Source organism: Hippoglossus stenolepis, chromosome 17, assembly GCF_022539355.2.
Source record: "Hippoglossus stenolepis isolate QCI-W04-F060 chromosome 17, HSTE1.2, whole genome shotgun sequence".
NCBI classification, from domain to species: Eukaryota; Metazoa; Chordata; class Actinopteri; order Pleuronectiformes; family Pleuronectidae; genus Hippoglossus; species Hippoglossus stenolepis.
The window spans coordinates 5565857-5792054 of NC_061499.1; the positions used below are offsets into that span (position 1 = coordinate 5565857).

General features: G+C 43.1%; 4 protein-coding genes across 6 annotated transcripts in view; all 4 read left to right on the forward strand.

Moving 5' to 3' along the window:
• The window catches only part of LOC118125214, a 3681-nt gene extending 344 nt beyond the window's left edge, over positions 1 to 3337 (forward strand). The window contains exon 2 of the mRNA XM_035183616.2: positions 535 to 3337. Coding sequence (XP_035039507.2) covers positions 538 to 2331 — 1794 coding nt within the window. The 5' untranslated portion in view covers positions 535 to 537 and the 3' untranslated portion in view covers positions 2332 to 3337. The remainder of the gene's footprint in view (positions 1 to 534) is intronic.
• A 44788-nt stretch (positions 3338 to 48125) lies between these two features.
• On the forward strand, positions 48126 to 97929 carry angpt1 (angiopoietin 1). The gene is made up of 9 exons (XM_035183049.2): positions 48126 to 49121; positions 68961 to 69116; positions 69735 to 69856; positions 71246 to 71478; positions 77062 to 77189; positions 78628 to 78729; positions 82298 to 82464; positions 92059 to 92189; positions 95070 to 97929. The coding sequence occupies exons 1-9, from the start codon at positions 48702 to 48704 to the stop codon at positions 95231 to 95233; spliced, it is 1623 nt and encodes a 540-aa protein (XP_035038940.1). The 5' UTR covers positions 48126 to 48701; the 3' UTR covers positions 95234 to 97929.
• A 6785-nt stretch (positions 97930 to 104714) lies between these two features.
• abrab (actin binding Rho activating protein b) lies at positions 104715 to 108078 on the forward strand. The gene is made up of 2 exons (XM_035182769.2): positions 104715 to 105823; positions 106071 to 108078. Exons 1-2 carry the CDS (start codon positions 105126 to 105128, stop codon positions 106552 to 106554), a joined length of 1182 nt encoding a protein of 393 aa, XP_035038660.1. The 5' UTR covers positions 104715 to 105125; the 3' UTR covers positions 106555 to 108078.
• A 150-nt stretch (positions 108079 to 108228) lies between these two features.
• samd12 (sterile alpha motif domain containing 12) lies at positions 108229 to 203838 on the forward strand. Of its 3 annotated transcripts, XR_007034953.1 has the most exons (6): positions 110227 to 110735; positions 126370 to 126578; positions 135707 to 135836; positions 148078 to 148218; positions 197887 to 201725; positions 201768 to 203838. XR_007034953.1 is itself a non-coding variant. In XM_035182771.2 (5 exons), exons 1-5 carry the CDS (start codon positions 110047 to 110049, stop codon positions 197916 to 197918), a joined length of 525 nt encoding a protein of 174 aa, XP_035038662.1. In that variant the 5' UTR covers positions 108229 to 110046; the 3' UTR covers positions 197919 to 203838. The 3 variants fall into 3 exon arrangements, 2 of the variants coding, with proteins under 2 accessions (XP_035038662.1, XP_035038661.1); XM_035182771.2 differs by lacking the exon at positions 110227 to 110735 and adding an exon at positions 108229 to 110059 and having other exon boundaries at positions 197887 to 203838; XM_035182770.2 differs by having other exon boundaries at positions 197887 to 203838.
• The last annotated feature ends 22360 nt before the right edge of the window (positions 203839 to 226198 follow it).

Consider the following 226198-nt stretch of genomic DNA (forward strand, 5'->3'; position numbering starts at 1 on the left):
GATATAAGTTTTAGCTCAAGCTGTGTAGTAACATTATTTCTGATCAGGCACCATTGATGGAGAGTTTATAAACCACATATAAATATGTGTTGATGATTAATAATCAATTCATGAAGTGTTTGAAGTTGCCAGTGGTGAAAAATAAATCTCCACCAGCATGAACGTTTGATTTAGCTCCTAATTTCATTTTCACATCCTCCTGTGGAAGGGCTGCAGGACATCTGGACCCAAATCCAGTTTATTAATGCAGACATCTTCCAGACTGAATTTATTCATGTGAGAACACTTGTTAATCATATCATAACATTTATAATTGCATGTGACAGCCTAACTTTTGCAGCACTTTTACAGCAGGTTGAAAATAGTCCATTAGTTTGGCAACTCATAGATTTTCCATTTGATACTTTAAAGTCTGCAATTCTTTGATAAACTAAATCAATAATACTGGTCTAGAGAAACCTTTATTATTATTCTAATCACTTTCATCACCTTTATTCACCTGTTGTCAAAAATGTTTTTATGATTATTTTGTAGACGATGCCTCGCATGCAGTCCGGTGTGTGGAGGCATTTTACTCCGGCCATTAAAAATGGCAGGGAAACCTTCATGTGCAACTACTGTGCCAGGACGTACACGAAGAATGCAACCAAGATGCAGATACATTTGGACAAATGCAAGGAGTACTGTGTGGTTTCACAGCAGTCACCGGAGCCTGATGGGAGCTCTGCTGCCTCCATCCCCGTTCCCTCCTTCCCATTCTTACCATCTGCCGCTCCGGGGGGACAGTTCCTCATTGATTCTGTGGATCAGCGCAGCCAGGCATATGCTGATGAGTGTCTGGCTCGAGCTGCGTACGCCACCTCCTCGCCCCTCACTCTCACAGACAATGTTTATTGGAAACGATTTTTCAGCGTCCTGCGGCCGGCTTACTGTCCACCCACTGCAGCGGCTCTGTCCTCTCATCTGTTGGACTGCGAGTATGACCGAGTGCAGAACCAGGTTCATGATGCGATAGGGAAAGCCGACTGTGTCACAGTTATCTGCAGCGGCTGGTCGAACATGAAAGAAACTGGAACTATCGTCTATGTTGTGGCAACTCCTGTACCGCTGCTCTATAAATGCACAAACATGAAAGAGCAGTCACATGCAAGCGCTTCTATTGCTGAGGAACTGAAAGAAATCATAAACGAGGTGGGACCTCAAAAGGTCTTTGCTGTCATGACGGATGACGCCCCGGAAATGATGGCCGCCTGGGCTCAAGTAGAGGAAGCTTTCCCGCACGTATCTGCTATTGGCTGCACAGCGTATGGCATCCAGCAGCTCTTTGGCGACATGGTGGAACAGCCGTCTATTAAAGCATTGTGCAGGAGAGCTGAGCAGGTGGTGAGGTATGTTAGAGAACGGAAATCATCAGCAGAGACTTCTAGACGCTGGCAGACTACAAAGATAAGAAACCACACTTCCAATGGAGCAACACTGGCACTGCCTGGAGGCTCTGACCGGACTGGTGTGCTCAGCATGTTCAGCAGCCTCCTGGAGGGTCAGACGTCTCTGCAGGAGATGGCCGTCTCAACCACACTTAACATTGAAGCATCCATCAGGGCTACTTTACAGGATCCTGCCTTTTGGAAAGGGCTGATCAGCAGTCACAACCTGCTGTACATGATCGGGAATTCTATTGATTACATGAAAAGAGACGACACTTTGCTCTCTGGTGTTGTTGACATGTTCAGTCAGTTAAGATACCACATCGGAGCCACTCTGTCTGGGTCTGTGCTGCACAGCACTGAACAGAAAGCTGTCTTGGCATCATTAGACAGATGTCAGGAGTTCTGCGTAAAGCCCATCCATGCAGCAGCGTACATGCTGGATCCCAAGTATGTTGGCCAGCAGACGCTCTCCGGGGAGCAGATTAACAGTGCTTACTACGTGATATCCAACCTGTCACACCATCTAAATCTAGATGAGGGTAAAGTGCTCGGCAGCTTCGCCAGGTTCTCGGCCAAACAGGGACTATGGAAGGGGACGGGGATATGGAGCTCATGCCAGCACGTGTCTGCATCCACCTGGTGGAAGGGGCTGTGTTCCTCTGAGCCGCTGTCAGCCGTGGCCTCTGCTATACTTCAGATCCCTCCGACAACAGGAGCTTGTGAAAGCCTGCGGTCGCGGTTTGGAAGTGAAAAGGTCGAAGGTTCTCTCTCAGCTGACAGGGTGCAGAAACTGGTAGCAGTGCAAGTGAATCTCAACCTTTTAGATCCGAGTGAGTGTGAGTACACTCCGCTGGACAGTGAGGAAGAGAAGAAAGTTTTATTTCAGTCTGAGACGCAGTAGGGATTTTGGATTTATCAGACAAAACATGTATTTTAAAGCTAAAACAGTCTGCACACAAGACCCAACCTCATAAATACAATCAAGCCTCACAAAATTATACAAACTCGTTCATATCAGTTCCTTAAATGTGACGGATTTTTCTCATCTAGATAAATGTATTATTCCCATGGAAATTGACGAGAATGGCGAAAAAATGAATGAATGGGTTCTTTCCTGACCTGTACCACATAATTACACCAAGATTCGTGGTCATCTGTTGAGTAGTTTTTGTGAAATGCTGCAAAATAACAGACAAACATTTGCTGCTAAAAAAAAAAACACTTTGAATATCACAGAGGCTTGATCATTTAAAGTTTAACCATAAACTTAACTATAAGCTATAGCATACCGTATATTTTTTATGTAAATGCACATAATTGCTGCGTTGTTTATTCTGTCAAATGAAAGGTTTAGTTTCTGCAAATATAAACACAGACAGCGATATGTCTGTGAAAGGGTCACATTGGCTGATTTATATCACCCAACCAATGAAGGAGTTGGGCTCTGATAGTACGATAGAAATGAGATGTGATGTGTTTAGTGTGTCACACAGATCATTTGTTACAGACAGCGTATGAATGATTACAATGTGGAGTTGGTCTGAACTTTCTCAGCTGTGATTGCACTTTAAGGAGTGACTGAATGAGAAGCTTTGATTTGGGTTCGGATCCCATACAATGAAAACTCATGTTGTTAGTTTTGAACTTGTATTAACTTCATAATCCCAACATGAAACCTTAGCTGACTGAGTAATGGTGCAGGGTAAAGGACTGAGAAGTCAGCTGAGGTCATGTCAGCTGCTGATCAGGCCAATGATGAGCCAGCGCTGGTAACTGAGAGGTAACTGGATCTGTCTTTGACTCAGTGGTTTGTCCCTCACCCTGCACCATAGACTAACAAATACAGATTGATTCTTCTCTGTTCAGACTGTTTACATGATGTAAATAAAAGAATTGTATTTATTGAAGATTTTGTTTGCTCTGAGTTAAAGACTTTCCACCCCCATAAAAATGGTTTATACAGAATGTATAAAATATACTTGGAACTTAATTAGATAAAGGGCTATTCCCAGCAGCCATCTGCTATCTTAGCTTAGCATAAGTCACATAAAAAGAGGAAAACACAGCTTGTTGCTTTATGATGGGATACGTACAGTTATTGTTTGGTTGGCTACTAATGGATTTAAGGAAATTACTTCTTCTAGCCAAGAACTAAAATTAAAGTATTGCTTGGAGGAACAAATTAACTCCAATTCATGAGTTAACCTTTAAAGATTTATTGAAACACACTAAAGTTCTAGCTTGTAAGAAAATACAAAAAACTTCAGCCTCTTAAAAAACGAAGCACTGAAGCTCGGTGTGTTTTCTCACACTCACTTTTCCTTTATCTCCTCTGCTGTTGGTTTTTCTCCGGGTGGCCTCGGGGGGTTTTGGAGCAGAGATCTGGGCCTTGTAAATACTCACATTATTAATCTTAATAGGAACGAGCCTGGACGAGCTGTGGAGGTGACTCTGCCTTGAAGGGAGCAGACCTTGCGTAAACCACAGACTCTTTTTCTCCACAGCGTCACATCACAGTAAATCTCCCACTACCTACGTCCCTCGCACTCTGCTGCCCATTCGGCTTCGCATGGGGATTTGCAGGCGCTGACAACAGACGTGTGGGCAGTAAATAAGAGGGTTGGTATATATCATTTCACATGATGTATGCACTTAATGGCAGGTGGCAGTGCGTCGGTTTTAAAGTTGCCCTTTGTGTGATGCAGTCATACCAGGCAGAAAGCATGAAATTACCCTTCGCTCAGGTTGTGGTTTCATCCTTATTTCATCATTTGTTGCAAGCCCCGGATTACCAGCGGTAACGCCACGTTGTCAGCTGGAGGTGTTTCTGCTTCCTGATAATTCAACACGCTACAGAACTTTGTTTACTGCTGCCCCTCAATGTCTGGCGTTGTTTTATATTTTGTATTAATGTCAACACATCCCATGAAAAAAAACTAAATCTACATTGTTTTGTTCCGTTTTACTTTATTCACAGATTTCTCTAGCCAATAACACTAAGGATCAAGCGCAGTAATTCTAACTGCAGACAGAAATGGTCAATATTTATGTAATTTATTTCTGATGTAATATTTATATATTCAGATCCGTGCAGTGTTCCCTTGGAAATTGGGGAAAATGTCAAAAATCAATGTCTGAATCCACACCAAATTTTAACAGTCTCTTTCTTGACACAAGTCCCATCGTTCCACCAAATTTCATGGAAATCTATTGAGGTTTTTCTGACATAATCCTGCTAACAAACAAACAAAGGAGCAGTTCAGGGTGAAAACAACCTCCTTGGCAGATGTGATTCAAAGTTTTGCATTTCTGCATCACCACAGTCCCTGACTGAAGAAACACAAGCTCTTAACAGCATTAGCAACATGTATACACTCAAGAACCTCAGGAGGTGGTCTGGCAACAATAGCCAACAATGGAAAACATTGTCCTTTCCTCTGGGAGTTGTGATTGGGATACCGATTGAGCTGTCTTCCCTATTAAAGCCTGTATACAGCACATCACCCACCAAGTCTCTGGCCACTGAGAGGAGATTGAGACGTCTCTGTTAACTCTGGACATGTTTCACTGTGGAGGGGCACCCTGCAATTTGTTTGTAGTCCTGGGATGTTTTGCACAGGGCTCAGTTAGGAATGTATTACCGTCCAGTAATTAATGTCAGATGAGATCGGCTGTAATTTGGTAATCTAATCAGGTCCACAAAGTATTGCTGCCGTAACAGCTGGTGCCAATCCAACTGTAACTCCCCCGTCAAGGACTGATACTATTATCTTGGCCTGGAACAATGGCTGGCTGCAGCCGTGAGTGTGCGCATGAGGCGGAGAGCGCTGGGAAGGAACCGCTGGGCGGCTTACGCTGCAAACAAAAGCAAGCTTGTCTGGGGATCATTCAGGAGAGAAAGTTTTATTTTTACACTCGTATCAATGGCTGAACAGAAAACCCCTGAGGGGAAAGGTACAGTGTGAGATTCCATCAACAAGTCTTTCACTGCGCATTCTCCAGGCGGTCCTTGTAATATGCTGCAGCCTGGATCCTGTCCCTCTTTTTACCAGGTATTTCAATCATGACGTACATTCTCTAAATTTCTCAAACACCTTGTTTGTATCAACTGCCAAGCTGCAAAGAAACAATTGTTTTGTGAACGTGAGAAGTTTAAAAATGAGCGTGCAATCTTCCAGTTTGTTTTTTCAGTCATATGTGCTTAAGCCAACAAAACAATGTAGATCATGAAACCATAGCAAGTGATGAAAAGATAATCTCTTAGTTCACATCTGAGCCAACATTTAATGGATTCTTTCTTGGCCCATGTTCCAACCTCCCCACAAGTTTCATTTAGATGGAATCAGTAGTTTTGGGGTAATTCTGCTGACAAACAAGCCAACAAACAAACAAACTTAGAAAAAGTTCTTCTGTGACTTCGGTACCACTTCTAGTTCACAGGGTCAAGCACAAAGGACAGAAGTCTAAATCTAATATGCATATATTTTGTGAAGAATCAAGAGGAAATGGAGATAAGACGCAGTACAAACTGCCCTCAGACCAGTGAGGAGGACTGAAGCCTGGACCCTCTCTCAGTTGGTAGCCAGTCCTTCCCACAGATCCACCCTGACGCCCAGTTAATGAACCTAATTTGATGTTTCTGATTCCGAAATGCAGACATTTTGATATTAATGTAATTTGCTCTGGATTCCTGTCTGACTCTGCGGTGGCTGGAGCCAGACTACAAACTGCCTCTGTGTTTCTCACCGGGCCCGAAGTGCGTCAGCGGGGCCGGGGCTTAATTTAGCGATGACCATTGTGTCCGACTGTCAGGCCGCGCAACTGTTGCTAACATTCAACCTACTGTAATAACAGACTGGCAACAATTAGTGGCTAAAGCCTCCCCATCATTTTCTCATTCCGCACCCAGGCCAACATCAACCCACCCGTCCGCCCACTCCCCTCCCACCCCGACTATGAAAAACAAAAAACAACAGATGGGCCGTGCCAAGGAGACCGTGACTGCTACTGGTCATTACCACAGTGAGGAGCCGGAGAGGTGGTGGGAGGGTTGGGATGCTTGGGTTGCAGATATGTAAAATAACCTGGTGGCAAGGAGAGTCGACACCGCTCTCCACCGCTTCTCTCGTTCCTGCTGCTCTCAGCAACTCATAATGCTTTTATAATTACATTCCAACCCAGATGAATCATGAGCAGGTGATCACAGCGTTTTTTTCCCCTCCCTCTCACCAGCTGCTGTAAACTTGTACCAACATCAGGAAGGCTCGTGGTGGAAGAGGTAGTCAGATACTTTGTTGAAGTCAAAGTATTAATACTCCATTAGAAGGCCTGTTCTTGAAATAACACTTAAAAGTATGTCATTTTATGTGCTGAAAGTACTTAAAGTATCAAACTTGAAATACACAGTAGCATTTTACTGTTGTAGTGAAGATGAAGCCAGTTTCATCTGCTTCATTCACAGTTGATAAGTTCATGCCGGTGGCTCCGAACCCAGGGATCCTCCCTCCAAAGGGTCACAAGATAAATCCGAGGGGTCGTGAGATGATTAATGGGGCAGGAAAAAAGATTAGTTTGGTGGAACTGCAAGATATCAAGTGTGTGACCAGGGGCTGCAACTACACAACAAACAACATCATCTCTCATATGAATATAGTTTCATAAAGAGTAAACTATATCCCTGTATGTAGATGTAAAAAGAAGCCTACAATAAAATGTTATTTCTCACGGTACTTAATTGATTTAATGTACTTTGTTACTGTCAGTTCTATTTACAGCTAATTCTGTGATATAAGTCAACCAACGCACGAAATATTTAATTACTATGATTATACTTAAGTGTTTAACACTGTTTAATGTTAATTGGACTGCATTTATACAGCACTTTCCTAGTTTCACTCAAGGTGCAATACACTAAAAGTCACATTCACACGCACACGATCATACAGCGCTTTCACAAGCAGTGTTTATCTATCCCAGATCATTACTGCCCTCAGGGATGATCTAGGGTTTATTTAGGTTGTGGAATTGGGGTCTGGAAGTGCCAGAAACTTCCATTCTCTCGAAAGACCAGAAGAGGGCCACTTCTCTGGATGCAAAAGGAAGTCAGATTCTGTAGAAATCTTCTTTTTCTTGATTTATTATGTCAATAAACATTTTGCAAAGGAGATTATGATCTCAGCCACTAGTTTCATTTAGTAAATTGTGGTTCTATTTAGAGTAAGATAGGCGATGAAGCACCAAATGTATTGGTGATGAATACTGTTTGATTGATAGCTAGTACCAACCTGGCCCTGGACAAATTGGTTGTGCTAAAGGACCCTTTCATGTGGACTGGAGGAGCCAGGAATCTAAACAACAACCCTCATGCTAGTGAACAACTCACTCTACCTAAAACAGACATCATATCATTGTGAAAATACTGATGCGTCTGCTATTAGTATATTATTCAATGTGTTTTGTTTCAACCATGAGACAGGTGAGGATTCAGCAGAGAAGTTAAAATGTGTTGTCTAAACCCTGGTTTGCTGCCATGTGCTGGGGTGTGATTTTGGTTTGCATGGTGTTGTTCCTCATGAGGACCGGGCACTTGGCAGGAGCTGGCATCGCACAACCTCATTTAATTCCAGCAAACACTGGCTCCAGCTGAAAGTCGAGGGACTCGCCCGGGGATGAGAAACGGCATGAAATAACTCAAATAGTAATGGCTCCGTTGGAGATGATGCCATTTGCACTACATAGGAGGTCCAACTATTTCATCCTCGCAAAGTCATTTTGTTTGGGGTTATAGCGAGACGTTCTCTGAAAAGGTTGTTAAAAGAAAAAAAGGGTGGAAGTCTGGTGGAGTACACGAAACGAAGCCTGTTAACGTCGGAGGGATCCTGGACTCAGCTGTTCAAACACTGCTGGCGCTTTGCTGCCACTGGGAAATCGAATTTTTCCACCTAGAGGGAAACTGATAGTCACATTGGAAATAGCTATTTAACCAACAGGGGGAAGAGAAGCCTTGTCAGACCCTCATCACTGTAGGTGTGGGGGAGATGTGTATAGAATCCAGGCTTTGAATCTGCTTTGCCATTGTCAGCAATCATCTTTCAGGGTGTTTTCATCCCGTCGCTCTCTCTCATGCTTGCACTGCAGGCACCCGGCCTTTTATCCCCAATCTGAATCTCATGTGTCACTCAACAACATCCCAGGGTTCAGAGAAGAAGAAGTCGAAATAAAAGGAATGAAGTGAAGACTTCCACGTCTCTCCTCCCTCCCATGAAGACCAAAGGTCCACCGCCTTTGAATCAAGTGGCTCTTTTGTCTCTGGTGAAGTCAGAGCGCCGAGCCCGACCCGAGCTGCTCTTGGAACGTGTTGCTGCTTTAGTTGAGAGGCAGAAACCTCAGTGATGCCAAGTACGCAGCTCTAACTGCTACCAGATGTGCAATTATAACCACTGACAACCGCCAAGGCCCTTTTTGGTGGGCAACGAAAAAAGTGGGAGATAAATGATTTGGCAAAATATCGAACATTCTGCAGAAATGTTTATCTGTTCAGCTTTAAAACCATTTTTGTTTTAATACTGGTGTTTTTTTTTATTACTTCTGAGATGCAGATTTTGTTTTCTGAGCCTCATCAACCACTAAAGAAAGCTTGTATGTTTTACAAGCTAATTATAACCCAAACACACTCACTGAATAAGTTTTGATTTTCATCCAGCTCATTATTGAGGCCAAAAGAACGAGCCAGATTCTTTCCTCTGCTCCAAAAAACAAGGGGAAATGTCTAACTAGATTACTAACCAAGCTTTATTTGTCTCTGTTTGAGCATATAATGTTTATTAAAGTTGACACATAGTACACAACCTTATCCATCTTGGCAAAAATGATTTTACTTGCCTTTGCGATAAAGACCCGGAGGAATTCATGGGATTTTAAGAGAGAGGAGAAGATGAGATAAAGAAGCAATTGTTTCACTTGTTAGGGAAATCACCTTTTTCTCAATTTTCTGAATTTTGAAAGCAACGTCCTATCAGGCCCTCGAGCCTCTGATCGATTAGAGTAACTTTGGAGATTTTTGTAATTTCTTTTCCTTAATTTCTGACAGACGTCGATAAAAGCAGCTTTTTTAATTCCAGGCAGCAACACATGATGTTGTTGGCTGAAATTACAGCCTGTGCTGGCAGATTCATCATCCATGGCTACACTGGCTGTCTAATTAATCCAATGTTAGCTTCCTGACTTGGTTCTGAATCCTGTCCTCCACCTCGTGATTGCTCAAGGACGCATGTCCCAGACACAAAAAGGCTTTCGAAATAAGTTATCACTTTACCTGTGTCACAATTCAGGGGCCACATCCTTTTGAGGCCTCTTCATGTATTTGGTCTTCGATGTCCATATACTGAGGTTTTTCTATTTGCCTCACCAGCTAGTCCATCTCTTAACATTGGCCTTTGACTTTTAGCCCATATAGCTAACTTGTTGGCTTCTCCACCAGTACTCAAAGAATCCTGCGATAGGTGGACACCCATGGGATCATTGGAAGGACGCATTTCTTGGCCGTGTTTGAAGGAGCCTTCAAAACTGGATTGCTTGTATTCCCATCATTCTATTATCGCAGCCTCCAAAGGTTGCCGCCCCTTATTGGGACACCGCTTATGTGTTTCGCAACCCTACCAATGATTTGAATGTTTTCCTAAACAAAGAGAGTATCCAAGACCAGCTTTGATGTAGTAATGATATCCCGAGGCCTTGGAAGGTGCATGTCTCTACATGGGGGTTAGCCAGGCATGCTATCAAGGGAGCTAAATGTAGATAAACTCACGTACTGCTTAATTGATTCCTTACACTTTTTAAATGCAGAGTAGTTCTTACTAATATTCTTATATATATATGTATTAGTAGACTGAGAATGTACAGTGATCGTCAGCCTCTCCTGTCTAAGGCATGGTACGAGGACCTGAGTACATTTCCCCATCACGTCATGTGTTATTATCCACAGTGTGTGAGGTCCACGCTGCATCGCCCACTGATGTTTTGCGTAGCAGCAATTGTCAGGGTGAGTCATTGTTATGAGAGAACATGCATAAATCATACAAAGGGCTTTATCTCTTTGTAATAACAATAAAGAATCCTCCACAATGTTCCACGCACCAAGACGTAATGTAGTTTTATGGGAGTCCTGTGGAGCCTCTCGTTTTTATTCAGATGACTTGGCACCCAGCTCGAGTTAAGAAAATCCTCTCCAACGTGTCTGAATTTCTCACGATGAAGTGCAGCATTTTCTCACATTAGGATTTGTCCAAAATCTGCCTTTCGAGCAAGACTCTTTTATACAGTCTGTGAAATGATGGAAAATAATGGTTCAGGAACTTTGCTGCCAAGAAAATCTAACATCATGCGAAGCGATCACCCCTGCAATACATTTTCTATGGAATGAATGCACCGTCTGTCGTCTACGGAGTAAAACACATACAGGCAAGCACCCCAGCTCCAGAAAGTAAGGCTAAGCAAGCAAATAAAGCGCTGACTCTGCCACACTGAGGCTCACAGGTGTGTGACAGTGTATATAAAAGGTGGACAGTGTGTTATTGCAGGTGTGTAACCACATATTGACACACCCTCCCTCCTCTGCTGACAGGCTGCTATATGGTTCAGTCTCCTCTGACCCTGAGGGCTGGGTGAGCACACTGCAACTCGCTGGAACCTACGCACCACACAGAATGACATTATGATTCTGCCTCAGGTTTGTGGTTGGACATGTAATGACTGAGAGGAAGTTGGTGCATGATTCAATGTTAATTCTGTGAGGGCCACGATGAGTATAAACGAAATCTCAGTCATTTGAGGCCGCTGACCAGGAGGAACATGAAAAAGCAAAGCTCCCTCATAACCGCAGAGAAACACTGTTGATTTAAAACAATAATTGATGAGATTGCTGATCCCATGAGAAAAGTTAGCTACCAAATATTAATTTAAACAAACTATATAAAACAGATTAACCTGAACTCTTGTAGATTAAGAGTTGTTCCTTAATTGAAGACGGACTACAACAAAGGGAGCAGACGACAATATTGATCATTCACTACATTTCCATGCACAAACAAAATCCAGTTTTGACCAAAATCTGAAAACAACTATATTCTCACTAAGCTGTTTGCACGGCTAATGAAAATAAATATTCCAATAATCAGCTTATTCTGTTTACATGCAGCCGTGCACACCCGCCCCCATGCACGTGCTATGGCTACACCCTTTGTAACTTTATTATATTATCACTTTTTCTAATGTTTCTATCTAACTCAATCATGGTAATAATTAGGGAAATATCAAATTAAAATAAATGAAAAATTGCAGTATATGTATATAAATGTATATCATTTATGTTTGTCTTTTACAAACAAATTTAAACCTGCATTTGATGATCTAAATAAAGTTTTTTTTATAGCTCTGCAGAACCAAACATTACCGGCCAAATGGTTGTGTGAATCCAAACAACACACACGGTTACGAGGACTCCAGTCCATCTGTCTCTGGGCAAATCTGCTCTGTGAAGGCATCTGTGGCGTTTGCAGACTTTTATCTGCCTGAGTCTCCAAAGTCTAAATTCTCTCTTTCAAAGTCTAAATTCTCTCTTTCAAAGTCCAACCTGGAGGAATAACAATCCTGACAATTTACACCTCTTGATTCTTCCATCTTGGAAATGTCACGTCTTTCTGGTGCCGTGTTCCAATATTTTTTATGACTCACAGTATGGGAGAGGCATAACAAGTGTTCATTTCCAAGAAACAATCGTATCTGCTCCAGGTGATGGTGACATTCAAAGCTGGAGCCATATGGCATCAATGCTGGATATAAGAACGATGCTATATTAAATCTTCCTTTAGAGACATCTGCCATTGATGCTATGAATAATTTCTCTTATTGAATCCATCACAGCAACGTCCTCCCCCTGTTTTCTGTAACCAAGCACATTATGTGTCTATTTAAACATACCTGACCATTTCTTACACTGACATAAGTTGCTATAATTAGCAGTTGTAGTTACCGAGCATTACATTCCTGATGAAGGAGCAAGTCATTAACTATACGTACATCAGTTAATGAGGCGACAGGTTAGAATGAATAAAAAGCCTTGACTGACTTATAGTTTCTTCAGTAATCTGGATGGAAGCTATAAGCGTTTAAAATAATGTTCTCTCCCCCTCTTTATTGAATTTGGCGATGTTTATACTGTATTGGCACCAGACGCTCCCTGAGGTAGAGTTACGTTAAACACGATAGTCCTCATCCTATCGAATATCGTGAAAAGTGAAAACTGTTGTTTGACCAAGTATTTAAAGCAACACTATGTAACTTTCACTGAGCTACAGCGCCCCCTGCAGCCGCATGTGGTGATTGATTCTGTTGGGCTCCCAAATTCTCAGTCTCAACAATGAAGCGTTTTTCATCAACTGGATGTAAAAGTGGACGAACGAACAAATTAGTTAAACTTAAACAAGGTGGAATCATCAAAGTTGTTATTTCTGAATATTTGCCACATTAAGTCTGATGCACCGTGACATCTTTAAACTCTGCTGTCAGGTAAAAGGCTGGTGCACTTTTTTCCGCTTGAAAAATGACAAATACAAAACAACATTTAGATTAAACTCTGTCATTAACTTGCACAGCTACATTTCTTGCAATCTCCGTGAAGTCTGTCACATTAATGCCAGGTTTTTGAACAAGTGAGAAACGTGTTTATGTTTCACTTTGTGCCTGACGACCGGGGCAGCAGCTTGAAAACTCAAGCGTGTGGAAGTTTTTATTCACTTTCAGTTGAATAGACGAGGAAAAGTTTAAAGACGGAAAAGAAGCTTGTTTCCTCGTGCACGGCAGCACATCACGTTGAAGGAACTTTGAAACACATACATATATTATCTCAAGGTACAAGAGTCGCAGAGTGTCGGAGGCAGAAGAGGTGCAGCGACACAGAACCTTCTTCTTCTGGTGACATCCCCCTTCACCCACCTTTTATACTCCCTGGAAATGTAAAGCTTATCTGGTTTCCCTCAGCTTACTGCACTGCACCGCTCCACGAATTGAATTCCCATTGATTCTGCACCTCCTGTGACACGGCCGGGGCTAATACGAATTTCAGGAAATCTATGTGTTGAGATATGAGGCGGGGGAACGTTTGCATTGGGGCCACTTTCTCATTTGGAATTCATTGGAAACGTTAACTCATCTCGTCAGCACCTCTCCATCCCTGCAGTGTTTGGCATGTCAATATAAATATTAGATTTAATTTCATACTTCTTACTCGGCGTGAGATTAGATTATCAGTCTTTCTGGTGGATCGCGGGGAGGAATGACATCATATTCAGCAATATTTTTTGGCTTTTATATCCAGTAACACATAAACAATGAGTTTCTGTCTGTAATCCACTTGTATATAGAAAGTCTCCGGCTCTTCTGACAAAAAAGGGATGTTAGCTCAGTGGTTAATTTCTCAGTCGTACAGTTAGTTCTGCATTACGTCGCGTTAACGTCTTTCAGCGTGTGTGGCTTCACGTTAAGAAAGAGCACATTCAAACGCCACGGCACAGGTGCACCGCCGGTATTAGAAACTCCGTCAGTTCATGGGAATATGTTTTATAGAACTGGAAGAGGGACAATAACAACCACTGCAGTGCTAGAATGGGAATAAACAGCACCACATACCAATGGGATAAACACACTTGTACCTAAATTATAACGTACTCAGACCTGTCTGCTTTCCCTCTCGCTGTCAGCTTTGCTCTCTCAGCTGTGTTAGACAGTAAGTGGGATGTTTTTCTTCCAGCGCCGCCGGTTACCTTGGCAACCCAGCAGAAAGCAAACGCGCTCGGAGGCTGTGCAAACTGAGGCGTGGGCCGAGTCGGGTCTTTTTCAAGCCGCGGGGTTCCATCGCTGAGCCAGCCAGGCCAACCACACGTCGGGGAAACACGGGCACCAGCCAACACATCTGAACAGTAAGAGCTTTCAAACAGAGGCTGCTGCTGCTGCTGCTGCTCAGGGGCTCGGACCGACTGTCAGGGAGGACGTTAATGGGAGGTTTATCTCAGGAGAACCCAGCTGACTACACACTGTGATGATCCTTACACCGCCACAGCTTAAAAACTTAAACTGTGAAAACAGATCAAAACTGCAACGTCAGTCATCACTTTTCGAGTATACGCCCATTTAAAGGAAGTGTACGTTTGAAGCCCAGGTTGTGTTGTAGCTACACAAACATAACAAGAGAGATAATGTGGTGAACGCGGTAGATTGATGACTTTGTTTTGCATTTAGTTCTTAAAAAATGGGTCATCTCACAGGTCTTAAAAATATAACAAGATCAGTGTTACCGATTTTATATATTCCATCCGATGTCATCTCAAACCAACAATATGTTGGTTCTGGGGTTTCCAACTTTCATACCCTGACTATGGGACTCAACCCCAGGTCCATCAGGGTTTCTGCAGCTAACATGATTAAGACCTAAATGTATTTAAGACCTAATACTTTAACATAATTAGGACTTTTCAGGGCCTAAAACTCAGATTAATGACTTTTAGACTTTATAAGGACACGTTAAATTTTCTAAAATAACTAGATTGCAGTTTACTCGAGACTCGTATTTCCAACTCCAGATAAAAACACATTTGGAGCTCAGAAACAGTTCCTGCCATTACAAATGAATCTACCTCTATGTGATGAGCCAATGCAGTCCCTTGTTAGATGACAGGCACCTGTGTTTCTTCGCCGATGGACCATATTCTCTAGAAGTCGGCGCCACACTCATATTCTCTCTAAGTGTAACTTTCTTGAAAACATTGAAGGTCTAAGGAACAGAGCAATACGCTTTATTAGACTTTGGCTACACACTAGATACTGAATCGTGTCTGGCATGAAAACTATTTGATCAATTTGCCGTATAATGAGAAGACTAGTACTTTATAATCACTCTTATTGCTTCTGAAACACTGAGCTGATTCCCTCGGCACAGAGGGATGAGATGACACCACCGTGTTTACTGAGTCAACCAAAGTCTGTGAAATCTTTAATCACATCGCCAAACTTTAAACACAGATTTCCTTTCAGGTTCATATTCGTGCGAAACGCAGCTGATCAGCGGCTCGGCGTGAAATCTAAACCAGCTTTAATTTCCAATTCCCTGATCCGTCTCTGTCCCAGAAATCGGGTTTTCATCCTAATTGGCTGCCGCTCTTCAGCAATCCCCTGACGATGCACGTTCACCATGGCGACGAGGACGTTCTCCACCTCTCGCTCCCGTTAATGATAAATGCATCTGTTTTTCTTTTCTCCTCTGACGCCTTCATTTCATTTCGCCACGATGCTAATTTCATTTCATCACCCTCAGTGTCATTCGGGAAGACATCTGAGACCCACGTTTTTTTTCTTGAGCGTCACTTTGCTCCCTCCCACCCTCCGCTGCCTTGCCACTCTCTTCCTAACATCCCAAATGGGATGCCGGCACTCATTCATTTTTAACAGGAGCAGAGGGACACGCTCGTTGTAAGTTCTGCTGCGACTGTGTGTGTATGTGCGTACTCAGGTGCAGGAGTGCCGCTCATACTTGTTTGTAAAGAAGAAGAAAGAAAGGCGGATGAAAAGGGGCCAAGGCGAGGAGTGGTATCGTCTCAGCTGAATGCAGCCGATTTTAGACCTACTCACGGTTTTCTTTTGTTGGCAGTGTAACCTCGCTGCTCCCCATATGCTGCATGTGAGAACCTGTGGGCATGTTTACACCTAAACGCCGAGTGTTGAATGGGCGTCTCATGACATCCACGCACCGTGTTCCTGGGTCAGGTCAATGTGACCTCGCCACGATGAATGAACGTGCGCCGAAAAAACATACTTGAGTTTGTGTCCTTGTAAGGTCGCCTCGCCTTATTTCATCGTCTCCTGAATCCCCATTGAAAGAACATCGCTATGTACTGGAAGTCTCACAGAGAAGTGACCCGCAGATGTGCCAAAAACACAGTCTTTATTCTGCTTTCAGTGTCATCTCTCCCCACAGGAACTCGTCGAGCTCAGCTGCATTTTGGGAGCTGCAGCCCAGAGTGGTTATGTGAAAATCTCAGGATGGCAGTTGAGGTTTTTTCTTCCAGCTGAGTGTGGGAAATGTGAAGTCTTGTGTTTGTGAAGTGAGGACACAGGAAACTGCGAGAAAGGCTTTTTTTTTTTTTTAGATGAAATGGGGAAAAAGAAAACATAGGAGTATTTACTGTAGTTTGTACTTTAAAAAACAAAAACCACGCACTCTGTTATTAGCCCCCACAAGATCATATGGTGAAAAAAAACTAGAGATGTAAATTGGTGTGGAATTCTAAATCGTGTGCTTGGATGAATAAACAGGGTTCATGTTTTGTTGGAGGGTTAGGGTTTCCACAATATGCACATATGGCATTTGGAATAATAAGGCAGTATAATATAGTATTACTTCACCAATAACTGGTGTCATTATATATAATAATGTCCTGTGCGTATGTTAGCAACCGTACAATGTTTTGCCTCAATCTAACTGTCTGTACTTTATTCTCACACAAGTCAACCATCACCAATTACACAGGACTCGCGCATTTCAAGTGATGTAACTGTCACCGTCCACATACGTCCGTGCCACTAGAGGGCAGTGCAGAGTTTTTTCAAAAAGCTTGATCTATTGGCTACACTGCCCCCTCCCATGACTTCCTGTGGTGCTGCTCTGCTTTGTCCGTTTCGTCCATATCCGTTAGCTTTTACAAGACGTGCACGCATACGGACAAAATTAACGCAAAGTACACACCGTAGGCTCCGTTCGGATCCAATGTATCTGAGCATAAATGAGCCGTGATTCTGACTTCAAAGTATATCATGATATATAAACAGTTCATTGTGTCGGGGCTTGAAAGAAATAACATTTTCTTGGATAGGGAACAAGGAGTCAGTGGGGTGAAGTCAGGAGAAAGCTTTCCATCCACCTTCGTGTGTGGTCCTCCGGCACAGCTTTAAGTATTTTTGCCTTTAGGCGTGGTGAGACGACGTCAGCGGCTTTCAGACGTTCATTGAAGTCTGCACATGTTGCAGAGGAGCTGTGTGTGGGAACGCAAATGCCCCGAGTCAGTTTCTCCAGACGTTTTCTGGAGCTTTTCCCGCCAGCACCCTGGTCAAACGTCCGGAAAATGAGCGAGTGAGACATTCCTGTTGTTGTGACCTGGACAATCTCCTGCTGCGTTCTTCATATTTGACAGGCAAACTTGAAACATGTCAGAAAATGTCTGGGCTGGAGTTCATGTTCATTCATAATTCAGACAATGTCAGACAATTTCTTATGTATAAATACTTTAAACATTTAAACCTTTCCATTATGCTAAAAACTGTTTCTTCTAAACAGTGATGTAAATATTGTAATTTTGTTGCTATTGCGCTTCTGTACATCTTCACATGTTGCTGTCTCTGATGGTTTTTTTGGGGGGTGGGGTAGTTTTTCCTTACTCTTGTTGAGAGTTAAGAACAGAGGGTGTCACACCTTTTTAAGCCCTATGAGACAAATTGTGATTTGTAAAAATGGTCTATACAAATATAGTTTGATTGATTGATTGACTGAAAATTGCATTGAACACATCTTGAGAGAGAAGTCTTCCAAATATATATTTTGTCTGACACATCACTAATCTAACTGCACCGGTACTGAACTAAAGGCTGTTTATAAATTCATGCACATGTTTTGTTAGTCTGTAAAATCAGGTCTGTTATTCTAGTAAAGACTTTTATAGGACGTTAATCCCCATATAATCAACAGTGTTATAATCCAAGCATGCAAACATACTATATTTCCGTTAGATATTTGATGTGATTTATCTAAGGAGAGTAAACTTTAACTTTTTGCCATTAAAGGTGGTGGTCAGCTGGCGTCACAGGGACCACGTCCATTACATCAGAGCCATTTATTCTGGCAGACAATTCATTAGACAGCAGAAAGCAATCAGACTGTGCATCTGTAATTACCAGTCATCGCTCCGATTGCCTTCATACCGTTAATACCGCACTAATATCTGGGCCTTGTATCCCCATTATGCACTGCTTAATTAAAAATGCAAATTAAGGTCCCTCTAATTACACATTAACTGACATGGAACTAGCCGAAGCATTGTGTGTGTGTGTGTGTGTGTGTGTGTGTGTGTCTGTGTGCACGTCGGCTGTTATAGAAAGGTGAGGAATCTAACTAATGGTTTGAGTGGTGAGTTGTGAGGTTTTATAAGAAATTTAATTGCGATGAAGAACAATTAACGAAACTTTGTTGATGTCAGTCAAACTTTAAAGGGGGGAAATTAAATCCCTGCGCTGAGTCTCTCAGGCGCTGCGGCTGACACATCAAGTGCTCAGGATTCTGTGGAGGCAGTCGATCCACTGTTATACGCCCTGAGGGAAATTTCCTGAAACAGTCCGTCAGAAATGGCCTGAAGTGCAGCCCTCAGCAGCGAGCTAGTTATTGGAAGTGATTTCTACAAATGTCATAACCCTGGTGTGTTGCTAGATGGACTCAAAAGACAGAATTTTTAGCAAATTTACCATATGAGCAGCTGAATCTTCTTCGAATAGCCAGCTCCATGTTAAACTACCAAGTTTCTCTGTTTGTATTTGTTTGTTAAAGGTGCTACATCTACGTTTTTACCACTGCTATATAACTAATATTAGCAATAGCAGCTATTTAGTTTTGCATCAAACTTCCTTCTTTAATTCGCAAAAAGCTGTGTCCCCAGCGGTGGAAAGTTAGTTCAGCTGGCTCTCAGACTGCATATAGAAATGGACGACATGTCGGCTCCCAAACAGTGAAGACAAAGTGTCTGGATCGCCCCCTGGTGGCTGCCTGTAGTATTTGACACAAACCCTACCTCATCCGTATCAGTGGATGGGATATAGGCCAAACTAAAACATCGAAAATACACATCAAATGAGTTTTTCTCAAAGTTTCTGGTATTTTAGGTAGTTCCTATGCACAGTAATGTATGTTTAAGTTTTCTTATTTTATCAGTATGTATGGTTGAAATTCATTGATTCCTCGCTACCACAGTTCCAGTAACTACATTTTGCTGTAGAGTAATTTATGAAGGAAAGTAATGAGTATTAATGAAGTTTTTGTTGTAACACTATAGAGGGCATAAAATCCACCACATCAAAATATGATCAAAGGTCTGTAGCTGAAAGGCAAAAGAAAAAGTCTGTCAGAGGTTGAAGATGTGAAATGTGACAAAAAGCCAAATAGACACAAACTCTGCAGATGTAGCGATACGCAGAGAACTGGAATCTAAAACATGCTCTCCGTCTTCTGCTCATTTATATGGAAATGATTTGAGAGGAAGTCGAGGCTTGTGGGAGCTCATCAAACCCGACACAGCTCGTCGTAGTAGGAGACGACCGCGCTGCCAAATTGACATCATCTTTGTTTATCCTGGCTAAATATTACTTTTAGGAAATAAAATAGGACGGACTAAAGAACTGTGTCAGCGAAAAAAAATAGGAAACGAGGGGGGAGAAGTAATGGAAGGAGACAAGAGGAAAGGAGAATTAGGACGGAGGTTTTTACATAAAACATAGGAAAATGAATAAGGAACACGTGGGAGTTCATCTTGAGGTAACAATTGATTTGGAGACGGACAAGTGGAACCTTCAACTCACCCCACAGCTAAACTTCACCACCTCTCCTGTAAATCAAACATGACAGGCTGAGCAGCCGTCGCTGGAAAAATAAATGACGCACGGAAGGAAAATAGAAAAAGTAAAATGTTAAAAAGAGGAGGACGTGTGTCTCTCTACTGGCAAGAAAACGACCTTTAGAGACTGACGCTTCACTCGGAGATGACTGAAACCAAAGAGACAAAAGAGAAGAAGGGGTAGTTCACGCTTTCATATGAGTGTTGATCTCTCATTGTCAGAACTCGTCTCAGCTGGACGACCTCCAGCTCACACGGGCCTGTGGGCTGCAGCGCTCGGCTGTAGATGCGTAGGCATAGTTTCCTCTTTCTCATGGAAACAACAGGGTTTTGGTCGACCATGGGAATTTCCTTGGACTACAAACATTCCCCCATTTAACCTACACTATGAGCAAGATGGATTTCATTTACTGAGAAAATCAAACCCTTTCATTGGTATTTGAGGAATTTCATTCTCTCCACCGTGCGCGCTTGGCCTCCCTTGTCTTGTTATTGTTACAGATTGTGCCTGCGCGGTTACGATATATCGTGGCTGTTCTGCGTCGTTTCTTTTCAGGTTTTCAGATCCACACTGTGTCAAATGTGCTCGCTTCTCATTCCACTGCTGTCTTTAAAGCCAAGTGGGAGAAGAATGTTCCTCTTTGTATTTCAAACACTCATTCATTGAACCCTGATTCGTCTCTTAACTCGTGTTATAGGCGGTGTGGGGCCCTGTCACCTCAGCAGGCATCATAACACAATAATGAAGCTGAACCTTTGTTGTACTGTATAAGAGGCACACACTTCAGGAACCACACCAGACTGAGCAGACAATCTGATGACGAGGACACAAGCTGACAGGGCGACAACATGGAAATAAAAGCAGCTCCCTCAGACAAATTGTTGACTTATTACAGTGTCACATATGAACAGATAGTGAAAACCTCCCTGCTGATATCAAACACAGCTTCTTCAGTCCGTTGAACTGGTTTGAACTCATCAAATTATTTTAATTAAGGGAACCACACTCGGCTCTGCTCTGAACTGAACTCGGGGTAATGTCAATTAAAGTCAACTCGCATTTGGCTCTGCTGTCTTTTTAAATGAGCGAATTGTACTGAAACAGATTGAAATGCATTACAGTTGCTGCATTGCAGTGATGTGCTGGACCTCATTTACCTGCTGAGCAGAATAGACTGTGAGGTGAAGTGACATCAGAGTCTTATCTTCGCAGAGAGTCTGGTTCAGACTGTATATGAAGATGTACTTACCTCTCTGCCATTTTGTGCTTTTGATGTTATTTGGAGTCTTCGCAGTACCGTGGCGTGGAGCTGCAGTATCAAAATCCCGCCAAACAAACAATCACTGTGATTAGAACTACCTAATATATATTTAATATGTACTTTTACTTTTTAGTTTGGTCGATGTCCCGTCCACTAACATGGAGGAGGCAGGGTTTATGACCTATACTGTAGCCAGCCTCCAGGGGGTGCTCAAGTTGATTGGGCTTCACTTTTGGAAGCATAGACTTTATATGAAGTTGTACAAAGCATCTCCAACTCCTCCTGTTGAATTAAAATTAAACTAAAATATCCCGGATACTTGTACTTTTGACATTATTTGGCGCCAGCATCTGCAGCCGGACACCAGGGGGCACTCAAGCTTAGGTTATTGTACAATTGTAAGACTGGAATAAACTAATACAATTTATAAAATGGAGTCTAAACTGTTCCCCAGTAACCTTGAAGAAACCCACCTTCTCATCCAAGTACCAGCTTTGATCTCTGCAGGTTGAGACCTCTGGATGGCGGCAGCCCTGTGCCAGTGTGTGTCTGTGACGGTGGGGAAACCTCAGTCTCTCATGTGGCCGTCTCCACCTCATTCACAGTCTGTTTTGACGCAAGATGGAGCGAGGGCACAAGGGGCGCTTAGTGCTTACTGCCTGGAAGTTCGTACCTGGCATTGGCATCCGTTTAAAGCCCGGGGAACGCCGTTCTCCGAGCTAAATCCACTTGGCTGCAAATGGACTCAAATATTTGAGCAGTGCTCGATGCCACTGGCAGAACATCACAGGATCCGAAGTCCAAAACTAAAAACATTGGGGGTAAAGCAGGAGGGTGGAGAAGTGGGGAATGTGCGTAACAAATGTTTATATACGCAGGTCTCTTCAGTCTCCATCAGATGGGCTTGATAACGTTTTGGGTTGATTGTATCTCTCTCTACTGAAGCTGCAGTTTTTGATAGACGGGTCATTTTGGATGATCAGGACCAAGTGTTTTTACCATATTCAAACCATCTGCCAGGCAATGCAGAATTGTGTTGGGTGAGAAGATCTGCCTGAGGTCTAACTGCTGCTCTGACCTATATGCATGTGGCACACTGGGCCCAGGTGTGCATCATTCTCCCTAAACTCCCACAGTGAACCAAGCAGACACGTCCTCACAAGAGTGGAAACCATTTTTAACATTTTCTAACTTTCAACCACTTTTTTAGCTACTGCTCTAGTTACCCATATTCTTTTTCTCTGTGAAATGAAATGCTGTATTTTAAAAATAGCGGCTTTACAATTTCTCCGACCTCCAGCAACAACTCCAAAAAGCATGTATCAAATTCCCTGCTGTCCCTTTTCCTGAGCTGGCCGTGAATGCTTTATATCTCCTAGTGAAATATTAGGCCCATAGGGTGAGCGTATACGCTGAAGCACCTATTCAGATATCAAGTTTCAGTTTGTCATTTATAGAACTCATAACAGAGGAGACCAAGGCCTCCACAAAGCAGCGTGTAACATTAGACCGCTGTGTTCCTTTCTCCTGTAAAACAGTAAAACAGCTCAGTATATTCACAGTCACACCACCGGAGGCTGAGTCTGTGTTCGTTCTCTCACCCATTGTGTTGCAAAAACAGGTAAATAAAAGGCAAACGCTCCTGCATGTCACAGTCTTTTCAGAGACTCACCTTCCACCCTCGGGAACATCAGACACACGAGGAAAAGCTTTTTATATGCAGATGCTTATTTTCTGCGATTATTCAGCATTTTTATCTTTTTTCAAAAACGGAATGCAAACTAAAAGATAACATCTGATAGACTCCATGTGGCACTTTGGATTAAATAGCAGACTTTTAAGCTGACTGTTATATGTCCTTGTGTGTGCGTGTGTTATTATGAAGAGTGTGTGTGTATGGGCTGAGATGTATGGCGCGTTTTTATGTATAATACTCTAGTGCCATCTAGTGGTTTATAGGGTATTGATAAAATCCCCACAAAGATTTACACTCAGACTTACACTGACATTAAAAAAAACCTCTGTCCTCACATCTCCGTTCACAAATGCTCTGCTTTGCGTCCACCGACCCACCAGGGGACATTTTAGGACATTTCAGAGGACACAGGGAGGCTAGACACCCACACCACCTCTCTGTGGTGTGTGTGTGTGTGTGTGTGTGTGTGTGTGTGTGTGTGTGTGTGTGTGTGTGTGTGTGTGTGTGTGTGTGTGTGTGTGTGTGTGTGTGTGTGCCTGGTACTGCTAAAACTTACCAGATAATTCGTTATCGGACTGACGATCTTCCGTCTCATTCAAAAGCCCGTTAGTGTTGACCTTGGATTAATTATGTCCCTCAGTTCAAAACTCAAAGAAACTGAAAACCTTGAAACATCACATTCTCTTAAATCAAAGAACAAACCAATGAAACCATTAAAAAAAAAACAATTATTTTAAAAGTGTGTGTAACAGTTCTTCTCAACATCTTGAAAGGTTATTTGTCGATTTTTATAAAACTATTGAATTTGGCCATTGTGTTAAACTACGTAAGAGACGGTGAACACTAATAGTTTTTTGGTACCGGCTACATCTACAGTGTAATCCAGGTTAAAAAGTCTCTAAGCTACTTGATTTCTTTAAAAGCAACCAAGTACAAGTTTGCACATTAACAATAGTTCAAATGAGTCTGTCGTGATGAATTAAAAAAAATAATTATAACCAAATATATGATATCATAATATAATAGCAACTTTAAAGGTTGTTGTGTTGCTATCTTTAGTTTTTGGGCCTGCATCTTTGATGGACTCCTTCTCACTATAGCAACTATTTAACATAGAAAAAATAAGTTATACCACAATTAATAACTGGTGTTGAGTGTTTATTATAAGTATTAAACCATGTGGGATTTGGAATATGTATAAGAATGGCTACAATTCTATCAGAGGTGGAAGTGAACCCCCTGAAATTTAAGTGTTTAAAACTCAAAGTCATATTTTTCATTTCAAATCCAGTGAACTGAACTTATGTGTTGGTGTGTAAGTGGAGAGGATTCTCATGAAGCAACAGTAAATCCCTCAATAATGCAGCCACTTCCTCCAATAAACAACACGAGGAGATGAACTGTGTCCGGACACTTCCTGTCCCTGTGGAGAGGCTGAATATGACCTTGAATTCAACATGTAAAAGTTCACACACACACACACACACACACACACACACACACACACACACACACACACACACACACACAGAGAGAGGTATATCTCATGTGCTACAGCCTATGGACGCATCTGGGCACAAGGATTGAAACATTAATCCTTCAACGATGAACAAATTTCCCATCACACCAACTCACAATACTACATGCATACACACACACTTCCTACACACGTGCACAATAAAAAAGTTGATCCCTGTAGTAGTCGCACACTCTGCAGCACAACCTCCTACTGGCTGCTGAGTGATGGGCCGTCTTCTAGACAGTGTGTCTGGGACTTTACTACACAAGCTATGACACAGTTCAGAGCCGTGTGTGTGTGTCTGTGTGTGTGTGTTTGAGTGTGTGGTCATAAACCCACCTTCTCACTCACACACAGAGCCAGGTCAACCGTTATACTGCCCTTACTGAACTTCACTGAGCTGAAAAATGGATTTTGTTGTCCATTTACTTATGTCACTTTGACAAGATTCACTGAGGGACGCTGGGGGTGTGTTTGTTGAAAAAGCAAACTAGACTCGTGTCGTGTGTAGAGAAATAGTTCACAGTGATTCCAAAGCTTTTATTTACTCCGTTACTCCGTTCTGTCCAACAGGTGGCGCTCATGCTTCACTGCGCCTGAAGTGCTTTATGATAATTCTGCAGACTGATGAAGTGAAGGCTGTGGACACAGCAGGTTTCAGTTTCCTCTGATGCCTTTAATGCTGTTTGATAATTCTAAAAGAAAACACTTGACTTACGTTTTCAGCAATTTGTCACAACAATGTAGATAAAATGGAAAAACCAGCAACGATTTCATTAAGATTTTTTAAATATAATACATGTGTTTTTGGGGTTTATACTCACAACTTCATTCAGGGTTTCAAAGTTGTTCTTACAGTTTCTTAGAGCACCTATAGAGTTTATGTTTTTTACCTTTTACATACAATCCAAAGGCAAAAAGGCAAAATCATGTTGATATATCCTGTGTCTCAATTCTGGGGCTAGATCTTTAAGATGCTGTATAAGAATTGAAGCACGACTATAGGCTGTTCAATTTCGAAGGCTCCTTCAAAAGTGGATGACAAATGCGTATTTTAATCTTGGAGCAACAAAGGGTTCAATGGGAGGATCCTTCTCGGGGAAAACCTCTCCCAGGATTGATTGCGGTTCGGTGACTAACTGTTTTTCAAAGAGATAATGGCGGCGGCAAAGGACAAGACCAACATTTTCCGATGCCTGCACTTTTAAATGTTAGTATCAGGCTTCAACTCAACGGAACAGCTAACGATGCACATGTTGAAAAACCCAAGGGATATTAAAACTCTCATACTTTTGACACAAATCATGGGAATCCTCCGCTGACCAGACCGTCTCATCCCGGTTTGATCCACGCTTCCCACAGAGGCTTCCTTACGACCCCGGAATTGTGACGCAGCTACAGTGTCAAACTTCTGCTCATAACCTAAAAGAAGAACGTCCCCAACAAATGCTAAATGTCCCCCCTGTGTCAGCCCATCACCGACTTCCTGTCCTCTTCCCCAGCTCAGACAAATCAATAAATCTCTCTTCCTCGTCTCTGAGTGTCGCTTTGACACTGACACTATTCCTGCTGCAACAATTTACAACTCGAGAAAAAAAGATAAGACGTGCAGATGGATGATTTACTGACTTGACGGCTTTTACAGGCTCGTGTAGCTGAAGAATGACGATCACCCAGTCCCGGCAATAACTGAGAGATATCGGCTTTAGTTTTTGACAGAGATCCTTCCCAAAGTTTATTCAGCCGTGCTCCTCCTGTCTCTTTGTGTAGATAATATAGGTCCAATAAATACCTTCCGTCCCCCTGTCTTTTTGTCCCAGTCCCACCCTGTGGCCGTGGTACCAGACCCTTCATGACCCATCAGCTCAGAGGGTTTGCTGGATTATAACTGGAATTACATACACTCCTTTGATCTGTGCCACACAGCACTCAGACGCTGTTCACCACAGATTAGATTCCCCTCCGATTTGCATGATGCTTCCTTGAGTCACTTGCAGAACAGACTGTGACTCAGGGGTAAAGTAGGAGTCAGAATGAGGGACAGTCCTGGCATCGTTTAGACAAGCAGACACAGCTCATGTTGAAAGTGATGAATTTCCCTGTAACGTCCCCTGGACTTTGTGTTGCGGTTATTTTACTTTCTAGTTACACATTTACCACATTTCTTTCTGCAGCTGTGCACAGTTGTTGAATTGTAAGTAAAAAATGAAACATTCATAGAAATACATTTGTGTCCATTTCAACTAGTTATTGAGAGTACTTTAAACAATTTGAAAGTAATAATAATTTTGTATTTGTGTAGCACCTTTCATTCAAGAAATGCAGCTCAAAGTGCTTTACATACAAGATACGATAAAAATTAAAACATATTTAAATGTAATTCACGTAACAGAACATATTTTAAGTAACAAAGGAACATCTAGTTATATCTAGGATCTAGTTAAAGGCTGAAGTAAAGAGAAATGTGTTAAGTTTTCGTCTAAAGACTGAATTAGCTTCTCTGATATTTAGCGTGAGTCTGTTCCTCAACTTTGAAGCGGTAGTTTACAAAAGCTACATCTCTGATTTTCTTTCTGCTGTTGTTGGGAAACTCTAATAGACTTTCTGCAGATGATCTCAGTGTTCTAGAGGGAACATGGTTAACTACAGAGTCAGCAAATATCTGTATTTCCTAAAATGTTAAACTAAATAAAAATTGTTAGAGATTTTCACCACTGAAGTGAAGCTACCTTTTGTCAGAATATCACTAAACTCTTTAAGATGTGATGGAACTCATGAGTCTCTTTCCTCTCTGACTTAGAGTGAGGAGGATATTAAAGGAGTTTGTCTCAGATCAGGCGGCTCTGTGCTGGAGGATCTTTCAAACCGAACCAGACTTAATCTCTGTCCACTCTATGGCCCTGAGTACTACACTGCTATCAGTTGTCTGGTCTGTTTCCTAAGCTTCTCCATCACACACACACACACACACAGACACACACACACAGACACACACACACACACACACGCACAGACGCCCTGTGACCTCCTCTCAGTCGCGTGCCTGCAAACTGATGGATTGGAGGTTGTGGGCACAGCAGGCTTCAGTTACCTCTGACGTTCACGCTGTGTGGTGCCTACATCCAGGCACACACACACACACACACACACACACACACACACACACACACACACACACACACACACACACACACACACACAGCAGTGGAGATAAAGTAAGATAACTTGTCCCTGGAACCATTACATCACTTGAAACAGAAAAATCCTCTTTCCTCTGTTTCTCTAATTCATTAATCAGTAAACTGTGGAGGGAGGGAACAGTGTTTCTACTCAGGATCGGCTTCACTATAGCTGACGTACCATAGATGGTAGTGTCTTCCACAATGTCTGCTATGTATGTGATGTCTTTTTGATCATTCTATTGTTTCCCCCTGTTTCCAGCTGTAATGCTAAGCTAAGCTACCTGGCTGCCAGTAGTAATACATGCCTGTGACACTGGTCTCAATCCTCCACGGCCATAAATTCTCCTTTTTCACTATTTGTCTTCAGAACTTTTATCAATAAGTAAATATCTGCAGTTTCAGTTCCATCTACCACCCACATGGGTTGATTTTCCATTCCCTTCTAATGGATTCATCAGCCGTGTGTGTTTAACTTGCACACTCGATCTCTGGAGGTCAGGCTGGTGAGCTTCACTGGTATTTTTGGATGCTGTGTTTTACGGCTGTTATGTTTCCATCGGTGGTGACAGATGCGGACTCGGTGATTGAATGAGCGTGAAACCCTGGGTTGCTGTCAAACGCACTCAGACGCACAACACAATGGTCACTGGGAATTTGACGTGAGTGTTAAAACACTGCAGGATGCCAGAGTTTCCACTGGTTCACACTCATCAGAGTCGATCTAACGCGGCGTCTGGTTTCAGCCTCAGACCCTCGTCGGCTCCGTGAGGGGACAAACAACCCTCCAATCAGCCTCTTGAAGTAATTGGCACTGACAATCAACGCTTATTAAGAGCAGACATCTTTTCTGTCCTCACACATACTTTACATCGCACATCACAAATCAGTACCGGCTGATTATGAGCTGTTGCATTGCAGCTCAAATCATGGTCAGCGTTATTCTCATTCCTTCCCCAGAGGAGGATGCAGACGACAGAGATGTTAGTTCCGGTTCTTATCAGGACTCTGGGGACGGTTTGTTCTGCAGGTGGTGTCATGTAGCCGCTGGCCACACGATGTCGAGTGGTGTCGGAGCTCCTGTAAAACGCATCGCAGATCCCTGTATCTGCCTTCAGCGTTCCTGTCACGGGGCTGAAAGTGAAGTTTAAAGCTGAATGTGATGGGATGATATTTACTTCAGAGGGGGGGGAACTGTGTGCTGCGCTGGGGCGTGTGTGTCTGTGTGTTAGTGTGTATCCATAACAATATGTGTTTCTATCTATTTTTGTCCTGTCAAAAATGTTCAAAAATCGAACTAAAACCAAAATAAATGTTCTTGGATTCTTTTGCTGTTTTATGTTTGGCTCAGTTCAAGAATGCAGGACTAGAAATAGTACGTTTAACAAGTGTTATTCCGTCTGCTCAGACAGAGCAAGAGGCAAACTTCACGAGACACAAAGTCAATGTAAAGACTCGCGGAAGCCAAATAAATTCTAATCTGTCTGTGACTGACGGAACAGAAGCTGAGACGCAGCTGCTTAAATTTATAGATTCTTCAATTCATATATGTCGGAGCTTTACTGAGTTAATGTTCACTGCTGCAAAGACGATTGCACAAGTCAAACATGCTGATGGACAATGTCATCAAGAGGTGAACTCAATGTGATGAATAGATAGAACAGGATCTATAGAGAGAGAGAGAAAATTAGTTTATTCATTCTTGGACAATCCTCGAATCAATTATCGCAACAGATCTGGAGGCTCACACATTTCAAAAGAGTCCTCAGACGAGAATGAAATCCTTCGCTGATCACTGCAGTTGCAAGATATTACCTGTGCGACGAATTCCACGTATTCCTCGGTACCAACTACTGTATGTGTTCATCGTGCGTTGGCTTGAATCCAGTTTCGAGGGGGCAAATGAGGGTGAAATCGCTGCTGGTTCGGATTGGCTGCCGATGATGAAACAAGGGATTAGAAAGATTCATGTTTTGATCAAAGCAGAATTTTTCAGTCTGATACGAGGCTGAAAAGAATGATCCTGTTGAATATTGTGACGTCTCAAGAGGCCGTGGAAGTGACGCCCTGCGACAGCTTTGAATTACAGAAACGATTACTTTCAGCTCTATCACTGCAGGCCATCTTGTTCTGAGGACATCCAGCTCTAATGAAATCGTAATTTGGAGCAAATAGTGCGAGAGTCACAATAATAATATTTGTAAAAAATGAAGCCAGAAGTTTAAAAAGGGCTGACAAATCACCTACAAGATCTGAGATAGCACCCTTTTCCCTCTTCTCCCTCGAAATGTCTGGAACTCATTTCTGTCCGTTGTCAGATAAGGACACGAGTCGCACTTTTTTTCATGACGCTCTGCAGAACGCGGGGTTTGAGCCGGTCGCACAAAGAGCCCATTCACCTACCCCGGGGCAGAAATATCCTTTTCAACGCAGATGCCATCTCTCGAACCACGTAAGGGACACTCGGGAGAGACGTGGCGGTAATAAGCTCGGAAACTGTCTGGCAGCTCGAAGCCAGACATAGCTCAGGTATGTGTGGTGAAGGGAAGAGGGAACAAAACACAACACCGGAGTGAAATGAAGCAGCTCCCTCCCATAAACCGCTAAATTGAGGTCAGATTTATTAAGGGCCACTCGAGGGAACGCGTCGGTTTACAGATTAATCACGTTTACTCGCAGTCTAACGTGCGCAGGCACACGGAGTCGATGGGCCGCTCGGTAATTACAGTGGAAATCTTGTTGCTAAACCTCTTTTCATCGATCACACCGACGCAGGCTGAGCTCATTGGCACGTGTTCAGCGAATCCCGTCGCATTAGCGATGTCAAGCAGGCAGTTGTGTGCATCCTGATGCCAAATCAAATACATCATGTTGTAGGTGGAGTGTGGCACGGTGCAGGAGACTCATCTCAGCGCTTGTGCAACAAATTGACCATAATCCCAAGCAGCTGTGAGAATGATTGTATAATTACAGATCAACAGAGACATCTCACTCCGGATCTCCCAGAGCAACACGCGATAAACGCTGGCTTGTTAACACAACGTGACTTCCTAGATAAATGAGGAGAGATTGGTCATTGAAGTCTATTATTTTGGGAAATAAAAAGGAAGCCTCTCCTAATGAAACACGATGGCTCATACGGCTGTTTTTTATTTGCTTTATTTTTATTGTAACCCCTGAGAAAAGACTTCCCAATCCCCGCAGGTGCAATTGAAACTGATGGGGATACTGGAGAGGACGTCCTCTTACATGAGACGTAAAAAAACGTGGACTACATCAATATTTGAGAATGAATTAATCCTACAGTGATTGGATCAGAGCGGACGGGCGTCTTCCACGCACTTGTTCCCCGAGCCGCTGGAATAGGTTCCATGTGCGGCACTGAGCAGCTGTCAGTGGTCGGTAAAAATAGAGGGTGTAAGGGAATGAAAAGACACTCGTGCCCCTCTGTCCTGACACCTTGCAGCAGATATGAAACCCAATTAATTGAGCGGTCCTTTCATAGCGTGTGGGTAGAATCTCCTGACACCTCAGTGACACCGGGCCCCAGGGCCGGAGCTCTACAGTGGAATAGGCCGAGCACCTTCCTCATGAGAGGGGAAGTGAGCAGACGTGTGCAAAAGGAAAGTCTCACGCTTCACATCACACAAAATAAAATATGAAATATGTACAATATGTGCGTTCTCATTTCAATGTACAGAACGCACATATTGTACATATTTTACTTTATATATTTTGTAAATCTTATAAGCTTATATTTCTAATCTTGCATGGAGCTATTTGAACAAACACAATTTCCCCCCTGGGATCAATAAAGTATTTCTGATTCTGATTCTGCTCACAAGAAATGAAATGTGCTGTGAATATAATCGGCTACAAAATTCTCTCCTGCGACTATTTCTCTTCAAAACTATTCCTACCAACCACATTGTATATTTGCTCTTTCGCAATAACATTTTTTTAACGTATTCTGTATCGTATTATGCATTTTTCTTATTAATGTCAACACTTCTTGTACTTTCGTTCGTAATGAAATATATTCACATGTCATTGCTACTTTTAACTTATCCATGAGCCGTGACAGAATAAGAACATGCAACACGAGCTGAAATGTTCTTTATCTGAGACATTTATTGTTCTTGTGAGTTGCGAGATAAAATTAGCTCACTCTACAATCACAACGTTTTGCCCACAGCGCCGTGTAGGCTGCGTATTATCGCCACAGCGAAAACCAAACAGCCTGGCGGCAGCGCCATGTGTTGTGGCACAGTCCTGAGTTTCCAGGCAGGAGCTGGAATGCATCTGGTCATTTACGCGGCTCCGAGGTGACAGGAAGGCTGCGGTGCTTTCACAAGAGGGACCTCATTAGTACAAAGCTGCCTGCACTTCTACAGGATTTATTTTCAGCTGCATTCAGATACGCAGTCAAACACAAGGAGTATGATTATAGAAATTAACATCGATAACAGTGTTCAAGTCAATTTATTGCAATCTAATTACCAACATTTCATATATTATCGTACAATTTTCATTAGTCTGGTATTGGTGCATAATGAGGCCGTTGCTATTGATTACTTAATTACTTTTATCAATATGCTACATGCTAACGAATATGCTCCATTACAATATTTTACATAGGTTGGATTTTTTGGGTAAATTGATAAGAAACAGCTTCCAACAGAGAATTTAATTGGTTGTTAAAGTTGTTGACGTTTTCATGCCTTAGTGTTTGGTATATTTTGCTAATCGGCAGTCGGCTTAATCATTTCTTTCTTTCTTTTATCGTTTTGTTCTCTGGAGCTTTTCCCTAAAAGTTGTCGGTGTGAAACTCCAATTACTTCTGTTGTTTGCAGAATAAACGGCTGTTTCAACATTAGCTCAGTTTCTGCTGAATCCGTTTACTCACTGTTTTGTCCTGGAAACATTCAGGAATCCTTGGACTTGTCTCGGACTCGTCAGCCTTTTCTCTACAAAATACAGGAGCAGCAGAAAATATCTCAGCTAATTTCCCTTTGTGAGTGATGCTTTCGTTGTGGACTCAAAGTTAAATTGACTGAGACGTGACGACTGCATTAGCTGTCATTAATCACTGATTCTCCGCTGGAAACAAGACGTTGGCTTTGAGTGGATCAGACTCGTTAAACAAAGATCAAGATCTATTTCTTAATGTGAGTCAGCTTTCATTACAGTTTGTCTTTGGCAGGAACCTTCCCTGTGTAGCATCAGATCAAGATGTCTATTTCTCCTGAGCGCTCTCTGAGCTATTGGATTTACTGAGAATTTGTCAAGATTTCCTACAGTCAAGAAAGTGCCCAGATCACAAAATATTGACTCATTGTATAACATTCACACAAAGCTATTATCAGAAACCAACTGCACAAAGAGTAGGCACCACAGGCAGGTTCTCAAGTTAGATTTTACATTTATTTTCTTTCCCCCTCGTGATCACAGTTGGGGCAAAGTCTTTTGGTCGGACGTCCCAGCGTGACGGCGCTCGCATACGCTGCCTCCTGCTGCAGCGTAGGACCGTGTTCTTTTCTGTGATGTGGCAGATATCAAAGAATAATACACACGTTAATGCTCTGTTCTTCTTCCCGTCCAGCAACATTTTCTGCCCTCAGGCGGAACCGGTGCCCAACATTTTCCTCATCTTAATCTTTAAATCTTCATAATCTTGAGGGGTCTTAGAGAAACCAGTATGACCTCATGGAAAGTCGGTGCTGGTGTCCTCACCAAACCCCCTTTTCTGTTACTTTGCTTGTTTGGAGGCTTTTGATTTCATTATTTATTTACACAATCACAAATGGATCTGACAAACACTTGACAAATCAAGGTTACAGCTGAGTTGAACGTGGGACCTCTGAGTCCTCTAGTGCAAAAGTAATACTTGTTTTTATCAACTACGTTTATGTGAATAGAGAATGTGAATATTCAGAGTTTGGCACATTGGTGGCACTAAATAAATCAATGTGGAAAATCGGACATACACTTGCCTTTGCTATATGTTTAATGCATTAATCTATGGAGCAGTAGAGTCTTATTATCTTATTATCACTTATTAGGAATTTGATCAACTCTTATCTAAGAGATAAACACGATGGGAGGATAGTAGTGGGAAAAGAGTTAAAGTTAGACCTGATTATTTAGGGAACTATGAAATACAGGTATATGTAAAAGCTCCGAACGTATTCTGTCTCCATGAAAGAGGTACAATGCTCATATTACCTCAACTATAGTATAATATTTAATGAAGTGCTAATAGGAATAGTTTTTCCTGTATTTTCCTTCACAGCACTATTACCATACTATTTGTGGCATCAACAGATGATTTGCCATTAGAGGAAAGTCAGTGTGTAAGACTTACGACTAACCCCTTATATCTAATGAGTAAAATGCTATAAATCTCAATGAGGAGTAATGGGCAAGTGCACAATAATATGACACGTTTATTTTCCCTCGTGAAGTGACACTGATGAGAAACAATAAAAAACGTCAATAAGAGCGTTCAGGGTTGGAGAGTTGGACCCAAATCGCGGTCACAGGGAAAGGTGAACTGTCACTGTTGGTTATGGCCAGAATGACTAAAATAAAATAAAAGTGGAAATAAGCAGCAGTAAAAAAAAGAAGTTACACATTCCAAGCGTGATCTAACATAGATTTACACAATCCCTAGCTTTTCACCTCTTTCTGTGAAATAAACATTTAGTCAGAGTTTTTTTTTTTTTGCAACTTGCACAACACGAACCGAAGCGATGCCAGTTTCCCACAAACTAACTTAAATTATAGAGTGAAACGCTGCATTCTGAGCTCGTGAAGCCAACATGGGAAAAGAGCTGAGATCTGTCAGGCTTTTGTCTTTTTTATTTTTCCCTTTAAATCACAGAGATGACCACATAATTTCTCCAGGGGGTCAAGAGGTCTACTGTAACCATATCTCTGCCCAGCCTCCCCTCTGGGCTGGTTAAAATCCCACCAAGGTACGCAATGTCAGGACGATGAGTCATTGATTAAAATGGCATTTTAAAACGCCGTTGACGGCATTTTCTGCAATTAAATGAGTTCATGTTGAAATTCCCCGGATGGACATTACATTACCGAAATCAAAAGCACATTCTGTATCAAAGGTAGGACGGAGAGATGATTTACGATCTTCTGAGAGGTTCCTGGTATGACGTCGGGCATCGCCCTCTCGTGTTGGCCCACCCTGCCGCAGCATCTGCACAGAAATGTGGTCATCACCGGTAACTTGGGGAATTTCACCTATCCTTCCCTCCTCCCACTCTTCTGAAGGGACGTTCCAGCAGAGAAAGGTGCTTGTCGGACCTGAGAAAAGTGGCAGTGACAGGCCAACTTTTTAACAAGCCTTCGAGAGGCCATCGTTTTTTTAAAGCCAATCTCCGTAAATATGGAGAGCTTTTCTGGCAACCAGAACACAGCATATGAAGGTGTTTAGTATAAAATGTCTCGCTCGCCGTGGCAGGGGAAGCGGTGGGGAGGAAGAAAGAAAGGAAAAAAGAGTTTGCATGTAAAAAGCAGCAGGGGCGGGATGTAGTGTTGAAAGGCTGGCTGGTTCTCAGTGTCCTGTGCGCTGTGGTGTCATAGACGAGCCACGGATGATATAAAAGTTACTGCCCCACACACATTCGTTGTTAATTATCTATTCAGAGGGCTCGGGTGGATGCATCTGTATTCTATGTTCTCAGATAGAGCCTTGAAATCTCTGGCATCATTAAGGAGACTTATGACAAATGTTGCAAGGCCAAATAATGTGATTGTTCAAAAGGTTAAGAAGATTTATCCATGTGTCATAATAAAAAAGGGCGCCGTCATTGTTAGAAGTAGACTTTTGGTGATGGTAGCGAAATACGGAAAGGTAGAACAAAGCTATAAAAGCTTATCCAAGACATTGGCTCCCATGGATTCTGACAGATGTGTTTTTGATATACCAGAGAAGGGGAATTAACTGAGTTGACCTTTGCATCAAATAACATTTTTTGTCTAATGTAAGAAAGGTTTGAAAGTAGAAAACATGATTTGTCCTGAAATTCTTTTTTCCTCCCAAAACAGCCCAGTCTGTTTCCCAGGATCCTGAAAATATCTCAGAACCAAACTGTGTATTACAAATTTGGAGAAACTGTACTTTTAATAACTCCCCTACTTAACCTTTACTGACTTTAGAATGGTATTTGATTTAAACATTCAAAAAATATGGTCCCTCTATCACAATACCTAAAGTTACCCCCCCCCCAAAGACCCACGTTTCTCCTTTTCAAACATGAAAGAATAGTTTGTAAAAGGCTCATGCAGACAGTTTTTTTTGCACCCAGCCAAGAAAAAGGTCCATAAACCACTGTGAAACCACAACATGTCGTCATCACTGTACATTTCGGTATTTGTCACACATTGATTGGTGAGCGTTGGAGGTACTGGTAGGTGGTGAGTGGATCTTGTTACCCTTGGACCGAGCCGTGCTTGCTGTTGCCACCTGTTTCCAGGCTCTTTGCAGTGCTAAGCTAAGTTGCAAATGCTGGTAGCTTCAAATGTTTTTATTTTTCTCATCTAAGTTTAAACAAGACATTGAAGAAGTTTACTTCCCTTAAGTACATCAGTGATTATTTTAGATATTATGCAATACATGTGCAGGATGATTCAGCGTAAATACATGTAAGCAAAGAGTTGCTGAATCGGAGCTTCACAAGATTTCTAAGAAGTTAAGGAGTTCGTCACTGGTGATGAACCCCGGAGGCCTTTGTTCTGTCAGCTGTTTTTATAACTTGTGCTTCTCTCAGTGCAGAGCATGGACTCAGTGGGGACATTGGGGAATGTGCCACAGCTGTCTGCCCATCTGGGGAAAGTGGGGAAGCACTGCTCGCCTCCAGCCACCAGTTCTGTCAACTGTTAGACCACTAGGAGCAACAAACAGAGCCGGAGAGATCAGCAAGCTGGTCAAACCCCGGTGCCGCGGGGGTCATGTACCATGTGGTGGTGCTTTCGCTCCCCATTTGCTAAATTAGTTTCCATTTATTTGTACTTGGTAATAGCGGCTTTAGTGCGTGACAAGTTCATAGACACATACTCCAAATGGCGCTCAGGGCCCTCACTGGTGAGTCCTGGAGGCGAGACGAGAGGGCCAGTCATTGATTGTGTTTAGTGTTGGCCCTTTGACCCGTACAACAAAGTGACGTGATGTAAACCATTGCTGCACTTCTGGCTTCATTTGATGTGACAGGCCTCTGGTAAACATGGCCAAGTTTACACCACTTCTCCAGCCTCCAACCAGTTTCCCTGACATGAAATTGATCAGGTCAAATTATCAGTTGCGTGAGCGCAAATTACTCCGATTTAAGGGGATCGATTCATCAACCCTGACAGTTTAATGAGACGCTTGTTTCTGATGAGCAGTCGAGCTTTGCACCTCCGAGAGGCTGCTGGAGTTATTCCTCAGCGGGACGTGTGGAGGGGGACATGAGGATCTGGTTTGTAGCACAGTCAGTGTTTCTGACACATCACTGAAACAAACCCGCCCCAAATCACCAGGTGAATAACTGCCAGTTTGCAGCGAAGCATGTGAGACACGCTTTTTTTGCTGCGTGACTTTGAATAGGCAGTTAATATCCCTGCGTTCCGTGAGGTGTCTGAGGTCCTCGGTGCTCGCTGCCACTCGCTCCCCTGACCTCATTGTGTTTCTAATGGTTGAGGCAGGCGTCGTCAGACACTGACGCAATGATGCCTCACAGGTCGTTTCCATATTCAGAGAAGCTAGAAAAGCATCTCCCCTTTCCTGAGTGGAAATTCTCATTTCACATTTGGGGTAAATGTTTTTCTTTCTCGTCCTTTTCCCGTCCCCTTCCTGTCTTTTAAAGTTTAAGTCCATGCATCTCCAGTTATCAGCGAGACTTGTCAGGCAAAGCAAGAAGCGCTATCAACAATAGTGATATGTGTTATTTATTTATCCGTATCTCTTTGAGGTTACACGCGATCCCACGCACTTTCTAAATCTTCAAGTGCTGCACAAGATCAACTTTTTGGCAAGAGGCAAGAAATTAATTGCTTTGGCTCATGTGACTTTGTGAGTGTGCAAAGGGATGTGGTCATATCGTTTGGGTGCTGTTTTCCATATGGTCGTCATAAAAAATATGATCTTACAAGCTTCAAACAAATCCTTTTAGAATGTGATAAATCAACTTTTGGCACAGTAGCAGGTTTGGCACCAATCAGCAGAAAATCACTATCACAGCTCAGATGGGTGGTCACCAACTGATAGAAGTGCAAAAAGAACCACCCTACATGGTAAAAGCATTATATCCCACTGTCTTCTCAGCCTTTTGTGGTGTGGACTCTTAATCTAGAGCGACACCAAATGCCCTTTTTGAGGCAGATCAGCCTCGTGACTCATTCAACTTGACTTAATGAAAGTTTTGACATTTTAATGAAGTTTAACACCCAAGGTTCAGTTGAGATATCCAAGAGGATATGAACCTGAACCCTCTGCTGCTTTCACACACATGCACTGAAGTCCGGACATTGAAAAAGGAGGTGCCACAAACTGAAACCCGGAGAAAGACGTCAACTTGGATGGACAACGAGATTCGAGAACTTTTCGTGATAAGGGCAGATGTTCATGTGCTGTAAAATGTTCTTCATATGTGAAAGAAAGTTCATTAGTGTCGTCTGATTCCTTCACGTTACTGCAGCAACGCACGGCTTGATGTGAAAATGAGGGAAAAGGTTAAAACAATTATTCCACTCACAACAATATTCATTTTTCTCTAGTTTCTTTTGTGTGTGGTGACATTTTATCATTATGTATGTAACCAAACACAGAAAAACGACGAGGCTTCCACAAACGAAAAACAGAGAGATATATATATTTCATATGAAAATATTTTCATCTTGCATTGCATTCATCAAACTTAGTGTGGTGTTAACTACGGCAATGAGCCTGAGCTGATGACAGCACATTTACCTGGCTCAGTGATGACATATATATGTTTCACTTCTGACGGAAAGTTTTTAACCAACAACCTTATTTTTTGCTCTTAAAAGCACAACATTGATGGTAGATTTCTAATCTGAGCTATGGAAATTTGCAAAAACCTAAAAAAAACTGCTCTGTAGCCTTTCACCAAAGTGTAAGTTAACAAAACCTCCGTATATTTGTTGGCAGCAAAGACCGAAAAAGATTTTTAGGTGGAAACTTGACTACTGCAACTGCTGTATAATCGATCAAGTTAACTGATGAACCAACTGGACAACAAGCTATAGGCTGGCAACCCAACCCCCAGTGGTATCACCACCTGCCATCATCAAGCCCCTGATTAATGTCAGGGGCTGCACAGATGGAAAATATAGGAGTCACTTTGTGTTGTCATCAGGTGATTCAAATGAAGAGGATGAAATTGAAAACAGACCATTTTGTGGGTGTGTGAAAGAGGAGGCGAGCGGGTGGGAGTAACCGAGGAACACAAGAAAAAGAAAAGACCAGCTCTTCACAAAACCACCCACATCTTCAGACACTGACTTGATCCTACTCCTACACGTTTTCTCACAATTTAAGATTAAATAGTTTATTTGTGAAGCAGTTTTCAAAGACAACATTGCAAAATGCTTCACCTTTCCTTAAAGATTGAGAAACAAAATACTAAAAAACAACAGCATATGTAAGTAAAACAGCTATAAAATGAAATCCAAGATATCTAGAGACATTACATTTAATGTGTATATTTATTTATAAGCAAATTGAAAAGTTAAACTGTGAGTGATGCTGAAAGTACTTTAAAGTTTACCCTGAAAAAAAGGCTTTCTGCAGACTGTGTTTCGGTCGTGAACAGCTTTGGTTTAGACCTTTTGAAAGACTCGAGGAATTAAGGCTTATGTAATCATTATTAATCAAAGAATCTGGGCAAGCTGGTTAATGTAGGTTTCAATATTTCGACCAGAAGCTAAAATAATCCAAGGACCTATTAAAGTCCTGGTATCTGGTGGAGTGTGTGTACATGTAGTGCACATACAGTTAGTATTGCAGGCACCTCAATAAGTAAAGAAATGCAACATGAGGGGAACCATATGTAAAGAAAATATGAGGGGTCTCGGACTTGAGCCCTGGGGCACTCCGCATGTTGAAGGAGCTAACATATCTGAGTGTGGTGTCACCATCAACAGGAGAGATGGCAAACAGATGGGTTTGTGTCTGTGAACACGAAAAACGGATTAAATTTGATATGATCCGTCCCTTGGGTCCCGGAGGCCATGTGCAGTTGATTAACTTTTTTAGGGAACATTTTGATAAAAGAGTTTTATTCTTGAATTTAATTTTTCTCGTCCTGCTTCACATACTGGTTGATTAAATATTACAAAATACAAGGATGCCCAAAAGATTTCCACATTTGTGAAGCAGAATGTGTCTTCATTACCTCACTATACTTTTCTCTGAGGTAAAGACATGATTTGCCTTTGTGGCTCACTAGCATGCTAGCTAGCATACATTTCCACCAAGCTTGTTTTGGTGAATACTATTTAAATTGTTTTTGATTGATGTAACAGATCTTCAGCAGCATTTAATCACAGTTCAAGAGAACCTGAACCCAGTTTTCTGGAATTTACTGTGTTTGGTGTAAGTAAGCCACACTCAATGGTTTTATCACGTCATCACTTGCAGATAACACGAGTGTGAAGATGGATGTTGCATCAAGAACCGTATCGTAACAATCCATCTTTTCTCAAGAGTATTTTATATTATTCACCTCCTGACATGGCAGAGAGTGTGCGAACATTCTTCGGCTCTTTACTCCACTGTCCTCTGGTCCATTAAAGGATTAGCGTTGTGACAGAATCGATAAAAAACCCTGCTCTGTCTGGTGTCGGCTGTTTCATACCTCATAATATTCACAGAGCTGTGAGTAGGTGTCGGTGGGGTGGAGAGGGAAACACACAGAACAAGCCTTGTTCGCTGGACCTCTTATCAGATCACCTACCCTCTATCCTTCATGCAGTGCGTTCGGAGTCAAGTTAAGGGGAGTGGGCTCTGAGGTAAGGCTGTGAGGTTTAAGCGGCCCCCCCTTCCACATTCATCTCCGCCTGATAGACTGCCATGCATCATCTCAAAAGAAAGGGAGGGAGACAACTACACAGAGGACAGTGGAACAAGGGAAGTGCATGTGTTGCAAATTTCAACACGGCTTCACATTCGTGAGTCGCTGGATGTGATCGGCAACGTGCAACTGAATGGACCAGAGGCAGATCTGTACATGCATGACCTCACTCAAGAGCAACACACACACCTACACACTGACCTAATATGTGTTGTTGACGCCACAGGCAGGTTAAGTCAAGAAAAGAACCCCGTGCTGACGTCATGCTCTTTTCATCATGTTCAGAGGACCGACTGGCCTCATTGCCACGGTACAAAATAAAACATGACAAATGGCAGCAAGCTGGCTGCGCTCTGAGATGAAGAGAGAAACAACAAGGTCTGCCAGCAGCGGAGTTAGCAAAGTGAGTAAGAAGATACAGCCCTGCTAACTGCGTCTCCTCTGATGTACGACACTGGACAATGCAGCCTATTTGAAGCCAGCAAGAGGCGTCTCCGTCAGCGTCATCGTGATTGATGTCACACAGTGGTCCAAGTAGCCGGGCTAAATTAGTTATCGCTAATTAAAGCTGCATTTCTGCCCCGTACCCGCAGCAGCTCGGGTTCCATTGTTTCCACGATGTCGTGGAGCGCTGACAGACACCGCGGCGAGAGTGCCATGCAAACAGCCACGGTAACCAGGCGACGTGTTTGGCTCAGACCGGCAGAGAGGCATGTTTCTGTTTATGGCCAGAATCAGATTTTTTTGTAACCTCACTCGCTTTGTGCAGGAAACATGTGATATCGGGAGTCATCAGGTTGTACCAGGCGTCAGCTCGCTGGTGTCTGAAAGGCTTAACTTCATTTTATCTGATGTGGCTGAAGAGAATATACAGAGAATATTAGCTAAAATAGGAGGAATGTGACGGGTCGGGCGCATATAGTTACTAAGGCTGGAAATGCATATGCTAGATTAAAGTCACATTTCACAGTTTTTCTTAATTCTTTGTGAAAAGGACAAAAGAAATCAAGTAGAAATGCTAAATTTTGAATGAGATGAAGCTCTGCACCAAACACTGCTCTCTTTATCTTTTGCTGTCCATTTTTTTGTGTTATAAAATAATTGTATCATGCAATATCAGATTTGGAAAGTCCTGACTCTGGTCATGAAACATATACGTTTAAAATCTTCTGATTGAAAACGACAGGCAGCATCTGGTTCAGAGGATTTGGATCCAAGGGCTTCAAAATTAAAATCATTAAACATTTCATCTTTCAAAAGTCAATACCAGCGGCAGGAAGATTTTGTCCAAGTTCAATTAATCATGATGCAACTCCTCATATTGGCTCAACAGCCCCCCCGGGGGGGGGGTGGCAGTCTGAGACACCGGTCAATAAGACAAATTTCTTGTGCCTGGATTGAGAGATTTTGCAAAAACGTCTGCAATCATCTATATTTAACATCTGAATGCATCGTTTATGAGTGTATATGCATATATTTTGACTGTGTGCTCATTTTCGTCTCGGAGTTATTGCGTCCCACATTTTTCAGTGTTTCCTCAGCTCTCTCAATTATTGGAAGTAGCATACCCAGAGTCCCAGTGTAGAAAGTTACCCAGAGTCTGGGCAAACGTCTTCTGACCTTTGCAACCACCAAGCATTGCAGCAGCAAAGGTCACGGTTTGTCTGTGCGCTTGTTTTCACATGGGGTTAGTCAACCAGGAAATATGTTTCAAGTGACATCATGTACGATTCATTGTTACAAATTTGAGCTCGGTGGCGGAAAATGATTGCTCACGAAACAAAAATACAAAAATACACAAACCGAACTCAAACACAAAAACGTGCAGTACACAATAATATACAGAACGCTTTTGAGAAATGTACGAGTCATTTTGGTCTTGAACTTCAATCGATTTAGCTTTTATGATAAATGGTGAGAAACGGAGGCAAAACAAACATGGAGTCTAAATCACAAAAGCTTTTTGTAAATTGGCCCAAATCACTCTCCTCTGTATTGTTTGCTGATGTCAAGTCATTTATGTTGTGGCCCCGCCATTGTGACATACCCTCAACCGTCGGACCACGGAAACCCGCCTTTTCAAAACATCTCGCTCCCTCTCTCTTTAGACAAAGAAGTGAGTGGGAGGAAAAACACCCCTTCAGTTAGAAGCTGAAATAAAAGATTCAACTTCATCATGACAAACAGAAACTGACTCACATTTCAGTTCTCCGGGGTCTGAACTTCAGCGGGATGGCAGCGATTGAGTCCGGATAGGAATTGGGAACGGCTGCTTTGACAGCAGATAGGCGCCGTGCCCGTGGCGAGGGAGGGGGGGAGGGGGGGGGGCTTTGTGCTAATGGCTCTGCAGTGTCACTCTTCCAGTGGTCTCACACTGATGACATCACTGCTCCAGGCAGGCACATGTCACAGTGGGTTGTTGAGGAAATCCATCAAATCATCTGCTTCTGCAGCGTCAATTAGTCTGAGTCGGTACCGATGCCAATCAAACACATGATATCTCTCTGGCTGTGTTTTCATTGTTATGTTGAGTTATTTCGTTTAAAGTGGAAAAATGGCTGCTGGTGACGCCTCCACACTTTGTCTCCATCCATCCAGCAGATGTTGACATAATCTGAACTCGAACAATCATGGTGGGAACTTCTTATTCAAACTGTTTGAGTCAACTAACATCTCAACAGACAAACGCTTGCTATCTCCAGAGCCATGCTAGCTAGCAGCTAAAATCCCTGAACCAAAGGAATCTATTTCTGTGAGATATTCTACTTTCTTCCCTGGGTTTTTTAGGAATTAAGGATTTAACTTTGACTTCCAGTCTCCAGCAAAGCAAGTTTTGAGTTCTTGCTGGGCCTCTGCTTAACCCTTTACCCAGCGGAGTACCTCCCCTCCTAATCCCTTTATGTTTCTTTAAGGAAAACGGTTGGAGTTTGAGCCTCTGTATTATTTTCCGAAAAGGATTTCTGGAAGCAGGACTTACAAAAACTTGAGCTTATTACTCTATGGGCTTATTGCAAAGTTGTCGAGGTGGCCTCAGAGAGTAAAGCCACCAGTGTGAGTCTTAACTCCCTTCACATGCACTTCAGCACATCCACGATAGATTCCTCCTTCAATATAAAAAAATCCCCAAATCCAACTCAACGCACACACAAAATGTACAATTCCTTCACTTTCACCTTTGAACCTTTGTGCGCGAAAAGCTGTGTCATCACTTCAAATGTTCGCCAAATGCTAACGAGGCTATTGTGCAGGAGATTAACGGCCCCTCGAGTTCCCAAAGGACCGAACCGTGGATCTTTCAGAAAGAGCTCAGAATATGACATGTCGGCCCTGAACTGAAAACAGGAGGATACACTGCATTAGCACATGGAAATAGATTTCCCCGCTGATGACTCATTGGTATGGACGCTGGCACCAGTTCAGCGCGGCCTTGACACTGTGTTTGAGAGCGTGTGTGTCCTTTAATCACCATCACCATGACGAACGGTGCGAAAAGTGCGAAAAAAGAAGTAGTGGTGCCATCGGTGTGTTTGGCCCTGTTGTGCAACCGTTTAATCAAATTCAAATTTTCCCAGTTGAAAGGAACTGGTAAACACTGGGAGTGCCGAGGCTTTTCAAGCTCCACTGAATGAGTTGCTGAGGTTTGTCTGTGGAGTCAAACGGAACGTTCTCGCCTTTTACCTCCACTGACAACTGCATTTATAACCCAGAGTGAGTTGTGTTTCCTGGCAAAGGATAAAGGATTTGATCATAGATTTATTATTTTAGTTATATTACAATTACAGAGCATTTACTTTCTCCAGCTTAATTATCTTTTGTTTTTGGAGAAATATTTGAACAAAACAAGGAATTTCAATGTTTCCCCTTTGATACTGTGAATAAGTTAAAGTCAGTAAAATAATGATGCTCTCTGTAGTAATGTTGTATTACAAGACAACTAATAGAAATATGTAAATTACTACTCAAAGTAATATCTAGTTTTACTGAATTCTTCCTATTCTAAAAGTTTCCTGCTGAATATTGGATATAAAGGCTGGATTTTTAATGACTTCTAAGTCTTTTTAACTGATCTACAGTTCAGCATCACTCTTCAACTTGCGGGACCTGATTCTGTTCCACACAGAATCAGTTCCACACTTCCCACAGGAGATCACACCCACTCACCAGTTACATAGAAACAAAAACAAACATTTAGGGTGTGGAGTGGGAATGAAAGAGGAAACGTTATTTTTAAAGCTGCTGTTTTAAGGTAAAAAAGGTGCATAGTGCTGGTTTAAAGGTCTGTTCAGGAAATAAAGCTGAAACTGTAACAGTGACACAAATAGGATTTTGATAAGTGAGTGAACCAAGTCTCTGTACCCCAGAGGAAATGACACAACTGTCTGTATTTAGCATATAAGCAGCCCTTATAGCTAAGAGGATAAATGACACCAGGAAGGACTGAAAAAGCTGCAACAACCCCGATCGCCTCTGTTCCCACATCTTACGTTAAATTTTTACACTGCATGCGGAAGGCCGTGTCAGTCAGATTGATGTGCAGTTATACAAAATGTCCTCCCAAACCTTTCACAAGCAGAACACAAGCCAGATTCCCATGAAGGCCAGCTGCCTCCGGGCCTCTTTCGACTGAAGGGACCCGCACTGTGCCTGACTGCCACCAGCAAAATGATTATTGCATTTTGCTGAAACAGGGCGTGCGCTGGATGCATGTGTGACAGGCAGCACAGAGCAGCGCCCCCGCCCCCCCCCCCAAGACTATGTGATTATTATTCTCTTTTAGCTTTGAAACTCACTTTTGTTTTCTCAATAAATTTAGGTTCGAGTAAACATTCAGATCTGAGATTAGAGTCTTTGCTCTGCAGCTTGTTCAGGAAAGACAAACCAACGCTGCTGTAAAACAGCGAAATAAGGGAGTGTTTGTTTTGATGATATGATTTAGGGTTTGAAACACATCTCATTGAAAAGCACATGTTCAGTAGTGTGCTGTGACCATAGACTGTAAATAAAGATGGACGACGCACCTCCACTTTCTCCCACTATCCAGAAATGAAGCCAAAATAGCTCAGATATGAGCTTGATGGAGCCGTGGTATCAACGTCCCTCCTGCACATTCGGTCGACCAATCGCGAGTCAGTCTTAGGTATCAATCATAACATTTCACCTTGTTTTCTCACCATGACATAACAAATTAAAACCAAACTAATAAGAAGAATGAAAACTTGCCTGCAGGCATTTTCTTGTCCCAGTCCGTTGCTGACAGACCATTTATTTGACGTGTACTTTTACTTTGTAGTTTGGTCCATGTCCTGTCCACTGACATGGAGGAGGCAGAGTTTCAGACCTATACTGCAGCCAGCCACCAGGGGGCGATCAAAACGGTTTGGCCTTATTTTTAGTTGACCATTTTTATATAGAGTCTGACTTTGCAGGAGACAGTGACAGTTTGTGTTATTGTTTTGAAGCGTGCGGTCTCTGATTTCACTCCGATGTAGACAAAAACCTCTTTGGACTGTCGACTGTAACGAGCAGATTTAATCACTAATTAGCTCTGAGTTGATTGATTAGTTTAATGTTTTCATCTGACACCGAACACCAGACATAACATCTCCCTTCCTGACTTCTCTTCTACACCAGTGGGAGCAGAGATGTGTAGTTTTAATACTGCACGGTCACGGTTGCCCAGAGGTAGCAATTATCTCTCACTTAGTTTCCCTTGGACACAGTCACTGGCGCCCAGAGTTTAGGACACCAGCAAAGTGCGTCGAGCTCTCTGACAGTTATTTGCTCATGCTTTGTGTCTCGGCCAGTCTGGGTTATTCAAGGAGTTTGTTATCTTGGGTCGCCTTCGTGCGTTCTCCCACACACAGGGCCCAACTTTTTCTAGCCCCCTGCTATCACTAAATATACACACTCTCTATCAAACACACGCAGGATCATGAAGAAATGTACAGTTTAATGTGTAAGAGGGAGAAGGCAGAGGGAGACGTTAAACACAAGAGTGCACACACACGAACATGCGCGCACCCAAGCTCGTGCACTGTCACACAGATCTGGATGTTTTGGACTCGAGAGGAATGTTGAAGTCCGGCCAGAATTCCGACAGCTGTGCCTCCCAGAATCAGAGGTTTTAATGGACTGTCCATTACGAGGACTTGACCTTTGGTCCAAAGGACTTTCTGAGCTGGGTTTTCCTCGTTGGGCTCCTTCCTCCTGGTCGGATGATGAAGAGACATTCCATTCACTTTTGTTTTCTTGAAAACATAACAACAGAGGGTGTTAGAGACATACTGCCTATAAAACGGATGGAGATAGGGGAAGTGTATGTAACGTAGATGATCGGGGTGGAGGCGGGACAAAAAATAAATCTTGCAGGCCGAGGTTTCTACAGAATCTCGCACTCAAATTATTAAGTGATGGAAAATAACTATGTGATTCAGTCAGATTAAAAGCCTCGGAGTAAGAAATAGCTCATCGTTTAGCGTAAGCATTTGTGCATGATGATATTGTGTGTCTCCGTACAAGAGCAGCAAGAATTATCATGACATTCCAAGGAGAGGTTGAGACACATGGGAATTTTTAGTGAAGTTACTTACTAAAGTTATTTCTCTTGTGTGGACGAGATAAACAATGAGTCTCCATACAAAATGCTCGTGATCAGCTGTCCTGCTCTTCTGGATAACATCATTATTATGTACATGTTTTATTTTAATATACGCTTGTTTCCAGTCCATCTAAATCCAAGAATTTTAATCTTGCATATAGGGATGATGCTGCTGCTCCATCGTCTGCTATAGAGTGAGTTCATTGTGATGATATCACATTTTGGGGTTGATATAAAAGCATTAAAACTTTAAGGTGCTTATAGGAGATATAAGGCTTCCAGACAATGAAAGAGGATCAACCCCATAAAGATTTATCTTGACATGATGTGTCTCTATCGTCAAGAGAGGGACAATAGAAGTGAATTATGTGAAATATACGTCCCACATGGCCGCGTGTAATAAAGCACCTGTCATTATATAGTATGAGAGGGAGTGGAGAAGTGTGTGAGGGGCAGATAAATTAAACGCACACGTTTAGACAACTTTTCTGTGTCAACACAAAGGCAAGGAGGCAGGTCAACCACATGAGGCTGCAGTCGCAGAGCCTGTAAAACGATCCTCATAGTCTAAGCACATCCTCTGTGCTGGGGTCCCCTTTCTGCCAGGATCACACACACACACACAAGCACACACAGATACACACTCGTCCGTGCACACACTCACATTCCTCTGCAGGCTCTGCAAGGGGCAGGCGCAGTTTGTTGGAAGCCGTTCTTCAGAGTGAGCGTCTCTCTCACTCTCCCGCAGTCGTTAAGTCAGACAGCAAAGGAGGAAGGGAAGGCAGAGAGACCGAGGGAGGTCTGACGACACCATCCCGTCTCACCTATTCTCACTGCACAGACTGATCAATGCAAGCAAGCAGCCTGCTCACATCTGGCTCTGATTTATTCTGGAGGAACATCAAGGCTTTTGTAACCGAGCTGTCACTCTGCAAGTAATGTGTGCAACCCTTTCTCTGCCAGGACCAAATCTTAAAGGAGCTTTGGGAACATTGCATGTGCAAGTGTCCATGGCAGGAGTGAGCAGTGGCTTTGAGTGCTGGAGGTCCAATGTAAGGATGGAGGACAAATGTTCCAGGCTAACGGTGTTCTGCACTGTTTGCTGATCCAGCCTCCCAGGGAACATCCAGCCAAACGAAGAAGAAGAAGAAGAAGCAGAAGAAGCAGATAAAAAGACAAGAACTTAATTCACCGGCAACCTTTTGTTTTCCTCCAGTGGTGAAAGATGCTGTGGTGCAGCTTTGACCACCACTTGCTCTCACTGGCGGCACTTCTCGTAATTGTGAGCTGTGGAGGAGGGGAGCAAAGGAGAGGGACGGATAGCAGCACCAGCGGCACAGGTGGCAGCAGCAGCAGCAGCAGCAGCAGCAGCAGCAGCAGTGGATCAAGTGGTAGCAGCAGTAGTAGTAATTACAGCAGCAGACGGTTTCACAAGATCCAGCACGGCCAGTGCACCTACACCTTCATCCTACCTGAGGAGGATGGAGCCGGAGGAGGCGCCTGCAGGGAGGCGAAAACCGGCAACCCCCAGTACAACGCCAACTCTCTGCAGAGGGACGCTCCGCCACCTGAGCCGGAGTTTCCCAACCAGAAGATCCAGCAGCTCGAGCACATTATGGAGAATTATACCCAGTGGCTGCAGAAGGTAAGGACGGACGCAGGTGGCGTGCAATGGACTCGGCTCCAAAACCTATACTTTAATAGATAAATGTTTCTAAATCTATTTCATGACTTTAACTTTAGGGTGAATCGCCAGTGGTGGACTGTAAAATAAACGCTGTTGATTTTTTAAACCATATCCATGTTGAAATTGTTGGTTCATTGAATTGCATCTATATCCTCCTTGCATAAGATGTGTGTATCCGTTTCTTTTGAAGTGGTTCCGCTGTTAGTCCACAGTTTGTTGAGATATTTATGTTTCCGTGGGCGTGTGTGGTCTCCGCAGAGCGTCTGTTTGTGGCTTCGCTAGATAACTTGTTTTGCTTTCTGGACGAGGCTCTCAGATCCCAACCAGGGAGTGTTTGCTGTTTTCTCGTCGTCGACACGTTGTTTGTCAAAGCGTCTGTCAGTAGGAGAGTTTGTGTGCTTTGGGAATTCCCGTTTTTCTGTGTGTCATGCTGTGTGACCAAAAAATGTCATGAAGAAGACATGTTGACACAGATAAAAGAACTGAGGAGACTACATATCGTTAAATTACTGGATAGCTCAGAAATACATGCTCAATTAAAGAAATTGGCTCTATCACAGTTATATGCAGCTGATAATATAGAAGCCAGAACCTCCATCACAATCTATATTAACTCTGCTGTGTCGTTACATAACTGTGTACATTGTCGAAAGTGAACTTTCTGTTCTGGCTGTCACGCAGCTGTGTGCTTCTCCGTCTTTACCCGTCCAACAAACGAAACCTTATATATTTTTGTCCTGGAACTTTCTCTCCGTTTCTTCCCCGAGTAAATTCCACAGATGTCCAGTTGAGTTGTGCAGAGCGTCGGTCACAGAGCAGAGGTAGTTGCATGTCAGTCACCCCCTGTTCTCCAGTGGGCTGTCTCTTTAATGGCAGGAAGTCAGAGAGCGTCCCCAGAGACACTCAGAGGAGGAAAAGACACACACAGAGAGAGAGAATGCTCCCTTTATTTATTCAAGTCAAGGATGTGTGAGTATAACTGAGAAGATACAGACTCTTATAAAAGAACAAAACCTGTTTATGTCTTTATAATACAAAACAAACACCATCCTCATTATATCTGAGCTCACATGATGTTATTTAATTACTGCGGAATAATTTCATCCATGTTCAAATATGGGTCTACTGCTGCCTAATGTTAATAAGTAGTGAATTTTGAGGCCTTTGCTGATATGCCTTGGCAGCCACCCTGCTTTTCTAAGCTTTGAGACTTTGTGTCTCCGAAGAGAGCGAGACTGTCCCTCTGAAATGAGCTACACCAATCAAATAAACAATCCTCCAAATTTCGGCACAACCGGCTCCGCTGCTCGCTCACTTTTCCACAATGTTGTCCTTCTCAAATGAGATTAGCAGGTCCGATCTGTGGAGTAATTGCTTACGGCTAAATGGTTTATTTTTTGTCGGCAAATGCGAAAGCACCGATAACACCTGATGGTTTTGATGGATTACAGTGGAACCGGGGGATTAATCAACCTGAACTTCATCAATACCCCGAGTCTATTCATTAGCAATCCTCCCTAATCTGTCTGGACCGCTCTGCTGCGGGCCTGCTTTTCATTTACTCTCAGAAAAGTCAACTTTTCTCTCCTCAGGTTGGAGGAAATAGTCATTCCTCATCAATTAACCAGGCGCTGGTCGAGGTTCATTACAGCGAGATGTTGATGGAGTTCATATTTAGGGAGGTGAAGTGTCGGAGGCTGCTCCACCCTGTTCGATAAATTCCTCCATAAATGTCTAAATCCGAGTGAAATGTTATACCAGAGAGATTTGGAGATTACGGGGCAGAATCTGTGTAACATCATCTTATCACTGGACTGTAGATCACTGCCTTTATCTCAGTTAAGCAGAAGGAATTTACTGTCCATGGTGTATGTCAAGCTAGAAGACGTGGAGCGTTGCAGATCTCATACATGTAAGTGTGCGCAGAGGCTGAGATATGAAAAATAAGCAACAACAACAAAAGAACAAACTTTTCTTACACTTTTTTATTGATGACATGAAAACCCTGAGTGTTCCTGCATGGCTCCCAAAAGCGATCCATGTGTCAAGCAAGGCCAGGGGTGAAATAACAGCGGCTTTATCTTTGCTCAGTGGACCTCGTCTGTCTGTGATAGAACAAGTGATACTAAGAAAACACAGCGGCAGCATTGGTTGACTGAAGGTTTGACTAATGAGTCCTCCAGAATAACTTTCTCCTTAGATGTAAAAAATGGGAGCATGTTGAAACGTCTGCCATCTGCACTGATATCATCAGACCTCTTCACCAACACAGATATTTCCCTCTTAAAATAAACAAAAGTGAATATTATATAATGAGATTACAGGATTATATAAAAAAAAAAAAAACTGTGATGAACAGAATTAAATTAAATTCCCGAGATGCGTGTGATTAAAAATGGAAAAACAAGCAAAAAGTGAGATCAGCACAAGAATGGCATTTGAGGGGATGCTTAAACACACAGTGGTAATTCAGGCTAATTACAGTGCATGGGACACACACACACATACACACACACACGCACACATCAGGATGCAGTTAACATTTTTCATTAGACAGAAGATTAAGTGTCCGGGGCCAGTCTATCTATCTTAATCACACCAACGTTTTAGCTGCTTGTCTTAGAGAAAGTTCGCTGTGATATTGCTGCAGCCAGGCCTGATGAAAGAGAAGGATGGAGGAGAGCGCTCCAGATAGCAGCGGCCTGCCTGGGTGGTGGTGGTGGTGGTGGTGGTGGGTGGGGTGGGGGTGGACAGTTAGAGTGATGCAGCAAACAGCTGTTAGAGGAGCATTTCAAGTCTGAGATCTTTCCGTCCTCGACCCTGGGTAGAGTATATGGACCCTGATAACATTCCTGACCAGTCAAAGGTGGCTTGTGTTTGTCCAAGGATTACTTCCCCGGTCTGCCTGCAAGGCGAGGAGCCCGGACAGGAACAAGCTGCTTCACACGTAAAGAAGTAATTACAATACTGTTCAAGTAAGAATAGGAAAGTTAACAGCAATGAAATATAAATCAATAAAAAGCATTGGAGGGGGTGATACATACCCTGCATTCACATTGTATATGATTCATAATATATTCTCTCTCTCTCTCTCTCACAAGCACACACACACGCAATGACCCGTGGTACGAAAATAAATCTTATCTATGGTTGATTAAAATGTCCATAAAGTTTTTACCATCCTCGGCAGGCATGCAGTCGTCCCCCCCCCCCAAGTAATATTCCCACCAAGTGTGGTGAAAATCTGTCAATGCACTGTTGAGTTATTTTGTGCACACAACCAAACCCTGGCTTAACAAGTGCAATGATATCCAAGAAGTTACTGAGCCAAAAAAGAGTCTGACACATATTAAAATAACAATTTATCATGCGATATATGAGACATAAGGAGTGAACTTTACCTTAAAGTACTTTTCCCCCTTCTCGTCTTCATGCTTAGAGCTAAACCGTTTCCTGGCTTTAGCTTTCAATTTGAAGAAAAGATTTAGATAAATCTTCTATATCATCAATCTTCTCTTCTTGAACCAGTCCTTTAAATCCATTTAATAAAATCTTCTAAAAGTCAAAGGTAGGGCAGGTTGTCTGGAAATGTTCAATACTAGTTACACGTGTTGGATCTGCTCCTGTAAAAGGCTTTTGTAGACTTACTTAAAATTCTTTGTTAAGACTTGTCCTGAACTTTTCATTTGTTTTGACTTTTTGTTTATAGATTCCGGTTTTATTTTGAAAAGGTTTCCCTTGTTTCACCTGAGCCTTATTATCTCTAACTCCTCCGTGTAGTTAGTCCCATTTTTTGGATACCTTACTAGGAGGATTATAGTTATAGTATAGTTATACAGTTATGCTTTCTGAACACAAGCAGCTGTATTGGAGCTTACCCTGAATAATGTCTGAAATATGAAAAATGTCCGAATCTGAAAACCAGCTTTTGGGACATGACGGCAATTAAACTGATGAACGTGTTGTTGTAACATATCAATGTCGTAAGGATCAGTCGCATCATCCACAGCACATCCTGAGAACATCCTCTCTACATTTCTAATATTTCAATGAAAACTTGGCACGGACAGACGTTCGGCGAGCCAAATTTTGTTTCTGTTCTCGGGAGTCAGAGTAATAGATCTTCCCCTTCCCCTGCCGGTGGAGACAGTAGAAAGTGGTTGAGAGCAGCGTTTCTTGAGAAGGACGGCCTGTGCCAAACTAAGCTGTTCAACAAAGGGAGGGAGCAGAAACTATTGTCGCTGTCTTATCCCTGTGAAATTCCCATCATTCTGCCTCTCAACGAACATGACTGTGCTGCATAAACAAGGTTTAAAAGGATATAGGGACATGTGGGCAGCCGCTTGTTTCCCTTCGTACTGGGAGCTCATACGAGAAAAAAGGCTGAATATGTTTCTCTACTTAATGCTACGGGAGGGCCACACAGCATGCCACAGATCCAAGGAGAAACCTATCTATTTTAGGGGTGACTTCCTCTATGAGAGTTTATTTTCGCTGATAACTTGGGCCAAAACCAACAATCGGATGATGCTGAAAGGCTAAGAGATGCTCTGAGGAATAAAGAGTTCTTCCTTCCTGACCCCAAAACTTGTAAAAAGGAAACCCTGGTAATTGCTTAAGGACGTTACAATAACAGCTTCCAGATACGTTGTTGGTTGCACTTGACTGAAACAGAAAGGAAATGGGGGCTTTCTGCTTAGCATGTCATGGGAATAGGGAAAAACATCACAGCCGTGGCACGATATTTCCACATGGAAATGAAAATGTGGGCCAAAGTGGATGATTTTCAGGAAAAGTGGTATTTAGCGGTTTTGTCACGCTCAATATGACGAGCCTTTTTATCCTTTGAGTGACCCCCCTCCCCTTGACCTTTTTTTCCCCCCCAAAAAAAAATACATTTCATGGCAGCTGGTGGCACCAAGCGTCCTGGAAGGTTTGACATAGGACAGGTATCCTACACCTTTAACTCTATAGAGAGACAATGAATGAAAGCTGTAAATGTCCTGGTAATTTGGCAATGCGTCTTGAATGGCTCTAGTTTGTCTTAATGCAGCATGGGGTTCCTTCTCCATCACTCATGTTGGCGAAATCGCTCTCTGGTGGTTACTTTAAAGCAGATTTATTTTGTTTTAATTACAAGGTTATACATTTGGCGAGTAGCGGACGCAGAATTTATGGCATGCCCTCTGAAAACATTGTTGCTAGCTTGTAGCTTGGCACCGACTCATGCATCTGCGGGATGAATTGAGAGCGTTCCTCTGATGTGTTTGTGTTTCCATACACCCCTGAGTGTATTCACTGCACTAATGGTGCTAATCTTTCTTCATTTGGTTGCCAGAGGTATTATGAATGTGAGGGATCTGCGGCGTGTTACTCAGGATTGGGAGGGATCTGTATAAACCTGCATTTATTTTGTGGCCGCGTGGAGACAGTGAAACAGGCTATAAATACACAAGTGACATAACAGACTGTACATGAAGGTGGAGGACAGAACAAAGCCCCCAAAGTGGCGCCTGAACATCCTTGTTGCTCCTGGTGGTTGGCTGCAGTATAGGGCATAAAACCCACCTCCTCCATGTTAGCAGAAGGGACATGGGCCAAACAAAAAGGCCAAAGATTTTACCTTTTTGGGGGTAAATTAGGTTTTAATAACTACTGTGCAGACTCTGGCTCCAAATGACATCATCAAGATGGCAGCTCCTGTATCTGGGATATTGAGGCTTAATTTTTTGTACATTTGGAGGAAGTGGAGACGCATCATCGACCTTTACTTACAGTCTATGTAACGCACACAGAGCAACATCAGCACACGATGGAGCCTGGTCTCTAGCTGCCTCTAGCTTCACACTTATGTCTCTTGTGAAACCAAAACAAGGAGCTTTAAAGACACTAAAACTCTCAGTATAGCTGATTGGAACGGCAGCCTTTAGAGTTCAAGTACAAGCAACCACTTTCACACAGACGTCGACACTTAGTCCACTGTTAATATAAAGATATTTATTGTAGCAGCATGTACGGAATTATGAATGTGAGTGCTCTGCAGTGGGTTATTACGGTACTGAAGTGATATTTTCGATATTTTATTGCACTGTGGCATTTACATGTTTTCTTACAAAATGGCTGAAAGGAGAGCAAACCTTTTTTTTTTTTTTTTTTTTATCCAAAAGAATGACTATAAATAATATTATTTTGGGCAGACAAGTGGAAGCCATTAGTAATGAGTGTGTTACGGTCACAAGAGTTTGCCAAAAACACAAGGTTCACGGCTGTATCTCTGCCACAGCTACGGTTGAGTGATTATGAGCCAAATATGAGATAATAATGGCTCAGATAGAGCGAAACATTAGACATCGTAGTCAATCTGAGCGCGGGCAAATACTGTGGCGTTATCGCCGTCGGCTGCAAATCACGACTGAGTTTGAACGTACTTCAGTCGCAGGACCGGCTCTTATCTTTGTTGTATTTTTGCTTTATAATGACTCTGGATAAACAGAGCAGATGATAATGTAACTCACTCGTATCTGTTGCTATTTATTTTCCTCCAGACTGCAGGTTCATTTAGGTCGTGAGCTGTAAATCAAAGTTTGATAAAGGGAAGTGAATTAGCATGAAAAAGAAACGTTGGACAATTTGAGCCATTGTGTGAATTTACAGTTATGTGTCAGAATTGTTTTTTTTCAGTTGCTTTACTTCCAAGAAAAGATAAAAGAGAAACATGCATGTTCTGTATCGCTGATTCTGGCAGCGAGCAGGAGAGGGAAACGTCTTAATGCTCTCCCTAAGTATTTCATTTTATGTTCTTCCAAGTTTACTGTAGGTTCTGACAATTATTAATCCCACAGTTAATTCTGTTACTTCTCTGAAGCTGGGGGGAAAGAAAAATTCCTGAGGTGTCTCTAAGGCTGACTCTCCCCACAGCGTCTTTGACTCACCCCTACAGATGTTGCGTTCTAAGTGGACGTCTTTGTCTGTCAACGCCGGAGAGACTTCCAGAAGTTCCAGAGGTTCCAGAGGTTCAGAGACACTTCACCTTTCACCGGGGTTCAGCTCTGCGGATCGAGTGTTTGCCGTGATTTCAGATATACGAGAAACAAAAGAATCACAGATCTTTGACTCCAAATGTGAAAAACAGAAAAAGCTGTGGAAACTGTCAGAACTGTGGATGAAGGGAAGCAATTGGAAAGAAGCAGATAGGGACGGAGTGAAAGATGAAAAGAAACAGCTTCGCTCCCTCAGTGTGGGCGAGATAGCTCTTAAAGTGACTAATGGTTGGACCTATTGTTTTTGTTTTGTTCCTGCGGTGCTGGGATTGGAGCCACTCGCTCTTAAAGCCTTCATCACTTTCAGGGATTACTTCACTTATTTGTTTAATCTTCTCGTCCCTTGGTGTTTGGGTGAATGTCATGTGATGCACTAACCTGTAAATTACCATCCCACACGTGTTGACGGTTGACGGTTTGGAGCTGTGCGGAATGACAGGCTGATTATACTCTGTGTCTGCTTCACGTGGGTGGTTTGGAGAAGTGAGTGTGTGTTAGGTCCCACTTTATTGTTGAAGTACAGTGATGCTGGGACACCTCTTTCTGCCTGTGCTCACAGACTGTGTTTTAGATGCTCATGCACACAAATGCTGTATATACGCTTTGAAAACAGAAACACGCTCATAACCGTGTCCAGATCCGTGTTTTCCGTGTCTGGGACCTGGGCCAAGAGTTTTACATTCCACACGGTACCAGGGCTGGGGTTGGCACAGAGACTTTACATGTGAAGCAGGTTGGCCACTGACATTTCTGCTTAAAACTCAAATCAGAAGTCCTCATAAAACCTTTTATGTTGTTGTCCTTGTTCTTTGACTTTTCAGCTTGTTGCACTTTTGACCTAAATTCAGGGTACTGTCAGTTGCCAGTAATGTATTTACTTTTTCAATTTAATTGAGTATCTTGCCTTTAAATGATCTCGTTATTATTCATTAAGATCTAAACTAGACTGTGTTTGAGACAACAATTTTCTATCCGAACATATTTGAGACAGGCAGTCATTCTGTTTCGGAGCTCAAACCAGACAAGAGCCCGATGTTTTCCCCAATACCAGGCACGTGCAGTGTAAAAAAAAATATAGTCCATAGTCCAGCCAACGTGAGCAAACCTGACCTGAACTCAGATTTCATTTCAAATATTTTTCCCGAACAAGGCCCGACCCGTCAGGACCTATCACTTACTGCCTAATTGGGCTTTAATTACTGTTTTAGATCATTTTTAAAAGGACACTTCAGCATTTAAATACACCGCATTAATAAAATAAATGGTATTTATTGTAAATTGGACAAATCCAGCAAATACTTAAACTGTACAAACCTGCATTAATCGATCTTCAGGCTACTTCAGGGCAGTGAAAGTTGATATGTGCTCATTTATTTACTTTTTAAGTAGGCACGAAGAAAAAGTAGCATGAAAGTCCGATATTCACTTTTCTTTCAGTGATTGGTTCTTTGTTTTAGTTTTGATCTCCACCCACTCCTGAGGGTAATGTCTGGCTCTTGAGCAGCTAAATGCTCCCGATGCTAAACGACATGTTTGCCTGCCATTTCGTGTTGTAAAGGAAGCATTAAGTTACTTTACTAGGGCTTATTTGCTGAAAGCAGCAGGCTGCTGGAGGCTGAAATCATGCAATGAAAGCAATAAACCAAGACGGTAAAGTTGAGGGCCGTAAAAACCAAAACAATGAGCTGAAGGACACTAAAACACTCCACATAGTTTAGGGAAACCGAAGAAGAAGATCATTAGAAGAGGGTTTATCACAATGAGCAACCTGTGACTGAGACACTTGATCGGGGGATGGAGCTGAGGTATCGAGATCCTAATGACACTCACACTCAACCAATCGTGAGTCACTCACAGCTGTCAATCATGACGATTCACCCCATTTTCTATAGCATAAAATAACGAATTAAAAGCTAACTTAAGTAAACTAAATAAACTACTTAAAAAGACAAAAGCCACCTTTGAGAAATGTTTGACTTGTATTTTGACTTTTTGGTTTGACCCTTGTCTCATTCACTAACACGGAGGAGGCAGAGTTTATGACCTGTACAGCAGCCAGCCACCAGGGTGCGATTGAGATGCTTTGGCTTCACTTTTGGGAAACCAGCATGTTGTCCATCTTTATATACGTGAGCGTCCTCCAAGAAGTCATGAAACACTTCTCCCCTCAAACACTCACCACTGTTGGTTTGAAAGGCAGCTGTTAATTTTGGCTTTTGGACTTAGCGATTGAATAACGTTTCCCCAAGTCAAATATTTCTGCAGGTGTTTGACGAGTGCATCACAGTAACACGAAAATGTGCCGCTGTACTGAACTCTCCCATAAATCTGTCATTGATGGCTCAGATGTGTGCGTGTTGCTCATGTGTTTACAGCTCAAACACAAATGGTTACAAATGGTTCTTGATGTTTATTTAAGTCGACGTGTTTGCAGCAGTCCTGAGATAGAGAGGCTAATCCTCCCGAGGTCTGTGTGTATGGTTCTGCATGTGAGAGCATACGGATGAATCCGTGTCACACTAATGTGGAGTTCTGCATAATGACTCTGTGTATGACATTGTTTGAGTCTGTGTTTGCCGGTGTTTGGATCTGACGACCTTCAGCTTAACCGACGGCCTGTTAAGTATAAAACGGGATTGTTCCCTCTCTGGACCCCGGATAGAGAAGGGCCTGTCACATTTTGTCAGCGGCTTTCAAACAGCACTTATAGTATGAGCATAGATATGTACATCCTAGTGATGCATTATGTCGGTGCCGTCCTCTCTGCACAGCACAAGACATAACAATGACAATGCCGTCAAATTGGGAAATCCCTCCTGAACAAAGGAGTCAAAGCGAGACTCGTCCGATGAGACCGAGATCACTGGCTTTAGGGAGTTTTACATTTTTAAGTGACAAAGCTTGTGAGATGATCATCAAAAAGGCGAATGTGAATGTTCTTTGGCACAAACCAATTTCCTGCAACTTTCCTATGTATGATAGTATATTTTTATTAGATTACATACCTTTGTTTCACGCCGGAGTCTCACGTTTCAAGTGTTTTGGAGCCACGTTGGCTCAGAAGCTGAGTTTCAAAGTTCATCCTTGATCTCGGTGAACAACAGTTGACAACGTAGAAGGAAAACCTCACCTCGAGGTCCATTTAGTACCTGAAGCGTTCAGCTCGGCCAAGGATTACTGGACGGTCTGTGCAGATATGGCAGGACGACCGATCTGAGCTCATACGTTTATGTCCGAGGAAATTATGTGATGTTCCTGGATGTTTTGCTTTGTGGTCAGGACAGGATGATTACCAATTTAGCTGCACTGGTTTTTGTCATCTGATCCACCCTCTGTGTTTGAACCGACATATTTCATATTTAAACCGTACGTTTCATCCAGAGAAATGCAAAAACAAGAGAAATCTGGATGTATCAAAGGCCAGGGATCATACATAAGACATCATGTGTGTCCTCTAAGCTTTTCTTATTGTCTTCTTTTCCCCTTTTCAATAACAATTAACAAATAAAAGTCTTTCTGTCAGATTCCCTTGTTTCTTTCATCTAACTATCGATTCACACGTATATATTTATCCTGCAGCCTTTGTAGAAAGAAATACATCACAGTGGTCAATGAAAATACAGAAACATAGCAAATTGCCTGGCAGCGATACAGCAGTCGCTTTGGATGAACTGCACATTAGCATTAACCGCAGCATCCATTTTCCTCGTCTGCAGCCACCGTGGTGAACCACAGGTCAGACTAAAGCAGTTCCATGTGGAGATGTTGGTGGAGCTACTGCACGTCGTCTCTCTGCTCATCACTTTTGTTTAGATAGATCAGCATCACTTAACAGGAAATTTAAGCACATATGCAAACACACACAGCTCCTTACTGCCGTAAAGTGCCACCATCACTGCTTTAAAGTGCCTCATGCAGCCGCTGGTAAGATATATAGGTCAGGATGTGTGAGCCACGGGCAAAAGCAACAGTGGGAGAAAAGAAAATGAGTCATGAGTAACATAATCTGGATGTGATGAGATAGCGTCAGTCCATCTTTGGTGATCGTAGCGAAAGGAAAGCAGGGACCGAAGGAGAGAAGAGGGGGAGAGCTAAACACAGGCAGATAGAGCGATATAATGAGAATGTGAGAAACTGTGAGGCTGTGGCTGGCGAACACTGTGGTGATTGTAACCCTGGACGACTACAGGGGAAGGTTCACACACCGTGGAGTCCTCGTTTAAAGTGAGATGTTAGGATGAAAGATAAACACGAACGTGACGTTGAAGGAAACAACCGCTGTCATTAAACGCCCATTCATTTTGATGAGAAGAGACACTTGGCTTGATAGATGGAGGCGCTGGCACCCGACCTGGAACCGTTTTCTCCCTGACGCTTTGCCCAGCTAGGAGGTTTAACACACAACAGCCTGCGTGGTAATGTTTCTGTCATGGCTGAGCTTAAAACAAAAACATGTCGTTACACATCGACTTCTACAATTTTCTGGCAGAAGGATCCCCTGCTGTGATGTTTAGAGGGTGCAAGGGAATGCTATCTCAAATATTTGAACGTAAGCGCCTCCTCCGTGGGATGGTGGGGCTTTTTCTGTGTGCTTTGGTAAAGGGGGCACACTGACATGGTCCGCGGGACTGACACAAAAAGCCATCATCGGGCACATTCCTGCCTGAATGTGTCCCCGAGGAGAGATTCTAATGTTGGACGACTGCCTCTCTGCTGGTACTCGCTGTTTTCGACCACTGGATGAATAGCCAGGTCTGAGTTTGTTTGGTTGTTTGGTTTTCGCTACGCATTCCCATGTCTTGGATGAATACAAGTACTTCCTCTCTCCCATACAGCCAGATACGCATAATTAATCGGAGTAATTTTAAGGGCTATTTTAACTTAAGAGAGCAGGACCGAAACCGGAGGATTTGTGAAAATATACATTCAGGCCTAAGCTCTACTTCACGGTATTTGTTTTCATTTGAGATGGAAAGAAGCCAATGTGATGTCTCTGATAGTGATCGTTGCATCTGCTTGAGGTATGAGTCAGACATGAAATAAATGTATAACTAAGTAAAGTGTGTGAGTCAAGATTGTCTGGGTCTGAGGTCTAATGGCTCCTACAATAAACAGAATACTGTGAAACTTCCACTGAGTACTAATAAAGGATGTTAAAATAATACCTGTTACTTTATATTAGACATATTTGAGAGAGAATAGAGACATAACTGTTTTGCTAATTCATATTATCTTGAACCCAGCTTCTTTATCTGGAAAACTACACCAATTTACTGTAGCTTTCATTAAGTCATTCATGGAAATACCTAACTTTAAGCATTCTAACACACGTTATCTCTAGATATACGTTTACGATATGTTTTCCAGATACCTTTGCTTATAATTTCTCGAGCTCGGGTTAGTAATTTGTGTTTATACAGCCCGTAAAGTCTTAAAATGAGAAGCCTGCTAACAGCCTGGATTTTCTATTAGGGGGAAATTGGGCAACAGGAGGTTGTGTGGAGGTTTTACAGGGGTCATTATGGCTCCGGCTCAAACTCTGAATCCCATTTTTCTTGCTCCTTTTCGTGCTTTTTCCAAAACTCGCGTTTGTAATCGTTTCTCGTTTGTAATCGCTTCTCTTGACGGATTTTAAAAGAATTCCCCCCCCATGTGGTGATTTGAGTTATATGTGATACTACTGGATATATAGTCGCGAAGTAGAGCCAAATCTTCTTCGTCTAGACCAACTCGGAGAATTCATTTCCGGAACGAATTTTGAATCGTAAAAACAAGCAACTGTCCACACCACCGTCCCAATATCAATAAGAGTAAAGCAAACATTTCTGTTGGATGTGCTCACACCCGCCCCACAGTGCTGAAGAACTCCAGTTCATTTTCTCCATCTTTTTTTTCTTTTCCTGATGTCGAGGGAAGTTCACGCTTTTCATAACACCATTGTCAAAAATTAATTTGTATACCTCGTCTGACTTTCGAAATTGGCTCTTATCTTACATGTTACAGACATACAGAGGACTTTGTCCGTTTCATCTTGCACTTGGGCTTGAAGTTAATCATGTGCGGTATGTCCTGTAGACATAACACTGTCAGGGCTCGTGATTTAAAAAGTTCTCTCAAGCTACGAAGAGACATTCACTTGGGGTGTTTTCTTGAAGCGGTGGTACGCTAGTCTTCGTGTTTGTGTGTTTGTGTCCGGGTGGAAGAGTGAAGATAATAATAGTAAAAGGAGATTGTGATTAAAATGTTCTGAACAGGCCGTTTATTTTCCGATAGGAAACCAAAAACCACAGCAGCACATCCAGTTTCTTTTCAGTTTAGATATTTGACCTTATAAATAAATGTCATATCTCAAATTTGACTCAACTCGAGCCACGTTTCTGCCAGTTTGTGTTTTCAAATAACATTCGCATTGAATCCTGAACGTTTTGGTCAATCTGCCTGGTTTCTATTGTTGTAAGTAAATTGTAAATAGATTAGCCCGCACAGAGCTCATAAGTCACCACATCGCAATTTTCCACTCACTTTTTTTTCTATTTGTAATACATATGAAATTGTAACACTGCTGAATAATGTTTTAGAAGGTCCTGTGGTTTACACACGTTCAATAAAATTACTGGAAAATCAATTTGAGCGAAAACACTTGCCCTCGGTTCAGAAGTTCTGATTTGTATGTTCCAAAGAAACAATCAACCAGGCTAGAAAACTCCGCCATTAGCCAAATATTCTCACTTTCTTTTATTTTCTGCCCTGTTGACAAACCATTGTGACAGAAAAGCTTTGAAGGATGGAGAATGGTGTTCTCTTTCACTTGCCAAACGACTTTGGGCACCTCAAGCGCCGTGATTTACTCGGTGATTTATACAGACGAATGGTTGCTTCTCATGGTTTGTTTTCAGGTTGTGTACACAGTCTTCATTATGTCCTTGGAAATGTGCTATCGAAACGCAATTGACATCAACACAATAGCATCTTGACAGACAGACAAAGGGGGAAAAAGAGGAAAGAAAGATCCAAAGGAGGGATGGGGGCATTGGCAATAGCATGATTAGTTTTCCAATGGCAGTCAGTTATTCTGGCTCGGGCGACCTGGAGTTAACAGTTCGGATAGAGAAGCGGAGATGAGGCCGAGGCTGGACCACCCACCTCGCAGCCGCTCTATCAAATACGATAGAATTTGATCACGGTAAAAACTGACCGCTAAGTTAAGCTTTCCATTCTTGCCCCAATATGATTTCTACAATGATGCTGATGGCAGATTTATCGCTCGATTTTAAAAAAAGGGTTCTAGATTTCGGATATTTCAAGCTAAAAGCCCATTTTCTTCCAAATCTTAAGAAAGAGGATGCTAGCTACCATTAGCTATTTGTGCTGGTTTAAAATGACTTTAAAACGTTAAATTTAAATGAACCAGCTCTCAAGTTCATTTCCATGTTTTCCATATCGATCTTTTGCTTGTGACATGTGTCCTGAGTATTCCTTACTGGTATGATATGGGAAGATGTAGGGGTTAGTACATCACCTGTTTAAGCTGCTAACATACATTTTACTTAAAGTAATGCTCTGAAATGCTGTAGCTTCATTTCAGACTCAGGTTTCACGTATTTACAGCGTGGGGATGTCTTGTTTTTTGTATTTGTTGTGTGTTGTCCCCGGAGCTGTTGGCCAGTCCGTCTCTTCTGAAATTCTGTGTGAGGAAAGAAATGTGGCAGCAATTGAGTAACCGTCTGGTGTTGGCCACCGGGGTGAAGGTCACAGAGGTCAACTGTGAGTTCAGTGCAAGTTGTTACTCACCTAATCTTGACAGAGTTTAAAGCAGAGGGCCTTATAACTGTTTCAAGGTGGATTTAAAAACAATCAAGCCAGTGACTGAGTAAGACAGCTTACTGCGATACATCGGGGTTGACCGTATCTATAATGGAGAGTGGCAGTGCAGTGAGTCATGGTAAGTCCTCCTAAAGCCCCACTAAAACAAATTACAGGCCCCGGTTTTAAAGAGGGGTGTCAAATTCACCTTTAATTGTCACTGGGTGATAAGAAGGCGCGAGTGTATTTGCTGGCGTTGGTCCCAAGGTGGTTTGTGAGACACCAGGAGGTGCTGATCTGGGGGATGGGTTGTAGCCGCATTGGGCTTGTCCATTAAATTAGTCTGAAATGGATCCAGGCCCTGAGCGCAAGGGATGCATCCCAGAAGCCAGACCTCCCGAGTAACACCATCACCTCCTCACACACACAGAGTCAGAGATAAGCAGAGACGAGGCAGAGCTGCAGCGGTAAGTGCCTTAAACAGTCCAGGCCCACCGTTCTCTAACCCCTCAGTGTCTCTCAGCACTGTCACGGCAGCTGTTTAGAAAAAGATCAACACCCCCTTTTGGAATGGAAGTAACACTGGATGGGTAATGTCAGAAAAGTGGTAAACATTTGCTCTAATCTGTAACAGCGATAGCAGGGAGTACCAATTTGAGGGATTATTCTGTTCTTGGCTCTCAAGTGATGGCAATTTAGCAGCTACACCGGGATCGTTTACAGAATATGCAAGTTGGGGATCTAATCTGATGGATTTCGTGCCTTTTTGTCTGTGATGCCTTCCATGGAAACGAGAACATGCAGTGCGGCTCATTCAGTAACCTAAACACTTGTCCCTCTGCATGATATAGAGTCCATTTGCTCTTAAAATCTCCATTCTGGGACATGCTCGATGTCACACAGCTTGATATTTATGTGCTAGACGGCCCAAAGCAGCTTGTTTAGTGATAAGCAGCAAATTGTACCTCATAAACTGTCTAAATGGATCCGTCTGTACATGCTGGGTTATAGGGGTGCAGTGAAAGTACTAATAGGTTTCCGTAGAAGAGATGACAGGCAGCATCATTAGCAAAGTCACAAGCAGTCCACATGAAGCCCGGCTGTGCCAAACACACCAACTTAAAACCTTTATTCCTCAGTATAAAGTTGCACCGAGGGAAACATTAACTTGTGTTAATGTGACTCTAATTTAGCAAACAGGGATTTTGGAAACCAAAAGCTAGATGTCGTAGTTTTTAAAAGCAGAACTTTGGTTTATTCAACCCCCTGGAATGTTTCTTATAAGTCTCTACAAAGAAGATTTATTGTTATTTTTGAAGAAAGTGGTGTTTCATTGAATTCCTTTCTAGTTTGTAAGTGAAATGATCGCATGAGGAGTTGAGCCGTAACTTTTGATAGAAGAACTATCACATAGTTTCTTAAACAAAAGTTGAATTTAGAAGCAATACAGAGCACACAGCCGTATTGGGTCCGGTATGACGAGTGGCTTATGTTGGCTAATCTCAGCTAACTTCTAGGTAAACATTGCCGTATAAGGGACATTAATGTAAGGTCAACGGTGACCTCCACTTTTTTTTAGTTTAACCCGGTGTTGGTGGGATCCGTGTAGAAGCTCACCAAACTGTAAAGCCTTTAAGCTGAGTTTTCTGGTCTGAAATCTGTTTCTTGTCAAATTCCAATTTGAGAAATATTTACAGAAAAGTACCGCATGACATTTCATTGGTGTTTTGACTGGGTCACTTGAAAACAGCGCAATGAATTGAAATAAATCGGATCCAGGTTGAAGTTGATTAAAGTGGTTGATTTGCAATATCTTCCGGAGTGAATCAGTTGCTGGCATAAGCATCTGAGGTCTTGTAGAAAGAGTTTGGGTTAAGCAATTCCACTTTAGCATTCTGATTATGCACTCAAATTGACTTCACCACCCTAAGCCCATTCAGAAATGACACACATTTGGTTTTCAGTGCTAGCAAAGCTCTCATTGTTGACAATAGTTCCTCCATGTAGTCACTGCCTGGAAAAGCACAGCATTTAGCCAGAGTCGAGATTAGAAACCCTCTAAATGCCCCCAACACCCACACAGACATATTTTATAGCTTCTCAAGTGATGATTTTACATGATTGGTCGTGTTTGTGTAATCTTTTTTTGCCCTTGGTACTTTCCATTTATGACAACCACCAGGATCCAGCCATGAGTCAGCCAAATTCCCTCGGAGACAAACCATGAAGTGCTCGCTGGGTTTAGGTTTTTCCTCAGCCATCTGTCCCCTTCACCACCTTCACTGCCAAGGTGACTCCCGCTGTGCAAATCCCATCAACGTCCTCAATCAGTCGAGACAATTACCTCAGCAGTAAAGTGCAAGGCTGCTCGTGTAAGGTGTCCAAAGCAATGAGGTGTAATAAGCAACCCACGCCATCCAGAGAGCTCAGAGATTTAACGTTGATAGATGGACTGAAAGCTATTTCCACAGTCATGTTTTATGGTTCATCATCAGAGAGAGTAATCCATCGTTACTTGAGCTCGGTGGATTCCAGACGCCTTGTTTTCGTTCCAATTCCTGAGGCCAGACCATTGGAGGCTATATGGAAAGTGACACTTATATCACTCTCATGTAGTTCACAGTCAGGGGAAGCTCTATTATGTCGGGCCTGAAAAAAAACGTTTAACTTTGATATTGTTGCCAAGAAAGGATATTGCATTTTAAAGTGAATATCACTTGGCAGATCTGCGTTGATCACTGGTGGTTTCCTTTGAAGAGAAAAGCGATCCGTCACTTTTCTCTTTTATTGTCTATCAGTCTTGGATTGATTGAAATGTTTGAAGTACATCTATTGTTAATAAAAGCAGGAAAAATGCTCTTTCTCTGCAAGTGCATTAAGGCCATAACTGTACTGGAATCGACAAGATTTGTAACAACAGACATTGACAGAAATATTCTTCTGTCAGTCTTAGAAACTTTATGCAGTCAAGGATGAATATCATTCGTCATTAGGACAAACTTAATAACGGGGATAGTGTTTCTCATTAATTATCTAAGCTGTGCTCACCCATCATATTCTCATTTGTCCTGCCAGTTTCATAATGAAGCAAAATATTTTTATTACACTTCTCATTGTAACATAAGGGATCTCTAACTTGGTGCTATCATCCATTAAGTTGTCACAGTCCACGCAGACACTCGGACCTTTCAGCTGCAGCTGTGCATGTACCTCTAAGTGGCATGCAGTGCCGTTCTCTCTGTTTGTTCCTTCAGAAAGATGGAAAGATGAATTAAGACTTCACTAACTGATTTCTGTGGATTTTGGTTTAACCTGCAACGACCAGTGAATATTTACAGGGTCATTCTCATACTGACAGCGTGCCAGTACAGTTCATACTGATACATATGTAAAAGGAACTAAGCTATAAAGTTAAGGAATGAGGGAGTAATGATCTGTGAACTTGTACTATACGAGTATTAATGTTGCCTGTGGTTTTTGGCATCATGTCGAGTGGAAACAGTTTGAAGTTACTTATAGTTATAAAATGACTCATAGGCACCTAGTGTCATATATTAAATTTGATATTGCACGTAGGTTTTTCACTTACCGTATAGTGTTCTTTACCGCTCATGATCATTAAACCGTAACAGGACATAAAATCGATCATGTGCAACTGCCCTGACCCTTACGTGAACACTCCTGGTTTTCAGTTCAGCTGTATTTACTGTTGAAACCTCAACGTTAAAAACGTTTTTTTTCTATTTACCGAACTCCCTAACAGAGAAAATCACACTGTGTAACTACAGTGTCAGTCCTCATAAACCTGCACAAACGCAGGCCTCTGCAGATTCTCTGTTTGCACAAGGATGTGACGACTTTGCAACATACCCAGAATTTTGTGATAACACACTTTTCTCTCAAACCTCTTATTTGTTTAAAAGTAGAAGCACAAATTTACCCTAAATATGCCAAATATACAAGGAAAGGACCTAGTGTTTAGACTTAGTTTTTAGAGTGCTACAAAACACATGACCTAATCTTCACCCACACTTCTATCGTTACTTACTCTTATTAGTATCCCATAGTATCATTACTTATTCCCTAACATCTGATACACTGTACAAAAACTACACTGTAAAAGGGGGAGAATTGTGCTGCACATTGTAAAGTCTTCTATCTAAGTTAGGCAGTTTCTGTATGTGTGTGTGTGTGTGTGTATCCCACAGCTACAGAATAGGAACTGTTGCTTAGGACACCAACACATGCAATGTGTTGACACGAATTTGTCTTGGCTGATGCGTTGTAGAAAAATGGCCGTTACAGTCCGTTGATGAGCCAGAGCCGAACTCGGCGAAACACATTTTATTGATCAAGTGGTTGAGATTCTCTCCCACTGGCCGAGTGTTGAATCATCTCCGTCTGTTTTATTCAATGTTATATTCAATGTGTTTGTAAAAGTCGTACACACAAAAACACTTCTATTGCTAAAGTTCACCCGAGGCAACACGATGATGTAATACACGGTAAGACTCAAGGAGACAAAGGAGAAGAAAGTAAATATAGGAACAATAGGGTGAATTAGAAAAAAATCTAAGCTCACTGCACAAATGACCCATGTAGTTGATCCAAATGAAGAATCTCATCCAACCTCAACCTCTTTCTCCATCTCCTCATTCGTTTGTGTTTGGAGATAAGGATGAAAGAGTTGTTTCTCGGGGGCTTCAGGGTAAATCTGATCATCTCGGCCTCTAACCACATTCATCTGGCTGTGTTGGTATCGACTAAACCCATTCTTCACTTTACTGCTACTCACATTATGGACAACTTACGTTTGTGCCTTTCTTCAGATGTAGATAGGAAACCTTTTCCAATAAGTGACCTTAACAATATAGATTTAAACAACTTGGTTTACAGGAATCTCGATATGAATCTAACCATTTTTTTGCAATATTGTTGTTTTGTTTTGGCGCAGATTGAAAACTACATCAAAGAGAGCATGAAGACGGAGATGGCCCAGCTGCAGCAGAGCGCCGTCCACAACCACACGGCGGCCATGTTGGAAATGGGCACGAACCTCCTTTCTCAGACAGCTGAACAGACGCGCAAGCTGACTGACGTCGAGACGCAGGTGACACCTTATTAAACACTCTGGAGCGCACGAGGTCCAACAAATGTTCCTCTGTCCCGCTCTTTACTTTCCCTTTCTCGTGCACACGCACTACCGCTAAGAGGATCCAACCAGCGCTCCATTAACCCAGCCGTTCCACACTCAACCGGCCCGAGAAGGTTACAGAGTCGGCCAAAGTCAATAGCTGTATAAATGCCTGTCCCTTTCTCTTGAGTTGTTTGGCACCGGTTCCTTTCAGTGATTATATGGAGGAGTTTTAGGAGGAGGTGATGGAAAGTTGTAAAGTTAGTGGTCAGTCATTTTTTGCTTAAGCACTACGAAGATAACTGTTTGCAAAGTTTAAAAAAAGCTAATCATAGCAGAGATTAGTATCTCCCTAAGTATTACCATGTGTTTGGTGAACACTTGACAAAGAGAAAACAAAGTTGATGGTTTATATGTGTGCCCGGGTTTTTTCCTCCAGTGTCTAAAGAAACCTTAAATATAGCTCAATGTTTCCGGCGTTTCCTCAGGGTTCGGGTGCAGATGTGCATGATATTAGCTCTAACTGCAGCTAACATAGTAAGCATAATATCATCTTTGTTATTCTTGTATTCTTTACATTTCTTTTCGTGGCAGGTCCTGAATCAGACGTCGAGGCTCGAGATCCAGATGCTGGAAAATTCTCTCTCCACTAATAAGCTGGAGAAGGAGTTAATGGTCCAGACCAACGAGATCAGCAAGCTGCATGACAAGAACAGGTAAACAGATGACACAGCGTCCAAATAAAACACTGGACAAAGATAATCTGGAGAAAACAAAGATGATGCATCAATTTTAAAATGTTTTATACTCTTACTGCTGCTGTTCTGTGTGGGAAATCGAAAAGCTTGCTACTGGCTTTCATTGACTACAACTTAAATCATCAATTTTCCGAAGTCATTTTCAGCTGTATAAATAGCTGCGTGATATTGACTTGTATTGTCTGTGATGTTCAGTAAATCAGTCTGAAATCCATGAGACTGAGCTTTCCAAGTTGGCCCTTTGTGCATTTGTTGCAAAATGAAGAAGTTAAAAAAAGAAAAGCTTGTTGCTCACAGTGATTGGTCCTGTGGGACTGTAATAAATGTTTAAAAGGGTTTGGTCCACATTTCACGTTACGGTTTCCATAGAGACTCCTCTGCAATCACTTAGAAAAAAATAGAGAACCAATTGAAAGCAGAGTTTCTGATTCCGAATTTTAAGTTTCTCTCGAGGTCTGTGCAGATAGATTTCTGAGGGAAATTTCCCTAAGCTTCAGCTATTATGACGTTTTTCCATCTTATACATGTCATCTTTTTCTTTTTCCCTTTACCAGGTCTATAATCATGGGAAAGATATGATTAGTTAATGAATTTAATGTCAGCTCGTATCGTCTTTCAGGCTTTAAATTGTGTAATGGTAAAGTTTAGACACTATGTGTGTAAGTGCTTATTCACTTACCTGGGATTTGTCTGGGGTCTGCGCGATGAAGGGTTTGTTTATACTCTGCAGGGAACACAGCAACCAAACCTATAGACGTCAGCGTTTGTGTGTGTCTGTCTTGGGTGTGTATCACCACATTTTAACCGCAATTGCTCGCGGTGGCCATCAGAACCAAAGAGCTAGTGCGAACGGGGAAGGAATATTGTTTTCACCCTCGTCCATTGGGTCGTTGATTTGCTTGTCAGCAGGATTACGCAAGTCTGAGCCGATTTCAGGGAAACTTGACATGGGACAAGAAAGAATAGTTTTTGGAGATTTTCACTGATTTCCAAGGGAATGATTCATTGATCTTGATGAAAAAATCCGGTCTATATAGGGGGCTGATATCTATGAGTGTGTGCAGATCTAAATAAGAATCCGGATCTAGTGTTTAAATGTAGTTTTAATGGTTGGTAGGATTATTTCAGCTGCTCTACGGTAACAAATAAGGCAACAAAGGCTGCTGTAACTACTACGTATGTATGTAGCTGATATAATGTCAATTCAGTAGGGAAATTAAAAGTTTACATGTATCTACAGTAGTTTTCGAACGATGTTCAAAGGAATACGACTGATTTGTTCCGGAATTGAAGGGGTCTGCTGCAAGATTAGGATGCCCCTTCTTGACTTCTATTCCTTTCCCCCAGCCTCATGGAGCAGAAGATGTTAGAGATGGAGACGCGGCACCACGAGGAGCTGGAGACGCTGAAGCAGGAGAAGGGAAGCCTCCAGACCTTGGTGGGGAGGCAGAGCGGGGTTATCCGGGAGCTCGAAACCCAGCTGAGCCGCGCCACGGGAAACAGCACAGCCCTGCAGAGACAGCAGCAGGAGATGATGGATACCGTCCACAACCTGCTCAACCTCTGCTCTAAAGATGGAGGTAAGCTAAACGGAGTTAAAGTCTTCCATGTCGAGATGAGGTTTGGACGGCAGTGTGACTATGCTCTTACTCAATCGCAGTTTCTTGGCAGTTGTCTAGTGCTGCGGATGGAGATGAAGAAAGTCATAATATATTAGAAATGTCTGTGAATGTTGGAGGTGGTGAAGAAGTCCGATAGCCTGGCAGAGCCGCTGAGAGTGGATCCAGCTGCTCAAAACCAATCACTGAAATTCTGTGAATGGTTTAGACGATGATGACAACAACAAGCAAGGTTTTGATTTGAGGTTAAACTAAGAGCCAATAAATCAAGGAGCATGATTTACCCATTCCGTGTTCATTTGCAGTGAGTAACTGTGTATGGCATCGGCAATATTGCATCTATGCTTTTAACTAAGTTTATTAGTCCAACTATTGAGTGATTCATTTTCCTCTGAGGATGAAACTGTCAGACTTTGTTTTTAGCCCCAATGTGGGATGAGATTTGGGTTTTTTTATTATTGGAATTGTTGAATTATCATGAGATTTGGTACAGAAAATGGTATAAAAAGAACAAAAACATTTAATATGTTCCAATACTTACCAAATTAAGATGGTAAACACAATAAACATTCAACCAAGTAAACACCAGGATGATAGCATGTAGCTCAGTGCAGCTTGTTGAGATTTGTGATTGTTTTTACCTAAAACAAATGTTTTGATTGTGACTGTGAGCATGTTAGCATGCAGCTCAGTGCACTGTTTTTATTCTTTGATATGTAATTTTTCCTGAAGCAAAATTTAGAAACACTTATCATCCACTGGCTCGGTTCATGCCGTGGAGTTTATGTTTATGTTTCATTGGAGGAGAGCACATGTCAGTCTTATAGAACGATCCAAATTTTGTTGGCCCCCACTAGCAATAACTCAAATCCAAGAAAAATCCCTCATTGACCTTTGCCAGACCACAATGTGTAAAGCAAAGTTTGTGGATTGGCCGTGCAAGGCAACACTCAACTTGTTACTTCCTCTGGTCAGTTTTTGGTTTTATGATCCTCGTGAAAACATCAGTTCTGTAAACCGTACCCCACACTGACAGACACAGGGATGCACCGGCCATTAGATTCTGCATCATCGCAAGCAGCATGAAGAAAGAAACAAATCCTCATCCTAACCCAGTATGCTCCTGTTAAAGAGGTATGGTGCCTCTCATAAACCAGCATGGCGCTGTTTTCCTGCAACAATCGCTTGTCACGCTTAAATCAGAACCGTGCACACAGCTTCACTAAAATGTCAAACATGAAGTAATAGGCTTATTTTTATTCCTCGGAGCCTCTTCCTCCCTTGAATAACAGAGCAGGATATCCATTGGCTCAACGTTTGACCCGGCAGCAGCGCAACCTTTCATATCTGGTCAAACACAGTGAACTCATTTACCCCCGTCTCAGCCGTTTAAGAACGAAACCCATCTCTTCGTGACACTGGCCTCAAATCCTGTCGGTCACAGGAGATTTGACGTGAATGTTTGGAGATTGGTTGCAACCTCATTTCCATTTTTTAGATTTCCTGCAGAGACGCCTCGAGACCCCACAGTGCGTCTCGGTGTTTCCCATCAGACAGGAAACAACAAGGGGCATGAAGGGACGTAGGAGTCACAAGCGGATGACTGCTGCACATGATTAACACATGCCTTGTGTTCATCATTCATCTGCTCCCTTTTGTTATTTTAATGCTCCGTGCCGTAAATGTGACGGGTGGCCTTGACTCATACTTGCACTCCGTCTGTTTAGTCTGGATCTGTGTATGTTATATTTAATTACTAGACGTCTATTGAGAACCGTCTTGGCCCGAGCCGTCCTGATGTATCATTCAACTTAGTCCCGATTCAACCAGTCTCTGTTTTATTGCTTTTGTTATGTGTTAAATTTGATTTATTTCACTTTAAATTATACTTGTGTAGCTTTTTTATTTTGCCACCATGTCTGCCACGGTGAGGTCAGGGGAGCAGGAGACCTCAGCCCATACATCGCTCCGTAATTGGTGGCTGCCTTAACGAGAGGTGATAGAAATGGAACGTGACCGCTGCTGCTCTGTGGTTGGTCTTTTCCTCTTCCCCCGGCCGTGTTGAAGGTTGAGGCGGGCGAGCGGGTCAGAGGTCTCCCCTTTCCTCACCCCGGCCCGAATAAGTCAAACTGTTACAGCTCCCGGGGGAGGCCTTGTCCAAAAGAGGTGAAGGAGTAGGTAGATCTCAGCGATCCTCTGACTCCCTGCCCCTGTTTTTGTCGATAGCCTCTAAAACACAGAGGCAGAAAAGCTCTCTCTCTCTCTCTCTCTCTCTCTCTTTTTTCTCTCCTGAATTCAGGGGAGGGCTTTTGTTTATTTGAGGAATGGATTAGTGTTTTCATTTCAGGAGAGGGTTAGCATTTCATGCATCTGAGTGGCGTCTGCTTGCGTAAGACTTGTGTTTTGAAAACTGAGCCTGGGCATTTCCTCTACAGCATGGACTCAAATCATCTTTGACTTTGCTTTGGGGAAACTTGATAGATACTTAGAAAAAGGGAGTTTTAACACTAAATCTCCAGAAAGAGACTTTTTTGTTTTCCATTTCTCCATCCGTGAAGCTTTCCACTGGGTTCTCAACCGTTGCGGTGCAAATGGAGGGTCGGGAAGATCTTTTTTTTTGATGTGGCCAGATGAAGCAGCCGAGCTCTTGTTTAGGTTGTAATCATTACCTAAACCTCATTAGGGTGCAATGAGCCACACACTATTAGCGGTAATTGACCTCAGCTTTGGAACGCTCTGTAAAAATTTCTGGCCGCTAAATATGATTTTGTTTTACATTGTTCTGTTATCCCTCTAAATGAACGGCATTCATCACTTTAACAGCTGCTTACTCAGGAGTCGGAGAGAGTGTAATTATTTTAAGGTTCCATGCGAAGCCAAAAACTTGACATTAGCAGTGTTTAATGCCTCAGCACAAGAGAAAAGTAGAACTTCACACTCCAGATTAGATTTTGAAATGGCTTGGTTATCGAACACATGATTTTTTCCATGCTTTAGTGACCAGGAGAATAAAATGAGACAACAAATTAAACTTTAGCAAATGCATTTTTACTCCATATTGGCTTTTTTCCACCAGTTGGAGAAGTCTCACGATCTTATATTGCAGAGAGCTCATAAGAGAGAGGTTGAGATGTATGTACACAGAGAAAGAGCCAGATTTGAGGCAACTTAAATACTTGGTAATGATTGTGGTTTTGTCTGAAAACTGAAAAAGTCGATGCATAACTCAGTTTTGACTTTTTCAGTGTTTACCCAAGATCTTTTCCGAACTGTAAGAGGTGCACTGAATCGTCTAAACAGAACCATGACAGTAATCATGCATAAGCTGTTACTGAGGGTAAAAAGTAAGATATATTTACAACATTTAGATTTTCCTAACAAAAAAAATTATCCACTGGACATGAGGGCTACAAAATGCATTGGACAGGTTGAACGCTAACATGCAGGTCAGGGGTTCAATCCCTGGCTCCCGCAGTTTAGCATCCAGCCCGCATGCTGACTTGTTCACAGGCAGGATAAGTGAACCCTGTTCTGTCAGAGTGTGAATGATGTGCGATAAAAAAAGTGCCGCATGTAGAAGTGTTAGAATTGTGACTTATAGTTTTCAAGTTTAATCAAAAGTTAGAAAACCTGAGAACAGTTGTGCAATGAGTGTCTGTTCTTTGCAAAGCAGAACATGAAAGGAAATGAAATGAGCATTATCGAACACATATAACTCGCTCATGCACATGATCCTTTTCACATGGACCATGCATCATGGTTATAAACTGAAGTGTGGGAATGAACCAGTGGTGCTTTGCATCCTTCATATATGAATACACCAGAGGAATTAATTGGTGCTTGTGTGAATAACTTCAACCCACAGCAGTAGACTGATTGTAGTCACATGGGGGCTGTGATGTCCATTCAGCTCCATTATTCACTCCTCTTAGCTCAAGTATTTTGGCTCATTTGGCAAGGGCACTGATTTATGCAAACACCGGAGCCCTGCTGGTCTTTTCACATGAACCCCCTCCTGAATACGAGTCCCCACTGAACCACAAAATATTTTTCTGTAAATAAATATTGGGACATAAATAATATTTGTAGAGCTGGGCAGCAAGCTGTTCAAGGGAGCCGCTCCTACTCTGGAGCGTCCCTCTGCAGACCTCTTCCTCTCAAAGGCGATTGGGAAATAATTGTCCACGCTGGATACCAGAAGGTTCCCCTCTGACGATGTCTTCCCGAAATGCCCCCTGCTGCTCGCCGGCTTGGGGTAAATTACCACCTGACAGGGCCACCCTTTGTTGTATTAGAGTCCGGTGTGCAAGGGCCTGCCCTGTCAACCTGTCCCAGCAGGAGATTCTTGTTGCTGACACTTAATACTTTGTCAAAATGGTCCGATAGCACACCCAAAATAAGCTCCCTGCTTCCACCGGGACGTTCTCCGGCCTGAGGAGGAGCGATCAAAGCCCAGGCAGGAGGATCGCTGACACCTTTCACTTCTCACTGACATCCTCCTCGCCTCCACCACTCCAATAATAAAAACAACTGTGTGAAAACTGAGAGGAAGCCTTCATTTGACAGAAGTGAGAGGAGAGAGTGGGGGGGGGATCTGAAGGAATTCTCGTCAACGCAACGAGAGCTCGGTAGATAAATACAAACCACTTGTTATAACAGGAACTTGAAATTTATAGCTTGTAGCATTTTGTCCTTAGCGCCTTTGCTTGGTTTAAAAAATGGTGCCGCCATAATTATCTGCAGATGGAAATGAATGCAGCTGGTGGTGTCAGAATCTGAGGCCTTCCCTCAGAGTGAAAAATCAATCAGTCAATGAACGGCTTCTGTCTTGTTAATACGTCAGACGCCCTCAGACTTTATCTGGTGGTTATGAGATATTCACAGATGAGGAATATGATGACTTGTGATTTCAAAGAACGTTCTACAACTTTGATTTCAGGTTGTATGAAGGGAAGCAGCTTTTTAGTTGCTTAACTTTCAAGGCAATTTGTCAATTTTGCTGGTGTATCAGGTCTGGACACAGAGGGGGGGGGGGAGAATCAACTAGCCTTGCCCTCTAAATATTTTCTAAATGGCTTTGTCATCAGTACGACATTTTCCAGAGAACCAGAGGAGGCTCCAGGAAGTTACTGCACCTAACTATTGTCATTTCCAGTAAAACCCCAATTTATTGTTGTTGGAATTTTGGATGGATTAGATAACTGGTTTGCTCCAGAGACTCATAAGCAGATGTTTTCAACCTTGAGCTGAGCCAATTAGCTTCTGGCGCCCGGTCGATTTTCTTTCATTTCACTTTTAGCAGGAAAGTGACTAAGATTATTTCTTAGTTCTCGTTTTACTTATCATAGAAAAAGTTGCAGAAGTAAAACTATTTCTACATTTCATAGCAGAGAATGAGCAGAATGTGTTTCCAATCTGTGCGAGTCACTCAATGCTCATTTTTATATGTAGCACAAGTAGCTTTCCTGTGTTTAATCTGTCTTAGTTTCATCGTATTCTACAAAGAAAATAAACCCGTGTTTGTTATTCCATGTGCGCCCACAGTTGTTCCTAATAGCACAAAGGTTGCGGACGAAGAGAAGAAGTTCCGCGACTGTGCCGACCTCTACCTGGCCGGCTTCCATAAGACCGCCATCTACACCATCCAGATCAACGCCCAGGAGACCAAAAAGGTGAGAAGCTGTAGCGTCTCGCAGCCAAACGGGTCCAGTGTAATGTGAGGATATCTGTCTTTTCATCACGTCTAGGAAGCTCTTTCACAGTGGGTTGTTTTCTCTGAGTTTGGACATCAGAGCCACAGATGAGTGTGAGCGATAGCTGCTAACTGCTGCAGGAACACTGACAGTTTAAAATCCACTCAGCAGCTTTGAGAGTGGAGCGGTGGGGTGAGGTTATTGGAACAGATGTGGAGCGGGACACCTGTTTTCATGCACATTTTTCAGTTTACTCATAAAAAGACTAAAGGGGAAATGACGGCCATTTTCAAATGTTGCAAAAAAGGCAATTACACTTAACTGCGGGGAAAACATTGGTGTTGAAGGTAATAGTTTGTGTGTGTGTGTGTTATTTTTTGTGCGAGTAAACCATGAATGATGAGCCAGTCCTGGGGAAAATGATTCTGTCAGGGGTACTTCCTTAATTATACCCAGGCTGGGTTAGTGTGTGTTCAGCTGTGTGCGCTGGCTGAGGTGAGAGACCTTCTCCACTCCACCCTGGGGTCTCCTCCTCAAAACAAAGAGCAACGCTGCAGATAGAGCACCAGCCCTGCCTTATCAGCTTACACACACTGAGGTCCAAGGTTAAGGGCCACATTATACCCAGGTGTCTGCTGGTATGTGTCCAGCCCGGACCCCCACTTTGATCCGGCAGAAACAAAGCCGTCTGATGAGGAACATCTCTGGGGAGTCGGTGAGGGATAAGGAGACACTGATTATGTTTGAGGAGGACACAGATACGTCGCATTCCCAGAGATGATTCATCGTGAAGGCTTGGAAGAGGGAGCGTCTGAACCCGAATAATTCTCCAAATGACCCTTCAGTGTTTGTTAATGCCACAGAGAGTCATGTTAGATATTGAATTCATTACCTTTGTGGTTGAATTACATCTTGAAACCTATAAATCCTCTGATAGACTGTAAATAAAGATGGACGACACGTCTCCACTTTCTACCCTTTCTGAAGCCCAAACATCTCCGATACGGGTGCCGCCATACTTGAGCCAGACTCTGTGCGGCAGTGATCGTGGTGTGGGGTCAAGTTCCAGCAGATACACACACTCGACCAATTACGAGTCTGTCTCAGCTGTCAATCAGGATGTTTCACCTCATTTTATAGCATCAAATGACGAATTAAAAACAGACTTACCAGAAAAAACGAATTTATTTGATGTGTATTTTGACTTTTTAGAGTGGCCCATGTCCCATCCACTAACATGGAGCAGGTGGGGTTTGTGAACTTTACTGCAGCCAGCCACCAGGAGACGATCAACATGATTTGGCTTCACTTTTGGGGAGCCATCATGTCGTCCATCTTAATTTACAGTCTATGAGTCCTCTTTGTGTTTAATTAATCTTTTTTAACTTTTCCTTCCTTCCTCTTTCTAATCGTGTAGGTTTATTGCAACATGGAAACAGCCGGCGGTGGATGGACGGTCATCCAGCGCAGAGAAGACGGCAGCATGGACTTCCAGAGGACGTGGAAGGAGTACAAGATGGTGAGTCAAGACAAATGAACGGACAGAGACACTCTCCCGGCGTCTAGACACTCATCTATATCCATTATGTCTAAATTACGAAATTGTGCGATAAGAAAAACATCCTGTCTCGTTCCTCGAGGATTATGACAAACAGAATACATGATCTGGCCGTTGAATGTGTTGAAAACAGAGGCAGGATCCACCGGTCCGAGACCATTTGATACGTTTCAGCCAGATGTGATTCCTCCTCAGCGATACCTCCCCATGTTGTTATTGTGTTCGCAATATCGTCTACAGTGTCTGAGATCAGCTGCGCTCCTCAGACGGAGATCCAGTGATATACTGTTATTCTTACTCTCGTCCAACAGGAAATTATTACCTAAATCTGAAATAAAGAACAAACACACACACATTTGTTTAGTCTCTATATCCCGGTTCCTGGTGTTTCATCTGTTTGTCATCGAGACATAACCATGTATGCGTATTTGCATTAAGCCTAAACCAAGCTGAGTTTAGATGTTAAATTGGGTTTATTGTTACTAGCAGTTGCGCTGCTGGTGTTTGCCGTGTAAGTCACCTGTGTTTACCTTCCCCAGTTTATTGTTGAACGAACTGTTTGACTTCTTTCGGATGCAATACGCTCTATGTTTCCAGTTTAATTATTTTCCCTTTCTCCGCTGGTCTTGCTGGACCGTTTACCATCATGTTTGTGGCACAGCACGAGCCAAGAAACTTTCACGGTGAAACCAACTAAAGCAAATAACTCTGTGATGCACTTACATAAGTAATTATGGTCCTATTTCGATAAGAAATGTCCACATCAGCTGTTAAACAACATTTGGGAACAGGAGGGAGAGATTGTCAAACTGACCTGGCTCTCGCTACTTTGGGGTAGAAGGAGGAAGATTAATTGTTGAGAAGGAAAAAAAAGAACGGGCGGGGAGTTAATGGAAGAGAAAACAGAACACAGGGGAATAAATTAAAGGTCGTTTGAGGCTGAGAAAGTAAGTTTCTATAAATTAGACGTGGATGGACCTTCCAGCTTTGAAACAGGTGGACAGACGCAGTGCGTGAGGGGCTTTACAGCACATGAGGGGACACTCATAGCTGATTTTTACAGTCCACTGCTGATCTCATAGTCGAGTGTGGCCGTCGGTCTCCTCGAGAAGACTGGACGTGATCAATGGGCTTTTATTGTGTTGTGGAGTTTCTCGCTCTCGGCCCCTCAGAGGCTCATGCTCACTGATTTAATGTACTGGGAGGATTTGTAAACTTTTCAGTAAAAAAGCTGCGATTCTGTTTCTTTATGGGACCGCAGAGACTGTTTTGGCAACAGGGGTGTAGTGCACGTATTCAAGTGATATCTGATGTTTGCAATTACATTACTAAGAGACAGCAAATCGCAGGAGATTATGTTCAACAACTCAATCTTTCATGTTAGTATAATGCGAGAAATCTCTTATCTTCACAATTTGTTTAAAAATCCGTTCATCACATCTACTTCAAACTTGGCAGGTGTGCTGCCGGGGGGGGGCCAAGGAGACGCGATGGTGCAATTTGAACGTGTTCAATATTAATATGTTTTGAATAAACAGACCAACAGGGCTTTGTAGCAGGAGGGGCGGGAACTCGTCAAACTAAGGGACGACCTCTGCGGACTGAGTCGAGCTCCAGCCATCTTACAAAGAAGCGAACAGCCCTGTGTGCAGCAGCGGGGGCACAGCTCCGTGATCTTCATCCAGACGAGAACGCAAATAAACTATGAATACTCAAACAAGCCCCAGTAGGTGGTGATAAAGTGTGTATGGACGATCCGTCATATACCAGAGAAGAACACTTTGGTAATATTCTGGAAAGCAGACACCTGTGAATGCCAGTAATGTGGTGCAGTGATGCTAAATTTAGCCTAAACTTGTATTAGTATAAAAAAAAGCCCCAATTGGCACATGCTCATTACACAAACCAACAGTAGACACGCGTGAAGAAGCTGTGATGTCCTCAGATGTCTCCAAAGGCTCAGTTTACTTGCGCACATGGACATCTGTGTGTGGACGAGAGGGCCAAACATAGAGGGAACAGTTTGTTTTTGGACAGGGTATCAAACAGGCGTATTTAGAACAGGCACTGCACAAGTCTTCTGTATAATGTGAAGAACATTCCTCGCCGGGTGCCCCAGATGTGCAGTTAACCAGTGAGTTGCTCATCAACCTGAGACGCTCGACACACAAACATCACATGTAGCAACTGAATCTGTAAAGAACTAGTTTACATTAGAAGTGTTCTGGGTAATCTGTTGAAATACTTTGGATTAAAACTGTTGAAATGCCGAACTGAATAAACATTTGAAAGGTTGCTAAAAATAATGCTGCTGGTAATTCAATAGCTTGAGATTTTGAACGTGCAGCAGTTCCTGAGATTTACACTGATCAACGCTGACAATTACTTATTTTCATACAAAAAGGGATTCAAGCTCAACAACGTGACGAAGCAGGTCCTCATCTTTTCTGAGCTGATCGATGTAGATCAGGTTTGCATGTGAAGAATCACGAAGCCCCAGAAACATGTAACGGGAAACCAACAACAGAGCTTGACTCCGAGCTTTTTCTCCAGCCTGGGTTCTGGAGAAAAGCCGCGATCGCTGTAGGAGGCATTGGACCGAGCTGAAAGCCAGTCAGAAGGGAGCATCTCATCAGGAGCACGATCAATTGCAGAGGAAGAAAGAGAGGGGGGGAGAAAATAAAAAGGGGAGAAAGCTATTATGGGCCCCGGCTACTTTCACTTCCACCCACTCGGCAGGACATGCCTCAGCCCGGAGGAATGCCCCATATTTACTTTCCCTCCTTCCCATTCCTCATCACCACACACGCTCAACACAAACACAGACTTCTCCCTGACTCTCTCCGCTTCACCCTCCTTCCTTCTCCGTCTTTAATGGAGCGACCCAGACCGTCCTGTCAGAGCTGTAATGTCATCCCGCTTGGCGCTACTCCCCTCGGCAATCTGCTGCTGTCAGAAGCACTTTGCCTGTGACCGCCAGCCACTCTGATCAAATACCGACTTTTGCAGTTGTTTGAAGTGGTGTCCCTTCCTGCAGTGTATGTTTTGGGAAAGACGTCTTAAGGTAATAATGAGTTTAACATGTGTGACTTGGCAGAGATGGAAAAAGGTGTGCGTCCATTACAGCTGGTACCAATTTACACACTTTTTACGGATAGGTGCTTCTATCCACATGATGGATAAAGCGTGTTTGAAAAAAAACCTGCGTACAAAATACATTGAAATACACAATGTGAGTTATGTGTTTGTCTTTTTCAGGATTGAAGAAGAACGATAGGATGCTAAACATTTCTGCCGTTGCATAAACAGCCACATTATTTATTTTTAGATATGATCTGTTTGTTCTGATCTTATTTCTGATTGTCCAAAAAATAAATCAATAAAAAAAATTCCTTCTCATCCATTCCACAATCCTCCAGTGCTGAGATTTTATCATTCTGGGAAAATGAGAAGAGATAGTGACGGACAAAAACACATTTCGATGGTATGTCCACGCTGATTACTGTGTTTTTCTCTTCGGTCTCTGCAGGGTTTTGGGAGCGTGTCCGCAGAGCACTGGCTGGGGAACGAATACGTTTACCAGTTGACCAGTCAGCGGCAGTATGCTCTGCGTGTGGAGCTGACAGACTGGGACGGACACCAGGCCTTCTCTCTGTACGACCGCTTCCAAATTGGCAGCGAGAAACAGAACTACAGGTAACATTGCTACAAGCAGCCAGAGAGTAAGAGTAATAGGTTTTTTCCGGCCAAGGAAACACGCAGCCAGCAAAATGAAAGGAAAAAAACAATTGTCTGTGTTCACTACAGCATTTCGTTGTAGCTGGGAAACTCAAAAACATCCAGGGGACTGGATGTGCTTTTGTAGAATCCTTTGGTTGTGCGAGGTGAAGTAGCATATTTAGTGTTGATGCAAAACAGGCGGAAAAATAAAGGAATCTGCAAATAGCTGAACAAATTATTTTTAGCCGGAGGAAATGTTGGTGCGTCTGTTTCTTCACTTCACTTTGGTCCCGGACGAAACTGCAACTACTGGATCGATTGCCATAACTTTAAGTAAAGACATTCATGGTCTCCAGAGGATGAATCCTGATAACTTTGAGGATCCCCTGACTATTCCTAGAGCATCACAATGACAGGATTTTTGATCGGGCTGTATTCTAAGTGATGATCCTTTAACCTTAAGCTCACAACATTTTCAGACCGATTTAATTTGTCCAGGACTTTGGCTTATACCTGCAAAACTAATAACGGCTAGATAACTTCTACGTTTAGTGCTAGAAGAGCTTGTGGTCATATTCTCCATATTTAGTGATTGTGTGTTTTTCCCTCTGCAGGCTACACAGACATTGTGCATGAGTCTACTGTTCCATTAGCAAATGTGTAAAGCTACGTTTATGCAGGCTACAGCAGTGCTAACGACAACATGCTATACAGTTTTACTACCCAACACCATAACGTTTGATTTATTACGTTAGTATGTTGTTGTCGCTGTAGCCTACAAGCATCAGCCTTTTTTACTAGTGTGACCGTTGACTCTTACACAATCTGTGCAGCCTGCAAACATAATCGCTGTAAGTAGAAAAGGGAGAATAGGAAAAATATATACGTTTTGAGTTGCAGTTACACACAAAGTGTGAATGAAACATAAGCCATTATGCCGTAGTACAATGGGAGGACAATATGTCGATTGATTCATTCAAAGCACTTCAATCCTTTAAATTCAGTTATGCGAGTCTGCGGTGAGACTTTTCTCATTGCGAATTCTTTCCAAACCCAAATGTATGGCTCGTCATTGTCTCCTCATTGCAGACTTTCCACTGATTGACGCTTTGTCCCTGTGTATTGCGGGGGCGAAGGTTTCTGTTTTCTTTTCAGGGGGTTAATGATAACAGGCCTCAAACTATGGCAGATGCTTGGCCCTCTCAGATGTGGAAAACTACTGCAAATTCCACACAGTTCCAAGCAAGAGCTGGCTTCAGGGGAGAAGCTCTGACATCTCCAATTCTGCAGTTTTCACTGGATGGTTAGTTCCGTCTGATAAGAGGTCCCTTTAGTTGCGAAACGTCTTGGAATGACGAAGCAAGGGATGTGATTCTGCAGCTTAAAAGCCTTTTGCCTCAACCCTTCCCATTCCTTGCACCGGCGCTGCAGAAAAGAACACAGGTTTCAAGTGTTTCCCGACATCAGGCAGCATTAAGCGCGTTGCCACGTCCAATTTGAAGAATTCTCCCGTGATGACAGGGGTCTCACTTTATGAGATTTCCATCTTGAGGAGTGTGTACCTGGAGTGGGCCGTGTGGGTTTTTCTCCGAGGACTGGAGGAATAGATTTCAATCAAGCGGGAAGAGATGAGATGTTTTTGTGTTTTGAATTTCTGGCAAGGTTGAGGTTTTGCGTGACCACAGTGTAAAGATCGAATCTAACTCCAGCTGTCGTTACCTTGAGTTTTTATTTCCTTGCTCCGACTGCACAGGCACCGACTTATTTTCTTAAATTAAACATATTCTCTTTGACACACTCACTCGTTCATATTCGCTTCATGATAATCCTGCCTGTGCTTCACACATACTTTCAACGTCCCACTTTTTAACCTTTAGCTTCTTTGGATTAGGCACACAATGATTATTTTTGTAAGCAAAGGGCATCCCCGGCCGTCCCAGGCTGTTTCGGATGCAGGCTCATGCCGTTAAAGAGCCCAATCGACATTCTTATCTCTCTAAATAGATTTGTTCTGGAAAAATAGCTGCGGTATGATAATCACGCATTGCTCCTCTGAAACACCGGCCAGAGCAAACCACATGGCCTGGCCACAAACAAACGCTCGCTGCCACACTCTGCTCTGTCTGCTTTGGCACCTCCCTCCTCTTTGAATGTCAAACAATCGGTGACATGTTTTCTTCAGATTGCATTTATTGCTTTAGAACACAAGAGGTCGTTGGAAGCGACACGACTCGTCTTTGAGTTGGATTTGGATTGTTTTTCTCTCGTCCGTGGTGGTTTACTGGAAAACCGTCCACGTCAGCACGAGTCAGGCGAAGATTTACAAAGACCTCATATGGTGTAGTCAGTCTTCCTCGTGCTCTCTCTCTCTCTCTCTCTCTCTCTCTCTCTCAAACACACACACACACACACACACACACACACACACACACACACACACACACACACACACACACACACACACACACACACAAGCACAGTAAATGCCATTTGAAGTTGAGAGGAGGCCAAAATGTCCTTCCAACAATGTTTTTGTACCAAAATTAGAACTCACAACCATAAAAATAAAAGTGTACACACTCACACACACACACACTCACACACACACAGAATATAAATGTCATGTTTACGCTAAAGCTTCAGAGCTGCCATTCATTTTTATAGTCTTGTAATTCTTGCTGGCTCTGTCCACCATAACAATGCTGTTATGTCAATACATTATTTAAAAGCCGATGATTGATATTTTGAATAATATTTTGAAAACAAGGCGGTGTCTGTTCAGCCTCAGATCCCGTTGGGTTGATGTTTTTATTTAAATTCTAAGAAAAAGAGCAAAGTCTCCAAATTACTTAGTGTTTGGCAATGATGCAGTGGTAGTCACAAAGACAATATGCATGAAGGTATATCTCAGAGATGTTATGGAAGTTATGTGTATGCTCAGTGTCTCAGGAAACCAAATCAATAAACTACAGTTTTCCCCAAATATGATATAAAATCATTACTTTCCTCCGTTAATACCCTTCCACTTTGTGCTTGTCTGTGTCAGAGGCCTTTTCAGGAAGGAAATCCCACTGTTTGTTCCATGAATCATAAGATAAGGTGACAACTGATTACAGCTTGTTAACACAGCTGAGTCCGTGCAGTCTGATGTAAGTGCTCGGAGCTCCAAGGTTTTACCGAAAATTAGATCCATCAGTCTAAAAACAAGAAAGGAATTTGGTCTACAGCTTTATTCCATTATTTACAGTATTATCAATGGAGATCAAAGTTAATCGATTCACTGATTCATATTATTCTTGGTAACACTGTAGTTTTGATAATTGATTAATTGATTGTGTGGTTTTTAAGAATTTATTCCGCAGTGCAGAAGTTGAAATGTAGATGTAAAGCATAACAGCTGGAGCAGATCACAGAGATCTGCACCAATTCAACTACAGTCAAATAAAAGAAATAAAAACTACACTAACGATGTCTTCACGGTGTAAACAGACATCAGAGATGCTGCTTGGACGTGGACATACAAATCCTTTCAGCAGCACTTTGTGGGATAAGTTTGCAAAGTTCCCACCAAAACACAAACTCATCATATTGTGAAATTAGCTTGTCGCCATAATTGCCGGGGTTACTGTTCCCTGCCATCATAGATAATTTGGGTTGCAGAAAAGAAAATAATAAAATCAAATATTATTCAATGACCTGCAAATATTGTTGCAACGTTGAGCATCAGATCAACACATTCAGCTAATCACCCTCATTTATCAAAGATTCTCTGCTTCCAAGCTTTGTGCGAAATATCACTTTAAATAGGAGTGAGTGTGTGTGTGTGTGTGTGTGTGTGTGTGTGTGTGTGTGTGTGTGTGTGTGTGTGTTTGAGGTAGTTTACCCAAAAGCAAAGTAGCAGAGTAACAAACAAAAATACAGAAGAATGAAAAAAGTGAAACAATTCTGAGTTAGAGAAGAAAATTGCATGTTACACAAAATAAATAAAGCAACAATAAAAGCCACAAACTGACCTGAATGCTACACAATGGTGGTTTAGGTAAACATTGTTCAGCAGCTGAGAAAGAAGACACAAGTCAGATTTTCGTACATTTCTCCATGATGATTGTTTAATAAGAATTATTCTTTATTAAATTATTACGTCTCCGTGAAAGTCCCTCCATCAACTTTTATTTTGTTATTCTTTCAACAGAAAACAATCTTTGCTCAGATTCCCTGAGCCTGTTCATGTCCGTGTGCTTCAGTTTTCTACACAAAGAAGAATTTGAAATTTTCATGGAACTATTTCCGAAGCAGCGGAAAGTGTTTCACCGAACGCCTGGGTGCATTTACTGCATTTTAAAATGCTAATGTGTCTGTGAAGATGCAGCGAAGTACCCCGGGCACCTGACACAACATCCACTTCCAACACGTTCTGCAACAGGAACACTCGCTCAGTTGGATATATGCACGGACACAAGTTGAGGTTTTATGGAAGAATTGTTTTGTCCGTTATACTCAAAGTCTACCAGCTGGAACAAAAGACTTTTATGTTTATTTTGAACGAGCCATATTCATATTTATTCAATATCCTTCCTTGTTCACACAGCCAACTCCTTAAATCCGATGATTTCTCCATAGTGTGCGGTAATGGCCCGAGTTCCCCGTGGAATCAGATACATCTAGTTTAGATGTTTTTCATGTGGGGATTTAGGAAAGAAATTGGCAGAGATTTTGGATCCAAAACACGATGACCTCTCTCTCTTTTCCAAGACTCACACTGAGATAATCTCCGATATTTTAAGTTATGTCTGCTTGAACCTCGTCCATGCAAGCGTCAGGTTCCACAGTTTCCAAACACAGAGATAAGGCATCAAAGCTTACACCTAATAAAAAAATCATTTTTGCTTTTAAAGGTTTACCTGTGTTCAAAGTTAAGTTTGTAAAGTTGAGTGTGCGGTCAAATTAAAAAACAACTTCTTATCATAATCATAATAACCAAACATTCCCAACTCAAAGTTCATATAGTGTTTTTTTTCCAGAGCTTTCAACAACATCACAATCTTCATCATGCTGGAGTTTGCTCTGTTGCCGTGGAGAAAGATCTAAACATGATACGGGTGCAATCGGCTACTGAACTCGCAGATCAACAGATCCATCTGCTGATGAGGTCTTGTGATTCAAATGGAAGCCGTGGAAAATGCTAATAAGTGGGAAAATACTTGTATTTTCAAGGTCAAAATAAATTTTCATGCTTATCTTGACATAAACACAACAGATTTCCAGCTGTTAGCAAAGGAAAGTGCTAAGTAAAGTCCTTTCATCTATAGAACTTGGAGATTTCCAATGCAGTGAGATACTCTGACGTTCTTCGACTTTGCCTTCATACCTTTTGATGGAAACCACTGACATGTCTGTAGAAAGCAGTGAGAATGAACAAGTGTTTTGTCAATTCCATACGTGCATCTGTGTCCCAGTGGAGCTACATGACACCCAGTGGCCAGAGAGCAGCCAAGCAGGCCTCAGCCAGCCAGACACCTCTGTGGCCTCGCAGTAGGAAGCGAACCATTGGTCAGGGTGATTAACCTCCTCAATGGGCCAATCAGACGGCAGCTCAGCAGACTAATGACTGCCAGGTGTGGAGAGAGCGAGCCGGACTCTCCCGTTGCCTTCATGAAAGGAGATGAAAGGAAAACGAGTACAAGCTCAGCCCCGAGTGTCAGAGTGTTGAAAGAGCTGCAACCACTTTCATTCCAAGATCTCTCACTCCCTTGTTTCTGGTGTATTCCTGTAAGAATCGCTTGAACTCTGTACAGACGGATAAAAGAGAAACTGCAAACAAGCAACATGTCACTGAACTGGTCCCAGTCCGCTTAACTGTAATCCGACAAATATGTGTGAGCAGAAGCGGACACATGTTGAACAACTTCACGGACTGTGAAGCTTTTCTCTTTCTACTATGAGAGAATTTATCACTCATACCAAGCATAGTGTCCTTTTAACTATATTCACACCAAAGTATCGTCGAACCATTTATGATATGAATATTATGAAGTAATATTGAGCTTATATTGAGGCACAAGCTGTAAGATTTCAAAAGATTAAATCAAACTAATGGGTTTCGCTAACGGTGAGATCCCCTTTGATTCAGAAACACTATTCAGAAGTGTTAAATGTTTTTAATGGCGTTTAATGGCCGTGCTTTTAAGATCGAGTGAGTAATCGAACGTCAATCAGTGTAACCTAGTTTCACTTGGACATGGTCTCAGATAAACACATCCCAGGGATCTAATTCCTCACCTGACCCCTCCTCCCTCCGTCTTTCCCCACGTACACACTTTGCTGCTGTAACACTCCAGAGCATAGACTCATTAAAGTGAAACTGAATCTGGATCAAAGCTTTAAGGTTCATCCAGATTACAGCAAAAAGTAATTTAGTCTTTTGTTTTTATTTGCACAGATTTTGTTGCCGCTCTATTGCAATAATAAAGAGTTGAATGTAATTTGCAAGTTCACATATAAATGAGACCCACCTGAGGTTACTAACTAACTAAGAACTAGTTTACTAGCTAGTTTACTGACTAGTCCTATAAACGTAAATGCTGACCGGTGATGTGCAGACGTCTCGACTCAAAGACATTTGGAAATTTTAACGCAAAACAACAGAATGACAAAATATCACGAGGGGGAAAAAATTGACGTGTTTAACGGTGACGTGCATTGTTGCTACTTTGACTTTTATAAACATGTTAAAAGTTCGCAAACACACCTGCTGGATGTTAGAGGAGTGAGATGACGTGACAGCAACTTCCTTCCCCAGAGGTATCGTTGACTAAAGCCAAATTATTCCCCACACAGCTCAATATTTTGCTTGTTAATGAGCCGCGACCAATCGCATTACCGAGCTGCTCTAACAGGAACAATCAGTTTAGCGTGCATCGCCTGTGGAGTTCCTGACCCGGCGGATCAAACGTATGTCTGATACATTTCATTAACATGACTTTTGGGACGTCTTCACTCTGTCTTTTTCTCTTTCATTCGAAGAAGTTCTCAGGGAAAATCATCTTCCTCCTGACTTCAATACTTGGCCCATGTTCGGATAACCCCACTTATCATCGAAGAGGCTGTAATGCACTCTGACGGGAATAAAAAAAAGAAAAGCGCAGATGTCAGTTTATTTGGGGGGATGGACGGTGGAGCAAATAGGCGGCTGAACATACCGTTCAAGCGGCCTGTCGGAGTGTCATGCTGAGAATCCCCCGTGCTGATGTGCCCTGGCGATTCGTCAGCACAGCAGTGATCTTAAGAGCTTTGGGAGAACGGAGAGTAAACAGGCAGCGAGGTCTGGTCTTTATCAGCGCCGGAGCAGACCTCATCTTTTGACGTCGCATGTTTTATTCCTCCGAATCGTGGAATTAGCTGATAGAAGTCATGCTACCCGTAAGTGAGTTCACTCTCATCTGCGAAGCATCTCCACAGACGTCTGTACTTGTGCGTGTGCATGTGTCACAGATGACCTACTGTTCGCAGGAACCTGTGTGCACACAAGCGCTTATAATGATATACTCACAGGTCCTTATCCAAACCTGACATGTCCACTGGTCACTTGCTGCCACTGATTAGACACATGACTCACCGGCACAACGTAGGATTACACATGCGTGTTTAGTGGCTCGGTGAATTCTCCACTGAAACCCCCGGCAGTCCCAAATTTTCAGTCTGCTGGTTAAATCCCCCATTTACACAGCTGTCCAAATACAGGAGTCTCTCACGTTAAATGAGTGTTTCCTGAGGAGTCTGCTGTCTCTTCCTTTGAGATGTTCAACCTGATGGCTCACGGCTCCACGCCTCACAGAGCGTGGAGGCTGGACGAGCATATGGAATGTTTGAAATCATCTGAAACACCAAATACAGTTTTTTATTTGTTCACTTTCTCATCGGAGAAGCCAAACTGGGTGCAGGGTTCACTACACGCCCCTGCTCCCCTGTTGTTGAGAAACGAACTCAAGGAAATTACTTTCTTTGAGAATGAGCTGTATTTAATAAGAAAGACCTCGTTGGCGCGGCGCTGCACTTCTGCGCTTTGGATGTGCGAGCCCTTCTTTTGGGACAAAGTAAAGCAGAGCGAGCGTGAGAGAAGACAAAAGGAGAGACAGAGCGACCATATGCCGTGGCAGGACAAGGGAAGGCGTGTCCTGCTGGTAACTATAGAGCTGTCAGTGGGATGTTGTCAGATCTGCAGGCAGCAGAGTTCACAGTGGGACACACACTAGAGAAACATGCCTCCTGGGTCCAGATTCATTTGCAGAGTGTGTGAAGGAATTCAGTTTGGGAGTGACACCTCGTTATCAGGGATGTTTTAATAATTTACACATTTTGCAGACATTTACATGAAATTGATAATTAACACATGATCCTTCTCAGCAGCGGTCTGTCTGTATATCTATCTATCTATCTATCTATCTATCTATCTGTCTGTCTATCTATCCTCGCTCTCTATCTATCTATCTATCTATCTATCTATCTATCTATCTATCTAATATATCTGTCTGTCTGTCTGTCTCTGTCTGTCTGTCTGTCTTTATCTATCTATCTATCTATCTATCTATCTATCTATCTATCTATCTATCTATCTATCTATCTATCTATCTCTCTGCTCTATCTATCTATCTATCTATCTATCTGTCTATCTATCTATCTATCTATCTATCTATCTATCTATCTATCTATCTATCTATCTATCTATCTATCTATCTATCTGTCTATCTATCTATCTGTCTATCTATCTATCTATCTATCTATTTATCTCTCTCTCTCTATCTATCTATCTATCTATCTCTCTCCTATCTATCTGTCTATCTATCTATCTATCTGCCTATCTATCTGTATAAACTCTACAGTAACAGATTCCTAACATATGTTTTGAATATAAAATTGACTGTGACATTGAAATGATTTACGCTCTGGCAGCAGAAATTGCAGTCGTGTGAAAGGTTTTCATGACAGAAATGTTGCATCATGAGCGGAGGAGGAACGTTACATTCTCTGCACTTAAAGACACGAGGAGGAGACGAGGAGAAATATCACAAAAAGCAAAGAGCCACAGCGAGCACACGCCGAACCTCCGCAGCCACGCACAGACGATGGCTTCCACAGGCTGCTTATTGCTCTTTTTACTGTGCCGAGCTGCTTTATGTTGGTATTAAATGATTTAGTCTGTTGTCATTGTGTAAATTAACATTCTGTGGCGCTGCAGATGGAAATGTGATTCCCAGACATTCCTCACGCTACGTGCTCTTTCCCTCTCTCTCTCTCTTCCATCAGTAACTCTTCCATAGGCCCGCTCTCTCTTTTCTTTATTTTATCATCTCTCCACCCGGTTAATGTTGTTCCAGGTGTTCTACATGTACTCAATCACAACAAAAAATAAATATCTCCCAGGAGACGTTCCTCGCTCCGTGTTATGTCTTCTCGCTCTTTATTGCTCGCCCCGCCGTTCTCCTCCTCCCTCTCACCACCACCTCTCCTCCCCCCCTGATGTGTTTTCATGTCCTGACTCCGCTCCTCTCCTTCCTCCCGGTTGTCTCTCAGGCTGTTCCTGAAAAGCCACAGTGGGACCGCGGGCCGACAGAGCAGTCTGGTGATCCACGGAGCAGACTTCAGCACCAAGGACATGGACAATGACAACTGCCTGTGCAAGTGCGCCCTCATGCTCACTGGAGGTAAGTGGAGCAGCAGGGCTAATCACACATTCATGGCCCAGCAGAAGACATGTTCCTGCTAATTGTTTTACAGCCTCTGTGTTGATTTGCTGCCGTAGCCTCTAATTTTATCATTTAAAAACTAAAGGGTGAAACATCATGATTGACAGCTGAGACTGACTCATGATTGGACGTGTATAACCGTGCGTCCATCCCCCCCGATCGCGACTACGCAGAGTCTGGCTCCAGATAACATTCTCCGCCTCAAGATGGCAGCGTTCTTATCCAGGATATTTTGGCTTCATTTCTATATAGCTGGAGGAAGTGGAGACACGTCGTCCATCTTAATATACAGTCTACGAATTATACAATCGATTCGTTTTTACGTTTCTCAGCCCTTCTAACTTATTTTTAACAATCTCGCCACCTCCCCAGATCTCAGCAGTAATTTTATACAATTTTATACAGTTTAAACAAGAAAAGGCTCCAAATTGTAATAAATTGTAATTTGTCTCAATACAAAATCTTTCATAAGAAAACGACAATGACGTAAAACCATTTAATCTGCGTGTCCAAAAGCAGTTTTTCTCAGATTGGTTTAATGAGCGACTCCAGTGTTCGCTGCCCAGTCATTACTTCAGGTCATTATGATCATAACCAGTGGGGCTAACGTGACCACTTACACATCTATCTGCACCTATTAGGCCGCACTCTGCATCTCCATCCGCAGTTGCACTGTGAAACGAGCACATTATGAAAGATCCCTGGGCGCGGCACCAAGTGTCAGAGCGATTTAAACCGACCCTGCTTCTCCTGCTGTGTAAGTGGAACCCGGTGACCCTCGCTGTCACCTCGTGGCAGCTCGACCGCTGCGGAGTCCTGACCTGGTACAAATCAAGCTTTTTCTGAAAAGCAGATTTAGGATCAGCGTTACCTCTGAGGTCATCGCGAACACACTGGGTTAAAGGGAACTGGCATCTGATCACTGATCAACACCCCTGTTCCGCTTGATTCATTCCCTGCCTGCAGCCAGCCACAGAGGAGAAGCATGACAGCATGTAGCCTGAGTCGAGGCTGGGCCGAACCCAGCGCCACGATAGCTATTGTACACACAGTTTATCATTTGATTTATATCCTGCATTTATAAGAGCAGGGCTGACTTTAAATGATGTAAGTGTCTCAGAAATGCAGGAGGGAAATACCTCTACACTACATTTATGAGGACAAGCCCAGCATGCTGCGTTACAGGAGGAGGATATCATGTGGACACACATATATGATGTATATATTTCCTCAGCACCAGGACATACAGTAGGAATAAAGCACTGACTGTAGGAGGGAGGTATGGAGGGAGGTATGGAGGGAGGGAGGGAGGGAGAGGAGGGGTCCCTTTATCTTTTCTCCTTCTTTTGAAAGAAGACAGTACAAGACAGTAAAAAACCTCTGTCCTGGAAACAGGGAGGACACCGATCATAAATTCTGAAGGATTGCTGCCGTGCACAATGAATGTTTATGCGTGTGAAGGCATTTGTGTGGTCTGTGCTTTATCAACAAGCAGAGGATGGCAAGCAAGGGCCAACTCACTGTTTTTCTGCTTTATGGCCGTGCTGTTTCGTTTTTGAATTCATATGCAGTTCTGGAGCTGTAATGATGTGTTTCCTTGCTGGGCTCTTTTGTTTGTGAATGTACGTTTTATGATGACACAGCGTTTTATTTATTTATATCCGTGGGATTCATGCCAGCAACAAGGCTTCATGCAGCACGTGGGCCCTGATCACTGACAGGTCACGCTGTGCTAAATGTCACGTCCACAGTGGTATTCAGGTCTGTCAGAGGGAGGAGAAGCTCCGAGTGACTGACACATGCCATAGCTCACATTCTGTGTGTTCTATATCTGACTGTATCAGCGAGGGGTGCTTAAAAAAAACTTTAACAGTTTAATAGGAGGCAATAGATTTAATATCCAAGTGTCTGGGTCATTTGAAATATAATTGAGTGTCTCTACACCTATTTTTCAACTCTCGAGCATCTTAACGATTTAAACCTTGATGATCTAAGGCAGCTGGTAGAAGAGAGAGAGTCAACTGAAGCTGTAAAATTTCAATGTCAGGATAATTAGATCTGGACATCTTGTGGGTCAGATGCTTTCACAACAACAGGAAAATTTCCCGGAAACATTCAGGCGAGGGGGTGCCTGTAGAGCAACAGGATGTAGAACATGAAGTGAACATTTCACTGAGGAAAACACAATGTTTGTCGGCTGTTATCCCCCAAAATCGTTCTAATCGTGTCTTTTCCAAATTGACATTTTCATCTTCTACGTGTATGTCACCTTGTATTCATCCTGCGATATTTGTTTTCTTCCAGTCTGTCGCATTTTTAAAGCAACTTATGAATCTAAAATCGACGCGGAGCCAATTTGTGAGCAAATCCAAGCGTATCTACCTTCTCTCTAAATAACCGATGTAGTTCTGAATCCTGAAATGTGCCGACTTGGGAATCCCAAAAACTTTCCAGAGCCATTTGCTGCCCTGATCTCCCACTGCACTTCGCTTGAAATAGAAAGAGGTGCGGGACGTGTTCAGCAACAGGTACTGGCATGCCAGTGAACCCTGTGACAGTAACACATTGAGCAGATAGCAGTGCAGTGGTGTCTGACACGCTGCCACGTCCCGGTGGGAGAGGCAGGTGGAAACTTTCAACCTCGTCCAAGGACAGGATTTACAATGGAGGTGACTTTATCAACACCTCGACAGATCAGGAATCCTCACCCAAAGGCTTGTTTGTTCTGTTATCAGGCGTCAGTGCTTTGCAGGCTAGGACACAAGAGCTCAGTTCAATCCTAAAACATCTCATTAATCTGTATTCAGTGTTTAATGTAATGCTGTGTTCTGTCCTCAGGTTGGTGGTTCGACGCCTGCGGCCCGTCCAACCTCAACGGCATGTACTTCACCCAAGGACAACACATAGGGAAGCTGAACGGTATCAAGTGGCACTACTTCAAGGGCCCCAGCTACTCGCTACGAGCCACGGCCATGATGATCCGCCCACTGGACTTCTCGTAGTCTTTTGAACTCGTGAACTTTTAACGTAGAACATTAAAGGGACGCTTCCTATTTTATCCTCTTGTCTCATCTCATTTCGCCCGGCCATGGGAGTCACCCTATAAATCTTATATTCAACTGGTCCTCCCCCAGAGCAGCTGCTGTTGCTGTGCTACTGTTGCCTCGTAACCTTTCCCCTCGTTGAGCTGCCACGAGGAGGAAAGAGTGACATGGGATTCGCCCGAACTGATTTCTCCTCCGACACAGATTCACACACTTGAGAGGGACAAACGTTTTGAAGCGTGTTAACTCAAACCCGGGATTCGTGCACATTTTGAGCACAGTTCATATTCAGCTCAAAACTGGAGGTCAAACCACGATTCCTCCGTTTTCCTGGGGAAGCTTTGTCGTAACAATGCGGAGAACTGGACTCTTCTGAATGGAAAGCAGCTAAATCAGAGCAGACTCTGAAAACTGCAGGACAGAACATTTCTAAAAACACTTTAAAGAGACTAATAACAGACGTTGCTTTTTTTTTATTAAAGTGTTAATCACAGAAAACAGCCCATAAATGTTGTGACTGTGTTATGTTGTATTATTTTTGTTATTCCAATTCTCCACAGTATCCAACGTGAGTTCAAATTGTCTTTTGTCCTGTGCAGTACGCTGAACTGCTTATTTGCATCACGTATGAAACACGCGCTCGTTTTTTTTAAAGCAACACTATGTAACTTTTTTCTGAACAGCGCCCTCTGCAGGCTGTCACTTTTTCAACAGACAAGCAAGAACAAGTTTTAACGTTGCTCTGCTCGTCTGTGGTGCCTCCTCCGCTGATGCTAACACGTGCAGATTTGTCGTATCTTTGAATGTTAAGATTGTTGCCTGGTACAAACAGCCTAATATCTTTGTTCGTTACTTTGCCGTGTACGTTGTAGAACTCAAAAAACGTCCACATGTCTCTTCTCAGATGCATCTGTGTCGTCATTTCTGTCCCAAAAAACGCAACATACCAGCTCACTTTATAGATACGTCAAGTGGGCAGGCGATCGGTCGAGCTGACAGTGAGTGCCCTCTGCTGGATCATGTGGTAAACTACTTCAGATGGTTTCTTCTATTTGGTATATTTACAATTTCAACTGAACATTAGAATCTCCATGTCTGAACGATTCAGGGGTTTTCATGTTGAGATAAAAACAGTATTAATGTGTCGTCCCACTCGCTGAACTAAAAACATGAGTGAACGTTGGATATTACCCATAATCCCCGACTTCCTGATCCAGAAGATTAACAAATAAACTAAACTCTGTTTAGAATTCTTCGTATTTAGCAGTTATTTTAGTTTCCTTGCTGAATATTTGGAGATAAACGATGGTTTAAAAATGATCTTGTGTCTTTTCAACTGATCTGCAGTTACTCAACATTACTCTTCAACTTGCTGGAGCTGATTTTGACAGTTGAAGCTGCGACTATCAGTCAGTTCCACACTTCTCACAGGAGATCGTATCCACTACATAGAACAAGAACAAACATTCATGGTGAGAAGTAGGAATTAAATGGGAATGATTTAATCCTTTCTCTTTATTCCAAGTTAGTGTCCGATCAAACTAAGTCTGAAGCTTCTATTTGAAGGTAAGAAAGTTGCATGGTGTTGCTCTAAAGTGACCTTGAGATCCAAGTGATGATGTGCCGTTGGTAACAGTTACAGCATGAGGGTCACTCGCTGGGTTTGCTGGCAGTCACACACTTGCCGTCTCGACGGACCGTGATTATTTTTAGAGCTCGCGATGTGAGGTTATTATTGGATTAGAATCTGGACCCGGATCAATTTGCTTTTGTTATTGGCCGAGAAACATTTCGAACCTGCCAAGGATCAGACTGCGTGATCACCTTACCTCTGCTGAGTAGGAAAAACAAGGACATTAATTCAGATGAATTTTATTAGTGACATCTAACAACCACAACTGTGGGCGTCAGGGGAAGAAAAACATTTGCAAGTGATGCATATTTTCAAAACTCTACAGATATGAGGTATGATGATATAATCACAACAATGCTTATATTAAGCTGGTGTCACACACACACACACACACACACTTCATCCTCTCACTTCTGACCACAACACAAAGACCAGAGCATTGAGACAAGATGCATTCAAAGTATTTCTCACAGACATGTTACATTACACAGCGTCGTCCTCGAGCCAGTTTCTGTGTCTCATCAATGCAGCTTGTAAAAAAGAAAGAGGAGCTGGAGTTGGATATGAACCACAAAATTAATGATCCCACCAAGTGATCCGTGTGAACACACACTGCATTTCATAACTTGCAGCTTATAACAACACTTTCTACTGTGGAGTATTTACTGAAGGTATATGTGGCAAGAAGATAAAGTGTATCTGGAACTTGTATAACTGCAATTGACATGTTTATTAGCATACTATAATTTAACATGTGTGTATGTAAATCAGCTTTCCCGAGGAAAGCTCTTCTTTTTATTTCTCTGTTTTTACTCTGCCAGAAGTACAAATGGTGTTTTGAAGTTGAGCATAAAACACAATGGTTAAGATAATAACCCTGGAGAAATGTGCCTTTGATAACTCTGCTTTTACCTCATTAAATTCTAGATTTGCAGATTTATTTAAACATCCTTTGTAACATGTGGTCAGTGTTGTGTTGCTAGATTAAATAAAAGAGCATGTGATGCACTAATGTTTTCAATCTGGGTTCAGGCTGCACTTTTTCAGCCAAATTGATGTGATGATAGACGCGGGTTTCGAGTCGGGGCTCCAAGACTTTGGCCCCTTGTCACATCTCTCTTTTACTCCGACATTCTCTAGCTTCAAAACGTCTCTTTATTTAAATGATAATATCTTCAACGTCAGTTTAAATCTTCCTGTGTAAATGCTGCACTTCACTGCGCGTAATGAAAAGCAAGATTATTGGCACAGAAAGACACGAGATAAATCTCATAGATAGAGAGACGAGCGCTCTTCCGCCTTTTTTTCGAGACCGAACCAGATGGTGCAGAGATTAGACCTCCCTCTCTGCCAGTCGCTGGAGTGGCCATTGTCTCGAGTGGTGGTTCGCTTTGCTCGCTCGCCCGCCGGAATGACAGATTGCCAAAGTGTCAAACGATGCTGTCGGGACCTGTAGTGTCTCCTCATAGTTGACATTCCTGGGGCCTAATCAGAGGTTAAACAAATTACTGCAGCCCGCAAACCGCTGTGTGTCCTTCAGCGCCTGCACTGACCCGACACCCTCGCTGGAATGTGTTCTATACAGAGTCTGAGGCAGCCGAGGGTGAAGTGGGTCTGCACAAGCTGGCAAACACCTATGTGGGTCTTAAGCTTTGTCCTTTGTTGGTGTCGGGACAGGAGGCACTGAGAACCACTTCCAACCCGGCGAGGAGGGGGAGCGTTTTGTCTCCGGCGGACATTGGCGATGTCAAGCAAAGTGTCGTTTCACTTCACATCTCGACAGACGCACGTACGCAGCCACACCACCGACTCCTCGTATCCCACAAAAAATGGTTCTGCTAAAAATGGTCCCTTTCCTGTTAACCTAGCGAGGGCCGAGGGCCGCCGGTGGGACCCCCCGATGGGAGGTGGGGGCCCGAGCCGCACGCAAGACGGACAGCGTTGGACCTCAACCAAATCAGATAGGACAGAATACAGTACTTGAAGTATGAACACTCAGGGCCCGTGAATCCCCTGAAGAGACCACCTGCTCACATGGAAATGAATAAAATAATTGAGGAGACAAAGAGAAAGGAAGTCAAAGTAAAAATAGAACATCTGTCTCTACATCAGATTTAATCACCGAGTTTCCTGAGAATGTGCACTTGTTTGAGTTGCACAAGCAAAAACAATCATTATTTGATATTTGAGATTATTGGGGGGGGGTGAGGTGAAACGTTGTGCAGCGACAGTGGAAGGATCTGTGGTGAACCCGAGTTTAACACCGCAGGGCAGAGAAGAGGAGGATGGAAATCAGGAGAGTCTAGATTGATGGAGGGATTTCAGCAGCAAACGATGTCATCTTAGTTTTTTTGATATGTTTGACAAGTGAATTTAACAACAACTTTCACACTTTTACTTCATCAAAGGTGTGAAAATGCAGTTGTGCAGTTGCATTATCGTTCATGCGCAGAAAAAAACATGAAAAAACTGTACGTGTTTGTTTCAAATAATGAAAGGAGGGAGATTTTATTTTGAGAACAAAGCTGAAATGTTGAGATTAAGCTTTATCTTGAATTTTATCTTTCTCCTTGACTTGCAAAATGTAAAAAAATCGTGATTGTATGATTTAGTTCTTGACATTTTGTCTTTTTACGCAAAGTCAAACAAATATTTCTTTCTCTTCAGGTTTCTTTCCTCATGCCCTGTCCCTATACTCTTATGTAATAAAGGGGACATGGGTACAGTGTCTGTAAAAATACTAGCTTGCAGCTTGCGGTGCTTTCCAGGTTTTACAATAACAACAGCTGCTGCTGCGTGAACAGACGCATAAAAGGAATCAGTGAACTCTTCAGGGTTGTTGGACAAATGTCTTGGTTTTGGTTTCTGCGGAGCAGAAATGTCCGGTCCACTGAACCACACTCTTCCGTTTAGGTTTGAATCCGGATGTGTGCAGGTTACGTAAATCTCCCTGAACAGTCAACCAAAGCTCCCCGGTGGTTTTCTACATCTACACCACCTTTGCAATAGTTCATTCATACTGGCCCCACACAGGAATTGCCTTTGTTTAAAAGTAACGTGTGAATTTGATTGACTGCAGCAAACTGCCTCAAGTTAAAGATACAGTCTCTGAAATGTCTTATGGTCCCTGTAGAATTATTAAGATTTGGGTTTAGACCTTTAAAAAATCCTGTATCTTCAAATTATGAACTTTCAAAATGTACAAGTGTACTGATTTCTAATTTCTTAAGACTCTCTATTATCTTAACTTTTGTAATAAGAACAGTTGCCGTTGATTATCAAATTAACAGATATTGTGTCCAACTGTGAAAAGAAAAGTGCAAAGATTATTTAACTTGCCGATTTTGGATTGAACAAAGCTGGTTCTGAGCAGGACGTCCGGTGTTTTGGCAAAATAAATGGAGTAGAATAAGAATGTAAACGTGAGTTGAGGTGAGGGAGTCCCTCATCTAGAAAAGCTCAAAAGGAGCTGGATATGATGGATGGTCTGTGGGAGTGGGATCGACACCTGGTGTACACAGAGGGTGTGAAGCAGGGACAGGCTGCAGGCCTCAGCAGGATGAGGTTCAGGTCCATGGATTATATCTACGAACTCAAATATACCAGCTCTTGATGCCTTTCAGATTTTAGTAAAAGCTGACATGGATCTCAGCGGAAACTATAAATCATGTTAAAACATATTCAAAGTTAAAGCATTTGCTTGTTTAGTTTAATTCAGAAAGTGTGATATGTAAGAAACAGCGAATGAATGAATGAATGAATGAATGCACGGGTTCTGTTTTAGACTTTTCATTCCAGAGAGCTCTGTATAACAGTAACAAGTGAGAGGTGTGTGGCCTCTAACTGCTGGTGAGGCTGCTGTGGTCGGAGGTAATGAAGTGTGATTTCTGACTGACGCGATAGAAGCCAAAAGAAACATCTTTTATAAAGATCTCTGGTGGCAAGAGCATAGAACAAACAGCCGATATGTTACAACAACACATTGTCTCAGAGCTTGATACGAAATACAGAAGATCCAGCAGAACTCTATCAAAAATCCATGAACATCTATAAAATAATAAGAACAGAACTGCTGATGATCCCAACTTCAGACAGATTTTTGTTCAGTTCACTCGACAGAACTTGTCGACTTGTTGTCGGGTGTCTTGCAGTCGTTGAGAGTTAATACGACATGAAGACAGGGGGTCACACACTTTACAGTCTTTCATCAGGAGAAAACTACTACACCGTCCTGGGCTCTGATTGGCTGTAGTTGTCACCGATTCATTTAGTGTGCGGAAATCTAGTCGGAGGAGACAACACGCCAACGTCTTTAAAGAGTTCACATGTAACGATTGGTAACTGCCGAACAAACGCTGTTCGCTCTGATCTGCAGCTTTCGTCTGCGACTTCCAAAATTTGTCATCAAGTGGAAAATTGGGCTACAAATTGTGTTGTACTAATCATCAGCTATCTATCTAATAATGGTATATCTCAAAGAAAGGAAGAACATAGTTGTACTTATGACAATTCAAAACTAAAATATTGGACAACCTTTGCTCCATAAGTTCTATGTTTGCTAGTCGAGCACAGATCCAGTACAGTTTGTTAGCATGACAGCTAGCTACGCAGTTTGCCAATATTTCACATTGTGTGACCGAATCAGCACAGCAAAATACATAACAAATGGAATCACACAATATACAGACCCTTTTTAAACAAATACCTGCTGATACCTGCTCACCAGCGTTTATCAGTGACAGACGTAAAACACTTTGCCACTTGAAGATCTCCTGTTTTATCTCCTGTCATGTTCCTTCCTCTTCTGCCTCCGTCTTCTTCCACATGTCATGAATCCTTTTTCAACATAAATCCAGACCCGGGCCCTGCAGCCTCTGGATGAGTCTGTCTGGCTGCAGCGATGCAGTCTGTCATCCTGTCGCTGCCTCTGCAGGGGACCAGGTTTCCTCTCCGGCCCTCGATGACCCCGAGCCGGCTTTAATTTACTGTCTTTCCCGATCTTTATTCATCGGGGCCAAGTGGCACAGCCGAACAATAACACAAAGCCGCTCTCTCCGAAAAGGAAGTATTAGTGGATTACAGGGCCGTTTACATTTCCTGGGCCAGAACAGATTTGTGCGACTGGCTTCCGTGTTGAGGTCAGCATCAGGGAAACGACAATAATATCCTGCCACAGATGTATGAAAAGTTCAGAGCAGTTATTTCAGACGATTCGTCAACAGTGATGTGTTTGACAGTAGCTGTTGTTATTGTTGAATTGTCTGGAAAGAAAATTACATTGAAGTACATTGGATCCTGGTTACACCTGTTTTATTTGCTCATTTGACTGTTTGTGTAAATAAACTTGGATCGTATTTACTCGTCCTGAACGTCACATTCAAGGAATCTTGATCTCCTCATTGCAACAACATCCCGAGCATAAACAAGAAGATCACCCCGAAGCATAACACGAATCAGCGGCTAACACGTAGGTCACAGAAACAGCTTGAGAGGTCCTCGCACATGCATTCCTGCACAATTAATGCACAATAATACGGTCGGCCAAGAAAAACCATGTCAGCACAAACAGGGAAAAGTAAACAGAAGTGCAGCAACAGTGCAGATGTGGATCGAGCATCAGGAAACACAGGTGCACTCCCTCCGGTTGTCCAGAGCCGTCGGGCCCCGTCGACCACCCCGGTTCATTTGGCCCAAGTTTTCATTGCAGGCTTTAATTGAGGAAATGTACTGACTTCCTGACACTTCATGACAGTGGAAACATCTCTGTAATGTCTCCGGCAGAATGAAAAACTGTTTTCAAAGTCAAATAGAAACGAGCAGATGATTTTATTCAGCACTTCTACTACTAGTGTTGTGTATTTTATGCTTATTTACAAATGGAGAACAGGGTGTTATACATTAATTAACATCATATTACCACAATATACTTAAATTGCATGTTTCTTATTCACAAATAGGCTTCCATTTTTATACAGATGTTCCTGAATTTAAATATTAAACACAAAGAGATGTGTTGTATGTGCTTTACTGCGCCATCACTGAGCTAATAGCGACCTCTTGTGGTCGACTGACAATTCTCCAGTATCACCCAAAAACTGAAAATACCTTTTATTGCCTCAGTCTGTCATCCTGTACAGATATATTTAATAATTTACATATAATTAGAGTTCAAACTTATTTTATTTTTATTTACAGAAACTATATAACTGTGATTTTTAGTTTAAAAGTTTGATTAATGATTCTCCTGTTCCAGCTGCTTTACTGTTATAATACTGTAAATACAAGAGGCCTCAGAGGTCACATCCACTTATGCATGAAAAAAATACCAATTCAGGAAATACTGTTAGAGAACATACAGTGTGTGATGAGGTAGAACTGAGATTTTTAATGAAAGAAACAAAGAGTTGAATTCATAGGCAATAAAAACCAACCCTGGCTCGGCTCAACTCACTGACGGGTTGTTGCAGTTGCAGCCTTATTTGGCCTGGTATGACCGGTTGCTTCTGGTGTCTGATGTGCCGAAAGGTTACATAAATATTGATGTGTAATCGACATCACTAAATCTGTTCGGGTTTAAGACGAGGAAACCCTGTGGCGCGGTGCCTGGAATATTGTTCTATTCTGAGATGTAACAACATCATGAGTTTTCTGTTTTTGCAGCCAAAAATAACTGAAGCAGGCTGATCAGGACTCGTCTCGGCTTCCTAGAGGCTCGTTACCACCTCAACACCAGTTTAGCAATAAACTGAATGAGCATGTAAAATCAAAAATCAGATTTCTTTGAGCACTGAATAATAACTGCTGTTCAACAATATTGTAAAGAATCCGATACATCATGATATCTCAGCAACGACTCAGAAACCAAAGACCAAACTTTCTGGGAGTCTTCATGACATTATAAACTAACTTTGGTGAGAATTTCAACAATTTTAAAGTGTAGTGGTCGGTTGTTTTTGCAATTGAACTTGTAATACTGATATTTCTAAAATGGGGATAAGTTGTTTTGATAAATACACAACTGGGAAGGAGCTTTAAAACAATAAAAGAAACATTTCTCGACGACCTATATTGAAGATGATGTGATCATGTCAGCCCATATGTCCCTCACTTAGGATCCGAAACACATGACATTCTGTCTCCATAAGTTTCTCATATGACCGAATCAACTCGCCAAATTTCATTCAGATCTGTGATGGTGTGGCACAAATGACAGTATACAGTATACAGCCTCAGCAGCAACGAGCAGTTTAATCCACATGAATCTCCACATTTGTCAGTGTAATGAGCCAGTTTGTCCCCGTGGTGGCGCTCTAACCCTCCTCCTCCTCAGACCAGAATGTGAAACTGTATATTTTACCACATTGACTTGGTTTGAGGAGATGTCCTGTGCTGATGCTGGATGAGTCACTTCCACTCCTCATGACGGACTGCTAACAGCTGCAGCCTCGTGTGTGTGTGTGTGTGTGTGTGTGTGGTGTGTGTGTGTGTTGTGTGTGTGTGTGTGTGGCGTGCCAACATCTATTTATAAACAACAACCCCCCCCCCTGTAAACATGAATGTTAAAAATTATAACAAACACAAAACGACATTCTGCATGTCACGTGTGTCTAGGCTGAACTGTGCAGAGCATAATGCTGATGTTTAAAGAAATGTTCTGCGCTCCCTTCAGGGAAAGAGAGAACTGTTACCTCACGACACTGGAAAACCAAACCTCCTGTTACATGACAGCAGATCCTCGTCTCCTCCAGGTTTCACATTCTCTGCTGCTCAGAAGCTCCCTGGTTCTTCAAGTGTGGATTTACCCTCTGTGGCTCCTTCAAGCTTCATTAGGCTTTACACTGTTCATCAGTTTATGAGATTATCAAAAGTTATGTCTTTGATGGTCTCTGCATGTATTTGTGCAACTGCTGATTAATCTTGGGGGTCAAATGTCCTATTTACCTCCAGTTACAGGCTCCGCAGTCTGTGATGAAACTTGAGTGTGTCGGGGTGACCAGTGTCAGGGAAAGATGATCAGGTCCGTAGCCTGGGATGACTCAAATACTTTCCGTCGAGTTGGGGTTTGCTCTCCCCACTTTAGAGCAGCGGCTGCGAGCGTGAGGCCAGAAAGCAGCACAGGGAGAAAAAGTTATGGCGGAGAGGAAATTAATTTACTGTAGCAAATCTGACGGCTCACTTAGAAGCAATTATTCTGCCTAACCTGACACGTTAATACAGATGAATATGTCAGACAAACAGAGCAGCCAAGCGTCGCAGAGGAAGGGCAGCTGGCAGCAGTGGGTGACGGACAATGAGGAAAAGCAGGCGGGTGAACCCAGTGGTTGGGCTCCTTCCACACTGGGGGGACCGACTGAGGAGCCCAGGAAGACGTGGGTCCCCAAGACACCTCCTGCCGCTCAAATACAACCAACGGAGGGGTCTCAAGCGAATGCACCTACTTCTGGAGAGGCTCAAAAGACATCAGCTCCTCAGAAGAAGATCGAGGAGCCACCGGTTACCTCTGCAATCAAGACGAAGCAGGTGGTGAAGATGGTGACCAGCAGCGTTCAGGAGAAAGGTGCAGGCGTCGGGCTCCTGACCGAGAAGATCACGAGAGACGCTCTGCCATCGGCCGAGGAGATCGACAGGCTGTTGACGAAGAAAAGCTCGCCCACGCTCCGCAGGAAGTGCTCCAACATGGTGTCGTCGCTGACCAAAAGCTGGAAGAAGGTGGAGAAAGAGCAGAAGTTTGGAAAAGAAGGAGCAAGAGCAGGAAAGTCACAGACCGGTGGTTTAGATAAAGAGGAAAGTGGACATCCTGAGGAAGTAGATGATGCTCAAACACGCACAGAAAACATTTTGAAAGAATCAGAGGAAAGAGACGGTGAAGGAGACTTTGAGTCAGCGGTGAAGATTAAAAGACCTTCAGTCCCAACGTGAGTCTCTTCTGCATATGCAAAAGTTGTTAAGATAAAGTTAATTCTGCACTTTGAGCTAAGGGTTCGGGTTAGAGGCCTTAAAGGCACCGTAATGACTCATGTTGATGTCATCACACACACAAATTTAGGTTCGTTATCCACTATGTCCTCTTGTATCTCATGATTACGTCCGTTAGACTCTTATCTATTAGACCTTGCTCCAGATGTATTATTGTATTTATTTGTAATCCATGATCTCTTCCAGGTACAAAAACCAAGCTGAAGACGCCAACAAGATCAATGCTCTCTCCAAGAAATACAGCGCCGTGGGAAACCTCAAGAGCCGCTGGCAGAACTGGGCCTCGGATCACACGGTTACCCAGAGACTAAACCCCTTCAGCGAGTACTTTGACCACGACTACTCCATGTCTCTCCGCCTCCAGAAGGGCCAGGAGGGTTACGGACGCCCCAAGGAGGGAACCAAAACAGCCGAGCGAGCCAAACGAGCCGAGCAGCACATCCACCGTGAGATCGCTGACATGTGTTTCGTGATCAGGACGATGGTCGACCCGGACCCGGACGGAAAGACCCGCATCACGTTCGGAGAGCTGTTCGACAGATACGTGCGGATCTCCGACAAGGTGGTGGGGATCCTGATGAGAGCCAGGAAACACGGGAAGGTGGCGTTCGAAGGGGAGATGCTGTGGCAAGGCCAGGATGATGGGGTGATCATTACGCTGCTGGTGTGATGCTAACACCCGGGTCAAAGTTGTGCTGGCCTTGGTCTGCTCAGTGGAAAGCTGCAGAACAATGTCACAGGGATACAGACAAGTCAAAGCTTGGTGGAGGAGTCGATGTGGATTAATTTTGTAGATACTTGAAGACTGGGTGTGTGAGCTGTCGTTGACCCGTTTCGAGAAATCTTTGAAGACTTTGAGGTTTTGATTCACGAGCTCTGGAGAGATGAAGTCCTGGTTTCTTGTCTTCTCGTGTTTCCGTTCAGGTCGGGGGTGCAGACTCTCATACGTGTGTCTCTCCTGCACTTTCTTTATGCCTCATGCTAATGAGATATTTAAGTACGTGTTAATACACCAAACAACCGGCGGCTTTGCAGTTTACTGTGGCGCAGTAATTCAGACACGGATTGGGTTTCATCGCCTGAATTCCTGCAGCTCAGCATTCATTAGACTGTAGCAGGCACAATGCAGGGAACAGAGCCGAGCGCAGCACTTTTAAATCTCATGGCCTGTTAGACTGAGGCTGTTATAATTAATGTAAAGGAAGACCAGGACTCTCTTAGGATTAAAAATAACTTTCTACCCCTTCCTGTTATTGATTCATCAGGTTTTGTCAAATCACACACAGAACACAAACACAAAGAGAAATACAGGAATAAGATATAACGAATTAAAATAACTTGTACAACAGAGGTACCTGGTTATGTACTGTAAAGTCAAAGCTAAACTACTGAACCACTGGGTGATAGTTTTCAATCTAGCTTTATTTAAGTATTCAGTTAAAAGTAAAAGTACTGTAGTGTACAGTACTCAGTGAAAAGTTGTTTTTAGTTTTTTGGCCACTAGGGGGCAACAAAAAGAAGCTGTGAGCACGTCTCATTATCCTTTAAGTTGATGAGTGTGTTTCTTGTTTTTCAAACTATTCAACACAAGTTGGTGCCACTGACTTTCCATCAGCGTCTCTGTGTCGCAGGCTCAAGTCACTTTGTTTAAGTTAAAGCAAGAATATTTAGTCTTTTCTTGTGTAATTTGGATTTGAACTTATTGTTATAACCTTTACATTTGCACATTAAGTCTCCTCCTGTAAAACATTTGATAAAGACCCATTTAGACCTTTAAAAAAAAGAGGAGAGCAGGAAGAAGGCAGAAAAACACTGACACGTACGTGAGCTGGCACGTGTTACCATGCAACAAATAGAGACTTCCTCATACTGCACATTATCTCTTCATCTGTCAATAATGATGCTTGAAAACAGTGACACGTGAAGCAGACGTCTGGGGCAGATTCTGATTCCTACTTGCAGTAACTGTACCACCTGTCCTAGGGAGACACTGTGGCCTGAAGGGACCTGTATCTACTTCCATTTTGACTTACGAGTGCAGCGGTGGTTGTAAACCCGCCTGTTTGGAATGATTTACTCGGCCTGTGTTAATGCTCTGCAGTCTACTTCAGAATAATAATGCCCTGTCATCAGTGCATCCTCCTCAACTGGTTGTATATTAAACCGTCACTTTTTTTAATGTTTGTGTGCTGAACGTTGTGTGCAGAGCTTTTTATAAAGAGCCTATGGTGCGGAGTGAAAACTTTGCATTCATCCTACCTGGTTTATCTGCAATGAAAATGAAATGAAATGAAAATGGCTGCTTGATTACCTCTGGTGTAGTTTATCCGAGGACGTAGAAGACACACCACTTCACCCCCCACTGACTGCTACAGAGCGCTGGTACGTGGTTTTTTAAAACAAGAATATTTATATCTGTGTTAACATTAAACGGATCGCATGTCAGAATTGCACTGAACTCAGCACTGCACTTCCTCGGGTAATTTACAACAGACAAGCCAAGTGTGAAGCCGATAAAATGAACGGTTTGTGAGTTACACGCTTCATATACAGACAGAAAGACTTTTAAATTCACTGTAACAACAACATGTTGGTGGATTTTGTCTCTACGCTCGAACATTATACAAAGACAGGTAATAATATAACAGAATAAACAACCTTTGCCTACAGGAGCAAACGTTTCACCCTCACTTAGCATCTTGAATAGCAGATGACACACTGCATAAGCTACTGTAAGACAGTAGGTGTGTCGTGTTGGAAATGTTCTGTATAATTAGCTTAACAAAGAGGATTTACAAGTCTTTTCTGTCGCTGGCAGTTCAAAGACCTGGTAATTATGTTCGACACATTTAGACACAGTCACTGTCAAAGTATAAGCTGCTGTTTTCACTGCTCTCGGGAGTTGAGAGCAAAAAAACAACGAGCGTTCCACAAAACCCGAATCTGTGGATGTCGGGGAATTTTTAGAGCCGAATTCAAATGCACAAATAAATTATGCATGTCACAGAAATTCTACAGTGTGGAAGCTGCATGGTGCATAGTCCATGAGAAACAGGAGAATAATAAACAATGTCTGTGTATATAATCAAACCAGTTCTCCTGAGGTCACACGATGGCTGTTTTCTAACTGTGTCCAGATTATGATACCGATCTGGTGAAGGTACTTTTAGTGTCTTTGTACCTGTTCTCATGGGAAAACTTTGCTGATGACCTGAGTTACCAGTTAGCGAAGCCTATTTCAATATGAAGTACACACAGGAATAGTTTATGGGCAAGACACTTATTTGCTTTCTTGTCAAGCGTTTGATGCCAAATAGCCAAATACAAAGATGGAACCAGTTAGCTTAGCCTAGCATAGAGATAGGAATGGGGGGAAACTAAATCTAATATGTACAACAACAGAATTTAAACAGGTTTATTTGTTGGCGTGGTGCAGTTACTTTACTCTAACCACCATGAGGTCACCAGGTAACAAATGGAGACACCGGCAAAGTCAATGCGCCTGTTCAGGAAACAGTCACATAACCCTGAGTTTAATCACAATTTTTCATACTTATACTCAGTTTTTGTTTGACTCCATCAGATGGTCACCAGATGTGTTGACCTTTGGACAGAGCCAGGCTTCTCCGCTGTTCTCTTGTTTCCGGACTTTGCGCTAAGAGAAGCTAAACTGGCAGTCGGGACCGTGTACGAAGTATAATTCATCAGTAGTTGTTCACGTTGTTAATTTAAAAAAACGTTACTTTTGGGGGGTTGTTGCCTAATTGCTTTCGTGTACAGATGTAAAATGAATGGGCATGGATCTGATAGCCGATAAGTACGTACAATACAGTTCAGCGCAACACAGAGAAAACTTTTTCCTTTATCCAACGTGAGAAATTAAAATTGTCAGTAAGTCCAAAGAGGAAACACAAGTATAAACTCAGGAGGCTCCAAGTCTTAATTGACTTTATAAAGTAGCTGTGACAGACTTCAAAGCCCACCACCCAGGGAGCGCCGAGCACTACACTTCCCAGCATCCTCTGGGGGGCGGCGGCAGCAGCTGTGAGCTCCGGCTCGCCCGCAGCAAAGTGATGAGAACAAGCCGAACAAGGTACAATGAGCGGGGGGAGCGACGAGTTGTACATTTCACCGGTGATGCGCGGATCTGCGGAGGAGCGCGATGGCTGTTGAAGGTAAGACGCGTCATTCCATCAGGACATTTTGCGCTCTTTATTTCCCCTTTAACGCAAAAGATAATAGGAGGACTGGAGCTGCGTGTGTGTGTGTTTTTGTTGTGTGTGTGTGTGTGTGTGTGTTGTCAGGTCAAATGTGTCAGTCGGTCGCAGCCTGTGTTGTGTCTGCACCAGCCTCACTGTCCTGGTCATCCTCTGGTATCACTCCTCCATTGAACCGCCGCTGGTCTCTGCTGATGCATGACCATTACGCGCAGCCTCTGTGTGGCTCCACGCGTGCGTGCGTGTGTGTGTGTGTGTGTGTGTGTGTGTGTGTGTGTGCGCCGGGTAACAGGTCTGCAAACCCCGAGGAGCGTCCGGGTCTTTTGTGCGTAACCATCCCCGGTGTTGGTGCACCGGCTGCTGCGTGTTCTCTCCACCCCCCCATCGTCCTCTGGATGTAAGAGCCACACAGCTGCTCCGTGCTGTGGTGCAACAGGGTTTCTGTTTTACACCCAGGCTCTGCTCATCAGGTGGTGAGTGACATGTGGATCAGGGGACACGTCTAACCTGCGATTGACACTTGAGCTGTTTACTTAACTCCGGACGTTAGAGGTGAGACACAAGTGTCCAGAGATGCTCGGCCAGTCTCCTCACCTGATCGGGGGCATCTTGTGGATCCAGAACCCAATGAGAGGTAGGTTAAAAAAACCTGTGTGTTTTCTGTGTGTTTGCCCATGCAGGTGTGGTTGGTATGAGGCACTGGCACAACTGCATTCTTCAACCGGATCATTCTTCTCTGACTTGGCTCATTTCAATGCACAATGTCCACATGTTGTGTTGTGTGACCTGAACCTGTCTCTCCTGTTCGTCCCCAGATGTGTGTGGTCCTTTGTGTGGAATTTTGTGTTGTTTGCCAGCACAAACATGCCCTGATAAGATTAAACGACTGAGGCTGATCTGCATGCAGAGCTGTAAATGTTGTTCTGCCGCATGCTTCTCATGTTTTCCCACTTCAAGGAATCCAAAATAGATGCGTGAAAATCTGCAGGATACTGTTTGCATAAAATCTATTCCAGGGATCAGCCTCACAACACTTGAACTGCATGTTCAAAAGTTTACATCTTAAATAACAGCAGTAATTTTCTCTTTAAGTTAAATAATTTACTTGCCGAACACCTGAAGCCTCTCAAGCTCTCTGGAGGTGTCCAACCTCACACTTCTACAACACCTGCTCAACAGTATCAAAAAAATCTCTTGCAAGTTGCACCTTTCCCGCTCTGGTGCCGCAGCTCCTTTTAGTGGTGCCGACCTACAGGTGTAAAGACATTACCACATGTGTCAGAGCTTGAAATAGGCCTGCGTGTTTTTAATGCTGTCTCAACGAGCGCAGCAGCAGCAGCAGCCATAACGCTGCCAAGCCTCCAGCATCTCCCCGAGTTTCATTCGCACGCGGCCTCCTGGGATCCATCTTTCAAAGCCGCATAGAAGGCGGCGAGCGGCGGAGCTGCCTGCAGATGCACACTTTGTTCCAGGGCTGAATACTTCATCTGCTTTATCGGTTTATTCCTCCCTTTTCTCGCACTGATTTTATCCAGGCTGACTCGGATGAATGAAACCAGCGCAATTCCGAAAGTTATGATTCCATTTTCTCAGTGTTATCTCCCGGTTTCACCTGGATTCATGTGGCTCAGAGAATCCTCACCTCTCAAATCTCTTGCTGTAAGATCCCATGCAGTCTGAGGAGTAGAATACTTGGAGGCTGCATAAATCATGTTTACACCAAAGCCCTTTCAGACATGAACTCTGGAAAATGCCGGGATACTTAGGTTCAGACATTTAGTAGTTTGTGTTTCACATATGAAGAACGCAGCAGGAGATTGTTCGGGTCAGACGTGTTCACAACGACAGGAACATGTCTGAAACAATCAGGTGAAGGGTGGCGTCTGGGTGGAGCGGCAGGAGGCAGGACATGACGTAGAAATTCTGCGGAAATCATCAGTTTTTCTCGACACTGGCGTTTGGCTTCATCGTCAAAAGCTCTTGAATCTCTTTGTCTTTCCAAGTTCTTCTTCGGCCTCTTGTACATGTATGGCTCCTCTTTTTCATCTGGAGATATTTGGATTCTTGGACATTTTACCTGGTGGGGGTTTGGACAGAAATGCTCTAGAAAATGTCCAGAGCGACTTATTCGAACATTTGCATTCTCCCGTACAGCCCCTCTGGAAAGTATCCAGACTTCAGTGCATGTCTGAGAGCAGCTACAGCGTCACACCCGGCATCACTGTGATTTGTGACTTGAGCAGCTCGAGCATCAATAGGAAAACTCTGTGCCGGCAACCGTGATTCACTGACTTGTGTCGCTGAGAGAGAGATGAATTCTGACTCACGTCCACTGAAGCTGCAAGAACTGATACGTCTGTCGGAATTTGGGGAGAAAACTAAACCCCCAAGGTCAGAGCGGATTTTGCTCGAGCAGCCGAAACGTTGTATTCAGCCCTGTCCTGCACTGTGGTTACAATATAATACACTGAAATACTTTTATCCTCAAAGATGATGATGATAGAAAGGTTAGCGAGTATTTATTCAAGATACTTCACCACATTCCTGAGGGAGATATTGTATTATTTACTTCACACTACTGTATGTTTATTGGACAGCTATCGTTTAATTATTGTTGTTTTTCCTCCCTCGTACCTCCATGATTCTTTCTGACTGTAGAAAATGCTCCAGAAGGACGGAGCTCACTGATCCTCCGTTTCTAAATTTGCCACATTTGGCTAAAAAAGCCCCGTTTCTTTTTTTAGATTGGATCTAATTACAAACTGCTTTTGTTTTTATCTCTGTGCTACAAACAGAAACGGTCCCCGTGGACGGGACAAAGCTGCACATTCTCCTTCAATTTCAGATGCAACGTTTGAGAGAAATCACAACTGCGCCGTGTCACGGTTTCTGTGTTTCTGTTCCAGTGCTCCACAAACCCCTTGAAGACAGAGAATATAGGTCAGCTCTTTAAACATTTATAACACATGAGAAGACAATTAGCTCTTTGAAAAACCCACCAGTTTTTAGTGTTTCTCTCCGTACGAGCTTTTCTTTGGAAAAGACTTTGACTCAGTGAAGTTAATGAGCCACAACAACAAACTGCACAGATTCCTGCAGAGCTCTGCCCACATGATACATAAAGCTGGTTAATAGTTTGAGAAAATTCTAATCAGGGTCTATCGTGGGTGTGAAATTTGATACAAGCTGCTAATAGTTTAAATTCCACAACATAATCTTTTCAGGAGCATTGTTTCTCCCTGCATGCATTGTTTTGAACAGCCTTTGCAAGTCGAGCTTGAAATTAAGAGCTTGGTGATAAGAAGGGTTTTGTGTTGGTGCCAGTGAGCGTCAGCGTTTCCCCGACACAACTCTTCTACCTGCAAGGAGACAAGTGTCTTTAGGAGAGTTGCATCATGAACATTAGTTCATATTATGCACTGACAAAAAACCCCAGTTAATCTCAGATGCAAATACAGATTCAAATCACTGTTTTAATTAGGCACTGCAATCACCCTCCTCCTGATGAGGAAGAGCACTCGGCCTCGTGTCCTCAGCTCGGTCTGAGGCGTCTTTCTCTCAAAAACTCATAACAGCTTATACGGACAAAGGGACGGTTCAATGATGATACATTAATTTTAGCCCTAACCATATTGACTGAATTATACCTAAGAAGAATCGGGTCATATGTGGTCATATGAGTTTTTGAGTGAAAACACAGGTACAGACCGTCCCTTCTGGGAAACCTTCACAGTGCTGCACGTGGCTGTAAGAGAAGTTCAGAGTTCAAAACCTTCATCGCCGTGTGTTGGGTTCATCAGAAAGTGACAGAAGTGGTGGGAACCCTAATCCAACACCAGATGTGCGTAGAGAGGTTTTTCAGAAGCAAACTTACATCGTCTGATAACTGATGAAGTAATTTGCCCTTTGAGGCTGTTTTAGCATTGTGTCAGAAACGCAGCCTCATCATTGACGACGATGAAACCACCGTCAAACAGCAAGTCGTCCATCCTAAATCACCACATAGGTTGCATGTCCCTCGCATACAAATGTACCAGTGGCAGGTCTCCCGGACCATTGTTGTCATGGTGACAATAATAGACACACACAGTTGAGGTCGCCGAATGGTCACAGTTTGGTTTTTATTTAGGCACAAATCCGAGTTTTATACTAAAGAGAATAGTAGGAAGCGTACGACAGGATTTATTGAGGCAACCACAGAGGTAAATCTAAGGGCTATTGACTGCGATGATGAGAAGCGTCTTTGTTCGATTCCCTGGAGTCTAGATGGAGGTGTTGGAGTCAGCAGGTGGATGATAGAAATCCCTCTGGGAATCCTGAAGGTCACGATAGAGATGAGAAAAGCTTTTTTTCCTGAGAGAAGGGTATGACATGCAACACAAGTCCCCAGTGGAATCAGACCAATCGTGTTATAGTTACATGTAACGCACATCAACCAGCCGACCACCAGCATGTTGTGTTACTCTCAGTCTGAGAGGGACATTGAGTTTGCATGAAGGTTTATGTCCTTTTCATGTCAGCGTAGGAGGCTATAAAATGCTTACATGACTTCATGAAAGGCGATGGTTTCATACAGGCACAAACAAACACGTGACAGAAGCATTTACTATGTGCGTATACACGGACATTTAGAAAAGAGCCAGGAACTGGACTTCCTGTCCAACCACAGCAGTGTTTACCCCTGTGGCTCAGGTTGTCCCTTTCACTCCTCCATTCTTTCCTCTGTGCATCAAGCCTCTTTGAGACGTGCTGCCCTGCTCCGCCTGCCTGTGCACCCATTCAGAAAACTCATTTCACATCCATCCCCCGGAATCTGGCACTGCGAATAGAATTAGTAGAATAAACATGTTTATTTTGGTCGGTGGAATAGGATTACATCTTAGTCCACTTAATCAGGAGCTGCTACGGTGAGGGGGCATCTTCCAAACCCTTAATAAACGGAGAAGGGGATTAAGATGACGAAGATGTGGCAAATGTCATAGGAGAGTGGTGTTGTGTAATCCTCCCCCGGGTGGACCTACAGCCATCTTTGATGTACCATACATAAAGTGCTGCTGCCCGGAATTCACAATGAGAAGCTAAGCAGAAAATATAAATAGTAGTTGTGTGCACAGACTCGTCCTTTCGCCGTGTCAACATTAATCGATGAGTCTATTTTCTCATCCGCAGAGTTGCAGAGACTTTCTTTGCAAGATTGATACACGGTAAACTGCAATCTGTCTGACAAACGTCGGGGGGTTTGCTCATTACAATTCTATTGGATCTGTGTCTGGACCGAGTGCTTTCAGCCGGCTCTGCGTGCATCACTGTGTCGGAGTTTCAGCGTGAGACAACAGCACAGGAAGGTGAAACCAGCAGAGTCTGGTTCTCTGGTGGAAACACCAGGCCGACACTCTGTGGACGTAGACTCTTAGAGTTCAACTTACCCAAGTAACTTTGACACAGAGACAAGAAATGAAATCCAAAGAGCAAAGAGGTGAAATAACTGTAATATTGAGCATAAAGCATTAAAATCAAGCCGTTTTCAGACATGACCTGCAGGTAAAGTCTGGACCCAATTCCCCCGGACTTAATGTGAAAATGTCCAGACTTCAGTGCACGTCTGAAAGCAGCTCAGCGTGAAACCAGGCAGAGCTAAGTGGCTGCGATCTGGAGCTTGATATTTAACAAACGGACTCGAGAGTTGTATCAAATCTCTCCTCTTACTCCACCTGAATACCAAACACAGCCCAGTGGAAAGCACAAGAATAAAAAATTGACTTCCAACCCACTGTGCTGAAGTGTCACCTGTAGCCTCGTGATGCTTTACACCATTTACCCTATTTCTGCACATTCCCAGTGATGAAAGGGGGAGTAGCTGTTGACTTTGCACATTCGATCCAATGAATATGCAGATGAGCGAAGGCATTAAAGATTAGATGAGTGCAGCTTCGTGTTATCTTTGTGTTTTGGCTCCTTCACGGCAGCATCTGGCCTCAATTCGATTTTTTCTTTTTAATGCACTGCAACATCAACCTGGCGAACATCGTGGGTCTCGTCCCTGGTCACAAACGGGGCAGAACAAAACCTACACAGCATCTTTATCGACCTTCATGAAGTACGAACATCAGTCGACTGAAACCCAAGGGAAGAGACGGCGACCGCATTGCTGCACGTTCCAGTAATTCATCTCTCGTTCTGCCATTATAAAGCACTTTCAGTCTTTTTGTGCGCCGCTCTTCTCTCTCACAAATGTCGACCTTTGTGCTTTTTGTGAACACTCTGCAACATTTTGGGAACCCTGTTGTGTTGAGTGCAGAAACTTGGCAGCGCGTCAGCTCCGGCCCCTGATGACCGTGAAATTCTCTGGGCTCCGTTCTGCTGACTGATTGAAGCTGCAGATCTGAGACGGTTTGTGTGTCACCGGCTGTTGCAGTGGGCACAGATGGAGGGAGTCGGTGTCAGGTGGACGTTTTCACGGTGTGACGCGGTGGAGCAGCGCTGCACAGTTGACGGAATGACATCTTCTAACGGGGGAATTGTGGTTGAAATTGGAGTTATTAGAGATTGTGTTTGGTGCTGTATCACAGGTTGTACAGCTGTGAAGCGAGGCCCGTGGGAAATGTTCTCGTCTGTGTGGACTATTTGATAATTTATAGTCCCATTCATTCAGCGATACATCCACTAGAGGTCGGCGTGCAATCAAGAGTTTCCGACGACAACAAAAATGGCGACAGTAGAGGAGGGTGCGATGATGTAAACCTTAAGAAAGAGGTAACAGCAGCTGTTTGTCCATGTGAACGGGAGAAGTAACATCGTAGAGACGCTTTTTAGTTTCGTACCAACTCGCAAAGTATTTCCTCAAAAAGTTCTGCCTTTGTTGAAATCTCTTCCTCGTGGCCAATGAAAGTCTCACTTGATCTATTGGCTACACTGCCCCCCAGTGGTACTGCTTAATTTGGTCTGTGTCTTCGGTGTCAGTAAGTTTTGAGAAGACGTGCACAAATAGGGACGAAACGAGAGCTACAACCAGATGCGTCTAAAGAAATCACTGTGGTGACTCTATTCTATATCCGTCAAGCACAGCGGCCATGACACTGAGGAAGTTATAATTCCTTTAAGTCGAGGACTCACGTGATGCTCGACTCGGAGGCAAAAAATGACGATAAAAGCAAAGGTTTGCTGTGTCAGTGGTTCAGAACAGACAGCCATAACCAAAAGGTCAAGGCAGAGAGGCCAATAAGAAAAGCAAAAGGTCATCACATGTCAGGCAGGCTGGAGCGAGGAGGCTGGAGCGAGGAGGCTGTAACCTGGAAACCAGAGGAATCAGCGAGCTCATGTTTATTCACAGTGAAACTCACAAATCACTGCTGTTCATCTGAAAAGGGGCAGGAGGGTTTGACTCGATCACTGAAGCTTTTCTCTTAAACACAATGTCGCTGATATGAAGACGTGTTGAATCTGCACTATCTTTGCTGCGTCACACGTTTCATTGGTCTGATTGGTTGTAGGTCTGTTCTCACTCTTGTCGATGACGCCCCTTTTAAAATAAAAAAGAACTGGGAGGTTCCAGACCCATTTTGCAAATGCAAATTTGTAGGAAGATGCAAGATGAGGCCGAGTAGCACGACATTTAAGGGGGCGTGGTACATATGCACAATAGTGGTGATATTTGGAGCAAGTAGATGTGGAGATGAAGTACATATTTTGCAGGAAAATAAAAAGCTAAAGGTTAAGAAGAACTATTTATCTGCAACACCAGTTCTGTTTTCGTCCCAAATTCAAAATCAGCACGTTCTCGTCATTGAAAAACAATTTTCTACAAGTTAACGTTGAGGCCACACGTTGTTGTGGCATTAAAAACTATGTTGACTTCGACTAATCTGCTTAATAAGCACATCAGCTCCATGGTGTCTGTACAACAGAGAACATTGACTTTTCTGCAGTAGTACTTCTTCCAATCATGACACTGCAGCATAAATGTTGTGTCTACACAGCCTAACAATAGACTGTGTTGACTCTGCAAACTTCACAGCAGGAAAGAAGGTGAAAGATTTACTGGACGATGCCCAACGAAATCACAAACTTTCCCTCCCTGCAATGGTTCCATTACCGCGGCCAAGAACAGGAAAAGTTTGTGCCTTTTTATCAAATATTAATAGCTGTTCCTCTAAATGAAGACGCTCTATTCTTGTCTTCCCTTTTCCTGTCTGCCTTTGAAGCGGAGCACGTTAAAAACCTAATGCCTGGGACGCTTCTCTGCAGCCAAAGTGAACAGCAGTTATATTTATCTCATCTGCGCTTGTGCTGTAAAAGTGGGTCATTTCTCTCTTTTTCTGTCTTATTCTCACTTTCTTTTTCATCCCTTCGCACTCTCTCAGCTTTTCTCTTTGCTTTTTAAAAAATGTCCTCCTCCTTTTCTGCTCCATTCGCAGCTGATTAAAAAACGTTCAAAAGTTGAGCACGTCCACGCCGGCTTGACACGGGACCAACCGATCCCAGACGCTGGAGCCTCGGGGTTGCGAGGGGCATTCTGTGAAGTTTGAGCCCAGTTAACTTTTGATAGGATGTCAGGCTGAATTAAGAGCCCCACACAGAGTCGGGCTGGCCGTCCAACGCGGCGCACGACTTCCCTTTGGTAGTTTCGCCGCGCAGTCAGTCCTCGTCGTCTCAGCAGCTCACATACAAACATAAAACGTACGGAGTGCACATGAGGAAGAGTGAAATTTAAAGGCTTTTTAAGTGAACTCTAATTTCATGCTGCCACGATGTACTTAACATGTCCAATAATTACACTTGTGTTCCCGGGATCAGTTCAGATGCTCGTGTTGGACATTGTGTGCGTTAATGAATACATCCGAGCCACTAAGCCTAAAAGGACCTTGACAACAACTCCTCCAGATGTCATGTCTTGTTAGCAGTGGGCGACTGCATGTGTATTACCAGGCTGAGCTTATGCAACAGGCTGGAATACAGCCCCTGTTGCAGTGACCTGCTAAGCTGCATCGTAGAGTCGGTTAGAAAAAAACCCCACATAAATTGACAGAAAATGAGCTAAAGCACAAATAATCAGCGTTCTACTTAAAGCCGTTTGAACTCTAATGAAGCGTGTAGTGGCAATAAACTCATTCATGTTTATGCTTTTAAATCCAGCGACTCAGCTCAAATGTTCAGTTAATGTTACCTGCAGATCACCTGCGAGCCTCTTAAATCAGATTGCGGAGCCGCCTCATGAATTTTAAACGCCGCGGGCGAAGCCGTAAGCGGCAGGTCTGATAATGACTCGCAGATCCGTCAGGTTAGCGGAGTAATGCCCCACTTATTTCACCGCTTGAAACCGAAACGCCCACGTCATGTGCAGCGTGAAGTGGAATTACCTCGTCGGCTTACACAACCTCGTGCTCTCGTTCGTCTGAGCGCTGCGACACCCGTTCTGTGAGAGTGTGTGAGCCTTCTGCTGCAACACGTCATTCTGTTAACATGCTGTTAAATGAAGGACACGTGTTTAACTCTGTCCTTTTTTGTTTTTTGCAGCTCCACTTAGACTCGAGGGCTTTTCCACCCTCCAGACTTTTTCTTAGGGTGAACTTCAGCGCCAAGAATTAACTCGTCATTGCACCAGTGGAGCGGCTCATTGGCCAATAAAGTTGTAAATGTCAGCTTTAGGTGTCGTTAATAAAGGGATCAGCTTTACAGCAATACTGGAAAAAATTACGTCGAGCTTACAAAGGCCTGCGTCTGCTCAGCAGATCAATGATCTGTTCTTATGCAAATACTATTGAACAGATTTCCATGACACTTGGTGGAAGGATGGGACTCGAGCCAAGAGAGAGCTCAATAGATTCTGGCCCCCGGATTCAGTCAAGGGGGCGCATCCCGGAATTTATTTAAATCTCTTTCTTTAACGTTGCAAGATCGGCAGTTTTTAGACATTTTCACAGACTCCCAAGGAAATAACTCATGGATATTAATGAAAAAAACAACCTGGAATATTCAGTGAACTGATCCAGTGCAGATCCAAATACAAACCTTCATCTTCTGGATTTAAAAGATGTTTCATAAGGAGACTGCTGAGAAAACCATCCTTTTTTAAACTTTAAATTTGAATCTGACAAATTAAAGAATGAATAATCAAGATGATGATCACACACCAGATTTTGGCACTTGAAACTTTTCAGCACATCCATGCACAGATCTTGATTAATACAAAAACCTATTGAGATCCATCCATTCATCCATTATCTCTACCACACTCGTACTTTAGGTGTTGAGGACGAGCTGCATCCAATCCTTTCACACGTATTAATAAAGTGAAGGGTCTTTGGTTAATGGTCACATCCAGTGAGTGGGGTCTTCAATAGACGAATAAAAGAGTTGTTCTGCCGAGCTTTGAAAAAGAACAAACGAGAGGAGATCTTTCATTCGTGCACTTTTTCCTCTTGTCTGTTGAATTTAATCACACTGAGCAGAAAGCTCTTCCTTCAGTCTCCAGTCCTAAACATCCTGGACTGGAGGCGCTGTGCTCCTCTCCCCTTCAAACGTATTCTAATTAGTCCTTTAGTGAGCATGTGAGGATCTGAGTGCGTCCTCTGTCCCCCGTCTGATGGAGATACTCCTTCCCAAGTCCTCCGGGTACGAGCTGCACTCTCCTCACATATTCAGTCTTGTCACATTTGCTCCAATTTGGAGAGCAGTGCATGGAGTCACTTGACGCCCCCCACCCTCATGCAGATTTGCTAGATTCGCCACCTTCTCAGAGCAGACTGGGTGAGAATCAACAACACATGCAGTGTTGAGGCTCTTTCGCAGTTTGCCTGTGTACATGCAGGGTGGTGCAGAAAGATGGAGCTCTGTGAACCACAGACTGTAGAAGATGTACAGCTCCCAGAAAGTGTCAAGATCGCCCCCTGATGGCTGGCTGCAGTATACGTCATAAACACAGCCTCCTCCATGTTAGTAGATGGGACATGGACCGCACATACACATCAAATACATTTGTTTGTGTTTCTTTAAATGCACTGGTATGTAATCAGTACTCTGTATCGGCTGATATGCAAAGTCAAGGTATCAGGAACAATTTTGGGAAAATTATATCGGAAAATCTCTTGTTCTTATCACACTGAAGTTTGTCCAGATGTTCATTTTTCCAGTTTTGGTTTAATTAAATGTTCGATGGTATAAAGGCGGGGTAAGACAGCTGAGACTGACTCACGATTGGTCGAGCACGTGTATTGGGAGGGACCGATCGTTACCGCGCGTCCATCTACAAATGGCGTCTTCAGCTCAAGATGGCAGCGTTCGTATCGGGGATATTTTGGCTTCATTTCTGGATAGTGGGAAGAGGTGCACATGTGTACTGCATCTTTATATACAGTCTACAGCACTGTGAAAAATATGCACCACTGAACTTGGTTATTTTCAAAGTTTTTTTTACCTCCGGCCATGTGGCGGGGACTGATTTGTGATTCAGCTCCAAGCCACCGTTAACATGTATAAAGAGTAACAGCTGCGTGCATGACTGAAATGTCATTATGCTAACATCCTGCCAGTTTCTGTGCCAGAACACCTCTTCAGATTCCCCAGAGCGTCTGTTGGCACAGTTGCTTTGGTTTTCGGGCTCGACTGCGACCACGTCTGTCATGTCCCGTTTTTTCGTGACTATTAACGGAGGCTAATTCACCTCGTCTCTTCTGCCAAATGTCCTGGAAGGAGGTGAAAGAGCGAAGGCCCCGTCGTGGCTGCAGTGCAGAGTTTGCACGTTCTCCCCGGCCCTCCGTCTCCAGGCTTTGTTTCTGGGTCACACGGTGGATTGGGCTCACTTCTCAATTCATTCTGCTCCAGTTTGAGAGTCAGCCAGAGAGAAGAGATCACTACGAGCCTGAGTGCCCACACAGAGCCCACTTCACTTTTGATTATGGGCCCACTAATGGTTTCCCTTTGAACCAGCTTGCACTCTGAGGCTCCGGAGTTCACACAGAATAACAGCGTTCGGCTTCTCCCATTGCCCCCAATTTGAAACATCTTCTTTCAACTGGGTTTGTGCCATGGATGCTTTGTTATGAGGAAAGAGGAAGATGTGTCAGCCCTGAGACTTTCTTCTTCTTCTTCTTCTGTTGATACTTCTTTGAGTTTTCAGTGAAAGGAATACGATTCTTTATTCAATCATCTGACTTCATGAATCCTCACATTTTATTACCAAGAAGTAAATTATATGTGAATCTGCAACGAAGGTACAGTGAGCTTTAAAACTATAGGTCATTAAATTCCATTGTGAACATATGAGACTTTAAACTGTTAATGATTGAAATGTGAACCTATTTCCTCGTGAAACTTTCCTCACTAACTGCAGGTAGTTTCCCCAGGAACTAGGAACCTTTGCAGGATCTTAAGTTCCAGGGAAATGTTTACCTTCTAAAAAGTCCCTGCTCGGGGAAAGTACCAGAACCTTTAGTGTGACGCTCGCAGCACTGAAGATGTCTGATTGGTCGAGTACTCCGTTTTATTTTTATTTCAGCTTGTCATTTCATCCTTATAAAATCTTTCACGTGTTTTTAAATATGCTTCGTTAATTGTGTTCATCTCTTTTTCTGATCAGCAGCACCATCGGAATTTCCTCCAAATAATGGTGTTGCTCTCATGAATCCATGGTTGTTGCATTTATATAGCATCCATCGTCTTCTGCATTATCGCCCCCTGGTGGACTGGAATGGAGCAGATTGTTCATATATCATCAGGCTAATTAGCAAATTCTCCACTGGTCTTTAGATCTGAAGGAATCTGTACGTTTCTTGAAAAAGAAAGTCAGTCTCCATGTGTCTGACCAACAGCATGGATACAGTTGATGTTCACATGTTGACACCATACTCACCAAGGTTCTCTTGAGCAAGGCTCTTAACCCCCAACTGCCTCTTTGAGGCCAGGAGATCGGATCAGACTCAGGTTGATTGGATAGTTTTCAGATGTAACTGAGACGTTCAAGGCGTAAACCACCTGCAGCTACATGTAGTTTTTCTGCAGCATCACTCGTCTGGTTTGTGTGATAATAAAAGACGGAGCAGATGAAGCTCTATCTCCTCACTAACCTGCTCCTCCAGAGGGACACAGCGTTCTTGTCAGCTGATATTTTTCAAATTCGATTGACTTGTAATGGCTTCTCGTCTAAAACCAGGTGCAGTATTTAGAAGAGACAGAATTATGTAAAAACTAATCCAATTCTTTATTAGTCGTCATCCGGATAACGGGGGATGCGTTTATCTGAGCAGGGATGATGCTGCTCTGTAACATCTCTGTGTGCGCTCCATTCATTTTCTCCCCCGTTCTACTGAATCTCATTGAGAGGGGGGGGATATCTCTCCCCTCACCATGGTTGCACGGCGCATGTCCGGGAGGAGAGACGGATGAATGTAATGGAGCTATTTATAGTAACTGTTGCCGTTTAAAAAAAGCCCTTCTCCATCTCCAAGCCCTTCATTCAGCCACCGCTCCTCACAGCTGTCCCTCCTCTCGGTGCCTCTTCCCTAAACCCTCCCATCATCCTGGCATCCACCTATCCCTCTATCCCTCTATCCCTCAATCCCGTTAGGCTGTTTGTACCGTTGTTCAATGCTCTTAGCAAAAGATGCATAATTCATTTCTCCTCCGGAGTGGTTGCACACTGAATTGAGTCGGGGCGAAGAGGAGGAGGAGGAAGAGGAGGAGGAGGAGGAGGAGGAAGGAGTGACCTGGGAGGGGAGGAGAGAGGAAGAAAGAGGCAGTGAGAGCGAGCGATGCTTCGTGCTACGCATCTCAAGTTGTCTTTGTGTTTTCTCGTATCATGGCCTCTTTCCTGTCGGGGTCTGCAGCTCTGAGTCACCTTGTTCTTCTGCTAAATGCTGTTTGGACTTTAGATGTTTCAGGGTCTGATGTTTCATTCCTGAAATTATTACACCTCTTAAAGAAAAGTGCACGAGCTATGATGAAGCTTGTGATGAGATCTTCAGATATTCTTTTTAGTTCTGCTTTCACAGCCCGGCACAGAAGTGTTATTGCCAAAATTATAATATTATTATAGGCAATTACCTTTTATTAGATTGTTTATAAGAACTGAACTGTTGAAGCTGGTCAGAGTTGTTATTTTAGTGGATCAGTAAATGTTGTATCTCCTCCAAGGTCCTTTTAGTTAAAACTGATGGGTTGTGAGATAAAGGCAAATCTTAAATTTTCCTTAATTTTCTCCTTTTTGTGAATTATTTGTTATTCTAGCTCTTTGAGCTTTAAACCGAATTGTATTGAAACTAGAATGGCACTTGGAGCATATCCCTCCGCCAAGGCCCTACATTCCCTTAAATTGTTCACACTCATACACACTGGTCCCCATAATAGGCCTGATTTTATTCCATGCATTTATTCGTCGTTGTTGTCATCGTCGGACGATATGTTAGCTCTCACACTCCTGCTCCTGTTCTGTGTAAAGACGGCACAGATGTTCTTCCAGTTGTCGTTGTCTTGTTTCACTTTGTTGTGTCACACTTGTAGTAATTACTCCGACAGAGGGGCCTGAACTAAGCCCGTAATTGGCTGCTCTCCTGCGCCTGCAGTTTGGAAAAATTTATGGCCGACACATTTTTTTAAACCTCGGCCAATTTGGAACGAGGTTGTTCCACGAGGAGCATCAGGGACATTCAAATATTTATCTACTGGAGCAGTTTGATTAATTCCCTTAGATACCGTGTGCGTCTAACGTCTTTAATTCACTGTTTCGAGTCTGAGAAATTGTTTTTGTGGCCGAACCCGATGTTTTCCTTGATTACAGACGTGCAGCAGGAAAAATCACAGCCCGGCCAAAACATGACCGAACCCGACTGGAACCCAAATAACATTTCTAACATCGTCCAACGTCATGATTGACAGAAGCAGAATGTGCCTTTTAAAACAAATTCCTTCGACCCGCAGCTGCAGTGGAAACCAAAGCAGCCTTCAGGTGGGATGAAAATAAGTCCTCGGCTCACTTTTCCACAGAAACGAGGCGACTAGTGGTCGGATTCCACGATGATGCGTGATGACAAATGGCCGATTTCAGCGACAACTCGCTGCTGCCTGTCGCCTCTGAGGCTGCATCCCTGCCTGATGAGACCAAAATAGAGCCTGAGCCCAACACTTCATATGAAAAACCAACCAAAAAGAATCACTAATGGAGGAAAGTAACACAAGCTTTCTTCTGCTGACGTGTGACATTTGTCTTTTTGTATAAAACCTCTAAACATAATCACGCACACGGGTACATGCGCATATGTAGGCGAATTTATCAATGTAAAGGCACAGTTTAAAATCTCTATCATAAGATACAGCAGCTCTTTCTTTTTTATTGTGAAGGATTCACATTTCTAACTTCGTGCAAAGTTAAACATCCACAAAAATTGACCCAAACCCACTGTATTTGATTAACATTTGCACAGCGTGGATATGAGATGCTGTTTGTCTGGTAGCGACGTGAGCTGTGTCCTAATTCCAGACTGCACATACGGAATCTGGGCTTTTGAATAAATCATTTGTTGATACCAGAGGAGTGAGAAAATACTAGGATGGTTGTATGAATACGTAATTCACAGATTTCTCACATATCTATGAAAGTACAATTTTTTTATGAGAAAAACACACACACACACACACACACACACACACACACACACACACACACACACACACACACACACACACACAACCACACAACCACACCAGCAACCAAACTCCTGAGTGTTAAACTGCGGGTGTGTTGTTCAATTGAGTTAATTTCCCATCAAACAGTTTATAGCTTAACTATAATTTGCTGGTTTCATTTGACAAATATAAACACATAAAGGTTTTTTTTTAATATTATCTACAAAACACCATATGAAACATTCTCTGGAATTTGTGTCGTGTTGAATCGAGAAGCAGCTTCAATGGGAAATCAGCCATCATTTATCTGTATTTGCTGCCATCTAGTGGAATCTTAGCAGTAGAGCATTCAGTGTGGAGAATTTCATCAGTACAGTAACATGTGATTATAAACTTGAATAAATAATCAATCTTTTAAAACTATATATGTGAAACCATTAACCATCATATATGCCAAAAGTACTGATACACGACCTACAACCTAATTTACCAGTTTTTACTGTAAATTCTAAATATTACCTTAGGACACGTTAAAGGTATATTTACTAATGCCTAATTTATTTATACTATCATGAAAAGTACTTGCATGTACTTTTCTCCTCTTATCCTTCGCTCATCAAGTTATTTATGTTTTTGCCATTTTACTCTCACAGCTGTTCACTGCAACCTGAGCCAGAATGGCATCGACCACCAGATGTGCCCGGAGGACGTGACGTCACAGCTGGAGGAAGAGGAGGAGTCCGTGGACGGGGGGGCAGTGCTGCTGGACGACGACAGCCCGAGCTACCAGGATGTCAGCCCGCCCATGTACCAGCGCCGCTCCCCGCCACACCGCTCTGTGTCCGAGTCCGAGCTGACACGGGTAAGAGCTGCTGACCGACACAGGAACAGGGTTGGAAATAAAGTTCTGTACGTCTGTGCTGTTCAAGGTTTCCAGTATAAATAAAATAATATCACTTTCGTAACTTGGAAAATGTATATCTAGGGTCCTTTTTATTTTTTATTGGCAACTTCCAAAACAATCAGATTTCAATGTTTGTAGGAAAAATTTATAGTTCTCTTGAAAAGTTGATCCTTTCAAGCCTTTTGTCTCATGTCCCTCTGCATTATTTTATTTTGGGATCAAATCATATTTTTAATTCTATGACTCAACAGCACATAAGACAAATTCTGGAGAAAATTGGAGTGTTATATTTGATATGAGTTTGACAGATGAGTTTGAAAGGGAAACATATTCAGAGGTTGAAGGTACATTACTTTTATAATTCACTTCAATTAAAATCATGTAATTTTGTAGTCTGATTTAAGCAGTAGAGGCTGAATGTCTTTTCAGTACATAAAGCCTTCGCTGTATCATAAAGAAACATAGTCTATAAGACACCTACATGAATATCCCTCAATCTGAAGTTTCAGTAGAACAGTAAACACCACAAAAAACTAAACTGCACAATCTTTAGTATCTAGTCTGGATCATGAATCGTTCATCTTTTGGCCACTCGGGGGCAGCAGAACAAGCTCTAAACAAAGACATGTTGTCAAGGTGATAATAAAGTTGTTCTGGTGAAAACATAACAATGTTTGTAAACAGTTGCTTATTTACACATTTAGCAGATATGCAGCAAAGTAAGCATTCAATTTTCAACAGTTTGTTCTACTGACTGCTCAACTCCTGAGTTCTGGCTCTAGAAGATAAATGCTTCCCGATGTACATAACGTTGCCTGTTGTGGTTGTGTACAATGAGTTTATTAGAAGAAAAAGGAGGATAATTTCAATTTATGATTGAAATACTTTGGTTTGTGACCAACGCCTGTTCAAACTGATCCAGTCTAACAGGTTTCAACATGTTATTATGCTAAACTGGGTTAGTTGGGGTTAAACTTACACCCAGTAAACATGTAGAGCTTTGTTATTGACTATGTTGACATGGACACTAACTATTAATTTGATGATGGTGTTTACATGAGTTGCTAATAGAATATTCCCAGTTATAGAGCAGACTCATGTCAACGTTACGTCCCTCTACTTGTTGACACTGGAACCAAGGACATGTGTTGTTGGTAACATGTCTCAAAACTCAGTGAAGTTTATTCCACGTATTCATTTGATTACTTATTCCCAGTATGACCTCATTCAGATATGGGAATATTGGCCTCCATGTACTAAATGTGTGTATTTTGAGGATATTAGCACGTTAAACTTTTATTGCAGCCTCACGGAGCCATTGGCCTGTTTGCACTGTGATGTTTCACCTCTTCACTAATTGGATTGTATTTCTGGTCAAATTACAAAACATCTGCACAAACGTCCTCGGTCTGACACAAAAGAAATAACACAAAACAATAATAATAAACTCACTAATCCCACAGTTTCCACCCATCAACATCTTCAAGTTCAAACAAAGAATCAAACTGGGAATAAACAGTAAAACACGAGATGTTGTTTCAGGCTCATATCTGCCTCAGTGGTTCTGATAATAGATCAAACAGCTCATCAGCATCACAGAATGAATTCCTCCCTTCATATACAGAAATAGACCGTGGACAGTGGGAGGAGAATAGGACTGACACACACACACACACAGACACACACTTAAAGATAGCGGAGATGCTCTGGATTGTACTGCACCTCTACGTTAGCGTGCGGTGGTTCTGAGGCGACAAGTATCTGTAACACGGTATCTGCTGTGGTTTCATGATGTAACTTTAGATCTCGGCGTTATTCTCTTTGAAGCAGACGTCTGAATTGCATTAGAGACCTGGAGGGAAGTAGTGTATTAGCAGCAGGAGCCTCGGCCTCAGTGTTGTGTGTCTGTGTTGCACTTAAGAGGGAGACTTTCTCTTTGAGGGAAATTCAATAGATCAAGTGCATGAAGACTGTAATTGTATGAAACTGTAATCCATTCTCAATCCTGCAGCCGCGGGCCAGATAGTATTTATTAATGCTCGAGTTTAATTAAGTGCTCGTGAGATGTTTGCTCTTAAATGATGAAGTCACAGAAACGTGGGTAATATGACACTAAATCAGGTTGAAAGTGAGAATGTGAGGAATTAAAATAAAGTTCTGGATTTGATTGGATCTCTGGAAGAAGCACGAGTCAGTCTAAGCTGTCGACCGTGACATTAAACCCTATGAGCATGTTGTACAGATCCAGGATCCATTAATGTTCTATGCGCTGCTCTCAGGTCAGATCATCAGTAAACATGATTTAAAGTATCATTGTGATGCTGACGGCTCAGTTATAGATTTGTCCACAGATCCTCGTAGTTTTATTGATTGTTCAGCTTATTGATTCTCTCTCATGTTGTCCAGTCCTGTTTATTCCAATTACACACAGGGTTCCACATAACATATTTATTTCACATGTAAATTTCTGTATATTATAATAATCCTTTATATTGGTTTTACTCTCCTGCTTCAGCTTCATTTGGTCCAAAATGCTATAGAATTATTACTGGTTAAAAATAGTGACCACATAACATTAATTCTGGCCTCGCTGCATTGGCTTCCTGTCTGTTGTTATATTGATTTTAAGATTTTATTGATAACATTTTACAAAACCAAGCCAAGATGTTACTAACGATCTAACCCTATGAGCCTGGACGCCATCTTAGATCGGCTGATAGAGTGAATGGTGCCGTAAGTCTTGGTACATCTGTATCTGCTTTAACATCCAAACATTATATTTGATATCACATTTTATTATTTAAACATTATGTATAACATTGTCCAAAGGTTTCTGTAACTTTATTGTTGTTTGTTAAGAAAGTGCTTCACAAATAAAGCTAATTATTTATCATATCATTATTATATTTTCTACAAAACAGTAGAAGAAATATTACAATTGTCAAAAATTTTGTTTAAAGTTTAAAAGTTTTCCCATCAAGTGTGAAGTTAACTCATTAATGATGGTTCAGCACATTTCATGCCACCTTCTGGAACTTTATATTTCTACTACGAAATCCTGGTTCATACCCAAAAAAGCTTAAAGGATTGATCTCCCCTCCCTGGTGGGAACAAAGTTGTGTCAGGATCGCTGACTACGACAAAGATTTGATTTTTATGTTGAGCGTAATTTTAATGATCCCTAAATTAGCTCCTAATAAATGCGAAAGCTGTAATAAACCCAGGGCCTCGGTGCCAACCACACTTCAGGGCACTCCAGCTCATCACATCAGCAGTTAGTGTTCATTTTCAAATCTTGGATTAAAGCTGACTCCTGCGCTCGGATGGATTTGCAATCAACGCCGCGGCTCAGCCATTTATTAAACATGAGGCGTAAAGCAGCCTTTTAGACTCGGCGGACGGCCGTAACATCCATAACGAATCAGCTCATCTCCACCATAATCAATATCAAGCCCAAGGTGAATATATTTTTTGTTTGGTGTTGGCGCACCGGGGCGCTGCTTTATGGACCCCGTCGAGTCCCAAGGTCGCGACCCCCTGAAGAGGTCCTGTGTACTTTACTTTGATGTGTGCCCGAGGAACGTTGGGGCGCCGCCTGTAAATCCAATTTCAAACAGAGGCTCTTTATGAAGGCTTATTAATTCAACCGGCATGGTGCGCTGATCTCTGTCAGCCGTCCACAGCTCTGCGGACTCCACTCTGCCCCGTCCACACACACACACATGGACGTATCTCGTTTTCATCCCCCGTTCCTGTATGTAACAGATTAATTAATACAGGGAGTTTTCATCTCCTGCCAGCTCCGGCCAAGAGAAATAGAGCGAGGCCGAGGGAGCCGGGAGCGAGAGAGGGCCATGCCAGAGCTGTTAATTAGCCGCGTGGTGGAGACGGGGCGGACGACACTGGGCTCCGTGTCTCAAACAGCCATTCACTCAGTCAACATGACACTAATGGCGGCGGAGGGCCCCTGCTCCTCTCGACGCTCCTCTGCCCGCTCACGCTCACTCAGAGGCAGCAGTGTGTGCTCGGGACACTAGAGGGTGCTGTGTAACAGTGAATGGTGTGATGTAAGCAGCTCCAGTATGTTAGTGGAATGCAGCCGCTCAGTTCCTCTGCTGCTCTTTAATATTTATAGAATAAATTGGGGGGGGGGAGGTAACGAGAGTCTGAATGGAATTTCTGTGCAACACTTTAAAATGTCCTTTTACTTTAGCTCCCCGTTGTTTAGCATTCATAAGCAGTATACACTCAGAGGCCAGTTTATTAGGTACAGCTTGTTAAAAGTAATGCAGTCTTGTTAAAATGTTTTTTTATAGAGATGTTGGTTCAACTGTATGATGCAGTTTGTGATGCTCCTTTTAAAATGCATGGCTGAGAGGTGTAAGCCCACCCTCACTGATTTAAAAGGGGTTCACACAATAGGGGCTAAGGGGATATGGCCAAAAATGATATCAAGATAAAAATGTTCAAATCAGTTGATATTAGTATTTTATTATTTATTTATTTATTTATACTTTTAAACACAGATTTTTGCTCTCGAATGAAAGTTGGTGGTTTAAACTCTTTTTTTATGACAAACACTTGTTAGACAGCAAAAATTTCTAATTGTTGAAAATACTGTACATGGACAAAAACCATAAAGGCGTCCCTGCATCTGCTTGTAACTACTTTTACCTTATTTATCATAATGTGTTGTTTGTTCTCTCCTCCACCAACTTAACTCCATGTTTATCTCTGTAACCATGGCGACAGTGTGCCGCATCCGAGACTGAGGACAAACCGCACACAGGCGGAACAGGAAGGGCAGTTTCTCTGTTTTCTGTTGTGCACCGACGATGAAAAGATGAGACGGGAGATTTTGATTTAGTTTTTTTTTAGTTTCCTGGTATTTGCATGAGATATGTTTTAAGATGCAGCTCGTGTTTGAACCCACCTGCAAAGGAAAACATATTGCATCATGTGACTGACGGGTGTTTGTTGTTTTCAGCGGTTTTCCTTTTTTGATTGACTGACTGTTAAAACATTAAGTGTTTCACGTCGGGATTCACCTGTGTTTGTTGTTAAAAAATAAATAAAACCAACATAGAGAGAGGGAGGAAAAACGAGACGTTTCTGGCTCACTGATCTTTCTCACCTCCGCCCATGAGGTTGTGTTTTTGTCTGTCTGTCTGTTAGTTTGCAGCAGGGGACACTTTGACCTCGGTGATCCTCAGCGCTCGACTGTTTCTAGCTGTTGAAAATGAAAACAGTAAAAAGGACTTTTTTAGTCTTAATACCCGGACGTGCACACAAGAAAGCAGCATTTCACTTTTTCAAAAAATCTGAAAAAAAGCAAAGTTCAAAAACTCCACTTCACTAACTCGATTGTCTCATAAAATATACATTACACCTTTAGTCTCTTTGAAATAACATTGTTAACTCCGAGTTTACCCCCGATGTTTTTCATGCACTCGGCAGCGCGACGTGTCAACTTGTTGTTTTTCCTCGAGCTGAAGAAAAGAAAATGGGATTTTGTTGTTTTTGATCGCAGCTGCGTCTGAGAACATCATTGCTCCTAATGAAGGCGGCTCCGTGGCTGTAATGGGATCTGCACCGAAGCTGCAGCTCAAAGCAGCTCATTGCAGTTTTAGTTTCTTGTTTGCGTTTTCACACTCAATGAACTCTGCCCACTTCTTGTGTCCTGGGAAATGTCCAAGTCTGAGGTTAAAATTTGGTTACTCACAAAACTCTGAAAAACTAAAGGAGTCTCTGTGGCCGGTGGAAATCTAAATACGGTGAATAATTGACAAACCAATGTCTTTTAAATCTGCTGCTTTTGTTAACATTTTTAATTGAGTGTAAAAAGCCGTTTGACCCGACAATCAGCTCGACAATCTCCGAGCCAAAATGAAAAACCACAACCCGGCGGGGGGGGGGTTGTACTTCTCCTTAGAAACGACTGCTCCGCCTGCCAAGTTCACACACTCTGACACATGGTGTTTGTCTCTCTGACGCTTCCCAGTGCTTTTCACTCCCAGCTCCTCCTTTTTCCTGTATTTCCAGCAACGGCGTTATTGCCTCTTGATTAATTCTCAGCCCAGAACATTCATATCGGATCTTTAAACGCTTCTCAGTATAAGTACGATTACATGCTTCATTATGTATGTAATAGTTTTCCACCCGTGGTCGTTAATGTGCTGGATGTTTATTTCAGACTCTGGTGCGTGTTGCTGTCGTTCGTGCACCCCCCCACACACCCCCACCCCCCCGAAGGCTTCCTTCTTTGTCTTTAATTTTTGAGGTTGTCCTTGCTCCGTTGCCAAGGTAACGTGGAGAATACCTCGAGCTGTACTGGGCTTTCAGATATCAATTAAAGCCAAGGACAACACCGAAACACATGTTGGCTCATGTGGAAAAATGATTTGTTTTTGTGTGTGCGGCATGTGTGTGTGTGTGTGTGTGTGTGTATACATTACATTCATGCAGTGTAGGTGTTTGAGTGCCTGGGCTGCACATGTGGTTGTGTGTGCATGTGTGTGTGTGTGTGTGTGCGCCTGCTCCCAGATGTATTCCACTTAGAAATAAAGGAGGCTTCTTCTCTCACCCCGCCGCTGTCACTCAAATCTCTAATTGGCCCGGAGTATATCTGGAACGCGGCTCTTTGAGCAGGATTGTTCTCCCGTTTCCTCCCCTCTGCTGTTTTACTCTCCACCCTCTCTGGCTCCGCAGCCAGGCAGGAAGGCACCGGCTCACCTATTGCACCGTGAACACAGCTACGGGCTAATTCGGCGCAGAATGTAAAACACAGATTGACTCACAAATGTGGTTCATGGAAAATTAGAGAGTCTCCTGTGTCAAACTCTGCTTTTATTTTTTTCCTTCCATCTGTCAGTCCCGCCGTCATTCACACTCGCCCCTCTGCAGCAGACACTCCTCTCCTCCCTCCTCTCCTCCCTCTGTCCCTCCACTCTTTCCACACCCTGGCCCTCGCTCTCTCTTTTGTCGCCTCGGGCTCCTAGTCGGGGTTAATTAGCATTGAGTGGAGCTGTGTTTAATGGTTAATGTGGTGTCTTCCTGTGATACCGCTGCCACCGCTCCCTGCAGATTCAGCATCTATCCACACAGGCTGCCAAGCAATCGCATTAAGACCGGTGGCCTCGCCTCGCCCGCCGACCTGCTAGCTTTGGCTGTCTGTCACTTCGCCTACCTGCAGGGGATTTCAGACCATATGCCCAAACAAGCATGTACATCTCCCCCAATTTCTCTTTCTCACCAGGATGCTGAGTGAGTGGGAAGGAGTCGCAGGGAAGGAGGGAGTGAGGTGTAGTAGCTTTATAATAAGAAACAGGTGAGATGTATAGAGAGAGCGGGAGATGAAAGTTACAATATGTGTGGGGGAGGGAGAAAGACAATGTGATAGATCTGCCATGGACAGAGGAAGATTGAATATGGGTGAGAGTTGTGCGATGGGGGTGAGGAGCAATGAGGCAGAGCAGAGGAAACGCTGCCGTGTACCTGCTACTGCGAGAGAGAGGAGCAGGGCTGCCATTGCTATGCCACGCCACACTGCAGCGGGGGAGCAGGCTGGAGTGGAGGGGAGTGGATGTGAAATTTTAATCACCCCTCTCTCTCTCTCTCTCTCTCTCTCTGTGTTTGTAATTTTAGTCGCCCCTCGATCAAAATCACAAGCATTACCAGCAGATTCAAGAGCGACCCTTTAGCAGGCGGCTGCTGTGGAAGTGTTTCCAGAGCAGTACGGACGTGTATATGTACACATGTGTATGTACTTTATGTGTGTACAGTTAGATACTAATAGAACCATTTATTTCTGACCCCACAGTGGCCGAGCAATTCTCGGAACAGCCTCTGTTTGTATTAGTATCTGTCATTGACTGTATATGTAGAAATTAAGGCCAAATATCCTGCATATGCATTTGGAGTCTGCACAGTAGCGGTCGTAGGATGTAGACGACGCGTTCGACCAATCACGGGTCAGACTCAGCTGTCAATCATGATATTTGACCTTGTTTTTATAGCATCGAATAACTAAAAACCAAACTGTTACCTAAAATTACAGAAAAGTGTATTTTAACATGCATTTTGACTTTTTGTTTGGTGCATATCCTATAACTAACATGGAGGAGGCAGTGTTTACTTCAGTTGTCCCCTGACTTGTCATCTAGTGGCAGCATCAGGTTAAAATTTGTTGTTTTTACGGAAATGTTGCAGCAACTGAACTTACCCTGGACTCTCTCTCTCTCTTCTCTTTTTGCATCTTTTGCAGTCGTCCAAGTTTTGCAAAGACTACTTTGTTGATTTTGAAATGAAATTAGTGCAAAAACAACATCACTTGCTGTTGGTTCTGAGGAAAAACTGCCAATAACAGGACTGTGCTGCAACAGGAAGACCTCGCTGATGCACTTCTCAGGCCTGAAGGATGTTTACAATGTAATTTAGGGAGAAAAAACGAATGTAAACAACATCAGACTGATTCATATTTAAAGCTTCCCATGATACTTCAATGCTGGGAAGAGGCTGTGCAGATTAAACCAAAACTCATCGTCCAAACAAACTTAAAAAACTGGGCCAAATTTCCTCTTCTATCGCTCACAGGAAAAAACATATTGTTCACATCTTCTCCGCCGTCTGGTCCGGTTCAAATTCCTCTTCTGTCCTTTTTTCCTTCCTTTCAAACTCTTTGTCTTTTAATCAATAGTTTTGAGAACCTACCTTGTAAATTACAAAATGGATCAGGGTTTAAATTTTACCTTTTAACTACATTTTGATGGATCGATTGATCCGTACAAGGGCAGCATGAAGGATTAAAACTCTTCAGATTGTGTAATTGTCTCTTTATTGACTATCCTGCAGTTTTTGTTATTAACATTACAACCAAGATTAAAGCTTTATTGATCTTTTCAGAGTAAATGTCGCACGGCAGCGAGTAAATATTACACAACAAAATCAGCCTGATGGAGGAATCCAGGCCCCACAAAGGTGTCACATGATTTCACTCTGGCCAATCGGTGGAAAAGACATGTTAAATAACATTTTATTAGTTAGTGTCTGCAGCAGTTTCTGACTTGTGATGTTTGTCTGTTTTGCAGCCGGGGTACGTGAAGCTGTCCAAGCCCGTTGCCCTGTGGACCCAACAGGACGTGTGCAAGTGGCTGAAGAAACACTGTCCCAATCAGCACCAGATCTACAGCGACTCCTTCAAACAACACGACATCACAGGTGCGTTTCGGATTTACGAAAACAACCGGAGCTGCAGACACACAAAATGCTATTACTTAATGTTCTTAATGTTCCAGAGTTTGTCTGAAAACAGCTCGAGGTTCAGTATCTGCGTCTTAATCAGGTCCAGTAATTTCCTTTTGACACGAGTTTAGAAAAACCCACAACTTTGACAGCCATATTTTTCAGATCAAGTTTGCAGTAAAAAAGTAAATCGTCTCTTTCATCCAACTCTGCCGCCATTTATTCTCGTCTTGATCTCATCCGTAACATCCCAGGTGCACTCTGCTCCCACCGCCGCCTGCGGTCCTGCCACCCGGCCTCCCCGTCTGTCCATCCCCTGCCCTCCCACTGTCAGCATTACCACTTGCAACAGTCGCCACGTCAATCACTCTCCTAACGAGGCTCCTCAAGGTCACCTCCACGCGGCTCTCCGCATAGCAACAGACGACCATTAATTGGCGTGCACTCAGTCTCTCAGTGCACGACTGATCGTATTAATATGTTTATTTTTCGCTGTCGAGGACCTCCTCGACTCACTGACTGGCTGCTGGGATAAATCTCTCGGCGGTCGCGGCGAGTGGCGTAACGACTCGCGCTCCCGTTTTACCCTTTGATGCATTTTGACTGTTATACGTTTGCGCTGCGGGTTCGGAGATTTAACATCGTCTGTTTAATGGTGTGAAAATATGAATCTCTGCAGTTCAACTCGCACATATTTCTCATCTGCAGCATCGGGGTCCGGGAGATGATCCACAGTTCATTGCATGTTTGGTGAACCTCTGCTTCACCGTGGATGTGTTTTCAAGTCGAGTAAAAGTTTTATTTAGTTTTCTTCTCATTTGAGGTGAAGTGGAAGTTGTTGTTTCTTTGGCCTTTTTGATAAAAAAATCAATCACTTGAGGGAATAATCTAGATTAAAACGTATTTTAGATTATAACGTAAACAATTTGTTACTTTGGCCACTAGGGGCTTCTCAATCCAAACACTAACGAAAGTGTTTGATGATGTCGCTAAGCAGCACGGGATCACAGGACTTGTTCCATAATCTCTTTGGATTGCTTGGTTCCCCCGTGTGTTTGTGCTTTTCTGGGCGAGCAATGAATAAAGAACAGTGGAAGGTAAAAACAGCTAAGTGGCTAATTGGCTAAAAAGCCGCGGGCAAAGTGGATATGACGCAACTAAAGGCGACCTTGAATAAAATTTGATTTCTCTGGGTTTGAACATTGTTAGAAACTTTCCGGATAATGTAAGTACACAAGTCAACAAAACATAAAACAGATTTAGTTGTTTTAAACATTATGTCTTTAAAACACAAGCTAAGTATTCACAGAGGCCACCGCTAACGACCCTCCTCTTATTATATCTGTGCAGAGTTTATCTCATAAAAGAGAAATCATGTCAGGTGCAGTCATCCAGTCGTTCCTGAGGTTGAATTTCTCATGAGGTTCACATCTAATTAACTAAAATTAATCTAACTTTAAGATTAAATCCCTCAGTGTTGCTGACAAGCCTAATGCATTCACTTAAAGTCTGTAAATAAATTATATTTTCTCTTATTAGTCTTTCAGTAATTAAAACATTAAAACTTGCCTTCCTAATGATGTATTAACTTAATGACCTGTGTTTGTTATTGAGCTGTAATGATTTTCACCGCGTCCTGCAGGAGAGGAAGGGGTTAACTCAAATATGCGATGCACATACTGTACTCGCACATGCTGCCCTACTGGCACAATTAGGAGATAATGACATGCGCAAAAAACCTGCAAGTAATTCAGTTTGTCTTCACATCGAGCGTAATTAACAGAACCCAATTAAAAGAGGCCAAGCCACACCAATTTGGCTCACAAGGCAATTTGCATCTCAATCAATCTTAAATATTATGCAGATATTTTTTTTTTCCCGTTCCCGCGGCTTATTAGACTAAACAAGGGGGGGGGGAACAAACGATGAATGGAAATTTGTTGTGGCGAACAAGTGTGTAGACAAACAAACCAGGATGACAACATGCAGACGTGCATCTGAGAATATCTATTTGTGCAGCGTGTCACACACCAGCTGTGACCCTGGAACATCAGCACCCGTACGTTCATGTGCGTCTACATATGTGTCAGATTTTTTTTGTTTCCTAGCATTGGACGTTCCAGACTTTAACGGCTTCGACTGTATTCTCTGTCCACAACCGACTCCTCAACCCTCTTTTCAGCTGCCAGCGGTGCTCAATCTCACTTGTCTTGGCAACGTAGTCATCCCTTCATAAAGTAGCAAATAGTCTCTATTCCAGATCATAATTCAAACAGACATTTGTGTCCTCCCTCCCCTGACATAAAACAGTGGCGAGGGGGGAAAAAGCGTTTTACTGCACATCAGGGCGAGTGCAACGTCTTAACGTTGAGTGACTTCAGTATGCAGCAGCTGCCTCCCTGCAAGGCTCCTGTAACCTCGGCCAAAGAAATCAATGTTTCCCATCCTCCCTGCAGCCTCTGCTGCCAAGAAACCCTGGTCCTCCTCCCGGTCCTCACCTCCCACCCCCAACAGAGGCCGCGCCAAATTTCACTTTAACACTCAGTTGTCATTAAAAATGCATTAAAGCATATTAAGGCATAATTAGATATTAGTCCCTAATCTGTCGTAATTACCAGGACAAAGCTCTTTTGGTGAGAGAATAGCTTAAACACACACTTTCTGACACTGAGATGTGATCGGCACAAAAGGTGCGAGGACACAGGTCGTGAAAAGCAGGAGGGAAGTCAGAGGAAAAAAAAGTGTGAGTCATGAATAAGTTATATTTTCTGTCAGATAAGACCATTACATCACGTTGTTGAAATCCAGAGTCTCTGAAAACTCACAAAGGCAGAATTAGATGCAGCTGTAGAGTTTGGCTGCAGATAACTGGGGGCACACAGTAAAACGAGTAAAAATGTGAAGTTATGCCATTAACATTTTAAATGAAACATTATGAATTGATCAATACTTTTCAGAACGACAGATATCCCACACACATGGACCCAATATAAGACAATAGGGCTGATGGACACATTCATAAATAGAAATACAAAAAAACTGTAAGTAAAAAGTAAACACAAAAACAACAAAACATATGGACTTTGAATTAAAATACATAAATATAAATCCTTTCTGTGTCTTTATTCTGTAAAAGCAAAGTTTTCATATCCGTAAACCCAGACACAGATTAACTACAAACAACTAAATGGGTTGTTTTTGCATTTAATTGTCGTCCTTTTGTGTTGCTTTGAAGTTGTTTGTCTCCAGCTGGAGTTATGTTGTGTTTCTTTGTGGTTCTCTGCATCGCTTCAGGCATTTTCATTGGTTGTTTGACTTCACAACAAGTCAATTTCTCCAGGGGGGGCCTGTGCCACCTCTGGCCACCCTCCGGCTTCGCCCCTGGCTGCCTGATTTTCAAATAGGTTTGATAAATAGATAAAAACCGGCACTGCATCGTGAATTGAGTGTTTCCTGCTTCTACAGATACATTTACACATGTAGATTATCTGTAGAAGCCGGAAAGACAAAAGAAATAAGGAGTTCAAATATAACAATAAAGTTTAAATCCAATGCTTCTCTATAGGCAGGTCTTTAAGTACCTGTGTGAAAGTAGATGTGTGTGTAACGGTGGAATTGGGACTTAAATGTTTCTGCCTCCGTCCATTGGTGAAACTGTTTTTCTCTCTCTCTCAGGAAAACTCATGTGAATGAATAACCAGCCTCATAATATCCACTGATGTATGGTGTCATAAGACCTAATCCTGAATAATTAATAGCCTGTAATATTAGCAGTTTAATGAAGAGTCTCCAGAAGCTCCCACTGTATCACATCACTTCTTCTAAAGGTTTGTGTTCGACTGCCTCTGTCTCTGGATCCATCATCTCTCCTCTTTAAAATAACAGCGGCCTGTGCGGCGACTGGTCGAGATCCCCCTCGTCCACTGGAAGGTCTCACCCTGGCAACAAAATGTATATTCGATCGGTCGCAGAAAAAGGGGCGAAAGGTGACGGTGGCTGTTTTTAAAAAAAACCAGACCAGGACAAAGAGAAACAGGCCTAAACAGTTCTTGAGTGATGAGGCAATGAATTCTGCAGGCACCAGACTGCTGTCATAAAATCGCTGCTGTGTAATGGAGGAAGAGGCGTCGGATAAACGAGACAAAGGGACTAACATGGCCTCGAATCAACTCTCGGGCCACTAAACGGCTCCGCTGGCGCCCATTGTTTTGAGTTAATTTCCAAAAGAGAAATCTGAGCAGCTCGATGGTGATGAGCTGTTCGGGGGGGGGGGAGTACAATCTCATCCACAGACAGAGGGAATCGTGCTTAATGATGCCATTGGCAAGGTGATTATATAGCAATGTGTAATATAAAATTAACCACTGTTCCTCCAATTAGCTGTTTAAAAAATAACGTCCTTGTTGTTTCCATGTGGAGAGTTTGGAAGTTAATCTTCAGAGAGAGTGAGAGACACACAGAGTGGAGCGGTTGCACAAAGACGTGTGGTTGTGACAGTCATAGTGGGGGAGGCTGCAGGAGGTAGAGCGGGTCGTACACTAACCAGAAGGTCGGCGGTTTGATCCCCGGCTCCTCCATTCAACTTGGGCAAAACACTTAATCTCGCTGACAAACAAAGGAACCAACAAACAAGACAAGGCCGTTTTATTTGAGGTGGATTCAAGGTGCTGTACAGGGACATTAAGAAAAAACAACACAAGAGACTAAATTAAAAGAAAACCATTTGAAATCTGAAAGCAGCTAATTAAAACAAGTTCCAAGCAAAATAAAAGGGATAAAAAGATTAATAGATGAACGTACTTAGTTGATCCCAAACTGGGGAAATTCTTGAACTGCTTGGCGAAGGTAAAAAGCAAGAAAAAATAGAAAAAGTCGACTCTTTTTCATTTATTTGAAGACAATCCTCTCACACAGTGGGTCCCACCAGTATCTCACCAGTTTGATTCACCAGTAGGCTGAGGAAGGAAAAGCTCTGACCAGGCAGAACCTCGGTGAATCCCATAGTCTTGTGTGCAGATTATTTCTTTCTGCAGTTTTAACTCTGCTGCTGCTCCTGTTTCCTTCTGCTCGACTTTAATCTTTACAAATGACATTCAGGGCTCGAGCAGCAGTGTTTGTTAAACCCATACAAAGGCTGAGATTTATGATTTATTACGGGGGCTGGGCAATATGTTTGAAATCAATATCATGTATGTGAAATATGACTTAAGCTATGTCACCTGGCAAAGCCTCGAGGGCACAGCGAGGCATCTTTATTTTTATATCGTCTTAACTCAGAGTGTTTTACATGTGGTAAATAAAAGCCGTTCATCATTTAAAGACACAGCATAAAGAGAAATAAAATCTACTAAGAATAAAATGAAAATCCCATCAATCAGCCACACAGGAGAACAGCGGTTTTATGCGGGATTTTCCTAGAAAACAATCTCATGCAAAAGTAATGCAGAAGTAATCCCCCTCAATCATCACTTGCGGCCCACGAGAAGAGTATTTATCTGCAGAGGCCGGCCCTCTGCCTGAGGTTGTACTCTGTCTTTCTTTTCAGGATGTTTGTGGGCTGCAGAAATTTACATTTTCTAACATCTATGATCTTCTCTTAATTTCCTCTCCAGCTTTCTCTCTCCTCATTTAGTGGAGGAGGAGGAGGGGCCAATGTGGATCGGTGTGTGTTTACAAACAGCAGCCAACAAATCCTGCATAATATAAACTTCCACTATCACAACTTCCGGGTTGTGTAGGGGGCGCTAGCGAGGTAGCTAGCTGCAGCCAAGTGCAATCAACTGTGAGCTGCCATTTTGAAGCCTCCAGTTTGGCATTTTGTTTACCACTGTTTAAAAAACAACAACAGAAGTAACCATATTTGGTGTAGCAAGGGGTGGAGCCTGACTGGATCTTGAGGACAGTGCACGCCCACCTACACCTGCGACCTGCACCCATTGGACGGTACTAGCTGTCAGTCACATGGTATCCATGCCCCAATGCCCCTATTTGACCGTAAATTACTATAATTTACAAATTAAACATCATGATTCTGTTGAAAGATGCTAAAATATGTTTAAATACCATGACGGTTATGTTACATGATAAAATTAAGGTTTGCACGACAGTTTCATTGCTGTTTATTTCAATCACAACTTGACTTATCAAAAGGTTTACATCATATCAACTGTGTTTATTAAATCATTTCCATTTCTTCCACATGACAAGATATTAACTTTCTGTCGTCGCAGTCAGACGACCTCGTATAGTAACCATGGAAATCTGTCGTCGTTAAACTCAGAGCAGCTAGTTAGCTCCACAGTAAATGTCTGTCTGTTCCCAGTGCCAGTGATCCGTCTACAGGTCGTTGGCTGCGGCTAACCAACAGAGGTGCGGTATAATGATCGGCACACGGAAATAGATCAACAGTGGTGAAATCAGCATGAGGCTGCCGCTGCTGCGACGAGTCGAGGCGGCTTATTATCTGTGTGGGTGTGTGTCTGTGTGTGTGCGTTTCTGTCTCTCCACGACCAGCTTCGTTACTTACACTGAACCCCGTCCTCTCTCTGGGATCATAACCGGCCTCCTCCTGCAGTAAGGAATAGCATTAGCATTGGATCACAGGTGCCGGGTGGCGGCAGTAGCCTTTTTAGCCGCAGGGCTACAAGCAACTCTGTGACTGGGACAATCAGCCGCCATTTACTTTAAGGACTTCAAGCTGTGCCGCATCACAGTGAAGACCAGTGAAGGATCGGCCCTGTGCTGCCGCGTAGCTGTGTTTTGTCATCGCCAGTGAGCTGCATCCAACGCTGTTATCTTGCTTTTCTTTCTTGAAAGGGGGGGGGGATCCTATTGCACAGGGCAGCAAGAAGTACACTGACTAAATCCAGCCGTCTGCACTCGCATCACTTGTTATCCCGTGTTCGACAGAGTGTGATGCAGGTTTGGACTTCACTCTGCCAGACGCAGCTCGGTGACATCCATCCCCAGAGGACACGCGTACTGGGCCCACAGCTGCACGGGAAGAAGTCTGAGCAATATGTGCGACTGGTATCGAGAATTTACCTGAAGAGAAGAGAAATGCATTCGTGCACCAGGATGAACCAGCTGCCAAAACACAACGGGGCCGTAAAGTAGCATTTGTGAAGTCGGAGGCAGAGGAGGGTTAATTCTCTGATGCCTTTCTGCCCCACGCAGCCATAAGTAGCATAGCATTCCAGCACCACCTGCACAATGAAGCAAATTCCTGCAGGATCTGTGTCTGTGTACCATTATGTCAGATTGGTGTGTGTTTCTGTGTGTGTGTGTGTGTGCGCGCGTACGGTTGCAGTTTAAGCTCCCATTCATCAAAGCCGTGGTTGACTGTGCCAGGCTATTGCTGCAGATTAATCGGCCTCAGCCCGACACCACCGCTCATTAATCTACTTCCCAGGGACGATGTGTTTGTGCGCACGTCACAGTGTGTTTACGTAAAGTACGTGTGTATAACACGTGTGCTCATATTTGGTTTGTGTGTAAAACTACATTCGGTACAAGCTACAGGTAACGGGAGAAATATTCCGAGTGCAGTGGAAGCAGGAGCAGCTCGTCTCTCGTGCAGGAAGAGGGGAAGAAATTATTTACCTCATTCCAGGAGGGCTGATAAATATGGTAGTCCAGCTCTCTGAATGGGCAAGTGAGAGTGGAGGAGCAGTGAGATAGGAGGGAGAGGGAAGCAGGGAAGGGGTGTCAATTTACAATATATAAACAGGCAAGTAGTGTCGGTTTGATGTATGTAGAAAACACCAAATACACAAAACATCTGCTTATCTAAGAAAAGCATCCACACATATCATCACTTTATGTTAATGACGTATATAAAAGGAGTAGAGTCTTGGGTTTGAATACTGTAAGTGACCGTGTCGCCCTTCGCTCGCCACAGATCCTGATCCTAGTCGGTGCTCAGCAAACAAACTCAGCTCATGCCTCTTAAAATATGAAACACTGCAGTCTGCAGCATTGATTTTACACATGGACGACGCATCTCCACTTCCAGTTGTACAAAAATGGCAATAAGATATTTCTAGCTAGTGACGCCATTTGAAATCAGATTCTGTGCAAAGGCGATCGGGGAGGGGGATGGAGCTCGATGCACACACACGACCAATTGCGAGTTCGTCTCAGCTGTCAATCTCGTCGTTTCATCCTGTTTTTACAGCATCAACAAAGTAGTTAAAGATAAGATAGAACTTTAAAATCACTGAAAGGTTCCATAACAAAAGTCACCAGATGATCAGGAGCAAAAACAAAACACTTGAACAAACAATGAGACACTTTTGAGAGTTGTCACATCGTCCATCTTTATAAACATGTTTGTCTATGGGAAACGCAGGATGATCGAAAAATGCTCACAGTTTCTCCTTTTCCTGAATTTGTCTCTGTAGATTCTGGCTGCGGCGCCCCCTACAGTGCTGGAGAGCAATGGCACGGCTCAGGCCTGTAGGGGATCGAACGCAACGCCCTCATTAAGTTCCCTGCAGCTGAGCGAGGAGCGGAACTTGGCGTCGCAGTGCGAGAGTGTCGTGTATGTTTTGGGTCAATGGTTAACGGTTTTCTGCCACGTCTTCTTTTTGCCATTTTGCGTTGATCTGCCAAACGCAGGCCACGCTCCGTCACAGCACCGCAGCTGTGGAGAATTAACCAGGCGGCAACACCAGCCTGACATTGTTTGGACTGTTAACTACTCACGTCTCACGTCTCTGGCTACATCTTTTGCAGATGGACACTTTTTTTCTCACTGTCCAGACGTTCAGCTTTTCTGAAAGCATCTCACCCTCACATTTATTTCCTCTTGACCAATTTCCCTCTTCTGTCCTTGCCCCCCCGTCCTCTTCCTCCTCTTCCTCCTCCTCTCCTCGCGGCCACGCTACACTGCTCACTGGATTAATTGTGGTTTGAAAAATTCCCAGCTGAGATTGTCGGTGGGTCTGTTGACGCCAGTCACTCAGAACCGCAGGGCGAAGACAGTGAGAGCTTGGACTCCTTACAGAATCCGCTCTACCCTGCTGATGCTGCCTCGCCGGGCGGAAGGAGCAGAGCGTTGGCAGCCGCCGCCGAGAACTGGCAGTTTGCTCAGAGTCACCGAGCTCCTCGTGTTCCAGGCATCCGCGAGAACTCCACCTGCCCACGTTTATACGCTCACAAGTTTGTTAGAAGACAACAGGACGGATTTATTCGAATCTCAATAGAAACTTTAGTGAATCAAACAATGTGAGAGCCTTTCAACGATCAGTTCTGAAAGGTAACTGGAAGGTTTCATGGACCCTGGGTTCCTGAGTCATTGAAAACTTATCACCTTTATACTAAATATTTTATTATAGTTTCATATGCATTTTATCAATTTATAAAAAATAAAAATACACATCCAGAGCATTTCCTATAGGCTACATGTTGCCTTGTTGTTGAAATGCTCCTCACTAATAAACGTGCCTTGCCTCACGTGTCTATATACAGTATGTTATGGATGTTGCCACATTGTGTTTTTTCCCATTTCAACAAGCCCAGATACCTTTTGTTTATTATATTTACTTATTTAAGACATCTCCCCCCCCCCGTTTGCAATATTCAGCATCAGCATGTTGTTGCAGAAACCTGCTGAGTCATCAGCAGCTCCTGCTCTTAGTGTTGTTTACTTCCAGCTTTATGCAAACAGACGGTTGAGTTGTGACATCAGCAAATAAAACACGAGTCCGTGATCTGAATCATGTCGTAACAGTAAATTCACTTGAGAAGTCACAAAGTACACGAGCTGTAACAAACACAACACGCCGAACTAATGACATGTTTCAAAGGTGTAAAGAGAAAATTACACCTTATGGTATTAAGAAGTAAAACTATTCTTCAACCTGGGCTTTATGTTTATAAATGTGGATGTGGAAATGAAAGGTATTTACAAAAACCTTTGGAATCAGTCCAGTAAATTTACTTTTACACAAATCCGTTTATATACATTGGGCCAATAAACCAGATTTTCATTTGATTTATATGTGTTATTGCTGTTAACTGTAATTTAAAGCTCAAACTCCACCAGCTCTCATAAGTTAAACATCTGGAACTAAAGAGACTTTAGCACATTCTGAAAATAAATACAAAATATTTGAAGGAGAAAAATTCCAATTATGATTCAAACACTCAACATGTGAATATTTTTAATAAATAATCCCTAAAGGTTTTTTAGTGTGTTTCATATAAACATGAGCGATGATGATGTATGATCCGTCTGTTTGTCTCCTGGTTATGGAGACAAACATCCCTGAAGCAGAGACACGGCGAACCTCTGTTTCCATGCCGATCTATCTTTGGTTACACGGCGAGGTGCCACGCGACGGTTACTCAATATTTATAGACTCATAACCGCATATTTTATGTGCACGTCGTTTTTTTTCTTCTGTCAATTTGTACGTCTCCCTCTCCTCCCCAACTTTCCGCCCTCTGCCCCGCCTTTGATTCATTAGTCCACTTTCTCTTTCCACCTCGCTAATCTTTGTCTCTCCATCTTCCCGTTTAATATGCTCCCCTCACTTCTGATCTTTTTATGACTCCACTTAGCTCCCCAGTGTTTATGTACAGTAATGGGTACTCTGAGCGCCATTTTGCTTCGAAGCCTCAGCCACGTTTTGGCGTTTTAGCCCCATCTGGCCGCGGCTTCGAACACAGTCGACGTTATACCACTCAAACTTAACGGTACTTGGCTTTTCCAACTGATCTTTTGTGCCGCGGTGGTAAAGTGGTATTGTGGGTCTCAGCACGTCCTAATGAGCTCAAACAGATCGTCCGTACAAGTCATGAGAGGTGAAATGATCAAGTCTGCCCGTCTCTCTGTTGTTGTTGTGAAAAATCGTCATTGAAGAAGATCAAGAAGACCCGTGTAATGCTCGGGAATTCAATTTCACTCTCATCAAACGAGGTCATATTTGTTTCTTTCAACGATCTGACCGTAAACACACTGGAGCGATCTGTATCCCGGCCGTCAGCCAATCGGAGACGGCTTCTGCCATCGGGGCCAAAGAGCAAAGGGAGCTGTCGGGGTCCAACCTAATGCCGAGTAATTACCCCCAATAATCACCCTATCTGCTTACCATCCCGCGATACAAAGGCACTCATAACGAGCGTTAATAATTACACCACACTCCACTCGCGTTTTATCAGCAGCCCAAATCCTCCTCATAGAAACTGATTGAATGATTAAATTATGGATTTTATACAAGGATTTGCAATTAAGGAAAGAGCTGTGAGGGGAATTTGCTGGAGGGATCCGCTGCAACGATATTCGTGTGAAACGTGCTGCGTTTCAGAACAATGCGTTTCGCTGAGCTTAATAGAAATTTCAGACACATCGGAGGCCACGTGACGCGGGAGGACTCATAAAACTTTGATTTTCTGTCACAAACAATGTTGCAGCCTTGAAGAGCTGCAGAATTTTCACTCTTGATGATTTATGCAGCTGTAATCTTGTGACCACATTTTGTTTGTGTGCGTTTCCTCAATCTGTTCCTCCGCTGACATAAATGCTTTATCTTTTAGAGTGTCTCCAGCAGTGCAGACAGAATCCCCACTGCCTTCTGTCTCCTTCTGTCCCTTAACCTTCAGGCTACATCCACACTGCGACATTCTAGATTTTAAAATGCATCTCTGCTGCTACGCTGACGCCCCGGCATCTGCACTACTTTGGAGTTAGCGAGCGCCTAAAAACTGAGAAGTTTGGAGACACTGGTCCACCCTGTTTTAGTTTGAAAACAATGAGACAGTCACCCACATTCACTTCCTGTTGCCATAGCTGCTTTTCCACTAACATCTGGCTTTTGTCTGCATTGGGAAAGAATACGATCAGAATTCCTGCCATAGTCAGATTTTTATAAGGTTCAATAAAAGAAATCCCTGCTCTTACTTTTCATCATTATCGCTTCTCGTTCACAGTAGATTTCTGTAACTTAACAAGCAGCTTCCTGTTTACAGCGGCACACGTTTTCAGGTTTGTTACTATGGACGTGGATTGTTACTGATATGGAGCTCAAGTATTTGTATTATGGATTAGAGAGACCCTACGAGATTGAACAAAACTTTTGAAATGATATTCGGGTTCAGATATATGAGATATTTTACGCTGCACATGCCTGTAATCTTGTTCAAAAATGAGTCTCGGGAATGTTGCTCATCCACGTGGCCTCATCCTTGTGTTTTTATTTTCCCCCCTACTTAGGGCGGGCTCTGATGAGATTGACGGACAGAAAGCTGGAAAGAATGGGCATCATGCAGGAAGCCCAGAGGCAGCACATCCTGCAGCAGGTCCTGCAGCTGCGGGTCCGGGAGGAAGTCAGGACCCTTCAACTTCTCACACAAGGTAGATTCTTCAGCCTTGAAACTCGCACCCGGCGTTAATGACGCTGACATTATCGTCGACACATTTCACACATCGAACATATAATCCGCTCACACCACAGCGCAACACTTCAGGGTTTTTTTCCCGAGCACACGCTGTATCTGCATCCCTCCTGGGTAAAGATTATTCACAAGGAGACTGACATCTCACATCCTGATACATATTCAAATCATTTACTCTGCAGAATTTATGCACACGCCATCTGTAGCCATGGCAATCACTGCGTGTTTCGAAGCCCGCAGGAAGTGATGACTCAAAGAAGATTATGCAACCAGAGTCATGTACAAAATTGTCTTTTTGAATATCGTTTAGTAAAAAGTGATATAATGTTAATATTATGACTTCTCAATATCGAAGGCCTCATTTACCTCTGACTGTCACACAGACACATAGAAATGTGCTTATTTCAGTAAAGTAAATAAAAATCCAAATTACAGAAACCTTAACATACAGTATGTGAATTTTTTATCAGAATTATTGCCCCTATTTATTTTGACCATGTAATATGCTTCAGCTTTCCATATATAATTTGCTTTCACACACACAAACGCATTTGTATATGTTGTATTACCGTCATCCCTCCTTTCTTTGCTTTTCCTATGCACTCTGCCCCCCCCCTGCAGTTTCTCACTTTACCATCTTTTCTGCGCTTTCTCCACAACACACTTCTCACTTCGCACAAGGCATCATCATCTTGTTTCATAACAATACCCAAGCGCTGTTATTTTCCGGCTTCCTCCTCACCCCGTGATTCTCAGCTTCCCTCGTCTCTTCCTCTGCAATTCTAGCAGCCGCCCTCCTCCATCAGCTCCACCATCAGCTCTCTGCGTCACCAGCACCACCACCAGCACCACCACCAGCACCAGTCTGCCCACAGACTCTCAAACACGGCTTTGCCGGAGGGGCCGACATACAAATTCTAGGAATCTTTGTCTCCCCTTGAAATTCTTGGAAAACCGTTGGGGTGTAATAAAGCAGCTTCTATCCCCACCGCTGGTCCCCGAGCAAGTGGAAAATGGAGAGTGTAAGGGAGAAAGTTTAGCTGAGTGATGACACTTTGCTCAGGGCGACTCTCAACCTCCCATCCCTCTCCTCTCCTCTCCTCTCCTCTCCTCTCCTCTCCTCCCCCTCTCCCTCTCCCTCTCCTCCATATTGATGAAATGGGAAACGACAGCCCACCACCATCAGAGGCGACAGGCCACTGGCCTCAGCAGGACGCAGCCTATTACTGGAGCCCGTCTGGGTCCTCGGGGAGGATGGACAGAGGGACAGAAAAGACTGAACTAGGGTTGATGGGGGGAAATGTGCAAATGGATAAAAGATGTTGAATAGATGAGAAGAAACAACTTCTTTTTATTATATTTTTATTCGGGAATTGAACGCACATGGTTCGCATGTATTAAATCAGATTCAGTACCGGAAGGAATAACATTAGCTAAGAGAAGTTTGAATTTTATAGAAATATAACCCTTTATTTTAATATTGATAGTTTCATGCATTATCATATCCATTTTTTAATTTCCTGTATCTACCAGCTACAGTATCTCTCGAGGTAAAGCATGTGATGGGAATGGTGAGAAACAGAAAAAAGGAGGAGAAGGAAACAGAAGTATTTTAAGTCTCCTAAGCTGTCGCTTCTGGACATGCTTTTGGCAGGGAGAGAAAATATTGCGCGGAGAAGAGACGCTGGAGTATTTCTAGGCCCTGGACGCACTTCCTCAAGCTGTTAGCTATAGGCGAACACAGCTGTAGGAGGCCGAGCCAGAGAGGAGAGACGGAGAGAGAGAGAGAAACGAAGTGAAAAGGTGTCGGGCATGAGATGATGAAGCGAATAAAAAGGGATGGTGAGAAGAGTGGGGGGAGAGAGAGTGGAGGGACGCGCGGTGTAGGTGACAAGAAGGTAGGATGAGAACAGAAGAGGAGAGGAGGAGGTGGTGATGAGACAGAAGGGAAAGGGAGGGCGAGGAGTGCGAGAGAGGGAAGGAGGTGAGAAAAGGAAAACCCTCCTCCGTCTGATGGAAGACAAATACTGCTCAGTATTCTCCATCAGGCCGCCCCTTCCACTCCCGTTGTTGGAGCGTCTCGTTCCGTCTCTGTTGACTGTAAACAGCGAGTCCCCGCCTTCTCACGCCCCCTGTGGAAGAGAGGGAGAGAGGGAGGGAGGCGGGCGGTGTAATTATTTTTCCTCCTGTGGCCGAGCAAACCTTAAAGGTTAATCACTGTCCATCCAGCTAATTCTGTCCCGGGTACGCCGCAGTAATCACAACACCTCTGCTCCCTCTACCTTGTTCGCTTCGGCGCTGTCCTCTGCAACGTTTCTCTGTATAGATAGCGGATGTCTCTTTATCTCTCTCTCTCTCTTTCTATAACCTAGGTCTATAAAAAGCGCCTGCGTCCCTTGACTTTGCAGGATGCACCCGGCCTTTATTACAGACATCCTGGCCTTATAGATGTAAGTTTATCATATTATTCAACGACATCTAACTATTTTCTGCTGTTTTTCAGCTCTTATTTGAAACTCTGACATTCTTTGAATCCTGGTTGCAAATATATATATTTATACACATTTACTGTAGATACACCAACCACATATTCTATAAGATATATTGATCACGTTTACAAAAAAGGTTAAATATGTTCAAATATGTAATAAATGCATAGAAAGAAAACCAACCGAGTTTTCTGGAGTTTCATGATTTCAACTTGATGGAGATTCAGATTGAACAGCAGCTCCTGTCTCATCAATTCAGTGTTTTTCTTGTCAATGTCTCTGACTGAGACAGACGTGCTCGTTGCTCCGTTTATATTTAGCCCTAATATGTGTATCCATAGAAACGATGAAGATCTCTCTGCACCTGAGACCAACTATGTAGAGGGTTAGGGTGACAAACGAGAGCTCTCCTCCTTAATGACTTCCCATTAACCCCCCTGACAGCTTAAAAAGTCTTGATTGGGAGACAATGGTAAACAGCGAGTGAGAATGTTGTAATTAATGTATTTTTAGATAATGGCATTTAACCACGGTTTAGTGTGAAAGCCTCTGGAAACGGCTCCGAATGTCTCTGAATTAACTTTAATACAAAGATTGGATGCCGTCGCTTTTCTCCCCTTCTCAACCCCCCCCCTTGTAAAAAAACTTCTGTATTCAATTTCATGCTTAAAACCATTTCAGAATTTTCAATAACAGCCCCGTGCCAGTAAATATGCTATTACTGGCTTGTGAAATCATCACTCTTAAAAGAAACTTGAATTACACAGCTGACGGAGCTCGATGAAAGTGGTTTTCTGACGGCACGGCGCTAATCTGTGGATGTGGACACAGGCATCGCTGCCGATGCTTCATTTACTGCAGCGGAGTCTCGTTCAACAAAGAAGAAGACGGGGACGACTTTGTTAGAAATTAGACAGAGACGCTTCACAGGATCACTTTGCCTCCATCTGTGCTTATTGTCCAGAATTATTACTTTTGTTGTAAGTTGTTGAGAAGTTTATTTGCTTCCATATTTCTGTGGTTTACAGAGATTCTTCTCGTGTTAATGTTTCCAGCTTCTCACTTTGTGATACAGACGTTGTGTTAGATCCTCTTAAAAGGAATTAATTTGAGGTTTTGAGAATAAAGTCTTAATCTTTGGCTGTGTGCCTGTCTCCTGCGTTTAAAGGAGGAATGTGAAGTATCCTTTAGTGTGTAATTACTTAATCTTTGAGAACACGGGTTCTCCTTGTTTATTTCTTAAACTAATTTTAATGTCTCATTTCCGCTGACAGCTTCTCAGTTACAACTTTATCTTCAAGTCTTTTAAACTTTTTATCTTCTATACGTCCCTAATACTCGTCGTACAAGGGTGAGAAAGCTCAGTGAATATGAATGAAGGAATCTTTCCTGTCGTGCTTTACTGGACCATGGTTCCTTTGCTCCGGGCGCCTTAATGAATTCTTCGCTCCACAGAGGAAATCTCCTCAGTCAGAGATCTTCACTGAACAGGATGTCCTCCTGTGTATGTTCCATGGTTTTTAACTAGTTCAACATTGCTGACATAATGATTTTGAGTGACTGGAGAAACTTTACTGAGCTAAGCACAAATAAAGGCTAGAATCACTATAGGAGATTAACACTTTTACAGCCTGATGATTGTGAGATACCAAGCAGCCGAATCAATAACTTTCAAAACTAACAGGCAGAACTGAACTCACTGAAAAACTTTACTGAACCTTTACTAACTTTAAAGATCTAACAGCACCGTGGCTTTAGGTCTTAATTTATGGCCGCAAATTGTCAAGATGCATCAAGGAGCAACTTTAAAACCAGGTTGTAAAGGTTCCAACATTTATTATCTAGACAGGCAACACCGGTGAAATCATAGAGAAGTACAACAACAAAAACACTCTTACTCAAAGAGACAGTTTTTACTCAAGTCAAACTCACGTTGAAACTTCATTTTCAACTTATTTTCCTCGATAGGATCAGAGTTATTGGTCCTATGTTCATGTGACAGTACTGACTGGTAAAACTTGGTAATGTTAGGGTTAAACTTTTATAATGTTCACTTTATCTAATCTGTTACACAATTGAATTTGACCATGCAGGGTCCTAACAAGGCCGGGGTGTTTAGTGAAGGAAATTCATGAGCAAATTGAAGGTCTTTACCCTAAAGTCTTTACTGAATGTGTTCACTCTGAAGACTGGAGGAGCTCAGGGTGACTGCTGTCCTTCCTCCGGGCTTCTCGGTGAATCCGATCTCTCGCTGGAGTGTGTTGGGAGCTGAGAGCTCTCATTATCCGAGTTCTCTCCTCAGGATCCTGCCCTCTCTGGAGGCACTTCCTCCTTAAGCCTCCCTCGACTCCCACTACCCGCCCTCCCCTCCGTCCCCGTCCTTTCTTCGTCTCCCTCACATTTTCTTGCTTCGAGCAAAGGTCAAATTAATTCTTTTTCATAATTTCCTGTCAGTGAGATTCCTCCCTCGGAGAACTCCATCTGTGGCTCGGAGGCTAAAAGATGTGGTTAAGGTGAAGACAGAGTGGATACCTCTGTCCGACACACTGAACAGGGCTTTTTCCTCATTCTGTTTAACGTGTATGGTAATATCATACTTAATAAAGGGCCCCACGATTTCATCCATACCCCTCTCAGGATATGAATACAGTGTGGATGCTTCAGGTGACTCTGCACGTTAGGAACTAATATGGGCTCATGCTCACAAAGGAAATGTCATTTAGGAGCAAATGGCTGCACTGCTTGGGCGACACACCGGGCTCTAACCTTGCTCATTAACGCTGTGGGTCTCCGAGGGCCTGGAAGCCTAAACGCAGACACGCACAATATAGTGACACACCTCCGAGGGCACCGCTGTTATGAAATACATGAGAGTAATTAGATCCCCGGTTGTGAAAGCAAAAGCTCCTTTCATTAGGGCATGAATTGAAACTGGCCTTGGGTAATGAAGGTAGAGCGGACACCCCATTGCTGCTTTTCTTTCAGTCAGTCAATGGAGTCTAAAAAGAATCAGCCCTCCACCGCCCCCCCAAGAAAAAAAAACCATTTCATAACCTCGAGCTATAATTCTCCTTGACATGCAGTGAGGACTTCCCGCTCAGGGGCCCCAATTACAGACTTTTTTCGCCTCACTCCAAACGCTCCACTCTGGTCTGCCGGTGTCGGCCATTTTCTTTATTCTGCGGGAAAAAGAGCAGAGAGGGAGTTGAGCGGCGTCAAGGTTACAGGCGAGAGCGCATTTCATCTGGTTTCACCCAGGGAGAAGCAGAGGATGCACGAAACACAACAATCGCTCGCTTTACCTCCAACTCTAAAGGACGCGAGAGGCAGGACGCGGACGAGTGTGAACGAGCACGTGCGGATCTCGTAATGAGGAGAGAGGGAAGCGGCAGAAATTGGAAAAACGATGTCGGGGAACAGAAAACAGAGAGAAAGGAAAATAAGAATAAGAATAATCAAGAAAGATGAAAAGAGAGACAGAGCCAGAAATGGAGAGGGTGCACAGGTGGGAAAGCCTGAGGCGCTGGCACTCAAGTCACACACATGGTGTGTGTGTGTGTGTGTGTGTGTGTGTGTGTGTGTGTGTGTGTGTGTGTGTGTGTGCGTGTGCGTGCGTGTGCGTGTGTGTGTGTTTTCTGGCCTGTGACCCATGGCAGAAGAAAACAGATTACTTTGACAGGTCCACTGACATCACGCAAGATGTTCTGCTCTTTTCCAGCGTCTCCGGAGAGTCCTTGGCCACCAGATGTCCAGCAGGGCTTTGAAACATTACTGTAGCTCGTGCCCTATAATGTGACGGCTGCAGAGGGAAATTGGCAGAGAGCTTAGCCGTCAATACACTATTTGTATAGACGTGATCCTGCACCGCAGAGGCCAAATATCTGCAGAGTCTGACTGCCGACAGCCGTGTAAACTTAATGGAGTTCATGATGCTCTCAGAAGTGAACTCTGTAAATGGTACGATGGTGTGGAATCACAAGCTGAACTCCATATAACAAAAATGACCCCGACGGTCGATGAAACCCAAAACGCTCAATAGTTTTGCTCTTTTATGCCTTTTTAAACCAGAAGCGGTGGGTTGGGTTTCGCTGCGCAGAGCCGCATTCATTAGTTTATAGTGAAATGAGAAGCCATTAAAAAGTCATTGTATCGGTGGCCCGACAGCGCGGCTGGTTCCACTCAGTCTGCTGCCGTCTCCAGCCTCCCTGACCACCTCCGGACATCCAGGAGCCCAGACAGCGTGGACAGACCAGACTCCTGAGCACACGCCTTCAGCTTCCCAGCACTCGCTCATGAGCTTACCAACCTGGATCAATATCCATAGGACACTTACTGTACTCCGAGACGAGCCATTACCCCATAAAAATGCTCGAGCACTAGCTGCAGATTTACTCCACGTACGTGTAATGGAGAAGAGAAAGATGGCTCTCAAGAAGTGGTTTTGCTGGCTCCTCTGGGCCAGGGCGCCCATTATGCATATTTTGATGTAACATGGTGGTGCACCTATCAGTTAATGCATAATCAGAGCAGTCACCACATTGTGGTAATGTGTTACTGCTCCTCTGTGTTTTACATGAGAAAGCAGAGGCACAGCGGTGTTGTATTTAGATCGCACAAAAATAACATTTGTACAACTGCAACACAAGTACGATACATGATCTTCAAGTTCACTCAGTTTTCTGCACTACACACTAACCATAGACTGTGTTTCAATTTGGATAACATGGTAGCTGATCGCCCCCTGGTGGCTGGCTGCAGTAAAGAGTATAAACCCCACCTCCTCCATGTTAGCAGAGGGGACATGGACCAAACTAAAAAAGTAAATATGTTAGAAACATTTTCTCAAAGATGGTTACTATCATATCAATATGTTTGATCAAGTTTTTGTATCCAGGATTTTTCAGCTTTCTGGATAGTGTGGAGACTCTGAGTCCATCTTTATAGACAGTCTATGTATTCAACAAGCATATAAACTATTCAGCCGCTGATGTATAAACACTATTAGCAAAATCTCTAATTGAACACACGGGTTATAGTTCTGCAGTTTTTTCATATTCCAACACAGAGAGAGACCTGTGAAACATTGTAATTACACTTGAGTTATTCCTCACTGTTATTCCCTCGCATGTCGCTGTGTGTTTATGTGAACATCGAGCAGACGTAACCAATCAAGAAGCAGGAGTGACAAACATAAAAAGAACATTTATTCCCAGAACAACATCACGACACACGGCTCCGTACTGTAGATGCATAAAGAAGAGCAGGAGGAAGGTGTTGAGTAAGAAGAGGGACACCAAGGACGTTTTGAGGGAAATGGGGTGCAACGAGTAGGTACATAAAAGGAAATGATGTATATTACGCCAGCCCGGGATCACGGTTTGTGTATTGAGGATTTATGGCAGCGTACTTTGCAACAGCGCGGCACCACACCTGATCATCCATTATTATTCTAACATCTCTCACTTTGGGGGCAGACGTGATTGATGGGGAGCCGTTAATGACTTTCCGTTGAAATTGTTATTACCACAAAAATGAGACAGGGTATTTAAAAAAGGTGGCGTTTTGCAATTGGCCATTGTCTGAAAAGAACTCACGGTTGTCACCTGATTACTGTGAATATTTCAGATTTATTATGCGTCTTGCTTTGGGGCTGTACAGTTTGTTTCTGTAGCTTGACTTGTTTCTATTTGGTTACATTATAACTCAACCTGCTCATTACTGTTGTACCTGCTTCTTTTCTAATTATTGTGATTGTGTTCTTACAGTCTAATGGAGCTCCACTCCCACGACCCCTGGAAACACATACGTGACTGTAAAATGCAATTTGGAACAAAAATCCAAATCAAGTCTTGCGTAAGAACCAGTGATCAGCCGAGCCCACGTCAGCTGTAATTGGTGCCATTAGTCTTTTTATGCTTGATTACCTGCCAAAATGTCAGCTTGTTGAATTTTCCTTTCTTTTTCTTTTTTTTTTTACCCAAACTATCACTAATTAAAAGTGATTGTCTGCTTGTCCCTGTGACAAGTGGAAGAGTTCAAAACATAAAACTTAAAACAGATTTAGTTTTTTTAGCTTTCAAGTTCTGGGAAGTTTTTATATATGAAGGGTATAGTGACTCTGGAAATTTGATGGTTAGGCTCAAACCTTATTTACACTTTGTCATCTCAACAGAAACAATATGTATTCATAGACAATGTTTGCTTACGTGTCAGCATCGTCATTATGAGCTTATTAGCAAATTGACGCTAATTAAAGGTAATGAGGTTATTGGCATCAACAATGGTTTTGCTAACTGGCAGGTATCTGGCATCTATAAATATAGATATGAGTGAAAAGTAGTTTCTGACTTCCCAGGTTGTGACTTTATAGATTAGTGCAAGGTGTCCGCTGGTAGCATTAAGATAAAGCATTCATTGACCCCATGGTGGCTCATTCTTTTTTCATTTCCAACTCTGTATTTCTATGCTGAGACTCCACTAAAGTAACTTTGCATAATTCACAGTCAGAAACTGTCTTTATTCATCTCCACGAAAATGCCGACTGAAGTGGAAAACGCCCGCTGCCAGCAGATATCACCGCTAACGTCGTTATGTCGCCAAACAACGGGACAGCGAATCTGCACCGTCAGTTATTTGTATGCTGCGGGAAATTATTTGTATGCCGGGGGATATTAAAGGCCTATAATTTTACTCAAGTAGATTGTTATGGGAGGACGAGCTGTGAACCCATAGCATCCAGACCAGGGATTATTTTATATATACGCTTACGTCATTCTTTTAAACTTTGGCCATTTTAAATATGGGCATTATATATCATTGTGTCGGATTTACAGTACTGGATGTGTGGAAAGTAACAATGATCTTTACATGGTGAGAAAAGAGTGTGATTCCTTTTAAAAGATAAGCTGATAAGTTTAGAAAGAAAATTTTATTAAGAACATACTTTGTTGTGTACTGAATGAGACTTGAAGCCAAGTGTACAAGTTGTCTCCTTCAGAAGCATCAATGGAAACATAAAAAACAATAAAACGACAACAATAATAAAACAGTAATTGTAAGATCAATGCAGAATATTGCCAATTGCTTCCGTTTGTCAGAACTCAGTCTCCATTATATATAATGGATATATATATATATATATATATATGAGAAGTATAATAGGTCCCCTTTAAAATAACTTTAATCCCCGAACGTATTTGAAACGGCATTGGTTTAAGCTTCGGGTTTTAAACAGAATTAATTGTAACTGAGCTTTGCTTTTTTTATCCGCACCACCACCACAGGACCTCAAGCTTCAGAGGCTTTTTAACTTTTATTTTAATTACTTAATAAATATTTAGAGGCAAGGGTTGCCGGAGGGATGAAATATAAATGAGGTTTTTTTTCTTGTAAATAGCTCATGATATAATTCTCTGCACAATTTCTTTTCCTCTGTGTTGATGATACTTGATTCGTGAGTGTGATATTAATGCACGAGCCTGTGTAGCCCGTGTATAGGTAGGTGTTGTACGTGTGTGTGAAGCATGTGCTGTAAGTACAGAATAAAACCTGTAAATGACACACATTTGCACACAACCAGCGTCTTCCTGCTAAGCTCCCTCCAGAGCGCGGGGAGCTTTTATCTTTCCCAGGCCCGCTCCGTGTTGTGTGTGCGTGCTACAGCGGCGGAGGAGTCTGGGGCTGAACTTGCCCTCCATTAAAGATTTAGCTTGTTCACAGAGGGGAGTTATTAGAGGCAGGGGCCCCTGCTCCTCAGGAAGAAGTTTCACATCAGGACCAGTTTGTTGCATTGTCAGAAGATTAAAGCCAGTTTGTTGAAAGGTCTTTTTGTTATTCCACATGATTGATCTTTTTCCCACCAACCCCACCACTACCAGCTCCACCTCCTCCCCCCCCCCTCTACCCGCACCACTCTTTCATATGCCAGCGCTGAATGCCAAGCTCCTCGTCTCTCCTTCCCTCTCTTGAGTTTCTTTTATCTATTTGGATGTCAATGTTTCATGTCTTTCATTGTGTCTCCACTTTTTTTTTTTGTCCTCCTCGTCCTCCCACATCGCTGTTTCAATATTAGAAGAGCGCGGGGCACTTTTCCTCAGCAGCCGCTCGAGGATCCGTGCTTTCTTTAAGACGTTTTTTTCTCTTTTACGTTTACTTTATTCCCTTCATCTCTTTCCTCTCCTTCTCTTATTCTCTTTGTCATTGTGTCCATCTATATATATATATATATATATATATCTATATCAGTTATCTTCCATGTTCTGTGTGAGACTGGTCAGCGATCCTTTGGCCCCGCCAGTCGCTGTGCTTGAGGGACAAGGCTGATATAATTATAGCTTTTGATTATCCTCCAGACTGACCCCGGGATGGCCTGGCCCTGATGCAGCGCCAGTCTGCCAGCTGCCGCTATACCGCTGCAGCTAATGAGGGACGCCCAGTGTTTCCTACTGCCGGCTGACTCCTTGATTTATTGTTTCACTGAGTTCATACCTGCGGCCACATTCCCCGTATATTTGGAAACGTTAAATAATGAAGTTTACTCTACGACTGATGCACCTGTCCCGTGGTCCTTCGCAGAGAAGCGTGACGACGCTAAATTGCGGCGTGCATCTTGCAGCGGTGTAGCGGTATAGGTGCATAATCCCTCATGTTGGAAATTGGTTTTACCGCAGCGTCGCATGCACCATCACACCACATAGCTCTGACGTGACATTAAAGCCTTGACATATAGCCGGTTCTGGAAATACAAAACTTGGTTCCAGTAGATCAGAGTTTCACTCAGTAACGGTTCTAGCTGGTTCTGTTTCTTTGAGGATTAACAGTAACAGCGGCTTTTACACATGAAATATCCCCTGCATTACACCGGAACAGGTTTTGATCCTTTACTACGAAACATCCGCCGTCTCTTAGTCAGATGCACTAATCAATCGCTGTTAATCAAAGCATTTTTCATCGGAATGATTGACTTCAGGTGTCAAACCGAGGGAGCACCAAGTTGTCAGTGCAGCGGATGCAGGGGAAGAATTTATGATGCTACCGATGTAGAGTAGCATTGATATACAGATCCGCCTCTTTTCCCCTCTGTCCTGTGTTTGTTCCTCGTCTGTGGGCTCGAACGCGCTGCCAGCGTCGTCTCGTGTGTGTTGGAGGATGTTTGCTTTGTTTAGTATGAGTGTATGTGCACGGTCTGTTTGTATGTTTGTATATTTTGAAACCTTTATTTAATCAGAAGAGGTTGACTGTGAACCCCCTCCCTCCAACATGCTTCACCATCTCATAGTTGAGCATGTGTATGAATTATTCTTCACATTCCCCATGGAAAACAGATGCATGAATCTGTGTGTGCTACACCATCTGTCATTCTTCACACCGCACATATCCCTCTGCATTTTATTCTGCTTCACAATATCACACCTCTTAGCAGATGAGGTTTTGCAGACGGCTCCACTCTGAACATCATATCCTGTCGTGTCGTTAAATAAGAAGTATTAACCTCTTAGGAGTTAAAGGAGGATCAGAGGTGAATTAAACCACCTGAGGCAAGACGGAGACTTGGCATTGATTTAAATCCTAAAGATCGACGCTTGTAAAAGTGAAACCAAAGCATCTCAATTATATTAAGATAAGATAAACTTAATTGCAGAGGAAATACACTTGTTTGTAGCAGCCGATAGTAAAAAAAAAGAGAGAGAAGGTGTGAAAGTATAAAATATGATACATATAGACATTAAAAATACAAAGATTATGTACATAACATAGTCCTTTCACTACAGATGGCTACATACATGTGGCAAAAACATCATGATTGACTCCCAAGGCTTGTGATTGGTGGAGTGACCTTGATGGTGCGGCTCCATCCCATCACTGCTGGACAAACTCCGAATACACAAGAGGGCAGCGTCCGCTCAGGGATATTTGTGATTAATGGTGTATTAATCTCTGGATAGTGGGAGAAAGTGGAGACGCGTCGTCCATCTTTCTTTACGATTTATGTCATAAATCAACACAACTGTGCACGAAGGACCTGCAAAGTGGAAACACGTTCGTATTTACCCAGTGACTCTTAGATGAGCCACCGTCTAATGATACAGACGACTGTGACAGATGTCGTGCACGTGTAATTTCCAACTGAAATACGATCACAGTATTTAGTTACGTGTGTGTGTGTGTGTTTGCACGTGCACAGAACACTACACGGTATAATGTGCCCCTCCTTTGTCCTTCTGTCATGTACACAAGCTTGTTGTAATTAAAACAGATCATAGTGTGTATTCTGAGGGGTGAAGCACGCTTGGTGTTTGTAACCGTGGCAAATCAAAGGAAACCGCGGTGACCTCTGATATTCGGTTGGATGCTCTCACGCACGCACGCACACACACACACACACACACACACACACACACACACACACTGCCAGATCCAGAACTACACACAAACGTGCTCGTTGTCCAAACCGTAATTATGCAGATGGGGAGAAAGTATGTGGCAAGAACACTTTAATTTGAATTCCTCCCTTCACCCTCCGTGTTTCACTAATGGTTCCATTTACAGTCATTTGTTCCACCTCGGGCAATGACTCACAACAAAGGCATTTGGATATAAAACAAATGTACATACGCACAAACACACTTGATTCTTTACACATTACAGCGTTTACCTCCCCTGCTTATACGTTTCTCAGCACCTTTCCTACACGAGCACTGTTACGGCTCTTGGCTGCAGAAAGTGGGGAATTATGGTATGTCAGTGTTTTCAGTGCTGCCACTATAAAACGGGCACAGAGAAACCATAAGAGGCAGCGGCAGACAGGCCGTGCTCCGCTATGCCAGCCTTTTACAACCCTTGCACGGCAATATTATGATACAGTGCACACTGGGGGCACATGACACCAAATCTACCCAGCAGATATTTATGAGGGATGTATTATTTTTCATTATGCACACATTAAATCATCACTTGAAATATCAGGCGAGTCTTTTTCTTTTTTTTTTTTTCCCCATTTGTGTGTTTCCAGCCCGGAGCTCAAAAAAACATTCGCAAGAATTCCATTTTTTTTTGCTTCAGAGTTTTATTTGCCCATTACCACAGTGACTTGGAAGTAGTTCACTTTTCAGTGCCTTTAACTCTAAGGCTGTCTGCTTGTCTGTGAAAGATGCAGGACAGATCGCCGCTTAACCAGCTCCCAGTGGAGAGTGGGCCGCTCTTTAGAGGACATTACCACTATATGCCATCTTTTATGGTGCATTCTGGTTTGTGTGTTTAATACAGCGGCAATACTTGTGAGGGCAATAGCAACAGGGACAACATCAAAGTTCCTGTAATCACAGCAAAGAACATCCAGGATATTACGACTCTTATTCAATAGATAACATCTCACTCCAGCTTCCTGGTTACAGCCACAACGGCAGTTTCTCTGCTGGTCTGATAGTATAAATATCTCCTGGCAGCAGGTTGACCTGTGAATGTTTTATATTGATCGGGATATGAGAAGCACAAACTTCTCATCTGTCTTTTGTTGGGTTTTTTCACACCTACGTTCACACTTTAGCTAAATCTCCTGGAGTTTGAGGTTGTGCTGCAGCGGCCTCACTTTCCTCTCTGTCACACGTGAACTACATTAAGCAGAATGAAGGTAACCGACTGGTGGGAGCGGGTGAGTCACTGTTCCGTCAAACACGTTGTTGATCCGTGAATGTTCTCATTTGGACTGTGGACCCACAGGACTGTGCATTCAGGTTCCCCCCCGAATAAGAAGGTTAATCTTTGGTTTTCCTCAGCATCTTATTCATGCGGTGAAATCCAGCCTCTCACGGGGGGGGGGGAGGAGTGTAACGATTTACATTTTATTCTAACTTTAGATTTAGTGTAAAGGTCCCTCAAGTATTTTTCCCTAAATGAATTACGGTGCCCTTTACTTACACATGAGAAATAATAATCTACTGCGTTTCTCAACCACTCATAATTAAGCAAATAGATCTTTTGTCCTCAACTGTTTGAGAACTCACCTGACTTTTATCAGGTCGTAGCAGGTTCTTATCTTTTTCTTTTCTCTTTAAGATTGCAACCAAAACCCAACAAGCATTATCTCAAGGCACTGTAGAGAGTGAGGTCAGGACCTGACAATATTATCGAGATAAAGCAAACTGTTCCCACAGCGAGAGAGCGCTCGGTGAAAGAGGAAAGTCTCTGTTTTAACGAGGAGGAAGAAACCTCGGGCAGAACAAGATTCAGGTTGGACGGCCATCTCCGTCCCCCCAGGTGGGTTTAAGAGATTAGTTAGAGTACAACATCCCCAACAAGAATACAAAATGTGAGGTTGTTAGAATATGCATCCTCCAGAAAACATGATGGTGGCTCAGGCTCCGACACGTGGCGTCCCAGGGGAGGATCCTGCAAGCGGCAGGGAGGAAGCCACCATTGCCGCAGTGGGCGTTAGAGCTACAGTAGGTGCAAATTCATTCTCTGCAGCTGCGGCGTTAGATGCATCCCGTGGTGTCACTTGTGCCACCAGTGGGAGGTCTTAGATCAGAGATGGTGCAAAGGCTGAAATGATCAAAAAAAACAAATTCCATTTCATACGAGTCAACTAGTGTTTGATGCCGATGCAGCCAGTGGAAGGGAACTCCTTCATAATGCCTGGCAGATCATAAATAGTCATTGTGTCTGTCACAGGACGGTCGACACATCTTTTGAGTGGCTCACATATACTGTTATCTAATGGCTCCAGGTTGAAGGAACAGTGTCAAGGGACAGCAAACAGCAACCTGCTCCGAGGTGCGAGCGATGGCTGTCCAGAAATAGCAGCACTTTGGACTCAGACCCTCCTCTTGCATCCACCGAGACCTTTTTGCTGTGCCGATACAGCCAGCACGGCCACTGCTGGTAAAGAAATATGAGAAGTGGTGAGGTGGAAATTGCCCAAAGCATTTACCGGTCGGCACACGCTATATAAATACAGACCAAAAGACAGACCACTCCGCACACCTCACTGCACTGACTCGCTTGACGCCACAGTTTTTTTTATGAATTCTGGATAGTGATGCTTCCTGTCTCCTCCATAGTTCAGATGTCAGCAGAGACAGGTTGTCAAAAAGAAACATTGACGTTTGATTTATTGAAGCTTGTTGCCATGGAGAGGCTGGAAGCATTGAGCGCCTCATATAGAAGGAGAAGGGCACCTTTTCAAACTAGCTGCAAACCTTTCAGCTGCAGGCATCAACTTCCTCTCCGTGATATGTGCTGGAAGAAAACACTGATTATTAGCATGTAACCGATTTTTAATAACTCTATAATCACTGTAGCTCGTTTCTGATTGGAAGAATTTGAGGTGTCACAGCCACCGCTGGTCTGTCAACACAACCGTGATATATTATCACCTGATAAAACTTGCTGCTTAATCACAAATTGACGGGTTTGTTGTTTGCACACATTCACACAGTAAAACCACTTCGGTTGCTGGTCAAAAGATTATAGTCAACCATTGTAACCAATGTAGATTCATTAGTAAATTATTAATTCAGTATTAAAATGCAATTTGTATCTGTTGTCTGTGATTGTAGTTGGGTTTCCTATTTGCAAAGAATTACCGATGTACGCACAGCATTGGGGAACAAAATACATTTCTACTATAGTTCATAATAAGCAGCAGCAGAGTTTTGAGGTACATGTAACACGCAACCTTGTAAACCTCCATGTAAACACGCTACCTTTAATACACAACATGGTGCATATTACATGGTAGATAATCATAATGGTACTTGAGGCTCTACACAAACTCCACAGGACCAAACTTGACTTGTGCGTTTCCAAAAACATCCGCTGATACCTTGGCAAAAAACCTAAAAGCTGCAGTTGTTATAATCTGTAGCATTTATGAAACTCCTGCTCTTTCCTCGAACATGTTCCAGATATGCCTACTTTCTTAAATTAATGCAAAATCTCACATTGGAGAGGACTGTGGTGTAAACAGGCAGACTCCTGACAAACTGTGTCAGAACAGGGTTTAATCAATAGGATTGATCAGTCACACAGGATCGTGAAAGGAGACTCTCTGTGCGGCTGTGTAATTTTCTGTAAAATGATACGTTCAGCGCCGCGACACATGTTCCATCCGAAGCCTTCAGACGGCTCCTCGATCGGGTTTCCAAAGGGAAACTCTAAACACTCGTCAGACAGAATTTACATTAGTCAGCCTTAAGCACACAAAAAACAGTCTGAGCTGTTTTACCTACTGTGTTTACTGCTGCAGTTTCAAAATAAAACCATCCACAGAAGCAATAAAACCTGTGCTGACTTCTCTTGACTGATCAGTGGAACTCGTCTCTTTCTAGTCATATAAGCTCTTACTCACGTTGGGCATGGAAACCCATCTATAGCAGACATGAAGCAAAATCCACAGTTATTAGATTGGTGTTGTTTCTGGCCACCTGGCAACAAATCCATCATTTATGCTCTTTTAGCTCTGACTTTGGTCACCACCAGCTTCTGAGGGCAACATTCACTGTTAAAGAAAACGTTTTGTTTACCTGCTAGTTGCTAACTTTGGCTTACGTTTGGTTATCGGACATTTTTTATTGGAAACAACGGCATGAAATGAGAACGTTGAAAAGTTGCGCGTCATAAAACCAAAAGTCAAACATGATAAAAATCTCCCTCGAGCTGGAGGGAACTGGTTTTAGGTTCATAGTCGTCTGGAGGGTTCGTCACCACGAGAGATGTCTTCACATTACGTCTCATATGTTAAAATATGAATATTGATTAAAGCAGTTTTAAATTTGGATTCTTTATCACGTATCAAACACATTTAGTTATGTTATGGTTCTGATATTTCTTGCTGTAGTCTCCTTCGATTCACATCACTCAATATCGACACCCAAGTAAAATCATCCTTGAGGAATAATGTGCTTTCCTGCCAATGAGTGTGCTTAGTATGTTGGTAGCGTATATGATTTATTCCATGTACCTATTTGAAAAATACACCATGTACACAAAGTTTTGAAAATATAGGCCCATGGAAAAAATGACTCCAAGCTATTCTTAAAGGATTAAAGAACATGTTTTAGTCTGAAAAGGCTCTGAGAAATACTGCGTTGGATCTCCTCTACTCGTGTGATGCTAAATGTGAACAAGATTTAAATCCTCATGTTGTTTTGTTTTTCCGTGAGGGAATTCTATGTTCCTGACAGTAGGCAGCGTTTATGTAAAATACTTCAATTTAATGACATTCTCATTCGATAAACAAGGGCCCTACACTCCACCATATTACACGTCAACACAGCCGCTCAGTCCTGTCTAGTCACGGGCTTCATTTAGCCTCTGGAGTGTGTGTCCTCTGGGACCGGGCCTCTGACGGATGATGGAACAGCAGCGCCGGTGTAATTAAGGTTCTGGACAGTGGAGCCGGTTATGATTCTCTCAGTCATAATTTGGCAGGTTATTAAAAGGTGAGACGAAGGGTTATTGTAATTCAAAAATTAAAATCTGCAGCGTCAGGACAATTGGTTATCTAATGACGGGAGCTGCATGGGATATCATCCTCGCCCACACACTCATGCTGGTCTCCACGCTAAAAAAGATATTATTTTTGGAATTGGATCATAGTTTTGTCTGTTCTGACACATGAATGCTAACTCGCCCTATAGAGAAACTCACTATATTCTGATTAGTGAGGATTTTCGGACACAGCCCATAATTCCATCTGGCTGTTGATTCATCGAGGAAGTAAAACCTTTGAAGAATATCAGAGGCAAGAATCCATTTTTTAAATTGTAGTGATTTGCTAACAGAAAGACGCTAACTGGAAAAATGTCCGTTTTTATTCATGAATGACTTTTTGTTAAGAAAAGAAAACACAATTTCTTATTTGTACCATTTTTTATTATTGTTGTTACAGTGTTGGCTGAGGTCAGTTTACAGAGAGACAGTTTTTGATTTTAGTTTTCTTTTTTTTCACATTATTGATGAGATGCACTGAGCGGTTTTCATCGCTCTCTCCCAGAAAGAGAACACAATAGTGTGACAAACAACACAACAACACGACACCGCAAAGAAGGATGATAGTGATCAGCTGTTATTATGTTCTGCTCTGGATGCTATCAATCCTGGTTTAGCATCACATGGGAACTCCGGGCAAATGTCACACAGATGCTAAGTTCATCACGACGGGCCGTTTCATGACAGGAAGCTGTCACTTACACGTGCACGTACGCACACGCACGCGCCCCCTCGTACAACCATCATCCTCAACCTTCTATAGAAGTAGCGCGATGTAAATTAGCCCTTTGTCAATTGAAACCCAAGGTCCATCAACAAGTGACCTTTTCACATATCTGGCTTCTGTCAGAATGGAGGTATGCAGCTGCACAGTTTAATTCTGACTGCAGCCAACAGCACTGACTTCATCACCTCCATATTTACAACCCAGACACTGTACAGAGACGCCACCTGAAGCCAATGCGTCTGACTCGTCCGTCTCTGCACCGCGTCTTTCACCTCCTGCAGCAGAGCACGACATGTCAGACTACATCCCACACGTTCCATCTCCTTTTCATAATCCCCTTTACTGTGCTCTCGCCCTCTCGGTGTCACTCACTGTCTTATTCCTCTCCTGCGCTGAACTTTTCCCCCCTTAATCCTATTTCCCAAAATGGCCCTGTGTCTCTGGCCAGCTCGCCCGGGCTCCAGCAGGAGAATTAAGGCCGAGCCGTTTGCTTTCCAGCCAAGTGTGAATGAGCAGAGAGAGAGAGAGGGATGAAGTGAGAGAGGAGAGGAGCAGAAAGGGAGACAGAAAGAAGGAAGACGGATCACTGGGAAAAACAGACAAAGAAAGAGAGATTTCAAGGCACGAGGAGGAATTGAATAAAGCAGTAACAGTGCAGACATCTTTTCTGCATTTTTTATTCTGTAAACACAAGTTTTCATTGTGGCCCATATCAGCAAAGATATAAAAAGGCTCATATCTCTGTTGACGCATTGATCTGGCTACTTGTTATCTAATGCGTGCACGTGTGGGACGGAGCTTAAATTAGTGTTTCCTGCATTAATGCACTTGTGTTGAAATGTTTTTGTCTTATTTGTGTGAGACGGGTTTGTTTTTCTGCCACTGTTTTGTGGGTGAGACGCTAACAAAGAGAGAGAGAGACAGATAAAAAGAGCGAGGAGGGGACAGACAGATGTGAGAGAGAGAGAGACCCGGAGAGACTACTTCACTGCATCAGACCCGAGGGAAATCTAACCAGGCAATATCCAAACCAAGTCACACGGCTCCCGCCACCTTAGCCCCACACAATTACAATACTATCTGACAAAGATATTGAGCGCAGATCCCTTGCTGTTTCCTGTAGCTGAGTGTAACCCGGCCAGGGCCTGATTTTATATAAACATACCAAAAATGGAATTAACGCTGACTTATTGAAAAGAAAGAAGCCGGGCAGCCAGGCAGAATGTGTTGACTCCCCTGAGTCCGGCAGAGACGACACAGAAGGCGACTGAGGCGCCCCCGTGTACTTGCCCGAGGTTGAGGGTGTTTTTTTTTTTGTTAAGGTGACCTTTTCCCTCCACATCACCTCAAAAAAAAGGGGGGAGTCAAAGTAAGGAGAAGAACAGATGAGGTGAACGTGGGCTGGAGGAGGAAAGAGAGACGATTCTGACAAATTGCAGCCATGGCCATTGACTGTATTTAAAAATAGGCGTTTATACTACGGGTCTGGAAAGTGAAGCCAATGAGGAAGTGCCCAAAACCTGTATTGTCTCAAATGACCAGCAGGGGGCGACTCCACTGGTTTTGAAATAAGTCATTACTGTAAAAGTCTGTAAGAAAATGACTTCTCACTTCTTTTGTAACGTCAGCAAACATTTTCCTGAAGAGGTCGTATGCGCTGGGGCGTGGATACCGTGTGATTGACAGCTAGTACTCATAATGACGTTGACCGTTACAATAGGGAACAGGCTACAATCAGGAAGTACCTTTACTTTTAATACTTAAAGTATTTTTAAGTGCGTGTACTTACTTTCACTCAAGTAGAAAAGTTAATGTGGTATTTTAACTTTTACCAGAGTACAATTTTGTTTGTTTGTTGTTTCACTTACTCACTGAGAAAAGGGAAACATTCAGGTTGACACTCAAAGTCCAATGAACTAAATAACTTTTTAGAGAGAATGTTCCTTTCTGCTTATACTTAATATACGGACCCCCCCCCATGTGGGCCCACCAGTCATTCACTAAACCCCATGGTACCTCAGTAGTTTGCTTTTTTTAATCCTTAAATAATAAATCATTACAAAACGGCAAACAACCAATTCCACCGAGAAACGCAGGAATAGGGAGATGAAAGCTTTGTGCTTTTCATAATTTTGTGAATTCCCTGTTTCACCCACATTAAAAACCAGTTTGTCTTTTGTACTGTGCGACGTGAGAGATTCAGAAAAACAGGAAATTCAATGATATTCAACCCATGAGAGTAAAGTTCTGCCAATGTTATAAGTTTACTCTTTTAAACTTTATTCTCGTATTCAGAACAACAGTGTGTGCATTTGATATTTATACAAAATTTTTTTGTGTGTGTTTTCCATCAGAAAACTGTTGTTTGCAAGTTGCATGAAAAATTTAGTGGCTCTCGCTTCAGGTTTTGCAGTTTTGTTGAAAAAAGAAAACCAACGATAGAAAATATTGAATTTTTTATGAAACTAAGTGTAAAAATACTCTTTTGTTTTAAGTCTATGCAGCCGATAAAAAATCTTTTTCACTCACAGGCGGAGGTCGTTTAGTTTCCCCAGTTTACTAATGATAAAAACCAATGAGTCATACTTGCAATTTCCCCAAAATAACCAGTTAAGCGTAGCAGGTTTTCTTACCTGATTTTTCCTCCTGCAGATGAAGTGTCCACGGGGGGTACGAGCGCTTTCGTGCACCTTCAGGGTTTCGCTTGAACACAGAGAGGAGAGAAACATAAATCAGGCTCATGAAGCACTGGGGAGAATTCCTGCAGAATTTAGGTGGTGTAAGCATTCCTGGTGACGGGAGGTAAGAGTAAGATGTTCCATATAGGGACTGCAGTCTTTCTGAAATATCATGCCATTCATCTTAGATGTGTCGTGTCGCCCGTGGTTATTTTAGGCCTTTCCTTTGTTTTTCAGGGACGAAGGGAGATAGATTTTCGGACATGGGCAGAACATACACACAGAATTCTTTCCACACTTTGTATTAAGCTATTTTTCCTGATTTCTGTCTTGGTTTTTATTTTTAAATATCCCCCAACCTGGTTCTTTTCTGCTTGTCCGTTACCTTGTTCTTTTGACTTTGCTCTCATTTTAATCCAACAGCCCATGTTAAATTAAAGACTCAGTGATATTCTCCTGAGGGCCCCTGGAGGAGGTGAAGTCCAACATCATCCTCACTTTATCTTTTATTTCAGTCTTTGCAATCGAGCAGCAGCGGAGAGTGATTCCTTTTTTTATTTATTTTTTTAAACCTCACACAGGTTTTTTATTCTTCTGAATGAGAGTCACTTAAATCACAAAGTGCCGTAAATGTTCAAAAATGGTATGAGGGACTTTAAGGGATGGTTGAATCTGCATAAAGACATTTTTTACAGCCTCACGGCGCAAAGACAGACACTTAACACACAATAACATGTACAACACATATTTGTATATATTCAACATCTCCTCTTCCTCTTATTCTAAGGCTTTCATCGCTTCTCGTGCTAAATGTTCTACAGTGCAAACTTGCGTAGGCTCGAGGTAAAGCGGGTCGAGCACTAACCAGAAGGTCGATGATTCGATCCCCGGCACCTCCAGTTTCCATGTGCGAGATCCTGACCTCAGAATTGTCCCTGACAGCTGTGCAGACGGTGTATGAATGGTGCGATAGAAAAAAAGCACTTTATGAATGTGTGTGTGAATGAGTCTTGTGCTGCAGAGCACTTTAAGTGGTTGAATAAATTGGAAAAGCACCGTATAAACAGTTTATTTACCACAGAATATATTCAGTTTACATAATTGGTTCAAAAACCTTTTTTTAGATACACAGTCCTTGATTTTCCAATGAGGGCAAAACCGCATTTCTGGCCAACAACTGTCAATTTTGTGGGGAAATGTCCAATGTAGCTCAAAGATTGTGTAGTTAACTAATAAAACAAACGTGGGCTCCACGAGTTGCAACATGTGCAGCTGAGGTTTAAAGTTTCGATTTAATGTGTTGAATTTTCTTTTCCTGGCAGAAATCATTTATCCAATTTGTTTTTACTGTTGTTTGTCACTAAGAGGCATCAATATTAAAACGAGGCCTTTTCATAACCAGTTAAAAATCTCCTTGTAGTACGTTTAACATCGTCAGAATCAAGTCCAACCAGTTTGAGAGTAATGCTGAACTGTGGATCAGTTAAAAAATAACTTTATCTTTTTAAAATATCAAGAATTCCAAGCAGAGTTCAGTTTTGTTTGTTACAACAACACTTTCAGGAAACCAGGGATCATCGTGTTTTGGTCGTGGGAGCTCCGGAGATTGTGTTAAAGTTAAAATCCTTTAAATGTCAGATATGACTCAGCGAAGCCCCACGATCCAATTCAAACCTTGACAGGCCTGAACACGATTTACCAAAAAAGACATCAACTAATTCAGAAATGAGAGGTTAAAAAATAAATAATAGCTTCATGAATTCCCTGATGACAAATGTTTTATTGTGAAAATCAGACGGCTGCTATTCATGGGAAAGGACAAAGAAACGGAGCTGAAAAGAAATAAAGTGCCTCGTGTTCAGGAGCCCTGGATGTTTCAGTGCAAAATGATCGTTTTGACATTTGACTGGTTCTTGCAAGGAAATTTTCTTTTCACTCCGCAGGGAGGTGAGAGTGCAGGGTCACGTAGAATGGCAGCTGTACATCCACCATGTTGCTCAAGGGCACTTCAGCAGAGAGGAACGCCTGCAGACACAGGCACTATGAACCTCGGTGAAAGAAAAGTGCAGTCTTCCAGTTCCCCCACGTGCATTGGAAACTGTGCATTTTCTGACATTTCTTCCCCACGTCTCATTTCTTTTTTCTCGATTCTATGCGTCCAGCTCTCACTGTAAATCACAGCAGAGAAATCTTGTAATGTCAAAGAATGGGAGAAATTCCGTGAGCACGATCTTTATAGAGACACTGAGGCTGCACAGCCACTTTCTTTATAACTGAATCTATGAAATGCTGTCAATCAATTTCTGATATTGTCTATAAAAGTCATATTTTAGCTAATAACCGTTAAAAAAGCAAAGATTTATTTGCTCTCTTCCGGAGGAGAGTATTTTTCATATCAGCCATTCAAACTTATTTAATGTCTGTATTAAAAAAATGACAGAAAATACTGACTTGATATTTTATCTGCTGTTATCTTTGCTTTCTTTTAACAGGGCAGTAAACTTTAAGCTGAGCCACTTTATAACATGAATATTATTATAACACTTTAACGTTCTCCTATTATAACAACCTTAAAGAGACTATAAGAATCTAATACATGGAAAAGTAATTTGAGTTTGGTGGCAACGAGACTGGAACTTCATGTTCTGGTGTTGATTTCGCTCTTTTGGCCTCAGGTCAAATCTTTTATTCCCATTCAATGAATTCCTAATGTAAAGCTGCTGCATGATCAGTAAATGGAATGAGCACATGTAAGACTAATATATGATTTAGGGGGAAGATGTTCCATACATTCAGAATCAATAATTTACAAGTGTGGATGCAGCAGTGAAGCATCTTAGCTTTAGTCTCTGCCAAAGAACTGATTCCACAATTAGCATAATTATACAGGAGGAAATATGTTAGCCTGCCACGGTTTAAAATTACCTTTAAGCATAAAGGCATTTGGATTGTGAGACGCAAGACTTGTTCTGTAGGTGTGAGTGAGCTTGTTTTGCTCGGTTACTCGTCCGGCATGAAAACCATTATGGCATTTGCCCTGGAAAGGTAATAAAAGATGGATGGATGGTTGGAGGGATAATTAATTGAGTAAAACCTCTTTGTGAAATTATATATAGAGTACTTGGTTGAGAGGGGAAACGAGCGAGGAGCATGTGTGAGCAAGTGTTCAGAACCTTCACTGAGAGGAGACATAATCTGCTCATATTCAGCTTCTTCATTTTAATTTGTGTTATTATCTAAAAAGGTTTCCATGCTCTAATGTTCAGAAAATACTCTCTTCCCACTGTCCATTGCTGCAGCTCCTCTTTTCAGCCACTGTCTATAACTTTTTAGCTCCTGTCTCTTTAAGACGCCCCCTTCCGATGAAGCACGGTCAGCTCTGATTGGCCGACCTGGCTTCGTAAGGGGGCGTGTCAGACGAGCTGCAGAAGTGCGCATTATGCAAATGTTGCCAATCGCGAGTCAATCTCAGCTGACTTTTTAGTTTGGTCCATGTCCCACCTGTTAACATGGAGGAGGCGAGGCTATAGATGCTGTTGCATTACTTTTTGGGAGCTGTCCTATCTTCATCAACTTTACATACAGTCTATGTTACCACCACTATAATCCCACCACTGCAACTTCACTCACCATCACCATCACTCCTCCTACCCCTCCCTCCCCGACTCCTCTACCCACGCACCCACCCCCGCCCCCCACCTCCATAACCCCATCAGAGAGCTCGGGCAGTCCCGGGTGCACCGGTCGATGGAGGGGTTTGCATCTCGAGGTGCCCCTTCCTCGTGGCCCCTGGGAAACTCGCCGAGAGCAGAGAGGCTCAGCGTGTGTTTAAGTGAAAGTCCTGTTAACCCCCATTACCCTCTGCAGCACTGTACCGGAGGATTAGCAGAATACAAATGGCCCCTCTTGCTCCCCCTGTCCTCCACACCGCAACTCCTGCGCCGTCCGCCCGCGAGAGTTGCTGACGCCGAGGAAGAATGAAATATGATTTGGAAGCCGAGCAGGTGTTTACTGCATGCCAAACAGTGCCCTGCTACTCATTATGCAGCCCTTAATGGTGGGAATACATTAGCAAACAATGTGAGAATGGAGGGCGCTATCGAAATGTTACCACCGCCTGGTAGCATGTGACCTTGGCTCGCTGAAGCTCAGATCGTGGTGTGAAACAAGGGAAATGCCAGAGGGTTTGGAGGCTAATTAATAATTGATGATTCGGTGCTTCTTTGTATTGCATTTGGTGGTGTGAAATCAAAAGGCATGAGAAATCAAGAGGAGCTGGTCGACTCAGAGCCAGAACCTGCCCACACTGATAAAACATTTCGAGATATTGTTGATGTCGGCGGGTAACGATGCAGCCGCCTCGGCTTTGTCAAAGGAAATATTTACTCCTTGTGAGAAACCATCATGAATCCACTTTTTCCTCATCAGATCAATTGGGTTTGATGATTTAAAGCTGCAGGTAACATCTCATATTCATTGATTTATCATTTAGGGCTTTTACACCTATTTGGTCCGGACCGTCGGATTTATCAGTTTAGTTTGAGCTAAACTAGGTTTTCCATTTTCCAATTGAAATACCCAATAGATAAAGAAATACTTATATATATATATAGATACTGACAATTTTGGGTTTTAATTATGAGAGAAATAACTACATGTAACCTTTGGACTTTTCAGTTTAAATCATAGCAAAATAACAGGTGTGAGGTGAGAAAGTGGAAAGTAGTTTCTCGTTTGAATCGAGTAAATGAATCAACAGGTTAATTTTGTTGCCACTATAATATCATTATTTTATAATAACCAACATGGATTTTTATTTTTCTGGTATTAAATCGTAATGATAGTAGATTGTCAAATTCATTGATTTTTTTCCAATCAAACCAGAAAGGCTTTTCTCTTTGTTGTTTTTTTCAAATAAGTTTATGAATACAAATCGACAACACGCTCGTCTGCAAACCGATCAAAGTCAAGTTTACATCGACGCAGCCCACGAAGGTGATGACGTCAGGACATGTGTCGTACAAAGGTCTTCAGTTCGCTCCCTTAACTTCAATGTGAAACTAAAACAAACCAGATCAAATGAAACAACGTAACGAAGACATGAACCTTGGTTCAGACGTTCATGTGTGAGAAATGAGTTTATATTTGTCGGATAATTGGTGGAAAAAACAATTCTCATCCCAGTTCTCAAGGTGACTCCTTCAAATCGTCTGTTTACAGCCAACAGTGTAAAACCCTGCACAGTATGTGAAGTTCACACCCAGACAGGAAATCACTGGTTTAAGCTTCTTCCTGACAGTCCACCGGTTTATTTACTCAATTATTTATACTGTGTAAGAAATTATCATGCCGTGCTTTGATGCGTTAACAGACTTCAGCCTTAACCCAGTTTAAACAAGGAAGTGGAAACCGCAGAAAGGGTAACAATTAATTTTCCGTCCACACGACGCCCTCCTGCTCCTCTTCATCTCCACCTTCCTCCACGGGCCTCCCCTTTTTTTCCCCTCCCTGTTCCATCTCTGCTCTCCTCTCTCGTTCTCATCACTCACTCCGCTTCCATTGATCCTCCCATTTTCTGTCGTTTCTCCCTCGCTCGCTCCTTCGCCGTCTTTCCCCCCTTCGCAGTTGCTCAGGCCAATATGAGATTTCTCAGCTGATGGAAAGCCACAGACGCTCTGTTGCAGTGTGTGTGTGTGTGCATGTGTGTGTCTTGTCTGCTACTGTGTATATGCTGTTCTGTGTGTATGTTTATTTGTTTGGAAGAGAGCCAGATTTTCATAACTAAGTTGTGTGCGTGTGTGTGTGTGTGTGTGTGTGTGTGTGTGTGTGTGTGTGTGTGTGTGTGTGTGTGTGTGTGTGTGTGTGTGTGTGTGTGTGTGTGTGTGTGTGTGTGTGTGTGTGTGTGTGTGTGTGTGTGTGTGTGTGTGTCCGTGTCCCACTGCAGTTTGGAGGCCAGTAGCTGTCGGTCTAATTCTATTTCTATGGGCGACAGAGATGCTGCAGATAGCTCCTGTACTGCCGGGGCTTGTGTTTCAGTGCAGCTTCAATTAAAGTGAACTGGCTCCTGGGAGAGGAGTGGTGGTCATACACCGCGCTGCACACACACACACACACACACACACACACACACACACACACACCTCTATTCCCCGAGACTGATCGAATGGTTCCACGCGATACGACTCCGCCTGACGGCACACAGCCTGTTGGAATACAAACACTTACAGGCCTGCAAATAGCTGCGACACACACACACTGACTCGCTGGTGCACATTTCTGAGTCCACTCTGATTGCTGGAGTATTTGGGAAGGAAGTCCACATGAGTACTGGGACTCTAGGAATAAACGTGTCTGCTGAAAATTACATTTTTTGTAGAAAATGGCCCCCCCACATTGTGCACGACTGCACCCTCGGAACACAAATTGCTCGACTTTGTCATCGTTCGCTTCGCGGCGTCCATATTGTCGCCACCTCAAGTCAAACGCGTGCATATATTTTTACGGTTATTAATCACGGTGGCATCTCATATTTTTTACTGGCTTATTCCTCGGAGGGCGTATGAAATGTCAGAGTCGTGCGACGTAAGCTTGCTTCCTCCCGGGGAATGAATGTACTTAGGCTGAGAGCTTGTATGACTCCTGCATGTCAGCGGCAGCAGACTCTGTTTCTCTCCTGAGGTCGTAAACCAAATCTAAATGTTTACAGCTGCGCACACACAAAAGTGGAATAAGTCTCAGGGGGCTACAGCTCTGACCCAGGTTTAGAGGGTTTTATTTTAAGGGAAAGTCATCATCGTTTATTTTTAGAGGTTATGGAATAAAATTTACTCATATCTCTGTGTATGAATTTGTTCTGACAAGCAATAAAGCAGCTGTTGACTTATGTTTATACACTCATAGATATCAGTTCCCTTAAATATACCTGATTCTATTTTTCTTAAAGACCCAGGAATTATTCCCTGGGAAATTGGTTAAAATGTCAAAACACGCCTTATATCACACAATGTTAAAAAACACTGATGGATGCACACTTTTATTCGGACCTGCACCAAAATGAAATGGTTTCTCTCTTTGCCAACGTCCCATCAAGTTTTGTGGAAATCCATTCAGGAGTTTTTGTGTAATCTTGCTCACAAGCAAACAAAAGACAGACAGAAAGGGTACGATAACGCTTCAGACACAAAGTGCACAGCTAGTTGACAAATTCACATTGTTAGACATAAAAAAGGAAGATAATGTTGTTTTGTATGGGTTATAAATATAGTCGACTATTTGCTAATATCACCTATTAAGTTGTTGTTGTTGTTTCCACTGGCCTCAAGTGGCCAAAACCTGTTGTTGCTCAACAATTCGCACTACGGAGCGTGAATGAGGAGAAACTGACAGTAAAGATAAAATAATGAAGAAAATGGTTTGCACCGGTATCATTGATCTCTTCTTACACAGAACTGGAGCTGTAAATAAAGCCGGGGCGGTGATGGAGCGATGCACGGGGATTTTTCAGAATTCAATGTTCAATCAAGCCCGATTTAAATAACTGCCTCATACTTTGCAACTAAGCAGAAAACATTTCACAGCAAGTTGTTGAGGTGTGCTTTTCGTCTGCAGTGAGATTCAGGTGATGTGCAGCCGAACACGGAACAGTTTGTCGACTTCTCCGCGCTGATGCACAGAGAAGATGCTAACTGCTGCTGAGCCGTCATGTACAACAAACCAAACCCTGTTGCTTTTCCCTTTCCACACACTCACTGAGGAATCCCCCACTTCACCTCTTGGCGCATGATGGCGCGCCGCAAGTAAACCCGAAGACGGGCTCCATCAGCTGAAGTTTACTCAAGTCAGCGCTTCTTAATCTTGACGTGTGACAAACGACACTAATTTCCTCTCTGCCGCTCTCCCCTGCGAGTGCAGCGGCGTTTTGATGATGGAAACACCTTAGTTTATCTCGGCTGCTTCCAAATTGCCTGAAGTGGCTGCTTCTGTAATTGAGGGTTGGAGCAGAGTGCACAATCTAGTGGGTGTATTTGTTTAAGACCTGTGCCCGTCTGCACAAAAAAGAGGCACCCCCCACAAATTTGTGTGCATTATCGTACAAGTGTTCTCAGGCGACTCTGCAGCGCCGCGGAGAGAAATGCGCCATAAATGATCCTTAAACAGTCAACAGAGGACTGGGATTCCACCACGGCTACACCTTGATTAAGATCTTAAGGCTGTGGCAGTAATTACCTGCCAGAGACTCGTCTTAAATACTCTGCAGACCCCAGGGGGGTGAAGGGGGAAGCTTCAGGGGGGAAAAACAAGAAGCCGCGGAGAGAGGAGGAGAAAATAAGATGTTGATATAACTAGAGCGTTGAGAGTTTAGGGAAACATTGAGTATTTTGAAAAGGGTAAAGAGAGACAGTGCAAACAGAATTTGAGGATAGTTAGGAGGGGACGGAGGAGGAGATGGCACAGATGATATTGAGCTGGGAGCTATAAGGCCAGCAGTCTCCTCTGACAACTTCATTTCTCCAGTTTAGGAGTTTTAAGACCTTTATCTCTCCGAGCAGTGACAGTTGTTTCATTCGCGGCAGGGAAAAGCCCCAAAAAATGCCTCCGGAGATAATAGAAAGCACAAAAAAACAAAACTACTCTTCTAAGCTTTTCTATTCTTCTGTGGAAACACACTATACGTGAACTTTTATATAAGCTCAGCGCTCACTCGCCAAAACTGTGTCTCCACTTTAAGAGTCGAGAATGCAGATACGTTGACCAGTATCTATAGCACAGGCACAATTCTGAATAACAAAAGACAGAATGCAGATTTCGGCAGCGATTTACGATGGCAGTGAACTAAGCCCCGAAGCCTCTGAGCCTTATGGGTCAGCCTTGAATCGAAGCTTTGCTCAAGCTGCTTCTGTCAAACTCTAAAATGCTAGAAATCAGTAACTTTGCATTGGAAGGACGCCACAGGAATGTTTCAGGGAAATGAGTCCTGCGCAATATTTGAGCAGAAGTGCAGGGGTCAAAGGTGGACTCGGACACTTTCACAATAAAAACAAATCCTTGCAGCAGACTAGGTTTCACCCAGTGCATGACTCAGCTGTTGGGGCTTTGGGAGGTCCTACATCTAACAAAAACGATTTTTGACTTTCAAAATTATAAGCAAAGTGCACATAAGTAGAAATAAAGGACCACATTTTAAGTGCAAACCTCCACCACAACATTTAGTTCTAGTCTTCAACCGTACGTCTAAAAATACGAAGCTCTTGTCAGAAAGTAATTGGCGTCGGGCCTCGTTAGAAGGTTTCCAACCGCGGCGTTGTTGCAGTTTCCCGTTGATGGCCAATCATATAGTTCAAGGGGCTTCTCACAGTTTTGTCGTGGCTGTGGATTAACGCAATCAGCCATTCTTCGGAAGCCCCCGCGCCTTCTCAGCTCAAGGCCCCCAGCAATTACTCCGTAGTTACGCCCCTGACCATGTATGTGTTGCAGCATTCAACCAGACATCAGTGTTCGGCTGCTCCAACAAATGTCAGCCCATCTCCTCCGAGGATTAACAATGGATCTCCACATCTCCATTTGCCTCCTGTCTCCTGTCGACGTACAGTACATCTCCTCCTCCGCCTTTGTTCCTGTTTTGTCAGGCATTGTAGCTCCCGTCTTTTCACCTCCTGCAAATTAAGGCCCGCATTCAGCCATCAATCACAGGAGTGCAGTCACTTCAACAGAACAAGGAGATAAGGAGGCGAGGGCTGTAATGCTTATTTGTCCATCAACTCCCTCTAACTGACTAACAGGCTGAATCACAGTTAGCTCGCCAGCGTCGGCCTTGTGCTGTGTAGGATCGGCGTGTTATTTGGTTTGATTTATGTCCCGGTTATTTGGCTGTCAGGGAGAGTGAGGTGCAAGGTGGCGTGCGCGCTCTACCTGCTCGCCTCGCGACCACTGATCCGTGAAGACAAACTCATTTTCTCCTCCAGCAGTAATGAAGAATGAAATCCTTTTGTTTTTAACGGCGCACAATTGTCTTTACTTCTGTCCGCGCTTTAGAGCAGGTCAAGTAGATTTTTTTTCTTAAGTGCCTTGTGCTCTCTCAGGGAGACAGATGATTCATTTAAAGAGGCATTCGAGCGAACATGGTTAGCTCGCTGCTTTTGATACACTGCCTCATGGCTGCAAGTCACACACACACACACACACACACACTCGCACATTTTTAATGGGCTGATGACACAAACATACAAAGTCACACGTGCACATTGAGAGCTGCATGAATTTATAAACATAGGACTTGTTTTTAAACGAAACATGTCACAATTTCGTCAGCGGCCTGTGATTAAATATGCAAATAACAAGGTGTAATCATTAAAACGCCTTCTAACATTCTAATTAGGTTGGTGTGTTTATGCTTTTTGAATTAAATTAAAATTCCACAACCGACAATTAAAATGATGTGGTTAATTTAACTTGTACTGATTTTCCTCATCCTAGTGGAATTTTTTTAAGGCAGAAACATGCTGTGTATTCATGGATTTTTGTATTTCAGATATGTTTATTAAAATGGTTTTACAGCAAGGTTTTCTATTTTTCTATCTCAATGCCCAAAAGATGAAGAAATACTAAATAAACTGGTATTAGAGTGCTTTCTAATTTGTAACAGTTGGTCAAATTACTACATATAACTTCATTCAGGATTTGCTTGTAGTTACTTTGCCAGAGAGAATTATTACCAATGGTTTCAACTCAGTTCTACAGGGTGATTAATGCTAACACCTGCTAACATCTACTGGTAGTTGGTAAATTGTTTGTCAATATGTTTCCAGCAGCAGCCATTGTTGGTTATTTAGCTTCTGAACATCCAGATGTTTCCCTCAGACGCTGGAGGAAAACAAAACAGATCTAAAAAAGAGAGTAAATATTCTTAGAAACATATCGTCAAATGAATGCTAATGTTAATTTTGGATGTGTTAATCAGAAACTGTGTGTTAATTCCTCAAAGTGCACGTTAATAACCTAAAGTAACCATTTCATCGGTAACCAGATTCATTTCCATCTCCTCGTACACTTGTGCTCTTGGCCGCCGTAGTTATCTTTCTCTTCAGGTTGGCAATTAAGCAGCCTCAGGTTTTCTGAAATCATCTCATTTATTGTAGAGAGAGCAATTATCATACAGCGGGTGCTTGAAAAGAATTGGATTTGCATTTCCGTCAGTACTTTAGTCATCTTCCCGCCGACTCGCCCTCGCACACGTGGAGAAGCCGTGGTTGTTAACAGAAGGATATATAATAGCCCTTCAGTAGAGGACTGGATCATATTCAGCGCACCTGAATTTCATCCGATCCATTTGATAGAGCTACCGCTCTCCACAACCCTGGGTCAAATAGCACTTGTAAATTATTCAGTGCTTGTTTTACATGGAATACTACAGGGGTGTGGTTTGTACTGCATCAAAATGCAGAAACATACTCAAATTAGACGGTGAAACACTTTCCTTTGACACTCTTTACTTCTTTGGTGTTCTGATGGTTTAACTTGAACCATGTATCGCAGGGTAACCGTTAAAGGTGGGGTAGGCGATCCTGATATTTGATATTTGTTCTCTTCACCATTCGCTCACCGACGTTCACGCAGGTCTTTGCCACTTTTTTATTTTGTTATCTTCTTTGGGTTAGTTGTAGTCTGTGGTGCTTTAACACTTGGAGCATTTGGAGCGCTACTGTGAAAATGATTGTGAGTGAAACGTTCTTACCGAGATAGCGGTGTTGGCATTTCCAGCGGCTAACCGTAGTTGTTACGTTACGTGATCTGCACCATTTCTTCCTCCTCCATCTTGGACAAACACTCTGTATAATTTAAGTGTCCACGGTAGGTAATCTCCTGTACGACTGCGAGATCTCACACCTGACATTTTACTGCATTAACATTCAAGACAGGAAACGCTACCAGGGATAATTTTGCTGCTCTTGCAACGTTCGGTGCAGTGAAATAAAGACGAGCGGTTTCTTGGGACGCTTTGTGTTTTTCGGCTGTGAACAAAAAGCTTTCTGCAACATCCGAAGCTTCCTGTCGTGTTTAAAGAGGTCAGCCCCGTATCCCTCAGCACTTCCTGTGGCGCTCGTCTTCTCCCTCCCGATTGGCTGGGAGGCAGCGCTTGCATCCAGTAACATGACAGATGTCTCTCACTGTGTTATTGCTCAGTGTCAAGTGGGCGGTGAAAGCAGGTGACATGTTTATTTGAAGGGCGTGTGCGAAGAAGGCTTTTGACGATTAGTCATCGTCTGTGCAAATGTTCCCCCTGATCCTCGGCTCCACTTCCCAAAGAGGTGGTTTGAAATAATAACGGATGTCATTCGAGCGCTTTGGCAAAAGAAATCAAATTTACTCCTCCACCAGTCGACTGCACCAAACAACTTGAGTGCAGTTATCTTTTTACATAGCAGGCCTGTACCTGACTCATGGGGAACAGATGAATATCAAATCTATTCCACTTGTTCTTCAGTGTGTAGTGTCCTCATGTTACAGTTAATACTCATTACTGTCCTGCTTCCGTCTGCAGAGGACGACTTCCGCTTCCGCTGACTGCAGACAAAGTGACTCTCACACATCGTGAACTGTGTTGCAGCGTAGACACAGTGACTTGTATTGCTAATTATATTTGATGTATACTTGGCTGTATACTTGGCTGTATCTATAGACATCCCAGTTATTTGCCCGAATGATAAACAACTGGACAGTGAATCTCTGACTCAAGATCTTACACATGTAGGAGAGTTGTAGTCTAATTGAACGAATGGACAACAAATGAAAGTATTGATAGAATCAGAAGCTTTTACTGTTGATACTATTTAACTATTAATAGTTTAGTGGAAGATTTTTAAGTCAGAATTCGTGGTCAGGTTACTGATCCCAATCGTTTCTCTCCGTCCCGTCTCGTTCCTCCACTTCTCCTCCGAGCAGCTTGACGTGTCTCACACTCTGAAACCTGAGGGAAGCGGCAGGATGAAGAAATTACGATTCAGGAGGAAACTGCTCTCTGATTTGACCAAAAAAGAAAAAGAAAGAAAGAAGGGAGCTTGATTACAAGAGTCTCTCCCAATATTGAGGTTCTGCAAGCATCAGCCAATCCAAACAAATCACATTTCGAGTGTGTCTGATGTCGGGTGGGGGAAAGAAAACGAACCTGCAAATGGATACGTTGCTGCCGCTCCTTCAGCGAGCGGCGTTCGCCGACTGTGTGTCTAATGCGTCGGGCAAACAACGCCGGTGCTTGCGAGCAGTGAAGCAGATACTCTATCTGCTTCACATTAACCTCCCTCTGCATTTCCCAGTGTCTGTTGACCCAGACGTGTGACACACCTACAGGTCCACGCCGGAACGGGTGTTATCGAGAGAGACGAGGGCGCCGCACAAAGACGCACACCAGAGAGCGGCGCTAAAGTATTGTCACATGCATGTCACATGTGTGTGTAATTTGAACACATGTACCCACACATCCCTCTCTTACAGCCGTGCATTGACTGGAAGGCATGCAGGGACTCCACACCCTGTAGTAGTAGTAGTAGATATTGCAGTAGAGATGGTTAATGAATGTATATAGTAGATTCTCCCCAGGTAATACTTTACTACAGTTTCTCCCCAGATCTGCAGCACATATGATGATTAATATTCATCATATGGCTCCTCCATTGCCTGCAGATGCCCCATCTGTATCCACTGGGACCCACACACCCTGACGCTACCATTAAATCCACTTACACACAGCCGGCGTGATGCGCTGCGTGCTCGGCTGTGTGCCGCGTTAAGGTTAAGGTGTCTAGCTCAAGGGTGATGTGGTGTAGCTGTGGCAGGCACGGCCCCGCTGGGAATCCGGGGCGCCTCGTCATGTATTCAGACCCCCAGCCGGTAAATACGCGTTTAAAGCTACAGATCCAGCAGCGGCAGGCGGCACACACGGAATACAGGATCAGGTGAGAGGGACTGATGGGAAGATCCTCAGTGTCAGCACATGATGACTGTTCGCTGCCTTTACACATGTTAGAGATAACACTGAAAACCCTCAGGTGCTTTGGAAGACACACAAATTCCCACAGGTTCTGTTCCTAATGTTACGCAAATTCTTTCCCCTTGTGCTGATTGTCGAAAGAAGCGATTCAAACCATTAGAGCCTTCATGAAATGTGTCATCACTGGGAAACACTGTTAAATTAATGGTTTTCTTATATTGATATGTATCATAAATACATGAATCCACAACACTTGTTCACGTAAATATTTAAATAAGATATCAGTTATAGATAAGATAAGAGATTAAAGGTTTAGAGAGAGGAACGTTCATACATCTCCTGTATGTGTACGGGTGCGTATGTATATGTAGGGTGTGTGTACATATATGAAATTGATAGGATATATAATATTTTGTGTGTGTGTGTGTGTGTGTATGTGTGTGTCTATAGCAGAGTGTGTTTAGCAGCTGGATGGTGCAGTGGTAGTAGTTGTTTGTGAAACCTGTGAATGCTGCTGATAGGAGGAATCCTGATTAGAGCAGTGAGATAACTTGATTCTACTGATTCTAAATCGCTCCTGAAAGCCGAGGGGTAACTTCAGTCAAGTGGTGATTTTTTTTTGGGGGTTCATTACTTTACTTCATTCCACAAACTGTAGCTGGAAAATATTGATTAGTGCATCTTTGTAGGTTTTTGAAGATGCAGCTTATTTTGCCGAGAGAATTCCTCAAGAAACACGCCGAGAGCAGACAACGTGTCTCGTGGCGATTCAGCCAAACATCACGTCTGTTGAGTATAAAGGAAATAATGCTCTCTCTCTTTTTTATTTTTTGTTTGCCTGGAGATATTTGCTCCATTGCTGGTACTACGCCGTTGCCATCATTATCTTGTATTGCTCTCTACTCCCACACAAATTGAATGCAACAGGTTTGCTCCTGTTCTCTGGGGGGCTGTTCAGATGCATTGTGGGAAAATCTATGGAATAGCTCAAGCAGACGTTCTGGAGATAAGCTGGAGCAGGTAGACGCTGAAATGTACTCTGCACAAAATGGCCAACAGAAAAGCAGGGAACATCACAGACGGGGCGGTTCATCCGAGGTCAGAACTTCCATTAAGCCCCAGAGTAAATGAGATTTTTCGCCACCAATGAGTTTGAACATCTTGAAATTGGCAAATAAATACTATGAGCTGTTTTCAGACATGAACTCCGGAACTTGTCGAGAACACAACAGGAGATTGTTCCGGGTCACACGTGTTCACAACAACAGGAAAATCTCGTTCCGATGAGGAATGGCAACTTGGACATGACGTATAAATCCCAGTCCGAAGCTGAGTCGGACATTTGCGTTCTCGTGAAAAAGGGGCCACTTAAAGCTGCAGATTCACTTCCTCAGCTTTCTTGCTCTGTGAGAAGCGTGTGCGTTGTTAAAATGTCAAAACAACACTGTGAGTAATGGGAATTTCTAAACTGAGTGATTTCAGTAGTTTAATTGGTCTTCAGGAGCTTAAAAGCTCAATGTAGCTTATTTGTGTAATTACTATCACTGTGTTTCTGCATTGTTCCTACTTTAAATATCCATTGAGGTGGCTCCAAACCCGGAGTGTGTGGTGTCAACATGTTCTGCTCTCCGATTACCAGAAAAGAAGAAGTTAGATGATCAGCCTCAGAGAAGAGGATCCCTCACACCCCCACGGCCGAACACATGCAGATAGTGTCTCTTTACACCAGAGCTCCTCTGCTCTCCAATAACCACTGCTAGCCTCCGTGCACTGGAACTCGTGTGCTTGATTTCTTATTTAATTAACAGACAATCAAATTAGTCTCAACCCTGAAATCTCTGAGCCGCTCGAGGGGAGTTAAAGTGTGTCCAAAAGTTTTCAGCAGGTGATTGGTTTTCTCGCTGTGTTGCACTTCCAACCCAGATTTCAGTAAACACGTCTCCCCGGAGAAAAGGACGATGGCTTCATCTCTTCATCTCTTCCATTGGTTGGACTGAGGCAGAAATGTATGTCTTTAATAGTGAACCCTCTGGTTACAGCGTTCCAGATGCTGAAAGCCGCGTCTTTAAGTTGTCACTGTGTGAAAGAGGATAATGATTCCATCAGTGGCGATGGTGCCTTCAGGGAACAAAGGGGACGCATGAGTCGGATTAAATGGAAATTGGGGAAAACACAAAGAAGCCTTCTCGGGTTTTGTTTTTGCTGCAGTTTGCTTATGATTATTTCACACGAGTCATTTTATTGTCGTGTAAAAATAACACTTCAAGCAACTGTGTAGGTTTTCACATTAAATAATAAAATGGATAAACTGCCAAATTCACTTTAAAGAAGCTGCGGAGTCAGTGATGCTTCTGGACTTTTTTTGCCCTTGCCTGTAGTTTATTCTTCGACTACACCAGAACACTGTAGTTATGAAAATGATTTAGTGCATTAGTTTAAAATGAGTCTTTCATTGAGTTAAGATCTTTTCAAATGTTTTTAAATTGTCGCCTTTACGACCTCACGTCAATCATGTTTACACAAAAGTTTTAAGAACAGGTTCTATTTGTTTCGTTTTCCGCATCTGTACCAGTGGCCATCCCCGGTTCGGGGATCAACTGGATCACAGAAATTAGTTTTCTACTTTTCAATTTGCAGTACCCCTTGTTCCTCCTTGATCAGAAGATGAAATTGTCCTCTGACTTCTCAGGATTGGACGGAGCCAATGTTTTCTTTTTCTGTTTTCATGAAGAAAGAGGAAAGATTGTCCTGACAAAGAGACAAAAAGAAAAATAAACTGCATCAAACTCGATGTGCAGGTTTCTGAGCACGATGATTGTTATTGGATGACGGGTTAAAAAAAACAGAAAAGTATGGACTTGTTGTCCGACTGTAATTAAGCAGCTTTGGTAGCTCCAGAGTCCGTTGTCTATTTTTTTTTTTTTAGCTTTTCCTCATGAGAAGCCAACACCCATCCTCCTTTCGATTTTGTTTACTTTCCTCCCAAAATTTCCGCAGGCTTAAAAAAGAAAACAATCTTCTAAGGCTTGTGTAGAGCTGCAGTCCAAACTGCCTCCATGACGGGTGTGTGCTGCGCTATGATGAATAAAATAGCTTATTTTGACCTGTCAAGCTTTGCATTTCTCCACACACCAAAGTGAGCGTGAGGCTCCAGAGCGAGAGAGAAGTTCGTTTTTTATTTATCCTTGAAAAAAAACATAAGAGCAAAGGTTTGAGATAAGAGATTTTCTTCTTTATTAATCCCACAACAGGGAAATTGTGTGTTTTATAGAAGAAGATGCGAAGAATAAAAACGTAATATATAAGTTAACATGCAATATAAAATGAAGAAAATGTAAAAATAACAATGTAATGTAAAGAATTGCACATGGAAATATATTGATTTGATATATTTGCAACTGTAATTGGTAGAGACATGAAAGATGGACAAAATGTCTCCACTATATCCATGTCGCCATCTTTATATCTTCTTAAAACGTATATATCGCCTACGAAATCATGAAAAGTCTCGTCAAAGCGTCTCGACACGTCCTCTTCCTCTGACTTTGAGAGTTGAGAGTTTGAAATACGTGCAGTGCCGCCGGCTCACCACAGAACCGCTCACAGTTGACGTATAAGGAGAAAGGAGAGAAAAAATAAGACCACACCACGAACAGAAGGAAACCGGAGTTGTCGGTGTGTCTGAGCCGCGCCGCAATGCGAGGTCATCATCAGTCACCAACAGCTCCGAGGGGTTTCCGTCGTGAGAGATGAGACGAGAAAGATGAGACGGAGTGATGGACACAGAGAAGCGAAGGCGCTGAGTGGAAGACGTTGCGATTTCCTTTTCCCTGATTCCCTCACTTCCCCCCAGATCCCGGCGTTTACATCACTGCTGTCCTCCCGGTTGTCGAGTCATCACATTTCCGTTGGAAAATGAGATTCGCCGTCCCACGAAGACTGATGATCCCCTTTAACCTCGGCCGCCGAGGCGCTTCTCCCGATCCAAAACAGCAACCAAGCGATTCTCCCGCTCCGCTCTTTGAAGGCCCCTCATATCTTATGTGTAAGTGCTGTTGACTTTGAACGTGCCCTGTTCGAGTCCTGATCGGCCGCTGCATCAGCTGAGAGACTTGAGGGAGATGGTTTACTTCGAGTGCGCTCAACGAAACACTCAGCGGGAATATCCCAAGGGCAAATTGGGTAGTAGTATGGTAATTGGTTTGGTTTCCTCAATTCAACAGTATGTCATTGGTTGAGGAGATTGCCCTAGAATCAGGAGCTTCGTGGAAATGGTGATTTCACTCATGTCTGGTGGCTTTGGTCACGTTCCATGGAAAACGACATATCGAAATATGAAAACGTGGTTTGAAGAAGGTGGTTAAACAAACACTGACATTGAGAAATTGTGGATAATGTTGAGTTCAGGTATTTTATTTATAAAGGAGGAACACTCACACATACTTCAGGCTTTTTCTACAGTTAACCAGGTTTCATAAAACATTAAAAAGCAGTTAAATAAATATGAAATAAATATATGTAACTGATTTTTGTTTATTAATATTGTGCATTTAGTTTTCGCATTTTTTGTTAATTTCACTGAATGGTTGTAATTTTTCCGTGCATGTGCCATTTAAATGAATTAATTATGAATTTAATTAATTACATTTCCTGATTCTTCAAGATTCTTATGCCTCGAAAAACCAACCAAACAGAATCGTAGGTTGCTTTTGATTTGAGTGGAAATTAAGCTCATGCACTGCAGCCACTTTAACAATTATAGAGATTTATTAGAGAACCATTCATATGAGCTGTTTTATGATGAAGTGTGTGTGTGTGTGTGTGTGTGTGTGTGTGTGTGTGTGTGTGTGTGTGTGTGTGTGTGTGTGTGTGTGTGTGTGTGTGTGTGTGTGTGTGTGTGTGTGTGTGTGTGCGTGCGTGCGTGCGTGCGTGCGTGCGTGCGTGGTATTAGTCGTAATCCTCCTCTGAGGTTAATGTAACTGGCCCCAGATGAGTACAAGTGGTTTTCTCTATTAAGCTGGTGACTATTGCACGATGATGTTGTGATTTGTTATTTCCTGTCTGGCCAATCGGAAACTCAAAAATGTCTAGATTTATGACAACATCAGTCAAAACTTACAAAAGAATATCTCAGGAATTTCTGTTTAAAATGCTGTTTTTTCCTGTTTTAATTCACGCCGGGGGGTCAAAAGGTTAATAGACGCTTGTGTAATCAGAATTAGCATCAACACTCTGACAGGAACACATCCCGTGGAGAGGTTTGTGCAGGTAAACACAGACACTGTGTTTATTTGTGATTTCCAGAGAGAGTATGCGTTTCTTAGGGAATTGGAGATTAAGAGGAGGAAAATGTGAAAAGAGAGAAAAATATCATAGCTGAGATATCGGGAGGGAGAGAGGAGAGAGAGGGAAGAATCTCATAGAGACACATAATTCTATTCTCTGGGTACACAATGCCGGATGGCGTGCTCCAGCTAAATAAATTATCACAGGGGCTATTTTTAAGCTGAAGTGTAAATGCAGTAATCCTCGGAGCAGGAGCTGCGAAGAGCCGACACACAGAGGCCACATCAGAGAATACAGCTCTGCCTTTATCTTCCTCTGCCGCCCGCCCGGCTCCCCCTCTCTCCCTCCCTCTCACACACACACACACTCATATCCTCCACGCCCCATCACAGCACCTCTATCTTCTCTCGCTTTATCCGTTTCCCATTTCTCCCTTCGTTTATCCCTTTTCTTGTCTCCGTCGCCTTTCATATGGTAAAAGCCTCCTTTCTGCGTCGGACTATTTTGCTTATCGCCGAGCCCTCGACGGGGCATCCACTGAATCTATTGTTAAAGGGGGGAGAAAAAAAACCAATAAGAGACCTCTGAACAAGAGAGGGAGGGGAAACATGTACGCGTCACGCGAAGAGGCAGCAGTCAGAGGATATTAGGGCTCGCTGGGTCATTCTGCAACCTGCCAACAAACCTGTCTCAGCTGATGTGTAGAAGCTGAGGCCTGAATGTTTTATACTCGCTGTGGTTCCTGTGGGAGAAAGTTACTCCGAAGCTGCTTTCAGACGTGCACTGAAGTTCCTGTGTGCGAGGACGCAAACGTCCGAGTCGGTCGCTCCGCACATCTCTCAGAACCTTTTTCTGCAAGTCCCACGAGTAAGATTTCTGGATGTGAGAATACAGCGGGAAAATGTCTGGAAAATTCCCAGTGAGCGAGTTGACGTGTTGATTACGTGTTGACGACGTGTTGACGACGTGTTGATGACGTCTCTAACAAGCGTCTGATGCAAAACTGGGGGGAAAAAACTGACTATTATCTCAGGATGAAAAAGAAGACGTCAGTTTGAAAAGAAGAGATTCGAGAGCGTTTGCTTATAAAGACAGACGCCAGTGTTTCATTCTTCTTGATGTTCTCTGCTACACTCGTCAATCTATTGCACTTCTGATCCCTCGTGACGCTCTGAGGTTTCTGTGGTTTTTTTTACCCGTTAAATGTTTTTATTTGAAGTTTTCTCCTCATCCAGTCGAGGGTTAAGGACGGAGGACATCACTTTGTACAGATTGTTAAGCCCTTTGAGGCAAATTGTGATTTTATTATGATTTGGAGACTCTACCCAGACGCCACTCTCTAACTCTAACCCTGAAAACAAACCAAAAGAATACAAATCTTCAGTCTTCAATCTTCAAGATTCAAGAACTTTTGGTGTTAAAATCGAATCGTTGTGTTGATGTGCTGGAAACAGAAAGACATGATTTCCTCAGCGAATGTTTACGTCATGTCCTGCCTCCTCCAGGCTCCGCTCCTCGCCTGAATGTTCCGGACAAGTTCCTGTTGTTGTTAACGCGTCTGACTCCCGCTGCGTACTTCATGTGTGAAGAGGCAAACTTCAGGAAACGTTCGGAACCCCGTTCTCCTGACATTTCCCACAGTTTATGTCTGAAACCAGCTGCAGAATCCTCTGGTGTTGCTTTGCTGATGTTGGTGGGGGGGACAGGCGCCCCTCCTCTGCTGCTGTTTAATAGCACATAATGTGGTGTCGTTAATCACCAGCACAGGTTGAGGTTTTACAAGGTTAATGACGGCGGAGCCAAGCTCTCGACTGTGTCCCATTCCTCAGGTATTTATCAGTGTCATCGAGAAGCTGAGAGCCGAGCGTAGTTCATAGTTTTCTCTCTCTCAACGCGACCACTTCTTTATTTTTTCTTCTGTTTCTTGTCCGTCTGAATCTGTCTTACCAGGTGTAAAATGTGTAATACGCACGAGGAAATGAAAATAAACCAGATCCTCAAACTGCAGCCTGGGGTTAGGCAACACAGATACAATCTTCAATCTGATGTATGTAATGTTATACTGCGCTATCTCAGGCTGCAGCTAATGTTTAATAAAACGATTAATATGCTGATTATATTCTCAATGTGCATGTGGTGTTTACGATAGCAGGAAATGTGTTTTAGTGAATTACCTTGTTTAGTACGTACATAAAAAGTGTAATTTCCCCAAAAACCTGACCTGCTCATTGTTTTGCACAATTTTACCAGATTCAGACAAAAGTCAGGATTTCAGGAGCTGCAATATAAAACCGAATATCAAGTCTTTTCCTTGTGATTCATCATGATGAAATCCTCGTGTTTTTAAACCACTAACCACTGATGAAGTTGCATAAGCCTCTGGATCGTGGCACCGCTAACATCATGTAATTGTTCTCTCCTGTTGAACACCACGATCCAGCTTAAGGCATCACAATCAGGAATGAAGCTTAAAGTAATGAATATATTTGATTTACTGTGAACAAAAGAAAAGAATGGAGACGAAATACGTGAAGAGTCTTTGTCAATTGCAGCCCTCGAATGATTTAAAGTGCTATTACATAAGCTGTTGCGCTACCAGACAGAGTTGGAAGCAAGGACAAGGAAGTGAGAGAGAAACGGTTAATATCTTATCTATATATATTATATTATATATTTATCTAAATATCTTAAAGGAAACATATTCTGCTCTAATGTTTTTTAAAGAAAACACCACTGTCCTCACACTGTCCATTGCTGCAGCTCCTATTTTCATCCTCTGTCTGAAATGCTTGGTTTGAGCTCCTGTCTCTTTAAGGCCCCCCCCCCGATAAAGCGCAGTGTGCTCTGATTGGCCAGCTGACCCACTCTGCTGTGATTGGTCAACCACCTCCAGCTACCAGACTATCAGCTAGGTGTGCATCGTGCGAGGATCACCTCAGGTGGACGTATTGGCCGAACTACTGAGGAGACGCTTCAGGAGCAGAGCAGCTCCCTTTGCCGCAGACGTTGGGCGTTTTAAAACTTTTACTTAAACTTTTACGAAAAAACTACGTAACACCCGAGAGGGAGCACAATATGTTTCCTTTAACCTTCGTATATTTTTTGCAAATGGCCCCACACACACACCACCCTGCTTCCACCTACACAAACGTGCACGTAAACATAGATGCATGAAGACATCAGCATACATGCCCCGGAAAATAAGTGAAGAGCTTGTTTTCACTGTTCCACTTTTTGCTCCTTTGCATCGTCATGTTTGAGCCCTGAAGGCGGTGACAGCTCTGTGTCAGGAGAGATATCCTGCATGATAGAGCAGCACAGTAAAGAAATGCTACCGAGCTCAGTTTGACAGTCCCCTGCTGAGCAACTAAAGGAAGCTGAAGCTTGGTGGAGGCAAAATGTGTGTGTGTGTGTGTGTGTGTGTGTGTGTGTGTGTGTGTGTGTGTGTGTGTGTGTGTGTGTGTGTGTGTGTGTGTGTGTGTGTGTGTGTGTGTGTGTGTGTGTGTGTGTGTGAGTGAGAGTGCATGTGTTGGCAGGTGGCACTGGAAAAAAGGCACCGTACCAAACAAATCCAGCTTGACACAAGCTAGAATACCAAAATACCGAGCACTTTGAGAGCGAGCATCCCTGTGTCTCTTCCCCCTGCATAAAATAGACTTATTTACTTAACCTCTCTGGGTTATGCGCTGACGAGGGAGCTCTACTTTAAAAGATGGAGGGAGAGGGGAAGAACTTCCCATCGGTTGTTTATGTTGTTGAAAATCAGGGCAGGAGCAGAAGCAGGCGTGCTCGCTCCCAGTCGCAGTAGAAGATGACCTATTTTGAACACACGCAGGGAGACGAGGCTCTAAAACCTTATCTGGGCTCCACAGAGGCTCTAAACTCTACATACATGAATATATATGGGCATGGATGTGCTTATATGTATCTTATGGCTCTTCTCTGAACTTGCACTGAGATGAATCATCGTTGCCGGTGGCAGATGTGATGCAGCTGGAGTCGCTGGCCTCTCCGTCTCTGCGTCCACACCTTCTGCTGGAAATCCTTTGACAAAACAGCAGACTTAACATAAATCGATGCACAGATCAATAACAAGCATTCTGCCGTAAGAGCCGCAGAGTTTACCTTGTGGCCCTGTTTTATTATGGTCTGTAGGTAAGGTCAGAGCAGTCCAGACCAAAGCAAATAGTGTTGACTGTACTTGTGTGAGAGTGTGGGGCTTTCAGAAAAGTAATTATTGAACCAGGCGAGAGTGTGTGATGAGCGACTTTTACCTCTCTGGGCCTGTGAAAGTCCCTCAGATAGAAAAAAAAAACTCTGAAAGGGAAAAAATCAATCTTCCTTTGAACCGCTCACGTGCACACGAAGGCCGTGACCTTTGATAAGAAGTCACATGCTTCATTTTAAAGGGTCACAAGCTGCAAAGTTTGAGAGCCGCCGCTACACAAGTGTTGGCCGAGTTAATTTGAGTCTCGATCATCTATTTTATGACATTTTCTAGTTATGTGGTGTTGAGGCTCATCAGGTTGAGCTTTGACGCAGCCGACTGAAGCTCAGAGACGCTCTCCTCGTTGTCCAGGCTTTTCCTTTCATAATGAAGGACTGGACGAAGGACTCATTACCACCTAAGTATTTTCCAGCCACAAACTAATTAGGTAACTGATCAGATCACAATGTCTTGATCATTATTTCTTCTCATTTCCAGCAGTAGCATTTACATTCTGTGGCCTTTACTGGTTTCCCTTGAACACACAACAGTGTGTGATGTCAAGAAATACCATGAAATGTCTATGATAAAAAATATGTTTGTCCCTCACATAACTTTCCAACTTTATTATCCCGTCTCTGGCAAAGAGAAGCAGAACCCGGTAAAGCCTGAATCCAGCTGATAGAACCAATGTGCTTGAAGCTGGATGGACAGAATCAGTGCAATTATGTCCTCGTTCACATTTTCAGCAGGAGACATGGCGCTCAACGGACAGATAGCAGATGCGGCTGCACACTGAGGTGTGCTCAGATTAAACAAGCAAGACAGGGCTGATTACAAATGAATGAGTTAGAGCCAAAGAGAGAGAGAGAAAGGGGGGAAACGAGAGAGAGATGAAACCAGCAGAGAGAGATTTTGATGATCCAGACGTTTGACTGGCTGTCACGGAGAAGCTGCTCATCTGTTAATAATAGCATATCGCATTCATCATTTGCACTGGTGGCACCGGAGGGTGAGCTACTGCCGGCTGCAGCGGCCGGATCTCTCGGTGCGTATGTGTGATGTGCGTGCAAGCATTCATGTGTAAGTGCATGGGTACGAGACCGAAATCTGTGTGTGAATTACACTGCGGAACAGTGCATTAATAATAGATCAACTCTCCCTTTGTTTGGGACGTAAACTTGATGAATGGGCTTTGTAATTGGTTGGTTTAATAACTGGAGACAAACCGAGTGCTCTTTGCCTCTCGTTCTCACACACAGACACACAATTACACACCACAGAAACATGCTGAAATTGTAATTCCCCGTCAGATGCCGGGGCGCGCACACACTCCGCACTCATGTCAGGGAGGCATTCACATGCTGCTCTGTTTAATTTGGGTTTGGCAGATTATAGTAATTATGTTAAAGAAAAGATTTTTCCAGAGCAATTTGCCCTTTTCTGTCCTTGAGGAGTGAAACAGTTCTGGCTGAAGGATGATCACTTTTTTTTTTTTTTCTTACGCTGCTATTTAACAGTTCAACCAGACTGGAAAATATGTTCTCGTAAAGGCAGTGAAAGCATCGAGGGTTTTATTGTTTCACATAGTTTTATGAGAACAATGATCCTTTTGATCATCGGAAAAGGTTTTTCTATCGATGTAATCTTAACCGGAACAGCAGAATACTCCATATATTGAAATGCAGAGTGTGTGTGTGTGTGTGTGTGTGTGTGTGTGTGTGTGTGTGTGTGTGTGTGTGTACTGGCAGCCAAGGCAAGCGTACCAACACTGACATAAATTGTAGAGTGTGTCATTGAACTGCACCTCTGGGTCTGCTCTCTATTCACCACTAACTCAGAATAATGTTTTTTGTGTGTGTGTGTGTGTGTGTGTGTGTGTGTGTGTGTGTGTGTGTGTGTGTGTGTGTGTGTGTGAGATGCAGAGTCGATGTAAACAACCCATGAAATTAAGATTCAGAACAGAGTTTTCTGTGTTTGTGTGACAGTGTAAATAATGTAGCCTTTTGTGTCTGTATGCTAACTATCCTTGAAATTAAGATGTCGACCAGAAGACATTCCCCTGTGTTTATGTCTGTGTGTGTGTGTGTGTGTGTGTGTGTGTGTGTGTGTGTGTGTGTGTGTGTGTGTGTGTGTGTGTGTGTTTTCTTTTCTTTTTTTTACCTCATCAGGACCTTGTGCACACCAACCTTGTCGGGACCAGTTCTCCTCATAGGAACCAAAGCCTGGTTCTAAAGAGGCAAAACATCCTGGTTAGGGTTTGGTTCAGGTCATCTACAGTTAATGGAAGTCAATGCAGTGTCCTCACAAGCATAGCAGCTCGAACTCTGTGTGTGTGTGTGTGTATGTGTGTGTGTGTGCTGAGTATTCTCACCATTCTCTGAAGACGGGGCGAGGAGGGGGATTTGAAGAATCTTTCAAACATGCTGACAGCTTGTCAGGGCCCTCCTACGACTGTAATGAATTTCAGCCTTTTGTGGTGTGTGGTCCCACTACACAGATAAGCTGAGGCACTAATACAGTTAAGTGTGTGTGTGTGCCCGTGTGTGTGGCGGGCTGACATGGTGGTTGCATGCAGTGTTTGTCAATAATAATGATGACTATTGCATGGTTGGTTGTGTGTGTGTGTGTGTGTGTGTGTGTGTGTGTTGCGCTGTCATTTGAACAATTTCGAAGCACTTGCGTTAGTATTTACTTATTTATCTATATTATATATATTATTTCATACTTGAGGGAAAACCTGTAATTTTCTCCGCTACCTTTATCTTACAGTTGGAGTGAAAGAGCCTTTTTTACAATCTTATTATTACGAGTGGAGCAAAGGAGTAAGTTGTGTGGAAAGGTGAAGAAACACAACATTTTAATTGTAACACAATAAATCGTTTGTCATTTCAACGGTTGGCCCGAATATTTTATTAACTCGACCGCAATCCCTTCAGAACCTTAACTGTTTGTTATTTATTGCAACCATGACAACGAAGAACCCCAAACCTCTGCCAAAATGGTATTCATTATATTATTATATTTATTGTTTAGTGTTGCTTCACTCCAGCAACCTGACCAAAACCCTGTTTCCATAAACCTGACCCAACTTGTATTGCGTTTCCATTTAATAAAGTGCATTTATTTATTACGGCTTTGGAAGGAACAAAAGTGATGTCATCCTGTCAGTCATAGACTCTATAAACTCTGCCTGTGCAGCATCGATCAGGGGATGGAGCCATGGTAAAACTCCTGATGATGCACATGCTCGACCAATCAGGAGCCAGTCTCAGCTGTGAATCATAAAGTTTTTATAGCATCAAAAAACTAATGAACATGCATCAATGTCAAATACAATTATTTGACGTGTACTTTGCCGTTTTAGTTTGCTCTATGTCCCATTTCCTAACATGGAGGAGGTGTGGTTTATGACCTATACTGCAGTCAGCCACCAGGCGGAGATCGAGATGCTATGGCTTCCCTTTTGGGGAGCTGTCATGTCATCCATCTTTATTTTCAGGATGTTGTCAATTCAGCTGTCTGATCAGGAAACGCCTCCATTCGTCGTACTGGTGGATAAATGACATATTTTCCTGGTTAAAGATAAAACTCGAGGTTCCCAGCGACCTCATAGACAAACAGCAGTTGGAGCCCCGATGTCACATTTCCGATGTCTATGACTTGTTGTTAGTAAGAGATGAGTAATCTTTCCCTTTAAATTCCCCACATGGCTTCATTTAAAGAAGTGGGTGAAGTTAAAGTCGTCCCACTTCAACCACTGCAGACTTTTTCCCACTGCACTTCTGTTACTATCGCCTGGAGTTTTAAAAATGTTAACAGCTCTGTGTTGGCTCGCTGCCCCAAGCTTCAGCTGCCACTGGTGAAAAAGGAAAAATGTATGAAATCGCAAATCTGTTTCCTCACACCGAGCTCTGCATACACACACACACACACACACACACACACACACACACACACACACACACACACACACACACACACACACACACACAAGCTGTTGTGGGCTGGCATGTATCTTTGTGCCTTGTCATCACATGCTCCGACTGAGCTCTAAATGTCACTTGTCTCCCTCTCCGCTTCATCCGCCTGACTCATCCTCCTTGTCTTCACTCTAGATCTGAAGTGTGTGTGTGTGTGTGTGTGTGTGTGTGTGTGTGTGTGTGTGTGTGTGTGTGTGTGTGTGTGTGTGTGTGTCTGTGTGTGTGTGTGATGGACACACTGCTGCTCTCCACCTTCCTTTGTACGGCGCCTGCACCACAACGATGCCCACTGCATTGATTTTCTTGTGCCATTTCATAATTATGTCTCCTCTCTTTTTATTCCTCCGCGCCCTCTCTCTCTCTCTCTCTCTCTCTCTCTCTCTCTCTCTCTCTCTCTCTCTTTATCCTGTCTCTCTTATCTCCCTCCTCTCTCTTCTATTTTTCTAATTCCATCCCCCTGATCCATTTTTATGCCTCACTGTGCCCATGCTTGTTATCTCGGCCTTTTCTCTCTTTTTTTTTTTTTTTTTGCTGTTTGATCTCAACTTCTTAATTTCCTCTCAGTTTCGTTTTGCCCCCTCCCCCTCCCCCATCCTCTTCTCGCTTGTCGCTTCACTTTCTTCTTCTTCTTCTTCTGTTTTCCTCATATTTTTCTCTTTCTGGACATTCGTGAGTTTTTCTCAGCCTCTTCCTCGACCCCCTTTGCCTCACACGCCACCCCAACCCTTGTTTCGATTATTTTCTCATTAACTTCTTCCAATCTTTTGTCTTTTATTTTTTGCAGCCTCTCTGGAGTGCACTCCATCTTCACCGTAGCCTGACGGAGCAGGATATCCAGTTGCAAAAGGACGCAGCCGCCCACCACCTCGCCAACATCTTCCCAGTGTGTGAACCCCAGACTTCTTCCTGGACCGAGCACAGCTCTCCGCCTCCACACACCTTCGCTCTCTGCCCTCGGAGTCTTGATCTGGAAAAGTACCCATGCTTTCTTTTCTTCCCGGCCACTCCTGAGAAGCTCCCAAGTGTTCTGACTCGCAGTTTCCTCGACAACTCCTCTCAGATTCCTGGAGTCCGACCAATAGTTTCCATTGCAGGAGTCTCATCTCCAGGCATTTGTGACCTTCGCAGCCAAACCTCCACCAGACCTCTCACGCTACAACTCCTACACTCCCCTCACACGTCCCTTTACTCCCCTCTCCCATGCCAAAAGCCGAGCCCCAGCCAACCAGCAATCTACCCAGAATCCAACATTCGCTTGGCTGTGGTTTCCTCAAAGCATTTAAACACAACGATGCCATTGCCTTGCGGTTGATAGTTTTTAGGGAACTCCCAAAGCAAAACCCCAACTCTTACAGTTACAATATAATCCATAGTCTTTTGGTTTGTCTGTGGCATGTTAGCTCCTTCAGCGTAGCACTTTAATGTGTGTTTTTCTCCCATGAGTCCTCTTGTGGTGCACTGCTGAGTCTGGTTCTGCCCAACTAAGGACTTTGGGTAATGAGACTGCTACTCTACACCTCTCCTTCCCTTTCTCCTCCTCATTATCTCTTCACAGACTCTACTTCAACAACCAGAGGAGGGTGACACAGTTTACACAACCACGCGTGTGTTTTTGTGCTTGTTCTCCCTCTCGTTCTGTGCATAGACCCTGTAAACAGTGTCCGACAAAGGCCTGGTGAAGTGTCCGTGTCTCTTACCTGCTCCATATTGTGGATGGCAGTAACCCTGAGAGAACTTGACTGTGGAAACATTTAGCAGGGGGGAATAAACACTGAACCTGGCACCACATTAGGTACGGTTAAGTTGGCTCCGCGACATATACATTGTTGTGAAAAGCAATCTGAAGGAGATGAAGCAGAACCTGGGGATGAACCGCGAGAAGGAAATTCCCTCGGTGTCTCTAAAAGCACTGAGCTGGTAGGTAAACTGATTTGGCAAAGCCCAAAAGGTGGGGGCTGACCGAGGACAAGGAAGGAGCAGGCAAAAGCAAAAGGGCTCCGTGAACTAAGAGATGCCATGACTGGAAATTCTTTACCGCTAATGAGAAGAGGAGGAGGAGGAAGAAGAAGAAGAAGATCATGGATGACAAAAATAATTTTCATTTCCTCCCGTCTGTATTTCTCCTTATTGCTTTGTCTTCTTTCCGTCTCGCTGCTTGAAACTATTTTTAGATGCGGTATATTGAAAGTTGTGTAGAGAGGAGACGTGCTGTGCACAAAAGCTCATCATGGAAATGTCGTACGTCAGTCTGGTCCGGACGATAATCTCTGCTGTCAATGTGAATTATGGCCACTCACTGTTATATATTATTATAGGTATTTTAACTGCACTTAAAAAAGCACACGTGTCAGTCATGAAACAAAACAGCTGTTCCTCAGATCATCGTCTCCACTGTGTGTCAATGAGTGTAAATACATTGTGAAATCATGTAGCCAGTGTAATGACCTCTAGATATCAGCTGCTGATTTCCTTGTGCTGGAGTGATATTTATCAGAAGCTCGCATCCACGCCAGCGTAGCATGAGCTGTTGTCACGGTAACAACATCTTTTCCTTCCCCTGGAGGAGCGTTGGCAATCAGAGGAGCATAGAATAGACGCCGTGGTCAGAGGTGAGGGAATAAAAAAGGGGGTCACCGCCGGTTCCTGAGAGCCAATGCGTTGTAATAGGATTCCATTTGTGTACGGGTCCCCGTGTGTCCGGCCATTCATTGTTTGGATAGCGGCTGAAGCCTAATGCGGCAAAGAGCTGCGAGCAGATTGAATAGTATTGATCAGTTCTTCAGGACGTACAATCAGTCCTCATGGATTACAAAAGCCTCAAGGACTGTGTGCACGCGCACTCGCGCACGCCTACAGTCACATAGGAATGGAGTCGTTCGGGCTAAAACACAAGTGGCTATTTCACGGTCGGGTGGAGATGTCGTGTCCATGTCTGTCAAGGCCACCGGAGGAAAGGGAGGCTCGATGCTTCCGTTAAGTTTGGAATTTCTCCACTTCTCAATTTCCCCGTTGGAAAATGTCGACAACCGAGCTGGAAGAAATGGTTTCCAGGAGTTGGAGGCTGCCAAGTGTGAAACCCAGTTCAGTTAGTAAAAATGACTGCTAAAATAGAACCATTTTCATCAGGATAATACATTAAATATGATATTGTTCAGAAAACAGAGTCAATTGGCTTCTTATTGGCACTAAACAAATAGGAAATACATGTATTCACTTTTTTGCAAAGATCCCACTGTTGTATCCGACAGCTAAATATGAAGCAAGCTAATTTACAAGCTAACGTACTATATATTAGCATGTATTAGCGTAGCTGTTTGTAACAAATGAGATATAGTTTGTTAGCTTTAAAGGTGATAAAAGTTTGTTTTTGTTGCTATGCTAAGCTAACACGTTTAGCAGACAGACACGCAAGAGGTTTCAATCTTCTCATTGGTTCCTAAGCTATTAAGAAAAAGTATTTCCCAAAATGTTTGGCTTGAATTTCGGTCTGAAACATTTGCTCCGCCTGATAAAGCCGAGATCCTTGCATTCCTCATATTTGTGATGGTAGCCGTGGAAAGTCACTGGTCTTTATTCTAGTTCTGCACCTCACTGAGGCTATGAGGCATTATTTTAAAGTGTTTGTGTCTGAATTCTTGTTTTCAGTGTGTCTTAGAAATTTTGGGTCAAGATTTCTGGTCAAAAATTATTGCCACTCCTGAATTTCAAGAGCAAAATTCTGAATATCTTCAGCAATACATGCAAATTAACCAACTTTATGTAATCAGACTGTCCAAGGTTAATGAACAAAGAAAAATAGAATTGCATAAATAGTGAAATAATACAAAACCCAAATGAATCCTGGGCACAGTTACCATCCTTTGCCAAGAACCACAGCCTGTAAGCGTTTCCTATAGCAGTCTCAAGCTTCCTGTACCTGCCTGCTTGTAGCTTCTGCCACTCTCCCACCACAGGAATCCTTTTTTGCAATGGTAGATTTCACCTCTGCAGGTTTTCAATGGGATTTAGGTCAAGTCTCGTTCCTTGCCAGTCCCATCTTTTCCTTGTCAGCCGGTCTTTTCTCCTGCTGTGTGCTGCTTGGATCCTTGTCCAGCTGAAAAACCTAAAAGCCCGATATCTTTGCTTCAAAAAGTGGCTTTGCGACACACATTTGGCTCTAAAATGCCTTAGTAACCGGATTTTTATAATTCCTTGATACATTCAATCCCTCCAGCACCAGAGGCAAGAAAGCAGTCCCACAGCATGATTGAACCGCCTCTATGTTTTATTGTAGGTTGGGTGTTCTTTTGCTGAAGGGCTTCATTTCATCACCTTTACGCTGACCGGTGCGCGACGTTCCCAAGAGCTCTACTTCGGTTTCATCTGTCCATAGAACATAATCTGTGAAAAACTGTTTTTGCCAGCATTGGTCCTACCTTTCTGTGCCTTTCTTTCAATAGCGGTGTCTTTCTTGGCCTTCGTCCACGGAGCCCTGCTTGGTTTGGTGTGCAGCATATGATACCAGCAGAATCCACCAGCCCTGGTTGCTCCAGAACAGCCTGAAGTCTTGTGTGGTCTGTTTTTTAACAATCCACAGTGACTTTCACCAACTTAACGGATTGGGTTAGGGTTGGATTTAGTCAAGTTAGGATTAGAGTTAGTCAGGTTGGGGTTGGAGTTAGTCAGGTTAGGATTAGAGTTAGTCAGGTTGGGGTTGGAGTTAGTCAGGGTAGGATTAGAGTTAGTCAGGTTGGGGGTGGAGTCAGGTTCGGGACAGGAACAAAGCAGCTTGCAGCATTTTCCTTGCAGCACAGATGTCATATTTAATATCCCATATACTGTGAAAGGCCTATATGTTATATAAATGACTCTAAATGTAATCTACCTATCATTTGACCTCGATAAACTTTTGGTAGAAGTTGAAGTTGAATCCGTGTTAAACTTTATTCAAATCGCCCTTTGACGATAGTTCGATTTGACTTAAATCGAAGTGAAGTTTATTGAAAGAAAGTTTTGCCTTTTTGCGAAGGATAGAGTGGGCCAGTAAATGCAGAGCACACAAAGTGAAATGATAAAGAAAGTAACGGGTCTGAATCTCACCACAGTGCTGAATGGATGATGTTGAAATGGCAGGAGCTGGACTCTCAACAGCTTTTATCCACAAACAGCTTCTGCTACAAAAGCCTACGTGTTACTTATAGACTGAAATTACAGAGTCAGACAGGCAGCAGACAGCCAGAGATTCTTCAATCAACTGAGGCAATGCAAGGTTTTCAAGTCCACATATTTCCATTTGTTGTACTCAAGGCTTGTTAGAAGGAAAACTGGGGCACACAGACACTTGTGGACAGCAGAAACGCCCCTGGTCAGGTTTTCTGATTACGGCGTGGACAATGGTGGCGCACGTAGACACAGCTTTACTTTCCCTTGGTTCTGTTGTAGGCAGGCAGTTTTATTTTTAAAGCATGTTTTATACACAGAGGTAGTTTCAAGCTGCATTAAAAACAACACAGATGCTATTTAAAATCAAGTTTTAAAGTAAAAGAAAAGAGAACAAGAGCGGTGAAGAGATTAAAAGAGGTCAAAGAAGTAAAAAGGATAAAAGCTGTATGAAAAATATCAATAGGTTCAAGGAGTAGAATAATACAAGTAATGTGTAAAAACATAAAATACAATATGAAAAAAAAGTTGAAAGTCTTGGAAAAAAAACCTGCAGTAAAAACCTCATTGATTAATTCAGTCTGAAAATCAAGCAGAGGTGAGTTTTTATTTTCTGCAAAGAACTAATTTAAATCCCTCCAAACAATGCCAATAATGTATGTATGTTTTATTGTGGTATTAAAAACGTTTACAGTTTATTAAATGTTTTGCTCATAAACCATCAGTTCATCCGCACTTATTTCTGAAGAGATTCTGAGAAATTCCAAGAGGCTGGTAATTTTTTTGCTTTTAATTATCCATATGTCAGGCGGCAGCGCTACAATAACCCCGAGTGTAGAGGAATATTGATTCTTTATTGTTACTCTCCAGTATTTAGGCTCCATACGTGCAGGGAGAGAAGTCAGGGAATAGATTTTCCTCCAGAGGAACGAGGGAAACTTTCCACAGTGCGTCTCCTGCTCAGATATCCAGACAGAACCAGCCTGAGATGTGGCAGCTGTGCCAAGGTGTCCGAGGACTTGCCTTAACTGGCTCAGCCGTGGTCTCCCAGTACCTGTTAAGAGGTTTGGCACGTACTCCTAGACACTGACACACAATGCACTGTTACACAAGAGAATGCCAGACTAAACCTCACACAACGTTGTCGGTTGCACAAGAACTTTTTTTTTTTTTCCACACGCTGGCACGCACGTGAAATGCGCACAGGCCCAGACTGTGTGTGTGTGTAAAATACAAATACACAAGCACACACACGGTGACACTCTACTCTGCGCCCGGAAGAAATAAACACACTCGTTTCTCAACAAATTAGCAGTAAACACGGTCGGAGCTGTTAACTCATTTCACATCGGTGATGCAGAAATAAAACAACACCTCAATCTAAAGGGAAGACAAACAAATCGAGCCTTTTCTTTCCACCGTGTCGACGACATGTTCGGATTTTTCTTTTGTTCCCGAGTGTTTCAGGCATGCAGGACCAAGTCACTACTCCCAGTCTATCTACATATACGGTGCCTGAGGATGGATGTTAATGATGATGTTGATATCATGATGAGTACATATATATATAAATAATAAACATATTTATCTTCATGTATATTGTGTTCTGTTTTTATTGTGTGACTGGGGGAGCTTTCACTCCTGGTCCAGACCTTTGGACTTTTCAGTTTGGTCTGAAACAAAGGAATTTAACAAAATGAACCAGTTTACTCCTTCTCCTCATTCAAATGAAAAACTACAAACATGTCCGATGCCACTCAAAAACTACTCAAATGTTTACAGTGCAGCAAAAACATGAACCCTGGTTTCAGGTGTGAAAACGTCCTGAGTTTGCAAAATATAAAACATCCAGACAGATGTTGATGCTGCCGCGGTGTGACATCGCAGGTCAGGTGGTCTCCATCAGGGCTGCGGCCCCTGCAGGAGGCGCTGTGGACCTGGATCACAGCTTCACATGACTGAATATTTCAAATACACGATACCCACAATATACTTAATGAGCCCATATGGACATAAACACCACAGTTTCTTTTTCCACTTTCTCAGCCACGGCAGCAATTAGTGTGTGATCCCTGTAACGCCCTGAAAAACGTGTTTTCTCAATCAGCTCCTTATTCTCGGTCCTTCACGCCCACGCAGTCCGGATTAAGAAGATTAGCAGAGTTTCGGTTTACACACGCTCTAAATAACAACATTATTATATTGTAGGTAGAGAAATACTCTATTTGCTTGTGTTAAAAGTTTTAAGCTGCAGAGAGTAAACTTCTAAAAGACCCATCATTACTGTCGTATATCCAAAAGTGACAAAACTCAAAATTCACAAATCTAAACTTGCAAAGAGGTTAATTCAAAAGTGTTTCTCACGTCTCCCTCTGTGCCTTTGCTTTGTTATTTTGCAGGTAAAGTTGTCTGGACTCGTATATATTTTTGTTATTGGTGCATTCAATCATGCCTTTGTTTTTAGGAGGGAGGCTGGTTTTCAGTATTTCGGTTTTTTTCTTATTTCGAAAAGTATAGATTTTTGGGGCCAATCAGCTTGTTTGCTTTAGGGCACAAACCACAGTTCTCCCGGCAGCACAGCACAGACTCCGAGTTTATGGTTGCAACAGGAGACAGGACGGACAGAAGAGAACAACCAGCGTCATGGACATGGTCTTAATTCTAAGAGACTAATCACGTCCCGGGTATTACCGATAATCCCACAGCCAAACTGATCTTTGAAAGAATTGAAATAGGTGCCCTATCCAAACGCTACACTTGAAGCGGCCCTGTGCTGCTGTGGCGAGGGTGGGATGGCGGGGGTGAGGAGGAGGAGGAGGGAGGACAACAGGCGTGAGGGATGAAGAGAAGGAGAGATATGACAGAAAATCGCTCGCACTCAGTCCCCTGCCTGCCTCTCCCGAGACCTGCAACACACCCTCAGCACTCTGCGCTCCCGCCGCCCGCCTGGACGAGATCTTCACAGTTTTTGGCCTCGTGTGTGTGTGAAAATCTCCCTCCTCAGTTTTCTCACTTTCCCCTGTCTCTCTTTTCTCTCTCTCGCTCTCTCTCTCAGTTTTGCTGCTCAAATTCGACCTATTACTCATTTCCGTGTGTGAGGGAGCATATCTCGAAACACGTGCTCCGCCATCTACTCATCTCTCTCCCTCCTTCTCTCGGTGGTATATTATTTTATTGCCTCACAGTTTTCAGATGTGTCTATTTCTATGTCCTTGTTTTCTTTTGTCGCCGTGGATACTCCTACATCACTTTTTCCTGACTTCTCTCTAATACACTTGCTGTGTATCTCTTGTCTGTGCGGCCTCCTCTCTTGGCTGTTGTGCATCACACTCTGCACACACCCGTCATCTCCCTCCGTCACACGCTCCTGTCGGGCACAAGCAGGCGGCTGCATGAATTAAACATCTCAGGCGGTGCACACGCTGAGGCCCTTTGCAGCTTCAGGGTGAGCACTGGTACTCGGATAGGGGGCTCTGGCCACACACCGTTTGTCTGTGTGTGTGTGTGTGTGTGTGTGTGTTGCTCAGTGCTTGACACTGTATCACACTGAGCAGCGGGGGTTATCACATCTGTTTGCCTTCATGTTGTATCGTCGGGAGATGAAGTGGCAGCGAGAAGGCCCCTTTGCCACAAAAAGTTTCTCTCTTTGTCTTTTTTTTTTCCTCAGACTCGTTCTTATGCTCTCCTCGTCTCTGACTCTGTCTCATCTCTCCTCGTCTCTTATCTTGTTTGATTTCTCAGTACATTTTGTTTTGAGCCAGTGGTTTGTGTCAAAATTGTTTGTTTTGTTTTGGTTTTTACCTTTCCCCCTTTTTTTCCAACTTTCCTACTTTTTGAATCTCTGTGCTTGTCATCCTTCTGTTGTCTTTCATCTATTCATCTACTCTCTTCTCCCCCATCATCTCTCTTTCTTTGTCCCCGACTAACCCCTTCAACACAATTCTCTATAAATGGTAATGGTAAAAAGAAAGACGTCCTTCTTGTTCGTTCCTTCAACTCAATTCAAACATGGCGCAGAGTCTGCCGGAAAAGCGATGCTACCCAGCGGACCACACTACACACACGTGTAGGCTCCGCTGTGGCTCCGACTCAGAGGTATCATACCTGTGATTATGCAAAACTGCCACGATGGCGGCATTATGCTTGATTGGTTAAGACAAGGGGTCTCCTTCACTTGCTGCTTTCATGTACTGAACTCTGCATATACTCACGATAGTTATCTGGAGGGGATTTTCCAGAACATTTACCAACAGCCCCCTGGTAAACATATCTGAGTGAGAAAACAGCAGGAAAATGTCCACAGATTTCACTGCAAGCGAGTGGGTGTGTTGACGTTGAAGAACACGAAAAAGAAAACAAATGTGTGAGGATTAAAAAGAGGGAACATTCACGTAGAGGACGTCAAAGAAGACGTCAACTTTGAAAGACAACTGTAACCTGGCATTTTCCTGTTGTCGTGAATGCATCTGGTGCGTTCGTCATATGTGAAAAACGTAAAATCTGCATAATGTCTGAAGACTCTCGCTCTCTTCCCCTTAACACTACAACTAATCCTGCCTCCTCCACGTTGTCATTCTGTCCCAGCGACATCGATATGAGTGGAAAGGATCACAGCAGATTGTTGTGTATCCTCAGGTGGAAACTTTATGTACGAACTATAATCTTCACCCTAACTGAGCTGAAAGTCTCTTCACCGGCCAAGTTAGGGCTAAGCCTCCTTATCAACCTTCTCTGTGGGTTGATTGAGTCTATAGATCAAGCCGACATCCATCCGCCGGTGAACTCCCTGTCGCCCCCGATCCTCTGCTCTCATCTCCACTATTCATTGGGTTTTATCTCGCCAGCTTTGCTGTGGCCAGCGTCAGCACTGCGGAGAATAATGTGCACTTCTGTTACACTGATTTACTGTGGCATCCCTTCAGAGTTTAGAGGGTCTTTTTCAGGTCAAAGTAGAAAGGCTGGAAGGAATCTGTGCATTTGGATGACCACAGTGTAAAGAGGGAAATAATATGTGAGGAAAAACGAGATGTAATAAAAGTAAAGTGGTTTCTTCAAGGTACAAGTAGTGTTTGCACCTTAAAGCTGGATAAGAGAATATCTTTAAATAAATAGAGGGTGAATGAGTTAGCTCTTCCAGTAAGTTCGGTGTTTTTTAATATATTCTCATAGAACAGCTTCATTTGGGACTTTTTTCAGCTGCAAACTTAGTTTCCATAATGAGTCAAATCAGTCAATGAGTCAACTTATTTGGAAAGAAGAAATTTGTCATCTTGTACAATAGTGTGGCTCATTCATTCTTTGTCGGTCTGTCACACCAGGATCTAAATATACCAGCCTTTGTTTATTCAGGCGATACCATGTGTTTCATGTGATTTGTTGATATTCCTCTCTCCATATTTCATGTAATGATACAGAACACGCTGGTTGGTTTTCATTGCACTGGCAGATGCTTAATAGGGACATAATATGTAGTGTTATTCTCAACAGGATAATCCAATGAAGAAAGTCTCACACTTTTAAAAAGCTTATTATCTCTGATATATTTCTGTGCTTCATATCCACAAGAGACAAAAACGTTGTGTTTTGTTCATCTTCATCGTTTTCATTCCTTCTATAAGTCCCTGCTCTTCTTCTACTATTCTTTTTTGCTGCTGTCAGAAACCGCGCGCGACCTCTCAGCCTTGTGGTTCTTATCTTCCTTCAACTGATGTATTCAAATAAAACAAAAAAAGAAGCCTTGTGGAGAAATGCTTTGCGGTCAGCCTCCCGTGGCGGCGGCGCAGTCACATAGCTGAGCGGGCGACGGCGGGGATGCTGCAGGCCCGTAGACACCCGCTGCCCGGTGACTTTTCCCAGCACCTCACACAGCTGTGTGCTGTGTCGCTCCACATCAAGGGGAAGCCGGGGTTCTCACCACTATGTTCCTGTGTCAGACAGAGTCAATTATACCTCTGACGGGAGAAGGAGGAAAAGAGAGAGCGCACATGGTCAACCTTTCCACCCTGAGGCTGTGTGTGTGTGTGTGTGTGTGTGAGAGTCAATGTTTATAGGGTTTTTTAAAGGCTGCGCATGTGTCTGTGAAAATGTGCTCCACAGGTAGGGGGGAGAAATTAATCTCCCCCTCTGCTCCCCCCCTACGTTCAGCCGTGATGGAACAGGCCGGAGCCCCCACCGGCGAGCCAGGACCTGGGGGCCTCCAGCCAGCAGGCGCCACTGAGGATGGAGGGGTGCTGTGAGCTTGCTCGTTACGCAGTCCTGCACTCGACCCTAATGATATCTGCCGGCACGTTTCCCTTTCTCCCCCCCCCAAGCCCTCTCTCTCCCCCCTCTCACACTGTATCTCTTCCTCACTCTCACCTCTTTTTCACTTTCCCTCTCCCTCCAGCCTTCCTCGCTCTCCTGCTCTCTCTCCCATCTCTTTTCGCTGCAGCCGGCGCCATCTGCCTCTCTCCCCGCTCTCCGTGCTCTCCCACTCTGTTTGGGCGAGGAAGTCGAACCCGTCTGGTGGAGGGGAGGGAGAGAGAGAGAGAGAGAAAGAGGGAGAGAGGCTCTGTCACCCTTGCCTTCTAATGAGCAGTTGCTCTGCGTGCCACCAGCTCTGACAAAGCCAAAATGGCCGACACATTTCACACTGCCGGGGCCTTGATCTGTCGGGTTTGTGAGTGACGGGCTTGATGGCTTCGCTGTGGACTGATACCGTGCAGAGAGGAGAAAGAAAAAGAATAACAACCACAAAAAGAACAAAAAACATGATGTAACTCGAGGCCTTTGGTGAGAAATCGTCCATTCTTGTTGCAGAGAACTGGGACAGTGTGGTGGGCCTGGTTTCCTGTGGGGTTTAAAGTACAGGTCTGTTTGATGACCTCCTCGCTTTCATCCGCCGTGTATGTGAGTCACTTTTCATTTAGAGGCTTTTCAATTCTCCATTTCCCCACCTGGACAGGGGATGTTTGATGTCAGGGTATTTCCACCGGTGAATGATTAACATCAGTGTCCTAAAATCGCTCCCTTACTAGATTGTTATTGCGATAGGAGAAGTTTGTCAGGGGTAATATTTGTCTTGCAGGTTGATTATTAATAGAAAAGCGGACGTTAATGGTCAACAGCCTCGATCTGAATAAACCAGTACGTGCAGAAATATTAAATTAAATTCCTTGGAGTTTTTGTTTTAGTGCCGTCCATCCTCTGCTGTACAAATAGATGCTACTCCAGGAGAGAACTGGACCTCTTGGTAATATCTTTATGCCAAAGTCCTGACGGCTGCAGGTAATAGATGAGTACTTGGAATAAACAGGAACTCTCCTCCCACCTTGTTGTGCAACTGTGTACGTGGGTTCTGGTTAACTACAGGACAGCAGATCAAAATCTCATAATACTCCAACAATCGTTTCCACACTATTCTAAATCCTTTGATTACCATCAGGTTGTTATTTCATTTTTAGGGTTTTCTTTCCACGTCCAAAACCATCAGATTAAGTGATTGCCTTACAATCCTGCTGTGAAAACACAGGTTACATGTGTTGAACCTCGATCAGTCTCGGCAGGAGGCTCCGTCCTTGAGCACTTGTTCTCTTGCTAACCGGTGTCATGGAGCACTTTGTGATGCTTTCAAAAACAGCTCAAGAACTTCTGTGGTCCTAATACAAGTAATTGGTCTCTTTTTGGAAGCAGAGAGGCAGGACACCTCATGCTGCTACAGTGACAAATCCCTCTGGGGAGAGATTGAGCTTGATTGTTTGACACATGTGGTTTAGCACCAGAGATCTGAGGCTACAGTGATTTTCCCTCCATCTCATTAGTAACGTGTAGAAGTAGGGAATCAAATAATTCTCTATTTCAAAGCACTAAAAGTTACTTTACTTGTGTTGTTAAGGTATGTGCAATGACATTGTATATAGAGTATTGCTTGGATGAAGTACTTTTACTCAGTCAAATCTGTATTTTAACTTTTTGTCCTGTTATTCTGAACTCCATTAATCCCAGTCAGCTTTTGATGTTGCACTCAGGTTGTGAATCAGTTTGGAGCTCAACTGGAACAGAGGTGCAGGGACTGTCTGGGTGTGTTTTGCTGTGTGTGCGTGCGTGTGCATGTGTGCGTGTATGCATGGATGTGTGTGTGTGTTTGTTAAACTGTCTCTCTGCAGGTAAGTGGAAGTTACTTGCAGAGAGACAGTATCTGTCTTTCCATCATGTGGGCTTACTGTATGTGTACGGGAACAGGTAGGTACTACGTGTATATGGTTTTCTCTGTGTGTGTGTGTGTGTGTGTGTCTGTCACTGTAATCCTCTGACCACTTACAGTCCTTCACTGGCACAAACTGCCAGCAGAGCAACAAAGGACACGACATCCTGCTCACACCTCTGAGGATGAACTCGCAGCAAACAAACGCAGCGTGACACATTGAGTTTTCTCAGCGCCGTCCTGCACAATAACCCACGATGACAAGTGTTCCTCTATTTCTAAGAAGCAGCTATGTGGAGCCTGCGCGGCCGATTGGCTCGGAGGAGATTTGCATAATGCGTGGGATGAAATAACGCTGAACAATAACCGTTTCAATGTGAATGGGCAGTTTAAGATCTATGGCAACAAAACAGTGAATAAACAACAATTCAAGGAACAAAAGTCACACTCAGCTCTTATCCCTCCACCACAGCTCAATGTCTTGATTGTCTCGTTGGCCTAGATTCTCTCATGCACATTATACTCTCACATTTATCTCCAGCTTCTCCTCCTAATCTCAGCCATTACGATCTTGCATTACCATAATAAATAGTGCACCAGAATTAAAGATGACATCACTCTCTGTCCGAGCAGCAATTACTTAAACGTTCCACTCGGCCTCTTTTTCCTTAAGATGTGATGAACAAGTTTATCGATTGAAGTTTTGTGTCGGGTTGCTCAGGGGGCCGAGGAGGATTATGTAGCAGCGGTGTGATGTTGTTGACACTCCTGTCGCCTTTACAGCTCCAACATGCCAAGGCTTGGGCGTGTGCCCACCCTGAGTGTGTCTAAATGTGTGTGCTGAGGGGGGCAGCGAGTTTGAGAGGTCAATGGAGGAGTTTCTGGGTGTAAAATAGAAGGGGATTGTGTGTGTGTGTCTGTCTCATGGAGGAAAAGACGTTTGGTCCAGCTGGCAGCCTCTGGCTCCAGTGTGCACCCATGGGTATCCGGTTTGGCGCAAATTCTCTCTGCTGCGACAGCTGGGACCTGAGTGCCAACCAAGACAGACACACACACACGCACAAACCCATGTGCACATCAGGCGGACACGCAGGATTGGATGGGAGGCAGAACATGGGATGTAGTTTCAGAAAGTTGGAAGTAGCAGAGCTGCACCTTTTGAAAGGTCAGTTCACACAAATAACAACAAGTGTTCGAGATGCTTTATCTTAAAGCAGCGACACTCAATATGTTTTTATAAACAATGGATCAAATAGTTGAAAATAGTTACAACAATAGTTGATAATAATAATAATAATTGAAAAAATTCTAATGTGAAATGTGAACGTTCTTGAAGTACGTCTGTAGTTATCACTTTTCTCTGCAGTTTCCCTCTGTGGAGCTTCACAGCTTCTTTTAGCTCTTTGAGTCCCACAGTTTTGTTTTGCTTCACTCTCACGACTCTCACAGCTTTTGTTTTGGCCGCAGCAAACAGCTGTTGTCTGAGAAAAAAAAAGCTCTAAGAACTGACTCCCTCCACCGTATCGACTTAAAACCTAAGAATTCACCAAGTTGAAACTGTCCCCAAGTGGCTAAAAGTCTGTTATTGCACTTTTCAGCCTTTACCATAACTATGATGTGTCCCCAGTCTCAACCACCCTGTTTCTGCCAGCCACAGATATTGTACAGTTGGAATTCTTAAAACGTTTACATTTGATGTTGTGTCACAGAATTTGTCCGTATTGATGTACTTTTCTGGAAATAGGGTTTAAATCTTTAGAAACTGCTTTTTTAAAACCCAGAAGAATTCACCCGATGCCCTTTTTCCCCAGGAGCGTTTCAAGGGACTTTTGGGGCCCGAGGCAAAAACAGCCTCCTGTACGAAGACGATCTTAGTATTTAAGGGAGTTCTAAGAAATTGTTGTTGCTGTGGACTAATGTAATCATCCATCATATAATTATCATATATTTTATGTCCATTTATAAAATGTATCCAGCTGGTTTTTCAAATTTTTCACACCATAGTTAATTCAGCTGTTGAATTTCTGTGTCAGTGGGTGGTGGAATAAGTACACAGATAAAAGAAGAAATTAATGATGCAATTTGCTTTGGTAAAAGGACAATTTTCCTGTTATAGGGATGAAGAAAAAAAATCCAGTATTAAAATGTGCTTAAAGAGGAAAAGGCAGAGATTAAAGTTTAATGTAATGTCTTTGCATTTCATGGCTACAAAGCTTTGCTATTTCCACTTCATTTAACACCAAATGATAGCTTTCTCAAAATCACCACGATCACGTTATAAATACCACCTTAAAGTTATGCGTATTAGAATAATGGTCAGAAAGGGAAGTTTGTACCTTTTAGGGTTATCGGTTTCACAGGTTGTTGTTCCGAGGCTCTGGGGAGCCACAAACGAGGCCATGGTTTTTTTGGAAAGCAGGAGGTCGAAGACTGCCGCGAGCCGCTGAGGGAGGGAGGGAGGTTAATGGGAGTAAATCAGGGAACCGCAGAGGTGAGGTGGAACCTTTGAGGGGGTTTTTGTACCGCCTCATTTGTCCGTGTACCCTGTAACTGCCGGGTTTAAGCAACTGTGCAAAATACAGAGAAGAGATTCAGGATCTCATTTCATTTTCCATTCTGCTACTCTGTTGTCACTTTTAACACTTTTCATTAGTCATGCAGTGTTTTACTGTTGGAGCCGAAAGCTTTTCTGCAAATGGTTCATTGTCTTAATGCTTCACATCTTCCCAGTTTCACACATCAAGGCTCTTGTGGCTGCTTGAAGTTAAACGAGTGGCAACGGGGGTTGAGACCAAAGACTGAGTTTAAAGGAAATCTGGGATTGTTGGATTGTGGTCATTTGGCTTCACTTTTGGGGAGTTGTCATGTCTTTATATAAATTTTATGGCAACACCCAACTCTCTGATCGAACTTGTGCACTGTTGATTGAGGTGCATTGTGGAAAATGTAGTCACCAGGTTTTGAAATTATATAATCATCAAATCGTATGTGTCATCAGATTGATACGGACCTCTGATCCGTGCACCCGTCCATCCAGAGTGAGAACGTCACATCTCCCGGCATAGAGAACATGTGGCTCACCGGGGCAGCCGAGCACATTGTACCAGGATACATGTCGTCACTCTGACATGTTTTGACAGCTCGGAGTCCCTCAATATTAAACTCCACTGAATAGGGAATGAAAACAGCTGGGGCACGAGGTGAGATCCACATTTCAGGCCGTCCCCTCTTGATGATACATACACACACACAACGGCATTCATGCATTCGAAGTGGCATTCATTTTTCACACGCTCGCCCACACACTCACTTTCAGCAAAACCCTCATGCGTTATGACAACACTAGCGCAGAAGCGCCCTTGCATATCGAGCCTAAAATAAAAACAATGACACAACAAACAGCCCAGAGCTGAGTGAATGTGAAGTCCGGGATGGGTGGGATGGGTTTCAGGTGCAGAGTAAATCCTGGTGAGTCAGGTGGGCCAGCTGCTTTACAGACAGGTACATGTGTGGGATTGACTTGCTTATGTATACGTACATATGAAGACAGACAGGCAGATAGAGATGAATCATTATTTATGAACTCGTCCCTGTAACGTGCCGTCGAGCTGTAATGCTCAGAGAAAGGTGAGCGCCCTCCCACTCCTCACAGAAACTCCTCCGTGGGAATACGAGGCTGGCGTCTTGCACGCAGCGCCGCCCCCTCATCAAACTACCCGGGACAGCAGCACTTTGTTAGGACTCACTTTGATTAATTGCTGATACGAGGAACAGCTCTATTTACTGCATGTAGGTCAGGTTGTACCTGCTTAACCATTAGGTGGCAAAAGCTTGATGTGCCCAAAATATGTGGAACTTTACTTTTTAGTTTGCTTACTGTGAGACGCAGCGGCGGGGTGATGTTGCAGCTGGCGCCGAACCAGGTCCAAAAATATTTACTTGCTCCAGAAATGTAGAAATGCGACTCTTTTTTTTTTCTTTTGACGGGAAAGATGTGGCCGCTGCTGTTCCCCCGGTCAGTGTTTAGACTTGTTTAGCCCATGAAAGCAGAATTGGCTCTTGTTTGGCCATTTCGCCAACTCAGCAGATATTTAATGGACTGCCAATAAACTTTTGTACAAACATTTGTGATCCCCGGAGGATAAAGTGCTCTGATTTACGAGATTTCCTGACTTTTCCTCTTGCTCCACCATGAGGTTGAGTTTTTGGAATACGCAAAACTTACAGTACTTACAGAGAAAGTACAGAGAACATCAGAATTGCAGATGACGTTATAGTAGGATCTGTGTATTAATGGGGCGTCCAAACATTTTGTCCAGATGTTTTTTAATCAGCACCATTATCAAGTCAAAGTCTTGGTTTATTACAGAATACCTGCAAAACTAAAGACGCTCCAATCGCCTCTGTTCCACTCAGGTAACCTGAACAGATTCTGCATGTGATTATGGAGAATTTGTAGGTGAGGGAAAATATTTTCAGGGGGATTGAAGACTTCTGGTTTCCGTTTCTAGCTCGACTAATCACATTTGAGCTGGTTGCCCGCAGGTGAACGGAGGCGGGAACACAGTGGGCGAGATGCATTTCAGCTTTTCCATTTATCTGTACTCGTCTCGTATGAAGACAGCTGTTAATGGAAATTAACCAAAATGTTGCCTGGTTCTAAAAACACCTACAAAGTGCAACCTGTCACTGTTTGTGTCTCGGCCCCAAGATACCGACCAGTGCCCCCAGAGTCTAATTTGTGCTAATGAGGAAGTTCTAATATTCCAACTTGCTAAACGAAAAGATGGCAGACATGGTAAAAAATAAGTTGCTCAATATCAACATGTTGTTAGTTGACAGTTAAAACGACAAGTGTTACTCATTAACATTCACAGCTGTTATGAGCCTCAGTTTGTGACGTGCTCGTCTTTGGAAACTGCTCTTATCCCCGTTAAATTACACACTGTGTCTTTATTGGGGTGACTCAGGTTGAGGACAAGCAATGTGAGATATAAAGAATCTCTATAAAAATGTGGCTGTTGGAAATGTCTGTTATCTGCTATTTAAAGTCGCTGGCTTTGGGACAATGTCTTATCGACTCTCTTTTGGACTTTAAATGTCCCAGCTGCTGAAGTGGAATTTGTCTTTGGGAGAACTAATGGCGCGATGATGACTGCACAAGGCTGCTGCTTTGTTCTCAAACGCGTGTTGTTTAACCCCGGTGGACATTTAAAAAAGTGTAATAACACCGGACATTGACCCCATTACCGGATCACTTCAGCTCCGTTTACATTTCATTTTCCCCATTTCTCCTTAATAAGTGTTTTGTTTGTTTTTCCTGCGGACGACACCGAGTGTAATTTAAAGTAAAAGGTCATTAAACTGCTACAAATACATAATGAGTTGTTCCTCTCGGTGCCGCGCTGCACTTTATTATTCCACCGTCAAGTCAGTTGTAATATGTTTTTGTTTGTTTTTCCTCATTTGGTTCGAGCACCGTCCCAAATTCATTTCCCCCAGTGGAATCCTCCCTCCTGCCTCGGGCGCGCACACTCGCACACTATGAACTTTCCAGCAGCGATACAGTTCATCTTCCATCCGCCTCTTACCTTCTAATTCATCTCTTGTTCTTTATACCTGCGCTGGTCGTGCACGCAAATCGAGGGAAGCAGAATTTGTACGCCCTTTTCCTTTTCATGGGAGCCGCTAACCCCAATTTCTCCTCCTTCACCTGCAGACTCTTCACTTTAAACACGCTTTTTTTTTTCTAATTTACTCTGTGTAGGTAAAAAGGAATTTGTTCCAAATTTCACACACCTTGGATTCCTCGTGCAACTCGGTGTGTAATAACCCTAATAACCTTCATTTGAATCTGCTGCATGAATCAATGAGATTTGGGTCAGAGCCACGCCGTCTTCGCATTACTTAGATTTTGACACTTTGTCAGGGATTAATCAGTTTGGAAATCCTTGAAATGTGAGTTTTCGGGGGTTGTTTGGTAGATGGAATGTGTTTCCCTGATACTCGCCAAGCTGTTCAGGCAAGCTCGAACATCAGGGCAGGGGGAGGAGGAGGAGGGGAGTCGGAGGAGGAGGAGGGGAGTCGGAGGAGGGGAGTCGGAGGAAGGGAGTCGGGGAGAGGAGACAGAAAAAAGACAGGGATGGATACTTTTCTGGCAAATGTACTGAGGTGCAAGTCTAATATTGAGGGTAGATAAGCACAAACACACACAAAGGGAGAAAATTGAATGCACAGAGCGTCCTTCTAAGAAGAATTCCTCACAAGGTTTTCTCATAATTTGCCTGTTTACCCAGAACAAACCAGCTTTCCACCGTTGCTCGTCTTCCTTGTCTGTCGCACAATCAAGCATTGACACGCCCACCTTCACACAATCTCCACGGAATCATCTACCCTCCTGTGTTCAGACTCCAAATCTGTCCTACTAACGTCTTGTTTCGTACAAACTCGTCTTCCTGACTTGGACGTGTCTCCCCTGTTCATGGCAACACTGATTTTAAAGTGGATAATGACTTGTTTCATGCTGTTGCACATTGTGGTACCAGCATTATTGTCAGTGGTAGGAAGAGGAATGACTGTTCCAGCTCTGTATCCTGATGAGAAACAGTTTTGGATTCAAGGCTCTACCTCCTCTAATACCTTGTTCAGAGTTTATTATTTTTAGCCCGATTTATTCATTCTGCGACAAACTTGGAAGTTGTCGCCAAAATCCAATCTCGCAAATACAAGCCCTCGGCCAATTGTGAGTCAGTCTCAGCTGTCAATCATGATGTTTCACTCTGTTTTAGCATCAAATAACGTATAAAAATAAAAATTACAGAAACCAGCTTTGATAAATAAAAAAACTATTCAACATGTACTTTTACTTTTTTGTTTGCTCCAACTCCAATCCACTAACCTTGAGGAATCAGGGTTTATGAACCAAATTTCTGCCAGCCACCAGGGGGCGATCCAGATGCTTTGGCTTCACTTTTGGGGAGGCATCATGTCGCCCATTTTTATACACAGTCTATGGGACTAAACTTGTTGTATTGTGGGATATAATAATAATAACTTGGATTTATTTAGCACCTTTCAATGTAAGGAAATCAAAGATGATAAAAATTTAATCAAAATAACACAAACAAATAACAGATGATGATAATAGCAGAACTTGTTAGAGTTATTATATTTGAGCGGTCCAAAGTCTCTGTGAACAGGTGGTTTTAAGGACGTCTGTATTTTCAGTTATGCAGAACAAATGAGCTCCAGACCACAGAGTAATTAAGGTTTGATACTCGTTTAGTTTCCTCCTCAGATATCTGAGCACTGATCTCAGTCCAGATGTTCAGACCAGATGAGTGAGAGATAAAGTTTGTCTAACTTCCTCGCTGCTCTCTCTCCGTCTCTCTCTCTTCTTTCATCCTTCTTTATCGTCTGTTGTTTTTTTTCCCTCCTCCCCCCTCTATCTTCATCTGGCATTTCGATAAAAGGCAGCACCAAAAGTTGAGGTTTGGATTCGGCCCAACTTCTCAGAGGTTTATGGTGGGCCTTGATTTACAGTGGTACTCCCCCCACACACACACACACACACACACACACACACACACACACACACTCCTCTCTCTCGCTCTCCCTCTCTCTCTCTTTCTGCCACAGAAGGGAGAAGAAACCGCTGGAGGTTGGAAATCAGGGGTGTTTGTTCTTAGCCAAGATGACATTCACAGGAAATTGGTGTGAGAAGGTTTTATTTGTGTGTCTGTGTTTCTCTGGGCTCTCGTACACTAAACCAGCAGTCACATGTTGGGAGGCAGTGAACCATTACTGGAGGTCTTGACGGGACCTTTCTGTTGGTGTGGTCCAAGTCATCTGTTATCACTGGTTGTAGAAGTTGGTAACAGAAGAAGTGATGGTTTCGAGGTGTCCGTCAAACTCTCCTGAACGCAGCCAATCACAGTAAGGCCTTGACGGAATTTCTTAAAATTTGGTACAGATGTTCATGTAGACTCAGATGTTAGCTGATTGGATTTTAGTCAAAGGTCACTGTGACCACACAAATCACATTTCTGACCATAACTGAAGAATTCTTATACATTTCTTCGAATCCTTTACAACAGGTTTTCACAGATACTGATGTAAACTGCAATTTGTCTGGTTGGCGGAGGTAAACAACTCGGGAGCCGTTATTTTTTCATCAAGGTCCATGGATTATTCGGAGAGAAATCAACGAAACATGAAGACAAAGTAAAAAAAGCGAAAAAATAAATAAATCCCTGGATCTGGATCCGCAGCAAAATGTAATGGCTTCTTTCTCGTGTGTCCTCCACCAAATTGTATGGAAATCTGTTCTGTAGTCATTGCGTCATCCTGCTTACTAACAAACACAGTTGAAAACATAACCTGCAGAGTAAATAACAACTCCAGTGCAAAGCAAAGCCTTGTGATTGGCTCCAGCCCCCCCACGACCCTCAAAGTGCAGGTATGGACTCCCACACACTGTGTTACGTGTCAGGGCCGACTGCTCATTGATTGGTTTTCACTCACACTGCTGAACTCAGTCCAAACACACTTTTAAAATGTCTGTGAATGTATTTTTGAATTGTTTTCGATCAAAGAGACAATCTACAGATCTGAAGTCAACACATAATTCATCATGTTAAGTGCCGAGGCTGTCAGCGTGTGCGTGTTTGATGATATCTCTGACTGTCGTGTATCTGTGGCTCGTAGAAACTCCTTTGAATAGAAGCTGATGCACTGAGGTTTGTTTAAACTTGGCCTATTTGGCAAACACACCACACTTATGTAAGAGCTAATGGTTCCAACGTGTGCATTTTGCCTATTGTTCAGTACATTGTCCGTCCTTTGTGTGTATCAGCTTCTCTCCGCTCTGATTTCATTTTAGTTTTCTGTGAAGGTCTCACTCAATTAAAAGAATCTACCTTCTCAGATGCTTTTGCTTGTGTAACCAAAACAAACAAATAGGCAGTTTTTTTGTAAAAAGCCGACTTCTGACTCTGTCATGAGGTTGAAAACAAACATCATGACTCAGCAGACAGACTCATCGTCTCCACATGCATCAGTGATTCAGTCTGAAAACAACCAATGCATCCTCCTCCAGCTTCCAGGTTTTGGGAAACATATGGTTTTTGTCATATGTGGAAATCAAACGTCCACTGTGTGAATGTAAAGTATTTTTTTCTTTCCCTGAGAACATCTGCAGCCCAGTATAGATATTTTCAGACTGGAAAATAGTCCTGACATTTTCCAGAGTTTGTCTTTCACATGTGAAGAACGCAGCAGGAGTTCGACTGTACCCCATTTCACAGGCCAAATAACAACCTGGACAGGAAGTTCAGAAATAGAAAAAAGGACTAAAAAGGATAAATCATTTGAATTTTTGACGAAGTCCACACGATGCAAATGATCAAAAGCTCCAGAACAACCAATGAATGTGGTGGTGATCGTGTTGAGCAGCTTCATAAGAAGATTACAATGTTAACAGATTGGTGCATCATGAGGGAACATTATCTGTCTTCAGCACATTGCATATTTGAAGCACCTTGATTTTCAACAGTGAAAACAAAGGACGAACATTTCATTCTTTGCACCGTGCCGGCTGCTTCTGGTTTTGTAAAATAGCCTCATGCATATTCCTCTGGCTGCTGCACGGGCTCACACAGAGTCATCATCAGATCTATGACTCCCTGCAGACGGAGGCTCACGCTCATACAGATCCAGCGTGCTACCATCTGGCAAACATCTCCAACAGGACTGGGTGTAAGATTAGTGGACCTTCATCAGCACGTCTTTGTCACCTGAATGTTAATCGTGTACTTTTGGTGGCGCTTGGGGAGATGGAGGATAAAGGATGAGGACGTTTTTTTTTTCTTCTTGTTTTTCCTTTCTGACAACCCTGGGATATTATATCAACTTCAATTAAAATCTCATGTTCCAAAACCTGTTCTTATCTGTTCCTTCATGGTGCTTTATCACTTAGACCGAATCCACAGTTTCCCCGTTTAATATTACTAACATTATACATAGTATTCAAACATCTCATTTGACTTGAGAGTGCTCATGGGAACTTTTTTGCGTAATGCAGTAATTTCCAAACCCTTGTCGGTGGCTTGTGGAGGATTCGTCATCCCAGTGAATAGAATATGTTGTTATTCTTATTACTGCTTTTCTTCAGGCAATGCAGCACGTGGGGTTACAGTGGATGTGTCACTGCTCTCACCCGGGGCCCAGTGACTAATAAGGAACTCCCTAACTGTTAAACAGCGAGCAAACCGATTTCATCAAACTCGATTTACCACTTCCCTCGCCATCCTCCCTTCCCACACACCCCCCCTCCCCCTTTTCTTTCTCTCCTTCCACACCTTTCTCTGTCGCTTTCATTCTCATCCCTCTCCTTCCGCTGCCATCCAAACAAATTAGGGAGTAAATGAGGAGGGAGGAGTGATATGGGTGATGAGGCATGCCAGAATGTCACCAGAATGTCAACAGATGACAAGCAGCGTAGATGTGATGGAGAGAGGGGGAGGAAGAGAGAGAGACAGAGAGAGAGAGAGAGAGAGAGAGAGAGAGAGAGAGAGAGAGAGAGAGAGAGAGAGGGAGCAAGAGAGAATGTGATGAAAAGGAAAAGTATTCCCTAAAAACCCAGACTTGAAAAGAAATGATTAATGAGGCCAGATGTTAGGCTTCTTTTAGCATGAATCATCGCATTCCCCATGATACAGCAAAAACTTAACCCCCCCCCATCTCCCCAAACACCAACGCAGCAGGCAAATTACATCCAAGTCTGGAGACAATAGAGACAGATGCAGTATTTCTCTGGCTCCAGCAGATTTCTCCTTGCCAGGTCAGGACAGTACATCGACTAAATGTTTCAGGACTTTGTTTCATGCTGACATCACTTAATTCCGATCCATACCTCTCCGAGAGAAAGGAAAAAACGAGGTCTCTTGCATAGATACACTCAAGTAGAAGCACTTCAGAGAGCCTGCGTGCCTGACCAAGCTAATTATGGCATCAGGGCAATCAAATGTGTGTGTGAATTAGCGGCGCCTCGACGATGATGTGAGAACACAACAGATCCTTCAGAGGCACATTTAGCCGCCGCACAAGACCGACATCTTTTAACAAATCAATGCCGCTCAGCTTGTGGGCCAGAAATGTCAGCCTGGCATCTCTTGATTGATTGAACACGAAGCAGCAAAACGAATTGTGGAGGGAGAGATGAGATAAAGCACAGGAAGGAAATTGCTTTTCCTTTGACCAAGTTTATAAAATTTCACTAATATATTTCAAGACTCAACTTTCACCATAGTTACGTGTATAAAGTATTGGCTGGTTTTAAAACAGACAAAACTAGAAGGGGGCTCAGAGAGGGCAAAACTCAACAACGACAAACAAGCGCAGATTGAAACTCGACGTTCATTCATCCAGCTCTTCATCTTCAACACGTTGCAATCCGTATGCGGTTTTTCAAGAATTTAGGTCATATGTGCTAACATGCATGTGAAGCGTCTGCAGTTCTGTATGGATTGAAGACATCACAAGAAATACAAGTTACTGCTACAATCCTGCATAATAACAGTTTGTAAAGCTGCGTGCAATGCAGATCAACACATTATAATCAAACAATGCAAAGTGTGCTGCTGTTAGCATTTCAGCTGCTCATCCCTTTGCACAGTTTGCACCTGCTGTTGACAACCGAGTTGAGTCAATTGGTCTGGTTGCGTGACCTTGTCCCAACTTAAAATAAAAAACAGCTGCCTTAAAACTAATCTTTTCTCACAGTGTATATCTTTTGTTTTTAATAAACACAACCAGAAATATAAAACCCACAATCTGTGACTTTGGGATCATTACTTTTCCTTGACGAGAAAACCAACAAACAGGTTTGGTATCATCATGACTGAAAATCATTTGCTGGCAGTTTGGACAGAACAAAGATAGCTGTGTCTGCATATTTCTCACCTCTATGCTAAGCTAGGCTAAGCACATAATGTCCTGTGAGAGACCAAAACCGGTTTAAGCCAAGTTGGCAGCCCATCAAAGCCAAACCTGGACCTGCTGCACAAACGCACTTGACAAGACACGTCTCGATCACGCTATTCCCTCTAACGTTTCATGTTGCTACATATCTGCTTTGTGTTTTGGTTTAATAAACACAAAGCTTTCTTAAATATGAGCAGTAGCCATGTTGGTAGGCTTATTCTTGAACTTGTGATAGTGCCACGCTAACATGTATCCCTGTTTCCAGTCTTTATGCGAAGCTAAACCCAAGATAAAGTATTGATTTAAGGACATGAAGATCTTACTGCTGTGGAAAGAAAGACATTGTTCTGTATTAGACTCTGGTTCTTCTGCTCAGTCTGGTTGGTGAGGTTGTTAGGTTGGTTGTCGTGGTCCTCAAAGGATGTGTTTCGCTAATAACCCTTGAGTAAAATGGGTCAGCCATAAAGCATCAGCTGAAACTGTTGTTAACTTCTAATGTCAGAAAGCTCGTTTCAAATCCTAAGTGGAACTCCACCACCCCAACGCAACCCTCCAGCAGTAATAAAACATAAGAGGACCTAATTCACATAGCCAGAAGGCAGCCGGGTCTCAGTCGTCTCTACGACTTAGTGTTAAGCCCTCGCCAACAGTGGAGGCCATCCATAATTAACCCTGTACTGTCAAGTCAAGGCAGCAGTCATAACATGTCCTCGTATGCCTAACCTTTTTCCCTGCATCGTTTTCTCTGCCGTCAACTCATCACCCACATCTGTCGTTTCCCTGCGTAAGGACTGCTGTGAGAAAGGGCGAGGGAAAAGACTTTGATCTGCTGTGTTTCCTTCACAGCATCTCTCTCAAAGGCTTTGGACAGCAAACGATACTCAGAACAGAGGGAGAAAAATGTGTTTCTTGTTTGCTTTTGTTCTGGGTGATTTCTGTGATTTATTCCCTGTTGGTACGGAGTGATTGAACTATTTGGCTATAGGGTAATCAACATCTGTTGTTCTCAGCAAAACACGAAATATATCGTTTCATTTTCCATTTCCTTCTCTGTATTACTCTCCGACCTCGCTAAATCTCACTGAATCTTCGTATGAATAAAGATTTCATTAATTCCGGAGATGGGGAAATGGGCAATTAAAATGTGTGAATCAAAGCAGAGAAAGGGGAGAGGTAGAGGAAGTGCAATTGACTGAGTCAAAGGGTCAGAGAGGCTAAGTTTAGGAGAAAGGAGTAACAAAAATAAAAGGGCAAAAGACAGTGATTAAAAAGTGGGAAATTGATTTGCCGAGGGATAAGGGCCAATCAAATGTGTGAGGGAAAGAAAAGTGGGAAAAAATATAACAGCGAGAGATCAGAGACTGGAGCCATATAGACACAGAGAAGGTAGAGGATTAGATTTAAACATTGATTTGCCTTAAAAAATACAATATGGTAAAAATAAAATATAGTAGAGACAAAGGGAATCACAAAGATAAACTCAGTAGAGCGCACACACACCAGGGCCAAACCGTCCTAAGAAATTGATAAAACATCCCTGGATCTGCCCCTTAATCTGCATCCACACCAAAATTGAATGGGTTCTTCCCAAGCCATAAACATATTCATCCTATATCTGTGTAATTGTTGTAATTATTAACCAATGTTGCAAATGTTAGCATGCTAACCTGCTAAACATCAGTATGTTAGCATTCTCCTTCTCAACACGTTAGCATGCTGACATTTGCATTTAGCTCTGTATTTAGCTGTGCCTATGTACAGCCCATAGACTTTATATAAAGAAATAATGGCTCCTCAAAAGGGAAGTCACAATTTCTCGATCGCCCCCCTGGTGGCTGACTACTGTATAGGTAAAAATTGGTCGAGCTTGTGACCTCAATACTGTGGCTACATCCCTTTATCGCTATTGTGCAGAATCTTGCTCCAAATGGCGTAATCAGATGGCAGCATGTGGACATTTTGGCTTTGTTTCTGGATAGTCGAAGGAAGTGGAGACACGTCTTTCGTCTTTATATACAGTCTACTATGGTATAGCTGCAAGCATTGCTGTAGACTCGAAGTTGCACGTATCAAAACATAACCTCTGGTGTCCGACTATCCGACAATGCTCTGGCCAAAGAACTCCCAGCTACCCCACAGCAGCCAACAGCACAGACGCGGCGAGGACACAGGTCGGTACAGTGAGATCTGGGTTAGAGTTCAAAGGGCCGAGGAGATGGAGCAGGCGCCGCTCTGATCTTTGGCAGGGGAGTTAAAACATTAACATTCACCCTGCACTGCCGGGCTTCACCTCTGCGTCTCCTCAAAGAAAGGGAGGAGGTTCATACAGTATGCCTAGTGGAGATACATCTGCTACGTGCAGCATATATTCTCAAATTTGTGTGTATTTGTGTTCGTGTGCGTGCTTGTGCCTCTAAAGTAATTAGTTCATGTGTGTATGACAACATGGCGAATGGAGACGAATGACGGAAGCCAAGAAAACAGACCGTATATAATGTATATGCTCTAGTTTATACGCTCACCGGCTCTATCAGTGGAATTGCATCATTCCATTTATCATCCCATATGAGTGGCTTGCATGGGTAATTGTAAATTAAGTGGATTACTGTTCAGTATAGTCCCTGAGGGAATTGAAGAATCTCTGAATGGATGCAAAATCCTATCGTACAGTAGCCAGCAGGTCCCACGGCAGCATCAGCACTTTCTGAAGCAATGATATCAGCACAAGCTCCTTTGAATGATACTGATTTAATATCATTGTGGGAGATTTAATGATACTGACACTCATTATGTTTCGGCTCCCTGAAGTGGGGCCAATGTTTTAAGTGATTGACACACGCAGCCGCAAGTGTGCTACAGAATAGGTGTTTCGCAGGATGAGGTTTAGACCCTTTCAAAAGCAGGAACACTTTCATTCTGTTCAGCCAAGACTGGGCTTTTTGTTTTTGATCACAAAGTTGGTAAGTAAGGGAGGACAGAGGATATGTAAAGTTGCTCTTTCGGGGCTTTGCGTAATACCAAACTCAAAGATGCATTCTTTTTCCTCCTGGCTTCAGTGGCCTTATACCATCCAAATCCCTCAAATCAAAATCCACCTCGGATGAATTGCAGCGGAATACAAATGAGGAAGAAGTGGCAGGGATTTCTGTTTTAATGAGGACAAAAACCTATCACCACATCTAACCTGAAACGCTTCATTTGATGCTGCCTGCCAGCCGGCACTTCCCAGTAGAATTCCGGGGTTCAAATTGTGGAGTTTCAGCGCGGTTCGCTCAGGGCCCTGGCAACAAATGATGGCCTCCCTCCCACACCCCCAAACATTTAAACCCAGCTCAGTTTGCCCAAAGCAATCTCGGCTCGGGAGTCGAAAGGTCACTTTAAATAAATAAAGAATGGGGGAGATCACTAAGCATCCCACACACAGAGTGAGCAGCACTTTGAAAGGATAGCCAAGGCTACACCATTTAGCATTCAGTAGCCTGAAGCAATCCATGTGGCTGGCAGTCTGAGAACAGAAAGTCAAAGTCCAGATTGACTCCCACTCACTTGCCACGGCTACATCAGTCACATTGCTCTCTCAGCTAAACTTCTGACCTGTTTGTCACTGCACTGTTTGCTGTTGTCAGCCACGAGGAGAGACGACTACATGGAATTAATTAGTCGCCGCAGGTTGAGAAGCCAGGGCCACTGTTTTGACCAGCATATCATTACAATATGTTCACTGTCGCTCTCAACTATAACTCTCCCTAAGTTTCCATGAGAATAAGTTCTGAAGAGCAACACAGGTGAGAAG

Excerpts from the sequence above, each read along its gene's own strand:
- samd12 (XM_035182770.2), top strand. The coding sequence starts at position 110,675 with ATGCTCGGCCAGTCTCCTCACCTGATCGGGGGCATCTTGTGGATCCAG. Across the intron at positions 126,579-135,706 it reads CCGAGTCCGAGCTGACACGG|CCGGGGTACGTGAAGCTGTC; the intron begins GTAAGAGCTGCT and ends TCTGTTTTGCAG. Across the intron at positions 148,219-197,886 it reads CCTTCAACTTCTCACACAAG|CCTCTCTGGAGTGCACTCCA; the intron begins GTAGATTCTTCA and ends TATTTTTTGCAG.
- abrab (XM_035182769.2), top strand. The coding sequence starts at position 105,126 with ATGAATATGTCAGACAAACAGAGCAGCCAAGCGTCGCAGAGGAAGGGC. Across the intron at positions 105,824-106,070 it reads AAAAGACCTTCAGTCCCAAC|GTACAAAAACCAAGCTGAAG; the intron begins GTGAGTCTCTTC and ends GATCTCTTCCAG.
- angpt1 (XM_035183049.2), top strand. The coding sequence starts at position 48,702 with ATGCTGTGGTGCAGCTTTGACCACCACTTGCTCTCACTGGCGGCACTT. Across the intron at positions 71,479-77,061 it reads CCTCTGCTCTAAAGATGGAG|TTGTTCCTAATAGCACAAAG; the intron begins GTAAGCTAAACG and ends GTGCGCCCACAG. Across the intron at positions 77,190-78,627 it reads ACGCCCAGGAGACCAAAAAG|GTTTATTGCAACATGGAAAC; the intron begins GTGAGAAGCTGT and ends CTAATCGTGTAG.